The following is a 278,374-nucleotide window of genomic DNA, read 5'->3' on the forward strand; positions in this document are numbered from 1 at the left end:
GATAGAGGTGGTGATTGCACATTGCGAATGTGCTAAATGCCACTGAATTGTTCACGTAAAAATGAATAATTTTATGTTGTGTCAATTTCACCTTAACAAAAATTACATACGCAGGATTTAAATGCATCATTTCACCAACCTTTTTACACTAACGTCAGATGATCGAACAGGATTTAGCAGAATATTTCAGCTTTGAATGTGAAGCAGGCCTAAACTCAAAACTTTGTGATACTGAAATGGAAGATGGGATGTAATAATCTTGGAAAGTAAAAATTATTTTTGTTTATTTTAAGCAAGAGTTTTTTTCTTGAAGAAAAAATATGGAGTAAATATGTAATAGACAATAAATGTTTCTTCCTTCAGGGTACTGATTCAGGGTACTGTGGGCTTCAAAGTTAGATCACCTGGGTTCTCATTCTCCCAGGAATGTTCTGGAGGACTATCAGATACACTGTATCTTTCCTGCATCTTTCTATTCTAATAAGAGTTGAATCATTCCTGAATCAAGATTTACTATAATACACTCATTCCTTCTCCCTCTGCTGGCTGGCTCCATACTACTACATTGATAGACTGACACATAGCAGAGCTGGGGTTATGATCATGTAACAGATATTTACTGAGCCTTACTTATTAAGTACCATACACTTTGCTGCGTCCTGAGTATTCCACAGTGAAGTTAAGACATGAGCCCTGGCCTAATTTACCATCTAGTAGGGGAGGCAGACCATAAGCAAACCATTTATGTATCATGAGTAAACAGTACTATAAAGGGAAATAGTGCTACACTAGAGGAGAGGAATACAATTTCTCGTTGTGTGTTCAGGAAAGGCTTCTCTTAGGAAGGACATGCAATCTGAAAAGACTGGCATGGCATTAACGAATGGCGATAGGTGAGCTTTGGACTGTGGAAAGTTTATAAAGCCAGGTTAAGAAGTTTGGAGAGTATTTAACTATAGTGGGAAATAAATGGTGCATTTCCAGAAAGGGAGTGATAGAATTTTGCGTTTTAAAAAGATCGCAGGGGCAAGACAGAAAGCAGGGGGACTATTTAGGAGGTACCAGGACTTGGAGTAATTATGGTTTTTGGCTTGGGTGACAGGGTGGCTGAGTGTATCATTCTGTGGTAGAACGATGACTGCAGCGGTTAGAGAACAAGCGGATGATCGAGTATTTAAGGAAAAAACAAACCACAGCTTTCAAGGCGTCTTGTTCTGAACAGCCGGAACCAGGGAACGGCACGCTCCTAAAGTGGAAATCTTCGGACGGAGGCTGAGGTACAAGACAGCCCAGGAGAGCCGGACTCCGATCCCGCTCTCCCTCTTTGGTGTCATCAGAAGCAGTGGCCGGGGCCGAGCGGGGTTGCTCTCTGACCCAGAAGGACGGCGGAAAGAACAAGGAGTGGACAGACTAATCTTCGGAACTAGACCTGGGCTGCCTCACTAACACCGCCCACCGCTGATTAGCCCCACCCCCGGAAGTGCCGCCTACCCACGCTCATTTCCGCTGCCCCAGTCGTCTGACCGTCTCGCGAGAACTGGAAGAGCCTATGTGACCTGGGCTAAGCGGAAGTTTGGTCTCTTTTTCGTGGCGCCTCGAAGGCGGTCGGCAGCTTCAGAATGAAGGTGGGGACTGGTGGCGGGTGTTGCGCTAGTTTTGAGTAACGTGGATCTAGCCCCAGAATACGGCGCTGCGCTCCAGAATCCTGGCTCTGGATGGAGAAGGGCCTGAGACAGGAGATGGATCGCTCTTTTGGGGCCGGAGCTCCTTGGGAGAGCGGATGGCGAGCGATTGCAGCTGGAGCTGCGCCGGGCGGGGAGCGCCATGGTGGCGTCCTGCCCCCCAGCCGGGATAGAGGCGGCCCTGCTGCCCAGTTGGCAGCAAGTAGGTCGGGCTTCTTGCTCCGAGAGGGGCAGCGGCTGCGCAGCGCCCTTCGCCCCGGCGTCATTCCGCGAGGCTTGAAAGATGTGTCCTACTTTTTTAGTGCAGTGTGTTTTGCGCGGTCTTATGTACACACATGCTTTAGTGAGTAGTATCAAATTTTCTGTTAGTTGTGTGTGGGTGACAGGAAAGGCTTTTTGCAGTGGAATAATCTTTGTAGTGGTTCTGCGATTTTCATGAAGTTCTTTTCCCTCCGTTTAATTTTTAGCTGAACATCTCTTTCCCGGCCACTGGCTGCCAGAAACTCATTGAAGTGGACGATGAACGAAAACTTCGAACCTTTTATGAGAAGCGTATGGCCACAGAAGTTGCTGCTGACGCTCTGGGTGAAGAATGGAAGGTAAAAGTGGCCTGCCGGACTGCCGAATTGAATTGTTAGAATATTTGAGAGAGATGGTAAACGCTGTTGGTAATTGGTAAATGTTATGGGGTTCAAACTCGGGTTCTGTCTTCTGACCTTGGGTTTAGTTACTTCCAGATGTCACTTTATAACGTGGAGCCATCACCTGTCAGGGTTATGTTCGTGAAAAAATACATAGTTCTTGCCCTGCAAGCTAATGGTCTCCATTTTTTTTTGAAAAGTGCCAAGGAGGGTTTTTTTAAATTTATTTATGGTTCATTGATGCTTTGTTCCTTAACATAGTCTTTCTCCCCCAAGAGCTGTTAACTCTGGTAAAGCATCGGCTAGAAGTAGCTTGATTGAAAGGACTTTGCTAATTGAACTTGGGAAACTGGAAGTAAAGACAAAATTTAGTGACCAGAGAAAGCTATTAAGTTTCAGATTGGTCTTAATGAAGTGTACTTGTTGGAGGCCACAGTCTTTTGTTCTATAATGTGTCATTGTGTTCTCTTCCAGGGTTATGTGGTCCGAATCAGTGGTGGGAACGACAAACAAGGTTTCCCCATGAAGCAGGGTGTCTTGACCCATGGCCGAGTCCGCCTGCTACTGAGTAAGGGGCATTCCTGTTACAGACCAAGGAGGACTGGAGAAAGAAAGCGCAAATCTGTACGGGGCTGCATTGTGGATGCCAATCTGAGCGTTCTCAATTTGGTCATTGTAAAAAAAGGTGAGATTTTTATTCTTGAGTTAATTTTTGTCCACACTGATTTAAAGCTGATTGTCGATTGATTGATTGATTTGCAGTATCCACAGTTTTGACCAGTGGACTTGTTTTAACAATGCCTGAACAATTTAGGGTTCTTGTTTGTAAGGAGGTTGTTGAATTAAAACGTCTGTTCATTTTTCTCTTTCAGGGGAGAAGGATATTCCTGGACTCACTGATACTACTGTGCCTCGTCGCCTGGGGCCCAAAAGAGCTAGCAGAATCCGCAAACTTTTCAATCTCTCTAAAGAAGATGATGTCCGCCAGTATGTTGTGAGAAAGCCCCTAAACAAAGAAGGTATGGGGGATTATGCAGTTTAGGGCTTGCTTAATTTCATTGATTCGTCGTAGCGTTTTGTGTGCATGTTAGAAGATAAAAATCTGCCTACTAGTTACCTAGAATCTGAGTTTTTAGGAAGATAGTGGGGGAGAGAGAGGGTCAAGACGTGCAGTTGGTATGAATCCTTATATCCAGTGCCCTCTAGAGTGATAGAATTTTTCTTGGAAATTTGCCTTTGGGTCACTGATGTATAAGTTCACTCAGAGATAACTTATGAGACATTTTAAGTTCGTTGCTTTGGGGTTAGGAGTTGAAAGAATGACAGAAAACTCGGGGGTTGTTATTGAATGTGCTCTCACACACACCCCCGCCCCACAACTTGCTTTCTTTCTATATCTGGTTTTAATTTTTTTGTTTACCAAAGAAATACATGCTTTCATCCACTTAAGTTGCTTTAACTTCTGGCCTTCGTTTACTTCAACTGGAATGTGGATAGCAGTAGAGTTGTGAGAATTAGAAGTTGGAAAGAAACTTTATTCAAAATACCAGGGTACAAGTGTTTGGGGTTTGGGGGTTTTCATATGTATATAAATTTATTTAGGTGTAGTTGATTTAGTATGTTGTGTTAATTTTGCAGTACAGCAAAGTGATTTAGTTATATGTATGTACATTCTTTTTCATATTCTTTTCTATTATGGTTTGTCACAGGATATTGAATATAATTCCCTGTGCTATGCAGTAGGACCTTGTCTATTCATTCTATGTATAATAATTTACATCTGAATTCCAAACTCCCAAATCCATCCCTCCCCCTTGGCAACCACAAGTCTGTTCTCTGTGAGTCTGTTTTGTAAAGTTCTTTGTGTCATATTTTAGATTTCATATGTAAGTGATATATGGTATTTGTCTTACTGTAACTTCATTTAGTATGATAATCTCTTAGGTCCATCCACGTTGCTGCAAATGGCATTATGTCTTTTTTGTACCTGAGTAGTATTGCATTGTATATGCCTACCACATCTTCTTTATCCCTTCATCTGTCGGTGGACATTGAGGTTGTTTCCCTGTCTTGGCTATTGTGAATAGTGCTGCGATGAACATAGGGGTGGCGTGTATCTTTATGACTTACAGTTTTGTCTGGATATATGCCCAGGAGTGGGAGTGCTGGATCATATGGGAACTCAATTTTTAGTTTTTTCAGGAACCTTGGTGTTTTATATTTTAAGAAGGTATATTGTTTATTAGGCAAGATAACTTATCAGTAGTGAGGTCTGCAGCAGCAATGCTCAGTAATGATATTTCTGTAGTAAATTGTATGAACATTTATAATAAGTGGAATAAATAGCATGTTAGTTCTGGGTTGGGTTTTCCTGACAGATCTGAAAAATTTTGCTTGGGTTTTGGTTTTCAGGACTGGGGGCTTAAATAAGCTAATACCTGGTATATGGTAAGTGCTCATTGGTCACTCATACGAAATATCTGGGCACCTACTGTGTGCCGGGTATGACTTTCAGTGAAGTAACTGGCAAATATATGGAGTTCCCTGCAGTTGCACCCCTGGAAATATCATTAGTGTACTAAGTGCCACTTAACAGACATTTGTTAAGATGGTTCTTTTTTTCTTTATAATTCCAAAGGGTTTTTTATTTTAGCAGAACCTGAACAACTGAGCATTTAGTCTTAGAATATTTATCTGAAGTGTTTATTGCTCCCAGAAGGTGTCCACAAACTAAAATCACTGCATCTGAAAAGACTCCTGTTCTGAAGCAGATTTATAATCCAGAGGATTTTGGATTATAAATCAGACAGGCTACATGAAGATATTCTCAGGAATTCCCTGGTGGCCGAGTGGTTAGGACTCTGCTTTCACTGTGGTGGCCCAGGTTCAATCCTGGTTGGGGAACTAAGATCCTGCAAGCCGGGCAGCACCACCAAACAAACAAACAAATAAATAAATTCATTCATTCGTTTGCTCATTCTTTCAGTCTGATGTTAACTTAGTTTTCATGACAAGTTAAATATGCGGTTAATACTCTTTTAAAATAATGCTCATGTGTCTTAACGGTACAGAGATATACTATCCTCCCAAGACAATGTAATTGTGGAAGGGAAATCAAAGTGAACAGAAAAAAGTATGGGGTATGACTTCCAACTGTTCAGCAAAGTAACCTATTACTATGCTGAATTTATGTATGATCTTGAACTTGACATCCAAGCTATTGGTATAGGAAAACACTGGTCCCTAGTAAACTGTCTCATACAAATAAGTTTTCATAGGAACTACTGAGTTTGAATCTGTTTCTAATGCTTTAAAAATGTAAATGTGGGTCCTGTTGAACAAGGGTATTATTGAGGTGATTGAGTCATTATCTGAATTTTTAGGTAAGAAACCTAGGACCAAAGCACCCAAGATTCAGCGTCTTGTTACTCCACGTGTTCTGCAACACAAACGTCGGCGAATTGCTCTGAAGAAACAGCGTACTAAGAAAAATAAGGAAGAGGCTGCAGAATATGCTAAACTTTTGGCCAAGAGAATGAAGGTAAGTCCTCAGTGTGTGTGTTGGGGGGTGGGGGGAATAGGCCTGGCTTTGGATTTGCATTTTCATTCTAGATAAGCATTAACTGCCTTTATTTATTTATTTATTTTTTTGGTTTTGTTTGTTTAGGAGGCCAAAGAAAAACGCCAGGAACAGATTGCCAAGAGACGGAGGCTGTCCTCTCTGAGAGCTTCTACTTCTAAGTCTGAGTCCAGTCAAAAATGAGATGTTTTTAGAGTAACAAATAAATAAGATCAGACATCCCATCTCCTTTATTGACTTTTAATTGATGATAAAATAAACGGGAAACTTATAGAAGAGGAGGTACTGTATAATCTAGTGGTAGATAAAGTCTGCAAGAGATACCTGAAAGTGATAATCCTTCAGATTCAGACACTGAGACTGAACTGTGATAGTGGAAGAGATGGCCAGGACAGAGTTTCTTTGGTGGGTGGCTCAGGAAAGGACTCTTAGCATGTTCATTGGCTTTTTAGCAAGGCATTGAACAATACAGGGGAAATAAATGACTAGGACTATTAATCTTTGATACACTTTATTTTGAGGAATACAGTTTTTCTTAAAGATCTATACACGATACATGAAAAGTGCCCTTGTGAAGATGGACGTTTGTCATATGTAAAAAGGATAACTTGTTAAAAGCATAGTTAATGGATACCATTTTAAAATAGTTGACAAAGTTTTTAAAACCAGTGCAAATTTAATGCATTAACAAAACTTTTCAACTTGTTTTTATTATATTTCACTGCGAAGGAGTTGACTGTACCTCTTTTTAGAAACACTTGCATCAGTGAAGGATGCACAGAGAAAGTATACTTTTCTTTTGGCTGCAACATGCAGCTTGTGGGGTGTGGGATCTTAGTTCCCTGACCAAGGATTGAACCTAGGCCCTTTGCAGTGAGAGTGTGCAGTCCTAACCACTGGACTGCCAGGGAAGCCCCCAAAGTATGCTTTTTCTAATGTACTATGTCTGGTTTCTATAGTACTTGCAGTAAGAACCTTCATTCAAACCATTATAGACTAGAAGGGTCTTAAAAGAAGGCACATTAGGCTTTAAAAGGTGCTCCTTTGCCAGAGTATATATTAACCACAGGTGAGTAAAATTTTCAAGCGGCTGTAACATGTAGAGACTGAAGAAGTGCTTCAGTTAAGTGTGTGTAAAAATCACCTGGGGATCTGGCTAAAAAGTGGATTAGGATTCGGTAGTTTGGGGCCCCACAGTCATTAATAAGTTCCCAGGTTAGGCCAATAATGCCAGCCCTGAAGCAAGATTCATAGAGGAGAGCCCCATAGCTTTTTTTTTTAAATTGGAGTACAGTTAATTTACAATGTTGTGTTACTCTGCTGAACAGCACCCATAGCTCTTAATGAAATATTAAAAAGTTACAAAAGTCTTAAAGTCTTAATTGGCAATTGACAAAGTCATAAGTTGAATTTACAGCATTTAAAAAAAGATACCCAGTGCCAGAAGGACTGACACTACAGCTGAATCCTAGAGGGTAACATGCCAAAAGGCAGGTCTGGTGTAAGCCCAGAATTCTAGCTAGTAGCTGGTAGATTCTAATGCATAAAACATGAGAACCACCCTGCTTTCTTATTTTGAGGAGTACAGTCACTGAGGTGGACAGATAGGTAAGGTGGGCCTAGACTATACTAGCTTATGAAATCTGGCAGATTTAAGAGTTTAACATTGCAAAGACACTGAATCCTATATTACTAGTGTATACCAAAAATGAAAAGGGCAACAATTGAATATCCCAAAGGTATGTCAGACTTGTTTATGATTGTTAAATCATTAACTGCAGGTTGCTATAATCAATCTGAAATGTAGTTAATACCAAATCTAAAAGCAGTGTAAGGTTATGCTAAACAATCTGCCATAATTTGAAAGATCGCTTTCAGAAGTTAATCAGGATTTAAGTCTCATACATTCTAGATATTACTAAATCTATAGATAATGATGTGAAATCTTTTTTTTGGTCTGTTTTTGCTACAAGTTTTTACTGCCCTTTCTGTGGTAGGTGCAAGAAAAGGCCTTTAAGCAATTTTAATACAAATCGGTCTCAATTTCTGAATGACAGGCTAAGCTTTCCAATATATAATGGCTAAGTTATTTAGATTAATATTAAAAAGCTATTAGAAATTTTATAATTTGATACAATATAGCAAAATATTAAATGTGTAAGGAGATCTTTATCACAGGGTCGTTTTAGTGGGAAGTGCTTTGGTAATTTAGTTCAAGTTATTGAGAACTACAGAGAAATGGGAAAACAGACAATACTGGAATTCTGAAGATCACAAAAGCTTGAATTGCTGTACACACTTCAGGAGCCTTAAAAATGTAAGACAAGCACAGCAAACTTGAGAAGTTTTCATTTTATTCAACCTTGATTTTTTTATATGCAAAGTAATTCCAAACTTTCTGTTGGGGCAATAAGTGTTAAGTATTAAAACTAGTACCAAGTCTTAAGTTGCAAAAATATATTCTCTGAGACAGTGCAAAAGATCCACTTTTAAGGCAATGAGAATTGTACACAGTTTCTGACAAGTTCTTTCACTTACCACTTTCACAAATTGAAACTAGGATTCTGCATAGGTCTTATTAACCCTGAAATGTTGGAAGATTGGTATACTAACAATTTTTAAAAGATTATAGCAGGTAGGAAGGAGATGTGTGCTGTTAACTGTACCATTTGGAAATAATTATCAACCGATTTAGTCATCTGCATAATTACTGTAAAAGCGAGCACACACAATCATTGGCTTTTCAAACCATGCATGCAGAGAGATAAGGCAAATTTACTGTCCCTAAGGGATGTGTTAACGAAAGGCATGATAAATGTCAGTGAGGCATGTGAGGTCATGATTTTCTTAAACCTACTGGCAACAAGTTTAATAAGCTTTAACATTTTAAGACAATTGATTCAGCCTAAAAAACAGTATTTACAAATGCACAAATAGTAAGTGTACAAATCTAAATTTTATACAAGAATAAAATTCTGTGTGCAGTGCAAGTTATCCCACAGGTTTTTAAAAGTGACCAATAGCAACAGTTTATGTGCCTGAACAATTTCAGGCCCAAAGACATACACAAGAATTTTAATTTTGTAAATTATGAAGCTGATTAATTTCATTTAAACTATCTGGCTCATTTATTCCAATTTTAAAGCTGTTGCAAATTAACATGATACTGGGAAGAGGATGAAAGGAAGTAACTGGATATTCAAGATACAATCCATTAAGGGAGCTAATACATAAACGTGAAGGGTAAAAATATATATTAATTTTAAAGTCAAAGGCAAGGCAGTTATCAGACTTTCAGGTAATTTTGAGATTAATGACTACATACGAATTAGTAGTAGTCATTTATTTAATAGTTGGAGACCCCCTTTCAGAAAACTATTGCAACATGCAATCTAAGAATTTTAATAAATATAATATGGCTGAGTAGATACACAGCCACACATATATACACAATACACAAATAGTTGCTCTTATAATTGAGATTTCGTTTGTTTTGGGGTTAGGCAAGTTTACATTAATTTGCCATTCCCCAAACTCAATAGCTTCAGATATAGACAAAACGCCAAGAATGAATATGGTTTCTCATCGAACTGCTACAAATACTGAGAAATGCAAAACCAATTTTCAGCAGATAAAAACAGTTCAGAAATTGTAAATCTTCAACATCAGTAAACCCTAGGGCATTTTAGTGGCATTTTTACCTTCTGAGATGATTCAGTATGAATTACATTTCATTATCTATTGTACCAAGAATAACTTCATTTCAGTTTTCACCAATTCGTAATTTGAAACAAACCTTGAATGTCTCCAGATTGAATCTATTCCCCCAGTTCTGTGTCCAAAATCTAGTGAATCTTATTTAAATGAGAGGTGCTCCAAAACACTTCCTGCACCACTCCACACTGATACTTGGTGGAGCATCAATTTTCTGCAACTTTTCAAGAATCTCTGTAGATAAACTATTGTATGCAAGTCCATACTCATTGTCAAAAGCCTCTGAAAGATATTTTCAAAAGTACAGTTGGTATTTCTTAATAATAAATAATAAAATAAAAGCTATGCATTTAAAAATGGTAGTCAAATCTTTTTTTTTTTTTTTTTTTTTTTTTTTTTTGCGGCACGCGGGCCTCTCACTGTTGTGGCCTCTCCCGTTGCGGAGCACAGGCTCCGGACGCGCAGGCACAGCGGCCATGGCTCACGGGCCCAGCCGCTCCACGGCAAGTGGGATCTTCCCGGACCGGGGCACGAACCCGTGTCCCCTGCATCGGCAGGCGGACTCTCAACCACTGCGCCACCAGGGAAGCCCCAAATCATTTTTTTTTTTTTTCCAAATCATTTTTATATACATATTTAAACTGCATATTTAAAGGCAGAAATCTTTTTAAAGGCAAATGGAGTATCTGCCCATACCAATTAGAATTTTAAAAGTTTCTTTAAGAAATAAGACTTAAACCCCCTTTAAGGAATCCCCAGTTGACGAACTTACCAATATCAATATTCTCTCTTCCAAGAGACACTAATGATAAGAAGAGGATTTCTCTGTATAAACTCCTATAAAACAAATATTTTTTAAAATTAATGGTCAAAGAGCATAAAAATACCCTATGAAGGTTTTTTAAAATGGTGATAGAACACAACACTGTAAATCAACTATACTTGAAAAAAAAAGATTAGGTTCTTTAGTTAACAGTAATGTATCCACCATCCATGTCAGTGTTCTGGTTTTGACATTACACTACACTTATGTCACCTTTGGGAGAAGCTGGGTAAAGGGTCAACGGAACTCTTTGTACTATCTTTGCAATTTCCTGCAAACTTATGTTTCAAATTAAAAAGTTAAAAGTTAATGGGCATAAAGCTTCACATTCGAAATAACTAAAACTGGCTTATTTTAACTTTATTGTAATTATTTAGCAATATAATAGGTAACTTTTAATTCTAATTTCTAATTCAGATTTACAAAAGCAGACTTTTGCCACATGACACAGTAAGAGACTAAGTAAGTTAGGGGTCTAAAACCCTTGGACACAAACAGTATGAAAGATGGTGTGGTCTCTACTACTTAACCCAACAGTAAAGGATAAATCACCTTTATTTGATTTGCGAACATAAACATGTTACAAATGAAACCTTAAAAATGAGACTCGTGACTCATTTGTTAACAAAAGGGGAAACTGATGAACTGATTTGAGTATTTACAGAAAAAAAAATTAGAGAGTAATGCTGATTCTGATGATGCTCCATGCAGCTTTCTTTAGAAGCTCCAGAAGCCATAGTATGTCATTTCTAATATTCCTTCCCTGTCCTGCAACTACAGATACTTGAAAGTGGCTGCTCTTTAGGCTGTGAAGGAGATAATCTCTACCTCAACTGTTGAGATTATAGAAGGATCTATCCATTTTCATTATGAATTCTTGTCCTATCATTTCTGAGACTGTCTTCAAAGATGCCATGACTAGAAACTTGAAGGGCACCTGGAAACACTGTTTATGTTTGATAGAAGGTATTATGTCTCTCTTTCTGAAGCTTCCACCACAAAATTCATTTATGCCGAGACTGGGATGAGTACTGATCCAAGCGTGTTAGCAGACAATAAATAGTAAGAGGATCAGGACAGCTCCATACCGTTTGCAATTCACTGCTTCCATCATCTTCCTAAATTGTTTCTACTCCTAAACCCATATTTTTTTTTTTTTACATCTCACAAGATAAGATGCGTGACAGGACCTGAACGAGCAGTACATATGTATAACATCAATGTTAACACATTTATAGGTTTCCAGTGAATAGTAGTAATTTTTCACAAAGACTCAGTACGTTTTAGACATAAATGAATTACCTCCTAAAATTTAATCTATTTCCCAGATATTTTTATTATGTTTGTGATCAAGTATGAATGCATTCGGGTAGCACTTTTTAAGACAATCAGATGTTCTACAATGAGTATGTGTTTCTTTTACAACTAGAGATAGTTTTAAAAATCATTTTTAAAATACCATGAAATTATGGTATTGGTATCAAATGGTATCAAGTACCAAATACTGGATTATTACCTTTGTCTCTTCATGTCTCCCTTCATTTGTTGTGAAAGCAGGTTGATGGGTTTAAGAACATCATTATGTTGAATACTCTGCCTGATGGTTTCTACTAAAGCGCTTGTTGCTTGTTGTTCCTCTGACAGGAGAGACAATTTCTTTTCAGAATCTAATAATAAGAACACAGTAAAAGAATACATTTAGTCACTCTAATTATTAAAGAAGTTTTTTTTTCAGATTTGTATCATTTTTTATTCAACACCACCTCCCCATCACAAGTAAAATTATGTAGTAATGTGACCAGCTAAAAAATATTTTTCTTGCTTTCTTCAGATAGGAGAGGCCTGTCCCTTTGCCCTTTTCCTGAACTTAGGGCTTCCTGATTGAGGCTGCAATGTGATATCTTGTATGCCAGCAGCCATCCTGTGACCATGAATCTTTCCTGATGGAAAAGCAGACAAAGCGTAAGGAGCCTGGGTCCCCGATGACAGAGGAGTTGCCTAACAGTCCTGGAGTATCTAATTCATAAATTCTTCATGTGAGAGAATAATCTTTACCTGTTTAAGATTCTGTTGTTTTCTATTAAATACAGTAGCGTATAATCCTAATTGATACAAGGGTAATTCTAGAATTATTAAGAACAAATATTTATACAGATTTCATATATTACAAAAGTGCTTCAGTGGTATACTTGAATCACAGTACCATTAAAAATCAACAATGTGATCTTGGCCCAGAAAAAGGGAAAACTTTAATACTGTAGGTAATCCCAGCAGCCATACAATTTTATTACACCCACATTAGTTGAGATGGAACTATGTATCCAAAAGTTCCCCAGTCAGCCTCATTTTAAGTGTCTGTCATAAAGCCAGTTACTGTAATTTTCATACAATCCAGCCCCTTAATAAAGGCAACTAGGAATATTTCATTTGTGTTCAGACCATAGAAATAGCAGAGTTCTCTGTTACAATACAAGAGGGAATACTGGCTGCTATGGGTTTTGATCCTAGTTTTTCTACATGCTAAACAGATTTGATTTGATTTTCATGTTATGTTGTGATTTTAGAGCATAACCCAAATATAATATGCAACTTCACTATTGCTTAATTCACAGAGTTGGGCAACCATCACCAATTTTAGAACATTTTTATCTCCTCCAAAAGAAATCTACCTATTAGCAGTCACTCTATCTTCCCAACCCCTCAGCCCTAGGCGACCACTAATCTTATTTTGTCTTTACAGATTTGCCTATTCTGATTGTTTGATATAAATGGAATCATACTTTCTGTTCTCTTTTGTGGCTGCTGCTTCTATAATATTTCAAAATTCATTCATTTTGTAGTATGTATCAGTATTCACTACTTTTTATTGCCAAATAATATTCCATTGTACGGATATACCATACTTTATCCATTCATCAGTTAAAATGAACATTTAGGTTGTTTTCATTATTTGGATATTAAGAAAAATGCTGCTAAAAACAGTGTACAAGTTTTTACGTGGATGTATGTCTTCATTTCTCTTGGGTGTATACCTAAGAATACAACTGCTGTGTCATATGGTAACTGTTTACCATTTTGAGGAATGGTGAAACTATTTACACCAAAGCAGCTGCACTAGTTTTCTTCCAATTAGCAGTGAACCAGGAAGAGATCCAACTTTATTTTTTCTGCATGTTGTTCCAGTTGTCCAGCACTACTTGTTGAAAAGACTATTCTTTACCCACTGAATGGTCCTTGGCACTCTTGTTGAAAGGCATTTAACTGTACATGTGAGGGTTTATTTCTGGAAACTCAACTTTATTCCATTGACCTATATGTCTATCCTATGCCAGTTTTCTACTTTCTTGATTACTGTAGCTTTGTAGTAAGTTTTCAAATTCAGAAGTATGAGTCCTACAACTTTGTTCTTCTTTTTCAAGACTGTTTTGGCTATTCTAGGTGCCTTGAAAATCCATATGAATTTTAGGATAAGCTTGTCAATTTCTATAAAAAAGCCACCTGGAATTTTGATATAGATTGTACTGAATCTATAGATCGATTTGGGAGTACTGCCATCTTAACAATATTAACTTTTCTGGCCCATGAACATCGGATTTCTTTCCATCTACTTAGGTGGTCTTTACTTTCTTTCAACAATAATTTTAGTTTTCAGAGTATAATAAGTTTTGTACTTATTTTATCAAATTTATTCCTAAGAATTTTATTCTTTTTTTTAAAAATATTTATTTATTTGGTTGCACCAGGTCTTAGTTGGTGCAGGCGTGCTCCTGAGTTGCAGCACGTGGGCTCCTTAGTTGTGGCATGTGAACTCTTAGTTGCGGCATGCATGTGGGATCTAGTTCCCTGACCAGGGATCAAACCCAGGCCCCCTGCACTGGGAGCATGGAGTCTTATCCACTGTGCCACCAGGGAAGTCCCAAGAATTTTATTCTTTTTAATGCTATTATAAATGGAATTATTTTAATTTTTGGATTATTCATTGAAAGTATATAGAAATACAGTTGATTTCTATGTTTTGATCTTATATCCTGCAACTCTGCTAAGCTTATTTAATAAGTTCCATATGTTTTGTGTGTGTGTGTGTGTGTGTGTGTGTGTGTATTCCTTAGGATTTTCTAATTTAGGATTTTCTATATGTAAGATGACATAATCTGCAAGTAGAGATAGTTTTACTTTTTCCTTTCCATCTTGGATGCCTTTTATTTTCCTGTCTAATTGTTCTAGCAAGAACCTCCAGTACAATGTTGAAAAGAAATAATGAAAACAGACATCTTTGTCTTGTTCCTGTACTTGGGGGAAAGTATTCAGTCTTTTACCATTAAATGATATCAACTGTGGGTTTTCAGAGGCTCATAATTAGGTTGAGGAGGTTCCTTTCTATTCCTAGCTTGGCTTTTTTTTTTTTGGTTGCTTTGGGTCTTAGTTGCAGCACTCAGGATCTTCCCTGCGGCATGCGGGATCTTTCGTTGTGGAGCGCGGGCTCCACTGCTGCAGTGCATGGACTCTCTAGTGGCACGTGGGCTACAGAGCGCACCAGCTCAGTAGTTGTGGCGTGCAGACCTAGTTGCTCTGCAGCATGTGGGATCTTAGTTCCCCAACCAAGGATCGAACCCGTGTCCCCTGCATTGGAAGGTGGATTCTTAACCACTGGACCACCAGGGAAGTCCCTTGTTGAATGTTTTTAACAAAGGGCAATAGATTTTGTCCAGTGCTTTAGCTGTGCCTATTCAGACGATCATATGGATTTTGTCCTTTATTTTATTGATATGATACATATTAATTGATTTTCAAACCAACACAGCATGCCTGGCGTAAACAGCACTCGGTCATGGTATACAATCGCTTTTCTAAATTGCTGGATTTGGTTGGATAGTATTTTGTTGAGGATCCTTACGTCTATATTCATAAGTGATAAGATTTTTAGTTTTGTTTTCTTATGATGTCTTTGGTTTTTGTATCAGGGTAATGCTGGCCTTCTCACCCAAATCTCTACTCTTTCCAAGAGTGCTTTCAGGCTTGAACTTCTCCACAGTCTGTCCCAAATAAAGTCATTTCCTTTGGGGAGAATTTCAGAGCTCTCTCTTCTTATGGCCTGTCTCTCAGCCACTGCTCTGGAGCTGGGAACAGTGGCCCTTCTCTTGGAATGATTCCCCTGCTTTGTGAATGGGGTACTGGAGGGATGCAGTTGCCTCTCGTGTTTTAGCTTGCCTCTCCTGGCATAAAACCTCTCCCTTATGAGCAAGACGCTGTGAGAACAATCAGAGACCCAGTATTCGAGGGTTGCTGAAGCTGGCAGTGCATGGGGGCTGAGTGGAGGAAGTGAGCCTCCCTGTCTCCTGGAACTGAATAGAGCTGGGAGGATGAGAACTGCTGGCAACCTGTCTTTCCCAGGGAGATGCTGTAGCCCTTGACTGGGGGCTGGTGGGGAGCAGCAAGTTGTAGCTCAAATGCCACAGAAACTCACCGTTTTTACTGAAATTTAATATATTTTCTTCTTTAAAAAATTTATTTATTTATTTTTGGCTGAGTTGGGTCTTCGTTGCTGCACGTGGGCTTTCTCTAGTTGCAGCGAGCGGGGTCTACTCTTTGTTGTGGTGCACGGGCTTCTCATTGCGGTGGCTTCTCCTGTTGTACAGCATGGGCTCTAGGTGTGCGGGCTTCAGTATTTGTGGCACGCGGGCTCTAGAGTGCAGGCTCCGTAGTTGTGGCGAACGGGCATAGTTGCTCTGCGGCATGTGGGATCTTCCCGGACCAGGGATCAAACCCATGTCCCCTGCATTGGCAGGCGGATTCTCAACCACTGTGCCACCAGGGAAGAACAATATATTTTCTTGAATAAATATTTCTTCATTTGCTCGACAGCTGTAGACACTTTTTTTAAATAACTTTCACCAATTATGGTTGTTTCGCTGGGAAATGGGACTTCATAGCTCCCCATACTGCTTTTCCAAAAGTCACCACTCAATTCTATTATATCTTTTAATGTTATTTATATACCAATTCTTTGTTTAAAGTAGCCAATCAAGTAAAGAAACAAGGCTATTCTTGAGAGTTCTAAATTTTATTCTCACCACAAATTATAGGACATTTAAAAACACTTATCTATTTCAAGGTATGCAGGAAAACAACTAAAGAAATGGCAGTTATAATTCTATTATTTTCCAGCATAAATTTCAAAGTTACTCTGCTTCTGCTTAAAAAGCATTCAAATATCAGAACTGGGAAAACAACAACAGAAAGACAAAAATAGCTTATAATATATTTAGCCATAATTTTGTGATTGGCATATTTCAAGGGAAAATGTCAGATTCTTTTATTCTAGCTTAAGTAAAAAAACTGCTAAGTAGTGAAAGATTGTAGTAAAAATACAAAATAAAGAGTGGGGGCTTCCCTGGTGGCGCAGTGGTTACGAATCCGCCTGCCAATGCAGGGGACACGGGTTTGAGCCCTGGTCCAGGAAGATCCTATATGCTGCGGAGCAACTAAGCCCATGAGCCACAACTACTGAGCCTGCATGCTGCAACTACTGAAGCCCACACGTGTAGAGCCCGTGCTCCGCAACAAGAGAAGCCACTGCAATGAGAAGCCCGTGCACCGCAACGAAGAGTAGCCAACGCAGCCAAAAAAAAAAAAAAAAAAACCCAGAGTGAACTTTTCCTTTCTTCTTCTGAGCAGGTACTGTTAACAGCTTGGGACATATACGGTTTTAGACCTTTTTCTATTCATACATTAAAAACACAAATATTTTTGGTTTCGTTTTTCTACAAAAAAGAGAAAAGATCACATACTGTTCTGCAACTTGCCTTTTTTTTTCACTTAATATATAACGAAAATCCATCCTTTCGGGAACCTATATACAAATGACTCATTCTTTTTCTTGGTTGCCAACATCTCATAGTGTGGATTTATCACAATTCTCTTGTTAGGTATTTGCGTAAGTTTTTCATTATTATAAATAATCTTACAGTATGCATCACTGTACCAACAGCTTTGTACACTGTATACCTATAGAACAGAGCATTTTAATATTTCTTCCATGAACTGCCTATTGATACCATTTACTCACTTACCTACTGGGTTGTCTGTGGTTTCTTACAGACTCATAAGGCTTCTGAATACTGGATAACCCTTTAAACCCCTTGTAAAAATATGTTCTAAATACAAAAACTAAAAGTAAGGCCAGGGGATTCCCTGGTGGCACAGTGGTTGGGAGTCTGCCTGCCAACACAGGGGACACGGGGTCGAGCCCTGGTTTGGATCCCACAGGCCGCGGAGTGACTGGGCCCATGCACCACAACTACTGAGCCTGCACTCTGGAGCCCGTGAGCCACAGCTGCTAAGGCCTGCGTGCCTGGAGCCTGTGCTCCGCAACGGGGGAGGCCGTCACAGTGAGAGGCCCGTGTGCCACGGTGAGGAGTGGCCCCCGCTTGCCGTAACTAGGGAGAAGCCCGTGTGCAGCGGTGAAGACTCAATGTAGCCAAAAATAAATAAATAAATAAAATTTATAAAAAATAAAAATAAAGCCAGAATCTTTGAGAACAGTACCCATATAATTAAAATTATGATCTATACCAACACATCCACTATAGAGAATTTACTCTCCAAGTACCTAACCAAATTAGTATTTGACAGATAAACTACAAGAATCACAAAAACACCCCTGATAAATGGGTCAGTACAACAGCAAAAAAATTTGAACTAAAATGGAAAAAATCTTGAGGAGATACTAAAAATGAATGAAAGATTTAAAAATAAAGCAAAATTATTTCTATCATCTCCTTAATTCTATTTTTTCCCCCCAGTAGTCCATTTCTCTTTATTGCTACAGTATTCTACTGTGTGGATGGACTGTACCAAAATTTGCTTATGCATTCACCTGTGGATGGATATTTGGGTTGTTTCCAGTTTGAGTGTTTTATGTCTTTAATTCTATTTTACTTACTAAAATTCCTCCATGAGACATACAGAGGTTCTCCTGGTTCCTGATGAAGGTTGATATTATCCCATAACAGCTGAATATACACGAGTTTGCTATCCTGGGACAGAGATGACAGGGGAAGCTAAAAAAGATCAGTAGAAAGTATTAGTACCCCAAGCATAATAATAATTACCAGTGGACCTAGCAAAGCTTGATTATATAAAACAGATGAGTTCTTTCAAAATTCTGGACCTAAAATTCTGAGAAAATTTAAAAATTTTTATTTATATCTGATTACAAATGTTATTATTTTCTGAGGTGCATGTTTCTCATTCTGACTTTCAGGGACTGAATGACAACTTGGTAACTGGCACAGCAGCCACAAGAAAGATTAACCTCCATCAAAACAAATTTTAAGGTAAGAAAGTGCAATGGTTTCTCCTATCTTGTTGTACTGACTACTACTTAAAATAAATGAGTCAAAATAGAATTTATACTACTCTAAAAGTTTGTTGTGCCCCTGATGTATGTTTGGGGTTGGGGGTATCTCTCAATATTCAGTATCATAAAATGAAGGAGTTCTAGGAGCTCACTGTCTCCCAGGGAGTCAGGGATGCCACCTCAAGCAAAGCAGGAGTTTCAGAGTCAGAGAGCCAGACTGTGGTCTTGGCCCCCCTCCACTTACGAGGTATGTGACCTAGCAAAAATAACTTCCGTAATTTTTAGTTGTATCATCTGAAAAATGTGGCTAATATGAGTCCTTTAAAATAAGTTGTGAGAATTTCTGCTGGGAATATTATATTTCAGAATAAAAACTACCTTTTCTAGCTACCCTTGCAACTAGAAATGACCATGTAACTAAGTTTAGGCCAAACAGATACATATGAAAAGATTATGTGCAACTCTAGAAACTGTCCCTAGAGAAAGAAGACATACTCTTCTCCATCCATTTTTCTTCTAACTGCTGGCTGGAATGTGGATGTGACAGCTTGTAAGTAGAGTCAGCTATTCCTAGACCAGGTATAAAACTTGGAAATGGAGGTCACACCGCTGAGCAAAAAGATAGAAGGCTCTCAAGTCTCTAACACTATACCATCCCTGGACCACCTATCTAAAATTTTAAGTGAGAGAGAAATAACCTATGACTTAAGCCACTATTGTTGTATACTTCCTGCTACCTGAAGTTAAGCCTCATCCTAACCAACACCAATGTAGTATAAGTATTGAAGTTGGTTCCCTACCTGTACACCTCCGTTACAATGTTCAGATGTGAGGATAAGTCCTGGTAAGTTACTAGGAAGGTCCAAACGTCTGAAATACCAAACGAGGTTCCAGAAAATGATTGGATGTTGATTGATGAAAGAGGACGTGTGAATCACCTGATCGCCTTCATTTTCTAGCAAAGATTCAAGTTCTTTACGAAGCACTAGAGGACTCAAGTAGGGCACAGAAACAGGGGGAGGATTGGGTCTTTTTCCTAAAGGATCCTTAAAAACATAGAAATACAAAAAGAAGTGAATATGATCTATTTTATTATGTTTCAGAGTATGTCTCAATGAGATTATACTTCTCTATCCTTTCAAAGTCAATTATTTCAGGGCCATTACTACATGTAGTAGAACACCCTAAAGAAAACATAAAAGAAGAACACCCTAAAGAAAACATAAAGATTAAGAAGTACTTAATCATAAATACCATTAAGTTAAATGATTACAAACGAAAATTATTAATCAATATAATAGACCCTATTTTAAACATGAGATTTTCTCTATCACATTAACAGCAATGGCCTATGTAGGTTTGACTTTTTCCTTTTCAATTTTTTATAAGAAATACTTGCATTTCTGATGTTTTATAATGATGATACCAAAAAATATGTGACTATCTTCCGCTTAAAACTCTAAACAGATGATGCAATTTTTTGTGTTAATACTTTTTTAAAATAATTAATTAATTAATTAATTTTGGCTGTGTTGGGTCTTCGTTGCTGCACATGAGCTTTCTCTAGTTGCGGCACGTGGGGGCTACTCTTCATTGTGGTGTGTGGGCTTCTCATTGCGGTGGCTTCTCTTGTTGTGGAGCACGGGCTCTAGGCACGCAGGCTTCAGTAGTTGTGGCACGCGGGCTCTAAAGCGCAGGCTCAGTAGTTGCGGTGCATGGGCTTAGTTGCTCCGTGACATGTGGGATCTTCTGGGACCAGGGATTGAACCCGTGTCCCCTGCATTGGCAGGCAGATTCTTAATCACTGCGCCACCAGGGAAGTCCCTGTATTAATCTTGACTCTTTTTAAAACTATATCTAAGTTGTTTTTGCATTTGATTGCAACAAAAACTAAAGAGCAACTTTATAAATCAAATGAAATAATGAATTAAAAAAACCCCAACCTAGACTTTGTAAGTTGTGCATATTATAGTCAGAATAAAATGTTTATGACCAGTATTAATAAGTACCCATAGTGCCCAGATTGAGGTCTCCAAATACTGTTTTCCTGTAAAAAGAACAAGGTTTCTTAAAGAAATGGTTGATTCTAGGTCTGGAGAAGGAAATATATAACATGAGCATGAAACATCTTGCAATATAAGAAAGCAAGGAAGCTATAAAAAAAATTATAGAAAGGCTACCAGAGTTGTGTCAAAAGGATTAAGGCACCAACTTGTAGAGGCTTCTAGCTGACCAAAGAAGGAATAATATAAGCATCAATAAGGATAACAACAGCAATGGATATAAACATAAATGTTTAAACCAATGAGTTCATAATAATACCCTATCGCCCCAGATAATGGATCACCTTGGAGAATGCTAGGAACCCAACTTCTTACTTTGAAAATTGATAAATAAAAGGAAAACAAAATCAAATATTTATTTTGCCTTTCCATCATAAATTGCATCTTTGGAAAACCAGACAAAAGCCATGGGGTTAGTTTCTCTTTACAGATATATTTCATATAATAAAGAAGATGACAGAATTAGACTATCATCATTTTATAGCTCCAAATGGACAACTTGATCTAGGCATTGAGGCGTTAATAGCTGCTAACATCACAAAGATAGTTCGTGTCTCCTATTGGAGGGACATACCACTACTGATGAAGCGCTCTTATAAAAACAAACAAATGAAAAAAAGAACAAGAAAACCCTGAATCTGATCAAGCTTCTAGCTGTAATTACCAATTTACAGGGTTGTAATCAACAAATAAATTGCAAGGGAATAAATTACAAGGGAAAAAAAGAGTCTACAGATTTTAAAAGACTAATAAAACCAGATTAACCAATTATGAAGCATGGACCTTATTTGATCCTGATTCCTCAAACTACAAAACACACAACTTGACATTTTTGAGACCATTAGAAATTTGAACAAACCTGCTGTATAGCACAGGGAACTCTACTTCACTTTGCTGTACAGTAGAAACTACACAACATTGTAAAGCAACTATACTTCAATTAAAAAAAAAGAAATTTGAACAAAGATTGAATAACTTGATATTATTTTTTGGGTCTGATAAGGACATTGTATTTCTAAGAGTCCTTATCTTTTAGAGATAAATACTGAAATATTTACAAATGGAATATATGATGTTTGAAATCTGCTTCAAATGGATCTACGGAAGAACTGAATGAGTATATACATGAAAGAAAAATGGTCATAAGCTGAAAATTACTGAAGCTGGATGATGTGTCAAAGGGACTCATTACACTCTTGTTTACTTGTGTACATATTTGAAATTCTAAAGTTCTTAGTCTGCTTATGAAAAATTCTTATCACTTTTCATGTGATTAAAATAAACCTACTACAGAAGAATTACATGCTGTTTTAATAAATACTTACACAAACACACAGTATAATTATAATGCTGTTACATACCACAATTTCCTGCAGACTGTTTGGAAGACTAACTGTTGAAATGCCATGAAACGGTCTCTGGGAAAAGTCCATATTTTGCAAGGGACCTCCAACACTGTGACTTCTAGTCAAAGATACATTTCGTTTTGATAAACTATTAGGCACAGATGAAATTTTCATAGTTTGGACATCTCCACTGGCTTTCATTATTTCATCACTTAAAAAAATGAAGAAGACATGCTGTGGTTAGACTGCGTGAAACAATCTAAATCTGTAGAGCTTGACTATTTTCTACAATGAATTTTGAATGTGCTGAATATATCTGAGAAGACTCAGTACTGCCTTATAAGAATTAAATTTTCTTCAGGTATTTTTGTAAAACTGGTCAGAAAAACAGGATGGAGTGGATGATCTGATGAAGGGTAGGAAGAGGATATATATGGTACATAACAGGTATTATGGTATTATTTTAAAAAGATTAAGTGCCCATTCAGTTGCCTTGTTCAAAAATTATTTCATCTTTATTAAACAAAATCACTTATACATCACCTTACATGTATAATGCATGTAAGTAAGTAATGTAGATTCATTGCCAAGTATTTAATCTCTACCAGGCCATGATCCACCTAAGGACAGAGGTCAGATTTTATTTTAATTTTTAGTGTTTAGCATAATGCTTGGCATACAATAGGCTCTCAAAAAATGTTTGACTCAATATTTAAGAGTAAAAGGTATACTTCACTGTAAAGAGAGTATGTGTCTGGAAACTGACAATGACTACACTGAAGGGGAAAATAGTTTTTACTGTTGAAAAGTTCATTTTTGTAAAAGACCACTGTAAAACATTAAACACAGTATTAAAAATGATTTATCATCAGATCCATTCATTAGATATTTAAACAATATATGGTAGTAAACATTTAAGGTTAAATTCTTAAAATGCCAGAGCTTATGCCTATGTAAGCCAGGGTTGTATTTAAAGATGGAATTTTTACTAGGGTACCCAATTTTTAATGAAGATTTCTCTGAACCCCATGGTACCTTGATTCAACTGCAGAGCTTGTTTCTTCAGTTATGGTCTGGTTATGTTTTGGGAAATCCATAAAGTTGATCAGGTCAGGTTCTGCTGAACTGGATATGGGTTTGTGTTCCAAAGGTTCACTTGCCAGTGTAATGCTTCCACTTTGTAAACTGTCACCAGAGGTACTTGGTTTCAGGAAAAAGCTAAATATGGATCAGTCCAAAAAAAACAAAAAAGTCTTTAAAGATCCCAGAATCCTCTAAATTTCATCATAATTTAGAATCACTTTATGGTAAAATAGTTATTAATGAGTTATACAAATCCATAGAAATACTGCCTATTTCAAACACACACACACACACACACACACACACACACACACACACACACACACACACACCTCACACTCCTGCTCTCATTCTCTCTTCCTCTCTTGTCCCAAACTTTTCAAATGAAAAGGTCTAGAGCAGGTCATTATAGTTCAATATTAGATGCCTTCAGTTTTTGAGAGACTCTAAAGAAAGCTATGAAGGCAGATGGAAAGCAAAATATTTCCTTAATTTTCTTAGTTAAAAAAAAGGAACAGCATTTTAACATGTATTAACCTATGATTGTTTATATACCCTTTCCCCCTTATGAATCTCCATTTTTGTCTCTAGTCATTTCCTCTCCACTCTATTCATTCAGAATTTTATTTTCATCTTTCTCTCTCTTTCTCCTTCTGGGTGGGGATGGGGTGAGAGTTTCACCTTACAAGGGACATTAAGAGAGCTTTCTAAAGTGATAGTAATGTTCTGTATCTTGGTAAGGGTTTGTTTTGCACAAATCAAATTTACCTTAAATGAAAAAAACTGAATAAATACTGAACTCTAGTTAATTATATGAACGCTCAAGTCTTTGTGGGAAAAGTGATTTAACGTCTTCATCTTCTTCTTCTTTTTTTTTTTGGCCGCACCGCAGGGCATATGCGATTTTAGTTTCCCGACCAGGGATCGAACCCATACCCGCTGCAGTGGAAGCGCAGAGCTCTAATCACTGGACAGCCAGGGAATTCCCCATCTACATCTTATTTTAAATGAATAAAAATGTAAGATGGATTGGTGGATGGATAGAGGGATACATAAAGCAAGTAAAGTAAAACATTAATTGTAGAATGCAGGGCTATATATTTGGGTATTACTGTAAAAAAGATGATCTTTAAACTTGGCTGTCAGTTGGAAATCTTCCATAATGACATCCTAGGAGGGAAAATCAATAATGCTCCTTTATATTCAATTAGAATATAAAATAAGGTACTTACCACAAAAGCTTAAGAAACACAATTAACAAAAAAAGTACAAAACTTATGGAGAGGGCTTCCCTGGTGGCACAGTGGTTAAGAATCTGCCTGCCAATGCAGGGGACATGGATTTGAGCCTTGGTCTGGGAAGATCCCACATGCTGTGGAGCAACTAAGCCCGTGCGCCACAACTACTGAGCCTGCACTCTAGAGCCCGTGTGCCACAACTACTGAAGCCCGCGCGCCTAGAGCCCCTGCTCCACAACAAGAGAAGCCACTGCAATAAGAAGCCCGCACACTGCAACGAAGAGTAGCCCCCGCTCGCCACAACCAGAGAAAGCCCACGTGTAGCAACAACGACCCAATGCAGCCAAAAATAAATAAAATGAAGAAATTTTTTTTAAATTTTACAAAAAACACATATGGAGAATAATTTAAAACTCTATTAAAAGAATATCTAAAAAATGGAGATATATACCATGCTCACAGATAGCAGAATAATACTGAAGATGTCCATTTCCCCCAAATAAATCTATAAATCTAATTCAATCCCATGAAAACTTCAGCTGGATTTTTTTTCTTAAGGAACTCAAAGTTACTCTAAAATTTTATATGCAAAAATAAGTAACTATAAGAAAAAAATTTCCATAAGGGGGAACTTACCCTACCACCCAGACATCATAAATAAGGAGTAATAAAAATAATACAGTACTGACAGAAAGAACAGAGAACCAGAATGAGGTATACATAGGAACTTGATATATGATAAAGATGACGCTGTATATCAATGAAGGAAGGATGTAAAACTGGCTCATTATATGGAGAAAAATAAAGCTGGATCTCTACAATAATACACAAAGGTGGACTTTAGATGGACTTAAAACCTAAATATCACAAGTAAAATATAAAGCTAACAGAAGAACGTTCAGGAAAAAAATTTCATGTACTACAGATGGGAAATAACTTTTAAAACAAGACTCCAAATGCACAAATCGTAAGGTGGAAAATTAATGGATAACATCAGAATTAATAATTTCTCTTCGGAGAATTAATATCAAGAATATTCAAGACGGGAATTCCCTGCTGGCCCAGTGGTTAGGACTCTTGCACTCTCACTGCCGAGGGCCCAGTCCCTGTTTGGGGAACTAAGATCCCACAAGCTGTGCTGCGTGGCCAAAAAGAAAATAAAATAAAGAGAAGAATGAACAAAGCCCCAAGTCAGTAGAAGGAAAGAAATAATAAAGATCAGAGTGGGAATAAATGAAATAGAGACTAAAAAGACAAAAGAAAAGACCAGTGAAAGTAAGAGCTGGTTCTTTGAAAAGATAGACAAAATTGACAAATCTTTAGCTAGACTCACTAAAAAAAGAGAGAAGGCTCTGATAAAATCAGCAACAAAAGAAAAAAAATAACAATGGGTACAACAGGAATACAAAGGATTATAAGAATATGAAAACAGCTATATGCCAACAAATTGGACAGCCTAGAAGAAATGGACAAATTCTTGGAATCATACAACTTTCCAAGACTGAATCATGAAGAGAAAATCCAAATTGATCGATCACTAGTACAGAGACTGAAGCAGTAATTGAAAAGCTTCTAAAAAACAAGACCAGGACCAGACAACTTCACAGGTAAATTCTACCAAATATTTACAGATTTAATACCTGTCCTTTTCAAACTATACCAAAAAATACAAGAGGAGGGAACGCTTCCTAACTCATTTTATGAGACCAACATCACCCAGATACCAAAACCAGATAAAGACCACACAAAGAAAAAACTACAGGCTAACATCTCCGATGTACATAGATGCAAAAATCCTCAACAAAATACTAACAAACCAAATCCAACAATACATTAAAAGGATCATATACCGTGATCAAGTGGGATTTGCCCCTGGGATGCAAAGATGGTTCAACATCTGCAAATCAAGCAATGTGATACATACGTTAACAAAATGAAGGATAAAAATGATATGATCATCTCAGTAGGTGCAGAAAAAGCAGATGACAAGATTCAACACCCATTTATGATAAAAACTCTCCACAAAGTGGGTACAGAAGGAACATACCTCAACATAATAAAGGTTATATATGACAAGCCCACAGCTAACATCATACTCAAAGGTGAAGCTGAAACCTAGTATATAAGTCCCAGCCACAGATATTAGCCAAGAGAAATAAAAGGCAACCAAATTGGAGAGGAAGAAGTAAAACTCACTGTTTGCTGATGACATGATTTTATATAGAGAAAAGCCTAAAGAATCTACCAAAAAACTATTAGGAGTAATAAATGAATATAGTGAAGTTGCAAAGTACAAAACCAACAAAAACCTGTTGCATTTCTATATACTAACAATGAGCTAGGAGAAAGGGGAATTAAGAAAACAATCCCATTTACAATCACCACAAAAAGAATAAAATAAATGGAATAAATTTAAGCAAGGAGTTGAAAGACCTCTATACTGAAAACTATAAGACATTGTTGAAAGACACTGTAGACACAAATAAATGGAAAGATATTCCGTGCTCATGGATTGGAGGAATTAACATTGTTAAAATGTTTACATTTTTTAATTACCTAATTTTAAAAATATTACATAAAGCAATCTACAGATTCAGGGCAATCCCTATCAAAATCCCAAGAACATTTTTCACATAAATGGAACAAAAAATTATAATATTTATTTGGAACCACAAAAGACCTTGAAGAGCCAAAGCAATCTTGAGAAAAAAGAACAACGTTTAGAGATATCACACTCTCTGACTTCAAACTATATTACAAAGCCATAGTAATCAAAACAACCTGGTTTGGCAGAAAAACAGATATAAAAATCAATGTAACAGGGACTTCCCTGGTGGCACAGTGGTTAAGAATCTGCCTGCCAATGCAGGGGACAAGGGTTTGAGCTCTGGTCTGGGAAGATCCCACATGCCACGGAGCAACTAAGCCTGTGCACCACAACTACTGAGCCTGTGCTCTAGAGCCCGCAAGCCACAACTGCCATAACTACGGAGCCCCAGTGCTGCAACTACTGAAGCCCGCGCGGTTAGAACCTGTGCTCCACAACAAAAGAAGCCACTGCAATAAGAAGCCCTTGCACTGCATCAAAGAGTAGCCGCCGCTTGCAGCAATTAGAGAAAGCCTGCGTGCAGCAATGAAGACCAAACGCAGCCAAAAAACAAAATCAATGGAACAGAACTGATAGCCCAGAAATGAACCCCGGCATACATGGACAATTAATTTACAACAAAGGAGCAAAGAACATTCAATGGAGAAAGAATAGTGTCTTTAATAAATGGCGTTGGGAAAACTGGACAGCCACATGCAAAAATATGAAACTAGACCACTATCTCACACCACACACAAAAATCAACTCAAAATGGATTAAAGACTTCAAGACCACAAAACTCCTAAAAGAAAATATAAACAGTATAATCTTTAACATGAGTCTTAGCAATGTCTTTTTAAATATGTCTCCTCAGGCAAAGGCAACAAAGCAAAAATAAACAAATGGAACTGCATCAAACTAAAAAGCTTCTGCACAGCAAAGGAAACCATCAGCAAAACAAACCAACAACCTACTGAATGGGAGAAAATATTTGCAAATGATATATCTGATAAGGAGGTAATACTCAAATTATATAAAGAACCCATACAATTCAGTATCAAAAAAACAAACAACCCAATTAAAAAATGGGCAGAGGAGCTGAACAGACATTTTTCCAAAGAAGACATCCAGATGGCCAACAGGCACATGAAAGATGCTGAACAAAAAACATTAACATCATCATCAAGAAATGCAAATCAAAACCAAAGTATGATATCACTTCATTTCTGTTAGAATGGGTGTTATCAAAAAGTCAAGAAATAACAAGTGTTGGTGAGGATGTGGAGAAAGGGGACCCTCATACACTGCTGGTGGGAAATGTAAACTGGTGCAGCCGCTATGGAAAACAGTATGGAGATTCCTTGAAAAAATTAGGAATGAAACTACCACATGGTCCAGCCCAGTTCTGGGTATTTATCCTAAGAGTACGAAAACATTAATTCAAAAAGGTACATGCACCCCTATGTTCATTGCAGCATTATTTACAACAGCCAAGACATGGAAACAACCTAGATGCCCGTCAACGATGAATGGGTAAAAAAGCTGTGGTATATATACACAATGGAATACTACTTAGCCATAAAAAAGATGAAAATTTGCCATTTGCAACAACATGGATGGACCTTGAGGGTATCACGCTAAGTGAAATACTTCAGATGAAGAAAGACAAATACCATGATTTCATTCATAGCTGGAATATAAAAAACAAAAACCCAAAATAAATGAACAAACCCAACCAAAGAAAAACAAACATGAGAACAGAGTAGTGCTTATCAGAGGGTGAAGGAGGGGTAGGGAGGATGGAATGGGTAAAGAGCATCAACTATATGGTGACAGATGGAAACTAAATTATTGGTGTTGAGCACGCTGTAGTGTATATAGAAGTAGAAATAAAATGTACACATGAAACTTATAAAACATTATAAACCAATGTTACCTCATTAAAAAAATAAATCTTTAAAAAATTGACAAAGGACATAAACAAGCAATTCATAGAAAATGCTGGAATAACTAACAAGCATATGAAGAGATATCCAAACTCACTAATATTCAGAGATATTCAAACAAAAATGAGATACTACTTTATATCATTAGAGCACAAAATCAGAAAAGTGATCATACCAAATGCTGGTAAGGATGTACAGAAATGAGAGTTTTGGGGCACTACAAGTAGGAGTGTAGCCATCTGGGAAGCAATCTTCCAGTGTTTATTGAAATCATGTATGGAAAAAACCCAATGATCTCACTCCTAAGAATATTATTCTGAAAGAAATTACTTCATAAGTCCAGAAGGGGACATATATTTTGCAGTGTACTGCAACAGTACAGTGATGTTTACAGTAACAGAGAACTGGAAGCAACTGAAATATCCAAGTAAGTAAAATGAGGTATTAACTTCCTATAGGAGAAAAAGAATAAATTAGATGTACATATAGCAACTCAGATTTTAAACTGAGTAATAAAAAGAAATAGAGATTTTCAGCATCATTCTAATCATGTACGTTAAAAATACATAATCATGCAAAACAACATTATTTATAAGGTTATATATTCAAGGATTTATCACACACAGCGGGATCAATGTTTTTGTTGGGTAAAATAATAAGAGTGGGAATGGTGACGGGAGGAAGATAATAAAAGAGGGCCCTTGCACAAACCAATGATGACAGTGCATCAGGAATTAGAGTATGCTTTCACTCAGCTCCACACTGAAGCTAACAGGAAAAATAGGAGACACCTCTGTGATTGGAAATTTTTAAAAAGTAGATAAAGATAGTTCGTTCCATAAAGCAAATAGAATATTAAGTATAAGTACTTTAAGTCAGCATACAGTTACCAAACTCTCAATTACTTAATGACTGATCATAGATCAGCCTCTCCTTTCCAATGCGTAGAATTCGGTCATTTCACAGTACAGAGCACCAACATAAAGGGGCAACAAAGTTAAGAGAAGAGTTAAAACCCCTTCCACCTTTTTTTTGGGGGTGGGGCGGGGGCGGCTCCAGAACACATAATCAAGGTCATCGAGGCAGAAATATTAAAATAATGACTAACGTTAGAGTTCGGAATTATCTATAATAATTATATAATCTATGTAATAATTATATAATTTATAAAGTTTAGCTCCGAGAATTAACTACTACTGATAATCATTTGTTAAATAAAATGGAAAAGCGGTCTCCTACATTATTAGTATTTTCTACGCAAATACTGAAAGTGCAGGAGGGCGAGGAAAGGAACACCTGGAGCATACCATGACTATTTCACTTTTCCTCCAGGAGTCATGCCTCTTGGGGGACGCTTACCTCTTTAAGGGAACTTTTACAATACTAACCTTGCAGAGCCTCTCAAGTCCTTAAATTCTATGTTGAGAAGAGGCAAGAAGTTGCTTTTACAGAAGGGACAGGTTGTATTCAAGTTTGAATCATCTGCCGTCCATCCAGCCATAATTTCTTCATCATAAACTAAAGCTCCACAAGCTCTGCACTGTGAACAACTTGACATCAAAACCTAAGAGCAGAAAAGTACACATACTGAGAACCTCCACAGTGAAAATCAGTCTTAATAGGCCATCCTCTTGAGACAAACATAGAATTGTATTTATTTTGTTGATCACACTTGGAATAACAATTCAATTACTTTATAGGTAAAACTACCAGTTTATTGCCTTGTTTACATAAGATATCAAGCAAATTCAACAAAATGACTTATTTTATTATTCTGTCCAAAAAGGTACAGAATTCTGTTAAATGCCATTCTGAAATAAAAATATGTTTACAGCCACTTTATCATGGACAGAATATAGAACTTTTACCTCCATTGTACAATTCTGATAGATGCTGGACATGCTGGTGTTTTGAGAAGAACCATGATCTGACTTTTCAAAGTCCTGCCCTTTTATGCCTCTTGGAAATGGAATTTCACCTAGAGAGAAGTAAACATCATAAATGTCCTTATTCTTTGGAAATGCATACTTAGGGGGAAATATCATGAAGTCTGCAATTTATCTTCAAACGGTTTAGTATCAAAATGTACTTATGTACATACACAGAGGAAAGGTTAACAACAGTTAACTAAATCTAGGTAGAGAACATATGATTGTTCACTATATGATTCTTTCAACTTTCAACTTTTTAGGATATTTGAAATTTATTTGAAATTTTTCATAATAGAAAGTTGGAGAAAATGAATAAAATTACAATTTTAAAAAATAACACAGAACTAGGAAATTTCAGTGATATAACACAGAAATCCTCCAACTCTAGTAAATATCTGATTCACCTGGAGAGCTGGTCAAAAATATACATTCTTAAGGTCCCATCCCACAGATTAAGTCTCAAAAGTTTTAACCTAGGGCTTGGATACTTGTATATACTTTTAAACAAATTCCCCAAGTGATTCTGAGACACCCTAAAGTTTGAGAACTAATGATAGAACCCATAAATGTACATAACTAAAAATAAACTCAGTGGGTGCCTACAGTACTTGTAGATCATATAAAATAACAGTGATAATATGGTGTGACTATATCAGATCCTCTCAACAAATGGGGCTTACTGTGTGTGTGGTGCAGGGAGGAAGAAGTATGGGCATAAATTAAAAATTAATTTTCTATAAATTAGAAGAAAGGACGATCCTTCCCCTTACCTGGTGAGTAATGCAGTTTACCTACATCTCCACTGCTGCTGCTACTGCCAAGGCTTGTGTTGCTCTGGGTAAGTTCACTAGGGACCAGCCCTGAGATACTCGTGTTAGGTGATATATTCTCTCCTAAAATATGGTCTTCAAGGCCAGCTGGGAAGCTGTAATCTCTCTTTGTTTCCTCCTTTAATTGAAAAGAATAAAATCCCACATACATAAGTAATACCTTCCCCAGTGAGAATATATTCACTCTACCCTTTTCAGAATTAAACTCATCTATAATTCTTAAATAAATCATCATCATCATATGTTTCAAAACCATGAACTCTTTCTGTTATTTGAAATTTCTCTTCCATACTCTAAGACATTCAAGCAATGACCTATGCTTTAAGATTATGCTGTGCTCCTAGTGTATATTAGGAGTGTGGGGTTCATTCCAATATTCAAAATTATAAAATGAAGGAACTCTAGATGCACACTATGCCCAGTGTAATCAGAGACCCCAGTCCAAGTAGAGTAGGGGCTTCCAAGAGTCAGCCAGATTGTGTTCTTGGCCCCCCTTCACATATTAGGTATGTGACCTTGCAGAAATTACTTAACTTCCATAACTTTTAATTATATTATCTGAAAAATGTGGATAAGTACATTAAAATAAGGTTGTGGTGAGAATTTTAGCTGGCAATATGATTATTCTGAATAACAACCATCATTATTAGAGGAATAAAACATGAACAAAGTTCTGAACACTGTAGTTCTTAACCACTATAAGTGATTGTTGATGCTTTAGATAGAAAACATTTCAATAAGCAGTTTCCTTTTTAATTTTTGCTTTAAAGGAGAAAGACTTGTGTCTTCCTTGTTATAAAACCATATTAAATGATTTTTAAAAATTAGATATGCAAAACAGGAACTAAAACACTTATAATATCAACATCCACAGAGTGCAGTAAAAATCTTGATGTATATCCTTCTAGTCAAAAATATGCATACATAATACGTTTTTACAAAATAGGATCTTTTTATCCCATTCTTCTCATGTAGTTTATCATTAAATCTTCTACATTATTTAAATCCCTGCAACCTAATCTGATTTACTGATGTATTATTAAGAATTTAGTAAATCCTCTACTGCTTAAACATTCAGAATCCTGTAAATTTTGTGAGTTACACTGCTGAATTCACTTGAGCTATTTTTACACATATCCCTAAATATTTTCTTAAATTCTGGATAAAAGTTATGAATATTTTACAGACTTTTTATTCATTCCTTCACTTGAAAATATTTATTAGGTATATCCTATTTGCCTTTGCAGTCAATGGTACTAGGGCGATAGTAAGGAAAAGAAAAGAAAGATTAAGATCTGCAACCACCTGGAATTTACAGTCATATATTCCAAGTCCAAATTACTCTGTAGAAAGCTTTTTATTTAACACTGCTAGATAAAATTTCAAAAGTGAAATGGCTCACACTGTTTTTTTTGTTTTAAATATAATTCCAGGTTAAGATGCTTTTGAAGTTAGCTTATTTTGTCTTTCCTTAACTGACCTTCTAAGTTCTTTAAATATAAAATTTGCCTACTCCTATTTTCACAAAAAGATATTATGATTAATTCTCTTTATGATGATTTTTAAAAGGATTAGCAGTTTTTCAAAGGCTATATAACGAAAGACAAGAAGGGCATTATATAATGATAAAGGGATCAATACAAAAAGAGGATCTTAAAGTCATTAACATATATGCACCCAATTCAGGAGCACCTAAATAAATAAAGCAAAGACACAAAGGGAGAAACTGACACTAATACAATAACAGTAGGAGACTTTAACACCCTACTGACATCAATGGACAGATTATCCAGACAGAAAATCAATAAGGCAACAGAGGTCCTAAAGGACACAATAGACGAGTTGGACTTAACTGATCTCTAAAGGACATTACATCCAAAACCAGCAGAATACACATTCTATTCTGTAAAATGCACATTTTTCAAGTGCACATGGAACATTCACGAGGAAAGACCACATACTAAGTCACAAAAAAGCCTCAAAAAATCTAAGAGGATAGAAATTACACCACGCATCCTTTCTGACCAAAACAGTATGAAACTAGAAATCAACTAGAGAAAGAAAAATGGGAAAAGAACAAACACATGGAGACTAAACAACATGCTACTAAAAAACCAATGGGCCAATGCTAAAATCAAAGAAATCAGAAAACACCTTGGGACAAATGAAAAGTAAAACATAACTTTATAAAACCTATAGGATCCTGCAAAAGCAGTTCTAAGAGGGAAATTCACAGTAAGACAGGCCTTCTTTCAAGACACAAGGAAAATCTCAAACAACTTAGCCTACCACCTAAAAGAATTAGAAAAAGAAGAACAAAGCCCAAAGTCAGCAGAAGGAAGGAAATAATAAAGATCAGAGAGGAAATAAAATAGAGGTTAAAAAAATAATAGAAAAGATCAATGAAACTAAGAGCCAGTATTTTGAAAAGATAAACAAAATGGACAAACCTCTAGCCAGGCTCACCAAGAAGAAGAGAGAGGACCCAAATAAACAAAATAAGAAATGAAAAGAGTAGAGTAGAAATAACAAATAATACAGAAATACAAAAACTCATAAGAGAATACTAAGAACATTTATATCCCAACACATTGGGCAACACAGAAGAAACAGACAAATTTCTAGAAACATACAGCCAGCCAAGACCGAGTCAAGAAGAAATAGACAATTTGAAGAGACCAATTACTAGAAGTGAAATAGAATTGCCAATAACAAAACTACCTGCAAACAAAAGCCTAGGACCAGACAGCTTCACTGGGGAATTCTACCAAACATGTAAAGAAGAGCTAAAACCTATCCTTCTAATACTATTCCAAATTATTAAAGAGGATAACAATTCTCATTCTACGAGGCCAAACTCATTCTACAAGGCCACTATTACCCTGATACCAAAACCAGACAAAGATACTACAAAAAGTGAAAATTACAGACCAATATTCTTGATGAATATACATGCAAAAATCCTCATCAAAATATTAGCAAACCAAATCAAACAACATATAAAAAGGATCATACACCATGATCAAGCTGGACTTATTCTGGGGACACAAGGATGGTTCAACATATGCAAATCCATTAATGTGGCACACGGCACTAACAAAAAGAAAGACAAAAACCACATGATCATTTCAATAGATGCTGAAAAAGTATTTGACAAAATTCAACATCCATTCATCATAAGAACTCTCATCAAAGTGAGTACAGAAGGAACATATCTCAATGTAATAAAGGCCATTTATGACAAACCCACAGCCAACATAATAATGGTGAAAAGATGAAAGCTTTCCAGTTAAATTAAGGAACAAGACAAGGATGCCTACTCACACCCCTTCTATTTAACATAGTATTGGAAGTACTAGCCAAAGTTATCAAACAAGGGAAAAAAGGGTATCCAAATTGGAAGGGACTGCAGATGACATGATACTCTATACAGAGAACCCTAAAGTCCCCACCCAAAAACTTTTAGAATAAATGAATTCAGCAAGGCTGAAGGATACAAGATTAATATACAGCAATCTGCTGCATTTCTATACACTAATAATGAAATATCAGAAAGTTAAAATCCCATTTAAAAAAAAATCCCATTTAAAACTGCATCAAAAGAAGAAAAAAACCTAGGAATAAACTTAATCAAGGAGGTTAAAGACCTATACACTGAAAACTATAAAACATTGATAAAGGAAAGTGAAAATGATTAAAAGAAATGGAAAGATATTCCCATGCTCTTGGATTGGAAGAATCATTATTATTAAAATGGCCACACAGGGGCTTCCCTGGTGGCGCAGTGGTTGAGAGTCCACCTGCCGATGCAGGGGACACGGGTTCGTGACCTGGTCCAGGAAGATCCCACATGCCGCGGAGAGGCTGGGCCCGTGAGCCATGGCCACTGAGCCCGTGCGTCTGGAGCCTGTGCTCCGCAATGGGAGAGGCCACAACAGTGAGAGGCCCGCGTACCGCAAAAAAAAAAGCCACACTACCCAAAGAAATCTACAGATTGCATCCCCTATCATTTTTCACAGAAATAGAATAATCCTAAAATTTATATGGAACCACAAAAGGCCCCAAATTACCAGAGCAATCCTGAGAAAAAAAGAACAAAGCAGGAGGTATAAACGTCTCAGACCTCAGACTATACTGCAAAGCTACAGTAAACAAAACAGTGTGGTACTGGCACAAAAAAACAGATACATAGATCAATGGAACAGAACAGAGAGCCCAGAAATAAACCCACACACCTACAATCAATTAATTTATGACAAAGGAGGCAAGAAAATACAATGGAGAAAAGACAGTTTTTTCAACAAGTGGTGCTAGGAAAACTGGACGGCTACAGGCAAAACAATGGGATTAGAAAATTCCCTCATACCATATACAAAAATAAACTCAAAATGGATTAAAGGGGCTTCCCTGGTGGCACAGTGGTTGAGAGTCCGCCTGCCGATGCAGGGGACACAGGTTCATGCCCCGGTCAGGGAAGATCCCACATGCCGTGGAGCAGCTGGGCCTGTAAGCCATGGCCGCTGAGCCTGCGCGTCTGGAGCCTGTGCTCCGTAACGGGAGAGGCCACAACAGTGAGGCCCGCATACCGCAAAAAAAAAAAAAAAAAAGGATTAAAGACTTAAATATACAACCTGAAACCATAAAACTCCTAGAAGAGAACATAGGCAGGACACTCTTTGACATAAATCATAGCAGTATTTTTTGGATCTGTCCCCTAAAATTAACAAATGAGACCTAATTAAATTTTTTTTTAAATTTTTTTTAATATTTATTCATTTATTTTGGCTGTGTCGGGTCTTAGTTGCGGCACACGGGATCCTCGCTGAGGCGTGCAGGATCTTTAGTTGCAGCATATATACTCTTAGTTGCAGCATGCAGACTTCTTACTTGTGGCACGCATGCGGGATCTAGTTCCCCGACCAGGGATCGAACCCGGGCCCCCTGCATTGGGAGCATGGGAGTCTTACCCACTGGGCCACCAGGGAAGTCCCAAGGACCTAATTAAATTTAAAAGCTTTTGCACAGCAAAGGAAGCCATCAACAAATCAAAAAGACAACCTATGGAATCAGAGAAAATATCTGCAAATGATGCAACTTACCCAAAATATACAAACAGCTGATACAACTTAATATTAAAAAAACCAAGCAATCCAATCAAAACATGGGCAGAAGACTTGAATAGATATTTTCCCAAAGAAGACATACAGATGGCTAACAGGCACACGAAAAGATGCTCATCATGACTAATTATTCAAGAATTGCAAATCAAAACCCCAAAGAGGTATCACCTCACACCTGTCAAAATGTCTATATCAAAATGTCTACAAATAACAAATGTTGGAGAGGATGTGGAGAAAAGGGAGTCCTCATACATTTTTTATGGAAATGTAAATTGGTGCAGCCCCTATGGAAGACAGTATGGACGTTCCTTAAAAAACTAAAAATAGAATTACCATAAGATACATCAATTGCACTCCTGAGTATATATCCAGAAAAAAAGGAAACACTAATTCAAAAAGAGACATGTACCACAATGTTCATAGCAACACTATGTACAATAGCCAAGACATGGAAGCAACCCAAGTGCCCATCAACAGACGACTGGATCATGAAGATGTGATACACACATACACACACACTGGAATATTACTCAGCCGTTAAAAAGAATGAAATATTGCCATCTGTAGCAACATGGAGAGAGCTAGAGAATATTAATGCTTAGTGAAGTAAGTCAGACAGAGAAAGATAAATACTGTATGATACCATTCATATGTGGAATCTAAAAAGTCATACAAATGAATGTATATACAAAACAGAAACAGACTCAAAGAAATAGAAAACAAACTTATGGTTACCAAAGAAGAAGGGGAGATGGACAAATTAGGGGTATGGGTTTAACAGATACAAACTACTATACATAAAATAGATAAGCAGCAGGAATTTACTTTCTAGCACAGGAAATTATACCCAATATCTCATAGTAACCTATAATGGAATATAATGCGCAAAAACTGAATCACTATGCTGTACACCTGAAACTAATACAGTATTGTAGGTCAACTGAACTTCAATAAAAGTTAGCAGTTTGGGGGACTTCCCTGGTGGTCCAGTGGGTAAGACTCTGTGCTCCCAATGCAGGGGGCCCAGGTTCAATCCCTGGTTGGGGAACTAGATTCCACATGCATGCCGCAACTAAGAAGTCTGCATGCTGCAACTAAAGATCCCACATACCGCAACTAAACATGCCGCGACGAAGATCCCACGTGCCGCAACTAAGACCCCGTGCAGCCAAAATAAATAAATAAATAGTTAGCAGTTTTTTGTTGTGCAGTATGAAATCTACTGATTAAGTTGTAGAGTGACATCACATATCTTAAAGAGATAACACAGGTGAAAGCTATTTAAAAAGTGAAGTGCTATGCAAATATAACATTATTAAATCAAACATTAATCATTAGTTCTTTCAAATCAATAGACTTAATGTGTTAGTTTAGACTGGGCTGTGGAATTATAAAGTAGTCCTGATATTCTATTTCTTCATTATTCATTTCCTTACATGTATGTTGAAGTCATTTTAAGAAAGAAGTAGGATATCCATGTTTTAAAATATAAAAAAGTTACCAGAAATATCTAAATAATAATGTATATATTAAAAAATACTCCAAACATTCCAACATCAGACAGATGACACACATAAAACACTCTTACCTCATCATCTGAATAGCTGTAGGCAGATGATACAGCTACCCACATCTTACTGGCTACTGTAGCTGCTTGTTTCATACCAGATTTTAGCACATCCATCTTGGGCCCTGAGAGTATATTGTCCAGCTTTAGCCCTGACAAAGAATTTACCACAGAACCCAATGAGCCATGTGGTGAAGAACGGACCAGTGCTGATAAAGAAGCTGAACGTTCTTTATGACCTCGAGAGGGAGTTTGTTGCCTGAAACGCCCAGTAAAAGTTTTAGATCTGGACACTGCAGGGGAGCTCTTTTCACTTTCAGGACTGTCCTGTGCTGCAGGACCATGATCTAAAGGTAGGCTTGATCTCCTCTCTAAAGGGTGAATAAATGCACTGGTAGTGCCAGGCTCTCTGTTTCCCTCTCCATGTAGTTCCATACTAGAAGACTTGCTACCCAAGGGACTCTTTAGATTCATATAGCTTTCAATTTCATCAGCCAGATTACGTGCAATAACTGGAGAAAACAACTTATCTTCTGAATCAGGAGTTTTTTCTCCTATACATTCAGTGGCTAAAAGTGACAAAGGATCTAGTCCAGTTTCAACATCTTCCCTCTCAATAGCTTTAGCACCACCACATGAACTACTTCTCTTATTTAATAGATCCTTGGATCCTGCTTTCAAGTCTCTGGACTGATTACTGTCATTTTGTAGGCTGTCACATGTATCCTTTGTCACAGGAGTTTTAGCTACATTTTCATCAACCACAGGTTCTATGAACTCTTGGCTTTCCTCAAGCATCTCTAACACCGATGAAGATCTGTGCTCAGAATCCCAAGTGCTTTCAGACACACGAGTCCTAGTGTCAGCTGGATGACAGCTAATACTCTCAAAGCTATGGGTTCTTGCGATATGAAGTGGAGAAGTCTTAGGACTCGTCAGTGCTGCTGTGAGAATCCTGGCATCTGCTCCCATCATGATAGCCACTTCACTTGAAATTAAATCCAAACTGCTCTTCTTAAGCAACATTCCTGCTCGACTTTCAGAACTAAAACTACAGCTTCTCTCCGGAAAATGCTTTTGCCTTTTTTCTCCTCTATCACCATTCTTCTTGAGATTAGTAACTTCGCCAAAGACTGCATCTTCAACTGGATCTTGAGTAGAAAACAGTACATTTGGTGTACTGCCTAAAAAGAGAAAGTGCAATATTAAAAATAAATCTCTATTTTCTGATGTAACTTTTATAAAAATGTTTTTTTCTAATTTTTGAAAGTGACACATACTCAAAGTAAAAGATTCAGAAAGGTAAGATGGTATACAGAAAAAGTCCAAAAATTACTCCGTTCAACCCTGCCTCTCAGAGATAACATTTTAATGTATAATCTGCCTTTCATCCTCTATGCATATACACACATTTTTAAAAAAGATCGTGCAATATATACTGTATATACCTGTACTGTTCACTAAAGATATCACATCTATCAATAAATATACATCTATAAACATGTTTTATATTTTAAGAGTTTTATTTTCAGTTTAAGAAATATATTCCACATTAAATAGCAGACCTAAAAAGAAATAATCTCTTCTATCTTGGGTTTCATATATCTAATTCAACAAGTATTTGCCAGGAATCTACCCTGCAGAAAGCAAATTCATAATCATAGAGAAATTATATATTTGCTATAGCCAAAGCCTTACTTCTCCAAAGTAAAAGGATCTAGAATGGTGCGCTTAGAATCGGCAGATTCCAAGAAGCCTGCTAAAATCTGAATAGCCAAAATTTTTTCAGATATGTTTATTCCTTCAACAAATATCTGAATTCCTACTAGCACCCACTATGTGAGGTGCTAAGAATACAATGGAGAATAAAACGGACATAATCCCAGCCCTCACAGAGGTCAATCTTGTTTGAGCAAGTGGAACAAAATTATGCCAGTGTCTGTAGGAACCTCCCCCACCTTTGGGGGATGCAGGCAGTCGTTAACTCTTTGCTACCATGCAATTTTTTCCACGCCAAGACCAAAAGCTATTTCTAGTTGCACCATTAGCAGAACTTAAGTCTACCCATTCATATTTAGGATTCTCATATTTTTGTTTTTTGTTTGTTTGTTTGTTTTGTTTTTGCGGTACGCGGGCCTCTCACTGCCGCGGCCCCTCCCGTTGCGGAGCACAGGCTCCGGACGTGCAGGCTCAGCGGCCATGGCTCATGGGCCCAACCGCTCCGCGGCACGTGGGATCTTCCCGGACCAGTGCACGAACCTGCGTCCCCTGCATCAGCAGGCGGACTCTCAACCACTGTGCCACCAGGGAAGCCCTCTAATTTGTTTTTTAAAAAGTATAATGACCTGGGAGTTTGGAAGGGAAAGTTGTCATTATGATAAGATCTTTTTTTTTAATCTTCCAAATTGATTTCAAGGTTCTTTTTAATATTCCAAATTGGTATCTATTAATAATCATAATCTTTCCAATTAAACAGAATAATAAGCATTTAGAGATATTTTTAAAGCATTTAAGGGAATTAAATTAGCCTATTTTATAACTCTGAAGTTTGTACCTGCTTTGAAAACTTTTAACAATATTTGAGAAAAGATCTTTGCAAATTTACTGGTTCTCATATCATTTCTAGGAAATTTAGTGTCACATTTTGTTCAATTTTAAAATAAAATTGACTGTTTGATATATTGGAAAAAGCCTCATTACCACCTCCTCTTTTCTTAATAGAACAAATCTTCCTACATCAAAATGTAACATGGAGGGCTTCCCTGGTGGCGCAGTGGTTGAGAGTCCGCCTGCCGATGCAGGGGACACGGGTTCGTGCCCCGGTCTGGGAAGATCCCACATGTCGTGGAGTGGCTGGGCCCGTGAGCCATGGCCGCTGAGCCTGCGGGTCCGGAGGCTGTGCTCCGCAACGGGAGAGGCCACAACAGTGAGAGGCCCGCATACCGCAAAAAAAAAAAAAAAAAGTAACATGGAAATAAGATCAATAAAAAGAGAAGAAAATGCACCAGTCCCCAGACCATGTCCATTTCAATATTCTGAGAAGATTCTAAACGTCTGATGAAGAAAACTGCCCTTTTTTTTTTTTAACCTGCTATCAATAGGCTGGGAAAATGGGATAAAGAATATATATATCAATTATTTTTTTCAAAACATCTGTAGCTCCACCTCATTAGCAAAACACTACCCCCTCACTCCCTGTAAAATAACCGAACTTGGTATCACAATTTAAAAAAAAAAAAACAACTTTAGGAATAAGGAGTATTTCCACATTGACTTAAAAAGCTGAGCGAATTAATTTCTATAAAGTCATACAATAGATACACTTACAGATAGACTGCTGACTTTAGGGAAGTGAACTGTAGCTACTACTAACAAAAGGCAAATGACGCAGGCCAATTTCATTGTCTTTTAAAATCATACACTTAAGACGTATGCCTTAAGGGTACTTGGGAGGACTACACATAATTGAAGGCAGTAAACACAAATTCATGGGAGTCACACACAACAGAGTTATTCATTACAAATACTTAACCATAAATAGAAAGTGGCTCAGGGTACCTAGAATAATTGGGCAAAAATTAAAGACCCGCTGGTATTTTTGTGCAGAACGTTCAGTGATGTGAATCTTTTTCTTCCATTTCCCTTCAGGCTTAGGAGTTACCCTGCCACACACAAGCCCTTTGGAATTTGACCAGGTAACTGCCTCTCTGTTAGGATGAGTATAGCAGGCCCGTCCTACAGTCCTCTCTCATTATCAACCACAGGAAAGGAGGACGGTACTCAGAACAAGCACTATAATAAGAAAAGGTATTCCAAATAACAACTAAACACACTTAATACCCTTCCTTTTAAAAATGAATTATCTTTAAATAACTATTTTAATTTCTTCTTTAGCACATTTATAGGATTCAGCTTACTTCTGGCTCTTTAGCATGTTCATTACAATTAAGTTAGCAAGTTATAATGTCATTAAAGACACACATGTACCTATAGAAGTGTATTTTAAATATGTGATAACCAATATGTAAAGACTCACCAGTGCTACTTTTCCTGCCATTGACATCAAATATACCAGATGGAATTTTCACAATACTGCCGCCCCATGCAGGAGGCTCAGGAGGACTCGGGGGCTCTGCACTAGGTTGTGAATGTTTGGCCACAACAGCAGAGACATCGCATACCTCTGGGAAAAAATATTTGGATGTTATCATTCCTATTTTTGCCAGTATTGAACAGAAACGAAGTATTTTTTTAATATATTTTATGTACTTTTTCTCTAAGTGGGGGTGAATACTTTTTCTCTATTTTATTACTGATTTCTTTTATGCCATAAATGTTGCCAGTACTGACTGAAATAAATGCCTTATTTTAACATTCATAATCCTAACTTGAGCATTCCTGAGCGAATAAATTAAGGCTCTGGCCTTCTGTCACACTCCTCATCACTTGTCAAGTAGGAGAGGGGCTTGCTTCTGCATAATTCTAGAGCATAAAGTAAGTGACGTCATTAAAGAAACTGTACTTTTTTGTAAGAAGATAGGAAGACCATCGTATTATCAAAAAGCCAAAATATTTCTCCATATTTCCTTAAAATGACTACTACAAATCATTTCTCATTTCTATCTCAATGAGTCCCCTAAAAAAAGGAAAACTACACAGACTATATTGGAACCTACAAATGAAAATTATCGACTTAGATATTTGAAGGACTTCTAGTGAAAGAGCATTTGAAAATAAAAGGTACACTGGAATACAAGTTTGATGACTCAGAGTTTAGTCCTGGTTCTGTCACAAAGTAGTTATTTAACACTGGCAAATGAACACCTTGATGGGCTGCAGTTTCCTACAAAGTTGAGGGCTGACCTACAGAGTCTCTAAAGATCTCTTAAATTCTAAAATTCAGAGACTACCAAAAATCTATCATATATAAGAGTACATAGTATCTTATAAGCCCAGACTTTACATTTCTGGAAATTATCACCAAAATTATCAAATAAGACTTTTAATTATTATAGGTATTATCTAAGTAAAGCTAGTAAACATCAGTACTTAACCTTCTGTTTCCACTTTTGTTTTGGTTATCAAGTCTCCTGATACTTGTTCTTCAGGCACATGAATTTCTGCATCATCCTTTATAAGTTCATCCTTAGACCCATAGCCTTGGTCAGACTGACCACCTGTTAAAAAGAATGTAGGCTGATATATAAATGTTTTCATATATTTATAGTCCAGCTATAAAATGTCAAAAGGAAATTCCACCAACTTACACAATTAAACTTGTAAAAAAAGAGGAGAAGAAAGCTCATGAAGCACACAAAACATTTTACAACAATGGTAAGAATCAAAGAACAGTAGAAACAGGAACATCAAAGACTAAGAACCATTACACACTTGCAAGCAGTGAATCTTAATTTCCTTATCTATAAATTAGTAGATTTGGATAAGATGTTTTGAAAGTTTCTTTTGGAGTGCATCTACAGAATGCTACCTTTTGCGTAAGAAAGAAGTGGAAATAAACATATATCTGCTTACTTTTGCAAAAAGAAATGCAGGAATAATAAACCAGAAAACAATAAAACTGGTTACCTACAAGGGATGGGGGAAAATAGGACGGAAGGGATTGAGAGAGAGGAAACTTCTCTAAATATGGTTATCATATTGTTTTTATTTTTGGAAATGTATTAACTTCTACAAGTTCAAAAACTTAAATCAGCAAAACTGAGGGCCAGGGTGTAACTAAAACTGAATGCACACGGAAACAAACAAAACCAATTGTTTATGAATAACATGATCACACTGAAAGGATGGGGGTGGACTAATGTAATGTGTAACTTTTAACACATTATTCTGAGTATATACCCTAGTCATGGGGGGTAACAGTCAAATCCTAAACTCCTTAGGTTTATTTCTCACAGGGGAATGGGTATAGCAATTCTGAAATTATATTATGTGCACTGTAGGACTGAGCAAATGAGTAAATGTGATGATGTTGGGAGCTAAGATTCTTACTGTGGAAGAAGAGAGATCTTTAAAAAGTGAAATGAAGGAAGGCAAAGAAAAACCTGTGGGGCTGATTTGGAATTAGAAGTATTTCTAAAATACATACACATTTTTTCTACCTCTGCTGAAAAAGTCTAGAACAACACCCTGGAGGGAGTAAGCATTTCTAGAGCCCAGACCTTCGTTTCTAAAATCTATTGCCCATTAAAAGGAACCTGAGATCCTTGAAGAAAAGGCCGATTCCAGAGCTCAGTCAGGGAAGGTACAAGAATGAGCCAGGAACGTTTTGCTATGCAAGAAAGCAAGTGCTCAAAAACATGAGAGGACATTTCTAAAGAACATTCAAAAGAATATTATCTTATAAATGTGAGGGGACAATAGAGTTGGCAAAATCACCACCTTATAGCCATCACAGTAAAACGATTGGTTCAGGCAAGAATCATCAATGGATGATAAATTTAAAAGAGAAAGTGTGATGAAAAAGAAGATATTGTTGCATAGTCTCAGTGTCTCTTCACAAATAGCTTATTATCTGCAAGGGGGATAATGGTAACTAATAGAAACCGAACACTGACATCAAGTGATCAAAATTAACATTACCAATGAGGGGCAGACAGACATTGTGTGCCTCTGGGTTGTGATAATCTCAGAAGGACTTAACATAATTTTTGTAGAAGAGCCATGGATGCATAACCTAATCTAATCACAGGGGAACATCAGACAAACTCAAATTTGGCAGCATTCCACAAAATAACTGGACTTATTCTTCAAAAAGGTCAAGGTTACGAAAGACAAAGAAAAGGTGGGGAACTGTGCCTGGTTAAAGGAGACTAAAGAGGAGTTAAAGTACCACAAAGGACATTATAGCTGACAACACTGGAATACAGACTATACATTAAAGAAGTAGAACAATGTTTTCCTGAATTTGGAAACTATACTGTGGTTATGTAAGAGCAAATACCACCGAAGTATTAAGAGGTAAAAGGGCAAGATGTATGCAATCTGCTCTCATATAATTTAGGGGGAAAAAGTGCATGTGTACAGAAAGAAACTGATAAAGCAAATGTGTCAAACTAAAAGTGAATGAATCTAAATAAAAGTTATTCAAGAGTTCTTCGTACTATTCTTGAAACATTTAATAAGTTTAAAATTAAAACTGAAATAAAGGCAAGTTACCAGGAGATCATTATAAAGGATGTCAATGAAAAACACATAAAACAAAAAAATATAGTGCCTTCCACTGTCTACCACTTTTTTTTTTTTTTTTGCGGTACGAGGGCCTCTCACTGTTGTGGCCTCTCCCGTTGCGGAGCACAGGCTCCGACGCGCAGGCTCAGCGGCCATGGCTCACGGGCCCAGCCGCTCCGCAGCATGTGGGATCCTCCCGGACCGGGGCACAAACCCGTGTCCCATGCATCGGCAGGCGGACTCACAACCACTGCACCACCAGGGAAGCCCCCACTTTCTATTTTTTCACTTTCTACCACTTTTTAAACTGCCTTTCAAACTTTGGGTTCGCCATATAACAAAAGAATTAAGCTTTAAAAAAACCTGCTATTTAGATAACCAACAAGGACCTGCTATATAGCACAGGGAACTATACTCAATATTTTGTAATAACCTATAAGGGAAAAGAATCTGAAAAAGAATATATATGTGTGTATGTGTGTATGTGTATATAACTGTACACCTGAAATTAACACAATACTGTAAATCTGTACTTCGATTAAAAAAATTTTTCATTAAAAAAATACTGCTATTTAGAATGACTTCTTTCAGTCATTTTTTTTTTTTATTGGCCCCCCTCAGAAAGTCTGGTAAAGCATTACGGTGCCATGAAATGGACACTAGACTGGGAACTGAGTAAACTGATTAAACCCAGATATGCCCTCAACAAGCTAAGTGACTCAGTATCAGGTACTAAGTGGAAAGATTCTGTGAGATAATCCTTAATGAAAAGAGTAACTTAAGCATCTGGGCTGGAAGTCTCCAAAAATATCAGATGATATCACCAGAAACTCTACAGAGACACATAATCACTGTAAATTCAGTATCAGAGCTTCAGTCATTTGAAATGTAGCTTAAAAGAAATATATGAAAAAGGGATCTGAAGTTTCTTCCCCAACTGGGGAATATGGAATCTTTATGCAGTTTCCCAGAATTACTAGTAAATCTTTTTTTTGCCTTTAAAGGAGACAAGTTTAAAAATCCAGAGAGATAAGGAGAGTGTTTATCTATTATTATTATTATTAGTGAAATGGTTTCATACCACAAATTATTTTCTTGATTTTCCATAAATGAAATCCATTTATTCTATAAGCACTAGGAAAAAAATACAGGAGGAAATAAAATAAGGTGGTTTTCAAATGAAAGTCTCATGAAAATTCCCACATGTTGAAAGAAATTTAATTTACAAACAGGATTGCGACTTACAGCTTTATGTTGACTTTCACCAATTTATACATGCTTCTGTAATTATGGGGATAGTTTTTAGCACAAGAATCAGCAGTTCAGTGTTAGCAAGCAAAAACCACCTTAACAGCTGGAATACTGAAATCTTTAACGCTCATAAAACTATTTGACTCAATGATGCTACAAACCACCCTCAAAATAAGAATTGTAGCAAGGCATAGCATATTTTCAATTAAGATAAATATGCTTTGCAAATTGATCATAAAGCGTTAGTTGGGTATTTTCAGTAGTATGTATATGATCACACGTATCTGAAGGAGAAAAAGCCAAGAAAACTAAAATTGCTTTCCACTTGCAACAGTACTTAAAATATAACAAAAGGCCTCTCCCCCACCCTTGCATGTCAGCAAAATTTAACCTAATAAATGGGAAATTACCTGAAGTGGTTAACATTCAAGGGTAGAATTAATGCACACGTGTATCCATAGCTTCACGTCACACAAGTCTGTCTGCACCCCACACCATGACAGCCAAGGACAAATGCAGCACCAAGAAACAGCACAGAGCAAAAAGCAGAGCAACAAAGAGCAGAGAAAAGGAAACTTCAGTCATTGAGACAAGTTCATCAGATGAAGCACAGGAATTAGACTCAGAATTCTTTTTAAAGAAAAGCTTGAGATATTAACAATAACAACAAAAAAGAAAAACACGAGAAGGATGTGCAACACACATATATCTGCTCAACGTGCTACTTTAATTAAGCTTATTTCTAACTTCAGAGGACAGAGATTACGCCCATAGCTTTGTATGTAAAAGCAGCTTCAGTAGTTTCTCAGATTTTAAAAAGTGTCATTTAAAGTAATGACTATGCAAAGAATACGTTTTTCTCGTGGTGTGTGACTTATTTTCTTCCCTCTTTAATATTCATAATCTCAAATCTTTAATAAATATTATCCACTTAATGAAAAGAAGATCTGCAATTGTGTCACTAACAGTCAAGTTCCTCAGCTCACAATTCCTAACAATTATATCATATACTTTCACAAATTAATGATGAACGAACACAAAGAAGTACCATGTAAGAGCCTTTTGCACAGCACTCCCAAGTTTATTTTATACTATAGGAAATAAGAGAAGTGATCTGCAATCAGAGGTGTACTTTCTCCCCTTATTTATGTATGGTATTTTTTAGGTATTCATATTGCACAAACTTGAGAGAGGAAGGTAAAAGTTTTTTTAAAAAATGGAAGACTTAACATGAGAGTAAGTGAAGGGTTAGTAAAATCCAGATTTTAGTACCTGTGCTAGAGTGATTATCAGTGGAATCAAGACTGATTAAATCTCTGACGAAGACTGTGTGCTCCCCACTGTTAGCATCATTAGAACTATCCACACTACCGTGGCTCACCGTGTCCCCATCACTTCCACCTGTGGCATTTTGAGGAGCTAAAGATAAGGACAACAGCAGTTCAATAACTCATGCACTGGTAATCTCTGAAACTAAACATGAGTGACTCACAGTTCATTTAAAGTTGCAGAATACTGTCTAAATTTGTGAGAGAAGAAGATAATTTTGGACTAGGCAACCTCTATCTTTAGTAGTATATGAAAATATCAAAACTAGAATTTCATTTACGTTTTCTGCCTCATATAAGTAAAAATTCATATGTCTATAAAGCTTATGGTTCAGCAAGAAAGTATCTTTCCAACCACATTTATTACCTGATATTGAGGAGACCTGTGACTTTTGCACGGTATTTTTAAGTGGCTGCCTAAATTGTGCCAAGCCACGTACCACATTCCGTACCTTCATCCATAAGAAGATACCACTGCGGGTACTGCTAGGCCACGGGCTCTCCAAAACTACCTAAAGGTAAAATAAAGGTTAAAATAATCTTTATTAGGAATATTTGAATTTTTAAAAAATACATACACATATACAAAAAGAATTCTACCCCAAAACGTCTAAAAAAAGTTTCTTAAATAAAAGGCATAATAAATTTATCAATCTTAATAAGCAGCATATATTGCCTAATGTCAATCCTACTTACCTTATTATAATAGCCGTAAGTAATAGCATTTGGCTTTATTTTAGCAGTTTTCATTTCAAATAAAACTCTCACTGCTAAGACAGGATGACCCCAAAGTCCACAAAGCTGCATTACTACTCGATAGCACACCTAACAAAAAATAACATCAAAGCATTAATAGTTAGCATATTAGTCTGTGACTTGTAGAGATTTTTAAATGACTTTACTCAATTCTTCTTTTCAAAGTTATTAAGCAATAGTTATTACTACTTTCTCCTTTGTTCTGGTTTGAGAGTCTTGGTAAACTATTTTTTAAAAGTATTCATCAATGGAAGTACCAGCATTATTAACTTTTCCACATAAGACCTATGGGCACGTGTGCTGTTTGTTTCAGTAACTAAGTTTACACAAAGAAAACAACTATTATTTTCTATAATATGAGAAGGAATTCATTTTTAAAATCAAGCATGATTAAAATAGCTCTCTCCCAAATCATGTTCTATATTTTATGCCAAAGGAATTAAAAGCAGCATCTCCAGAATGCCTACATAACAAAAATAATTCTATGAACCCGTGTCTTAAAAAAAGTATGAGAAGAAAGTTAAAAACACTGTAATATTATTAGCAAAGGCTTTTCTGAGAATATGTGTTTACTGAAGAGGGCTAAATTTGATCAGAAGAGGACGACTCAATGGGGAACTCCTAAAAGTTAGAATATCACATTTGGAAGACAACAGTAGAAACCATGAAGAATGAAACAGGAATCTCATGGATCCCTGGCAAAGAGGTGAGCCAGTTTACAAAAGCAGTGAACAAGGCAGCCAAAGACTACTAGAGCTTAATCTGAGAATAAGAAAAGATACATAAAAAAGATACTCTTCTTGGGACTTGTAAAATGTCCTCTGTTTATAGCAGAGCTGTTTAACAACTGTGAGTACCATAAAGCCAAGCTGCACTCTCTACTAAAGGGGAAAGTAAACAGATTTGAGAAAGGGTATTTTATTCAAGAGATGAAGTAGGGAAAGAGATGTGAAGAGGCAGAGGATCATAAAGATGAGTACTCTAAAGCTAGAAATGGAAAGTTTAATTTAGGAGCAGAGGAGTTCAGAAACTGTTAGAGTAACTTCATAAATGACTAGGTTAAAGAAGTGTTAGGAAACTACATAAATTAGGAACAAATGGGAGAACTAGGTAAGATGTATGACGCGATTAAGAAGAATGCGGCACAAGAGTTCTTCAAATATCTGAAGAGTTGTCACTGGAAAGAAGCAGTAAACAGCTTCTGCAGTCCCAAAAAAGCCGCAGGGAGGTGGAACTGAACTCAGCATAAAACACAAACTTTCTAACAAAGCCAACTCAAGCATTGGCAAGGTCCCATATATTACAGACTTTCAACATCTCAGTTTTAGGTTGAAGTTTTACTAAAATATCTTGAGGTCCTATTCAATTCTAAGATTCTACGAGCCATGAAGAAGTAAATCACTTTCTATGTCAAACTGGGATTAATCTAAAATTTTCCAAAACCATTCTCAACAATTAATTTATTCTGAAGTCTACAAACTATTCCTCCAAACTTCCAGGCTTACCGGTATAAGAGCCAGGCATCAAACTAAAGAAACAGTAATAATGCCAGGGATATAATTTTTTAATTGCAGTATTTTGTTGCCTACAACATGATACCTTTTGGATATCTATGTTAGATAAAAGATGGCCACAAACTCTTTGCTACTCCTCCCATGAGAGGTCTATGTCCCTTCCCCTTAATTGAGGGGGAAAGCCTCTGAGATTACATGACCAATAGAATTTGCCTGAAGTGACAACTGTACCAGTTTCCTGGCCTAAGCCTTAAGAAAGGTCACTTTCCACTTCCTCTTGAAACAAATGCTCTTGGAGTGCTAAGCTATCATGAGAAAAGCCCAAGTACCACATGGAGAGGTCTGAGACTACATGGAGGAAGAGGGGTCCACCTGAGCCCAGCCTTCCAGATAACCTTGCCAAGGTAGCTGGCTGCATGTGAGTTAAGCTGTCTTGGACCTTCCAGACCAGACCAGCTAGCAACTGATTACAACCAAGTGATTCTAAGTAATACAATGTGGAGCAGAAAAATTACCGCAAATTCTTCCTGGATTTTCAGCAAATAAAATAATAAGATTTAATAAAATGGTTATTTTAAGCCACTAAGTTCTGGGGTGGTTTGTTACTCAGTAATGTACAACAATATCTATATGAATAGACTGATGAGACAAGGTAAGATAAGCTTGACACAAACATTTCATTTCCATTAAAAATTTAATAAATAGTATTAAAAGCAAAACACATTATGCATTTTAACTTTAATTTAGCCTACATGGCATATGCTATTTCTGGGTCTCTACGAGTTGTATTTAAAAATCTACGTTATTACAACTTCTGCAAACATAACATGTAGAACACAAAGCTGTCAAAACATTAAGCATATGAATGAGACAGTGGGTTCTAATGGAATATGAACCTAAAAATCAAAACCACTTCCTTGCTAGGTGGCCTTATGTGTGTGTCATTTCATCTAAGTTTCAAATTTCTTTCTTTGTAAAATATAGCTAATATATAACTGCCTCATAGAGTTGCTGGGAATACCAAAGGAAATAATGTACATAAAAATACTGTGAAAATTTTAATGTGCTATTCTATGTGTAATCAATAAATAAAGTGCATCAAATATGCCAAGCAAATATGCATCCTTAAGTTTTAAAATAAAGAAACATTTCTTTCTTCCAGTTGTAGAGATGTAATTACTTCAGGTGACTACAAATCTGTCAATATAACTTGTTAGAAGTAGGAATACAACAAATTAACCTCCAAATTTTTAAGCCTCCTATCAGAGTGTTTATTGGGAAAAAAGTCTAAAAAACTTTTTTAGCTTACTAGTCATAATTGCTCATGTTAGAAAACAGGAGAATGTAATTACTTGTAACAAAGACTACCTTAGAACCTTAAAATCTATAGAGGAGACAACTTTTCAGGCAATTTGTCTTATGAACTTATCAAGGAAACTTAATCAAGTATTGTGCTTTGAGTTTAGAGTGCAGTAACAAAATTAATACTAGCTCTCTCATAGACCATTTTAAAGCACATTAAAAATATTCTGTGCTTGCACAAAGTTAAAGCACATCTTAAAATATATCTTAGATATATTATCTTAGATATATTATCTTAGATATATCTCTATCAGAATAAGTTTTTTAAAACATTAAAATGTATGAGGTACAAAACACTAATTCTGATCAAGCACTTTTAATTTCCAAATATTTTTTTTTGCGGTATGTGGGCCTCTCACTGCTGCGGTCTCTCCCGTTGCGGAGCACAGGCTCCAGATGCACAGGCCCAGTGGCCATGGCTCACGGGCCCAGCCGCTCCGCGGCATGTGGGATCCCCCCAGACCGGGGCACGAACCCGCGTCCCCCGCATCGGCAGGCGGACTCCCAACCACTGCGCCACCAGGGAAGCCCTCCAAATAGTTTTATTAACATCAGATGAGAGAAAATGTAATCAAATGTGAGAATGGATATTTTACTTGTTTTATGACTTTATCTTTTCATTTGAAAAGTTTTTTAAAACATACAGATAATACTTAGAGAAAAATGAGTTTTAGTGTGCTCACAAGCATTATCAAATCTTAATAACGTACATGCTTTATCAGTTTCAGATCTTTTTTATTTTATAAGAGGAGAAAATTACAGTTATTGCTGAAGCCTATAATGTGCCCCCCCCCCAATCGCATTTCTCTTCTAACCTGGTGCTCTCTCCTTCTCCCCAAACACCCATTACTCTGAATTTGTATTCCAACTTCATTTTAAATTCTAATCTGGTTCTAAATAATCATTTTAGTTATTTTAACACCAAAAGTAACTTTTAAAGGGAAAAACAGCAACGAGAAGAGCTAAATAAGTAACTCAGTTTCTTCAACCGTTAGTTGGATAATACCACTACCTATCTCTGCGGATGGTTCTGAGGCTTAAGAGATGTAGCACACTGTACACTGAGCGCTTACCATCAGCCAGGTACTCGTCTAGGCACACTATGTACATTAACTGATTTAACTGTCAAATTAACCATTTGAGGATAGGAACTAAATATTATATACCTCAGTGGGGCAATTTTATCCCCCTGGTGACATCTGGCAATGTCTGCAGACATTGTTGATTGCACGGAGCTACTGGCACCTAGTGCACAGAGGCCAGGGATGCTGCTAAACATCCTACCACGTACAGGACAGGACCCCACAATAAAAAATGATGTGGGCCAAAATGTCAACAGTGCCAAGGTTGAGAAACTCAGACCTCCATTTTCAGACACATAATCTGAAACACAGATAGGTTATGTAACTCACCTAGCACACAGGTCCTAAGTGGAGAGCCACTTACTAAAGGCCTATTTGCTTCCTAATAAAGTTATCTTGAGAATAAAATTAAGTCAATATTTTTTTCTATTTATCAAGGGCAAACAGTCTGGTCTAAGGAAGTCAGTCTCTGCTGCATTTTTTTTTTTTTTTTTTGCGGTACACGGGCCTCTCATTGTTGTGGCCTCTCCCATTGCGGAGCACAGGCTCTGGACGTGCAGACCCAGTGGCCATAGCTCACGGGCCCAGCTGCTCCGCGGCACGTGGGATCTTCCCAGACCGGGGCACGAACCCGTGTCCCCTGCATCGGCAGGCGGACTCTCAACCACTGCGCCACCAGGGAAGCCCTCTGCTGCATTTTAAAGGAATAATTTTAAAATAAATGTATTTTAAAATAATAAGTATTAGCTCTATGAAACAGGATAACAATTTTACCTTTCCTACTTAATGAAAATATTCGAGGATACTGGAAAGCAACTGAGACCTAAATTTTCTTAAAAATACAAATAAAATTTATCTTAGTAACAATAACTCAATTTGTTATACTTGCCTCATCTAGAGGATCCACATCTGTTTTCCTCATCTTAATAAGTACATCATATGCCTGCTGAAGTGCTCTGACCTTAGGATGAGAAACTCTAACATAGGCTGGGAGACAAATAAACCATAAACTGTAACAGTGACTGAAGAGACACTTGGCCCATTGTGGTGGATTTGTATAACATCTCTTCGCCAACTTTTGAGCTGTTTTTATCTCCTAGAAAGAGAATAAATAAAACATCATGACATTCACTAAAATTCATTAGTATGACAGGAAAAGTGAGAAGTAAAAGGAAGAGAGGAATTTAATGTAAAATTTGACTCTAAAATCAAGCATTTCATAGTTTTGCTTTTGTGAATGGCTTCCTACTTAGTGCCCCATGGTTCTTTCTATAGAAGCACTTTATACTGTATTTTAACTATTTGGCAAGCCGGTGTCTCCTAATAGACTAGAAACTCCTTAAAAGCAGAGATCATTCACATTATAATACAATCGGTAACTAAGTGCCCCTCACACAGAAGGCACTCATATGTTTGATGAATGAAAGGGATTTCATTTATAGCTTATAGTTCTATAGAATCATTCTTGAAAAGTCAGAGTCTTCTCACTCTTCCCCCTGATAAAAAGTTTAAGATGCCCTAGGCTATTCCCCACCAAGATTTCCACTCTACCTTCTGTGTTAATTCCTTCACTGACTGATTCGTTAAAAAGACCTATTCCTTTGCAGGCAACATAGTCTGAGAAAGATCACAGACCTTCCTACCTAACAGTTTTATGGCATGTTTTCTAGTTCTGATTTTCATTCTGATTTAGGTGGAAGAGAGAAAAAGGTATCAAAGTCACCTGCTGAGCGTTATCAAACTCTACATATTCCCAGAAACTACAGAGCCCTCCACACATGTCAGACTGCCACTGTCTGCTTTGCACTAAAGATCCCTCTGCTGGATGTGTCCTAAATAAACATATTGTTATGAGCTCTATTTCCAAGAGACTTGCCTGGAAAAAAAATTCTGGTGAAAATGAGATTTAAAGATGTAGTAGCAAAATTGTCACATTAAAAAAACTTGCCTTTATTAAGCTGATAATGGTTAAAAAAAAAAATTCCCCTCAGACAACACTGAGAGAATTGTGTACTATATGGGATTGAGGATCACCTCAGGTTACCCCTAGGATTTGAGGGACTGTACATGAATTGGTAAAACCTGAACTAAGAATTTCATTCTGAAATTTTCCATGTTTTGTAGACCCCCAAAATATCAGTATATGTATAAAGGATGTTCAATTTTAACTCACACCTAACCATAGTTTAACTCTTTATACCTAAATCAGATATAGTATTAAAACAAGATGTCTAGGTTGTCCTAAGTTAACTCCCCTTAGAATGTAATATTCAGTAGAAAATATATTTACATTAACCATGAGGAAAAATCAAAATCACAATGAGATACCACTTCATATACGTTAGGATGGCTATAATCAAAAAGACAAGATAACAAGAATTAACAAGGATGTGGTAAAATTCCGACTGCTGGTGGGAATTTTAAATGGTGTACCCACTTTGGAAAACAGTCTGATAAGTTCTCAGAAGGTTAAACACAGAGTTACTATATGACACAGCAATTCTACTTTAGGCATATAACCCAAGGAAATGAAAACATATAACCACACAAACACTTGTACACAAATGTCTACAGCAGTACTATGCATAACAGCCGAAAAGTAGGAACCACCCACATGTACATAAATGGATAAATAAAATATTCTACACAATGGAATATCATTCAGCAATAAAAATACATGAAATACTGATACATTCTACAACACAGATGAACCTTAAAAACATTAGGCTAAGTGAAAGAAGCCAGTCACAAAATGCCACATATGTACAATTCCATTTTTATGAAATGCGCAGAACAGGCAAAACTACAGACACAGAAAATAGATTAGTGATTGCCTGGGGCTGTGGAAGATGGAGGAACTGGGGGGTTAACAGCTAAAGGGTACAGGCTTTCTTTTTAGGGTGATGAAAATGTTCTATAATTCATTGTGATGGTGGCTGCACAACCCTGTGAAGATACTAAAAGCCAGCGAGTATACTTAAACAAGTGAATTGTATGGTATATGAATTATGTTTCAATAAAGTTTTTTTTTAAGTGTATTTAGTTCCCAAGGTTCTCTTAGAACATAAACATAAGCATTCAAAAACTTCAGCCTCAATATTATAAGTAGGGTTGCAAGAAATCGATTTTAATTCATTAACAACCATAGTGGGTCTTCAAATGATTGCTGTGGGTGACAAGTCTAAACTATGAGCTGCATATCACATATACATAGTTTACATTTTAAATTAGATAAAGAATATCTGACCTGTTTAGTTCTCTTAGCCATGAGAGCTGGACTGTTTGTAATGCTACTCCCAGTAGGGTGTCTACTAAAACAAAGTTTCAACTCCTGTGGTCTGTCAAAAAGCTTAAGGTCCAGTCTTGGAAAGTATTTGTAACTAAAATAAAAAGCAAAAATAGAACTGCTGATTTAAAGTACATTAACTCTTAATATTATGCCAGAATTTAGGTGAATATTACTAAACCTCAAAAGTACCCAACATTATTTTCCAAAATCCTTGTATAGAAATTTTTTTTCAAAAATATAAGATGATGCAATTATAAGATACATAGACTATCTACATGGAAACTTTGGCTCCTCTGCATCCTATTATTTTCAATCAATCCCTAGAACACAGAAAACCCTGACATCTTGACAGAAGAATTAGTAACCCTTTCAACAGGACCCATGTGTTCAATGATAATTTATATTAAAAGATAACTTTTAGTATACTTTGTAATTTTGTTTTTCTTTATAAAAGTACCTTGCATTCACATTTACAAGGAAAAAATCCCGAATATTTTTATATTAGGGATGTGCCATAATTTAACCAATTCTTTACTGTTGGACATTTTTAGGTTATTTCTCAATTTTTGCAATTAAGTATCTTTGTACATTTATCTTTGTGAATACTTTTACTTAATTTCTTAGAATAATGCCCAATAACAGAGTTTTATTTATTTAAATATTTATCAAGAAAATAAAAATTATTATAATCACCATCAAATTACTTCCAGAGAGGTTATACTTACATACACTCTAACTAGAAGGAGAGCCTATTCTCAAGCTGATAGATTAAAAATGCTTCTACTACTCATTTGGTTTGCATTTCTTTAAATACTAGAAAAGCTTAAAATACTTTCATATTATCAACTATTGGGATTTCTTCTCAGAAATTGCCTAGTTATTTCCTTTGGCCAATCTTCTTCTGAAATATATTGCCTTTCCTATTTGATTTACTTATTTGTCAATATCTGCATTCCAATGCATAATGATCAAAGCCAAATTAAAAAACAGTTCTATAATTAACATGCAATCAAAATAGTACTTAATTAAACCACTCAATCTCAGGTATACATTTTTCATTCTTACGGAGTCCTGGTGAGATTATATATTAATTCTATATTTTTGGAAAACACTTATTTTATATTCCCTTTGCCCTAGAAATTCTTTTATGCATACAGCCAAAGAAAATAACTGTGCATACACACAAAGGCAGAGATAGCAAAGAACTATAAATAAATCCATAGGAGACTAGTTTAACAAATCACAATAAATGCATGCAATGTGGTTATTTAAAATGAATGGCACAAAAATATATATTGGCATGGAAAAATGTTCAGACCATTAAAGGCAAACACATGTCACAAAGAATATGCGCAAGATGAACTAATACTTGTTTTAAGTATAGTAAATGCAAATTTATGTACAAAAAGACAAAAAAGATATACATATAATTGTTAACAGACATTAAGTATTGGTGCTAAAACGATGTGCTAGTTTTTTTGTTTGATTTTCTAAACCTATTAAATCGTATTCAAATGATCATAATAATAAACAATCAAACAGTTTAATTTCTTAAAAGACTCCCATCCAAATCCTATAAGTTTATTTTAATAAAGAATGATTCCTGGCCCTCTACTTTTAAGTTTTCTCTGATATATTACTAATGCATAAGAATTTCACAGTCCTTATATTGACAACAAAATCCCCCAAAGGGAGGGGGAACCTCACAAAAGTAAATTTTTTCTTCTTCAGAAATGAAATTTTTAAAGATTAAAATATGGTAAATGTTTAGGCTAACAGTGATAAACATCTGGTTTCCCTTCCAACGGGGCTGTCCAATTCTTAAATTACAATACCTGGTGATATCTCCATAAAATGTTCATCTCCATTAGTTCACTAAATACATTTTGGAACTGACCTTCACAAATGATTACTATACAACATATCTACTAATAATCACAAAACATCAAATTATTAAAGCTGTGCCCAAACAACTGTTTAAAAAAATTCCTGTTACCTGTACTTTGGTGACAGATCCTTTCCATCATCAGGCGGTGGCTCGGGTGGCATTATGAACACAGTATGCTCACTTTTCTGTGAGTCATCTAGCTCTATCAATTTGGTGTCTTCTGCTGAATCAAAATCAACCTAAAAATAATTATTTTCTCCAATTAATTTGCATATAAGCAAGACGTGATTCTGAAACGTTAAAACTTTAATTTAAGAAAAAATACCTTATCTGTTTTCTCTGTGCCTTTATCAGGAAACAACTAGAAAAAAAGAAAAAAATTCTTAGTGAAAATGTCCCCTCTGAATTTAATAGAGATTATCTTAAATTATTATTTAAAAAACTATCCTTTTACTAGGCTACGAGGCTCCATAGTACTAGGCTAAAATATAAAAATATAACATTTCTCTTACGGCTATTAAGAGAGAAGCAATTTATTTTGACTGGTTTCTTCATAAATCCCTCTTTAGAAGCAAAAGATGGGGAGGGGGTGGGATGAATCGGGAGATTGGGACTGACAATATATATATACTAATATGTGTAAAACAGATAACTAATAAGAACCAGCTGTATAAAAAATTAATTAATTAATTATTTAAAAAAAGAAGCAGCAAAAGATGGGCAATCACAAGGAGAACCTGGCTTCTCAAATCAAAAATTTCATTATTACTAAACCCCTGCATTACAGATTGATATTATCTAAGCTTCTCTCTAACTGAATGATAATGGACTATCAATATTTAAGTAAACAAAAACGTTGAAAAGTTTTAATCATATCCCTGGAGTTTTAGATCACATGGATATAATGGGAGAAAATTATTCAAGTCTTCTAAGATACAGGAATCATTAGGAGCCTATAAAAATTACATCATAATATTCTACCTTTTTTGGATAAAATCTCCAACTTTATATAATATAGAGTTTGCATAAACAATCAGACCCACTTAGCAAAAATAAGAGCTCTATTAAAAAATGAGAAAAAATATGTGAGTTATAACTGTCAAAAATCAACTTAAACTTCCTTACGATGGGTGAGTAAAGCTTTAAAATTTAACATATTTCCGGGGCTTCCCTGGTGGCGCAGTGGTTGAGAGTCTGCCTGATGATGCAGGGGACACGGGTTCGTGCCCCGGTCTCGGAAGATCCCACATGCTGCGGAGCGGCTGGGCCCGTGAGCCATGGCCGCTGAGCCTGCGCGTCCGGAGCCTGTGCTCCGCAACGGGAGAGGCCACAACAGTGAGAAGCCCGCAAACCGGGAAAAAAAAAAAAAAAAAAAATTTTAACGTATTTCCAAATAGCTTCCATTAGGACAAAAGAAATATATTAGCAAAAGTATTTGGAAAAACATTAAAACAAAAGAACGCAGGACTTAACACAGGACTTCCATTACCCATAGAGCTAAATTTTCTTTTTGTTTTGTTCATTTTTTGTTTTTGATTTTTTTTTTTGGCTGCACTGCACGGCTTGTGGAATCTTAGTTCCCTGAACAGGGATCGAACCCAGGCCTTCAGTAGTGAAAGCATGGAGTCTTAACCACTGGACTGCCAGGGAATTCCTAAAACTAAACTTTTTTAATGAACTACTAAATCTTATCTTATTCACGTAAAAAAAAAAAATTTAGGAGCTTCAATGAAATGTTCTTAGTACTTAATACAAAACCAAAGTGAGATTCAAAGAGAAAAATTAGCTATGTATGGCAGTACTAGATGCCACAAAGGAAAATAATTCTTACATTAAGCCCAGAATCGGACACTCGCATGTGTACACACACACCCCCCACCTATAATGCCTTCCTCAGGTCATTTGGGCTAATAATAACAATGATGATTATAAAGGTAAACAAACTGTTTAATTTTTTCCTTAATACTGACATATAGGACAAACTTTTACCTTTTCTATGCAGTCATCAAAAAAAGCCAATCCAGTATCTTTATCACTTACAAAACTACATTCTTCAATGAAACGAATAAAAATCTGTGTTTTGGTTAAAAGGGTGTAGAATTTTGTATAGGCACGATCTCGACTTTTTAAAAATCCTGAAGAAAATAAAATTAGAATTAAATTCAGATTTTAAAGTGGAACTAGATGTTATATTAATTATTTTAAACTTGTATATATCCATATTATTTTCTCTTTATATATATATACACAAAGGGAAAGAGAAAGAAATATATATATTACAGAAAATAGATATCTTCTATAATATATATATTAAGGGACCATAGTCCCTTCTGCCTGATTCAACCACAAAAATCCTTAACTTATACCATTAACCTTTTCACTGAAATCTGCATCTCCTATAAGGAGCCTCTAGCCCTATAGCTCTCAAGTAGAAACTTCTGATACTCTGCATACTCACAAGCAGGAAGGGTCAAGTCCTTCCTCTGCAATGCCACCACACAATTATTTCTGTATCATCTTGTAAAAATCTCTGCTCATCTGGCTATTATTCCACCCATTCCCCTACTAACTGTAGGCACCTAGTGACTTCAGGGACACCCTCTCCCCTTTATTCACTGAACATCAGGGCACCTAATTCAAAGTCTTCTCCTCTCCAACTCCTACCATCATCATTCTTCAACACCCATAAAGACCAACCATCCAACATTTTAATGAGTTTTTAATTCCTTAACTTTCAATGACCTGTGGTCTATTCCACCTTAATCACCAACTTCTACACATAGTTACACACTCCCTGGACTTTTCTTGGTAGCACTGTAAACAGCTCTGCCTCCCAAATCTCTAATTTACATATTACTCCCTGACCATTACCCCTGTCTAGCTGGTATGCTTAAGTTCTTCCTACCAAGCCTTTTGTGTGGGGGATGGGGTAAGGAAGAAGATCGTTCTATGTACACTCTCCTATCTTCACGTCTCTCTCTCTCAAATATTGATTCCATGTCTGTGTACATCATTTCAATTACTTTCTTGTCAACACTCTCAATTTTTACGCCTTTTTGTCAAACTCATCTAGTATGACCTAGCCCTGGAGCAATGTATTGCCTGCTTTCTCTGAATCTGCGCCAGTGTGGCTGAGCACAAGCTGCGGTTGGGAGGAGGCGCCGTTACATAACCAGGTGGATCAGAACCGCTTATACCTTCATCCCTGACCAGCAACCCCACTACATTTCTGGAGTCTGAATTTCCCTTTACCCGTGTTTTCACAGTTATTTCCAATGTTTAAATACTCTCCCTCCATGTTCTCTCCCTCATCCCTGAATAATAATACTTTATATTGCAGAGAAAATGAAAATCATTAAATGAGAACTACCTTCATTATTTCACTATAAAATCTATGACTCTTTCTGCAGCTATCATTTATTCCTTACTTTGTTTTACAATGAGTGTGACCCTCCTCCTATCTAAGGCCAAGCCCACCTTGGGATTCCAGGCCTTTCAGTGTTCTCTGGACAATACTCCCTCTCTATTAGCTAGTAACCAGTATACTCAAGTCTCTCTCATTTTAAAAAACCTTTCCTTAGACAATTTTCCAAAGAGGACATTCAGAGGGCCAACAGGCACATGAAAAGATGCGCAACATCATTAATCATCAGAGAAATACAAATCAAAACCACAATGAGACATAACCTCACACCTGTCAAAATGGCTATCATCAAAAAGAACACAAATAACAAATGTTGGTGAGGGTGTGGAGAAAAGGGAACCCTCGTGCACTGTTGGTGGAAACGTAAATTGTTGCTGCCACTATGGAAAACAGTATGGAGGATTCTCAAAAAACTATGAGAAACCACATGATCCAGCAATTCCACTCCAGGGTATGTATATGGAAAAAACAAGAACACTAATTCAAAAAGATATATGCACCTCAATGTTCACAGCAGCACTATTTACAATAGCCAAGACCTAACTGGTTGACCGATGAATGGATAAAGAAGTTTTGCTATATATATATACACAATGGAATATTATTTATCCATAAAGAAGAATGAAATTCTGCCATTTGCAACAACATGGATGAGTATAATGCTTAGTGAAATAAGTCAGACACAGAAAAATACTCTATGTTATCACTTTTATATGAAATCTAGAAGGTGAACCAAATTAGTAAATATAATAAAAAAGAAACAGACTCACAGATATAGAAAACAAACTAGTGGTTACAAGTGGGGAGAGGGAAGGGGGGAAGGGTTAGGTAAGGGTAGGGGGTTAAGAGGTACAAACTATTATGCATAAAATAAGTAAGCTATGAGGACATACAACACAGGGAACATAGCCAATATTTTATAATAACTATAAATGGAGTATAACCTTTAAAAATTGTGAATCACTATGTTGTACACCTGTAACATACAAATATTGTACATCAATTATACTTTAACAAATAAATAAAATAAAAAATCTTTTCCTTAACAAATAATTAGATCCTTTCCTTTTCTGCTGTTTCCCTTCTCAATAAAGGGCACAACCATCCACTCTGTGGTTAAAGACAAGAATCTCAAAGTTGTTCTTGACATCTCCCTCTATCTTACATCCCGTATTCAACTGCCAAGTTCTATTCAGTCTGCCTCCTAAAAATCATTCTTCTATTCATACTACCAACTAATCCAGGTCACTTCCACTGATCACTTGGACCAATGCACTAACCAACTAATAAGCAGATCCATACTTTGGATGCCCCCAATTCAATCTGCAGAGAAGCCAAAGAGATTTTTTTTTAACATTAAACATGATCTTTTAAAAATGCAAACCTGATCCTATTACCTACTTAAATATCCCTCCCTGACTTGCAATTACTCTTGGAATAAAGACGGAAACCCTTCATTAGTCCTAAAAGATCCAACATGATCTGGCTCACGCCCACCATTTCAAGCATTGTTTTTGAGCCACTTTCCCCTCCAGCCTTTCTTTCTATGATGCTTCAGGACATTCCACATGCTGTGGTCCTTACTACATCCCCTTAAGGTATTAGTTAGTTGAGAAAGACTTCAATAAAATAGAAATAAATTATTCTTGACAAGTGGTAAGAAAAAGTCTTTTTTTCTTCTTCTAATGGATCTAGGCAATGATCAGCAAAGGCTGCTAATACAATTAAATGAAAGGCTGGTGGGGAAACTATCAATATAATGAATGGATGAGCCTGATAAAACTTGAACCCATGGATCAATCTTGAGAGCACTAAAAATGGGACACAGCCAGACTTGCAGTAAGTAGTGAGCATCATGTGTTTTAGCACCACTTGCCAAGAAAACTGAACCTGAGTATAATCAAGCTCTAGATCAGTACTGCTTAATTCAGTAACCACTACACACATGTGGCAATTCAGCAATTAAAATGTGGTTGGTCTTTAATGAACCACATACCCAAAGCCACATCACTATTAAGTTGTGGAGCTGGAATTTGAACAGACAGTCTGACTTCTGAGTCCATGCCATTATTAGTGATTTATACCCAGAGGTGAAGGTTCAGGGGAAAAAAAAAAAAAAAAAAAAAAAAAAAAAAAGTGGCTGGTCCAAACTGAGATGTGCTATAAGTATAAAACACACACCAATTTCAAAGCCTTAGTATGGAAAAAGAATGTAAAATATTTCATTAAAATTTTTACAATTTGATTACATGTCAAAGTGATACATTTTGGATGTATTAAGTTAGAGAAAACATATTATTAAAATTAACTTCCCCTACTGCTTTTTAAAAAACTGTGTCTACTAGAAAATCTTAAATTATATATGTGGCTCCCATTATATTTCTTTTGAACAATGTGGCTCTTATTCCAACCAGAAGTTTACAGGAAATATAGATGAAAAAAATGTTAACACCATGGGGATACAATCAGATAAAAACACATATAACTTCAGGAAATTCTAAACACAGTTTATGGGTGAAATATGTCCTACTTGGAATTTAGAAAGAAAGGGAGGGGTGGAGGAGGGGAGGAGAAAAGGACGAAGGAAGAGTAAAATGAACATAGGAGAAACTAAAACAACAGAATGTAGATTGCTACTACTGCTGAAGTTGGAAGGTAGCTACGTTATTCTCCCTACTTTTATTCATGTTTGTTAAAGTATCCCTAAAAAAAAGTTAACCCAAAACCCACAGCTAAATCCTATTCTTTTTTCAGGCCCAAGCTTAACTGTTACTTCTTCAGGGAACCTTTCCCCTGACCTAGCTCTCTTACTGTAACCAATACTTTCCTTTACAACACACTCAGTAAACTGTGTTATTTTATTGTCAAATGTATATATCCCTTGTTAGACCAAATGCTACCCTGTTAACAAAAACCTTAGGCCTCAGACACTAGTTAAATATCTTTCTAAATTCCATTAGTAATGCCTCTCTTCTACTTAGAATGACAGAGAATGAATTAGTGACCCACTACTGTCCATTAGAAAAACTCCATATTCTTAGTCTGGCATTTGAGACTACTCATAATCCGAGCTCTAATCTTATTTTCTGCTTTATCTTCCACAACACCTCTAAAGCTCCTCACTTGGTCAAATTGTACCATTAAAACTTTTTTCCCGAACATGCCATTATGGGCTGAACTGTGTCACCCCAAAATTCTTATGTTGAAGTCCTAACTCCCAGGATTTCAAAGTGTGACTGTATTTGCAGATATGGTCTTTAAAGAAGTAATTAAGTCAAACTTAAGTAAATAAACTAGGGTGGGCTCTAATCTAATATGAGTGGTGTCCTTAAGAGACAAGAACATTTAGATACAGATTCACACAGAAGGAAGTCTATGTGAAGATACAGGGAGAAGACAGCCATCTACGAGTCAAGGAGAGAGGCCTCAGAGGAATCCAATCCTAGCTACACACTGATCTCAGATCTCTAGCCTCCAGAATCCTGAAAAAAAAAAACAAAAACAATTTTCCGTTGTTTAAGCCAGGGGTCCCCAATCCCCGGGACACGGACCAGTATCGGTCCACAGCCTGTTAGGAATGGGGCCACATGGCAGGAGGTGAGCGGCAAGCGAGTGACCGAAGCTTCATCTGCCGCTCCCCATCACTCCCCATCGCTGGCATTACCACCTGAACCATCCCCCCCACCCCACCCCGTCCATGGAAAAACTGTCTTCCACGAAACTGGTCTCTGGTGCCAAAAAGGTGGGGGAGCGCTGGTTTAGGCCGGCCAATCAATGGCATTTTGTTATGGCAGCCCTGGCAAACTAATACACATGCCTTGTGCTTTTGTTCTTGAGCTTCCTTCCACTTCATTATTACCACTAGCAATAATACTGTTATCATGAGTATTGTAAAGTACTTTTTCTAGTTGCTTCACATACATTTTCTCATCTAATCTTCACAATTGTGCATGAATTAGGTATAATCCTCATTTTATTAATGACAAAACAGAACCCCAGGAAGGCTTCATAAATAGCAAAGTGGAAATTCTAATTCAGATTTGACTTTAAATGTCTAGTGTTTTTTAGAAAGTCTTTCTTGCTCATCTCCATTTATAAATTCTACCCATTCTTTAAAGTCATGCTCTTCTTCCATGAAGTCTTCCAAAACACTCATTTGGAAGAATGTTCCCTTTTTCTGAATTTTTATGTCCTCTCACTGAATGATTATGTAAAATCTGTTTTCTTGAGTACTTGCTCTATTTTTAAAAACACGTCAGATCATTCTCCACTGGGTATCCCATGGAGCTGGATTTTACACTTCTTTATATCCCTACATAATAACTAGTGGGGTTTGGTAAATGGCGACTAAATATTTGAGAGATAAGTTGTCCCAAAGCAGAAATGAGAAAAGACAAAAGGACTATTAGGAAAATACAGATTAAAAAATAATAATAATAACTGCAGGGTCAAATTATAGCTATGTAAAATAATTATCATATGAATACTGATGTATCGGTAAGGTTGCCACTACATATATGAGAGCTGCTGAATAACAACAAAAATCTTCATAATTCCCGAAAATAACAAACACTAAAACGAATGAGTATGGTGTTTTCCCATGGAACAAGGCCTATTTTTCAAAAATTTAAAAAAACTGGTGGCTTTATTCCAAAAACTCTTTATTAGAGAATACTATAAAGCCCAGAGTGTATAAAGTCAAGAATCATGCAAAGTGGAGAAAACACCTAAAAACAAACCACCAGCTTTATTCTACTAAGATAACTGATTAGAGTACTATAAATGTCAGCAACATCTTTGACATTTCAGTTTCAGATTTCTCAGGAAAAAAATGGGGTATAAAAATTAAAATAAATTCTATTCATAGAGCTAGATTACAAATACACAGAAGACCATCATATTTTAATATGAATTTCTAAGAACTTATATAGTAGCACTATATTTGGTAGCACTACCAAACAGAAATTTTTTTCATTTCAATAAAAAGTATTTATATTTTCAATGCCACTCACCCTGTCGGTCAAACAATGAATCAGCAGCTGTGGCTTTATTTGAAGGAGCCTCTGTGATTGGTCTGAGATATGTTCTGTATCCTTTTAAAATGGATGCCATAAAGCGCAAAAATGCCTCCTGAATTTCCATCTCAAGTTGTGTCATCTTCTTTTGCCAGGAGAAATCTGCTTCAATTGGAGTCATCTCAATCGCTGAACCTTCCTGAGTTTTTCGGTGAACTGACAAATGAAGAAGAGAAAATGGCATTAATACATAATGTTATATATATAATAATTCGACAAGGGAATTGTCAAAATAAAGCCCATGACTTCCTGAAATTCCTCTTTATTAATGTAAAGGGATCACTGGCAGGGGCTAACAGGGAGGGCACAGATGGGGCACAGAAAACATGTTCAAAAAACCATAAACCATGGGACTTCCCTGGTGGCACAGTGGTTAAGAATCCACCTGCCAATGCAGGGGACACAGGTTCGAGCCCTGGTCTGGGAAGATGCCCCACACCGTGGAGCAACTAAGCCCGTGTTCCACAACTACTGAGCCTGTGCCCTATAGCCCGCATGCCACAACTACTGAAGCCCACGCGCCTAGAGCCCGTGCTCTGCAACAAGAAAAGCCACCGCGATGAGAAGCCCGCACACCACAATGAAGAGTAGCCCCTGCTCGCTGCAACTAGAGAAAGCCCACGCACAGCAGTGAAGACCCAACACAGCCAAAAATAAATAAAAAGCAAAACAAAACAAAACAGGGGCTTCCCTGGTGGTGCAGTGGTTGAGAGTACAGCTGCCAATGCAGGGGACACAGGTTCATGCCCTGGTCTGGGAGGATCTCGCATGCCGCGGAGCGGCTGGGCCCATGAGCCATGGCCGCTGAGCCTGTGCGTCCGGAGCCTGTGCTCCGCAACGGGAGAGGCCACAACAGTGAGAGGCCCGCGTACCGCAAAAAAACAAAACAAAACAAAACAAAACAAAAAAACATGAACCACAACAGTAGTATCTTACTATTGGAGTTCTGTTTTGTAATGAGACTCCCTTTAAGCAGAGTAAAATTATGTCTAAATCTAAGAATTTTCTTATATACATTCTTTCATTAGAAATATCCCTTCCTGGGAATTCCCTGGCAGTGCAGTGGTTAGGACTCTGCACTCTCACTGCAGAGGGCCTGGGTTCAATCCCTGGTTGGGGAACTAAGATCCCACAAGACATGCAGCATGGCAAAAAACAAACAAACAAACAAAAAATCCCTTCCTTTTTCCTCACATTACCCGAAGATAGCTGGGGATACAATTTCTTCAAGGTGCTAATCAGATTTTTGCATGGCTTTTTGGGAAGCTGCTTCCAGTTCATGTTCTTCTTTTCATCTGATCTATTAAATAACAACATGATTAATAAAGTCCGTTATAATCTGTTTTTACTTAAACAAAATTCTTATGTCAAACTAAAAAAGAAAATGCAAAGGGTATTTTTACTGAAGTTACAATTTGAGAATCTGAACAAGTGGTTTTCAAGAAGTTCTCTTTTCATTTTAACCAACCTCAGTCAAATTTGGTCATCTCATTCTAACCCTCCAACATAGATTTTCATTAACTGGAGTTATGAATACAACACAAGTCTTGTTTCAAAGTTACATTTTAGAATTATAATATTTTAAGTGTCAAACTTAACTGACTTGAGACTTCAAACTACATATTAGAAGCAAATCTCGACAAATATCAGCGTCAGTAGCATACAGAGCATGTTCTCACCACAATTCAAACGAGTCACCATTTAAGAAAAAGAAATTACTTTGGAAGTTCAAAAGAACACTTTTAAATAATGCATGAGTCAAATAAAATATTTTTACAGAATCAGAAATGTTTAAAACGCTACAAAGATGAAAGCACTATGTACCAACCATGGGCTGGAGCTAATGTCAGGCCAATATCACTTATGAACATCAATGCTAGCATCTTAAATTCTTAGAGAATTTAATCCACTAGCACATTAAAAAAAAAAAAGAGAGAAAGATGTTTACTTTAGAATGCAGGATTGTTTACTACTAACTGATTTTATAATGTAATTTACCACACTAAGATTAAAGGAGAAAAACTTAATACTCATCTAAATAGTTGTACAAAAGCATTATAAAGTTCACTACCTATTTATGATTTAAAAAAAGAAATTGCTTTTAATCTAGAAGCGGAAGGAAGGTTCCTTAATTTATTATTAAGCAATCAAAACCCTAAAGTGGGGCTAGCAAACCTTTTCTATAAAGAATCAGATAGTATTTTTTGCTTTCAGGACCACAGGACCTCTGTTACAACTACTCAAATATGCCACTGTAGCATGAAAGCAGCCTCAGACCACATGTAATTGAATGAGCATGGCTATGATACAATAAAATTTTATTTACAAAAACAGGCCTTGGGCCAGATGTCAATTCTTGCTTTAAAGCATAAAGATACTTAATGATGAACTGCTCAAACCATTCCCTTTGAAATTAGGAACAAGACAAGATACCAATTATGAATATTTCTATTCAATATTACACTAGGATCCTAGCCAGAGAATTAAGACAAGAAATTCTTAAATATATAAGTTGTAGAGGATATGACTGTTTATAGCCAGAAAATTGAAGAGAATCTACAAGCAAATGAAAATAAGAGAATTCAAGTAAGCTGCTGGACAGCAGACCACTACATAAAAAATCAATAGCATTGTTATACTCCAGCAACTAACAAATAAAAAATGTAATTAAAATACCATTTACAGTAGCAATAAAAACCATAAGGTACTTAGGAATAAGTAAGTTTAACAAAAGGTGTGCCTGATCTTTACAGAGAAAACTGAAACAGTTATTGAAAAACCTTTAAAAACACCTATGAAGTAAAATACAACATTCACGGGTACTGAGACTTTATGTCAAAATGATCTTATTTGCCCCCAAATTAATCTATGAATTCAATAGAATTCTAACAAAAAAATCACAACAGAATTTTGCATGGAATTTAAAAAACTAATTAAAATTTATATGAAAAAGCAAAAGACCAAATATAGTCAAAACAATTTTAAAGAATAAGCAGTAAAGAGACTTGCCATTTCACATCATTTTTTTTAAACAATGTTATTGAGATATAACTCACATACCATACAATTTATTCATCTGGAGTGTGCAATTTGATGGTTTTCAGTATATTCAGAGTTGTTTTAACAACCACCACAATTAATTTTAGAGTATTTTCATCACCTCAAAAAGAAACCCCACACCCTCTTAGTCACTAACCCACAATTCCCCCATCCTCCCATCCCAAAGTAACCACTAATCTATTTTCTGTGTCTACAGATTTGCCTTGGGGATTTCAAATAAATGGGATCATATAAGGTCTTTTAGCATGAGGTTTTCAAGGTTCATCCATGTTGTAGACAACTTAATTTTCAAGTCATTAAGATAATCTGATGCTGGCAAGAGACTAAAACAAACCAAAGGAACAAAAAATAAGCCTGGATACATACCCACACAAATATAAAAACTGATATGTGATGGTATTGACTCTGAAGACAGGTGGGAAAGAGATGAACTGACCATTCAATAAACAGTGCTATGTGACAACTGTTTACTCATGTTAAAAAAAAATAAAATGGTATCTCTATGTCTCATCATACACTAATAATACCAAGTTTAGCTAAATTAAAGGTCTAAATGAGAAATTCAAAACCTCACAACTTTAAGAATATCCAGGATAATATTTCATGACCTCAAGGCAGAGGATTTCATGTACAAGAACCAAAAATGGCAATCCATAAAGAGAAACTGAGAGCTGTGATCAATTAATATAAGTTTCTGTTCATCAAAAGACACAACAGAATGAAAATACAAATCACAGTGTGGCACAAGCTATTTGCAATGCATATAACAGACTAAGAATTACTTCCAGATTATATAAAGGCCTTATACAAATCAAAAGAAAAAGACAAACAACCCAACAGGAAAACGTACCAAAAATGGAGGGAAAAACCAAAGGGCAAAAAGAAATTAAAACACATCATTTGCTACTAATTAGGGAAATGTGAATTAAAGCCACAGTGACATCCCATTACCATCAAGTTGGCAAAAATTTGAAAGTTTGATCATAACAAGTACTGACAATGATATGGAACAAAGAGAACTTTCGTTTGCTGATGAAGAGGGGAAAGAGTAATATGGCATTAGCTATGCCTAGCAACCAACATTATCTCTTCTAGGTATATGTTTCAGAGGAATTTTAACCATGTACTCAAAGAAATATGCATAATAATGATCAGAGCAGTTTTGTTCATAATTGCAAAATCTAACTACAATCTAAATACCCATCAACACTGATAAACACTGAAGACAAAGTAGAGCTACGTGTATCAACATGGATGAACCGCATAGAGAATGATGAGTAAAAAAGCAATTCACAGAAAACTATACAAACATAAATTTTTAAAGCATGAAAAACAAAATGTCATTTATACTAATACATATATAATATGTATTAGTGGGTGGAATCTGGGAGGAAGATTCATGCAAGTTATTTACATTATTCTCTATAATTCTTTGGTATCTAGAACATTTCATAATTCTGTAAGTACAATTAAGGAGAGTTCAAAATTATTTTACAAAACAGCGCTTTGAACAACAGAAATTATATAGAAGTTATTTAAACCTGGGCAAAATTAAGAATCTCTGTAATAGGGTTTCCCTGGTGGCGCAGTGGTTGAGAGTCCGCCTGCCGATGCAGGGGACACGGGTTCGTGCCCCGGTCCAGGAAGATCCCACATGCCACGGAGCGGCTGGGCCCGTGAGCCATGGCCGCTGAGCCTGCGCGTCCGGAGCCTGGGCTCCACAACGGGAGAGGCCACAACAGTGAGAGACCCGCGTACAGAAAAAAAAAAAAAGAATCTCTATAATATTCTTTTATTCAGAACAGTAAATAAAATGAGGTAAATATTTGAGTTAAAACTTCAAAATCATTTCCAAAGGCACCACAATATATACAACCTTGAAATAACTGTTTTTCAGGGATAGTTACTGAAAAACAATGAAATGTGTATGACAAGAAATATTTAGTGCTTCCAAGCAGTTCATTATTTCCAGGCTATAAGTAAATCTAAATATACATAGTAGAGATCAATCAAGATGGTAGACTAAGAGGACATGGAGCTCACTTCCCCCCATGAACACATCAAAAAATACATCTACATGTGGAACAATTCTCATGAAAAACTAACTGAAAACTGGCAGATGGACTCCTGTACCACCAAGGCTGTAAGAAAGATACACATGGAAGGGAAGAAAAGTGATTGGGTTGGGACCTGTGCCCAGGGGAGGGGACTCAGAGGAAATGGGAGATTACACAGGTGGACACCCTCTCAGGGGAGTGAGTGATGAGAGCCATAGATAGGGCACCCCAGTCCTGGAGTCCTACGCAGGGTAGACAAGCCCCCTTGGCTGGCTGGAGGACCACTGGGACTAACAAGAGGCAAAAAGAAAAACAGAAAAACAAATTTAAAAAAATGGAAACAGTTTAAGAGATCTACAGAATAACATTAAACATACCAACATTCACATTATAGGGATACCAAAAGACAGAAAAGGGGATCAAAAATGTATTTGAGAAAATTATGGCTGAAAACTAACCAAACCTGAGGAAGGAAACAGATATCCAGGTAAAGGAAGCACAGAGGGTCAAAACAAGATGAACCCAAACAGGCCCACACCAAGACATATCACAATTAAAATGACAAAAGTTAAAAGTAAACAGTGAATTCTGAAGGCAGCAAGAGAAAAGCAAAGTGTCATATACAAGGGAACCCCCATAAGGCTATCAGCTGATTTCTCTGCAGAAATTTTATAGGCCAGAAGGGAGTGGCATGATATATTCAAAGTGCAGAACAGGAAAAGTCTGAACCCAGGATACTCTACCCAGCAAGATTATCACTTAGACTACAGGGAGAGATAAAGACCTTCTCAGACAAGCAAAAACTAAAAGAGTTCATCAATACTAAATCTACCCTAAAAGAACTGTGAAAGGGTCTTCTCTAAATGGACAAAAAAGTAAGAATCTATAGGAAAGGGAAAATCCCACTAGGAAAAGCAAATGTATAGTAAGGACTGAAGATCAACCACTTAAGCCAATATGAAGATTAAAAGTCAAAAAACTGTAAAAGCAACTATAACTACAATAAACAGTTAAGAGACAAACATGAAGATACAAAATATGACATCAAAAACACAAAATGTGGGGAGAGGGAGTAAAAAAAAATGTAGATATTTTAGAATGTGTTTGAACTAAATTACTACCAGTTTAAAACAAAAAGTAGACATAGTTATAGGTCAACAATATATAAACCCGACAAAACACAAATCAAAAACCTACAATAGTTACACAGAAACTAAAAAGAAAGGAACAGAAGCATAGTACTAAAGAAAATCATCCAACCACAAGGGAAGAAACAAAAAGAAATAACAGAGAAAAACCTCAAAACAACTGGAAAACAAGTAATAAAATGACAATAATTACATACCTGTCAATAATTACTTTAAATGTCAATGAACTAAATGCTCCAATCAAAAGACATATGGTGGGACCTCCCTGGTGGTCCAGTGGTTAAGAATCCACCTCCCAGAAAATATTTGCAAACGAAGCAACTGACAAAGGATTAATCTCCAAAATATACAAGCAGCTCACGCAGCTCAATATCAAAAAAACAACCTAATCCAAAAATGGGCAGGAGACCTAAATAGACATTTCTTCAAAGAAGATATACAGATTGCCAACAAACACATGAAAGGATGCTCAACATCACTAATCATTAGAGAAATGCAAATCAAAACTACAATGAGGTATCACCTCACACCAGTCAGAATGGCCATCATCACAAAATCTACAAAAAATAAATGCTGGAGAGGGTGTGGAAAAAAAGGAACCCCCTTGCACTGTTGGTGGGAATGTAAACTGATAGAGCCACTATGGAGAACAGTATGGAGGTTCCTAAAAACAGAACTACCATATGATCCAGCAATCCCACTACCGGGCATATACCCTGAAAAAACCATAATTCAAAAAGAGACATGTACCACAATGTTCACTGCAGCACTATTTACAATAGGCAGGACATGGAAGCAACCTAGGTATCCACTGACAGATGAATGGATAAAGAAGATGTAGCACATACATACAATGGAATATTACTCAGCCATAAAAGGAAATGAAATTGAGTTATTTGCAGTGAGGTGGATGGACCTAGAGTCTGTCATACAGAGTGAAGTAAGTCAGAAAGAGAAAACCAAATACCATATGCTAACACATGTATATAGAATCTAAAAAAAAAAAAAGTTGTGATGAACCTAGGGACAGGACAGGAATAAAGACGCAGAACAGAGAATGGACTTGAGGACACAGTGGGGGGAAGGGTAAGGTGGGACGAAGTGAGAGAGTGGCATGGACATATATACACTACCAAATGTAAAATAGATAGCTAGTGGGAAGTAGCTACATAGCACAGGGAGATCAGCTCGGTGCTTTGTGTCCACCTAGAGGGGTGGGATAGGGAGGGTGAGAAGGAGACGCAAGAGGGAGGGGATATGAGGATATATGTATACATATAGCTGATTCACTTTGTTATATAGCAGAAACTAACACAACATTGTAAAGCAATTATACTCCAAGAAGATGTTAAAAAAATAAAATAAAATCATGGTACAATATACATAACATAAAATTTACCATTAAAAAAAAAAAGAATTCCATGCCAATGCAGGGGACGTGGGTTTGATCCCTGGTCAGGGAACTAAGATCCTGCATGCCATGGGGCAACTAAGCCCATGCACTGCAACTGTTGAGCATTTGGGCCAAAACTAGAGAGCCCTCATGCCGCAACTACAGAGCCCATGCGCTCTGAAGCTCACACACCCAAACTACAGAGCCTGCATGCCGCAACTACTGAGCCCATGCACCACAACTAGAGAGAAGCCCGCACACCTCAATGAGGAGCCTGCACGCTGCAGTGGAGGATCCCTCATGCCTTAATGAAGACCCCGCGTACTGCAACCAAGACCCAACGCAGCCAAAAATAAAATAAATAAATAAATATTTTTTAAAAAAAGACATATGGTGGCTGATTGGACAAAAAACCAAGACCCTTCTTTCCACAAGAGACTCACTCGAGCTGAAGACACAAAAAGACTGATAGTGGGGGGATGGGAAAAGATACTTTATGCAAACAGAAATGACAAGAAAGTGGGGGTAGCAATGCTCATATCAGAAAATAAACTTTAAACAAAGGCTATAACAAAAGACAAAGAAAGGCATTATAAAATGATAAAGAGATCAATATAAGAAAATGATATTACACTCAACATACGTGCACCCAGGAGCACCTAAACATATAAAGCAAATACTAACAGACACAAAAGTAGAAATTGACACTAATACAGTAATAGTAGGGTACTTTAAAACCCCACTTACATCAATGGACAGTCAATAATGCAAGAGCAGTCTAAAATGACACAACAGAGCAGCTGGACTTAATAGATATCTACAGGACATTTACATTCAAAACCAGCATCATTAACATTCTTTTCAAGTGCACATGGAACGTGCTCCAGGATAGATCACATGCTAGGCCACAAAACAAGTCTTAACAAATTTAAGAGGATAGAAATTCTTTTATCAACTATTTTTTCCAACCACAACGGTATGAAACTAGAAATTAACTACAGAAAGAAAACAAGAAAAGAACAAATGTGCAGAGACTAAAAACATGCTACTAAAAAAACCAACAGGTCAATAAAGGAATCAAAGAGGAAATCAGAAAATACCTCAAGACAAATGAAAACACTACACTCCAAAATCTATGGGATGCAGAAAAAGCAGTTCTAAGAGGGAAGGTTATAGCAATACAGACCTTCCCCAAGAAACAAAAAAAATCTCAAACAACATAACCTACCACCTAAAAGAATTAGAAAAAGAAGAACAAAGGCCAAAGTCAGCAGAAGGAAGGAAATAATAAAGCTCAGGGAGAAAATAAATAAGAAAGAGATTTGAAAAAAATAGAAAAGATCAATGAAACCAATAGCTGGTTTTTTGAAAAAAGAAAAAAAAAATTGATAAGCCTTTAGTCAGGCTCACCAAGAAGAAAAAAGACAACCCAAATTAAAAAAAATAAGAAATGAAAAAAGGAAAAATAACAACCAACACCATGGAAGTATAAAAAAAAAAAAGTAAAAGAATACTAAGAACACTTATATGCCAACAAATTGGGCAACCTAGAAGAAATGGATAAACTTCTAGACACAAAACTTGCCAAGAATGAATCAAGAAGAAACAGACACTTTGAACAAACCAATCACTAGCAGTAAAATTGAATTTGTAATAAAAAAAAACCTCCCAGCCAACAAAGTCCAGAACCAGACTGCTTCACAGGGGAATTCTACCAAACATATAACGAAGAGCTAACACCTACCCTTCTAAAGCTATTCCAAATTATTAAAGAGGATGAAACACTCCCAAATTCATTCTACAAGGCCATCTTTACCCTGGTACTAAAACCAAAAACACTACAAAAAAAGACAATTACAGGCCAGTATCTTTGATGAATATAGATGCAAAAATCCTCATCAAAATATTAGCAGGGCTTCCCTGGTGGCGCAGTGGTTGGGAGTCCGCCTGCCGATGCGGGGGACGCGGGTTCGTGCCCCGGTCTGGGGGGATCCCACGTGCCGCGGAGCGGCTGGGCCCGTGGGCCATGGCCGCTGGGCCTGCGCGTCCGGAGCCTGTGCTCCGCAACGGGAGAGGCCACAACAGTGAGAAGCCCACGTACAGCTTAAAAAAAAAAAAAAACAAAACAAACAAAAAAAAATATTAGCAAACCAAATCCAACAATATATAAAAAGGATCAAACACATGATCAAGTTGGACTTATTCCAGGGACACAAGGATGGTTCAAAATATGTAAAATCAATGTGATACACCACATTAACAAAAGGAAAGACAAAAAACACATGATCATCTCAACACTCAAAAAGCAACTGACAAAATTCAACATCCATTCATCATAAAAATTCTCATCAAAGTGGGTACAGAGAGAACATATCTCAACATAATAAAGACCATATGTGACAAATGCACAGCTAACATCATATTCAATGGTGAAAAGTTGAAAGCCTTCCCATTAAATTAAGCATCCAAATTGGAAGGGAAGAACTCAAACTGTTACTATTTAGAGATGACATGATACTTTACATAGAAAACTCTAGAATCTAAAACATGACACAAATGAACTTATCTACAAAACAGAAACACACTCCTAGACACAGAGAACAGATTTGTGGTTGCCAAGAGGGGAAGGAGAGGAAAGACTGGGAGTTTGGGGTTGGCAGACACAAACTATTACATTTAGAATGGATAAACAACAGGTCCTATTGTATAGCACAGGGAACTATACTCAACATCCTGTGATAAACAACAGTGGAAAAGAACACAAAAAAAGAATGTCTGTATGTGTATAACTGAGTCACTTGGCTGTAGAGCTGTAAATCAACTATACTTCAGTTTTTTTAAAAAATGAAGAAAACCCTAAAGTCACCACACAAAAACTATTAGAACTAATAAACGAATTCAGCAAAGTTGCAGGATACAAGATTAATATACAGAAATCTGTTGCTTTTCTCTACAATAATAATGAACTATCAGAAAGGGAAAGTAAAAAAAAAAAAAATCCCATTTGAAATTGTATCAAAAAGAATAAAATACCCAGGAATAAACTTAACCAAGAAGGTGAAAGACCTACACTCTGAAAACTCAGATGAAGGAAAGTGAAGATGATACAAAGAAATGCAAAGATACCCCTTGCTCTTCTGGAATTCTAAGAATTAATATTGTTAAAATGACCAATACCTCCCCAAGCAATCATGCAATCCCTATCAAAATACTCATGACATTTTTCACAGAAATAGAACAAATAATCCTAAAATTCATAAAGAACCACAAAAGACCACAAATTACAAAAGCAATCCTGAGGAAAAAGAACAAAGCTGGAGGTATCACCATCCCAGACTTCAGACTATACTACAAAGTTACAGTAATCAAAACAGCAACAGCATGTTTTGTGTCTGGCAAAACACAGACACATAGATCAACTGAACTAAACAGAGAGCCCAGAAATAAACCCACGCACCTACAATCAATTAATCTATGACAAAGGAAGCAAGAATATACAATTGAGAAAAGACAGTTTTTTCAATAAGTGGTGCTGGGAAAACTGGACAGCTACAGGTAAAACAATGAGATTAGAACATTCCCTCACACCATATACAAAAATAAACTCAAAATGGATTAAAGACCTAAATAGATGATCTGAAACCATAAAACTCCTAGAAGAGAACATAGGCAAGACACTCTTTGACATAAATCATAGCAGTATTTTTTGGATCTGTCCCCTAAGGCAAAATAAATAAAAGCAAAAATTAACAAATGGACCTAATTAAATTTAAAAGCTTTTGCACAGCAAAGGAAGCCATCAACAAATCAAAAAGACAACCTATGGAATCGGAGAAAATATTTGCAAATGATGCGACCAACAAGGGGTTAATATCCAGAACATCCAAACAGCTCATATAACTCATTATCAAAAAAGCAAACAACACAATCAAAAAATGGGCAGAAAACCTGAAAATACATTTTTCCAAAGAAGGCATACAGATGGCTAACAGGCACATGAAAAGATGCTCAACATCACTAGTTACTACAGAAATGCAAATCAAAACAACGGTGAAATATCACCTCACACCTGTCAGAATGGCTCTCAGCAAAAAGACAACAAAAACTAAATGTTGGCGAGGATATGGAGAAAAGGGAACCCTAATACACTGTTGGTGGAAATGTAAACTGGTGCAGCCACTATGGAAAACAGCACGGAGGTTCCTCAAAAAACTAAAAATAGAACTACCATATGATCCAGCAATTCCACTCGTGGGTATATAATATATCCAGAAAAAATGAAAGCACTAATTTGAAAAGATACATGCACCTGATTGTTCATAGCAGCACGATTTACAATTGCCAAGACATGGAAGCAACCCAAGTGTCCATCAACAGATGAATGAATAAAGATTTTATATATATATATATATATATACACACAATAAAATAGTACTCGACCATAAAAAAGAATGAAATTCTGCCATTTGCAGCATCATGGATGGACCTAGAGAATATTATGCTTAGTGAAATTAGGCAGAGGAAGATAAATACTGTGTGATATCACTTATATGTAGAATCTAAAATATAAAAAAAAATGAGTACAGCAAAACAGAAACAGACTCACAGATATAGAAAACAAACTAATGGTTACCAGTGAAGAGAGGAAAGCGGGGAGGGGCAAGATAGGGGTATAGGATTAAGAGATACAAACTACTATGTATAAAATAAATAAGCAACAAGGATATACTGCATAGCACAGGGAATTATTGCCATTACCTTTTAATAACTTTTATTGGAATATAATCTGTAAAAATACTGAAATGTACCTGAAAATAGTACAATATTATACATCAACTATACTTCAATTTTTTTTAAGTACTGAAAACCCAAATAAATAAACAAACAAACATAGTAAAGAACTACCACAATTACACAGTTTTCAAAATACAATGGTAGATCCATTTCAAAATTATTTTTTAAGGTACATTAAATGTTTTCTTCCTTCCTTAAGTTATTCTTCTGGTTCACTCAAGGCTATTTTCCCAACCAATTCTACTGCTGTAACCATCGAGGTCTCATCCCAAATTCTTACTCTATTCATTTTCTGCCAGTATCAAACAGTAAAGAATAAAAGCACTCCAGGACCTGGAATTTGGCACTAATACTAGGGAAGTTTCAATACTTACTGCCCTTTACCCACGTTGTTTGTTGTTTTTGTGAGGACGGGGCTGCAGAGGGCGCTCCTAAACATCCATCTAGAACTGGATGGATGAATCTTCTTTTATTAGTGTGGTGCTCTACTGTCTGAACCCTCAGTTACACCACTGCTATACATATTTATCACCTCCAGTAAACACAAACTGACTGATTTTTAATATCAATTTCTCTGTAATCCCTATAAAATTCAAATCTTGACAACTAAGAAAACAGCATATTACCCTATATCGTGACTAAACTCAAACAGGTAAACCCATTTTTTAAGAGCTTACACACGGATTTTGAACTAAACCTAGATAGCGTATCATCTCTTGAGCTCTGAAAGCAGTGTTTTTAACCTTTTTTTTTTTAATAATCCATATTCTCTTCTGATAAACATAAATATCTCCTGCCTACTGTTAACATTATTATCCAATATAAACTATTATAATATTGAACACAATCTTTTTCAAATCACACAACATTCCAGGATTCTGATACCTGTCCTGATTGAGAATCATTGCATTGAATCTGAAGACTTATTACCAACTTTTAAAAGTAGCATATTTGTATATGCTTTCAATGAGCTATAACTACATGTGGGGAAAAATATAAATGAAGATAATATAAAAAGAATCAACTTACATATATAACATGTTTGTATCCAAGTCAATGCAAACAACATCTTGTGGTGGGTCATGAAGATCAAAATACCTTGAGTCAACTCCAACTATAAATGGTAAAGGTGCACTAAGCACGGCTGCCAGTGAAAGAGGACAAAGGGGAATATATGGGCATTGCCACTGAAATGGAAAGATCATCTGGGAAAAAAAGTTTTAAAAAATTAACCAAGTTTTAAATTTGCAATGAGAATTAGTAATTAACTAATACTACTGAAAGGGACCATTACAGAGCATTAAAGTCTAGTTTCATTCCAAAAACTAAATGACTATATTAAACTTCATTCCAAAAACTAAATGACTATAAAACACTGCTAGGCAATACTATGAACCAATGTGATTAAAATCTTCAAGAATGACAATGATCATAAGCACAATTAAAATGCTAACAGCTCTTTGCATGTTAATTCTTCTAATGCCTATAGAAAATCCACATTCCCATTTTATGGAGAAAGTGAAAGAGGAGAAAAAATAGCCCCAAATTTTATAAAACAAACTCATGATCTTTAACTCTGACGCATTTCATCCATCTGTTAATTTTCAAGATAACCTTTGACTAAAATCCAACTAAGAACACCAAGAACTAAAAAAATTTAAATGATTCTCTTGGGAACAGTAATAGTCAACTAAAAATTTCAACCAAAAAAATTTTGTAACTGCCCAAATAAACATAATATTATCCAACTTCAGTGAATCTTGGCATCTTAAAAATATTAGTCAATATAAAACATACCTCAACAATCTTTACCAGCTTTCCTTTATAAAGCTCTACCTTAATTGTATCAATGTGTTCTTTTTAAAACGGAAAAAAGACAAGTTTTGATAAGTAAAAAAAAAAAAATTAAAATTTTAATAATCAATATTAAAATTTTAATCACTGATGACAAAATCTTTCCTCTACTACAAAAATCCTTGCTATATTTCAAGATCTAGTTCAATTCTTACCTTACCCATCAGTACTCACCCCAAATAATTACCTATAGCATTTACTACCTCTGCCAGTTATTCCAGATGGTTATACAGAATTGGAATTCTGTCTTCAGTCATTTATTTACTTTCTAGTAATTGAGCACTTAATATGTACCAAGAACTGTTCTAGATGATGGGGCTGTAACAGTGAATGAAACAAAGATCCTGCCCTCATGAAATGTACAGTGTAGCATAAGAGCCAGCAAACTTTTTCTATAAAAGATAAGAATATTTTATGCCTTGCAAGCCACACTGTCTCTGTCACAAATACTTAACTCTGTCTTCATGTATGAAAGCAGTCATAGGCATTATGTAAATAAATGGCCTATGTTCCAGTAAAATTTTATTTACAAAAACAAGTGGCAGCCAGGATTTGACTCACAGGCCACAGTTTGCCAACACCTAATCTAGCAGGAAGAGAGAAAACAAAAAGAAGACATAATAAATAAAATATATACCATGTGAGAGAGCGCTAAGTGCTACGAAAAAAAGAAAAAAGTAAAGCCAAGTAAAGGCGATGAGAGTTTAGAACATGAGAGAGGAGAGGGGGAAAGCAGGCTGTATTATTAAATAGGCCAAACAGGGTAGGCTTCGTTAAGAAAGTGACACTGAGCTGAAACTTGAAGGAGGTGAGGGTTTTAGTCAAGGGGATATCTAGGAGAAGAGCGCTTCGAAGAAAAGGAACAGCTAGAGCAAAGGCCTTAAGGTGTGGGGACTGCCTAGTATGTGCCAGGGGTAGCAAAGAGGCCAGCGTGGCTGGAGCAGAGTGAGCAAGAGGGAGAGAAGTAGAAAATGGTATCAGAGAGCAGAGGGATAGAACTACTCGCAAAGGACCTTGCAAGGACTTCAGATTTCCTCCAGGGAAAACTGACTATCTACCATTCAACAAAAGGTACGTTACACCTCTAACTACATAAGAAATTTCAGAATAAAACTACTAGACAACAAAATATGACACCCTTGTCTTCACCTTCGACTTTTGCACACAATCATAAACAATGTCAATTTTACAAGAATACCCATTGGTTCCATCAATTTTTGCTATGGGGCTCCATTAACCCTTCAATATTCTTTGATATTCAAATCACTCTCCTTTTGAGGAATTTAAACTGCCAGGATTCTTTTCAATTTTCTCCTCTTTAAATGGTAATTTGCCTTACTATCAAATCCTCATTTATCAATAGTTTTGCAAGCAATTCAGGCTGTTCTCCAACATCGGTTACATAAATTTCATGCAATCTTGCATTTTAATAAGATTTCCGATTTCACATTGCAAGAGACTGGGCCACAGAGATTCAGACAGAGGGGCATGGATAATCCCTAAAGTTTTATAGGAAGAAATATTTGAGTGGGAACTTTCTAAAACTGGTCAGTTCATTAACAAATATTTTCATGTTATAACAACTTTTGCTTTTACATGTAACTGTGGAGGCTTGGAAAATTAGTACATAATTAGGATCTTTGCCCCCCATAAACCATCTCAAATGGTTATTACTGTTTTCAGTCCTAGCAGCATTTCTCTGACCAGATTAATAACTTGGAGACATACCCCATTTGTTGATTTAACAAGTATTTATTGAGTGTTTACTCCATGCTATTTAACTGTGATAAATGCTGAGGACACAGGAGTAAAAAAGAGACCTAAAAAAGGTCCTTACTTCCATGAGAGTAAAATGGGGAAGGGAAGAGAGGAGAGTCAGCTATTTTAAATTAAACAAATAATGGAAAATAGAGTTAGAGAAATAGAACATCCAAAATTCTATATTATGACCTATAAAGCCCTACATGATCAGACCTCCTTCTAATTGCAATGGGAAGCCATCAAGAGGTTTTAAAACAGGACTTGATTTAACTTTTATTTATGCTTTTCACAATAGCTAAACATCTGTACATTATCCAATTTCACAATCACCTAGATTTTCCTATACATTACTGGCTCACAATGATTAAAAGTTAAAATTGGGAGAAATTAGTCATGTAATTCATGTCCACAATTTTAGGGCAGCTGAAATTGACCAGAGCTTCTCATTTAATAAAGTAAGCTTCATTCACAAGTTCTATTATTATGTAATCATATAGATTCTCTGAAGAACTCTAAAATATGAAAAATTAGAAATTGAAATTCTCTCAATAGAAATCACTTTTTTTCTTTATATTTAGTATTTCTCTTTGCCATCCTACTACATTTATGTTAAACATTTAGTGGTAATTTCAAAGCTTTGGTTGAAGGAAATTTCCCTTTAGAGTAAAAATTCTCTGTCAAGAATTCTGCACTAAAAAGAAAATTCTATACTTACAGCTACAACAGCTTCAGCTACTCCAGTCAACACAGCTGGCCTAAGAGAATGCAGCAAAATCTTGCTCTCAAGTAAAACAAAGAGCAGCAGTGTTGCACAAGTCTCAGGACCCAGATTCATTAACAAGGTGCTAAAGTTGGCTCCACTAGAAAAGGAGAGAAAAAGAGGTGATTATGAACTGTTTCACCAAAAGGTGCTAAGATTTGCTTATTAAATTATTTCCTAAATATTAATAAATTGAAAATCTAATATTAATTTCAAGTCCTGATTTAGTTATCACTGAAAAGTAGCAAATTTAATAAGATGGTATAGGAGAATGATTCAAACTCATCCTTTGGCAACAAGGGCATTTATCGGAAAGATTTTCCTAAAGAACAGCCATTTGAGCTGCGCTCTAAAGAAAGAAGGTAGGGGTTGGTGGGGAGACAACATGTGCAAAGGTCCTGAAGCAAGGAAAAGCAATTGTCATGTTCAAGAAATTGAAATAAACCTACTGTGACTAAAGCGTATTAGAGGAAGGGATGAAAACAACAAGAGATTATGCCCAAAGTAAAAATATTTGCATTCTCCAACAATTTTATATTTGAATTCTCAGAAGGAAACACTGGCTGCAGTGTGGATAAAAAACTGAAAGACAAGACCAAAAGAGTGCCAATTAAGAGGCTCATAATGAAGTAGTCCAGGTAAAAGATCATGCTAGCCTGGACTAGTGACACAGATGAAGAGAAGCCAATAGATTCAAGACATTTTAGGAGGTAAAATCAGTTCACCTTGAACATTTAGTAAGCAACTGGATATGCGGAAGGGAGATGAGAGGAAAAGGGAGGTATTCCCCACATTCAATCTTGCAACTTTCTTTAAGTGTTCCATTTTTAAAATGCTGAATGGCCCCAGCTATCAAAGTTAGAAACATTAAGGCTATTCTTAGTTTGTAAAGATAACACAACTCTATTATACTAACCCTTAAAATATTTTAAAGCATTCTGCTCCAAGTGAACAAATGTATTATTTTATATACCATTAATTACCTTAGTGGTAAAGGTGTAGAAACTGGTTGTGAAAATATTAACGCATCATGGACTGATAGCTTAAAAAAAGAAAAAAAATGATAAATTAACCAAACCAATTTTGAAACCTAAATATTTAGATCAAGGGTAAAATGGAAAACAGTTTTAATAGGCAGACTGAAACAGTTTTGGAAACATGTACTAAAACATAAAACAATAGCTGTTATTTACTTAGAAGTATATAGTTCTTTAAAATTAAATGGTTAATTCAACTGAATTTTGATTCAGTTAACTGATTAAAATACAGCTGTTTAAAAATTATGGAATAACTGCTTTTTAAAAGCCTCCAACTTATTTACTCTCTATTTGGCAATTGCTTAATATATATTAATATTTGCTGAACTGAAATACATTCAAGATTAACAATATTTGACTAACACATATAATGTTAATAACCACCTTAGAAAAAAATGTTTAAATAGCTTGCCTCTATAGATCAGTCTGCAAACTGTTATTGGTCCAGGAAGAACAGTATATAAATAGAGAGAAAGCGATTTAGAAACTTTCATGGCACTCTGACACTGCTCTCATATCCAAGTACATTATCAGTGAACTCATGTCTTTGGACAGGGAATAGACCTGTTCACGTCTATACTGATCTCATATGGTAAGCTGCTTACGTCACAAGCTATATACTTATATAGGTATGCCACTGACTGGAAATAAAAAGAAACTGGTCCTTTAACAACACTATTATAGACTGCTTCACTTCCGCCTTCCAACCATAACCAATTTCACATTTGATATTTATTAGTCACTCGAATGTTAAAAACATGCCCTCAACATAATTTTGGGTTTTACATTATTAAAGTCGGCTACATAAAGGCCACACATGAACCAATGATGATGTCATGAACCAAGTATTGTAATTATTCCAATTCTGTATACCCAAAATTCAAAAAAACAGTACCAAAGAATATTAGCTAAAGATATAAAATACAGAGAATTCAAGGATTTCATGGATGCATCTTGCTCCGCCTCAAACCAAAAGGGCCATAGCCCCCACACTGCAATGACTGGAATGAACATATGCAGCACTCCCTTCAGACATACTGTTTTTTATTACCTGTACCAGGATTCTTGGTCTTTGTGGTGAAGGAAAAGGGATGTTTTGCATAAAGTGTGAAATGTGCCTAGAAAAAATTTTTGAAATAAAGATAATTACTTTTCTAAAATGCTTCATGGATTTTAACAGATCTTAAATACCATTATTCATCATCCTGGACCTGACAAAGCCACTTACCTAAAACTTAAGCTAAATAAATAAATACATTTACTTAGTGTAAATAAATGTACTCATTCCACTATGAGTGGAATGCAACTTCTAAAATGCAAAATGTATTTCCTGATTAAAAGTCCAGATTAATATACCCTATTATCACCAGGAAAATAAGAATAACATGAATATAGTTTTCATGAAAGAAGCTAACATTTATTGCCCTGGTTATCAGTATCAGTATGGGGAGCAACTAACTGTGATATAATGAATCAAAACTAATACAGAATTCAATCTAATAATATTAATTAAATTAATATAGTTCTTACACTATAACTTCGGGCAAATCACTTGTCCTATTTCTCCACCTATACATAATAACTCAAGTCTTTCCAAAGTTTTGAGCTCTTAGGAGCCACTAAATGCAAAGTATTACTTCAACTGAAAGAAAAGAATTGATGATATACACTGATTTTTTTTTCACAAATTTCATAGAACCTTAATTTTTCAAAAGGCTGCTAACTTATTATTAACATTAAATTTACTCCAATCAATTTTAAGTTAATCTGACAGCTGAAAGTTAAATCTAGAATTATGAACCATTAGACTGTCATTCCAGTAATACAAGAAAGCTGAAACCATATTGCTACACCAAATTTCGATGTGTTTCTGCATAGTACTTTTACTATTTTATAAAGTTGATTTTTGAGCAGCATTACTTTAAAACCTACAGGTAACTGGCCCCCTCTTATCCACTAAACTAGTATGCTTCACTGATAATCTTTTTGCTATAATGTGAAATTTTGCAAAGTTTAAGAAAAATCTGTTTACACACAGTATAACACATTTCCACCAAAGATCTTGACTTGCTTTGTTAGCAGGATACATGAGTTATTTACTATAATAAACAAGTCAAAATGCCACTAGAAGTCAGAAAAGATGTGGTTTTAAAAAGACAGTGGTTCCACATCTATTTTTCTTGCTTACAAAACATTTCCATGATGAAGAGAATTACAAATCAAAGGGAAAGCATGTAGAGTTCTATCAATGCTAAAACCAAAACCTTACTTTTAACATCAATTAATCAATTAACATCAATTAACACCATTAATTTCTACATCAGTTTAGAGATGTTTAACTTGCAATGGTCATTTGGATAGTTGGGGTGTGTGTGCAACAACAGCTATTTTTCTCTTGGTTATTTAAGAATGAGTAGGAAGAACACATACAATATAATGTATATATATGTTTCTTCCTCAGCTGAATTCTCAGAAGATTTTTATCTGGTCATCCTCACCACCACTCCTCAATTTTAAATTCAGAGTCAATGATTCAGGTGAAGAAGGGATCAAGCAAAAAGTAGAATGACTGTGACTCTCCTTCCCTTTCAACTCTGATGCTTGAAGTCAGGTAAACAATGAAATGTACATATATACATCCAATTTTTTCACCAGACATCCTTCAAATCATTATACATACTTTTCAATGGGAAGAGGATGTGGTCCAGACACAGAAAGTTTGTAGATAAACATGAGAAATTTTCTAAAAGCTTCAAAAAAAGGCCAGTGTGAGAGTAAACAAATGCATTTGTTTGAATTGATGGATTTGGAGACCATTTTTCTCTCCACAGGTGTCAACAGGCCCAGCTGCATAAGCTGTTTCTCTGTTAGAAGTTCTCGAGAGTAAGGTTCATAAAACTGGATGGCAGCTCCATATACCTACAGAGTAAAAAAATTCCATTGTAAAATTTGAGTGTTTTTAAAAATTAATTTCTCTTTTTCTCTTTTTCCAAAAGAAGTATTTGCTTAGAGTGCATATGACAGGTAAATGAAAAAAAAAATCTCAAACATTGTCGATGGGAATGTAAAATGGTGCAGCTATGGGGGAAAACAGTTTGGCAGCTCCTCCAAAAGATAAACAATTATCCTATGATCCAGCAATTTCACTCCTAGGTATATACCCAAAAGAATTGAAAGCAGGGACTCAAACAAATACTTGTACACCAGTGTTCATAACAGCATTATTCACAATAACCAAAAGACAGAAACAACCCAAATGTCCATCAACAGACGAACAGATAAACAAAATGTAGTATAGTCATCCCTCAGTATTCGAGGGGGGTTGATTCCAGGACCCCCAGCGGATACCAAGATCCATGAATGCTCAAGTCCCTTATATAAAATGATGTAGTACAGTCGGCCCTCCGGATCCACAGGTTGGGCATCCCTGGATATGGTGGGCTGACTATATATACACTCAAGAGAATATTATTCATCCTTAACAAGGAATCAAATTCTGATAAATACTGCAACATGGATGAACCTTGATAACATTACGCTAAGTGAAATAAGCCAGACACAAAAAGACAAATATTATATGATTCCATTTTTATGTGCTACCTAGAATAGACAAATTGGTAGAGACAGATAGTAGAAAAGAGAGACATAGGATAGGAGTGGAAGAAACTTCTGTTTAGAGTGATGAAAACGCTCTAGAAATGGCTAAGTGATACTTTTATAAATCTTTTAACTGTTTAGTCACTATATACATATGTGTATGTATATATGTCATATATATGTGTGTCTGTTATATCACATTAACCCTTGTCTTTACAGATACAAATAACACTCTCAGATACAATTATTTCAAAGTCATCTCTGGGGTTCTTAACAAGCAATATGTCAAAAGCATCACAATGAGGATTTGTTGTTCTCTACTCGTCAAAGTAACTTTGGTAATGCTTAAGTGTTTGAAGATATTAAAATATTCATTTATATTTATTGCTTTCAAAGGAAGAAACTATAAATGATTATTAAGCTAAACAGTTAGCTTACTTGTAAGCAATCCAGTCAATATAGTACTGGCCTTCCATTTAGTGAGTACTTTACTATGTTCCAGACACTGCTGGATACTTAACCTTAATTATTGTCTTCAGTACAGTGGCTGTAAACTTGAAGACTGGAGAATGAGGACACAGATGTATTTTTGTTTGCTCCACAAGAGTCAGCCTTGGTTAGTTACACATTTCAATAAAATTGGCTATTCTATCAAACTTCCTAAGAAAGTTTTCAATTTTTAAATTTCTACTAGATCTGTAGTTTTATTTACTTTTTATTTCCTAATATTGCTTTTTTGCCATCTCTTTTATTTTAAATTATCATTCTATGTTATTATTACTGTTTATACATGTTTTGAATTTTTGGCTATTACCAATAAAGTATATAAATATACATGTGTTTTGGAGAATATATATACTCATTTCTCTTGGGATATGCTCAGGTGTATACCTGTTGGGCCACAGAGTTATTTCTTATCCTTGCTGACAATATAGAAGTTCTTTAAATATTCTGAATACAAGACCCTTATGGAACACCTACAGTATCACATGACTTTCTCCCAGCCTGGGGCCTGCTTTTCCACCTTCTTAATGGTACCTTTGAATGAACAGATGTCCTTAACTCCAGTGAGGTCCTATTATTCATCTTTTCTTTTATGGCTAGCGCTTTCTGCATACTGTTTAAACTATCTTCACTTACTCCCTCAATTTTAATGTATTATTTGTCTTATGACCCTCACTGTTGTTGTTGAGAAATTAGCCATCAATTAATAGTTATACCTTTATAAGTAAGTATGTCTTCTCTTTCTGGTTGTTTTTTGTCTTTGGTATTCTATCATTTTACTATAATATGAAAACAGGTGGTTTTATACTTTTATTTTTTTTCTGCTGAAGATTCAGAGTGTATCTTTAACCTGAAAAACTCAATTTTTCATCAACATTGGAAAACTCTCAATCAACCACTAGCTCTTAAAATGCTGTCTCTCCCTTTTCTAGTCTCTCTTTCTGGGGTTCATTAAATATCTGTTGGTCCATCTGATTCTATCCTCTGCATTTTTAAACTCCTTTTATATTTTATGTATTCCTGTGCCACTTTCAAGATAACCTATTTTCCACTTCATTAATTCTTCCTTCATGTATGACTTATCTGCTGTTTAAACCATTCATTACATTTTTAATTTTATGGATATTTTCATTTCTAGACATTTGATTCTTTTTCCAACCTGTCTACTCATTTTTCAAAATATCCTGTTCTTTCCTTGATGTTCTGAGCCCCTCTATTAGGTCTTGAATAATTTCAATTATATATTCAATTTATAATATCTTTGATATTGTTATTCTATCATTTCAATATCTTAAGGGTGTAATACAGCTCTGTGTCTTGTTGATTCTTCCTATGGTACCTATGTCTTCTAACTTTCACTAGCATCTCATCTTGAAGCCTGGGTTTTGAGGGTATCTCTCCAGAGACTTTATATGTGCTCCTATAGACACTCAAGGGGTATCAGCATCCTGATCCCAATTTTCATGTAGACTTCTCACTTTGGGCATTGAAGTACAAATGTAAACAGAAATGTATTGTGTCCAAATAATCCTAACATTCACATTAACCTTATATTAATCATTTTATGGGTTAAAAACATGGACAAAATAGGTTTAATAAAAGAGGAAAAAATATACCTTTTCAGCAGAAGAGCCTGTGAGGACAAAAGTTGAAAAAACTGGAAGCGGGTATTTGCTTTGGGGATCCCAACATTCAATCGTAGCTCCCATCGGAAGGCAGAAGAGAGGGACAGATTCCGATAGCGGAAATGACTCATAGTCCTCTTCTGGATACCTAAAAATTAAACCTATTGGAGAAAGGACATAATGATACTTATTTATCTATTTATTATTTTTTTATTTTTTATTCTTTGGCTGTGCTACACGGCTTACAGGATCTTAGTTCCGTGACGAGGGATTGAACCCGGGCTCACGGCAGTGAAAGCGCCAAGTCCTAACCACTGGACTGCCAGGGAACTCCCGATAATTTTTTTTAAATAGTTACTTTTAAATAGTTACTAATTACATATTAATAGGATACATATTAATAGGATGTTTTACATATTACATATTAATAGGATATTTTAATAGCACATTCTACAGAAATATTTGTGTGAAATTTCAAGATCAATTTTTCTCTTGCCATATCAGTAATTAAAATAAATAACAAATTTACCATTTATTTTTACCCATGGACTTAAAGTTCACTGTAAAATTAAAATGTATTAAATATACTAGTTAAAACTCTATTCAACAGGATCATTAATCTTAATGTATTTTCCCTACATACTGCCAACATCTTAGAGAATGCAAGAAACATACAGGGAAATTTATCAACTATTTCAGTTAGTCTTCTGTGGGGAGAAAAAAAAATTCAGGGAAGGGACAAGTGTTATGAAATAATGCCAAGGCAGCAGAAATTATCACAGCCCCTAAACTTTTCTTGAGAGAGCAGCAGTGTAAAATGAATGTAACATGAAAAGTAAATGAGACAGAAACTCTTGTTTCTGTACAGAGTTTGCGAGATCAAGGAAGCAGGAGCAGGGGGCACTCTGAGAAGCATAACAAAGACCCTTCAGAATAAAGTAGCTACATGGCATCAATTCATTAGCCTCTACTATCTCTAACACACAGACCACCTCTAGTTTAAACACTTGAAAGTCAGTAGCAGAATTTTGAGTCCAAATTCAGTCTACAAAATTCTTTATTCTAAAATATGTCTTATATCAAATACCTGAACACCTTCACAAAACTTGTTTCTATACGTTTTCTTTAAGTGACACTTTCTCACCACCAAAAAGAAAAAAAAACTTCTAAGTAAATCATATATAATCAACACATTACAGCAATATTAACAGTATTACATTTTAAAGTGATACTGAAATTTATAACTGTTAATTGTTGCCTTTATTTTTATATTAAATGGTTTGATACATTAGTATGAATGTCTTTATGAGGACAATTAAGATTTCTCATATATGGATTTGCCTGACTTCCCTGAAGTAAAACTTTATTCCAAAAATTGTGCACAATAAAAAGTAATTGACACTGCTTCTTTTCACAAAGAAGTATTCCAGTATCTCTTCTATTTACAACTGGAGCATACCTGTATTTTCAGTTTTTATCCCACCATACCAGTGGGATGAAGAGGTCACACTTAAATCTTTACAGCCCTTGACACTTTACTGTGCAGTTAAGAATGTGGCGATAGATTTCTCAAACACTTCATGGCAGAAAAGGTTCTCAGGCCCTCCTCTCTTCCATATAGCTGATTCTTTGCAACAAGGGAGAAAGGAAGCAACTCCACCTTTCATGGCAAGTAACATGTGGTTTCAAATCAGACACACAGAGATAAGAGAAGGAAATTTATAAGAAGTAAAGATGTAGTTTGACACCTTTCTGACTGCCAAAATATAAAAGGTCAGAGAGTAAATATTTTTCACTCAACTATTAAATCTATTAGTGTAGACTAAAATTGAATGTTTATTCCACAAATGCTTGTTTGGAATAAAATTTTCCATTTAATTAACAGTATATTTTTATTGGTGGGGGGTAATACTAATGTATCTTGTAGTATGTAATGTATTTAGGAAAACTTATGCCTTTACATGCTAAAGTTACAGATAATTCAATTTATGAATAGATCAATTCCACAAACTGTGTAAGGGAGCATACACTGTCTCTTCTAAGCAAATGTTAGTGTGCAACAATACAGAGACCTTTTTTTTCTCATTTACTCACCAGCTTTATATGCTATTGCATTAGAAGCAGGCACAGACTTCTTATAACACAGAAACACACTGGAACCCCACTGTAAAATATAAATTAGGTTTAAAAAAAAGACAAAAGAGTGATAATAAATTGACTTTGTTGAATGTCTTCTAAAGATTTTGATTATTTCCTCAAGGAAGTCTATTTAAAACATGTTTATCAAACAGACTATATATAGTATACGATATAGCAAAACATGAAACTGAAAACACTAGAAGAAAAGGAATAAAAACAAATTGCCACGAAAATTAAACTGATGCAAAGCTTGTTTCAAAAATTTTACAATTCTGTAATCATGCAGAGGCTGCCTCTATTTGAAAGAAACAGCACAAAACGTGGGTGCTGAGCCCAAACTAGGGAAGACTGGGGTCACTAGATGCTATGAAGTCATTATCTCCAGAGGCAAACCTGTCTTGACTAATAGCCTTGGGTGCATGGGTCATCTCTGCCTATACCTCATTTAAGCTAATATTAATTTCCTTTAAGTTGTTTTTCAAAATAAACATAACCCAACAGTAAACTTTAGTGTCATAAAACTATAAATCCAATGTATATGTTGCATTTTCTTCTTCAGTAGAGCCCTTTTAAAATAAATACGAAAACTACAATATTTAAAATAAATAAATATAAAGGGTGTCTTGACCCAATCTCCCTGTAATTGTCCTTAAAGACACCACCAAAAGCTAACAAAACCTGTATATTAGTGTAATGTATTAGTACATATCAAAAAAAAAAAATCCCTGACTTTAAGCATCTATTTTCTGGATGAAATTATTCTAAAACATCAGGTAGCTAAGGATTTTTTTAAGTTATTATGAACCATAAAAATTAGAGAGCTAAAAGTAATAAAAAAGTCGTGACAATATAAACTGAGAGTAAATAATAAGCCCAATAATAAAGAGAAGTCCAAAAAATTTTTTTAAATTTTCATATGAAATTTTGGAAATGAAACTTTATTCTTACCATTCCGCAGTTTAAGTTTTTGTCAACTTTGCAGAAGGTATGAGGAGGGGTTTCTCCCTTACTGGTTACGATAACACAGATATCAGTTACAGCCAACGAATTCTGGGGTCGAATTAGAGGAGCCCTTCGATAAGTGATAAAGATTCTTTGTGAAGTAGTTGAACTATTGTTGACATTGGCACAGCGACCATAGGGTGTGGCTTGGATCACTTCACATCCTGGAATTAGTCTTTCTTTCCCATCATATAAAACTCTGCATGGCAGGGAGGGAAGAAATAAATAGATAAGTTAACATATGTCAGGTTAAGGCTAGTTTTCTCCTTGAGAACAAAATAAATTTTTTTTGGTCTCCCCTTTTGTTTCCCAAATGTTAACTGCAAACCAAAACTAAAATAATTACTTTGGGAATTATAAATCTCCTACTATTTTTCAACAGCTAGAATACAATTTTAGAAGTGTAAATAGGATCAAACAACTTGATTTTATTGATTACAAGAAACATATGAAACAAAAAAGGGGCAATACCACAATCATCCTCAGGTCAATTCTCAGAAGTTTTATCTAGTATTCAGGTGTTTTCACAAAATTTACCTTCATAATTCCTGTCAAAATTTCACCTTTAAAAATCCCCTGACTGGGCTTCCCTGGTGGCGCAGTGGTTGAGAGTCCGCCTGCCGAGGCAGGGGACAAGGGTTCGTGCCCCAGTCCGGGAGGATCCCACATGCCGTGAAGCGGCTGGGCCCGTGAGCCATGGCCGCTGAGCCTGCACGTCCAGAGCCTGTGCTCCGCAATGGGAGGGGCCACAACAGTGAGAGGCCCGCGTACCGCAAAACATAAATAAATAATAAAATAAAATAAAATAAAACACCTTCTTTGTTTTTAATGGGCAAAGAATCTAAATAGACATTTGTCCAAAGAGGATACAGCACATAAAAAGATCTTGAACATACTATTAGCCATTAGGGAACTACAAATCAAACCACGATGAGATACCACTTCACATTCATGGGAATGGCTAGAATAAAAAAGCAGATAATAACAAGTGTCAGAAAAATTGGAATCCTCATACAATGCTGGTGGAAATCAACAGCTCTGCAAAACAGTCTGACAGTTCCTCAATGGGTTAAACATAGATTTTCCACATGACCCAAGAGGAAAAATAAACACAGATTCTTCTCAGTATATACACAAGAGAAAAGAAAACACATCTATGCAAACACTGGTACACAAATGCTTATAACATCATTATCCACAACAGCCAAAAAGTGGAAACAATCAAATGTCCATCAACTAATAAATGGATATGTAGATTGTAGTATAGCCATGTAACAATATCATGGATCAATAAAAACAAAGAAGTACTGATACATGGTACAACATGGATGAACCTTGTAAACATATTAAGTGAAAAAAGCCAGACAAAAAAGACCACATATAGTATGATTGCATTTACATGAAATGTCCAGAACAGGTATATCTACACAGACAGAAAGTAATTTAGTAGTTGCCTAGGACTAGAGAGTAGGAAAGAGTATTGGAGAGTGACTGCTAAGGGTATAAGGTTTCTTTTCAGAGTGATGAAAATGTTCTAAAATGGACTGTGGCTACACAACTCTGTGAATATACTAAAGACCATTTAATTGTACACTTTAGATGGCTGAATTGTACGATATGTGAATTATAGCTCAATGAAGCTGTTAAAGCCCAGCTAAATATAACACTATAATAGCCTCCATATTTAAATCAAAATAGTATTGGCAAATGAGTAAATAGAAAGAACAATGAACAGAAATTTAGTATATGATAAAGGTGACACCTCAATACACTGAGGGAAAGATGGACTTTTTAATTTAATAAGTGGTGCTTGAATAAGCAAATTGCCATTTGGAAAAAATAAACAAACAAAATTCTATCTGTAGTTCACACTATACACAATAAGGGCTCCCAGTGGATCACATATGTAAATGTAAAGAATGAAAACATACTAAAAGAAAACCTAGCAGTAGGAAAAATGTAATTATGACTCAAAATCTAGAGGCAATAAAAGAAAAGAGTAAGAAAATAAACTTCATAAAATAAACTTTACATGACAAAATAACGCTGTAAACCAAGTCAAAAGACAAATTATAAGGGGAGAGGAATGGAGAAGGGGCAAAATAGGTAAAAGGGATTAAGAGATATAAACTACTTGTAATAAGTTACAAGGCTGTAATGTACAGCACAGGGAATATAATCAATATTTTATAACTTTATATGGAGTATAATCTATAAATATTCAATCACTACACTGTATACCTTATAAATTAACATAACAGTGTAAGTCAACTATACTTCAATTTAAAAAAAAGACAAATTAATAAACTTAGAGAAAACATCTGATGACTCTTTTACAAAAAGTTCATCTTCCTAACACATAAAAATCTCATTTAAAAAAAACAAGAAGAAGACCAAAAACCTGTTTTTATTTTATTTTATTTTTTTACTTAAGCATATTGCTCAGTTTATTGGCATAAAGTGTACAAACCGGTATAAACAGCTCCAGACCAAAAAACAGACAATCACCAATGGTTCTCATTATTCTCCCTTCCAATCACTATATCATTAAGGAAAACCACTATCCTGAATTTTAAAAGAATAAATTAATCAAAAACCTGTTTTTAAAAAAGACATTAACAAACAGTTAATGCCAAAAGACATTAACAGTTCACAAAAGAAAAAACGGTCCTTAAACACTGAAGAAATACTTAACCTCATTAAAATTATTCTGACATACCATTTCTCTACTGTGAGACTGACAAAAATTCAAAAATCTTATCACATACTTTGTTGATGGCATTGTGGGGAAAGAAGCACTCACATACAGTGATGATGGTAGGATAAAATGGCACAATCACAATGGAGGGAAACTTGGTAACATTTAACAAAATTATGCATGTATGTATCTTTTAACCCAGCAATTCCTTTCTAGGATCTACCTGAAAATTATAACTCCACAAATATGTAACAACATATGCACAACATTATTCACCAAAGCATTCTTTAAGGGCACAAGATAGGAAAGAACCCAAATGTCCATCAATAGAGGCTGGCTGAATAAAGTATGATACATCCACACAAATAAGTGTTACAAAGCTATTAAAAAAAAAAAAAAAAAGAGTGAGAAAGATCTCCATTTTCAGAAATGGAGTGGTTCCCAGGAGATGGTGTTAGGTGAAAAAACAGAGTATAAAATAGTGTACATAGTATCTGCATTTTGTTTAAGAGGAAGAAATAAAACTATACACACATATGTGTTTATTTCTGTAAAAACACACATTGAAAGGATAAATCAGAAACAAAACAACAGGGGAGGGGAGGGCAGAAAGTATAGAGAAAGGAGTAGAGGAAACAGAAACTGAAGCAATACTTCTCTAAATATATCTTTTTATGTGTTTTGAACTGCAACAATATTTTCCATATTAAAAGAATTTTAAAACAAATGAAACACAAAAAGGAACAAATGAACCTAACTGCATAGCAAATTGGTAATATAACCACATAGAAAAACTATTTCATATAATTTTTTAACACAGTACTCTGTAAATGTTTAATGGGTTTTATTCTAGGGACAAGGAACTCAGTAACAGAATTACTATTGGTAGTAAAACTGATACTATAACTTGAGATTACCTTACGTAAATAAGATAAATAAGTAACGTATTTATGATTTAGAAACCAAGATTTTCAGCTAAGAGAAACAAGATAAAATCCAAAATGAGTTCAGTAAGATTTTAATGTTAAAATTTGAAGTTGAAATATGAGTATGAACTCATGATTTATATAAATATTTATTTATATAAAAAATAGACACCTCAGTAACAATGAATACACATAGCTCCAAATTTTGATTGACATAGCAGTCAGCCGGAAAGGGCTCCCACTGGCCAAACCTGGGACAATTTGGGCAAAAAGAATAAGGATTGCAATTGATTTTTATCAAACGGAATAAATTAAAATTCAGTTCCTCAATTATACTCAAAGAAAATTTAAAAATCTGTCTCATTAAAAAAAATGACGGGCTTCCCTGGTGGCGCAGTGGTTGAGAGTCCACCTGCCGATGCAGGGGACATGGGTTTGCGCCCCAGTCTGGGAAGATCCCACGTACCGCGGAGCGGCTAGGCCCGTAAGCCATGGCCGCTGAGCCTGCGCGTCCGGAGCCTGTGCTCCGCAACGGGAGAGGCCACAATAGTGAGAGGCCCAAGTACCACATTAAAAAAAAAAAAAATGAGGCCAAGAGAATAGGAAAGCTCTTCATTATGATAAAATGCCAATTAAAAATGTATTTTTTAAATGACAGTGTTAGAAAAGTCTCATTTTACATCCCCCCATACAAGATCTAATTCAGGCAATGACCAATGGAAACAGTAAGTGAAAAGGTGTTAGGGGACAAGATATTTAAACAACGCCCACAACTCCACAAATTACTTAAATAACAGAAAAAATAAAAATGCCTTTACAATAGATAGCAAGCCATTAACCATTTTAACCAAGTGACTGAACTTAGCATCACTAATTATGGGACAATCTGTCACTACATGCTTTTCTGATGCTAGCGCTACCTGTAAGTATTCTTGCCAAAAATATTTAATGTACATTTAACCCAGACTTTAAACCTAACACCAGTTTACAGGAAATACTGACAATAAAGGAACAAGTTAAATGATGAGGAAACAATCAGATAAATCTAGAATGCAGGGCATTCTATAAAACAAGTGGCCCAGACTCTTCAAAATGCCTATATATCACAGAAAAATGTTGGGGAATGTTCTAGATAAACAGACTATAGAGGTACAATAACCAAATACAACAGGTAAGCCACGACAGGATCCTGGATTTTTTTTTAAGCTATAAATAAACATTCTTGAGACGACTGCAAATATTTGGCTAGGGAGTGGATACTGAAAAATATGATGGAATTATTAATTTTCTATATACCATGGTCATTAGGAACATGTCTTAAGGGATGCATGGTGAAGTATTCATAGGAGAATTGTTATGATAGCTTCAGTTTAACAAAAATATTGGAAAATGTTAATTTGTTGAATCTAGATGGACAGCATATTGTTCATTATACTACAGTTTACCATTTAGGAGAAAAGGATACTGGTGTTTATTACAATATTCTGTTAACTTTTCCGTATGTTTGAAATTTTTCAAAAACTGAAAGTGCTGGAAAAAAAAATTCATATGAAAGTCAATCAATCTGATAAGTGAAGGAAGATAAAAACTTTGTATAGTCTGTGATTCTTTATCTCAAAAAACACATCTGACATATACAATAATATAGTGACCTGATTAAATTACACTTTATGGAGTATTTGAAATTATGAGGGAATATCAGATCTTACATATTGTAACTTAACATCTTTTCCAGGAAAAAAAAAACTGTTATTTTTATAAATATCTCATCTTATTTATAAAACAGTCCAAAAGGTCAAAAGTTTGACAACTCTGTTTCATATTTAGTTGAATGAGATGGGTACCTGTCTTTATACTGGCTAACAGGTTTTTCCAAACCTCACTAGTATGCTTAATTGAGGGGAAAGAGGGGAGAAAAGACCAAATCACCAGATATTAACAATTATTTGATCTGGAGAGAAACTTTACCACCATGATCAGCTAAAAGACGACCGCACGCTCAAGCAAACCTGGATCAGTCAACAGAAATTAGAAGCCTTAGGGAACTGCAAGATATATATGAAAGAGCCGCTTGCAACCTGAAAGCATCTAAGTATGATTATCTAAGTCATCGTTTTTAAGTTATGCCCCTGAATCACAAGGAACAACAATCTTTCAGAGACTTATACCCTTTTAATTACAACTATATGGTGGGAGGTCTGGGGATGAGGATGTGAACAGATAACCTTTAAAGGATGGCTAACAGAGAGAACAGTGAGGGCTGGAACACAAGTAAGTCCCTGGGGCTGGTTTCCCTTCAACTGACATGAATATTATCAAACTTTTATCCTATACCCATCCTATTATGGATATTACCTATCTTCTTAAGAAAACCACAGAGAAAATAAAAGAACTGACAGTAAAACCTCTCAGTCCTATATTTTCAACCCTTCCTTCTCCATTGGTTTCTTCCCTTCAATATAAAGATGTTCAAGGTTCTCTCCTGGGAGAAATGTTAAAAAATAGCCCTGGACTCTGTTTCCCCTCACCTTCCAGGTATCCTAAACCATTGCTGCTGGGGATTTCGTTAAAATACAGATTCAGTAGATCTAGGGCAGTGCCTGAGATTCTGACTCTCTAACACACTCACAGGCCCTATGGACAATACTGGACCATGACAAAATAGCAAGGCCCATAACTATCTTCTCTTTCCCTTAAAGTCACGCTTTCAAAAAGAAGCCTCTATAACTCCAATTCCCAATCATGCTCCATCCTTTCTAAACTGGCTTTTATGTCCACTAATCTTATAAAGTTGTATGACCCCCACTGCAACTGTACTGACTTGAAGGAAAATTGTAGACGCTAAATAGGGTGATATGTACTATACTAAAGGAGTTAAAGTAAAGTAAGATAAGGGCAAAACATCCTTTGGCTTTGGAAATTTGAACATAATGAGGACCTTGGGACAATTTCACCAGAGCTCTGTTGGAACAGTAAAGGAAATGATGAGCAAAACAAGTGGTGGTCAAATGTAGCAGCTCACTACCGTTCTTAATATCAGAACAACTATGAACAGAACCACCAGCAACCAACTCTTTAAAAAAAAACATTTCGTTGGGCAATCAGGGTAATTTGGATATATGATGATATTCAAGAATTAATCATTTTTTAGGTGTGGTATTATGGTTACATTAAAAGAGGGACTCAATGTTAAGAAACGCAAACGATGTAATACATCACATTAATAAAATGAAGGGAAAATCCACATGATCATTATCAATTAAAAAAGAAGAGGCAATTGACAAAACCCAACACATTTTTATGGTAAAAGCCCTCATAAAACCAGCAATAGAAGGGACCTTCCTTAACATGATAAATAGCATTTATGAAAAACCCATGGCTAACATCATACTCAATGGTGAAAGACTGAAAGCCTTCCACCTATGAGGAATGAGAAAAGGATGCCTGCTTTCACCACTGCTATTCAACACTATACTGTTAAGTTCTAGCCAGAGCAATAAGACAAGGGGGGCGTGTTTGCGGGGGATAAATCAAAGTGCAAAGGAAGGAATAAAACTATCTCTATTTGCAAATGACATGATCCTATACAATAAAAAGTCCCCCCAAAATCCACAAGAAAGCTATTAGAGCTAACAAATTCAGCAAAATTGCAGGGTATAAGATTAACACATGAAGTTGATAAAACCCACCTGTGTTGCCACACATCCGAAAAAGAACAATCCGAACAAGAAATTAAGAAAATAATCCCGTTTATAACAGAATCCAAAAGAATGAAATATTTAATAAAATTAATTAAGGAGGGACTTCTCTGGTGGTGCCGTGGTTAAGACTCTGTGCTCCCAATGCAGGGGGCCTGGGTTTGATCCCTGGTCAGGGAACTAGATTCCACATGCATGCTGCAACTAAGAGTCTGCATGCCACAACTAAGGAGCTGGGCGAGCCACAACTAAGGAGGCCACCTGCCACAACTAAGACCCAGCGCAACCAAATAAATTAAATAAATATTTTAAAAAATTAATTAAGGTGAAAGACTTGTACACTAAAACCCATAAAACAGTGCTAAAAGAAATAAGACCTGAATAAATGTAAAGAAAACTCATATAGTTGGGAAGACTTAATATGGTAAAGATGGCAATACTCCCCCCAAATTGATATGCAGATTAAATGCAATACCCATCAAAATTCCAACTGCGTGTTTTGCATAAATGAACAAATTGATCCTGAGTATTTCCCAAGATGCTCTCAAATACATATGTTTGTACTAACTGATGGTAATTATAATGAGCAGAAGAGCTTAATACATGACATGTATATATGCTAAAGTATTACAGGTATTCTAAAAGCACATCTTATATAAATAAGAGTCAACATAGACATTTTTGGAGAAAAAGCTTTTACACAGAAGAATGATCTTCATTGGCTGTGGACTAGACACTAAATACCTTATAACAACTATACTCCTTCTAAACCGTAAATGCTTTGCTCCTGGCATTAAAAACCACACAGTGCAATTGTATTTTTCATCTTTTGTGTGTGTGTGTGGCCATGCCTCACGGCATGCAGGATCTTAGCTCCCCAACCAGGGATCAAACCCGTGCCCCCTGCAGTGGAAGCAGGGAGTCTTAACCACTGGACTGCCAGGGAAGTCCCAATTGTATTTTTTAAAACAGGAATGTTCCTTTGTTAAATGAGTTCAGAGCTTCACAAAAGCTCATCGCGTAACCCAACTAGCTCCTTAAAAATATACTGTCTTTTATTATAGCTTTTTGCTCTTTTATGTTTAATTAATAAGCTTATCTGATATGTACAAACAGAAATGAAATCACATTTCAGGCTCTAACGCCTTCATTTCAATATACTTTTGAAAGGAAATCATCTAATGACTCAATCCTATACAGAGAAATTCAGTAAGGATGGACAGAGATACATATATCTTACTATACTTGATTTTGAAGTAACAAATAATAATAGAACTATCAAGGATTTTGAATTTCTATTGCCATGAACCTTAAATAAATTTTATTCTCTTCACTATAGCAAAAGAAAATAAGTCACCATACCCAATGTCAGTAAGGGGTGGTTTATCTCTCCCTCTTTTATAACAGAGGAACAGTTCTGGGCTTTTCAGACTTCCGTAGTTCAAGTTTGCCTGCAGAGCTGACGGAGTGGCTTCAACACAGGTGTAACCCTCAGGTACTGTTTCCCCAGCTGATTTGTTAATAACTGCAATATCTGTAATTGGAGCTTTAGGTCCAGTAGACTTAGTATCTAAACGATTTATTTCTTGATCCAAAAGAGTAGATGTATCAATGAGACCTGCCACAACAAAGTAGTCAGTCACTCTTGGCCCTTTGTCTTCTATCATGGCTGCTTCTATATATCCTAGAAGAGAGGAAGAAAAAAAAAAAGACATCAATTAAATAAAATGCTTTATCCTAACTCACTAAGTTAAAATACTCCTGAGTTAACAAGTGATTAACAGGCACATTTCCCAGTTGGATTTATAATCAAATTGTTATTCTGTAGAAGAAGACTGTTTTTTTAAAAAAAAATTTGTTTTTAAAAAATAATAATAAATTTATTTATTTCTGGCCACGTTGGGTCTTCATTGCTGCGCATGGGCTTTCTCTAGTTGTGGCGAGCCGGGGCTACTCTTCGTTGCAGTGCGCAGGCTTCTCATTGAGGTGGGCTTCAGTAGTTGTGGCACGTGGGTTCAGCACTTGTGGCTCACAGGCTCTACAGCACAGGCTCAGTAGTTGTGGCACACAGGCTTAGTTGCTCCGCAGCATGTGGGATCTTTCCAGACCAAGGCTTGAACCCGTGTCCCCTGCATTGGCAGGCGGATTCTTAACCACTGCGCCACCAGGGAAACCCAAGAAGCTTGTTTTGATATCATCTTGTCAGCTTTTACCTAGTATGAAGTACAAGTTTACAGCATCGATTCATTTGTAATGCAACTATGATCCTATTATGTGCCTAAGGCCCTGTTAAGGATAATCAAACTATCAGAAGTGGGCTACGGTGCTTTCCTTTCAGCAAAATGCACATAATGAACAAAATTCATACTATTTTTTAAATGTCATTCTCTTTTGAGTTACAGAATTCCTAGAGCGAACTTCACATTTAAACAAACGAAATGAGTTCATCATGAATTATTCAAAGTCTAACAGAAAAGATAAAGGTACTAGTAATAAGCATAATTAAACCAGTCTCTTAATCCAATAAGGAGTCTGTCCCTATAGTTAAAAAACTTTATGTAAACACTGTGTAAACTAAGTAAGTTTAGGGGTCATTAACTATTTCATATATAGGTACCAGACAGAGCATAAAAAACCATAACCAAAGAAGACAAAGTTATACAAAATACATATTAACAGGGCCTCCCTGGTGGCGCAGTGGTTGAGAATCTACCAGCCAATGCAGGGGACAAGGGTTCGAGCCCTGGCCTGGGAAGATCCCACATGCCGCGGAGCAGCTGGGCCCGTAAGCCACAACTACTGAGCCTGCGCGTCTGGAGCCCGTGCCCCGCAACAGGAGAGGCCGCGACAGTGAAAGGCCCGTGCATCGCGATAAAGAGTGGCCCGCCTTGCCGCAACTAGAGAAAGCCCTTGCACAGAAATGAAGACCCAACACAGTCATAAATAAATAAATAAATAGATTAATTAATAAAAAGCAGTTTCTTTTTAAAAAAAATACATATTAAGAGACTTAGGTAATACATGGTAGAAACCTAGAGAATATGAACACTGAGTCAAGATTTCTATTATCTTTAAACTCAATACCTCTAAAAATAAAATTAAGCTTTTGAAATTTTATTTTCTTTAAATATTTATTCATTTATTTAGTAATTTAGGCTGCACTGGGTCTTAGTTGCGGCATGCGGGCGCTTAGTTGCGGCATGCACGCAGGATCTAGTTCCCCGACCAGAGGTCAAACCCGGGCCCCCTGCATTGGGAAAACAGTGTCTTACCCACTGGACCACCAGGAAAGTCCCTGGAATTTTAAATATTTCTATGGATTTTACGTGCTTTTTAAATAACTTTACTGAGGTATAATTTACATACAATAAAATGCACATATTTTAAAGAGTACAGTTTGGTAAGTTTTCACAAATGCATACACCTGTGAAACCATATCACAATCAAGATGGTGAACACATCCATCAACATCCAAAATATTCTTGTACCCCTTCATCATCTCTCCCTCCCCAGGCAAGGAGTGACCTGCTTTCTGTCACTGTAGATTAGTTTCTAGAATTGATATAAACGACATCATACAGTATATTCTTTTTTGTCTGGCTCCTTTCACTCATTGTAATTATTCTGAGATTCATCCATGTTACTGTTTATATCAAGTTCATTCATTTTTATTGCTGAGTAATATTCCACTATTGAATATACTACAAAATGTTTATCCATTCACCCATGTTAATAAACATACAGGTTATTTTCAGTTTGGGGCTATTATAAAGCTATCATGAATACCCATGTACAAGCCGTGTGCACGTATGCTTTCATTTACCTTAGGTAAATTCTAAGATGGAATGGCTAGATCACCTGGTAGGCATATGCAATTCTAAAAAAGTGCCAAATAGTTTTCTAGAGTGAGTATACCGTTTTACATTCCTATCATCAGTATATGAGAGTGCCGCTGTTCCACATCCTCTCCAGCACTCTATAAGGTCAGTCGTTTTAATTTAAACTAGATTCTACTATGTCTACAGTGATACTTAGCTATAGTTTTAATTTGTATCTTTCTAATAACTAGTAATGTTGACCACCTTTTCATGTGCTTATTTTCCATGCATACATTATCCTTTTCATACATCCTTGGATTCTGTTCACTAAAATTTTGTTTGAAATTTTATATATGTTAATGAGGGATACTGGTCTATAGTTTTGTTTTGTTTTTTTTTCCCTCTTGTAATGTCTTTTATCTGGTTTTCACATCAAGGTAATGTCAGTCTCACAGAATGAGTCGGGAAGACTTTCCCCCTTTCAATTTTCATGAAGAGTTTGTATAGAATTGTTATTATGTCTTCCTTAAATGTTTGATAGAATTCACCTGTGAAATTATCTGGGTCTAGAGTTTTCTTTGAGGGTAGGTTTTTTTTGTTGTTGTTGTTGTTTTTGCAGTACGCGGGCCTCTCACTCCTGTGGCCTCTTCCATTGCGGAGCACAGGCTCCGGATGTGCAGGCTCAGCGGCCATGGCCCACGGGCCCAGCCGCCCCGCGGCATGTGGGATCCCCCCAGACCGGGGCACGAACCCGCATCCCCTGCATCGGCAGGCGGACTCCCAACCACTGCGCCACCAGGGAAGCCCTGAGGGTAGGTTTTAAACTATAAATTCATTTCCTTTAACACATAGGGCAATTCAGATTACGTATTTCTTCTTGAGTAAACTTTCATAGTTTGTGAAGGTCTTAGTCCATTCAGGCTGCTATACCATAGGTTGGGTGACTTATAAACAACAAAAAATTTACTTCTTGAGGCTGGGAAGTCCAAGATCAAGGCACTGGCAGATTCAGTGTCTAGTGATGGCTGGCTTCCTAGTTCATAGAGGGCTGTCTTTTCACTGTAACTTCACAGGGTGGAAAGGAACAAGGGGTCTTCCTAGTCTCTTTTAGAAAGACACTAATACCATTCATGAGGGTTTCACCCACATGACCAAAGCACCTCCCAAAGTCCTACCTCCAAATACCATCACACTGGGGATAACGTTTTAACATAAGAATTGGGAGAGGGCATACACGTTGAGTCTATGGCAAGGAATTTGTCCATTTCATCTAAGTTGTGTAATTTACTGTATAAAATTCTTCATAATATTCCCTTATTATCCTTTTAGTATCTGTAGATTATGTAGTGATGTCACATCTCTCATTCTTGATATCAGTAAGTCTGTGTCTTCTCTCTTTTTATCCTGATCAGTCTGGCTAGAAAACTGTCAATTTTATTGATCTTCTCTAAGAACCAGCTTTCAGTTTCACTGGTTTTTTTCTATTACTTTTGTATTTCATTGATTTCTACTTGGAACTTTATTACTTCCTTTCCTCTGTTTATGTAGACTTTTTTTTTTAAGATTTATTTATTTATTTGCCTGTGCTGGGTCTTAGTTGTGTGCACACAGGATCTTTGTTGCCACATGCGGGATCTTCGTTGCGGCATGTGGGCTCTTAGTTGCGGCATGTGGGATCTAATTCCCTGACCAGGGATGCAACCCAGGCTCCCTGCATTGGGAGCCCGGAGTCTTAAACACTGGACCACCAGGGAAGTCCCTATGTAGACTTTAATTTGCTCTTCTTCTTCTACTTTCCTACGGTGGAAGAGGAGGCCACTGATTTGAGATCTTTCTTCTTTCCTAATGTAGGTATTTAGAGCTAAAATGCACCCCCCCCCAACAATGTTTTAGTGGCATCCCACAGATTCAGGTATGTTTTCTTCTTATTCAGTTCAAAATATTTTTAAATTTCTCTTTCTTATTTTCTTTGACCAATGGCTATTTTTTGTTGTTGTTGTTGCGGTACGTGGGCCTCTCATTGTTGTGGCCTCTCCCGTTGCAGAGCACAGGCTCCGGACGCGCAAGCTCAGTGGCCATGGCTCACGGGCCCAGCCGCTTCGCGGCATGTGGGATCTTCCCGGACCGGGTCACGAACCCGCGTCCCCTGCATCGGCAGGCGGACTCTCAACCACTGCGCCACCAGGGAAGCCCCCAATGGGCTATTTAAAGTATGTTTTTCAGTTTCCAAATTTTGTACTTGGAAATTTTCCAAGAATCTTTCGGTTACTGACTTCTAACTTAATTACACTGTGCTCAGACGATATACTGTGTATGACTTGAAGTCTTTTACGTTTATTGAGATTAGTTTTATGGCTAAGAATATAGTCTATTTGATAATTATACAATGTGCATTTTAGCAGAATGTGTGTTTTGTTGTTGGACAGAGGTCTAGAAGGTTATTAGTGTTGTTCAAATCTATATATCCTTGCAGATTTTGTCCGCTTGTTCAATCAATTATTAACAGAGTGGTATTCAAACTATAGTTCTGACTATAATTATAGATCTGTTGATTTCTCTTTTCAGTTCTATCAGTTTTTGCTTCACGTACTTTGAAGCTCTGTTATTAAGGGCATAACGATTTAGAATTACTACATCCTTTCGATGAACTGACCTTTTTATCATTACAAAATGACCTTCTTTATCTCTGGTAAAAATGAGTCTGTATTAACAAAACCTTTTAAAAAATATTAAAATATTTATTAAAAACTTAGATATATAGTTAAATATCATTAGACTTCATTTTCCAACTATAGCCAAGATAACCTTTCAGAATCAATTTCATTTCCCCTTACTGTTTAGAATGGCATACATTTTAATAAATACTGTTAATATCAACAAAATACTATTAACTTCAATTTACAAGGCTAAATGTAGTTTACAAAATTCTTCTCATTGTAACACAAAGAGTTTTTTAAAGGTTCAAAACTATGTGTTCCTTGGTGTTCCAAGCCATACAGAATGAAAAATGAACACTGTTTAAACCACAAAGAAACTAGAGTATTATCAAAGTTATTTGCTACATTAAAGCAATTTAAAATAGCACCTTAGTGATTCCATTTAGAAAGCATTATCAACATCAGTTATGCTGGCTGGATCATGGAGCTACAAAATTGAAAAAGCAAGTCATTTCAGATAAAATCAGTTTCTTTTTAAGAACACAAAGCAGTGTAATTCTCTACTGTTGCACCTGCAACTGAAAGTTTTGTAAAGAAGGAGGGCTGTAAAGAAAGGATGAAAACACAGATGCCTTAAAGGGGTCATACAGGATATAAGAGTTGTGGGAACTAGAGACCACAGGCAGCCACTACTGGTCAGATCCATCCAACTGTTGCCAAACAGACTGGGCAAAACCAGAATTTCCTTTTTGTCTTTTCAAGGGAAGCCAAAATAATCCGGATTTTTTCCCCAACATTCCAGGGTAGAACTCTTGTGACCTAAACATGTGTCATCTACCTCTCGTGCCAAGTGTGACTGCCAGGGCCTTAGAGAGCCCAGTTAGTTCCTTTCCAACTTTACCCTGACTGTACAGACTCGAGCATTGGAATAATCCAGATTTTTAATGTAAATCTCCAAGTTTTAAAGTATCAGCAACTAATTCAAAATCCTAGAACACTAGTAAGTTCAAACAAAACACATAAGCAGGCTATATTCACTCTAAAGATTAAATATCGAGAAAAGAACAATTTCTAAATTTCATTTAAAAAATATTGGCCTGGTTAGGGACTTCCCTGGTGGCACGGTGGTTAAGAATCCACCTGCCAATGCAGGGGACATGGGTTCGAGCCCTGGTCCGGGAAGATCCCACGTGCTGCGGAGCAACAAAGCCCGTGTGACACAACTACTGAGCCTGCGCTCTAGAGCCTGTGAGCCACAACTACTGAGCCCACGTGCCACAACTACTGAAGCCCACACACCTAGAGCCTGTGCTCCGCAACAAGAGAAGCCACCGCAATGAGAAGCCCGCACACAGCAACGAAGACCCAACACAGCCAAAAATAAATAAAATAAAATAGATCTTTTAAATAATAATAATAATAATATGCATAAAGAGAAAGTGCAATGTGGTAAATGGTACTTCATGGTCCTATAAATCTCAGTGAAGGGTATAATGGAGCGCATTACGATAGTCCAAATCTTGCTCAAAGTAAAAAGTTTTTATTAAAGCAGTTCCTATCCTTTGAGGTTTCAACAAAAGTATAGGGGGAAATGGAGGAAAGTGGAAAAAGTATGAAAATAAGAGTGAAATAACACTGCTTTCAACTCAAGAAGTATACAGAAAAGCATCATTGCTAATCTGAATATTCCCAATTTTAGCTACACTCTCTACAATGTTGGAAAACTAGAATATAAAATGTGCTAAATTATTTTGTATATATATGTACATATATTTGTATATACATATATGTATATGTACACAGAGAGAGAGAGAGAAATACAAAGACCTGATCAATTCTCCCCCAGGGAGTTTTTTCCTTTGTTTTCTTTAAAAGCTAAATCAAACCTAAACTTTATTCACTTTGAGCACAAAGTAACAGAGTAAAATAACACCTCACAAGTTTCTGAAACTCAGCTATCTGGCAACCTCACCAATTCATATACAGCCAAGAACCAGCCATTAAGAACTGCCATAGATATCACCAAGCAGCAAAACATACATACTTAGTGCACTTCAGTCTCTCATTCAGAGTCCGTTTAATGACAGTTTATTTTTAAAATTCTGTTAAGTTTATTTGACTACTAAATACACAGTGGAAGTAATAACAAATTAAAAGGAAGAGAGGTAAACACATTATCAGATCAAAAAATGAATCCATGAAGAAGCGAGGGAAATATTTTATGAAACAGAAGATGACCTAAAGGCATACGTTAACTAGATCCTTAACTGCAAGAGCCCTACACACCTCAAATAAACCTAATGGGTATCACTGCTTTACAAATGCTCTATAGCATGTATAATCATGTCATCTACTTATAATGGAACGGTTAACTTACTGATGAATTCTTTTCTCACCTTTATCTACATACTAAATACTAAAATCATATATACTAAAATCCTATATAATCCTAAAAAAAAAATCTAACCTCTATTTTGTTTCATTAGCCAATTTCCAAGCTAGTACCACCCACAGCTAATTATAACAGTTCTGTATGTTTTTTGATGTGGTAGATAAACTCCCTCTTCACCCTTTTAAAAACTTTCCAGGCTTGTCTGGCATCTTTGATGAGGGTCACATTGAGCTTCCAGCGGCTTCAGGGGTGTCTTTAGGAGTCAGCTCTGTGGCAGAAGACATCAACTCCAAAATCAAGAACTATCAGCCTGCTCCTTTTGACAGCCACTTCCCCAACCAAAGCCAGACCAGGACTGCTGGCGGAACTACCTAGGCTTCCACCACTGTGAGAAGGCAATGTCTGCTAAAGGAGGTGATGTCCCCATGTGTGAATGATACTGGTGTGTGTACAAGTCTCTCTGCCCTATAGCCTGGGTGTCAACCTGGGATGACCGCTGGGCAGAAAGCATGTTTCCAGGGAAGATCTGAACTGGCTCCACCTCTCCTCTTCTGTCCTCCATCCTTCTGCTCAGGGTGGTGAAGGGGGACCTGGGTACATGGTGATCCCCACCCTGGGATCCTGAATCATGGCTTAACTAATAATAAATACTCATTGGAAGAGTGGGAAAAAAAAAAAAACTTTCCAGGCTTACTCATCCAAGCTTATCAAGTTTCAGGAGGAAAAAAGTTGAGATCTCTGTTAGGAACAACTCTAAAACCCAGATTATTTAAGGAGAACAGCCAACTTTACAATATTAAGTTCTCCAGTCAAGTGCATACGGTATGGTTCTCCATTTTATTTAGGTCATTTTTTTTTTTTTAAGCCTTTAAGTAAAGTCTCATGATTTTCCTCACCCAAATCTTCTACATTGTTTGTTAGGATTATTCATAAGTATTTTACAGTTTTGTGGCTAATGGGAAGGAGCTCTTATGTTTGCCAAACAATCATTACTGGTACATTAATAACCTATGACTGAGTCTCAGACCTTGTTCTAAATGCGAGGAATTAAAGCAATGAAAATACCAAATGTCATGTCCTTATGGAGCTTACATTATAGTTGGGAAATAATCAGTAAATAACTATAGACTTATAAATAAATAATTTCACAAAGCATACATGCTATGAATAAAAATAAAGCAAGATATAGGGAAAGAAAGTGATAATGGAAGTGCTTATTTTTACACGGCAGTCAAGGAAGATCTCTTTGAAGAAGTAAGAAGGAAAAATCTGAGCAGGGGTTGAAGTGAAAGGAAAGACTAAATCATATGACAACAGAAAACATTCCAAGCAGGAAGAAAATTTTTTAAAAAGCCTAAGGGCAAGTAAATACCTTGATCTTTGAGGAACAACAAGAAAGCCATAGTTCTGGAGCTTAGGGGACTATTGAAAGATGAGGTCAGTGAAGGCGGAAATCATACAGGACCTTTTAGGCTAGGTAAGGTCTCTAGATTTTATTCTAAACATGCTGGGAAGCAACTAGCAGCCTCCAGATGACAGTGCTGTGTCTTTAAAAAAAAAATCACAGTAGTTGCTGTACACAGAGTAGAGGGAGAAAAGAGCAGAAGCAGGGAGTGCAGTTAGAAGGTAACTGTAGCAGTCCAAAAGAGAGATAATAATGGCTTATATTAAGGCAAAGGAGTGGGAGTGACAAGAAATGGCAAGATTTGAGATACAGTTTAAAGGTAAAAATGCTACTGATGGATTGGAAGTATGAGGGAAAAGAGAAACTAAGAATGACTTCCAGTTTGTGGCCTAACCAAGTGGGTGGATGAGGGTGCCATATATTGAGATGGTAAAGTCTGAGGAAAGAGTAAGTTTGAGTAAATACACCCAACATTCTGTATTGGACAAGTTAAGTCTGAGATGCCTACTAAAACATTCAAGCGGAGAAGGCACTCCAATACAGTGTGGCGTTTGATAAAGATATCAAGGCTGGAGTCAATAGTGAATTAATGATACTTATAACCACAAAATTAAATAAGATACCCTAAAAAGTGACAAATACTAACACAGAAAAGGCCTAAGCCGAGGGCACTCCAACTTTTTTTTTTTTTTTTGCGGTACGCGGGCCTCTCACTGCTGTGGCCTCTCCCGTTGCGGAGCACAGGCTCCGGACGCGCATGCTCAGTGGCCATGGCTCACGGGCCCAGCCGCTCCGCGGCATGTGGGATCTTCCCGGACCGGGGCACGAACCTGCGTCCCCTGCATCGGCAGGCGGACTCTCAACAACTGCGCCACCAGGGAAGCCCCACTCCAACTTTTGAGGCAAGGGAAGAGAAGCTAGAAAACAAGACTGAGAAGGAACTGTCATAAATCAGACAAGATTCAGGATGACATAGCATTCAGAAAACCAAGTGAGGTTTTCCCAAAACTAGGGACCGATCAATCGTGTCAAATGCTGATGAGAGGTAAAGAACTTTAAGACTGAGAACACTGACTAGAATGGGTTTAGTTGGTGAAGGTGTAGAAGAGCCAGCCTGGAGCGAGTTGGAGAGAAAACGCAAAGTAAGAAAATAGAGACGATAAGTATGAGCAAGTCTTTGCAACAAATTTTTCTCTACATGAGAAAGAAAGGTGTGTGTGTGTCTGTGTGTGTGTGTGTGTGTGTGTGTGAGACAGAGAGACAGACAGACAAAGACAGATTTTGAGATGTTACAGCATGTTCTTACGCTTGCAAATATGATTCATCAGGAAAGAAAGATGATGCAGGGCACAGAAAGGATAACATCAGAGGCAAAATCCTTAAATAGACAAGAAAACGCAGCACAGATGGAGGACTTGGCATATACAGAGAGAAAGAGAGAGAAAAAAGAGTAAGGAAAGAAAAGAGAGTAAGTAGTCTTCTTAGTAATGAAAGTGGAAGAGCAAAATGACTAGGTAATACTGAGGGCACAAGGGATATTCGTGGCCATAAATTTAAAGTGAGACCAGTCAGCACTGTTGTTTGCTTTCTCCAATCACACTCAGCTGCTCAGGTTCAAGGGAACACAGAGTTTGCAACGAATTGTGTTTTATCAGGGCTGAAGTTTTGCCCTAATTACAGTGAAGGAAGAAACAAGAGAGATGATAAACTGACCCCACAAAACAGTACAGAACATTAGCAGGCATTACCATTTTTATTCAATGAATCAATGTAATTGGGTAAGGAAAGAAGTTACTGTATGAGGTGCATGATGGACAGTGCAAGAGTTGTGTGACTAATGGCCTGGTGGTCTAGATAGAATCCAAGAAGTGTCAAAATATGGTATCAAAGTATGTGAGCTGGCAGAAAAAGAAATGGAAGTCAGAATTAGATGCTTAAAATACTTTAAGTTATAGATCTTGATGATAAAGTCTAGGGTAATGGCTCTCTATTCTAACTACACATTAGAATCTAATAGAATACTTACTAAAATCAGACCAAGAAAATAAGAATTTCTGAGGGTGGCACACTCCCATCAAAAATTTTTAAGCTGCCCAGTTAATTGTAATATACAGTCAGAATTGAGAACCAATAGTCTTGGGTGTAGTTGAGGCAAGTTAAAGAGAAACCTGCAATCTGCAGATTCAAGAACATCTAATGAAGTCTTGTTCTATTATTCCCAATATAAATAAAAGCATGAGCTATGTTCTAAATATTTTACATGCATTAACTCATTTCATACTCCTAACAACCCAACAAGGTATAACTACTATTATCCCCTTTTTTAATGAAGAATGGAAGAGAATGAAAGTATACAAAATTAAAACTCCTAGGTAGTATATGAAGTACTATAACACTATTTGTAGGTAAACTGCTGAAAGTTAAAGATGCATATAATAAACCCTAAGGCAAGTACTTAATAAAAAAGATGTATAGTTAATAAACCAATGTGGAGATAAATGGAATAGTAAAATACACTCAATCCAAAAAGGAACAAAAAGCAGGACATTAAAAACAGAGAGAGGGGGCTTCCCTGGTGGCGCAGTGGTTGAGAGTCCGCCTTCCAATGCAGGGGACACGGGTTCATGCCCTGGTCTGGGAAGATCCCACATGCTGCGGAGCGGCTGGGCCCGTGAGCCATGGCCACTGAGCCTGCGCATCCGGAGCCTGTGCTCTGCAACGGGAGAGGCCACAAGAGTGAGAGGACCGCTACCGCAAAAAAAAAAACAGAGAGAGAAACCTTAAGAAAACAGGAGCTGAACCAAGATGGCGGAGTAGAAGGACGCGCTTTCACTCCTTCTTGTGAGAACACCAGAATCACAACTAGTTGCTGGACAATCATCGAAAGGAAGACACTGGAACTCACCAAAAAAGATACCCCACATCCAAAGACAAAGGAGAAGCCACAATGAGACGGTAGGAGGGGCACAATCACAGCAAAAGCAAATCCCATAACTGCTCGGTGGGTGACTCACAGACTGGAGAACACATACCACAGAAGTGCACCCACTGGAGTGAAGGTTCTGAGCCCTACGTCGGGCTTCCTAACCTGGGGGTTCGGCAACGGGAGGAGGAATTCCTAGAGAATCAGACTTCGAAGGCTAGTGGGATTTGATTGCAGGACTTTGACAGGACTGGGGAAAACAGAGGCTCCACTCTTGGAGGGCACACACAAAGTAGTGTGCGCATCGGGACCCAGAGGAAGGAGCAGTGAACCCAGGGGAGACTGAACCAGACCTACCTGCTAGTGTTAGAGGGTCTCCTGCAGAGTTGGAGGGTGGCTGTGGCTCACCATGGGGATAAGGACACAGGCAGCAAAAGTTCTGGGAAGTACTCCTTGGCATGAGCCCTTCCAGAGTCCACCATTAGCCCCACCAAAGAGCCCAGGTAGGCTCCAGTGTTGGGTTGCCTCAGGCCAAACAACCAACAGGGAGGGAACCCAGCCCCACCCATCAGCAGTCAAGCGGATTAAAGTTTTACTGAGCTCTGCCCACCAGAGCAACAGTCAGCTCTACCCAAACCAGTCCCTCCCATCAGGAAACTTGAACAAGCCTCTTAGATAGCCTCATCCACCAGAGAACAGAAAGCAGAAGCAAGAAGAACTATAATCCTGGAGCCTGTGGAACAAAAACCACATTCACAGAAAGACAGACAAGATGAAAAGGCAGAGGGCTATGTACCAGATGAAGGAACAAGATAAAACCCCAGAAAAACAACTAAATGAAGTGGAGATAGGCAACCTTCCAGAAAAAGAATTCAGAATAATGATAGTGAAGATGACCCAAGACCTCGGAAAAACAATGGAGGCAAAGATCGAGAAGATACAAGAAATGTTTATCAAAGACCTAGAAGAATTAAAGAACAAACAGCGATGAACAATACAATAACTGAAATGAGAACTTCACTAGAAGGAATCAATAGCAGAATAACTGAGGCAGAAGAACGGATAAGGGACCTGGAAGACAGAATGGTGGCATACACTGCCGTGGAACAGAACAAAGAAAAAAGAATGAAAAGAAATGAAGACAGCCTAAGAGACCTCTGGGACAACATTAAATGCAACAACATTCGCATTATAGGGGTCCCAGAAGTAGAAGAGAGAGAGAAAGGACCAGAGAAAATATCTGAAGAGATTATAGTCAAAAACTTCCCTAACATGGGAAAGGAAATAGCCACCCAAGTCCAGGAAGCGCAGCGAGTCCCATACAGGATAAAACCAAGGAGAAACATGCCAAGACACACAGTAATCAAATTGGCAAAAATTAAAGACAAAGAAAAATTACTGAAAGCAGCAAGGGAAAAATGACAAATAACATACAAGGGAACTCCCATAAGGTTAACAGTTGATTTCTCAGCAGAAACTCTACAAGCCAGAAGGGAGTGGCATGATATACTTGAAGTGATGAAAGGGAAGAACCTACAACCAAGATTACTCTACCTGGCAAGGATCTCATTCAGATCCGATGGAGAAATCAAAAGCTTTACAGACAAGCAAAAGCTAAGAGAATTCAGCACCACCAAATCAACAACAAATGCTAAAGGAACTTCTCTAAGTGGGAAACACAAGAGAAGAAAAGGACCTACAAAAACAAACCCAAAACAATTAAGAAAATGGTCATAGGAACCTACATATCGATAAGTACCTTAAACGTGAATGGATTAAATGCTCCAACCAAAAGACACAGGCTTGCTGAATGGATACAAAAACAAGACCCATATATATGCTGTCTACAAGAGACCCACTTCAGACCTAGGGACACATGCAGACTGAAAGTGAGGGGATGGAAAAAGATATTCCATGCAAATGGAAATCAAAAGAAAGCTGGAGTAGCAATACTCATATCAGATAAAATAGACTTTAAAATAAAAAATGTTACAAGAGACAAGCAAGGACACTACATAATGATCAAGGGATCAATCCAAGAAGAAGATATAACAATTATAAATATATATGCACCCAACATAGGAGCACCTCAATATATAAGGCAACTGCTAACAGCTGTAAAAAAGGAAATGGACAGTAACACAATAATAGTGGGGGACTTTAACACCTCACTTACACCAATGGACAGATCATCCAAAATGAAAATAAATGAGGAAACAGAAGCTTTAAATGACACAATAGACCAGATAGATTTAATTGATATTTATAGGACATTCCATCCAAAAACAGCAGATTACACTTTCTTCTCAAGTGCGCACAAACATTCTCCAGGATAGATCACATCTTGGGTCACAAATCAAGCCTCAGGAAATTTAAGAAAATTGAAATCATATCAAGCATCCTTTCAGACCACAACGCTATGAGATTAGAAATTAATTACAGGGGAAAAAACGTAAAAAAGACAAACACATGGAGGCTAAACACTACATTACTAAATAACCAAGAGATCACTGAGGAAATCAAAAAATACCTACAGACAAATGACAATGATAACACAACAATCCAAAACCTATGAGATGCAGCAAAAGCAGTTCGAAGAGGTAAGTTTATAGCTATACAAGCCTACCTCAAGAAACAAGAAAAATCTCAAATAAATAATCTAACCTTACACCTAAAGGAACTAGAGAAAGAAGAACAAACAAAACCCAAAGTTAGCAGAAGGAAAGAAACCATAAAGATCAGAGCAGAAATAAATGAAACAGAAACAAAGAAAACAATAGCAGAGATCAATAAAACTAAAAGCTGGTTCTTTGAGAAGATAAACAGAATTGATAAACCATTAGCCAGACTCATCAAGAAAAAGAGGGAGAGGACTCAAATCAATAAAATTCGAAATGAAAAAGAAGTTACAACAGACACCACTGAAATACAAAGCATCCTAAGAGACTACTACAAGGAACTCTATGCCAATAAAATGGAAAACCTGGAAGAAATGGACAAATTCTTAGAAAGGTATAACCTTCCAAGACTGAACCAGGAAGAAATACGAAATATGAACAGACCAATCACAAGTCATGCAATTGAAACTGTGATTAAAAATCTTCCAACAAACAAAAGTCCAGGACCAGATGGCTTCACAGGTGAATTCTATCAAACATTTAGAGAAGAGTTAACACCCATCCTTCTCAAACTCTTCCAAAAAACTGCGGAGGAAAGAACACTCCCAAACTCATTCTATGAGGCCACCATCACCCTGATACCAAAACCAGACAAAGATACTACAAAAAAAGAAAATTACAGACCAATATCACTGATGAATATAGATGAAAAAATCCTCAACCAAATACTAGCAAACTGAATCCAACAACACATTAAAAGGATCATACACCATTATCAAGTGGGATTTATCCCAGGGATGCAAGGATTCTTCAATATACGCAAATCAATCACTGTGACACACCATATTAACAAATGGAAGAATAAAAACCATATGATCATCTCAATAGATGCAGAAAAAGCTTTTGACAAAATTCAACACACATTTATGATAAAAACTCTCCAGAAAGTGGGCATAGAGGGAACCTACGTCAACATAATAAAGGCCATATATGACAAACCCACAGCAAACATCATTCTCAATGGTGAAAAACTGAAAGCATTTCCTCTAAGATCAGGAACAAGACAAGGATGTCCACTCTCACCACTATTATTCAACATAGTTTTGGAAGTCCTAGCCTCAGCAATCAGAGAAAAAAAAGAAATAAGAGGAATACAAATTGGAAAAGAAAAAGTAAAACTGTCATTGTTTGCAGATGACATGATACTATACATAGAGAATCCTAAAGATACCACCAGAAAACTACTAGAGCTAATCAATAAATCTGGTGAAGTTGCAGGATACAAAATTAATGCACAGAAATCTCTTCCATTCCTATACACTAATGATGAAATATCTGAAAAAGAAATTAAGGAAACACTCCCATTTACCATTGCAACAAAAAGAATAAAATACCTAGGAATAAACCTACCTAGGGAGATAAAAGCCCCGTATGCAGAAAACTATAAGACACTGATGAAAGAAATTAAAGATGATACCAACAGATGGAGAGATATACCATGTTCTTGGATTGGAAGAATCAATATTGTGAAAATGACTATACTACCCAAAGCAATCTACAGATTCAATGCAATCCCTATCAAATTACCAATGGCATTTTTTACGGAACTAGATAAAAAAATCTTAAAATTTCTATGGAGACACAAAAGACCCCAAATAGCCAAAGCAGTCTTGAGGGAAAAAAATGGAGCTGGAGGAATCAGACTCCCTGACTTCAGACTATACTGCAATAATCAAGTAATCAAGTAATAATCAAGTAATAATCAGTAATCAAGACAATATGATAGTGGCAGAAAAACAGAAACATAGATCAATGGAACAAGATAGAAAGCCCAGAGGTAAACCCACGCACCTATGGTCAACTACTTCATGACACAGGAGGCAAGGTTATACAATGGAGAAAAGACAGTTTCTTCAGTAAGTGGTGCTGGGAAAACTGGACAGCTACATGTAAAAGAATGAAATTAGAACACTCCCTAACACCATACACAAAAATAAACTCAAAATGGATTAGAGACCTAAATGTAAGACCGGACACTATAAAACTTTTAGAGGAAAACATAGGAAGAACACTCTTTGACATAAGTAACAGCAAGATCTTTTCTGATCCACCTCCTAGAGTAATGGAAATAAAAACGAAAATAAACAAATGGGACCTAATGAAACTTCAAAGCTTTTGCACAGAAAAGGAAACCATAAACAAGACAAAAAGACAACCCTCAGAATGGGAGAAAATATTTGTAAATGAATCAACAAAGGATTAATCTCCAATATATATAAACAGCTTATGCAGCTCGATATTAAAAAAACAAACAATCCAATCCAAAAATGGGCAGAAGACCTAAACAGACATTTCTCCAAAGAAGATAAACAGATGGCCAAGAAGCACATGAAAAGCTGCTCAACATCACTAATTATTAGAGAAATGCAAATCAAAACTACAATGAGGTATCACCTCACACCATTGAGAATGGGCTTCATCAGAAAATCTACAAACAACAAATGCTGGAGAGGGTGTGGAGAAAAGGGAACCCTCTTGCTCTGTTGGTGGGAATGTGAACTGATACAGCCACTATGGAGGATGGTATGGAGGTTCCTTAGGAAACTAAAAATAGTATTACCATATGATCCAGCAATCCCACTACTGGGCACATACCCAGAGAAAACCACAATTCAAAAAGACACATGCACCCCAATGTTCATTGCAGTACTATTTACAATGACCAGGTCATGGAAGCAACCTAAATGCCCATCGACAGACAAATGCATAAAGAAGATGTGGTACATATATACAAGGGAATATTACTCAGCCATAAAAAGGAACGAAATTGGGTCATTTGTTGAGACATGGACGGATCTAGAGACTGTCATACAGAATGAAGTAAGAAAGAGAAAAACAAATAGCGTATATTAATGCATATATGTGGAACATAGAAAAATGGTACAGATGAACGTGTTTTCAGAGCAGAAATTGAGACACAGATATAGAGAACAAACATATGGACACCAAGGGGGAAAAGCGGTGGGGGGCAGTGGGGGGTGTGTGATGAATTGGGCGATTGGGATTGACATGTATACACTGATGTGTATAAAACTTGGGCTTCCCTGGTGGCGCAGTGGTTGAGAGTACGCCTGCCAATGCAGGGGACACGGGTTCATGCCCCGGTCTGGGAAGATCCCACATGCCGCAGAGCGGCTGGGCCTGTGAGCCACAGCGCTAAGCCTGTGCGTCCGGAGCCTGTGCTCCGCAATGGGAGAGGCCACAACAGTGAGAGGCCCGCATACCGCAAAAAAACAAAAAAAAACCTTATAACTAATAAGAACCTGCTGTATAAAAATAAAAAAGCTTAAGAAAACATAGTTGTCTCAAACAGTGATACCTATCCTGCTCCCATTAGCAGAACAAAGTTCATGATGGAGTCGTACTGAACTCTCTCTTTGGTAAATATAAGTGGTCAAGTGCCCTTTTCTTAGCTCAAATAAAGTGACTTTTCTTCAAAGATAAAAAAAAAAAAAAAAGATAGAAAAATAATACACGCAAACCCAACCATACCAATAATTTCACTAAATTTAAGTAGTCTACCAAGACAAATGAAAATATATGTCCATGGTACTTGAAAAGATGCTCAACATTGCTCACATCAGGGAAATGCAAATCAAAACCACAATGAGATATCACCTTACACTGGTCAGAATGGCTATTATCAAAAAGATAACAAATGACAAATGTTGGCGAGGGTGTGGAAAAAAGGCAACCCTCACGCACTGTTGGTAGGAATGTAAATTGGTGCCACCACTGTGGAAAACACTATGGAGGTTCCTCAAAAAACTAAAACACAACTACCATATGACACAGCAATTCCACTGCTGGGCATATATTTGGAAAAAAAAAGAAAACACGAGTTCAAAAAGATACATGCACCCCAATGTTCAGAGCAGCATTATTTACGATAGCCAAAATATGGAAGCGACTTAAGTGCCCATCAACAGATGAACAGATAAAGGAGACGTATGGTGTTTGTGGCAGGGCCGGGGAGCACACACACAGTGGAATACTACGCAGCCATAAAAAAGAATGAGGGCTTCCCTGGTGGCGCAGTGGTTGAGAGTCTGCCTGCTGATGCAGGGGACACGGGTTCGTGTCCCGGTGCGGGAAGATCCCACATGCTGCGAAGCGGCTGGGCCCGTGAGCCATGGCCGCTGAGCCTGCACATCGGAGCCTGTGCTCCACAACAGGAGAGGCCAGAACAGTGAGAGGCCCGCGTACCAGAAAAAAAAAAAAAGAAAAAAAAGAAAAATACAAATAAACCTGAAAAAAAAAACTGTCCATATAAAAACTTGGATACAATATTCATAGCAACACTACTCAAAATAGCCAAAATGTAGAAACAACCCGAATGTCCATCAACTCATGATGTGGAATTTCCATGCAATGGAGTATTATTCAGCCATAACAAGGAATGAAGTACTACTGATACATGCTGTGACGTGGATGAATCTAGAAAGCATTATGCTAAGTGAAAGAAGCCAGACACAAAAGTCAAACATTATACTATTCCATTTACAGTAAATATCCAGAATAGGCAAATCTACAGAGAAAGCAAGCAAACTAGTGGTTGTCAGGAGGGGGAAGGAGCGGGGAAGGGGAATGGGGAATGACTGATTAAAGAGAAAAAGATTTCCTTTCGGGTGATAAAAACAGTCTGGAACTAGATAGTGATGACAGTTGCGTAACATTGAGAATGTACTAAATGCCACTGAACTGTAGATTTTCAAGTTGTTAACATGGTGAATTTTATATTATGTGAGTTTTGCCACAATTTTTTAAAAAAGGAATGAAGTACTGATACATATAACATGAGTGAACCTCAAAAACATTATCCTAAATGAATGAAGCCAGTCACAAAAGATCACATACTATATGATTTCATTTAAATGAAATGTCCAGAATAGGCAAATCTATAGAAACAACAACTAGATTAGTGGCTGCCTAGGGCTGGGGTGCGAGAGAGGGGGATTGGATAGTGACTACGAATGGACATAAGATTTCCCTCTGGCATGATGAAAATGCTCTAAATTAGATTATGCCAATGGCTGTAAAACTCTGTAAATATTCTAAGAACCACTGAATTGAACCCTTTAAATGGGTGAATTTTATGGTGTATAAATTATATCTCAATTAAGCTGATTTTCAAAAGCAAATTGTCAAGTGATCTAACCACTTCTAAATAAAGACAGAAACTATTAGACTGGGTTATAAAAAAGAAAGACTCAATTCTAAGCTATCTACAGGAAACAAATTTTAAATATAAAGACACAAATGCATTAAAAGTAAAAGAATGACTGACTTTTGACAAAGGAGCAAAGACAATTCAATGGAGAAAAGATAGCCTCAACAAGTAGTAGTGGGAAAATTAGATGCCCATATGCAAAAAAGAGACTGAGACCTTACACTTTCTACAAAAAATAATTCAAAATGAATCATATACCTAAATATAAAATACAATACTATAAAACTTCTAGAAGAAAACACAGGAGAAAAATCTATATGTGATCTTGGGTTTGGCGATGAATTTTTAGATACAACACCAAAAGCACAATCCACGAAAAAAAACCTGACAAGGTAGACTTTACTAAAAACTTCTGCTCTGTTAAAGACACTGTTAAGAGAATGAAAAGACAAGCCAGAGAATGTGATAAAATATTTGCAAAAAACATATCTGATAAAGAGCTGGTATCCAAAATACACCAAAAACACACAGAACTAAACAGTAAGAAAACAGACAACCCAATTAAGAAATGGGCAAAAGATCTGAACATATACTTCACCAAAGAATATATACATATGGCTAACATGTATATGAAAAAATGCTCAACATCATTAGTCACGAGAGAAATACAAACTGAAATAATGAGATGGCAATACAGACTTATTAGAATGGCTAAAAAATTTCTTAAACTGACAATACCAAATGCTGATGAAGATGTGGAACAGAACCTTTCATTCACTGCTAATGGGAATGCAAAATGGAACAGCCACTCTGAAAGACAGTTTGACAGTTTCTTACAAAGCTAAACATAAGCTTACTGTATGATTCAGCAATCACACGCCTAGGTATTTACCCAACTGATTTGAAAATTTATGTCCATACAAAACCTACATACAATCACCAAAAACTGGAAGCAAAGAAAATGTCCTTCAATAGGTGAACAGATAAAACAAAAACAAAAACCTGATATGTTCAGCGATAAATGAGCTATCAAGCCACAAAAAGACTTGGAGGAACCTTAAATGCATATTGCAAAGTGAAAGAAGGCAGTATGAAATGCTAATATGATTCCTTTTACATGACATTCTAGAAAAGGCAAAAACTACAGAAACAGTAAAAAGAGATCAGTGGTTTCCAGGGTTTTGGGGTTTGGCAGAGAGGGCTGAAGAATTGAAGTGTGGAAACTTCTACAGATATAAAACTATTCAATATGATACTGTAATGGTAGATACACGACATTACACATTTGTCAAAATTTACAACACAGAGAGCGAGCTTTAATGTATGCAAAATTATCAAAACCATTGAGGAGGTCATGGGATCCACTGAAGGAATGTGGAGTAGGTCAAGAGAATATAACTACTACAAATGTTTGAAAACAACCTCACTGAAGGGGTCGGGGTGGAGGGGTGGCGAGATGCTGGCCAAAGTACTTTAGAAATGAGTAGAGTCTTTAAAACTAAAAGCAACAGGAACTGCCAATAGGCACTCTAGCTGATAAAACTGTTTCACACAGGGGTATGAGTTAACAGTTCTGATACTGCTATACATGTATACTGGAACTGAACAATTACATAAATGGATGACAGACGGTGGGAGCCAGGTTTCTCATTGTCGGAGCAGGTATTTACAGATAAGCAAGGGGAGAAGTATCCATGTAGTAATGGATTAAAGTTGGAGCTCACCACGAATTCATATTTAGTTTAATATAAATACAGATGGTGATATATAGGAAGAGTTATAGGTATACAACGGGTTACTATACACAAGTATATTTCCTTGCTCAATCAACTAAGAAGACATAGAAGCAACGACATCCAGTAGCAATCAGCACACCAAGCATGTAGATCTTGCTTTCTAACACCATCCTCCAACAAGAGGAACCAAGGCTCCTTGAAGAAATGACTGATTATAGGACTGGGACAGGAAATACAGGTATCCTTTGCTTTTCAAAAGTTCACTATATGCCACTTCACTTTTACAAAAGACCTACATAAGCACCTATTTTTGCTAATCCAAAACAAATCTGAAAAAAAATTACAATTTTATGGAAAGAGGTGAAAAGCAAAAATAACATTCAGCATGTTTTTTTTTTTTTTTTTTTTTAATTTATTTTGCTGTACACGGGCCACTCACTGCTGTGGCCTCTCTCATCGCAGAGCACAGGCTCTGGACGCGCAGGCTCAGCGGCCGTGGCTCATGGGCCCAGCCGCTCCGCGGCATGTGGGATCCTCCCGGACCGGGGCACGAACCCATGTCCCCTGCATCGGCAGGCGGACTCCCAACCACTGCGCCACGAGGGAAGCCCTATTTTTTATTTTTTTAACATCTTTATTGGAGTATAATTGCTTTACAATGGTGTGTTAGTTTCTGCTTTATAACAAAGTGAAGCAGCTATACATACACATATATCCCCATACATACAATGGAACATTACTCAGTCAGCATTTGTTTCGCAGCAAGCAGTTATAAAGGCAGTGTGCACCCCAAGCAGAGAGAGGAGAATGGCACCACCAAGCTCCTTCCCCAGGAACTACACTCCGCATCTCAGCATCAAGCTGATATAGCTTTGAACTGTGTAAGCATCTGTGCTTCATCTTGATTTATTGTGTGCATTCGTTAACAAGATGTGTCCTAAAGTAACTGTTTCTTCACTTTACACCATTCTGGCTTAGGAAAGGTTTCATAGGAACACTCTAGTACTTTCATATAGCAGGGGAAACCTTTATACAAAATGAGCCTGCACAGACACAGAAAACAAACTTATGGTTTCCAAAGGGGAAAGGGGGGGTAGGGACAAATTAGGAGTTTGGGATTAACATATACACACTACTATATATAAAATTGATAACCAACAAGGACCTACCGTATAGCACAGGGAACTACACTTAATATTTTTAATAACCTATAAGGGAAAAGAATCTGAAATATATACACACACACACACACACACACACACACACACACACAATCACTGAATCACTTTGCTGTACACCAGAAACTAACACAACATTGTAAATCAACTATAATTCAATTTTTAAAACTTGAGAAAAAAATTTAAAAAACAAAGTGAAAAAAACAATAAAAACAAAAAAACCCAAAATGAGCCTGGAGCATTTTTTCAGTGCCAGAATTAACAAACATGCAAACAAACAAGAACAACAACAAACCCACATTTATGGGTGTATGTCAAAGGAGCATAGGAACCAACTAAAAGAGCTCCCAATAGCCAAGGCTAGAACAATTTGAACAAATAAAGTAGTACTGGATTATAACCCAAAGCATAAAATAAATATCTGTAAGTCCATGCTGATATAAATTAATGATATGAATAAATTAATAAATGAAGGAAAAGAGACAACTCTCCCATGCAAAGGAATTCTAAATAACTTAAGCAGATACTCTGTCCTCAAGGAGTGTGTAATCCCCTACTCCTTAAGTGTGGGATAAGCTTAGTGACTTCTTCCCAAAGAGTACAGAATGGAAAGGGGGAGGAGAGTAACTTTACGGTGAAGAACATGATAAACACGACCTCAGCCAGGTAATCATAACCAACATCAAAATCACAAGTCATGTTGACAGTATGTACCCCTGAGATGATGTAACGAAGGTGGCACTTTATCTCTGCAATCTTCCTCATAATCTAACCTTAAAAAAAACAAAATTGGAAGAATTCCAATAAAGGGAAATCCTGCAAAATGCCTGACCAGTTCTCCTCTGAAGTGTCATGGTGATCAAGAACAAGGATAATCTAAGAAACTGTTACACCCAAAAGTAGTCTACGGAGACACAACAACTAAATGTAACAAAGTGGTATCTGGATGGGATCCTGGAACAGAAAAAGGACATTAGCTAAAAACTATGGAAATCTGAATAAACTATAGACTTTAGTTAATAATAACATATCAATATTGGTTCATTAATTGTAACAAACATACCATACTAATATAAGATGTTAAGAACCTGGGTCTGGGGTATAGAGAACTCTCTGTACTATATTCTCAATTTTTCTGTAAATCTAAAATTGTTCTAAAAAGTAAAGTATTTTTGAAAAGGTACAAGGATGCAAAAATATATGTTATGTACATTTTAATCATAAGAAAGCTAGAGTGGCCATATTAATAACAGGTAGACTTCGGAGCAGGGATAACGAGAAACATTTCATAATAACATAAAAGTTAAATCATCAAGACATAATCCTACACATGTACAGATCTAACAAGAGAGCATTATATAAGCAAAAACTGACAAGTTAAAGGAGAAATAAACAGACCCATAATTAAAGAGAATTCAACACTCCTCATTCAGTAATTCATAAAACAGGTATGCAGAAAATCAGTAAGGATACATAAAATTTGAAGAACACTATCAACTAACTTGACATAATTAGTATTTATAGAACATTCCATCCAACAACAGCAAAAATCCACAATCTCTTCAACTACACACAGAACATTCACCAAGATAAACCATATGCTGGCCCATAAAACAAGCCTGGATAAATTTACAGTAAGTCCCCTATACATACAAACATTCAGGTTTCGAACTTTCAAAGACATGAACGTGTGTTTACATGTCCAATCACGTAAATTATTTCAAGTATCTGGCGTACATCATCATGTGCCTGCATCCTCTACAAGTGGTTGTGCTTTTGTGTACTTTACTGTACAGTACTGCTGCTGTGCAACATGAGGAGCTTACTAATGAACACCTGATGGAATTGGAGGCCCAGAGAAAGGACGAAGAGAGACAAGAGGAAGAAAAAGTAACTGAAGAACTGAAGAGATTGATGACGCAGGAAATGGCAAGGGGATTTTCTTTATTTGGGGAGTCACTGTTAGTTTTTGAGGCATAGGACTCAAACATAGAACGGTACACGAAGGTTGCAGCAGCTGTTCAGAATGCAATCCAGTGCTACCGTGTCATCTATGACAGAAAAAAAGAGCTACTACCCAGACATCACTGGAACGTTTTCTCAAGAGGGTAGATAGAACTGAATCTAGCAAGGAACCAGAACCTGTGCCATCAACGTCAGGCATGAATGAAACTGCAGCCTGCCCTCCATCCCCTATTGCTGACGATCCTTCAGCTCTACCATCTCCCACGTCCTCTCGCTCCTCCAGTCAGTAACTCTTCTTGCCTGTTCACTTGGTGCCAGCCCCTGTAAGCCAGCTGTTGTACTGTACACTGTACTTTTCAAGGTACTGTACTGTAAGATTAAAAATGTTTTCTTTATTTATTGTGTTTGTTTTTTATGTATTATTTGTGTGAAAAGTATTATAAGCCTATTATAGTACAGTACTATATAGCTGATTGTGTTAGTTGGGTGCCTAGGCTAACTTTGTTTGACTTACAAACAAATTGGACTTGTGAACGTGCTCTCGGAACAGAACTCATTTGTATGCAGGGGACTTACTATAAAAGACTATAAAACATACAGAATATGGAATGAAATTTGGGATAACAGAAAGATATCTTATAAAATTTCCCCGATATTTCAAAACTAAACAACACTCTTCTAAATAATCCATTAATCAAAAAAGAAACTGTAGGGCTTCCCTGCTGGTGCAGTGGTTGAAACTCCGCCTGCCGATGCAGGGGACACAGGTTCGTGCCCCAGTCTGGGAAGATCCCACATGCCGCAGAGTGGCTGGGCCCGTGAGCCATGGCCGCTGAGCCTGTGCGTCCGGAGCCTGTGTGCCGCAACAGGAGAGGCCACAACAGTGAGAGGCCCGTGTACCGCAAAAAATTTAAAAAAAAAAACTGTAAGAGAAATCAGAAAATATTTTGAACTAAATGAAAATAACAGAAATCAATTTGTGAGATGCAGCTAAAGCAATGTTTAGAAGGGTATTCTTCTAAATTTATTATTTTATTACTTATATTAGAAAAGAGGAAAGCTTTTCAATCAGTAATCTAAGTGTCCACCTTGAGATGTTAGAAAAAGAAAAGCAAATTAAACCAAGAGTAAGTAGAGGAAAAAATTAAAAGAAGAGAAATCAGTAAAATTGAAAATGGACAAGCAATAGAAATCCATGAGTCTAAATCAAGAAAAAAAACAGGAGGCAGAAATTACCAATGAGTAATGAAAGAAAGTACATCATTACAAATCCTTTAGACATTTAAAAACTAACAAGGAAATATTATAAACACTTTCATTCCATTTTCAACGTAGATGAAATGGACATTTTTTTAAGACACAAATTTCCAAAACTGACATAAGAAGAAACAGAAAATCCAAACAGTCCTATATATATGAATTGCCAATAACCACCAAAAGTAGAAAGAGGCAATGAAGGACTCTTTCCTGAGCCTTCAGAGTGGGCACCTTGATTTTAGACTTACAGTTTCCAGAACTGTGAGAGAATAAATTTGTTAATTAAACCACATGATTTGTGGTTATTTGTTATGGCTACCCTAGAGAAACTACAACACATGTTAATATTTTGGACGTAGTAGAATAAAAAATGTATTAAAGGTATGAAATTTAATTTTTGTTACTTCTTAGTGTGGAGCTACTAGAAAACTTAAAATTACACATGTGGCTTACATTATTTCTAGTGACGACCACTAATCTAGCTAGTACAATAAGGCAAGAAAAAACTAAAGGAATACTGATTGGAAATGAAGAAGCAAAATTTGGCTTTTTCTGTAGACGTGATGATTATGTATTAAGAAAATCCTAGCTTTCTGGTGGCTGATTCTGGATAAGACGAGTAGAAATGGCACCTCGCAAGGGGAAAGAAAAGAAGGAAGAACAGGTCATCAGCCTTGGTCCTCAGGTGGCCGAAGGAGAAAATGTATTTGGTGTGTGCCACATTTTTGCATCCTTCAATGACACTTTCGTCCATGTCACCGATCTTTCTGGCAAGGAAACCATCTGCCGTGTAACTGGTGGGATGAAGGTGAAGGCTGACCGAGATGAGTCATCTCCATATGCTGCCATGTTGGCTGCCCAGGATGTAGCCCAGAGGTGCAAGGAGCTGGGCATCACTGCCCTCCACATCAAACTCCGGGCCACAGGAGGAAATAGGACCAAGACTCCTGGACCAGGGGCCCAGTCAGCCCTTAGAGCCCTCGCCCGCTCAGGAATGAAGATTGGGCGGATTGAGGATGTCACCCCCATCCCCTCCGACAGCACCCGCAGGAAGGGGGGTCGCCGTGGTCGCCGTCTGTGAACAGGACTCCTCAAATTATTGTTTTCTGTTAATAAATTGCCTTGATATCTTGGAGGTTGTTCCACATCAGTACATAAAGTACACAAAGATTCGGTCACCCACAAATACACACCAAGCCTTATTTTCGTCGGTGATGAAAAAGAAAGTTTCTGCTTTCCGGAAGCATGCATCGAGCTCCAAGGACCCAGTGGCACCAGATGGTACTGAGTGTTCTGCAGAGGCTTAGCATAGCGCTGTGTGATAGTGACTGCTACCCCAAGGCAAGACAATGGCATAATGTTTTCAGGGTTCATCACAGCATGTTTCAGAACTTCATTCCTTTTTATTGCTGATTAACGTCCCACTACCTTGATACACAGATCTCTTCACAGTTCTCTTCCAACTTGGAAGAACCTTGGAGAGGTGGGTCTTGCCATGGCTCCTACCAACTTACCCTGTGTGATGGACAAGCCATCTTTTTTGAGTCTCTTTGTTTCTTCATCTTAAAAATGAGTGATTACAACCCAAAGTATAAAATGAGTCCATGCTGCTGCAGGTGATTTGAATAAATGAAGCCATAAATCTTAAAAAGGATTCTAAATAAAAGTAGATGCTCCCCCTTCCAGTAAGTGGAACTTACTGTGGGCTAGACTTAGTGACTCACGAACATGGAAGAGGGAAAATGTTAACTTTGTTCTGGAGAGACCTTAACCAAACTATTAAGGTTGCTTAACACTTCTGATATATCGTGTTGATAGTACTCTGATTTGACAAGATGAGCACTTCACCTCTGAATTCTCTCTGAAAACCCATAGTCCAGTTAGAGGACGTTCTACTGCGTTATCAACATTTAAATGGTCAAAAGTTACAATAAAACAAGGACTTAAGACTAGAGGAGGGACTTCCCTGGTGGCACAGTGGTTAAAAATCCACCTGCCAATGCAGGGGACATGGGTTCGATCCCTGGTCCAGGAAGATCCCACATTCCAAGGAGCAGCTAAGCCCGTGCGCCACAACTACTGAGCCTGCGCTCTAGAGCCCGCGAGCCACAACTACTGAAGCCCGCGCACCTAGAGCCCGTGCTCCACGACAAAGGAAGCCACTGCAATGAGAAGCCCGTGCACCACAACGAAGAGTAGCCCCCGCTCGTCGCAATTAGACAGCCCGCACGCAGCAACGAAGACCCAATGCAGCCAAAAATAAGTAAATAAATTTATTTAAAAAAAAAAAGACCAAAGGAGCTGAAGGAGATGTGATATAATGCATTGGATCCTGGACCAGAAGAGGCGTTAGTATAAAAGCTAACATCTAATCTGGAGTCCAATTAGTAGTAATGTACCTATGCTCATTAGTTTTGACAAATGTATTGTTATAATGTAAGATGTTAACATGAGGAAATCAAATGAGTGTTATACAGAAACACCATACCTTTGCAACTTTCTGGTAAATCTTAAAGGATTCCAAAATAAACATTAGGGGAAAAAAAGAAAATCCTAAAGAATCCACATAAAAGCTACCAGAACTGAAAAGTGAATGCAGTAAGATAGAATACAAGGTCAACTTTGTATTGCATTTTTATATACTATCAAGAAACAATTTTGAAAAAGAAAATTTAAAATACAGTATCACTGGGCTTCCCTGGTGGCGCAGTGGTTGAGAGTCCACCTGCCGACACAGGGGACGCGAGTTCGTGCCCCGGTCCGTGAAGATCCCACATGCCGTGGAGTGGCTAGGCCCGTGAGCCATGGCCGCTAAGCCTGCACGTCCAGAGCCTGTGCTCCGCAACAGGAGAGGCCATAACAGTTAGAAGCCCGCGTACCGCAAAAAAAAAAAAAAGTATCATTGACAATAGTTAGCATCAAAAAACATGAAATACTTGGGGAATCAATTGAACAAAATGTGAGCAATACCTATAAAATGAAAATTACAAAACACTGCAAAAAAAAACCCTAAAGATATTTAAATAAAGAAAAGATATGCCGGGTTTCCCTGGTGGTGCAGTGGTTGAGAGTCCGCCCGCCGAGGTGGGGGACACGGGTTCGTGCCCCAGTCCGGGAAGATCCCACATGCTGCGGAGCGGCTGGGCCCGTGAGCCATGGCCGCTGAGCCTACGTGTCCGGAGCCTGTGCTCCACAGCGGGAGAGGCCACAACAGTGAGAGGCCCGCGTACCGCAAAAAAAAAGAGATATGCCATGTTAAAGTATGAGAAGACTCACTATTATTAAAATGTCAATTCTCCCTTTCAGGCTTATTGTAGAAACTGACACTCTTATTCTACAATTTATAAGAAAATGCCAAGGATATAAAATAACCAAAACAATTTTGATAAAAACACAATGGTAAAGGAAAAACACTACCTGATTGCAAGGCTTGCTATAAAGAAACAGTAATGAAGACAATACAGTATTGGTATAAAGACAGACATTTAGACCAACAGAACAGAGAGAGACCAGAAACCAACCCACGGTTAATAAATAAATTAATTAATTAATTAATTAAAAGGAATCACATCTCACATAACCTCCAACCCAGTAAGGGGGACTAATATGAAGAAAGGAAGAGGCAGAGGGAGGGAAGGAAGGGAAGGAAGAAAAATTAAACTCTACAGAATAAAATAACAAGATGCTATGATAACACCTGATCTCGCTAACTAGACAGTGTGATCAGGAAAGACCTCTCAGAAAAGTAACAGGTAAATGGAAGAGTACATGTAAAGGCTCTAAGGGAAGGAATCTAAAAGTAGGCCAGTGTGACAGGTGCACAGTAGGCAAGGAGAAAATAAGACTACAGAGATAGGGCTTTTCAACCAGAGGAAAATGTCTGTATAGTTCTCTATTCTATCAACTTTTTTCCATCCCTACCACTGCTGTTCTCAATTCTCATCTAGATGCCTACAAGACCTCCTAGCTGATGAACCTGCAGCCTCACTCAAGCTGGTCTCCCAAATCCATCCTTCACAACTGAGCCAAAGATATTTAACAGCTTAAAATTATTAAATGGCTCCCTGTTCCCTGCAATGTATAGTCTTAATTTCCTTTCTGACTTTTAAGATCCTTCATGACACAGCCCCTACTTACCCCTCCAGCTTATGCCCCACTTCCCTCCAAAACTACCTGTGGCCCCACACTAAGTTACTTGCATCTTAATAAAACCCACCACATGCTTTCATTACTTTGTGCCTTTTCACATCTTTGAGTTTTAAATCAAATGTCTCCTCTGTAAAGCACCTCTAATACACACCAAACACACTTAGGTATTTCTCTCTGCTCCTACAGCATCATTTGCTCTATTCTAGATTTGTCATGATGTGGTAGTTATGATGCTTACCTACAAGACTATGATGTTTATCCTACTAGACTTTAATATACAGACTGTATGTTATTCATCTTTTTATCCCTAGCAGATAGCACAGTACCTATTTAACAAAGACTTTTTTGCATAATTAAAAAATAGAGACTCCTAACATTTATGCTTTTAGGATCTAAGCATCCCTAAAGTAAGCATACACAATGACAAACTAGATTCAAGGAATCCTTTAAAATATTTCAAAGATTTAAAAAATCCTATAAAATGACTCTTCCATAAGTCAAATAATTAAAAATCTAGATTTTTAAATATTAAATTTGGTTGAAATGCGGTCCTTTATAAAATAAAATAAAATCCTTTTTTTATTTTATTTTATAAAGGATTTTATGAAATAAAATCCTTTATTTTATTGAAAAATAAAATTAATAGAATTATTACAGAAACTTGTAGCAAGTAAGAGAAAATTACAAATTTATATTTTAATCCCTATTCAGTGAATTCAAGTCACAAATGCACATCTACAGTTTTCACCTTGCTTTCAGTTCTCAATCAAATACCATATTGTAGGAGCCCTCATGATCCACTGCAAAGGAAGTAGTTCAAAGAATGTTTACATTTTCAAAAGTTTAATTTGGCTTGGACCATCATACTAGCAAAAAGATTTCATTATAGCATTATTTTAAGATTGAAAAAGTGGAATTACTAAAATATTAAAAGACAGAATAGAGAACAAACGTATGGACACCAAGAGGGGAAAGTGGGGGGGGGGCGGGTGTGGGATGAATTAGGAGATTGGGATTGACATGTATACACTAATATGTATAAAATAGATAACTAATAAGAACCTGCTGTATAAAAAATAAAATTCAAAAAAATAAGAGTAATGGTTAAATAAACTGTGACAGTACAACTTTGGACTACTACAAAATGATAAAATATAGCAATATGTATTACAATATTATGTTTAAAAAGACAATTGTATGAACATTAGCCACAGAATTATACGCAAGTATAGACAGGATTAGTATAGTATTATACTAATATACTATAGAGGACTTCCCTGGTGGCGCAGTGGTTAAGAATCCACCTGCCAATGCAGGGAATACAGGTTCGAGCCCTGGTCCGGGAAGATCCCACGTGCTGCCGAGCAACTAAGCCCGTGCGCCACAACTACTGAGCCTGTGCTCCAGAGCCCGCGAATCGCAACTACTGAGCCCACGTGCCACAACTACTGAAGCCCGTGCGCCGAGAGCCCATGCTCCGCAACAAGAGAAGCCACCGCAAGGAGAAGCCTGCACACCACAACGAAGAGCAGCCCCCGCTCGCTGCAACTAGAGACAGCCCACGCGCAGCAACGAAGACCCAACGCAGCCAAAAAAATAATAAAAATAATAAAGAAAACCTTACTTAAAATATATATATATATATATAATAGAAGTATAACAGAACTAGACTACAGAAAATTGTAAATGTAAGCAGGGAGAATTCATTTCTTTCTTTTGAATTTCTCTTAATCATGTTATATTCTTTTCCACTAAAAAGTTAGTTTTCAAATAGTACATGAAGAGAATTGTATTACATTTACTTACTTATATGTATTATGTACTGACGTAAATTTAAACAAAAACTTTAAGTTTAAAAACTACCTAATTTTTTCCCACAAAATACTAAGTTTTAAATTTCAAATAATAAAGTTATCTGATTTTGGAATTTCCTACAATCTGATGCTAAAGACCTACCCTTTTACACCAGCTATACTATGTAAACTCATTCCCCACGTTTTAACACTCTTAGAGTAATCTCCAATTCCCACAAGGCATCCCATCACTGCAAGTCTGTCAAACTGACAATCTTAAAAAGGAGGTACAACTTGTGGTACCAGCACAGAGAATATAAAATTTTAATTCATGTACTATGAAAGCTTATTTGCCCTTACTAAGTTTCAGCAGATACATTATACTGGAAATACAAATTAAAACAAATTCCATTTGCAAATCAAAAAGACCAAATGAAACAACCTGCCTCTGACTCAGCAGCTTTTTTACTTTACAACCTGTACTTAAGTTGCAAGCATAAGACTGAAACCTAACTTTCAAACTGAGAAGTAAAACCAGTGCAAAATCAATATTTGTCTTGGCAGGAAACTCCAATAAAAATATGAGACGTTTTGGTCTCAACTTGAGATATAGAAAAGCAAAGGTGCCTCCTTGGGTTATTATTTATCATGCAAAATCCCTTGTCTATAGCTACAAATTAGCTTTTATTGCAGATACTTAACATGTTTCTTTATAAGCAGCGCCTCAGCCAAATAACCTTCCAAATCTGGCACCATGAATTGTTACAGCTTACACACCACTGCAGTTCCTTGTAATTTAAAACATTTGCGTTTTAAGAACAGTCTCCACACACCAACTCTACTGCCAATTTCTCCAGCTGAAAGCTCGAGTTTATACTACAAAATACTATATTTACTCTCAACGACAGAATGCGCTCATTTACAAATTACACAAGAGTAAATGACTCCAATACACAACTTAAAAATGTCTAACATCATACCTTTTCCATTATCCAAATTAACAAGTCTAAACAGCAGTACACTAAGTGAGGTACTATGACCAAAGTTAACTGCCATATCATCAGTTCAGTAAAATCAGTAATACACAAGACAGACCCCTAATCCCAATCAACTATTTAGCAAAATGGCCACAGGGGATACCAATGAGGGGAAAGTGTGGATTGAGTTTGCCATTACTAGAAAAACGAGTCAAAGCAAGTCTGTACGAGAGGCAGATTAACCTCATGAATACAAATCTAAGTTCATTTCTGAGTTCCAGTCTCACACCAAGAAGGCAGTTTATCAAATTTTTAACAGTAACACAAAGAACAGGGCAAAAAATAAAATAGAGAACTTTTTTTTTTCATGGTAACGTTGATAAAGAACAGGTATCCTTCAATGCTCAGAAATGAATTTTTCCTTTTACAACCAGTTTTTCTCTTATCACGTGTACACAGAAAATCCTACAGTTCTCTGCATTTCAGATAGCTTAATACACACGATCACCTCAAATCAAATATTTATTGAAAACTTACCTCCTTAGCACAAACATTCTCTCCTTACTACATCCTTCGCCTTCTAAACTGAGACCGGAAGGGAAAACCTACTCCTACGATAAATTAGAGTCTAGGGAGAACATCTTAACACGAGTTTGCACACAATTAAGCAGGTTCAGTAAATCAATTACCCAGACTACAATGCTTGACAATTTCTCTGAAGCAAAAACACACAGCTTAGGGTTCATTACTGGAGATGACTCTTTCCCTCGCATTTACACAAGTAACTTCGGTAACTGCCCTAAATTTTCCCGTGTGAAACGAACAGTTAATAGGAAGGAGGGGGAGTACTATTTAAAAACTGGGTCATTTCCTATGTATTCTGATGAAGTACGATCTTCGAGAAGGAAAAGGTCTATGAAGCAGAAAAAGAAAAGGAGGGGGGAATAGATGACAGCATCCTCAATGCAGAAAAGTTACAGCTCTTTACTGGAGTCAGCAATAGGGGCTCATTAGTTGGTTTTTTGGTTTAGTCACTCGGAGTTGAATGAAACCTGCCTTCCTAAAAGTCATCGCCAACAAAGAAGCCCTGAGGATCCGCCACGGCAAGGCGGAGGAGGAAATGTCCTCAATTCACCTGAGACACCTGCCCAGGTCCCCAGTTCTCTCCCCGCCCTGGCCCCCAACCCCCTCGGGTACCCCGGTCCACGCCCCTTGCCCCCCACCCAGGCGGCAGTCTCCTCGGCGGTCCCGAAGGCCCAGACCCCTCGCGCTTCCTTCCACCGCAGTGGCTCTCCGCAGCCGGGGCGGCGGCACGGGGAGGCCCTTCCCGAGCGGCCTCTCCCCCATCACACCCCGCAGGCTCCGGGGACTCCCCGCCCCCGGAAACCGCAGAGAAACTAGGCCGAGAATGCCAGTCCAGGCCACTCTACGCCTTCTCGGCGACCCCTGCACGCCGGCCCTCGGAACCCAGCCCTCCGAGCTGCTACCTGCCCAGCGCCCACCCGGCCCGGGAGCGCGGGTCTAGATGAGGGGCGGCGCAGGGTTCCTCCGCGAAAGGCCCTCCGCCGCAGACTCACCTGCCGCCCTCTCCTCCTTCAGCGCCACCCGGGCACAGCCCCTTCCTGGGGCATGAAAGCGCCGGCTTCGGGCCTGGGCGCCCTCGACAGGGAAGGGCCGGGGATTTGCTCTGGCGGCCGCCGCCGCCACTGCCGCCACCACCGCCGCTCTGCGCCTGCGCCGCCTCCCGGGCTGGGTCTCGAGGGGCGCCGCTTGCAACGAGGGGTAACAGCCGGGAGCGCGAGCTCGCGCCGGCGCCTCGGCTCACCCGAGGCCGGTAGTGCGGGCGGCGGGTTGCCTAGGAGCTGCGTGCTGCACTGCTGCCCCGACAGCTGACGGCCATGTTTCTGTTCCCTTTTTCTTTTTTTCTCCCTCTCCTTCCGCCCCTTTCCACAGAACAGCACTTTCCTTCCCCCCTCCCGCTCCCTTTCCTACTGCGGGGGCGGTGGAAAAAGGCGTGGGGGAGGGGTGGGGAAGAGAGGACGCGGGGGCGGGGCAGCGCTCGAGCCCCGCCCCCGGGGAGGGCCGAGGCCGCACGGCCACTGCTCCCTTCCCCCACGCACCCCGCCGCGACACCCTCAGGGCGCGGGGGTGCCAGTGCCGACAGCCCGTGAGCCCCGCCTCCGCGTGCGCGCGGCGGGTCCCGAGCAGAAACAGAGCCAGGGAGAAAGGACTCAAGGTACTGCTTTGCACCCCTTCCTGCGGCTCTCAGACTCGCCTGTGGTGCGGCTTTATTGCCTTGGCCTCAAGCAGGTGGCGGCTGATCTTTTCCGGTTTTTCAAAGGCGAGGAAAGGGACTCCGAGTCCCTCAAAGTCACTGAGGACAGTGCTGAGAGAGATGCAGGTCTCTGGATGAGAAGTTTCCTTCCCAGGATGGGAGTTGGAATTCCCACGTATGACAGGGCGCCTCTCAGGCAGTAGAGAGACCCGCCGACTGGGGCTTGCCTAAGTCCTTCCTGGCTGCAGCGGCCCTTCAGAGTCCTTGGCCGCGCTCGGTGTCGCTACCTCGGCAGAGATTTGGGGATGGGAACTCGGTACTTGGAAATTGCTCGTTTAAATAATCAGTCCTCTCAGGCCTCCTAAATAACTGTAGCCTCCTTATCCACACGGCTGCGTGCATGGTCCGTTCCCTTAATGCAAACTTCATGAGATATTGTTAACTACGCTTTGAAATAATTATATATATGTAATTATATATACATGGAAAAATAACAACTAGTTATTCAGGAAGAAGCAAATGGTTTGAAACAAATTAGGAGAACTCTTTTACCTCCTGGCAAAAAAAACTGGCGAGTGACTTCACAGATTCCATGGCAGGTCAGAATTAGAATTGGCAAGATTTGTGCACTAACGATGAGTACATAATGATCATTTTCCTGAGAATTACTCTCTCCTTATTAAATCTGTATTTTTGCTGAAAAGTATGAGATTAAACCTCGGTCATGAGGGTCCTGTTGTCAACTTACTTCCAAAGTTTACTGCATATATGGATAGTTTAAATTTTGTAGCGAATAGCAGAAACTATTTCCCTGACCACGTTAGCAGTAAGAATTGATTCAGTAGAAAGAAACAGCAATAAAAAATGTCTTATTTAATAATAGTTTGGAGTCATTCTGAGCCTAGTGGAAACCAGTCTTTGACAGTGACCATCTGGACCGAAGTTTATAAAGGAACTAATACTTCAGAATTCAGCTTGTTGACTTCTTGTCCTTCCTTTCTCAAGGGCAAGTTAATTAATAGTTTAAAATCATTTACAAGATTTTGTAATGGGTACATTTTATTAACAGTCATAGATTGAGGGGTTTTTCCCTCTTTTCACAGTTTTTTGCACCCACAGAAATGAAAAATGGAAGAAACCAGTATATCTCTTCCATTTGATTGAGAAATTTTTCTCAATTTGCAGTGTAGGATTTAAGGATATCTTTAATTTTTTTTCACTATTTTAATTGTCCTATAGATTTACCATACATTTCCATTGCCATATTCTACCCAAAATTTCATAGAATGAACTTGTATGTTTGGGGTCTAATTTTTTGTCTAAGGTAGCTATTAAGTCTGAAAGTCCTTGAGTCAGCAGCAGCCTTTTCAACTGCACTCTTATGGACCCAGGGCTAAAATAAGTTCCTCTTAATTTTTAACACATATTTACTGTCTAAAAAGTGGGAAGGGAGCTGGAGAGCCCAACATAGCATAACATATAGCATAATTGTTTTTGTGATTGTATCACAGTTTCCATCGAGTCTGTATAGATACAAGAATGCATAAAAGAATCAGCCCACTGAAGAGGGGCATACAGACGTCAGATTGGGCATGGTCAATTTCTGCAGACTTCTGCAGATCAGCAGTGCAAAGGAGTTGAATGGAAACGTTGAAATTTTTCTTAAAATAAGCAAGATGTTTTAGGCAGACATCTTCAGTGCTGCGGCAGCCACGTTATTTTCATCTTCCTAGTTGTTGTCTTCAAAAACTCCTAAACATTGCTTTTCATAGAAATATTCAAAGACCTTTATACTACTATGCTTTTTTTGTTATGCTCACTAGTTTTATTTTTTAGGTTCCACATATAAGTGATAACATATAGCATTTGTTACCATTATCTATTGTCAGATTTCTCTATCTGACTTAATTCACTAAGCATAATACCCTCTAAGTCCATCCACGTTCCTGCAAATGGCAAAATTTCATTCTTTTTTATGGCTGAGTAGTATTCCACTGTGTGTGTGTGTGTGTGTGTGTGTGTGTGTGTGTGTGTGTGTATCACGTCTTTATCCATTCATTTGTTGATGGCCACTTAGGTTGCTTCCATATCCTGGCAATTGTACATAGTGCTGCTTTGAACATTGGGGTGCATGTATCTTTTGAATTAGTGTTTTTGTTTTCTTCAGATATATAACCAGTAGTGGGATTGCTGGATCATATGGTAATCCCACTTTTAGTTTGTTGAGGAACCTCCATACTGTTTTCCACAGTGGCTGCACCAATTTACATTCTCATGAACAGCCCTGTGATAGCTTATGTGTATTCACATGTCACATTTTCTTCCAAATCCCCAGTACCTAGCAGAGTATCAAGTACATGATAGGCTCTCAAAAAGTACTTGATGAATGACTGAAATAAATCAGACCATGGTTCCCTCACTTTCTTCTACTCTGTCCTTAGGCAGGTTACTTAATTTTACTCATCTTTAAAGTGTGTGGAATGATGTTCATAAATAAGCTCATTTATTAATTTATAATAAGCTATAATTATCAAAGAGACCAGTTCAGTAATCAATACTTAGCATATGTGATAGATGGCCTCTCATTCATTATAGCTTACCCTGGTAATGATCCCTGCCTCCTGGTTTATGCCCTTGCGTAATCCCCTTCCACTGACTGTGGGGTGGTCTTACTGACTGGCTTTAACATGCAGAATACATCAGAAGCAATGAGATGTCTCTAACAAGATGAGGTTATAAAAAAGACTGGGGCTTCAGTCTTGGATTCTCTCTCTCACCTTCTTGGGTTGCTCACTCTGGGGGAAGCCAGCTAGCATGTCATCAGGCAGCCTTGTAAGTGATTTCAGAAGTGGATCCTCCCCAAGATGAGCTTTGAAATGACTGCAGCCACAGCCAACACTTTGATTGCAGCCTCTTGACAGACCCTGAACCAAAATCCAGCTAAACTGCTCCTGGATTCTTTACTCACAGAAACTATGAGATAATAAATGTTTCTTGTTTCCAAAATATTGGTGTAATTTGTTGCACAGTAATAGATAAATAAAACAGCACAGTAATACCTAGAAGATAGCAAGTGCTCATTAATGGTAGCCCTTCCTGGGAATTCTCTGGCGGTCCAGTGGTTAGGAACCCATGCTTTCATTGCTGAGGACCTGGGTTCAATCCCTATTCGGGGAACCAAGATCCCACAAGCCATGTGGCATGGCCAAATAAAAAAAGGTAGGTCCTCATTTATTGATTATACCTGGGTTCAGCATGTGATACTTAGCATCCTATAATGCCAAGTTAAATGACAGTGTTTACAGTTGCAGTAAGAGAAAGTATCCAGGATAAGTGGAGAGACTAACTTGCCTGATATGTTATTTGTAAACTATCTTTGCTTCAAGAGAATCATTAAAATGTATTTCATATGATGTCTAGGACTTGCTTCAGAATAATACAATGGGAGCAAGAAGGTGAGTAAGTAGGGGTTTAGGTAAAATAAAATTGGACATGTGTTGAAGCAGAATGTTTGGTACTTGAGGGTTCCTTATGTTGTTCTCTACTTTTTATGTCTTTTTGAAATTTTCCATGTTAAAAAAGTTGTTTTAAGTATTCCATGAAATTGTAAGTTTAGAGTTGAGGGGAATCTTTAGAGATTATCTAATCTAATTAACTCATTTAATAGATGGGGAAATTAAGGCCCAGCAAAGTTTATTGACTTACCTAGAGTCTCCCAGTCTCAGTTTTGGTGATTTCATAATTGAGTACTGAGGAGAAACTACAGTTGACACTTGAACAACATGGGTTTGAACTGCGCAGGTCCACTTACACGTGCGTATTTTTCAATAAATGCATGCTACAGTACTACACCGTCTGTAGTTGGTTGAATCGTTGGATGTAGAATTGCAGATATGGAGGGCTGACTATAAAGTTATATGCAGATTTTTGACTGCATGAGGGGATTTGCACCCCTAACCCATGTGTTGTTCAGGGGTCAACTGTACTAAATTCATGGCTCTTTATTTTCCCAAACAGAATAACTTGCTCCAGATTTCCTATAATCCACACCTTGTAGACTAACAAGGTACTTGTTCCAGCCCCTCATAATCAGTTTTCAAAAACATAGCCTTTGAAGGCCTGGTGCTTCATACCCGTAGGCACTCTTAGTTATTCTTTTAGAAAGAGTTTTTAGTAAGAATGACATCAACAAACACTAGATCTGCTTTATTCATACGATATCTAAATGACTCTGTGTGTTCTGCTCTCCACAGGGAGCCCTAGCACACTCTTCTCTTTGTGCTGCACTCCAGTATCTTATCTGGCTGGGGACTCTGTCTCAACTTTATCAGAACAGGCTCATCTAGACTCTTTCAGAGTTACTCAGCACATTCTTTATCCAGCTCTCTCCAAACACGGCTGGAGTAGGAGTGGGAAGGACTGACACAAGGCTCTTGGTCAGAGGAGAGTAAGTGTTCCCCGAGAACAATGTCCCAACAGATCATAAAGAAGAGTTTAGAGAAACTAAACTCTTAGCAGGGAGAGAGAAACAGAGAAAGATAATGGGCAGAGAGGCTGAACAGGAAGGTAGTCTATATGAATATCTGAGTCACAAAACCTGCTGCCCATGACTGGGCTTTTATGAGCTCCCGACAGTATTTCAAGTGGAGGAAATAGTCCTCCACCCTCACTGAGTCTTTCCCCACTGTTGGAAACCAGTGTCTGTGCTAACTTGAATACCACTTTAGCACCTACCAAGTCCAAATATGGCCATCTGCCCTAAATGGCACTGGTCCGTATCCATCCATCCAGACATGTTCCTAGTTTCACAAAGGCCACAGGACTGTCACTTATCCTGAGCTCAGCACTTATCTGTTTCCTCCAAACCCGTTTTTTTCTGGGCCTCAGTTATGATATTCCTCACATCATAGCAAGTTGTCCTGAGCACCGATCAAAAAATAGTTATATTCTTTATTTCAAAGATTAATTTTTAAAAACATTTTATTATAGAAAACAATAAAATATAAACAAAAATAGCAGTATAATGAACTCTTCTGTATCCATCATCCAGGTTCAACTCATAGTTAATCTTATTTCATGTGTGCCCTTCTGACTTCTTTCTTTGAGTATTTTGAAGCGAATACTCAACATCTCATTTCATCTGTAAGTATTTCAGCATGTATCTCTAAAAGATAAGGACATTTAAAAAACCATACCCACAAAGCCATTCTTGCCATTAAAAAACTTTTTTAATCAACATTTTAGTAAATACTTTGTTAATTTTTTTTAGTGACAAAGAACCTAGAAATATTGATATTGTGTCCTCTCTCACCCCTTCCCACTCCTTATGGATCTATTCCCTTGGATACAACTCCTGCCCAGAGGGTTTGAGTTTGCTGTACACCTCTTTGATTGGTGAACTAGTAACTAGAATGTTACTAGAATGTTACTGTCCCATTCCCAACTTTTTTCTAGTTTCCTCCATGCTTCAGAGAATGTAAGGTAGGGATTCTTTCCTTTCAAGTTTCCCCCCCAAAGATGGTTCATTAGTCCGTTCAAAAACTCCATAATACATAAGAATCAGAGACTGCCTAAAAATCTCAAAAGTGATACTCTATTTCCAATTTACAGTTAATCTGAGTGCAATAGGCAAAATAATGCTTGACCTGCCCTAACAAAAAAAGAATTGGTATCTGATGCTGATACCCTTTAATACCTATTCAAATTTCCCCCTAGTTTTATAGTTCCTTTCACACAGAAAAGGAGAAAATGAACTAAAGTCAATTCTAGAAGCTGTCTCTTAAAGGGATCAATAGAAAACCATTATTTCAACCCCTTTTTGTTCCAGGTTTAAGCTCTTCTTCATCCTTAAGTGATCTCATTCAACTCAATGGCATTAATACTATCCGTGTGTTGTCCTCTCCCAAATTTACTGCTCTAGCTCTAGTTTTCCCTAAGCTATAGATTCAACCGTCAGACTACCTCCAATGTCTAAATGGCATCTCACACTTTACAGGTCAAAACACAACTCTTAGTTCCCTCCCTGTCTTGCATCTCCCCCCACAATAAAACTATTCCTTTTTAAGCTACCTCATTTCATTACTTGATACCATCATCTCCTCTCTGACCAAATGATGTCCTCCTCTATCACCAGATTCAAAGGTGGATCAGCTGAACTGAAGACATCATTTGGCAAGCTACAGGAGAAGTGGAGCAGGGGTCAGCACTGGGAGAACTGTCCGGCATGTTCAGGGCCAGCGCCAGGGAGCCACACAAGGACCAGCGTCTATAGAGCATTGATTGCCTTTCAGTGGTGCACAACATGCAGTCATGTGAAGTTGTCGCCTTAGCTGTGTGTTTGGTGGTTGAGTGTCGTGGTCCTTCCGTTGACAGCAGCCTGCACATAGCTGTGGTTCTTGACTAAGAGAGTGTAAGCCTGTGTCCTGAGACTCGAACCCCTAACCACATTGTCCATGTAAACAACTACCGCTTTTTACATTTTTAGGATACAGGCCAGGGTGACTTGACACCCGCAGGAACAGTGGTAGTACAGAAGGAAAAGCCTTAGCACTAACACTTGGGAGGGACTGGGCAAAGATGAAACCACCACCTTACAGAGAAAACGTGTTAGATAAGCTGTGTTCCTGCATGAGTTACACTGCTGTTGACCATGAGTTCAATGTTAATGAATCGATGATATTAAATATGGTGTCTTTAAGCAAAAACACACATAAAACGAGGTGATGTGTTGATTGGTTGACACAAATGTTGTGAACAGAGGCTCTCAGAAACCTAACCGTTATTTCCACTAGGAACAATGGCTCAGTGTTTGCTAATTCGGTATTCTCTGCCTACCCTATTTAAAACAGCACTCACATTATATCATCTTGCCCTGTTTTCCCCATACTGGTCACTGACATTTATTGTCTGTTTATGTGTTTACTATCTCCCCTACCAGTATGTAAACTCCATAAGTATAGGAACTTTTATTTCATAAAACTTTAATTTTATTTTATTATCCTGGTACCTAGAACAATAGTAATACTCCGTAAATATGTGATGCTGAATCATTCGGATAATTAAGCAACCCTTTTAGGAATCCGTTCTCTCCACCAATTTTCAACCTTTATGTTTCGGGTCGTTTTTATGTCCTTAAGATTGCTGAAGCCCTAGCACAGGTAAACCCCAACTGGTCCTGCATCTCCAATCCTGCAGATATTCCTGAGCATGTCTGAAATCTCTGGGACTCTTATTATCCATATTTCTTCCTTGTGCAATCTATGTAAGAAGGTTCTTTGAGTTGGATCCAGAGCTTTCAATGATTGTAAACAATTCTATGATAGCAATAGCCATTAACTGACTGACTAACGCCTAAAAGAGAAGAGCAAGTTACCAAATTCTGTCTTAACTGACTTGAATGACATGTTAATTCTCAACTAAATGGTTTATTTGCTGATGACTGCTGCCTTCAAGAATTATTAGAAGGAATTCCCTGGTGATCCAGTGGTTAGGACTCCATGCTTCCACTGCTGTGGGCCCAGGTTTGATCCCTGGTGGGGGAACTAAGACCCCGCTAGCTGCGCAGCGTGGCCAAAATAATAATACCATTTTGAGCATGTCAAAAGGAAAATTATATTGTGTTTACTCTAGTTGTAAGGTTATTTGCTATTTTAATACTCTTTTGATGTGCTAATATCTCCTAATGAAGGTCATTAATTAAGAAAGTAAAAGGAGAAGGCAAGATTCTGCAGAAAATTTACATCTATTCCCACTACTCCCCTAAACTACATATCCATATTTCCTAGGACTTACTAATCATTCCACATAGATTTCTACAGTCAAATCAAACTCAGTCAAAACTGCATTCATTGGGAAAGAATAGAGCAGACAGTCTTTTGAATCCTAGTATTTTTTTTTAATTGAAGTATAGTGATTTACAGTGTTTCAGGTGTACAGCAAAGTGATTCCGTTATATATATATATTCTTTTTCAGATTCTTTTACATTATGGGTTTTTACAAGATATTGAATATAGCTCCCTGTGCTATACAATAGGTTCTTGTTGTTTATATACTTTATGTATAGTAATGTGTATAGTAATGTGTATCTGTTAATCCCAAATCCTTAATTTATCCCTCCCCCACCTCACCCCCATCCCCGCCTTTGGTACCCTAAGTTTGTTTTCTATGTCTGTAAGTCTATTTCTTTCTTTCTTTCTTCTTTTTCTCAGGAAGAAAGTCTGTTTAATGACACAGCTGGGTCTGGTTACAAACATCAGAAACTGCAAAAGGAAGACAGGCAGTTACATGGACGGCTGCATGAAGATGGCACAGGAGGGACACAAGTACAGTAGCCACAGCAGCAAAACATCCTTGAGGAAGATACACATGACCACGAGGCACACATGGCGGGTCCCCAGCAACATCTATCTAGATGGGTGGACAGGACCGACTGCCAGCCAGCAGCCAGGAGGGGAAGGGGAGGGAAGGCGCTGGGCGCTCAGAGCTCCAGGATGAGATGTCATCACTGCCCCACTGACAGCACCCTGGATCCCCCTCCCACCGGGGCTATCTTAGCGGCAAAGGCAGAGCTGGCATTTGAAGTTCCTTGACCATGGCCGCTCCCCCAGCGCAGTCAGCCTGTCCAGGACTCCTGGCCCCCACCTTGGCCATTTGGGGGCAAGTCAGGGAGGCACATCCTTTTGTTGCGGGTAGAGGTAGGGAGAGCCAAAGCCTTTTTGCCTGAAGTGGGAAGCAGGAATGTGGGGAGCTGGTCAGAGAGAATGAGCTGGGCTTTACTGGCAAGATGGGTCACCCCAACCCTGCCCATGCAGGTCCAGGTCCTCTCTGTGCTGATGTGGGACCCTTGTCATCTCTGCCAGAACACTGTTCTCTGCCTGGAAGCTACCAGGACCCCTCAGTGGGCAGAACCGAGGCTTCACACGTGCCTCTGGGCCCTCCATGAGTCTATTCTGTTTTGTAAATAAGTTCCTAGTATTTTTACTTACTCCCTGGGCAAGTTATTTAATGTCTGTATTTCCTCATGCATAAAATATCCATCTTGCAGAGTCATTTAAGATTATCATTTGCCACAACTCTTTATCAAGCATTTACTATTGGTCAGTCACTATGCTAAGAACTTTCATTGTCTACTACTCCAGCCATACAGGTGAATTGTCATTGTGCTGTCTCATGAGATAATGTATGTAAAGCCCTGTCATAGTGACTGGCGTGTACTTGGACATGGGTTGGCAGACTGCAGCCCTTGGGCCAAATCCAGCCTGATGCCTATTTTTATAAGTTAAGTTTTGTTGGAACACAGCCATGCCCATTTGTTTACTCTTTTCTGTGGCTGCTTTTGCACTATAATGGCAGAACTGAAGAGTTGTGACAGAGACCATATGGCCTGCAAAGAGAAAAATATTTGCTATCTGATCCTTTACAGAAAAAATTCACCAACTCTTATAGTAGGAGACCAACAAAAGTTACTTGGATGTACCTTTTTCTGGCCATGCCTCGCAGCATGCGGGATCTTAGTTCCCTGACCAGGGATCAAACCTGGGCCCCCTGCAGTGGAAGCCTGGAGCCCTAACCACTGGACCACCAGGGAAGTCCCCAACTTTGATGTACTTTTTATCCAAACAGGAGGCCAGAAAAATAAAGCACACGAGCAGGGCTAGATAGTGGGTCACGAATGACTACTTCCAAGGGTGAAAAGATTTTTACCAAAAAATAAAAATAGGGCTTCCCTGGTGGCGCAGTGGTTGAGAGTCCGCCTGCCGATGCAGGGGACACGGGTTCGTGCCCCGGTCCGGGAAGATCCCACATGCTGCGGAGCGGCTGGGCCCGTGAGCCATGGCCGCTGAGCCTGCGCATCTGGAGCCTGTGCTCCGCAACGGGAGGGGCCACAACAGTGAGAGGCCCGCGTACCACAAAAAAATAAATAAAAAAAAATAAAACTAAGGAAGAATAACAGAAATGGATGTAAATAGAGATCCTAATTTGTGACTTCCAGCTACATTGCCTACTGCAGAGGGAGCAGCCTCTAATACAGAGTGGCAAGCAACACGCTCATAGAAGAATTAGAATTCCCTGGAGCGAGCCAGGTAGCAAGTACTCAGTGAATAGGTTAAGGATGTAGAGCAGAAATCTGTTTATCGTGGAAAATGTCAGGAGGCAGAGTGGAAAGATTTGTAAAGGAAGAGCAAGAGCTGTGGTGGCTCTAGAACGTTTATAACAGAAGGAACTTAGGAGTGTCACTGGTTGAAAAAAATGTCACTTATCCATACCAAAGAATGGGTGTAACTGAAGGAGATCCTAGGAAATCTGAAGCTGTTCCCTAACATCCCATAGGCACTCTCAACCTCTCCATTATTGGGAGGTTGGGAGTGGGAAAGGGAAGCAAAAGTGTGGGCAGCACAAAAAGCCATTACAAAAAGGACTTATATTTTGAAAAGTGACTGAAGATGATGACAGGAATGATAAACATGGTGGTATCATCTGGCTTCATGATTTTCGAAAGGATTCTTATTATACACTTGCTTTAGCTTGGGTGGAAGCTCAGGTTGTAGGAGAATCAGTAGCCTGTTGAAGATGATGGTCTGATCTGTAGACTTTGTAGGCCAGAAGTGAACAAGTCTTACAGCATTAGTCCTTTAACTATAGGTAGTCAGCAGTGTTTACCAATCAAGTCGTTTTCATTCTTTAACCTGTTGGAATTACGGCAATCAGAACATCAGATTATAGAAAGGTAATTTGAAATATTTAAGTGGTTAAAAAGAAAAGAGAAAGTGAAGCCATACTGTCAGAAGTTCTTAATCTTGCTTTTTGGTATGCTCTTGCTGTTTTTTCTTTTTTTATAAAATAGCACCATCTTTTAAAATGCTTTTTTTAATTTCAGAAAAGTCATGTAAAAGGATAGATAATGATTTCTGGAAAGTGTAAAAAATAAACAAGGAACCATCTGCAGTGTTGTTTCATTAATATGTACTCTAATCTGTACTAGGTTTCTTTTTATCATTCAGCGTTTACAAGCTTTTTTTTACTGTGCATTTTGCCAGTCATGGCATCTCCAGAATTTTTAGGCAGAGTTCAAACTTGTTTCATATTGATAGAGTCAATATCTTAGGGTAACGCTTCTGAAGATGCCATCCTATTTGGGGGCAAAACTCAGAAGCATTTTTAACTTTACCTATTTAGATTAAGTTCAATGACAGCTTATTTTCTTTTTCACTTTGATCCTAATATTCTTCAGCTCTTTAATTTTTTAAACATATGAAAGTTATTTTAGAGCTGGACTTATAGACTGGTTTGCTCAGAAGGCACCTAAATCACAGCACTATTAGTAACGTTGCTCTGGTGTGCTGAAAATAAGGTTTTTGAGCCGAAATGTTAGAAAAGGGGTTTACTTATAGAGAAAGGCCCACAATTATGTATATAATTCAGCCAGAAAACCTGTCTAAATTACCATTCATATTAAGTAAAGAAAAGGCAAAGGGCTAGTAATTTTTCACTCATTCAGTAAGTATTTATTGAGTATCTACTGTATACCTGCACTGTTCTGGGCACTGAGGATACAGCAAGACAAAACTCAGAAAAATTCCTGCATATTCTAGTGGGGGAAGATAGACAATAAACAAGGTATATAGGAAAATAAATAATATGGTAGAGGGTGGTAAATGTTAGAAGAAAAATTATGCTGGAAAGGGGAAAGGGGGCTGTTGCGGATAGGGTATTTACAATTGTTAACAGGGATGCCAGGGAGCTTTGAACACTCTAATATAAAATGCTCTGGGGGTGTGGGGCTTCCCCGGTGGCACAGTGGTTAAGAATCCGCCTGCCAATGCAGGGGACACGGGTTCGAGCCCTGGTCCGGGAAGATCCCACGTGCCTCAGAGCAACTAAGCCTGTGCGCCACAAGTACTGAGCCCGCATGCCACAACTACTGAAGCCCGCGCGCCTAGAGCCCATGCTCCGCAACAAGAGAAGCCACTGCAATGAGAAGCCTGCGTACCACAAAGGAGCATAACCCCTGCTCGCTGCAACTAGAGAAAGCCCGTGCACAGCAACGAAGACCCAACGCATCCATAAATAAATAATTTTTTTTAAAAAAGTAAAATGCTTTGGGGCTTATAAGACACTTAGCTGGAAGCTTGAAGAGGGTTCCAAGAGACAGGAATTGGAACTGGTGGTAACTTGCCCAATTTTCTGATTACTTAAGACCTTATGCATAGGCAGAACATTATTTCATCCCCAGCCTCCCCTATCTTCTTCACCTCCACTACCACTTCTCCCTGCCACTTGCTTTTAATTTACCCAATTAAAGTGAAAGGGGGGGAAACAAGTGTTAGAACTACTTTTGCTTACATTTTGAGCCTGATGCATTTTTTAAAAAATATAAATTCTGATGAGTTCTAGAAATGGAAGCCATATAAGAGCTAAATTCCCATAGCTTTTGCTATTGCAGGTAAACTGATCACTGAATCCACCCTAGAATTTCTTTCCATTTGAGATATAGCACAGAGTCCTAGAAGGAAATGAGTCAAGAGTTTTGAGTTTTGGGTACCAGGCATGCCACTACCTACCTAGGCAACCGGAATCAGGTCCTCAGCTGAGAAACTCTAAAGTGCCGTGATTCTTCTTCATTTTAATCAATTCAAGTCATTAATTACATAAACCTAGATGAAATATAGCTTCCCTTTTTGTTTCAGGAAGTAAATATTCATGGCTAAGATGATTAAACTGGGTTTTGTGTATGAATTAAACAGAACATGGATGTTATCACTGAGTTACATGACTCTTTGGTCTCCAGGAATGTTTTTCATTAGTATGTATCAAATTCTTTGCGTATATTTATAATTTACATCAAAGTGGATTTTTAAGTGCAGAAAAGATTAATTTGCATACATTAATATCAATTTTGATTAAAATTTGAATAGCTTTAGAAAACTAGAATATTTATTTAAGATCAGTTTAGGGAAACTGCATTTTTTTGCTTTTTGACCACGGCATTATACATGAATAAGAACTTGGTAAATAATGATAATTAATTATAATAGCTGCCAGGCAGTTTGATAAGTGTGTTTTATACATTAACTCAGTTAAGACTTACAAGCACCCCATGAAGTAGGTACTGTTATTTCCTCCACTTTATAGATAAGGAATCTGGAATTCAGAGAGATTAAATAACTTGCTCAAGTCCTTGAGCCTAAATTTGATCCCAGGTTTATCTGACTCTGACTGGCTCATTATCAGTATTGCTTCCCTAGGGAAGAACGTTCTCATATGAGGTGGCTAAACACTGGCAGAAGAAATTGACAAGAGATTTGGGGCGAGTTTGGTGCATTTTGTGTGAAAGCAGGGATCTTGAGTAGATTACCTCAAGTGATTCCCATCTATCCCAAAGTTTGTACACCTGGAGTTGCCAGTTCTTACTTAAATTTAAAATATTATTTGTTGTAATTTATGTAACAAATGAATATCCATTAATCCTGACATTTGTGTTTTTATTTGCAAGAGAATCCTCAGTATGTCCTTCTGATCTCAGAAGATCATTCATTACAAGCCTATTCAAATAGTACATGCAAACTGCTATCAAAAAAACTAAAACTCAACTTTATTGTAACATAGCTTTTTGCCTTTACAATACGGTCCAAGAATATTATGCCTAAAGCACTTTTGATAACAATATTCCAATCTATTTTATTTGGATTTATGTATCACTTAGTGTTTTTATATATAAAGGTACTTATCTTTTCTCTTGCAAGTCATTATTACATAGCAATTTGTTAGTTCCAGGTTACTGAACACGGAGAAAAATTCTAACATTGCATGAGATATCTTATAATTTAAAAATTTTCACTGTTAGTTTCAATTAGTCTAAGAAGTGTTTTTTTACCCCCAATTAAATTTCAAGTAATATGCTGAATAGATTTCATTTAATAGTCACTCATGATTCAAAAGTATAGTATGTTGGCCAGCGTTAATTTATGTTCCCTCAACTTGGGCCTTTAAATAAAGATATGTTTTTAGACATTGACTACAGTATACAAAAGGAAATTGTCAATTAATATATCTGCTTTCTTGAGGTCAGTAGATCACATTAGTGTAATTTAGCCATAGAAACAAGTGTTATAAAAATAGTACAGTAAAATAAAGCAGCTCTATCATGAAACTGAGCCATGTTTGGCTTTTCTATAGAGTTCCAAATCAAGTAAGTCACAATGAGAGATTATTTCCGCATAGAAGAGAATTCTCACAAAAGTATTGCATGAAAGAAGAGCTGTGTCTTAAGTGTCTAAGATATAAGAATTCTGTAGGGAAGTAAATAGGGATGTGGACTGAAGGGCCAGGGAATAATTCATGTACAAATAATCAGCACAAAGCATCAACCCTGGACACGGGTTTTGGCCCAAGGCTGGCAGATTACCAAAATTGGTACAAGTGGACTGCAGGGAAGGGTTTGGGAGGAAACATGCCCTAGTGTCTGCTAGAAGCCATCTGGTGATAATAAGGGAAGCCAGTCTCTGATGACAGAGCCAAATTACGTGGGCGAAAAAGAGAGAAATTCACAAGGAAATGGAGCCAGAGTGTGATTGAACTGAACCTAGAGCCCTATCCACCTCTAGACTTCCATTTGTGTGAGTCAGTAAAATTCCTTCTTTTTAAGGTCTTTTGAGATAAGTTTCTGATACTTGCAGCTAAAACATCTTAAAGGAATTCTTGACATGTTAGGGATCTTTACCACCTTTTCATTATATGTGTTGTAAATATTTTCACTTCAGACCATAGATTATCTTTTGTTTACCTATCAGACTTTAAAATCTATTTAAAGTTATGAAGATTAAAACAAGTGTGGTATCAGGGTTCAACTAGGAAGACAGATCAGTGAAACAGAATATTTAACTCAGACAGATTTAAGGATAGAAAATAATTTACATTAAGATAAAGTTGAAAAACGATGAATTTTTATTAGTGTTGCTTTGTGACTCATACCACAGCAAAATAAATTGCAATAGATTAAAGGTGTAAATGTCAAAAAGTAAAGCCATAAAAATGCTAAAATGAAAAATAAAATAACTTTATAATCCTGGCACAAGAAAGATCTTTCTAGGCCTGATGCAAAAGGTAAAAACCATACAGGAAAAGATATGATTACATTAAAATGTGTTCCATTTTTCTTGTTTAACATTTTTCAGTTGTGAAAGTAGTATATATTCATTGTGAATTCATTGTAAAACATAAAAACATCAAGCAATACAGAGTTGTATAAAATAAATAGGGTCTCCTTCTTTTCTTCAATCCCTTACTTCATAGGTAACTTTTTAATAATGTGGATTATGTATTTCCAGACCTTTATCAATACATATATACACATATAGTGTGTGTACCTAAATACATAACTTTTTCAAACCAAGAATCATTCTTAGTAATATTTTGCATCTAGTCTTTCTCCCTGAGCACTATATCATGGACATCTTTCTTTGTCAGCATATATAGAGCTACTTTACTGTTTTTAACATCTGCCTTGTATATTCCATTATATGACTGAATGATAACATATTTAATCAACCACTTACTAATGTATATTTTGGATTTTTCTAGCTTGGGAAACTTCCTTACACAAAAGGTTGTAATAAATATATGAAGGTATACTATTATTAATATAACCAGTTTTTTCAAATCAATAATAAAAATATAAGCAGCACATTTACATAAGAAATAACATAAAATATGATATTTATATGGGAAAAATGGACAAAACCAATGCAGGACAATTCAGATGAATACAAACAGCAAATAAATATATACAAATATATGGCAAATAAATATTTGCATTTACCGGTAATAGGGAAAAACACAAATTAAAACAGCGAGATATTGCCTTTCATCCAGCAGATCAGCAAAGAGGAGGGGGGGGAAAAGGAATAAAAAAAGAAAAAGTAGTGGTGTTGGGAAAAAGGCATTTTTATAAACTAAAAGAGAAGTGTTAATTCGTAGTACTTTTAGCAGGGCAATTTGGCAGTGTTTATTAAATGGCTTAAAACTATGCATAACTTTTATCCAATGAGTCGATTTGCAGAAATTTTAACGAAGAAAGTAAGGCTACATCTTAGTTTTTAGTTAAGGTAATTACAGGATTGTTTAAATCTAATAGTTTAAAAATAATTTAAAATAGTAAATGTTCAACAACTTAATTGTAAAACGTCTATGAGATGGACTCCTATGCATCATATTAAGAATCATGTTGAAAATATATTTTTATATGGAAAAGTGCAGCCTAAAAAATAGTATGCACAGATGATTGCTTTTTAAATTAGTGGGAATATCCGTATGCATACACATATGCATAGAAAAACACTGCCACTGAGATTGGTGAGGTCACGGAGAATTTATTTTCTTCCATTTGCTTAACTGTATTTTCAACGAACACATATTATAATCATCTAACAAAAGCTTAAAATGTTTAAATGAAGGCTATGTTAAAATATAAGACAGTGTATCAGAAGTAGACCGTGAAGGAAACAAAAGCAAACGAGAACAGCAGGATTGCTATTGGTAAGAGAGGTTTGCTTACTTTTTAAGAGAACAGCAAATGACTCCCTGCCATACAAGGATGTGTTTTTGAGACTATTATCTCTTTATTCTCTTTGAGACTATCATCTCTTTTATTCTTTATTCTCAAACCAAGTGAAAAGAGAACAAAGCAATAGGAAGAAACTGGTAAGGGCCTTTCACTGATCTGGAGGGTAAGGGGTAGTAAGAAAATTAAACCTCAATTAACTCTTGAAGTAATTTTGTGTAGCAGGAGAATAGTATGGACTTCATTAAGGTGGAGAAAAACCTCATTGAGCTCTTGTTACCAGAGGAATTTTGAGACTAGTTTGGCCTGACGTGTGGGGACCATCTTGGCAGGAGACCTTTTATAAGACTTATATTCAGGGTCAGTTAGAAAGAAGCCTTCCCACTTGGTCTGGGCGTAAACCAAAATATGATATATTTTGAAATGTGGTAAAAGTATTATATTTAGCTTATGTGTATGCTTTCAGTAAAATCTTGCCTGATAGGGGTATTATCTAAACAGAGTATTTAACAATAGCCCCTCTATGTTTCATATTAGAGAGAAGAGGGATGTAAAAATGTGTTAATCTACCTCTTGGTTAATCATCCCTGCTCCTGAAGTCCAGTTTTTGGATTGTGTGGCCCTAATCAACATAACACCAAACATTATTTATAGCCATGAAGCAAAGGAACAATGACCAGAATGCTGAATTTGAAACCTGAAGCTACATCAAACCCAGCAAAACTATTAAGCACATACATGATTAACGGGCAAGTGCCTTTTGCAAGTTGGGCTGTTATGTTTAGATTTTTGGCTATAGCTTGTTATAGCGTACAAATGGTAATTCTCTGTTTGTTAAATCTACAAGCGATGACCTCTTTCAAGTGCGTCACGCAGTGTGTTCTACCTACAGACATCACAAATGAAAATTAATTCCCAGGACTTCCTCCTCAATATAATAATGTAAACAAATGTAAGGTCTACTAATTTATTTGCTTAACACTGTTTGCTAAATACCTATACTGGCTGATGTAATCCATGACATAGTCAGATGTCAAGGTTGGCTGCCAGATAGGAAACTTTGGCTTCATGAGAGATGAAGTGACCTCATCTCCCTCTAAACTTACCAGATCCACTCACATAGGCAATTGTTTACATTTTTAACTCTCTTTAGAAAAATATACAGACGCTTACTATTTGACACCAGTCTTCCCGTACTTTCTTTGTAGTCTGAACCTTACTGTTGCGTTTTTAGCCTTGGTACTGTGATTTATGACTTTAGCTTTGGATTCTGATTTTAGTTTATTTTGGATCCTATCTTTGTCATACTTTTTCATTTTTGTTCCTTCCTGACCTGGTATCTTAATTCAAATTTCTGAACTTGACAAGCTCCACCGACACACCTCTTAAACTGAGATATTATTTCCTAAGTCCTAGAGACTAAAACCACAGGGGAAATACTAGCTCAGCTAGAAAAGCATATGTCTTAGTCTCTAGATAGGATCTCTTCTTAGGTGGAGGGTCCTCACATAAAACCCAAAATTTGTTAATCCAAAAAACATTGTGCAAGAATTATCTGTTTGTCCAGGCTTTTCCCCCAGGGAGACAAGAAGAACCTGCTAGACTAGTTGCCATCGCTCAATTAGAAAAGACGTTTACCACACACACTTGAAACCTGTCTGTCGTTCATTCAGCGCTCATCTCCTCATTTACTCTCCTGATACAGACACACTGGCCCGCACAGCTTGTCTGGTTCTCCGTTTATTCGAAGGAACTAAGGTTTCCTTGTACCTTGGCTCTGTTCTGGTGTCATTTCACTGTTAAAAGTGTTCTGATTTTATCACCACCCATCACTCCAGAGAAATTTATATCTGTGAACACGTGAATAATAAAGCATCAGGTACATGGTTACTTGGTATGAATTTGGCTGAATCACTCTTAGCTTATTGTGAGTAAATGAATTTAATGTTAATTTGTTTGAATTATAATGTTAAATTATTAACACTCATAACATGGGCCTAGAGCTGTTTGGATTACTTAATAACTGAATATCTGAGAGTATCACTATAATGCTATCATATTGTAAATGTAAATGTCTTCTTTGGTACAATTTGAGAAAACCTTAAGGCCTTCAGTTTCCCACCAGCCTGTCACAAGGCATGAAATTCCACTGGAGGGACTCATTTCTTTAAGTCTTTGAAAGGAGCTCAAGACACCTAATAAAATGTATTTGTGTATGTATGTGTGTGTGCACGCCTGTGTATTTCAAAATGTTAACAATTATCTGGAGACAGTAGGATTATTATTGGTTATTTTCATCATATGTTTCCCTATTTTCAAAAATTTCTATATTGAATATGTACACTTTTACTATCAGAAAAAAAAAAGCTATAAAAATGTTTACACATCCAAGGAGGGTAAAAATCTAAAGCTACTCTCAGCAGGTAGCACCTAATTGAATATGTATTTCTCAAATCTTCTACATTAATGCCAGGTAGCTAGAAACCAGACTCCTTCAGAAATTGGTATAAGATCCCAAAGGAAGTAAATCTTGATATTGATAATGTTCTTGTTTTTAAGCGGAACACATATTCTTATAACACATTCTTTGGTATGTATCAAATGTCACACTAAAATATTTTTTAAGTTAGAAAAAATTCTGAGGGCTTCCCTGGTGGCGCAGTGGTTGAGAGTCCACCTGCCGATGCAGGGGACACGGGTTCGTGCCCTGGTCCAGGAAGATCCCACATGCCACGGAGTGGCTGGGCCCATAAGCCATGGCCGCTGATCCTGCACGTCCAGAGCCTGTGCTCTGCATCGGGAGAGGCCACAACAGTGAGAGGCCCGCCTACCGCAAAAAAAAAAAAAAAGAAAAAAATTCTGAAAGGGTCAAATATAAACTTATTTTCCCAGTATTGCCTAGGACTGCCATGGCAGGATTCATGCAGATGGACTTCTTTATAGATAATGCTGCTATATAAGTAGCATTTATAAAAATATTTTAGAATGTGTAAGACCCATATTAGGCTAAAGTTTACCCCATTTTATGGTAAAGTTTAAACAACTGAAATTCAACTTAAAGTTGTGATGATAAGCATCATATGATATTTACTCACATCAGATTAATGCTCCTTTTCAATGTCAGGTAAATTGATCCTTGATTTCATGGGAATCCAAGGATTAAAGAAGGGCTAGGGCTTCCCTGGTGGCGCAGTGGTTGGGAGTCTGCCTGCCGATGCAGGGGACACGAGTTCGTGCCCCGGTCCGGGAAGATCCCACATGCTGCAGAACGGCTGGGCCCGTGAGCCATGGACACTGAGCCTGCACATCCGGAGCCTGTGCTCCGCAATGGGAGAGGCTACAGCAGTGAAAGGCCCGCGTACCGCAAAAAAAAAAAAAAAGAAGGGGTAGTTTCCTCCAAGGGTAGCTAATTGTCTATTGCATTTTCACATATATTCATGGAAAATTTATTTGTCTTCCATTTACTTATTCATCCATTCATTTACTCATGTATTTCCCACAATGTGCTAGGCATATGCTAAATTTGTGCTAGGGATATTGTGGTGAATAAACCAGACATGGGCCCTAACCTCACGGAGTTTATAGTCTGGTGTTTCTGGCATGCCACTCTTACCAATTGTATCTTGGGTTTTCTGTGGGGGGTTTTGAGGTATAATTCACATTTCATAAAATTTATCTTTAAAGTACTGATTGTGTCTTCATTCATTTATTCAACTATTTATTTAGTGCTAGTTACATGTAAGGCAGTGTGTTAGGTAAGTGAAATAGATATAGACCCAACCCTCAAGAGTCTTACAGGGAAGATTTACTAGATAGTAAGAATGCTAGAATTCCACTTCTTTATTTACAGTGGTTAATCTTTTACCCCCCAGTTTTACTGAGATACTGACATAAATCACTGCATCAATTTAAGGTACGGCATAATGATTTGACTTACATATACTGTGAAATGATAACCGCAGTAAGTTTAGTTAGCATCTATCATCTCATATAGATACAATAAAAGGAGAAAGCAAAAAGAAAAAAAGAAGTTTTTCCTTATGATGAGAACTCTTAGGATTGGTTAATCTTATATCATCTTTACCTATCGCATACCAGGATTAATTAGAATTAATCTATGCTTATACTGACTTTCCCCAGAATTGATGGATGATTTTCATCATTTTTAGCATGAAGTTTGTTTTTGTTTTTAACTTTTAGCCTTTTCTTTCTTAAGATTGATGGAACGCAGATCCAATAGTTTGAGTGCTCCACAGCTTTCCCTGTCACTAGGTATAGCCAGTATGGTTGATGTCTTTGTGAAGCTAGTACTCCAGCTATACCCAAGCTTTAAGGCACAGTCACCAGGGATCTTATTAAAATTTAGATTGTGATTCAGTAGCTGTGGGTTGGACCTGAGATTCTGCATTTCTGGTAAGTGCACTGGTGCTGCCCACACTGCTGGTTCGTGGACCCCACTTTGAGTACCAATGACTTAGACCACATTTCTAGGGCTAGATCTGCTGAGCCTCTTCCTCGGGTGTTTCTGTTTGAGGGCTGCCATGTTCCTCATTCAACACAGTCTCTCCCCATCTTGGCAGCACCTTAGCCCCACAATCCCTGCTCCAACTACCACCCCGACCCCGCCCCTGCCAACTCCTCAACTGGTTTCTTGTTCTTAGGACATCAAGTACTTACCTGTCCCACAGCTGTCTGACTAGAGGCCAGTTTCTAGTCTCAGTAGGAACCCCTTTGTTCTGCTTTTCCTTGAGGTGCTGTCACCTGGAAGAGAGGACTGTACTGCCTCCCTCCTTTCCTTCCTTCTTCCTGGGAGACGCAGATCCTCTGTTTGTATTTATGGCCCATTAACTACCTTTACCTAAGAGATAAGAAAGAGCAATTGAAACCAGCTGCCCTTTGTTCAGACCATATTTCACTGACTTTGATAGAAGCTTTTCCCCTGCTCTCTATTTTCATCCAAAGTTTGCTGTTTATTTTATAGGTTTGGGAAAGGGGGGTATAGCTCAAGCCTTGTTTTGATCTCGGTTGGAAATCCTTAAGCTCTTGAGTGATTGGTAAACATTTCAGAAGCCAATAGCTACTAGACTTTGTGTTAGCTGTTTTAGAGTCAAATAAACTTTGAGAATAGGAAGGCGCTTTCAAGTTTTACTTCAACCCCTTCACGTGACAGTTAGGAAGCAGAAGCCCATGGAGTTTCTGTACCTTAGCAAAGACTGGGATGCTGAATCCCCGCACCATTATTATTATTATTATTATTATTTTTTTTTTGCGGTTGTGGCCTCTCCCGCTGCGGAGCACAGGCCTCTTATGGTTGTGGCCTCTCCCGCTGCGGAGCACAGGCTCCGGACGCGCAGGCTCAGCGGCAACTGGGCCCAGCCGCTCCGCGGCATGCGGGATCTTCCCGGACCGGGGCATGAACCCGCGTCCCCCGCATCGGCAGGCGGACTCTCAACCACTGCGCCACCAGGGAAGCCCCCTCCCACACCATTTAAATTGTGCTCCATGGTACTTAGACGTGGCTGTGCTGAGTTGCTTTTGTTTGGAGCAGTGGAGGCAAAGGCTTTCTTCCCTCCATACCTTAACTGAAGGAGCTCTATTTATGCTACTTCCATCTGTTCCACATGCTAGACTTCACCATGCTACCTGCAAATTTATCTTATTTCACAGTCATATCTTTCTATTTTCATTTAATTGCAGAGTGTGAGCCAGATCTAAAATTCTGCATCTGTAGAAAAGCTAAGGAAAGGAAGTCTGACACTTAGAACATTTAACTATAATATTAAATACTCCTTAGTAGTGGAATTTTATGTTAGTCATCAACTCATGCTATGAAACTATAAAATTTACACTTAGAAAGACAGAACTGGCATTACCCATTCAATCTCCATTATATTTTCATGATACTTTTCCAACCCTTACACTGGAAATTAAACATAGCCATTGACTGATTTTCTCTTGAATCTTGTTAAATTTAACAGCTTTATTGAGCTATAATTCATTCACCATATGGTTAAGCTTATGCATCAACTTGACTGGGATAAAGGATGCCTAGATAGCTGGCAAAACATTTCTGGGTGTGTCTGTCAGGGTGTTTCTGGAAGAGATTAGCATTGATTCAGTAGAATGAGGAACGTGGGTGGGCATCGCCAAAACCATTGAGGGCCAGAATAAAACACAAAAAGGAGGAAAGGGTGAATTCCCTTTGTCTTGAGCTGGGATGTCCAAACTAGGACCTACACCATTGACTCCCCTGATTGACAGGCCTTCAGACTCAGACTGAATTACACCACTGGCTTTCCTGTTTCTCCAGCTTGCAGACAGCAGATTATGGGACTTCTCAGCCCTTGTGAGCCAATTCCTATAATAAATTACCTCATATATATCTTCATATATATCCTATTCTGTTTCTCTGGAAAATCCTGATTAATACACCACATAATTCATCAATTCAAAGTATACAACTCATGCCTTTTAGTGTATTCACAGAGTTGTGCAACCATCATCACTATGTAATTTCAGAACATTTTCATCACCCCAAAAAGAAATGCTGTATTCTCCATGCCCCTTTCCCCCAACCCCTGGAAACTACGAATCTACTTCCTGTCTCTGTGGATTGCCTGTTTTGGATATTTCATGTAAGTGGAATCATACAATATGTGGCTTTTGTGTCTGGCTTCTTTCACTCAGCACGTTTACAAGGTTCATCCATGTTGTAGCATTTATCAGCGTTTCAGTCCTTTTGGTGGCTGAATAGTATTCTGTTGTATGGATATACCACATTTTATATATCTCTTCATCTGTGGATGGACATTTGAGTTGTTTCCACCTTTTGGCTAATGTGAATACTACTGCTATGAACAATGGCATATAAGTATTTGTGTGAGTACTAGTTTTCAATTCTCTTGGGTATATACCCAGGAGTAGAATTGCTAGGTCATATGATAATTCTATGTTTAACTTTTGAAGGAACTACCAAACTGTTTTCCATAGCGGCTGCACCATTTTACATTCCCAGTAACAGTGTACAAGATTTCCAGTTTTTCTACATTCTTGCCATATATCTAGAATATATGAAGAATGCCCTTATCAGATAATAAGATTTGCAAATATTTTCTTTCTTTCTATGGTTTGTCTTTTCACTTTCTTTCTTTCTTTTTTAAAATTGAAGTATAGTCAATTTACAATATTATATTAGTTTCAGGTGTACAGCATAGTGATTCAGTATTTTTGCAGATTATACTCCACTATTGGTTATTACAAGATAATGGCTATAATTCCCTGTGCTATACAGTATAATCCTTGTTGCTTATCTATGTCTTTTCACTTTCTTGAAGGTGTCTTTTGAAGCAAAAAAGTTATACATTTTGTAATATCCAATATATCTATTTTTTCTTTAGTTGTTTGTGCTTTTGGTGTCATATCTAAAAACCATAGCCTAATCCAAGGTCCTGAAAATTTACACTTATGTTTTCTTCTAAGAGTTTTATTTAACTCTTACGTTTAGGTCTATGATCCATTTTGAGTTAATTATTGTATATGTTGTAAAGTAGGGGTCCAACTTTACTCTTTTGCCTGTGACATCCATTTGTCCCAACATCACTTGTTGAAAAGACTTTTCTGTCGCCATTGAATTGTCTGGCATCCTTGTTGAAAATCAGTTCACTGTAAATGTCAGGGTTTCTAGACTCTCAATTTTATTTCATTGATTTATGTGTCTATCCTTGTGCCAGTACCCCACTGTTTGGATTATTATAGCTTTGTACTAAGTTTTGAAATCAGGATGTATGAGTCATCCAAATTTTTCTTCTTTTTCCAGATTATTTTGGCTATTCTTGATCCTATGCATTTCCATATTATTTTTAGGATCATCTTTTTGTCTTCTACAAAGAAGACAGCTGGGATTTTGATAGGAGTTGTGTTGAATGTGTAGATCAGTTTGGGGAGTATTGCCATCTTGACAATATTAAGTCTTCCAATCTATGAACATGGGATGTCTTTCCGTTTATTTGGGTCTTTTAACATTTCTTTCAACAATGTTTGTAGTTTTCAGAGTACACAATTTGCATTTCTTTTGTTAAATGTATTCCTAACTATTTTATTTTTTGATGCTATGATCAATGCAATTGTTTTCTTAATTTCATATTTGGCTTATTCCTTACTAGTGTATAGAAATATGATTTTTAAAATTTATTTTGTCCCCTACAACCTTGATGAACTTATTTATTAGTTCTAATAGTTTTGTGGATTTCTTAGGATTTTCTATATGCAAGATCATGTCATCTGCAAACAGAAATTGTGTTCATTTTTTTTTTTTTTTATTGCCTAGTTGCCCTTGCTGGAACCTCCAATTCAATGTTGAATAGCAGTGGCAAGGGAATTCCCTGGTGGTCCAGTAGTTAGGACTCCCCGCTTTCACTGCTAAGGGCCTGGGTTCAATCCCTGGTCAGGGAACTAAGAGCCTGCAAGCTGCACAGCATGAAAGAATAGCAGGGGCAAAAGTGGAAATTCTTGTCTTGCTCCTGGTGTTAGGGGAAAAGCAGTCGTTTACCATTAAGTATGATGTTATTTGGGGTTTTAGCTCTTTCTATAAAGCTAATGCATATCCCAGTAGAGATGTTCAGGCTGAGGGTAGAAATAATAAGATAAAGTTCAGAAGAAAGACCTGGATTTCATTTGGAAGTCCTTAGTATTCAGATGATAGTTGAAGTTGTTGAAACTAATGAGATAGTCCAGACAGAGTGCATAGGATGAGAAGACAATTGGGGATGGACCTTTTGGGAAATATTAACCTTCAATGAACTGAGAAGCTAAGAAGAACCCTTAGAGTGGTAGTTCCTCAGCTTGGCCAAGCAGAGTTATCTGGGGAACTTCATAAAAATACAAATTCCCAAGTGCTATCCAAGGAATTCTGACTGAGGAGGGTTTGTCCTTGGCATCTGTGTTTTTAGAAACTACAGTAATTTGGTTCTCTGACCCCTTTGATCTGTACCTCTGTTCTGAATAATCAGTTTGCTTTGAAAACCTGTTTGTCTTCAGAGAGGAGGTAATACACTGACTCTTGAAGCATTACTGAGTTGCAGGTGAAGTTTCACCCAGTCAGCCAAACTATAGAGTCATTGAAGTCATCTAAGAGGATGGCCTCTCTCATATCCCTGTTATCTAATTGGTTGCCCAATCTTGTCAGTCACACTTCAGGAATATCTCTCAAGCCCATCTCCTCCAATTTTCCCACTTCTTAAGGTATTCATCCTCTTGTACCTGGTCTATATCAGTTTATCTATTTGTTCTCTATTTTTTCTCTGTAGCTGTCTCCACGCTGCCACCAAAATTATCTCTTATCTATCACATTATATCTTTGTTGAAAAACCTTTAATTGCTCTCTGTGGTCATAAGATGAAATCCAGACTCCTTTGTTTGGTGTAAATACCCTTCACTCCCTGACTCTAGCGCACTTTCCCAACATCAGCTCATGACACCTTTCTCCTTGTACCCCACAGTCTTTCACTACTACTGACTTCTTTGTCCCCATTTCTTGCATAATAATCTCTGACATTCTTCAAGATCCAGCTTAGATGTCCTTCTCTGTGATGTTGCCTCCAATGGTCCTCACTGACTTACTAACTTATTCCTTTGTAACTATAACAGTGCCTGCAGAATGACCAGTGTGATCCCTGATAGGTACAGAAAGAAAAAATTAGAAATTTTAAAATATATCTGTGTATGTGTGTGTGTGTGTGTGTGTGTGTGTGTAAGTTTTTAAATGCAAAGGCAGGGCAGTTCAGTGGTTAAGAAAACAGGTTCTGGAACTAAACTGCCTGGGCTTAAATCCTGATTCTGCTACTTACTAGCTGTCTTTGATTTGGACAAATTACTTAACCATTCTGTGTCTTGGGGACTTACCTGGCAGTCCAGTGGTTAAGATTTCACACTTCTACTGCAGGCAGTGTGGATTAGATCCCTGGTCGGGGAACTAAGATCCCGCATGCTGCGAGACGTGGCCCCCCCCCCAAAAAAAATTCTGTGTCTCAGTTTTCTCATCTGTAAAGTGAATATCGTTCCAATCATTGATTGCTGCATTACCAACCACTCTAAAGGTTGGTAACTTAAAACACCTCTTCATTATTATCTTCCAAAATCTAGGGGGATGACTGCACTCACTGGGTGGTTCTCATTTGGAAATCTGTCATATGCTTGTAGTCATATGGTGACTGGGAATGGAATTATCTGTAGGCTTCTTCACTCTTGAATCTCACATCTGGGCTAGGAGGGCTGTAATAGCTGGGGCTCCTCTGGTATTTCTCTCTCCACGTGTCTAACTTGGGCTTCTTCTCTTGGCATCTGGCTTCCCCCAGAACACAGCATTTAATAATAGAACATCAGAAGTCCCAGAACATTACTTCTGCTTCATTATATTAACCAAGTAAGTGACTAAGGTCAGGTCAGCTTCAAAGGATGAGGAATTAGATCTCCTGATGGGAAGTATGTCAAAGAATTTGCAGCCATTTTAAATCCATCGTGAATATAATAATAGTGCCTACTTCAAGGTTGTTATGAGGATTAATTGAGTTAATATTTGTAAAGTGCTTAGAATAATGCTTGGCACTTAGCAGTGTCATATAGTTTTAGCTCTTTATTATTATGAACATGAGTGTAATTGATAGATGTAATATATTTGGTTGTATACTCAATTTTCTTTTCTATGATGGAAGACATATAACATTTGAGGACTGCTCTGAGATATCATTTACCAAGTTTTTTGTTGAGTATTAGTGTCCTTCTGAACATAATACTGTGTGAATCACTCAGGGTCAGGGACTTTGTCAAAGTATTTCTTTATTCTCCAGTGCTTCGTACAGTGCCCAGCACATGATAACTGCTCAGTGATTTTCTTTTTTTAAATAAATGGGTGGAAAGAATGAATGGAATATGGTAACATTGCCTGGGATCAGTGGGGTTTCCAGGACATAGAACTTTCAGCGCTAAAACCAAGAAAATCTCAGGGAAACCAGGGCAAATGGGTCACATTAGGAATAAATGAATGAATGCATTTTTCAAAAGAGACCAAAGTTGAAACTTAATGGTGGAGTGAGGTTACTTAGGCCAGTCCACCAAAGCTTGGCAAACTCATAAATCAAGTTAAAACTTTTTTTAAGCATTGGAGTTTTTTGGTTGGTTTGTTTTTCTTTATATGAAAACTTACTTGAGCACAGTACATATTAAACAAACTGGGCCCTGGTTGCCGTGCAGGACAGGGCACCTAGAGCTTTGGCTTTGGCCTTTCTTTCCCTTCCCTCTCTCCCTTTAGAGGCCCTTAGAGCATCTCCGAAAAATCCTAGGACATTACTTTGAAAGCCACTTATGTCGTAAATCATAGCTCCAGGGCCTCTTGAAGTCCCTGAAATCTGATCATTTGGCTCCTGTTAAACTTATATTCTGCAGCCTAGAGCCTCCACCTGGCAGGAGGGGTAGGAGATGGGTAAGGCAGGTGGACAGCTCCAGGGCAACAAAGGGGTAGAAGAGGAGCTTTCTAGAACAAGAAAAGAAGCTGGGCCAGATCTTTACAGGCTCTCCCTGAAACAGGAACAGGGCCATTTATGAAAAGGAAGCAGCATCAGCATCAGGAGAGCTCAGGGGCAAGAAGGGTGAAACAAAAGGGGCCAGTTGTTTGTGCTGTCATTTGCAAGTCAGGAACTGATTGACTTCATAAACATTTTATCATACCTGACTATTTTATCATACCTGACTAGTTTTTGTGTATATTAAGATCCTTGTACAAGTGAATAATCTTTTTTTTTTTTTGGCCACACAGCGCAGCTTGCAGGATCTCAGTTCCCGACCAGGGATCAAACCCGGGCCACGGCAGTGAAAACCCAGAATCCTAACCACTAGACCACCAGGGAACTCTCAAGGAAATAATCTTTGTCACAGTAATTCCACTTCTAATAATTTCCACTGAGGATACAATCACAAATGTGTGCAAAGAAAAAAAGATATATACAAGGATATTCATTGCAGTTTTATAAAAGTAAGGTACTCCGAGAAGAAGAGATATGTGAGTTGAACATTAAAAGGTGAATACGAATTAACCAGGCCCTTTGGGCCAAGAATAGAAAGAAGACAAGGTGGTCCATTTAGGGGAAACAGCATGTACCAAGGTATAAAGATGTGACGGGTTTGGTATTGGAGAACTTTAAGAAATTGGGAATTATTGGAGCAAAGGATACACTGTGAATGGGGGAGAAGATGAGGCTGAAAGGGAGGAAAATGTCAGAGGCAGAACAAAATTATAATTCATATTTTAAAAAATCACAGTAATTTTACTCTTTGAGTGAAAAACAGGTTCTTTAGGTTGGCATGTGTACACAGAGAAATAAGAAAATCTAACCCTGTGTGTAGGAAATTCAAACCAAGGAAAGTAGTGAACTACCCTTGAGTTTAAATGTTGTTTGAAACAATAAAGTAAGGAAGATTCATGAGTCACGGTACTTTGATGTCAGATACAATCATCTCTATGTATGATACATTGGTCAAAGTTCAAGCACTGGTTATCTTTATAAAGATATTGCTCTTCTGTTTACAAAGTCTTCTCAACAGTTCTAGAATTATTTGGCTAATGTTTTGTTTCTCATGCAAAAAGTTATGCTTTTAACCAAGTTGATTGTAAAACAAAAATTTGCCTATTGTTAATAGATTTATGCTATTTGCATAATAAAAATTGCTCCAAATTTACCATTATCATATTGACTCAATCATACTACACTGTTGCTGTCACTGGCCTGTTTTTAAACTCCTCTTATAGGAGTTTAACAGGCAAAATCAACATCTTTTTGCTACTTCTACTACTAAATAATCTTCTCAACGTTTTTTGTCTCACCTCTTCCCACCACCTTATTGTTCTCTAACTACAAAGCATTCACCCAGGGGCTTCTCTGGGGCTTCCCTGGTGGTGCAGTGGTTAAGAATCCGCCTGCCAATGCACGGGACACGGGTTCGATCCCTAGTCGGAGAAGTTCTCACGTGCTGCGGAGCAACTAAGCCCGTGCGCCACAACTACTGAAGCCTGCAAGCCTAGAGCCCATGCTCTGCAGCAAGAGAAGCCACCACAATGAGAAGCCTGGGCACTGCAATGAAGAGTAGTCCCCACTCACTGCAAATAGCCAAAAGCCCAAGTGCAGCAGTGAAGACCCAACACAGCCAACAAATAAATAAAGTAATTAATTAATTAAAAGAGAAAAAAAGCTCTATAAAAGAAAAAAAAAGCACTCATCCACCACCACACCACTTATTGCATCAACAGACACTGGGTCAATGTCAGTCCTTGATCATAGGTGGAAGGTAATCAGACTCACCTGACTGGTGAATTGAAACAATTGCATCTTAAAATCTCCCTCTGTAGACCTCAAATATTTAAGTCTCAGAGGAATGCAACTGGTTCTGAAGGAACAATTTATGGTGGAAAAACCTGTCTCACCACTTGGAATCCTAAGACTATAGAATTTTAAGGTGCACACGAGCCTGCATTTCAGAAATTATCCAGCTCCTTACAGATGAAGTAATTGAAGCCTAGGAAGACAACATAGTAACTGTGTGACCTTGGGCAATTTACTTATTTTCTCTTGCCTTACTTTTCTTATCTATTAAATCAATCTTAGAGTGTGGAGAAAAGGGAACCCTCCTACACTTTTGGTGGAAATATTAATTGATAGAGCCACTATGGAGAACAGCATGGAGGTTCCTTAAAAAACTAGAAATAGAGTTGCCATGTGATCCAGCAATCCCACCACTGGGTATATATCTGGAAAAGACAAAAACTCTAATTTGAAAAGATACATGTACCCCAATGTTCATAGCAGCACTATTTACAATAGCCAAGACATGGAAGCAACCTAAATGTCCATCAACAGATGAATAGAGGACTTCCCTGGTGGTTCAGTGGTTAAGACTCCGACTTCCAATGCAGGGGCTTGCAGGTTCGATCCCTGGTCAGAGAGCAAAGATCCCACATGCCTGGCAGCCAAAAAACCCAAAGCATAAAAAAGAAGCAATATTGTAACAAATTCAATAAAAGACTTTAAAAATGGTCCACATCAAAAAAAAAATCTTAAAAAAAACCCAGATGAATGGATAAAGAAGATGTGGTATATACATATACAATGGAGTATTACTCAGCCATAAAAAGGAATGAAATCATGTCATTTGTAGCAACATGGATGAACTTAGAGATTATGATACTGAGTGAAGTCAGACAGAGGAAGACAAATATATGATAGCACTTATATGTGGAATCTAAAAAAATGATACAAATGAACTTATTTACAAAACAGAAATAGACTCACAGACATAGAAAATAAATTACAGTTACCAAAGGGAAAGGGGGAGAGGATAAATTAAAAGTATGGGATTAACAGATACACACCACTATGTATAAAATATAAACCACAAGGATTTACTGTATAGCACAGGGAATTATATTCAATATCTTATAATAACCTATAATGGAAAAGAGTCTGAAAAAGAATATGTGTGTGTGTGTATACCTGAAACATGGTGAATCAACTATACTTCAATTAAAATAAATAAATAAATAAGTAGATCTTAGCAGTACCTATACCGCAGAGGTTTATTATAGGGAATAAATGAAACAATGCAAGTGAAGAATTTAAAGCAGTGCTTAGCCCAAATATAACATTCAATAAGTGTTGTTATGATTATGGATAAAACAATGAACAAGGGGTCCTGAATCTGCTATTAATTTGCAACGAACTCAGAAAGTTCCTGAGTTTTCCCCATCTGTGAAATGAGGTTAGGCTAAGTCAGTGTTCAAGTTGTGCTGTAGAGGACTGCTAAGGTTTTCCTGAAGGACTGCAGGGGAGAGGATGGAAGACCAGCTGGCAGACATTCAACACTCACCCTCCTTCAACCAAAACTGTTTAGCTTTCATCTTACTTCTTATATTTTTGTTTTAATAAAAGAGTTCTGCTTTAAAAAAATGAATAACTACTTAATGAGATCATCTTTAAGGTTGTTTCAGCTCAAGATTCTATGACTTGGCAACAATCTCATTGTGTTCCCCTGTCATTCTGGTTTCAAAATAAAGACAAGGGTTTTAAAGTTTTGAGGATAAGATCAACATATGACTATAGCACAGAACCAGGACAGAACTCTAAGTTTCCTGACAGTAAGGAAGAGACATGATAATCTCTTGAGGTTAATGTGAAGGAGATACTCAAATGATTAATGCTCAGTAATGGTTATGGACATTCTTGTATCTTGCTTATGGGGAAACAAATTCTTCATTTTTCCTTCTTAGTTTCTTCTTGAATTGTTCAAGGATACATATTCTTTTGAACAGTGCTGATGACTATCTACTCTATGATTACCACATTTATTACCCAATCCCAATCCTTTTCTGGACAACTAAAGATTCAAGTTTGCTGAATTAAACTTTACTGAAGGGCTTCCCTGGTGGCACAGTGGTTAAAAATCCACCTGCCAATGTAAGGGACACGGGTTCGAGCCCTGGTCCAGGAAGATCGCACATACCACGGAGCAACTAAGTCCGTGCACCACAACTGCTGAGCCTGCGCTCTAGAGCCTGTGTGCCACAACTACTGAGCTCGTGTGCCACAACTTCTGAGCCCACATGCCACAACTACTGAAGCTCGAGCACCTAGAGCCTGTGCTCTGCAACAAGAGAAGCCACTGCGATGAGAAGCCCACGTGCCGCAACTAGAGAAAGCCGGCGTGCAGCAATGAAGACCCAACGCAGTCAAAAATAAATAAAATAAATTTAAAAAAATTAAAAACTTTACTGAAAAAGAGAAACTTAAGGAGAGATTTCACTATCACTTTTTTTATTTTAAATTTTTATTGGAGTATAGTTTATTTACAATGTTATGTTAGTTTCAGGTGTACAGCAAAGTGAATCTGTTATACATATACGTATATCCACCCTTTTTTAGATTCTTTTCCCATACAGGTCATTACAGAGTGTTGAGTAGAGCTCCCTGTGCTATACGGTACGTTCTTATTAGTTATCTATTTTATATATAGTGGTGTGTATTCACCATCACTTCTATTCAGATTTATTTTTTTTAAAGCTTATTGAGTAGTTATTGCTGTACTATTGAAACATCCAGGTGAGGATTTATACATTTCAGATGCAATTCTCTGATAGAGTTCTAACTTTCAAAGACCCTCACCCCAATTTCAAAGGTCTAAGCAAAAAAGAGGTGTATCAAAATATTAAATAAATGAAATTTGTTGGTGTACAATAAGCTTATGATATATTTTCTATTGGATTAACTATTACAATCGTCTTGTTTTCAGACCTTCTCTGGATAAAAAGTGTTTAGATTTACATGTACTGACTGTATCAGATTCCAGTATAAAAATTCCATACTGTTCTTTCTATTTTGCCTTTTCAAGGGTCTTTGAACTAATGTTTCCATTGTATAAAAACATTCAAGGGCATTGATTTTCATCAGATGAGAAATGTAACTCCACCCCAATGGTCATAGCAGCACTATTTACAATAATTGAGTGCCCATCAACCCAACTGCCCATCAATAGATTATTGGCTTAAGAAGATGTGGTATATATATATATATATATATATATATATATATATATATATATATATATATAATGGAATATTAGTCATAAAAGAGTGAAATATTGCCATGTACAGCAACATGGACCTAGAGAATATTATGCTTAGTGAAATAAGTCAGACAGAGAAAGATAAATATTATATGATATCACTTAAATGTGGAATCTAAAAAATAATACAAATGAATTTATTTACAAAACAGAAACAGGGGCTTCCCTGGTGGCGTAGTGGTTAAGAATCCGCCTGCCAATGCAGGGGACATGGGTTCGAGCCATGGTCCGGGAAGATCCCACATGCCGCGGAGCAACTAAGTCACAACTACTGAGCCTGAACTCCAGAGCCTGCGAGCCACAACTCCTGAAGCCCGGGCACCTAGAGCCCATGCTCCGCAACAAGAGAAGCCACCGCAATGAGAAGCCCGCGCACGGCAACAAAGAGTAGCCCCTGCTCACAGCAACTAGAGAAAGCCTGCGTGCAGCAACAAAGACCCAGTGCAGCCAAAAATTAAAAAATTAAATAAATTAAAGAAGAAAAACAAACGGAAACAGACCCACAGACGCGGAAAACAAATTTATGGTTACCAAAGGGGAGGGGGGCAGATAAATTAGGAGTATGGGATTAACAGATACACACCACTATATATAAAATAGATAAACAATAGGACCTACTGTGTAGCACAGGGAACTATATTCAATATCTTGGAATAACCTTTAACGGAAAAAAATCTGAAAAAAATGTATAACTGAATCACTTTGCTGTATATGTGAATCTAACACAATACTGTAAATCAACTATACTTCAATTGAAAAAAAAAGAGAGAGAGAAAGAAATGTAACTCTAAAAGATATGCAGTTTTCTACTGTGTAATTTTTTTTTAATTATTTATTTATTTATTTATTATTTTTTGGCTGCACTGCGTGGCATGTGGGGATCTTAGTTCCCCGACCAGGGATCAAACCCGCATTCTCTGCATTGGAAGTGTGGAGTCTCAACCACTGAACCACCAGGGAAGTTCCTCTACTGTGTAATTTTTTTTTTTTTTTTTTTGCGGTACGCGGGCCTCTCACTGTTGTGACCTCTCCCGTTGCGGAGCACAGGCTCCGGACGCGCAGGCTCAGCGGCCATGGCTCATGGGCCTAGCCTCTCCGCAGAATGTGGGATCTTCCCAGACCGGGGCACGAACCTGCATCCCCTGCATCGGCAGGCGGACTCTCAACCACTGAGCCACCAGGGAAGCCCTCTACTGTGTAATTTTAATTCTCATGTAGAACACACCGAGTTCAGACTCTGTTACAAGGCATTGCAGTAAACACAACAGATCTGAATGTAAATGAAATAACATGCTTCTGAATTTTCATGAAGATTTTATTAAAGCCTAAATTTCATACCAATATTCTTACATATGCATTATTTTCATATGATGGAAAGTACTGTATATACAATGAAAAGGAAATCTTTTGCCTAGCCCTGACTCCTGTCTCTGGGTTCCCCTACCCAGGGATGACAACTAGTCCCAGTTTCTTATCTATCCTTTCAGAGATATTTAATGCATTTTTCTGCTATAAGAAAGCAAAACTTCAATACACATTATTTTATTTGATCCTTACAAAAATTCTGTAAGGTAGACAGAAGAGGTTTTCTTCCCGATCACAGAAATGAAAATGCAGGCTCAGAGAAGTAAATCAATTATTATAACTCTGTTCTATAGCTAATAATTTGATCACATAATCAGGTCTTTATTAAGCACCTCTTGAATCCAGGCACTGGGCTGAGGGATAGAGATAGGATGCCACGTTCAAATGCATTATACCTCAATGTTGTTTCTATTACTTGGAGTGGTTCTTGAATGCTTCAGTGCAAAAGACTGAACGTTTTAAAATTTGGGGGAGGTTTTCATACAATGTAAGCATGATTAATAGAGAAATCTTAATTCATGAGTATAATATACCCAGCACTATTCTGCAAGAGCTGAGGCCGGAGGAAAGAGAAAAGTAAATGTTGGCTTTTCTAACTATAGTATTTGCCTGCCTAGGCATCTGGGTTTTCATTTTAAAGATCTCTTAGGAAACCCCAACTGTTACAAGGAAGTGTTGCTTTTGGTTTAATGTTTATCCTGCTAGCGCACTCCACCCTTAAATGATCTTAGTGACTAATAGGACTGGAACCGGTTCTCATTTACCAGATGCAAATTCCACTTACCAGCTTGTTTTTTGTGCCTTCTGCTGATTTGCGGTCATAGGCAAAACTAGACTAAAGAACTTCTTAAGATAAATGAGAATGGGCAACGATGCAGTTGGTCTTTAATTTTGAAATTGGCCTGGCACAGTGGCCTCACCTAAAAGTCATAGGGTCAGTCGGTCTGTCGGTTGGTCTTCTGTTCCCTGACAGTTAGAGGGTCCTCCCTGGCCACCCGCAGTGACTCAGAAGGCAGCTGCAGAGAACAGGAAGGCCTGAGATTCATGTGACAAACCATCGGCCTTCACCAGGGCCAACAAAGCAGGTGGGTGTCGTCTACCCCACCCCCTGCCCCCCTCCCCTGCCCCTCAGCTTTATGTTGCATTTCTGGATTTTTTTTTTTTTTCTGTCTCAAACAGCTCTGAATTTTCTCCTTGACCTAGTTTCATCTGTGGAAAAATTCTGTCCGAAAGGGACTGCTGAGATGTTGTCTGGGCCTGCATCCCTGAAGAAGGCCGACAATCTGTTTGCACACAAAGAATGGAAAAAATGTTTCCGTGCTTTAAAGATTACTGAACACACTCTTTCCAAAATGAATCAATTCCTTCCAGCAGGGATCATTTTCACTAATCGGGAAAACAAAGCTGTCCATATTCAGTAGCCAACCTCTTGATTTCAAAAGAGACCACATGTCCTGATAGTTTTTTGCAGTTTTTCTTGGCCAGGTTTAAGTCATTGTTTCCCAGAGTGTGGCCTGAGGGCCACCTACATTAGAATCACGAAGGTTAAGGAATCATTATCGCTAGAGAAGGATCCAGTAATCTATCATTTTTTAACAAGCACTGCAACTCATTTTTATGCACGAAATTAACTCAGCTAAATCAAAGTTCACAAGCCTTCACTGGTAACATCAAATGAGACAGTCCTGGGGAAGAGGGTTGTTAATACCTCCCCTGTTCTTACCTCTCTATTTCCCCCTATCCCTGCCAAAATGCCATTTCTGATAATATTGCATGGTCACTATAGAAGGAAATAGAGGAACGAAGAGCTAAGGAACCAGCAGTATTCTCACTCGATTGTGCTGGTGTAGGAATATTTCTGTCAACTTAAGAAAAACCTCATAATCTAAAAGTTGTGAGTTAAGTTTTATTCCAGGACCTTACTGAAGACTATAGCCTGGGAGACAACCTCTCAGATAGCTCTCAGGAACTGCTCTGAAGTGGTAAGAGAGGAGCCAGGATATTTAGGAGGATTTTTGCTGGAAAAAAAAACCATGTAGTTGAACATCAAAAGATTACTGCTAATCACAAAGAACAGACATCTCAAGTTAATGATTTTAGTGCTTTTCTATGAATCTATGTATGGGAAGATGCAAGCATCTGGGTTCATTGAAATTATTTCTTAGATATGCATCTTAACTAAGTCCAGTATCCAAAGCACAGAATGCTTCCTGTTTTTCTCTATCCTGAATTCCCCTCAGGGCGCACTGTCCTTGGTAGGTGGCTGAAGTGGCTGATGGCCTGATCCTTGTAGAACTGGGATGGTAAGCAACATTTTATGTTTACTGGAATGGTAGACAACATTCCCTGTCCACAGTTCCCTGGCCTGTGCTGGGAATGTGAGAGGTCAGATTCCCAAGGTGGCCAAACAGGAGAAAAAGAAGACAAGCAGTACATCCAGCACTTTGTCTATGTTGTGCCCACCTTTGGCAAGAAGAAGGGCTCCAATGCCAGTTCAAGTCCTTTGTAATCTTGGTGTTCTCTAATAAAGCCCCTTAGTCCAGTCAAAGAAAATGAATGATTTCACAAATGCCTTAAAAATAGGCATTTCTAAAAGGACTAATTTTAGAAAGCAAAGGACCAGAATGCTTAAGAATCGTCCACAAAGCCTGTTAAAAAATGCATATCTGGGCTTCCCTGGTGGCGCAGTGGTTGCGAGTCCGCCTGCTGATGCAGGGGACACGGGTTCGTGCCCCGGTCTGGGAAGATCCCACATGCCGCAGAGCGGCTGGGCCCGTGAGCCATGGCCGCTGAGCCTGCGCGTCTGGAGCCTGTGCTCCGCAACGGGAGAGGCCACAACAGTGAGAGGCCTGCGTACTGCAAAAAAAAAAGCGAATCTCCCCTTCTCCCTATTCTAATTAAGTACATAAGGTGTGGGGTCCGGGAACCTGCATTTACTAAAGCACCTAAAATGATTCTAATGCAAACTGATCTGAGGGCACATTAGGATATCCCTTGTTTAATTTCCTGGAGCAAAAATAGACCGGAAAAGAAAGACATTTGCAGTGTCCACAGGAGATTTCATAGCTAGAACAGCAGTTTTCAAAGTGTGGTCTCAGACCCATGGAGTCTCTGAGAATTTTCAGGAAGTTTGAAAGATCAAAAATGTTTTTATAATAATACAAAGATTTTACTTGCCTTTTTCCTGTGTTGACTTTTGCACCCAGTGTCCAAAATCAATGTTGGGTAAAACTGATGGCCTAGGTAACCTAGTGAATTTACTGATAGAAAACATAGGAAGAATAGCCTAAGGGGAAGGGAAGACTTTGATGTGGGATGTATTGATTTTGAGGTGCCTGTTGGACATCCAGATGGAGATGGTCTGTAGGCGTTTACGGATCTGGAGCTCAGCAGAGAGTTCTGAACTGGACATATATGCAATGGATAGTAATTACTCTTTACATACACCCTAAGTCTCCTGACTAGGTTAAATCTCCATGACATTCCCTTTTTGTCCAAGGATACACAGCCAGGGATACACTTATCTGTCTATGTAACCTTGGGCAAGTTAAAAAAAACTCTCTGTTTCTCAATTTTCTCATCTATAAAATGAGGATAAAGAACTTGTATTATAGGAGTGCTGTGAGGATTAAAGAACTTAATAGTGTTAAATGCTAGGAATAGTGCATGGTACGCTTGAAAATAAAATACTGAAAATGCAGACTGCTTTTTTCTATTTGACCATTAGATGTCGCTCAATATCCATGAAATGTAAGAAACCAGCTGTGCATTATTAAGTTCCTGCTTGGTCCTCCAGGGCCTGCCCCGTCTCACTGTCTGAATCTGCAGTTTGCTTAGTCATGTACTGGTATCTGTGCGTCAGTTGTCTTGCTGTATATAGCCAGAAATCCCCTCAACCATCCAGAAAAATGTGTTATGCAAATGTCCTAATTTTGCCAATTAGGTCAGCATACAGTAGTTGAGCCTTTGGTTTATGACATACCAGGATGAAAGCACTCCGTGGCAGAATTCCCACTCATCTTTCAAGGTCCTGCTCGAATGCCACCTCCTCTGTGGAACCTTATCTGACCCTCTTCCTTAACCCAGAGCACTGCAGGAAAATCTCTGTCACGATACTTTTGTATTGTGTTTGTTTACAAATGTCTCCCCAAATTCTAGAAAAGATTCCAAATCTCCTTCTTAATAAAAGAACTGCACACTAAAACTACAAAGAAAAAGCCATTTTCACGTAGGAGATTGGCAGATATCCACAAATTTGATAATATATTTGGTTTAGGGTAACAGGCAATCCCATACATTCTTAGTGGAAGTGTACACTTGTTTATACTTTCTGGAAGACAATTTGGCAATCTGTCAAAATTTTAAACACAGCAATTCTTTTTCTAGACGTTTTTACTAAAGGTGTATAGTACTTGCACACATGCACAAATATCAGTGTAAGGAGATATTCACTGCACGATTGTTTGTGGTAGCAAAAGGCCAGAGGTGACCTAAATGTCCATCAACAGGCACTGGTTAACTTGTACATCTTACAGTGAATTACCAAGCAGCTGTTAAAAGAAGGGAGTATGTTTATAGGAACTGATACAAAATCATCTGCAAGATATATTATTAGAAAATTGCTAGGTGGGGAAAAGTGAAGAAGTTGTAACAGTTAACGTTTATCGAGCACTTTATTTATTTGATTTTTTTTTGGCCATGCAGCATGCAGGATCTTAGTTCCCTGACCAGGGATCAAACCCGTGCCCCCTGCACTGGGAGTGCAGAGTCTTAACCACTGGACCACCAAGGAAATCCCTGTTGAGCACTTTAAAATGGAGTTTCTCATTTAATCTTCATAGAAACCCTCAGAGGTTGGAACTTATCACCACGTTATAGATGAGGAAACAGAGCGAAGTTAAATCATGTGTCCAAATTCTGGCTATTGCTTGGAAGAATTGTTACTTAAACCCCAGTAGCCTGGATTTCAGAGCCCTTGCTCTTAATCAGTGTACCACATTTATGTGCAGGGGATATATATATAGGTGCCATGTTTTCTAAAGGCAGGGTGTGTGTATGCGCCACGTGGATTCACAACAGCCTGTTGTGACTGCATCCGGCAGGAGAACTGAGGGCCAATGGATCAAGAGTGGAAGGGAGAGTTTTTTCCCATTCTACACAAGTGGTTCTCAGCCTTGGTTGCATATTAAAATCACCTGGAGAACTTTTAAAACTACTGTTCCCTTTGCCCACTTTAGGTCAATTAAGCGAGAAACTGGAAGAAGGGCCCTGTCACTGGCATTGTTTTCAAAGCTTCCCAGGTGATTCTAATGTGAAGTTGGCATTAAGAACCACTTTCTAAACCCTCTTGTACCGTTTGAATTTTTTGTTAACAATATTAATTGTTACTTTAAAAAGAATCTCAGGGCTCCCCGGTGGTGCAGTGGTTAAGCATCCGCCTGCCAATGCAGGAGACACGGGTTCGAGCCCTGTTCCGGGAAGATCCCACATGCCGCAGAGCAACTAAGCCCGTGCGCCACAACTACTGAGTCTGTGCTCTAGAGCCCGTGAGCCACAACTACCGAAGCCCGCGCTCCTAGAGCCCGTGCTCCGCAACAAGAGAAGCCACCGCAATGAGAAACCCGGGCACCACAACGAAGAGTAGTCCCTGCACGCCGCAACTAATGAAAGTGTGCGCACAGCAACAATAGAGCCAACATAGCCAAAAATAAATAAATAAATTTATAAAAAGAATCTCACAAGGGAGCATTGTGTCTTATGACACAGGTCTCAGGAGAACAGATCTCAGGTTGACACATTTCTATATTGTGCTCAAAATTCTCTCTCTAAAAGATGACATATGAGACTGGTTAATTTAGCAAAAACAAAACATAGTTTTTGGGAGTTCCCTAGCAGCCTAGTGGTTAGGATTCTGGGGTTTCACTGCTGTGGCCTGGATTCAATCCCTGGTCAGGGAACTGAGATCCCACAACCTATGTGACACAACAAAAAAAAAAAAAAAAAAAAAAAAAAAAAAAAAATATATATATATATATATATATATATATATATATAGTTTTTACCAAAATCCTTAATATGTATACTTCAGTTGACAGATTAGCTATGACCTGATATAATCTTTGAGTGTATTCTGTTTCCTTATAATAATATGAAAAGCTTTCTGGCCTCATACGACCTTAATACATTGTAGATTTGTCAGCTATATCTGTTTCTTGCTAAAAGAGTGGCCAATGAAATTATTTAAATGTATTTCATTTTTATGTTCCTGACATTTTCATTCCTCCCTCCTTCATCATATCACTTCTCCGCGAAAGCATCTTTGTGACGTCTTCGTGCAAAAGAGCTGATATTCCATAACTCTGAGAAGTTAGCAATTTTCACATAAAACACTTTCAGAAATGAGTTAAGTTCATCACTAACAATTGCGGTCTCTGTTTTATTGACATACAACAGCTAAAGATGGGCTTTCCAGAAAACTCCAGTGAAAACTTTACTAGGGGTAGAGTAGAACACACACCCTGATACCCAGGAGAAGAAAAGTTCATGCCTGGCCAATGATTAATAGGTCGTGGGTTAATAAACTGATAAGGCTTGGGATGAGGCGGAGTAACAGTGGCATATGATGCATTTTGGGCTGACTTGAGAAGGGGAAGGGAAACGTTGGCCTGAGGGAGGAGGGGTGGAGCTGAGTATGACAGCTGGCAGGTAGGTGATCAAAGGCCCACTTACACTGCCCCAGACGTGTGGGTGTTTCCCCCCAAACCGCACAGCAGGTGACTTCTTGAGCATTATATAGGCATCCTCTGTCATATTTCTTTCTCCCCTTGGGAAAAAAAAGTCCCGGCATTCACCAGCCCCTGTTCCCATCTTTCTTGAGAAGTGCTTTATTTTCTATTTTGGCTTCGTAGCGCAGGTTTCGGGGATCTTAGTTCCCCACTAGGGATTGAACCTGGCCCCGGCAGCGAAAGCTGCGGAGTCCTAACCACCAGACCGCCAGGGAATTCCCAAGAAGTGCTTTAAAATCACTTTTCATTGGTTGTGTATTTCACAACCTGCGCAGGGGAACTGAGGCACAGTTAAGAGACTTTCCCACGCCGTAAGCGTTCTGGCTTAGCACCACAGTTCAGTATAGAACGTTGAGTGTAATCCTGGTTTCATAGTGAACTTTGGTTTCATCAGATGAAGACTGAATTTTATTTAGCCACAAGTGGATTACTTGACCCACTTAATATTTGTTCTCATTTTTACACATTAAAAAAGCCCTTTGGTGAAAGGCTCTCATTTGCCTCTCACATGGTCATTGCCGGAAAATGAGAAACTCAATTACATCCTGAAATTCCTTGCTGACTCAACAATAGACCTAAAACAATAGCACGCTAAAATAAAAATAGAATTATGAAAAAAATGCTATGTGAATTTAGCACAGAATACTTATAACCAATTTATTTGTATACATTGCCAGAGCGGCTAGACATTTATTTAAGAAACAGTTATTGAATACCTGGCCTTTCCTTTTTTTTGGCCACCCCTGGAGGCTTGCGGGATCTTAGTTCCCTGACCACCAGGGATCGAAGCCATGCTTCCTGCAGCGGAAGCGCAGACCTCCAGGGAATTCCCTCCTTTAATTTTCCTCTTGATTTATAGTTAATAAATATATTTGGATCCTACTCACCCTTTGTGCCAGGCACTGTTGTAGGCACTTATACATCACCTCATTTAAGCTTTCATTTAAGTGGCTTCCCACTCGGATTCCCCTCCTCCTGACTGCCTTTTTCCTTCTTGTAGCCCATGTTTTGCCTTTTCTCTATTATTTACTCTGCTGTCATTATTCTTCTCTCTGTTATCACACTCTGTCCTTGGAAAACCTGCTATTTTTTTCTGTGGCACTCCGATCTTTTTCCTTTTTGCCTGTCTTTTGTATATGTTGCTCAACGTGAAGAACATTCAGTGGGAACACACAAATAGGTTTCCTTAAAATACTTTAAAGTTCTAATTACCACTAACAATGTATGGATTTTTGGTGCTTCACATCCTCACCATTAGGTGTTCTGGTAGGTATGTCGTGGTATAACATTTGGTTTGAGGTTGTATTTCCCTGATCACTAATGACGTTGAGCATCTTTTCCTGTGCTACTGGCCACTCACTTACCTTCTTTGGTGAAGTGTCCATTCAACTCTTTTGCCCATTATTTTTCAAAGAGTTGGGTTTTTGTTGTTGTTATTATTCCGTTGTAGGAATTCCTTATATACCCTAGATACCTGACCTTTATCTGATATATATTTTGTTAATATTTTCCCCCAGTGTGTGGCTTACGTCTTCATTTCCTTAAGGGTGACGTTTGACGACCAGAAGTTTTTAATATTGAGAAAGTCTACTTTATAAGTTTTTCTTTTGTGGTCATTGCTTTTTGTGTTTAATCTAAGAAATTTTGCCTAATCCCAAGTCATGAAGACATTTTCATGTTTTCCTCTAAAAGCTTTATGATTTTAGCTTTTACATTTAGGCTTGTGATCCATCTTAAGTTTTGCGTATGCTGCGACCTAAGGGTTAGGATTCATTTTTTTCCTTATGAATATTCAGTTATTTCAGCATAATATATTGAAATAACTTTACTTCTTGGATTGCTTTGGTGCCTTTCTTGAAAATCAAAGGCCATATAAGGATGGGTGACTTGTATTTTTAAGTTATCTTTTTGTTATTGATTTTTCATTTTATCATACTGTGATTTTTAAAATTAATTTATTTTATTTTATTTATTTTTGTTTGCATTGGGTCTTCATTGCTGTGTGGGCTTTCTCTAGTTGCGGTGAGCAGGGCTACTCTTCGTTGCGGTGCGCGGGCTTCTCATTGTGGTGGCTTCTCTTGTTGCAGAGCACGGGCTCTAGGCATGCAAGCTTCAGTAGCTGTGGCACGCAGGCTCAGTAGTTGTGGCTCTCGGGCTCTAAAGTGCAGGCTCAGTAGTTGAGGTGCACGGGCTTAGTTGCTCCGCGGCATGTGGGATCTTCCCAGACCAGGGCTTGGACCCATGTCCCCTGCATTGGCAGGTGGATTCTTAACCACTGCACCACCTGGGAAGCCCTTATATTATGATTTGAGGATCTGGTTTATATAATATAGTAAGTCTCCTACATATGAACAAGTTCCATTCTGAGAGTGCATTTGTAAGTCCAACAAAGTTAGCCTAGGTATCCACCTAACACAATTGGCTATATAGTACTGAACTGTAATAGGTTTATAATACTTTTCACACAAATAATACATTAAAACCAAACACAAGAAAGTATAGAAAACATTTTTAATCTTACAGTACAGTACCTTGAAAAGTACAGTAGTACCAGCTACATCACCACTGCTTTTATGCTTGCTTCTGGACATCCTGGGCTTGAAATAAAGATACTGTACTCCTGTACTCTATACAGTACTGTAGAGTAAAGTACACAAAAGCACAACCATTTGTAGAGGATGTACGCAGGTGACAATGTACGCCAGACATGTGAAGTAACTTACATTATTGGACATGCGAACACATGTTCGCATCTTCGAAAGCTCTAAACTTGAAGGCTCATATGTAGGGGACTTACTGTATTGATTTTTTATTTTTGGACACTGTCTTTGGCTTAGTACATTGTCAGTTTTATTAAATGATCCTCCTGTGCTTAAAAAATATATTTTTTCTCTCATTGTTGGTTGCAGAGTTCTATATCAATCATTTGAATAAGTGTTTTTTGTTGTACAAATTTCATACTCTTGTGGGATGGCAAGAAGGCCAGTGTGTGGTTCAAACGGTAAGAAGAGTAGGAGTTAAGATCAAAGAAGCAGCAGGGCCAGATCATGTCTTAAAGTCTTGGGATTTTATTACAAGCGAGTTGAGTCTTTGAAGGGTTGTGAGCAGAGGATCACATTGATGCTGTAATGAGAATAGCCTAGGAGGGTGTGGAGATGGGGCTTCCATAAGGGACAGGTTAAGAGACTATTGTAGAAGGCCGGGCAAGATAAGCTGATGGCTTGGACCAGGGTAGAATGGAAGAAAGAGGTGACAAGGGTCTGGATTCTGGAAATATTTTGAAGATAATGCCAACAGATTTTGTTAATAGTTTAAATGTGGATTGTGAGAAAAAGAGAGGATACAAAGATGACTCCAAGGGGACTTCCCTGATGGTCCAGTGGTTAACACTCCATGCTCCCTATGCAGGGAGCTAAGATGTGATCCCTGGTCAGGGAACTAAGTCCCACATGCTGCAACTAGGAGCCCACATACTGCAGCTAAAAGATCCCACATGCAGCAACGAAGATCCCTTGCACCACAACTAAGACCAAGCGCAGCTAAATAAATATTAAAAAAAAAAAAGGATGACTGCAAGACTTTTGGTCTGAACTGTTGGAAAAATGGAGTTACTCGGGGTGGGGGGGAGTATGTATATATATATATATATTTTTTTTTTTGAGCTCCTTACAGGCATAGCCAGAGTCTTCTGTTTCTTTGCCATCTCTCAATAGTGACTTCATAAGCAGAGTCCCAACAAATATAATGTTAATAGCTAATATATACCTAGTACTTTTGTGCCAGGCATGGTACCACTAAATGTAAATTTAATCATTTGATGTACATTTATAGTTAACCATTTAATCCTTATACAAACCTAGGTGATAGGATCTATTGTTATCCCCACTTATACACAGGGACATTGAGCTCTACAGTTAAATAACTTGTTCAAGGTTGTATAACTAGTATAAAGGAAAACTGGGATTCTTTTTTTCCTTTTTGTAAGTTTTCTCCAAATATATATAGTGCCTTACTCTTTGTATACAAACCATTGTTTTAATTTTTGAACATGTGACAGAATCACATAGTTTACAATTGAAAGAACAAGTTTCTCTTTCGACCTTTTTCTCAGCCATCCACTTCCCCTCCCATAGGCAATCAGTCTTATTACTTTCTTGAACATTCTTCCAGAGACATTTTACTTCATAAACAAACAGACATAAAGTAGGAAGTATTTTCCTTCTTTTAGTTTTTTCACAAAGGGTACATACTTTATACACTGCTAAAATTTATGTATTTTTCCATTTGGATAACTTTCTACATGGTTATTACCATAATTTATTTAGTCTCCCACTAGTGGACACTTAGTATATTTCTAGTCATTTGTTGTTATGAACAGTGCTGAAATGAATTGCCAGGTTCATAGGCCATTTGCAGAGGAAGAAATTGACACTATAACTGAGGTCTGTCTGACTTTAAAACTACTTCTACATTGATCTGCCTCCCCATGCCATTGATTTGAGAAGATGATTCTCATTAAGCCCTCTCAATATTATGAGAATACTTCAGGCCTTTGCCCCTGTGATTCCTGGCTCACAGCTCCAGGTGTAGCCACTCTTAACCTCTTAAGTTCATAAACACTCAATCTCCTCAGGGGATCTTCGCGGAGAACCTCATCTATACTCATATGACCCTGATTACAGACTCTAGAAAAAGGGAATGATAAACTCAGAGCACTTGAGACATTTTTTTTCTTTGCTTGTTGGTTTAAGGTAAATGTACTTTGGGAAGTAACCCAGAAGGTAAAAGTGTCTAGGGCAAATGGAAAGCTTTTCTAAAGTGAGAGGATGATCTGACTCTTGCAAAGACTGATTGCATAGAGTATCTTGAGCAGTATATCAGCACATCCTGCGTGACACTTAACACTCATCATTTTTGCCTTGCACAACTTTTCATTGGGTACAGGACGAACTTTGCTCTAGATTTGAATAATTTCCTGTTGAGCGTCCACTTTGTGGTGCTAAAAGGTTCATGATAAGATGAATGAAAACCTTAGCAACTCTATCTAGCTCTGAACTTTGGCCTAGTTTGTGTTGCAATAACACATATTCTTCCGTGAACTTTCACCTAGATATGTGATTCCCTGAAACTATTAATAGTATTGCAGTGAGCCTAATAAATTTTTAATGTATTGATATTTGAGATCTCTAAATACATCAGAAATACTAGCACATACATTTAAAGGTAAAACCGCTCTTCCATCTCAGCCATAGAAAACAGCACTTGCCTATCTTTTTCATCCTGTGGTAATAATGATAATTAATATGTATTTAACCCTTACTACATGTTAGGTATTATTGTCAGCCCTTTAGGGTTACTCACAAGAGGTGGGTTCTATTATGATTATCTCCATTTTATAAAAGCAAGAAAACTGAAGCACGGAGAGGTTAAGTAATTTGCTTAAGGTAATACTGGAGGGCTGTTTAATAGGGAAACTCGGATTTAGACCTCCTGCAGCCTGGCTTTGGAGCCCACACCGTTAACCACTATGCCATGAACTTGTTAGAACACAAAGCCCTCCATCTACAGTAAGTCCCCTACATATGAACATTCAAGTTGTGAGCTTTGAAAGATGCGAACGTGCGTTTCATCAACGTCAGGCGTGAGTGAAATTGCAGCCTGCCCTCCGTCTCCTATTGCTGACGATCCTTCAGCTCTACCATCTCCCACCTCCTCTCCGTCCTCCAGTCAGCAGCTCTTCTTGCCTGTTCACTCGATGTGCCCCTGTATGCCAGCTGTTGTACCGTAGTACTGTACTTTTCAAGGCACTGTACTGTAAGTTTAAAAATATTTTCTTTAGTTCTTGTTTGTTTTTTATGTATGATTTGTGTGAAAAGTATTATAAGCCTATTACAGTACAGTACTATATAGCCGACTGTGTTAGTTGGGTACCTAGGCTAACTTTGTTGGATTTATGAACAAATTGGACTTAAGAATGCGCTCTTGGAACGGAACTCGTTCCTATGTAGGGGACTTACCGTATCTTACTGCTACTGCCATTTCCTACCTGCCCTTCTCGTCTTTCTGTCCTACTTATCACCATCCCTACCCTCCACTGTCTTAGCCAAACACTGGCAAAGCTGAGTTGGAGAACCAGCTGTTAGAACACAGTAACCCAATTTAATGACTGTTGGGCTGCACCCCACAGGCCTACAAGGCCTGTGCTTGCCCAGCTTCAAGACTGAAGAAAGAGCCGGGAGTCAGCAACAGAGACATCAGTGGTTTAATGGTTGAGGGAGCTTACACGTCTGAAACAAGGTCCTGGAGTGACACCCCACCATGGGAGGCGCTGGGCAGGCAGGACATGGTGGCATGGTCTTCGCTGGGGGTGCGGGATGGGGAATTACCAGTTAAAGGGGAATTGACGTCAGGTGGGCTCATTAGTTACCAGGGAAACCAGTAGAGGGGCACGCCCCTCACCGCCCCTCTGATAAGCTGTCACCAGCTGGGGCCAGGGACAAGTACGTAGGAAGGTGGGTCATGTGAGTAGGTGTGGGTGAAGCGGGCACTGGTCAGGCAGGCGACGTACAGGGAGCAAGAGAGCAGCCATCTTGACCACACACTCTACCCCTACATACCCTGCACAACCCTTACATCTTGGTCCTCCCCTCTTCTGAGGGGTCAGGTATGCAGGGGGCACTGCAACCAGATACCACAAATTCAGTACAGACAGCAGCAGTCAGAGTATCAAGAATAAGATACCTAGTATGTTCAGGACAGTCATTTGCCCGGATATGGGCAAATTTTGGAGCTTACCGAGTCAATGGAACGGGAGTCAACAGCAGCAGTGCCCTGTCCACTTATAAGGAAGGTAAGGCCACCTCTGTTTTTCACAAACCCAGATCCACCCGCATGAGGAGGGGAAGGCCTGGCTTTAAAAGAAATATTCTGGTGGCCTAGCCACCAGACAGACTGTGTTGGTCACAGTACAGATCTGTCACCCCATGTAATGTGGAGTGCCATTAGGGGTGGACCCATCGTGGTACGCGGGCCTCTCACTGCTGTGGCCTCTCCCGTTTTGGAGCACAGGCTCCGGACGCACAGGCTCAGCGGCCATGGCTCACGGGCCCAGCCGCTCCGCGGCATGTGGGATCTTCCTGGACCGGGGCACGAACGCATGTCCCCTGCATCGGCAGGCGGACTCTCAACCACTGCGCCACCAGGGAAGCCCAAGGGTGGACCCATTAGGTCTTTCCAAACAAAACCCAGTTAATCCCACTAGTTGGACTTGTGTGTCCAGAAGCCAGCCTATTCCATTCCACACAGCATAGTCCGGGGGGACTCAAGGGCAGTCAGTTGTACAGTAACGTTTACCAGTGGGGGTCCTTCTGATGTACTGGCTTGTGGGACAGGAAGATGGTGAGAGTCTTTCTCCCCCGTGGTCAGTAGTCCCCACAGTCACAGTAGCCGGGTCAGTTTCTCATGGAAGTCCCGAGGAGGACCGCAACGGCATCTCGCTGTAGACCCAGCAATTAGACTCATTCCACAGTGAGGCCCGTGTTGCTGCTCCGTCCTTGAATAGATTTCCTCCCTCAGGCTAGGGAGGGAATGTAAGACATATAACAGGCACAGCACGGGGAAGATTATGACAATTAAGCAACATACAAGCAGTAACCACATTCTGAGATAATACCACACCCACCTATGGTTTTTTGTCCTCGTCTGCAATACAGTTCAGAAAACTCAAGTTTTCAGTAATACAGGAATGTGCCCCAAATCATGTACACAATGGCCACCTAGTTTTACCTTGGATGTCTGAACCACAGCTACTCCATTTTGACCTTTAAATCCATCCCCTTCCTCAATGGCCAAAGCTGATGTACAATGCATGTCTGAAAGGCCACAAAACAGGCTGCTCTGATCAGTAAAATTCAAGTTAAACCATGTATAAACCTTCTGACTTCCTCAGACCTCAACATGTGCAGATTTTCCCATCATTTCCCCCCTTTTTTTTTTTTTTTGCGGTACGCGGGCCTCTCACTGTTGTGGCCTCTCCCGTTGTGGAGCACAGGCTCCGGACGTGCAGACTCAGCGGCCATGGCTCGCGGGCCCAGCCGCTCCGCGGCATGTGGGGTCTTCCCGGACCAGGGCACGAACCCATGTCCCCTGCATCGGCAGGCGGACTCTCAACCACTGTGCCACCAGGGAAGCCCTCATTTCCCCTTTTGACTGCAAATCTTTCAATAGAAAGCATTGATGATCAAAATATCCATCCCTCCGTGCTGGGGTGCTGATTCCTACCCTCGGTTCAGATCATGCCCCTCCATGCTAGGCCTCCTTTATATTTGCCTAGTCATTCACTTTGGGGGAAGACTAACCAGATCTCATGAACAGGCTCAGAGGTATGTTAATGGGGAAACACTTTATGGGCTATACATTTTATCACTTATACCTCATTGTGACGCAAGCATTGTACATGTGCTTTTAGCAGCAGACTTAAAACAAGCAGCGTCACAGTTCATGAGTAGTTATACTCTGTGACAATTTCACTAGATAATTTTTTTTCCATCCGGAGCATCAGGGCAAAAGTATGGATAACATAATAACTTTCATAAATACAGACCTCAATGAACAGAACTAGAATTTAACATAATAACAATATTATGAAACATAATATTGTTCTCTCTAAAATTACCCTCGTCTCCACCAAATACAGCCAAATCAAGACTAATTTGTTTGCAAAACAAGTCTGGTCAGTTGATCATATAGGCTCCTCCAAACTGGCTGAGGTAGAACTCCCCAGAAGGAGTCTCAGACTGAATTCCCAACAGGCTTCTCAAGGCCAGGAAAGTCAAGCCCAAGGCCTGCCATCAGGCTCTGCCTCAGTGGATTTCTCAGTCCCCCAAATACTGAGATTCTTGCACATGCCCGGAGACAGTCTTTCCCATTCACCTGATTAGGCTGCTCAGAACTGGAGTTCCCAATTTCTGGAGGGACCAGGCAGAGAGAAAAGAAAAACGTTTTAATTCTACCCACAGGAGTAATTTAGCAAATTGCTATAAATCATAACCAACTTGAGGGGAAGGGCTTCCCTCTATCTGGAAAACACAGATAAAAACCAGTAACATTCCAGACAAAACCCATAAAAATTATAACCATATTTACCAGTCCACTCAATAACTAATCCTTTTGTTATCTCTTTATGAAGCCATAAGATTTTCCGTTAGGATGCTTTAATTTCTTACCCTGTTCAGCAGTATAATCTGACATTTATCAGGGACGTGTTATGGTCAAAAGGTTCTTCCTCTGGATCTTCTTGAAGATGAAGCACTTCTGCAAAAGCATCAGAGTACAACAAACACTGTCTATAGATGACAAGACTTAAAAGGCACGGTTAAGCACCTGATTACAATGTAATCAATAAAGAACCTTGGTTACAATAACTAGAATTATGACTGATAATAATCATAGCCCTTCAAAACCTTAATCTCTGGCAAAAACCAAGGAGCAAGTAACTGTGCATCTCCTAATTGGAAACTTATGCTTTAGTCGTCCTCTCCTAAGAAGGCGAGGGTAGGTAAACTCAGACCCGCCCAGCAATTAATGTTCCAGTATTTTATCCTATTTGAATTGACCCAGATAGTCGAATTCTCATTTAACTTTGTTTAGTTTCAAGTTACCAAAATCTGGAGAGACTATTTTACATAGACATTCCCCAAACATAATTTATTTCTATAGAGTTTACCTAAAAGCTCTCTTTTCTCCTTTACTCTTAGAGATTACATAAGATTAAAGTTCCAGAGACTTCCCTGGTGGCACAGTGGTTACGAATCCGCCTGCCAATGCAGGGGACACGGGTTCGAGCCCTGGTCTGGGAAAATCCCACATGCTGCGGAGCAACTAAGCCCGTGCGCCACAACTACTGAGCCTGCGCTCTAGAGCCCACGAGCCACAAGTACGGAGCCCACGTGCCACAACTACTGAAGCTCCCATGCCTACAGCCCGTGCTCCGCAACAAGAGAAGCCATCGCAATGAGAAGCCCGGGCACCGCAATGAGGAGTAGCCCCCACTCGCCACAACTAGAGAAAGCCTGCGCACAGCAACGAAGACCCAACACAGCCTAAAATAAATACACTTAAATCTTAGAAAAAAAAGATGATTTGTCTTCTACAATTCTCCATCTCCACTATTCACTGCCCTTATTAACACTCTGGTGTTTATTTTACACTGGCCAGCCTAGAGATTCTCGGAATTTACACAGGCCAGAAGAACTACCTACAATTTGCAGGATGCCCTTATGGTTTGGCAGGGAATATAATAAAACCACAGATGATTGTCTAAAGGGGAAGCTGTTTAAGTCTGTGGAAATGGTGTCACCAGGAGAATGGCGACATTGTAAGCTGTGAGCAGGAGCCCATTTAACATGGGGGGGTGGGTGAGGAGGCAGAGGAACCAACAGGCGCTTACTTGGTTCTTCCTGGAGTTGGCTGGCAGCAAGCTGGCTGGCTGTTCGCAGAGGTTTCCAGGACGCCATCAAGAGTTTATTCTGAATGCACAGAAAGTTTTGTCAGAATAATCAGGGCTTCCTTCAGTGTGTGCTTGACTGGGAAAGAAAGCAGGAACCCCTTAGTGGCCAATATTCTGGGAGTGGTTGACCCTGGAGTGATGCATAGAAGAAGGGCTACAAAGTAAGGATGGTGGAGAGGATTTTGAAACAACTCGAAAGAATAGAGTCTTGTGGAAGAAACCCCCAGAGGCAGCAGACTGGAACATTGTAATGCTCACTGCTCACGTGGCCCTATGGAGACAGGAAGGGTGGCTGGAGAGTCGGAGGAGAACCAAAGCCAGAAAGGCCAAAAGAAAGTGAGAACTCGAGCAGCAGTACTTGATTTGGTGAAGAAATGAAGAATGTTGTTAAGGAACTGTGTATGTATGTGAGCAGACTGGTGATTAGCAGGAATCAGTACCTTATGTGTGCAAGTGCATGCACAGAGAGAGAGAGAATGAGAGAGAAGGAACGACGTTACCTTGCCTCTTTCCAATAGTCAGAATCCTCAGATTTTAACTATATTTAGGTCTCTTCGAGAGTAGGAGGCACGAATTTTCCTTCTGTTGCGCCTGTTACATGGCAGGGCCTCCTTGAATTCAGCGTATTGTACTTTGGGCATCATGGAAAAATGGGTTCTTGGCTTCCTGGCAGTATGCACTGCTAAGAGCACCCAGAGCTCTTAGCACAAGAGCACGAAAGTTCCTCACCTCACTTCCAGCATTCTTCACCCACACATTTTGAGAGCTCTACCTAACAGTCCAGTTCTAACACATGTCTTTGACTAAGCATGAAGTTTGTTGTTGCCAAGAGTCCATTTAGATGAAACCCCTATGACCATTAGCCATTTTCTGAGTAGCCTGGGGAATCAAATGTAAACAAAAGGTGGAGGATGAAGAGTGGGGTGCGAGGACCTAAAGGGAAACTGCCCGTTCTGACAGGTGAAGACAGTGCCTACAGACTCAAGAGAAGGAGTCACAGGAAGAGGAAGCCCAGGGGGCTTCTACTCTTTCCAAGATTTATATCTGCACAATTTCCTACCTAATCAGATGATTGGTTAGAAGCTGCCAGATCTTCTCACGGACTCCCACAGCTGCTTGGAGATTATATTAGGGCTTCTCAGTGATAGGCAGGACTGTCACAAGAAAGCATGAAGCTAGTGATGGTAATGTGTGATCCATCACTAAGGGATGTGCTGCTGCTTTTTGTATATTAGCCTTGTATCTTGCAATAATCTTAGCTATAATCACTTATTCGTTCCAGGAATTCTTTTAGATTTTCTACATAGACTATCATGTCATCTGTGAATAAAGATGGTTTTATTTCTTCCTTCCCCATCTGTATACCTTTTATCGTTTTACTGCATTGGTTAAAACGTCCAATACAATGTTGAGAAGGATTGGTGAGAGGGGACATCTTTGTCTTGTACCTGATCTTAGTGGGAAAGCTCAAGTTTCTCACACTACGTATGATGCTTTTTGTTTTTAAATTGTCTCTTATGCTCTCTGCTTACAAAGTTGGAACTACAGCTCATTAAACATTTTCAAATGTTGTAGTAAATATATATGAAAATACAAGTTTTTTACGATCTCTGCATGCCTACCCCAAATTGCCATTGCCAATTATTTGATATGTCTCTCTCAAGATGATATATTTTGTGATTTTGAAGTAGATCGTGTCTTTTATTTTTTCTTTTTCTATGTTCTAGTTTCTGTAACAGTTCTTTTTTTCTTTTTCATTCAATAATTCATTTTTCATTTTTTATTGAAGTATAGTTGATGTACAATATTATATAAGTTACAGGTGTACAGTATAGTGATTCACAATTTTTAAAGGTTATACACCACTTACAGTTATTATAAAATATTGACTATATTCCTTGTGTTGTACAATATACCCTTAGAGTTTATTTTATTCATAATATAGTTTGTACCTCTTAATCCCCTACCCCTATATTGCTTCTCCCCTCTTCTCTCTCCCCACTAGTAATCACTAATTTGTTCTCTATATCTGTGAGTCTGTTTCTCTTTTCTTACATTCATTAGTTTGTTGTATTTTTTAGGTTCCACATATAAGTGATACCATACAGAATTTATCTTTCTCTGAAAGATTGTGCCTTAATATACAGTATCTCTGACCAAAAAAAAAAAAATTGCACCCACTTCAAACTGACATTCCTTGACAGTTTGGGGTATACATAACCAGGCTGTGTGTATGTATGTAAAAGAGAGAGACGGCCAGCCAGAATGTGATGAAATTGCCCCTGCTCCATTTCTGGGAAATGCTCCTGATTTTTATCTTTTATAGGAAACAGTGTTATGAATTAGGTAGCCACATCATTTATTTAACGTGAATATGTTAAAATTTAGTTCAGTCACAGAATGCCCTAATCAGAATTAACCCAATGAATAAATGAATGAATGAATAAATGGAATGGTTATGAGCTATGAGCTCACCTGTTGGAGAGCTGTCAAGAACCTGGTGGCCTAGATGTGATTTCCACCCACGGATTCCTGAAGTTCTTATGAGCATGTGAGGGAAGGGGCCATGTCTTAGATCCCTAGCAAGGATATCCTGGAGTGATGGCTTGAGGAGAAGTCCTTTTGTAAATGGTTGTTTGGGAACCCACAGTTTTTTGTTTGTTTGTTTGTTTGTTTGTTTGTTTTGCGGTACGCGGGCCTCTCACTGTTGCGGCCTCTCCCATTGCGGAGCACAGGCTCCGGACGCGCAGGCTCAGCGGCCATGGCTCACGGGCCCAGCCGCTCCGCGGCATGTGGGATCTTCCCAGACCGGGGCACGAACCCACGTCCCCTGCATCGGCAGGCGGACTCTCAACCACTGCGCCACCAGGGAAGCCCGGGAACCCACAGTTTTAACTAAGACACCCTCATGGACCTGAAACCATGGGCCTTTAGGGATGCACCACCCACCAAGCAGTTCCAGAGATTGGTGCTGGACAGTTGGGGATATATGTTGCTTGGAAAAGGTAGGTGTAGAGGCCTAAGAGTCCTCTAGGAATGAGTCCTGTGATACTGCGGCTGCCTCTGCTCAGTCTATGCTCCCACATCCACACCCACACTTTTCTAGAACATTTGAGAGAATATGTCTTAGTTTATGAATTAGACTTGTAATTTTGAAACTCCCTAACTGGCCATCTCCAAGGAGCTGTGGGAGTTCCTGACTCAGCTAGGTGTGTAAATGCTCACAGTTGGATTTTCTAGGACAAGTAAGCCGTACTCAGTTACTGGCTTTCTGTAATCAAGTTGCTAGATAAAATTTAGCAATCATTGGTGACTCCTCTGGCTAATCGTTTTGTTTTTGAGCATTAAGTATAACCTAATAAAAAACTTATTTATGAAAAGACCTTTTCTGCCCCAAATAATAGATATTCATTTTAGAGAATAGAGGTAAACACTAAAAAAAAAATGAGCAGTAATCCTCCTACAAATGATAACTATAACATTTTGGCATATTTTCTTCTAAAATCTTCTTGCTTTAATAAGCTTTCAATAAATAGATGTTATATAATTGTGTGAGAAAATTTTCCTTTCTCCTTTTATTTCAACTTAGGGATAACTATGACGTTTTTCTTTTTTCTTCACAGAAATGCTTTATCATCTGTATTTCTCAAAAACATTTGACCATGAATTATTTTTATTCAATCCTGGTGGCAAGCTTGAGGGTTTTAGATATCTATAATCCTTATCTTCTGTATAAAGACACATAGAGCTGTGATGTTTCTTTATGAAGGTATGAAAATACATTCTGTTAATACAGATTGTGAAGGAGATAATAAATTAGTTTGCTTTGCTTATTTAAATACACATTCTGTCAAATGGCATTCTTTTTTACTTACATTTTTTGAGGAAATTTGTTTTTGAAAAAGACCTTTATATTGATCCACAGAGCAAAGTCCTTGGACCTTGCTTAGCACTGCTTTAGTTTGATCCTCAAATGGGCTATGACATTTCTAGCCTCCGAATTTCAAACCAAGTTGTTTCTGTATTTCCTCCTTGAGTGCTTGTAAGTATTTTGTCTTCAGAGATATATCCAATCTAAGTCATGTTGCTTAGATTGGAGTCATGTGGGTGACTGGGTCAACAGCCACCCTGTACACACAGTTGTAGAATATCTATTTATTTATTTTAGGCCGCGCAGTATGTGGGATCTTAGTTCCCTGACAAGGGATCGAACCCATGCCCCCTGCAGTGGAAGCGCAGAAGAGTCTTAACCACTGGACTGCCAGGGAAGTCCCCAGTTTCAGAATATTTAATGTTCGTGATATATTTAGTGAAAAAAGTAAGCTACAGAATAATATTAGTAATATAAACCCACTTTTATGAAAATGAAAGTTAGATAAATATACCTACATAGAAAAAATACAGATCTGTTAAAGTAATATCAGGACTACTCCTATCAGTATGGTCTTAAATTTTAGAAGATCAATTCTGAATGCTTGATGAATTTTATAACGTTTATAGTAGTGTGGCTGTGCATGCCTGCTGAACTTTGGATCCTGATATAACCCTGTCTTTACTTAGTGAAGCTTTTTGGATTTTTCTTTAATGAAACATTAAATCAAATGTGGCACTTTGGTTAATAGGCTCAGAAAAAAGGAATGACTCATACTTGGATGACAAAATGTATCCTGACCTTGAGGATTTCATTCTGCAGCTCAGAGAGTGGGAGGATTCTCGAAATGGTAGTGACCTTTGTGGGTAAAGTCATGTTTCCCGCAATTTCCTCCTCAGTTTTTTGTTGAGTCATTGAGGACTGCTAGTATTGGCTCTGTCAGAAGCCAACCTAGAAAAAGCATCTTTGCCAAATCTAATTCCAGAGCTAGAATGTGGAGGTTGACAGTGAATATAATAGCTGTCATTCCCAAAACTTTTGGCTCAGTCATCTTTCCAAAATTAGCATACTTAAGCAAGAAACAAAAATCACTCCTCTCCTACCCCTACTTCTCACCTTGCCCTCGACCAGTAGAGAGCTCAGAGAAATGGAGGGATCAGGCATCTTTTCAAAGATGAAGCCAGGCCCAAAGGACCACTTTCCAAGGGTAGCTGGCCCACAGCTTTTGCCTCCAAGAAAACTGCTGAAGAAGCCATCCCAGGAGAAGGTGCTTGTTTGAAGATCTGTGCCCCAAACAATTTTCATCCACGAAGATGAACATAAAGACCCACTGGATTAGATAATCGGTAGAATCTCTTCCTGCTCTAAAATTCTAGGGTTATCATCTGGGCTTGGTGGCCCAAAGTTAAAATGACCTATGATACTTAATTCCTGAGAAAGAACAAAAAAGAAATAAACATTTTATCCACAGGCCTGATGTCTTTTGGGAACTGATCAAGCCTGGGGAATGACACATAGGTAGTGTATGGAAGGCAGTGTGCGCCTGTGTGTCTGTTTGGGGCAGGCTTGCGTAATTTCACAAAGCCTTCTTCCCCATCTACCAAGAACAATTCCTTTCTAGTCCCCTGAGGAAATGCCCCTGATCTTTTTTTTTTTTATCCTCTTCCTTTCTTACTACCTCATTCCCTCTTGCTCTTTATTTGAATATTCATTCAACAAACACTTACTGGGGACCTTTGACGTTTATTCTTCAGAGATAGCATGATATAGCTGAAAGGTTGTAGACAGGATCTTTGACTTAACTTTACTGCTTACAAACCTAATAAGTGGTTTGGACAAGTGACTTTGAGTCAGAGCACAGAATAGGCATAGCATATCCTTCCTACCTCACATGTGAATATATTTCATAAATTGTTAAAAAAAAAAGATTTTTAGGGGCTTTTTAGTGTTGGGGCTGGCCAGTAAGCTCGGTTTAGAGTTTAAATCAATAAACATATGTTATAAAGGGTAATTCTTCATGCCAAGATGATTTCATAAAACGGTCTTATTGTTGAGTTGTATTTTTGTGTACATGGCGGAAAGGTTATGGAGTCGGACACCTCACCCGCTGCGGTGCCTTAGGCAGATCCCCCAGCCTCTTGGTCTCTCAGAAGAGTGTGGTTTGAATGCAGTTTTCTTTTTTAAAAAATTTATTTTATTGAAGTATAGCTGATGTACAATGTTGTGTTCATTTTTATTGTACTTCAAAGTGATTCATTTATATATATATATATATATATAGTCTTTTTCATATTCTTTTCCATTATGGTTTATCACAGGATACTGAATGTAGCTCCCTGTGCTATACAGTAGGATCTTGTTGTTTATCCCTTCTATATATAATACTGTAATTGAATGCAATTTTCTTTTTCTTTCTCTCTCTCTCTTTTTTTTTTTATTGGCCTCACAGAGAGGCATGCAGGATCTTAGTTCCCCGACCAGGGGTCAAACCCATGCACCTGCAGTGGAAGCACAGAGTCTTAACCACTGGACCACCAAGGAAGTCCCAAATGCAGTTTTCTTAAAGTATAGTTCTTGGATTACCTGCATCAGAATGACCCAGGCTACTTTTTAAACATTTCTGGACTATTTCCTGAATGAGGTGAATCAGAATCTCTGGGTATGAAACCGAGTTCCCCTCCCGAGTTTATGATGAACCTCTCTATCCAAAACTGTATTCCATTCCCTTCCTTGTCCTGCCTCTGTTCCCCTCAGGATTGAGGAGAATCAAAGAAGAGGGGGGATTGAAACGGAGCAGGACCCTGTGGGGCCCTCCCAGGTACTAAAGCCCCTCCCTTTCCCCCCGTTTCTTGTTGGTAACAAAAAAAAGGCTTTAGTCTCCTAGGCCTTCCGTGAGTTCCAGAGAGCAGGCAAAGCAGTCGCTAATTAGGGAAATGAGAGAATACAGAAACAAAGAAAAAGCAGCTAAGCAAGAAAAGTAATGACAATAGTTCAGCAATAAAACAGAGTCCTAGCTCCTCCTCAAGGGATATGACTAACCAGATTAAGATTCCTGGGCTTCCCTGGTGGCTCCGCCTGCCATTGCAGGGGACACGGGTTCGAGCCCTGGTCCAGGAAGATCCCACATGCTATGGAGCAACTAAGCCCATGCTCCACAACTACTGAGCCTGTGCTCTAGAGCCCTCGAGCCACAACTACTGAGCCTGTGCGCCACAGCTACTGAAGCCCGCCTGCCTAGAACACATGCTTCGTAACAAGTGAAGCCACCGCAATGAGAAGCCTGCACACCACAACGAAGAGTAGACCCTGCTCGCCGCAACTAGAGAAAGTCTGCGCAGAGCAACAAAGACCCAATGCAGCCAAAAATAAATTAAAAAAAAAAAAGGACATTGTAAAGCTATACACAAGGTAAGGTATTGTTACTTTTTTGGGTTAACATAATACAGCTGGAAGGAACCCTAGATATCATCTAACTCCTTCATCTTACAGGCACTGAGGGTCAAGTGTATTTACTGCCTAAGAGCACACACCAAGTAATAATAAACAGTGTAGACTCTAGAGTCAAACATACCTGGTTGCAGGCCCAGTCCTACTACTCACTAGTGATCTGGGAGCCGAGGGCCTCACAGAAGTGGAGAGCTGAGTAGTACAGAGTGAGTAGAGTTTGCCAATGGGGCAGGCACTCCAGGCAGAGGCAACAAGGGTTTGTCCAGAGAGAGAGGTCTGTGAGGGAGTGAGCACTGCATGGAGGCAGGGATACAGAAGGATGTAGCTGGTGCATACAGTGCTCTTGTGGAAGGGAAGAAAAAAGGATAAGGGCTGGGGAAGGAGGCAGTTGCCCTACCTCTGGAAGAGGAAACTTCAAGTCAGATTTTCTTTTTCTTGCTATTTTACTATTACTTTGTATCAATAATACACCCAGGTTGAGTTGCTACGAACTCTAAGAAATGTGTCTCTGTCAACAGAGTCTCTCATACTTTGTAGTCCAGGAAGGAAGATCAGGTGGGACCTGGGATATGGCCCGTTCCCTGGAGCCGCTTCTGCTTCCCCTGTGAGCAAGGCTCTCTTGGGCAAAAAGGCTCTGGGTGTGGTTAGAAAACATTAATAATAGCTACCATTTCCTTGGGTCATTTGTAGAGACGTGGATGGACCTAGAGACTGTCATACAGAGTGAAGTAAGTCAGAAAGAGAAAAACAAATATCGTTTATTAACGCATATATGTGGAACCTAGAAAAATGGTACAGATGAACCGGTTTGCAGGGCAGAAATAGAGACACAGATGTAGAGAACAAACGTTTGGACACCACAGGGGGAAAGTGGCGGGGTGGTGGTGGTGGTGGTGGGATGAATTGGGAGATTGGGATTGACATGTATACACTGATGTGTATAAAATAGATAACTAATAAGAACCTGCTGTATAAAAAATAAATAAAATAAAATTCAAAAGTTCAAAAAAACCCACGAATAATAGGTACCATTTCCATGTGCCTGGCATTATTCTGTTGAATGTATTGATTCATTTACTCCTCACAAAAACCTTATGAAGTAAGCACCGCTATTTTTTTCTCTTCTCAACTTTTCAAAACTTTTAAAAAGAGAAGTATAGCATGCATGTAAAAAATAAAGTGTACAGTTTAATGAACTTTCACAAGAAGAGCAGACACATGTAACTAGCACCCAGAATAAGAAAATTACTCGCACACAAAAGGCCCCTTGTGGCCCCAACCAGTTACTAGCCCTCCCCTCCCTCAAAAGCAACTACCAAGCCTTACTTCTGACAACAGAGCTTAGTTTGCTTGTTTTGTCCTGTACTATTTGTAGGCGGCTTCTTTCACTTACATGGCACGTAGTTATAGGTCTGTTCATTCTCTCTCATTGTTGGGTAGTATCCTCAACCTTTTATTATGAAACATTTAAAGCCCCAGAAAAGTTGAAAAACTAGTACATGCAATGAATAACCATATACCCTTTACCCAGAAGATAAAGGACTGTTATTATTTCCAGTTTTTAAATGAAGGAACGAAGGCAAAGAGCAACTAGGTAACTAGCTCAGGTTATGTCCCCAGGATCTAGTCTCACCTAGCTTGCTACTTAGTCAGTCATGACTGTGGGCAGAATCTCCTAATGCCTCTGAGACTGTTTCTCATTATTAAAATGGGAGTGATAATCCCTATTGCACTGAGTTCCCAGATTGTTGGGAGGCTCAAACAATGAGGAACATGTGAAAGTGCTTTGTGAAGAGTAAAGTGGTGTTACTAAAGAAAGTATTTTTAAAAATGTAGGCTCCTGGGCCTTACCCCCTGTAGCTCCTAACTCAGTAGGGCTTGGGTAGGAAACAGAATGTTTAACAAGCACCCTAGGTGATTCTGATGCACTAGTCCCGAGACCAACTACGAAAAATCACCTCTGTAAAACAAAGGTTCTCACACGTTAGAGACCAACAGAATCACCTGGAGGACTTGGCTGTTGTTATTGCCACTCGCTCCATGTTGTCCCAGACTCATGAAGATGAAAGAAAAGCAGGTGCAGAATATGGTGTGCTTTATCCTCTGGGGACTTGGAAAGTCTAGACCCCAACATTAGTCTAGAAAGTCTAGAAAGTCTAGACCCCAACATTAGCCCTCTCCTTCTCAGGTGTAGAAAAACAGAAGGAAGCTTGTTTATCCTTAAAGAGGGCAAGTGACTCACAGGTTTAAAACAAGTAAAAGCATGGAGGCATTTACAGGTGAAAGGGCAAGAGCCTTCTGTTGCAAAATAAGAGGCCAGAACAGTGAGAAGTTTAAAAAAAAACAAAAACCCTCACCATCATCACTCAAATTCCTGTCGTTTTAGATTAGGGTGGTGACATTAACAATAGGCACACTAAACATCTGCTTAGAGCACCAACAAAGACAGAAGAGCAAAAAGAAGAGAAAAAAATAATTTGATTGCTTAAAGCACTGAAGAGTCAACATAGGAGAAAAAAACCCATAAATTTTTGGACTTCCTAACAGTTATTTTATGGAAGTACTGCATTTTGTTTTGAATGACCTGGTGTGTGTAGGCGGGGCGGGAAGACGCAATATTTGGTTTTTCTTGCTGGGGGCCTCCAGATGTCTTCCGTCGTGTGTAAAGGATACATTTTTTAATGGGTCGGTTTGGAGCTCTGAATATGCACAGGATCTCTGTGCATGCAACACTAGTTACGTAATTAAGGTAAATGCCTTTGAGGGTTTCCCACAGTTCAAACTCTGTAGCTTGACAAAGCCCGCCGCCAGGTTCCTGCGTCCTCCCTGCCTCCGCTTGCTCCCAATTCCGGAGGCCGAGGACCCGGCGCCAGTTCCCCCTCGCACCTCCCACCTGTGCTTTCTTGTTTACCTTCCCTGAGAGGGAGAAGGGAGGCCGAGGCCCTCGGCGATGTCATCAGATCCCAGGCCACTCACTCAGGGAGCGGTCCACAGAGCTCCTACCCGGGATGGGGCAGTTGCACAATTTGTTTGCTCACATACTCTGGTTCAAATCCTGAATTTTACACAAGAAGAAACTGGGACCCAGACGTTGATTTGTTTCTTAAAAAAAAAAAAAATGCCATCTTGCATAGTAATCATAGGCAGCTATCATCCCGGAGTGATTTGGGTTTAAGTCTCGCTGAAACAAACCAACAAACAAAACCAACAAACGGTATTCTCAAAAAAAATTCCCTGTTTTGGAAATTCCGATTCAGCCTTAAATCAGACCGATGTTTGAGGAACTGACTTTAAAGTCAAAAGAACAGCAAAACAGCCATCTCTACACGTCCGTCATCATTTAGAATTTCACAAAACTTAAGAAGTTGTTATAAGTAACAGTCCAGACGTCACTGCTTCCATTTTCAAAGACAATTCTATTCTGAGGACTGGTGGAAATCAACAGGTTAGTTACTGTTCGTCTGTCCGCGCGACTCCTCCATTGCCTTTTGCAAAACTACAAATCCAGCGTGGGCGCCGGCCGCATTTTTGTCGGGGGAACCCCAGCACCCCTGACCCAGGCAGGGCCCCCCCCGCCACGCCCACCCCGAAAGGGGCCCCCACACCTGGAGGCGGCCCTGCAGTTGGGGGAAGTGGCGGGACTCGGCCCGGCTTCTGGTGGTCGGGTGTCAGGGAGCCGCCAGTCACGTGGCGCGGGGGCGGGCGCGGGGGCGGGGGGGGGGGCGGGGTATATAGCCCGGCGCTCGCGGGCCGGGCCTTGTGAACGCCACGCGGACCCGCTGGATCCTGGACTCTGGGCTGCTGCCAGCCGGTGGGTACGCGTCACCTCTGCGGTCCCGGTCCATCGCGGCTCGGCCCCCCGCGGGCTCCAGGCTGGACGCTGGCGGCCTCGTGGCGGTTTCCGGGACCCGGCTGGGAAGGGGCTGTCTCCTGGGCCTGCGCTTTGCAACCTCGCTTTTGTTCCTTGATTCAGGCTGCTTTTCTGCCCGCTGCTTTAGTGCGGTTGTAGCTTCTTGGCTTGGTTGCGGGTAACAGTTTCCAGTCGTCCCGAAAGGACGTTATTTAAAAGGAAACGCGTGAGAAAATCGTCTTGAAACAGAATTTTGTGGGGGTACGCAGTGACAGACGGGCTATTGGTGCTGGCGTCTGATTTCCGCCTTTAGCGTGGTTTTCATTTCTTGTAAAAGTGGGACCCTTGGCCGGAGGGTGAACTGATTGGCTCCGAAGTGGTGGGTTCTTAACTTTCCAGCTCTGCTGCTTAGCAGTGAGGCTGTTTTGTGTGGCTGTGGGTCGTTGGGGACCCTAAATTGACATTTTAAAGCGTCCGGAAAAGTTTCTCACTTCCGCGGAGCACCTCCTTTCTCGTGTGTTTAGTGTCCCCTGAACTAGTTTAAGTTCTTTGACAAAGAAGGAGTAACCACCGCCCCCCACCAAAGTGCTCCGTCTTGATCGTCCTGACTGTACAAGATGTCTTCTACTTGGAATATCTCTTTAGTTTTACCATGGGTTTTAAGTTGGTTAGCATTTTTGTGGACACATATTTATCTTCAAAAGGCATCTCTAATGTTCTGGTGGGGAAAACGAATTGAACATTTTAAGTGGGTGACTTGTACACGTGAGCTTTAAAAACCTTCTTTCAGTTTGCCCAGAGGAGAGCTCAGAGCCAGAGGGTGGGAAGAAATGCAGACTAAACTTGAATTTTGCTCTACTTGAAATTAGCATTTGCTTCGAGTGGAGAATGAATCTGGGAGTCTTATTACAGTGTCCTGAACCAAGTTTCTCTTCTGCAGATTTCTTTCTCCAGAAGAAAAATGGCATCTGTTGCAGTTGAACCACAGCCGGTATGATTTATAAATAGCAGTTTCTTGATTCCTTTCCCTCCCCAGTGTGTTTTGGAAGTTAAGCTCTCCCTCCTCCTTGGTTGCAGAGTGTGGTGACAAGGGTGGCCAACCTACCCTTGGTGAGCTCCACATATGACCTCGTCTCCTCGGCTTACATCAATACGAAGGATCAGTATCCCTACTTGAAGTCTGTGTGTGAGATGGCAGAGAAGGGCGTGAAGACCATCACCTCGGTGGCCGTGACGAGTGCTCTGCCAATCATCCAAAAGCTAGAGCCACAAAGTGAGTTTTGATTTCCCCCTCAAAATTTAGTCCTATGTACCCATCAGGAGTGAGCCCGGAAGCTGGCTTGAATATGGTGAATGCCAGTGTTATGCCTTAAGCACGCATCAGGAATCCTCAGCCTTTCCTGAGACACATGCTGCCTTTCCCGAGAAACTGCCAGGTGACCCTCAATGTTATAGAAGGCCTGCTTCATAACAGTGGCAGATGTTATGATATTACAAAAAAAAATCCCCCGGAGTTGCTTCTGTGTTGGCAAGTGAGGTCATATGGGGAAAGAGTGAGTGAACTGAAATAGCTGACTTCCTTGAGACTACACAGTATATGTGAACTGCTTTAAGAAAAAAAAATAAATAACATCAGCGTACAATTCAGTGGCTTTTAATATATTCACAGAGTTGTGTAGGCATCACCATAATCAATTTTAGAACATTTTCATCACCCCGGAAAGAAACCTCATACCACTTTCTGTTTGGGGTGATGAAAAAGTCCTGAAAATGATAGTGGTAATGGTTGCACAATATTGTGAATGAACAGTATTGTGAATGCCTGTGAATTGTACACTTATACTCATTCACAGTCACTCCCCGTCCCCCTCCCCCCACCTTAGGCAACTAGTAATCTACTTTCTGTCTTCATAGATTTGCACATCCTGGACGTGTAATGTAAATTGAATCATAAAATACGTGGTCTTTTGTGACTGGCTAGTTTTCACTTAGCATAATGTTTCCAAGGTTCATCCAAATTGTAGCGTCATATCAGTATTTCATTCCTTTTTAATATGGAATAATTTAATATTTTATTGCATGGATATATCATATTTTATTCATCAGTTGATGTTTGGGTTGCTTCTACTTTATGCCTATTATGAATAATGAATGCTACTGTGAACACTTGTGCCCACGTTTTTGTGTGCACATATGTTCTGAATTCTCTCGGGTATATACCTAGGAGTGGAATCTTCAGTTTCTCCATATTATGAACTACTTTTGAATAAGGGTTTAAATCATTCCCCCAAGTGGTTATGTCGTGGACTTTTAGGATTATAAGAAACCTTTTAGAGATCAGTTTTCCAACTCTGCTACTTCCCAAATGAGTATAGTAGTAGTTCTAGGCTTGGTCATTGCTGGGGGGTGGGGGGAGCTTGGACTAAAATCCAGGTCTTTTTAGGGAGATCCAGGGTGCTGTTAGCATACTGTTTCCTGGTGATAACCCAAAGTACACTGCCACCTACTGAATTAAGTGTAGGTGAGGATTAAACTAGCATGGAGATGCTAATTTTGAGAGTTTTCATATACCTCGTTCCCTGAATGAGGGTTCAGGTGAAGCCTGGCTTCTCCTGGCATTAACCTTAGGGGACAGTTGATGAGTAAGAGGCTTCTTGGCCAGCATCCTACTTGGCCTGTCACTGCCTCTGCTTGCTGCTCCCCCCACCCTTCCCACACCCATATCCTTATTTCCCTGTCAGTAGAAGAAAGTTGCCAGAAACCTGGCAAGAATCTTCTTTCTGAACTAGAGAAACCAGGCAAAGTATTGCATGGTAAATTAAAATGAACATTTTTGCTGTTTTTTTGTAGTAAGAATGAAGGCTCAAGATATATATTCACTCTTACCCAGACCGTTAACATTTTCATCGTTTGTGATTCTTCTAGTTGCCGTTGCCAATACCTATGCCTGTAAGGGGCTAGACAGGATTGAGGAGAAACTGCCTATTCTGAATCAGCCGACAAACCAGGTGAGCTTGGGACAAGCGTGCTGGGACTTGCCACCTGCCATTTTTAAGTTTTATCTGTTTAACACAGGCTGTGCAGACCATAAACAGGTAATACTTGTTTGTCCCCTCAACCTTGGATATATTTTTGAAAGAGTAATGATCACTCCGTTACCTCCTGAACTGTTGTCAGGTTGTCTTAAGAAGCAGAGATGAGCTATCCACCTTTGGGCTAGAATACCTGTAGTCTGATCTCTATTAAATTTGTGGCTTCATCTCTGTAGGTGAAATGGCTTTCTCAAATCACTGATTCCCATGTGGTACTGGATAAATGCAGAGGTGATAAATAGAGCCTCTTCTCACTTGGTACCTGAGAGCACATCTAGTATGGAGAACTGACACCTCTACCTGTGTTTTGGCTTGGGGCTGTGTGCATAGGGCCAGGTGTGCATGATACCTATATCTATACTTATAGGCATGCATGAGGGGCTCAGTATAAGCATGTCAGTGTGGAAAATGCCATTTTCTCTAGAGTACTCCTTGTGCCTTAATTACTATAGGTTCATCTAGTGTAAAACAAAAACCAAAAAAACCTTGGGCTTCCCTGGTGGCACAGTGGTTAAGAATCCACCTGCCAATGCAGGGGACATGGGTTCAAGCCCTCGTCCGGGAAGATTCCACATGCTGTGGACCAACTAAGCCCGTGCGCCACAACTGCTGAGCTCGTGCGCCACAACTACTGAAGCCCATGTGGCTAGAGCCCGTGCTCTGCAACAAGAGAAGCCACCGCAGTGAGAAGCCCGTGCACTGCAACGAAGAGTAGCCCCCGTTTGCCGCAACTAGAGAAAGCCCGCGTGCAGCAACGAAGACCCAACGCAGCCAAAAATAAAATAAATTTTAAAAATAAATAAATAAATTAAGAAAAAAAACTTGACAAATTGACAGATTTTTTATCTGTTTCCCTCATTTGGTCCTCCAACAACCCTTGAGTGGTTGCAAGTAGGGTACTTATACCTGATAAGGAAATTGAGGCTCATCAACTCTCAGTGACTTGTCTAAGACCTACAACTAGAAAGTAAAAGGACCAGATTCATTCTTTAACTCTTCAACTATGCTATCTTAGTTAAGAACTTAACTAGGTTTTTATGCTTCTCACCAGCCAAATGATCTGCCTTTTTCCCTGTAGGTTGTGGCCAATGCCAAAGGAGCTATGACTGGGGCAAAAGATGCTGTGACGACTACTATGACTGGGGCCAAGGATTCTGTGGCCAACACAATCACTGGGGTGGTGGACAAGACCAAAGGAACAGTGACTGGCAGTGTGGAGAAGACCAAGTCCGTGGTCAGTGGCGGCATTAACATAGTCCTAGGAAGTCGGATGATGCAGCTGGTGAGCAGTGGAGTAGAAAATGCACTCACCAAATCAGAGCTGCTGGTAGACCAGTACCTCCCTCTCACCAAGGATGAACTAGGTAATTGGATTTTTTTCTTGAAATAATGTTTTACTTTTTTTTTTTTTTTTTTTGGTCTGTGCCATGCAGCTTGTGGGATCTCTGTTCCCCGACCAGGGATTGAGCCCGGGCCATGGCAGTGGAAGCCCAGAATCCTAACCACTAGGCCACCAGGGAACTCCCAATGTTTTATATCTTAAAGCAATCTTTCTAAACAGCTTTATTGAGATATACTTTTATATACCAAAAAAATTCACCTTTTTTTCATTCTAAATTTACAGTTACATAACCATCATCATCCAGTTATACAATTTCTATCACCCCCCAAAGATAAAAGATCCTTCATGCCTGTTGGCAGTCAGTCTCCATCCCCCCCCCACCCCCACTGTCTGAGCAACCACTAATCTTTCTGTCCCTATAGTTTTCCTTCTTAAGGCACTCTTAAGTTTCACACTGAGTTGTACGTAGTAAGTCTTGAAACTTCGGGAGAAATTAGCCTAGAGAAATACTTTCTATAAATGGATTGTCCTTAATGGGCTGCTGTATAGAATCATTAAAGATTTAGTGCTCACTCTGTGCCAGGTAAGAAGCTCTAGTGGGAAGAGACCTGTGTAGGTGACATGTGTCACATATAGGGATGTGTTCTGGGCTGCTAAGCCCAGCAGCAGACATGAGGCATCTTGGGAAGAGGGGTGCATGATTGCTAGATGGGTGAGGGGAATCAACAAAGTCAAGATCCAGGTTAGATTCCAGGCCTTGTCACTTAGAGCTGTGATCCTGGACTCTTTTTTTTTTTTTTTTTGGTCACTTCTATGTAACTTCAGAAAAAGAAGCCAAAAAAGTGGAAGGCTTTGATCCTGTTCAGAAGCCAAGTTATTATATCAGACTGGGATCCCTGTCCACCAAGCTCCGCTCATGGGCCTACCAGCAGGCCCTCAGCAGGGTTAAAGAAGCTAAGCAGAAAAGCCTAGAGACCATTTCTCAGCTCCATTCCACTGTCAACCTGGTGAGTACAACTTCCTTTAAAGGTATCTGAAGTGAGTTCATTTATCTCGAGGATTGGGAGTAGACATATCATGAAATGCAAGAATTTTAATCTTACCATATGAACAATCCAATAGAAAAATGGGCAAAGAGTATCCAGAAAACTCGCAGAAAAAAGAAAGTATAAATAGCTGAAATATCAATATATGAAGTGGCGTTAATCTTACTCTGAGGGGTCAAATGACTGATTCCGGTTTTGTCCGATGGCACTGGCAAAGTTAGATGCTGTGGGCGATGGTGTAGAGAAAGAGCAGTACTTGTGTTTTTGTACTTCCAGAGGATTCAAGGGGCTCTTATAGGAAAGTTACAGACACACCTATGCCTGGAGCAGCTTTCCTTCTAGAAACCTATCTTACAGATAAGTATATTTGCTCAGAATTGCAAAAGAGTATAAGCAGTGCACATCAACTAACAGGGGACTGATTACATTGATACATCACAAAAGACTACTGTGTAGCCATTAAGGATTGCCAAGTTACAGAACAGTATGTATTGTATGGCCATTAGAAACTAGTTTATTCTTGGAAGGGGAAGTAGGTGGCTGGCAACAGGGAAGAGGAAGTTCGAGTTCCTTTCTCTTTTGTAATTTTATATTTTACACGTATTGAATTTCAGTTGCCTTGCCTATGTTAAACTGGAGGTAAATTGGAGACAGTGGTTTAATAATTAAATAAGAGGCAATAAGTACTATGACTGCTTGGTTGACTTACACATATTGGTAACAAATAACAATGCTATCAGGGATAGGTCTCCTTAAAAACCAAGAATTTCTGTAAGAGCTGATGTTGGCTGATTTACATCATGGATCTGAGAACAGGCTAACAAGAAGGTCTGACTAGTTTGTTCCTTTGTCTTCTTTCAACGTGTTCTAGATTGAATTTGCCAGGAAGAATGTGCATAATGCCAACCAGAAAATTCAGGGTGCTCAGGATAAGCTCTATCTGTCCTGGCTGGAGTGGAAGAGAAGCATCGGATATGACGATACAGATGAGTCCCACTGTGCTGAGGTGAGACAACTGGGACAGAGTCATCCACTACAGCTTCTGAAGACGTTCTTACTATTAAAACTTCTTATTAGAAACTTACTAATAAGTTTCTTATCATTCCTCTTAGAATACTCTATCAAAAGTTTGAACAATACAGTATACATAGGTTGCCTGTTATGTGACCGAAAAGCAAAAATGTGCAACTTTATCTAACAATTTACAGATAGGCATATTGTCCCTATCAGGATACAACTAATTGAGAAACACGAGCATTGCCCTTACAATGGCTATAGACTAAGTGAATATAGGCATCTTTACGGTCATAGTGGTTTTTTGATAGCATAAATATAGTTGCTATGAGAATACTACATAGGAAGGGTACTAACTCAACCTTGGAGTGAGGATGGGTGAGTCAGATGGTTTGCTGGAAGAGATGAGGGGTAAGCTGAGACCTAAGGGGTGAATAAACTAGGTGAAAAGGCAATAAGGGGACGAATGTTCCAGACAGAAGATATAGCATATTGTAGCCCTAGAACATGGTCCTTTGCATTCCAAAAGCTAGTATGCATTTGCCCTTGAAATCAATATTAACTGTTTGTTCATATCATATCTCACTTGAGGAGAGAATATCTAAGTTGCCCTACTAATATGGAGTGTATTTTCCTTCTGTCCGGTCTCCCCTGTTAGGTTTCTTCAGCTTAAGACCATGAACTTTGAAGACTCAGGCACTAGATCAAATCCACACTCCAGCTGTTAACTGGGGCATGTTATTTCAACTCTAAGCTTACGTTCATGTTTATGAAATGTGAAATAATACTACTTCACGCAGGGTTGTTATGCGGATTTTAAAAAGTTAAAGAATCCACATGCATGGTGGATGTATAACCAGCTGACTATAAGTGAACTAATTCATACATAGGACTGTTGGATCCACTGCTAACTCTTAAACTTGTCTTATTTGCAGCACATAGAGTCACGTACTCTTGCTATTGCCCGAAACCTGACTCAGCAGCTCCAGACCACATGCCACACCCTCCTGTCCAACATCCAAGGGTTACCACAGAACATCCAAGATCAGGCCAACCACTTGGGGGTGATGGCTGGTGACATCTACTCCGTGTTTCGCAACGTTGCCTCCTTTAAGGAAGTGTCTGACGGCCTCCTCGCTTCCAGCAAGGGGCAGCTGCAGAAAATGAAGGAGTCTTTAGATGATGTGATGGATTATCTTGTTAACAACACACCCCTCCACTGGCTGGTAGGTCCCTTTTATCCTCAGGTGGCTGAGTCTCAGCGTCCTCAGGCCCAAGGTACAGCCAGGAGGCCCGGCAGCCTGAGCGCAACACACATTACACCTGTCCCTGTCAGCAATGCACAGGGCAGCCAGCCAGATGACCCCTCCTCTTACGTTGAAACCTGCTAGACAACTCTGAAGTGGGGAAGCAGCTATCGAGAAAAAAAGGTCCTCTATTGTAGTCATTGCCAACTGGATTAAGAGCTTTAAAGTTTCTACTTTAACGGATGAGTTCTGTTGTTTACTTGGCTGGAAAGAAAAGAATGATAGACTGTTCAGAGCCTATCCAGAACTCACAAAATGTCCCAGTGCGTTTATGGCCTCATTCTGTTGCCACTGTTGCTGTCTGTTTGTATTGAATAAAAACACCTTCATGTGGGCTGTTGTATGAACTGGTGTCTGCTCTGGTTTGATCTGAGCAGGCCTCAGCACTGGTTTGTCTCACAATGCATGCTTGTGCACCCTGAGTTTTTTATTTTTCATAAAGGAATGCCCCCTTTGAATTCAATAAAATTCACTGCAGAATAGATCACTTTTATGCTGTGTGTTACATGTGCTTTTAGTGTGGCTTTCTTGGAACTGCTTTGCCTGCATGACAGGGTTATTAATACACATGAATTCAAATGGGCTGTTGGGGAATTTGTAATAACATCGGAAGACTAATGTTAAAAATGGAATGTTTGATAACAGGTTTTAAACAAATTAAAAGCTAATGTTCCTGTAAGAATTTTATTAGGTGGTGGTGGTTCCTTTCATTTGCCCATTTACTGGACCCCTGAGAACAGGTTTTTAAACTAGCAGAAGGAGCCACTTATGACTGAGGCCTTGCTGAAAAGAAATCAGAGCTGAGAGGAAGCAGTGACTCTTTGCAGCAGTCTCACGTAAAGATAGCAGTATTTCTTGCCAAGGGGCCATCTAACGTGTAAGGAATGAGATTGTTCAGTGTCCAGTCTCAGCTGGACTTAAGGTACCATGTTGTCACATTGGGAGAAATCACTAACCTCAGTTGTGGGTGAAATGCCTTTAGAAGACCACATGAGAATAATTAGAAAAAAAAGACTTCGGACCCCCTGTAGAAAAGGGTTCTTCCTACCTCCTACCTAGGGTGTCCAGACTTCTAATCCCCTTAATGTGGGTTAATTATTTAGGAAATATGGATCTCCTCATGACAAAGCTGCAGTATGCCAAACCTTTTCAAAAAAGCCAGTCTTAGAACTCGTGAAATAGAGCTGCCTGCTTCTACCTGTCATGCCCTTCAGCAGAACTGAAGTCTAAGTCAAATTTGTCTCCTCTTTCTACCCTGCTTCACCCCTGTCTCCCCATGAAAACAAGGAAGCAGCGTATAACTTTACACGGACTTGTGTGAATAAACTTATCAAAGCTTACTAAGTTAGAGAAATAAATTTTTTCCCCTTGAGGTAGCTCCAGGAATCAGTAAACATGTGAGCTCAGTTGGAGGGACTCCCTGAGATACTTGAAGCTAAGGAACCTCTGGTTTCTGGGTCGGTGGACTGTCAATGATTTATGGGCTTCCAGGGTGGAACCAATCCATGCACTGGCCTGCCCATCCCTAGTGACTGGTTTTTCTAGAGACTCTACCTCTTAAAAAAAAAATTTTTTTTTATTCGTCCTAATTGGATGTGATCCTGCTGTCATTTGCCGCAAACCTTCAAGGCTGGTATTTTGTGGTTGATTCTAAACGGTTGGAAAATTTATATACTACAGCTGTACACAGACTTTCTTATACTGAACATAAACCTTTGTGTTTCCCCTTCATAAGAGTTATAGTACCTACTGAATTGCTTAGGAAAAAGAGACTGTTCTCAAAGCTGTTCCATGAGCAAGACAGAATATAAAGAGACCTTAGTTTCTAGAAGAATACCACTGCCCTTGGTTTTGTCTGTCTGACTCTGTGTCTCAAGTTTGTGCCTACACGCATTTCATTTTGTTGTCAACATGTCTCAGAATTTGTGGTGTCCTCGTTTTATTGTTGCATAAACTGGCAGTTTTAGTTTAACAAACTTTCCCAAAGAGGACAATTATTTTGAGGGGAAAAAAGCTGACTAAGCCTAGCACAGTCTATAATTACGGCAGGTTCTTGAATATTTGGCTACATGAAGCCTGGCATAGTGTGCCTGAGTGTACAAACCTACTTCTTTCCTTTGCATGTAATTATAATGTGAACTTTCTAATTAGTTCTGGGCAAAAAAGGGAACATGGTATATTAGCCATTAATGTCTTAGCCTTAGTTTTATCATCTGTAAAGTAAAATTAGTGATGTTTTTCAACAGATGGAAGTGAAGTGTTTGAGGATGGGGTGTCTTTCTATTTTGCACTAGTCATGAGGATACCTTCTGTGGGACAGTGACACATAGTGTCTTTAACTGGCCAGTTCCAGAGTGAGTAGTGAGTATATAATATCAGATCATGATTGGGAAAATATATCCACTTTGATAAGGCATGATAGATATTGAAGGAATAATGAAGTGAAACAGGAAAAACTGAAATTTGGTTTACCTGAGATATCCCTTTTAGAGTGTCATTTAGCTCATGGAGATGACTGGTGAGGGAAGGAGGAATAAGGAGAAGGATAGATATTTGTGCACAGATCTAAGAAATGGCATCTAAATGATGCCTGGGGGAGCAGGTGGGGGATGGAAAGGAGGGCTCTTGCCAGCCTGACCTTCCTGGGCTCTCGTGGACTTGAGACTGGGCCAGCTGGGCCTCAGTCCTGATCCAGCTCCAGGAGTGACGTAGCACAGAGGCCTGCATGGGTGATGGTCTTGTGAGATGTCCCTGCCTTATAAACCAAGGTATTTGTTGCTTGTATCTCAAAGGGCAATACCTTCATGCTGTAAGTGTCCACCTTCCCCAAAGATATCCTATAATGTAGGATATCCTATCCTATTTTCACAGTTGCTATTTAGTAAGGAAAAGATGCTGGATAATTCCACTGTTGGATGTCTAATTTCCCAGGCTATCCTGGAGCAGCCTACTTCATCTGAAAGATGGAGAAACTGGAAAGGAAATAGTATCGGACTATTGGCAGAGAAGGAGAAGAATAAGAAGTCATATCAGGCTTGAGGTCAACTTAGACCAAAGAAAGATGTTTTATGGTATCTTTCCTGTTCCCCTTGCTTACCTTTTGAGATTCTGATGCCATACCCTCATGTTTGAGAAGCTACCAATTGCTAGAAGAAATTGTGTCAACTGGACCCTTACTGGGATAGGTTCAGGTCATATTTTTAGGGCTGGTTGGGGTTGAGGCCTTCTTGTTCACTATCCAGGGGTTGCTGAGCGGAGGCTGGGTGCTCAAGTGGAAAAGGCAGACTAGGAATATCACACCCTCAATTGATGATAAGGTAGTAAGAGGCAGGCAGCCCGTGGCCCTGTTGAATTTGACAGGTAAGATTACTGATTAACACAAGGCATCTTTAGTTGTTAAGATTGTCAGGAAGATGGCTAAGTGGAATGATAGGGTGGCAGTGTGAAAGCACAGTGTTTGGGGGAGGGGAGACAATTGCCTGGGATTTCTCCTCCATGCTTAACTTGCTTAAACTGGGCCTACAGATTAGAGAGAAATGGGATATAATATAATGAAAGGTTTTAAGTCTCACAGAGGAGCCTCGTCTTGTTGTAGAATAGACCTAGGTTGTTTAGTTCGGTACAGATTTTATGAAAGTGCTGTTTGAGAGAGCCATATTAACGATATGAGAGCCATATCATAATATCTATGTTTTTTGGCTAACACTGAAAAAAATGTTTTCTAGAATTTAAGAAAGTGAGGAAGGTAGTAGATAGTGTTGTTAATTGATATTTTACAAGAGTAATGAATAGTTTAAATGGTGCTTTTGTGTAAATGTCAGTGATGAAGAAATGGTTACCATGTAAATTATCTTTTCATTTCTCTTGGGTATATACCTAGGAGTAGAATTACTAGTGGGTCATATGGTCACTCTATGTTTAATTGTTTGAGGAACTGCCAGACTGTTTTCCGAAGTGGCTGCACCATCTTACTTTCCCACCAGTAGTACATGAGGGTTTTGATTTCTCCATATCCTCGCCTACACCTGTTATCTGACTTTTTGATTCTAGCCGACCATTTTTTTTCTTTATTTTTTTCTAGCCAACCAGTTAAATTATAACTTAGCATTAATAGGAGTAGATGTTGAATAGTACGAATCAAGCACTTTTCCCTTTTCGTTGTCTACTCAGGTTAGAGCACAGGACAACTCAGTAAGGAGGTAGCTAATGTATCTATCAGACTGACTCCCTTGTATGAAATGGCCCTAGTGAGCTCTCAGCATGGATAAAACCATGCTGTCTGTCAGTGAGCATTCCTCTGCCCTCTTTATCTATGCCAGGGATTATCAACTGGGGACACTGATGAAATGCAGATTCCTGGGTTCCACCCCTACAGAATCTGGTTAGTAGGTCTGGAGGTAGTACCAGGCATCTGCACTTTAAAAAAGCATCGCTTAAAAAAATAAAATAAAAAAGACATCCTAGGTGATTCTAATGCAGGTGGTCCAACGATCATACTTTCAGAAATGAAGGAAACAGGAAACAAATGATTTTAATCTGAAACAAAGATAGGGCTAGGGTTACCAACAGTCCTACTCTTTCCAAACAAGAAATCTGGTGTGGGCTCCATAAAATGTCTTACTTTAAAAAGAGCTGCACGACTTCCCTGGTGGCACAGTGGTTAAGACTCTGCACTCCCAAGGCAGGGGGCCTGGGTTTGATCCCTGGCCAGGGAACTAGATCCCACATGCATGGTGCAACTTGCATGCCACAACTAAGGATCCCACATGCTGCAACTAAGGAGCCCACGTGCTGCAACTAAGGAGCCCGCCTGCCACAACTAAGACCTGACGCAACCAAAATAAATTAATTAATAAATTTAAAAAAAAGAGCTACTCTTAATTTACTTTAGTTAACAAGACCCTTGGGAATTCCCTGGTGGTCCAGTGGTTAGGACTCTGCACTTTCACTGCTGAGCCTGGTCGGGGAGCTAAGATCCCACAAGCCACGCAATGTGGCCCAAAAAAAATAATAATAAAAACAAAATTTAACAAGACCCTTGGTGTAGACTCCATAAAATGTCATTTTAGAAAGACCTACTCTAATTTACCTTAATTTTAAAAATTTTGTATTGAAGTATAGTTTACAATATTAGTTTCAGGTGTACAACATAGTGATTCGAAGTTTTTGTACATTACACACCATACAAAGTTATTATAAAGCATTGACTATATTCCCTGTGATGTACATTATATCCCTGTGACTTATTTATTTTATAACTGCCAGTTTGTACCTCTTAATCCCCTTCATCCCTCTCCCCTCTGGCAACCACTGGTTTGTTCTCTTTATCTGTTTCTGTTTTGTTACATTTGTTCATTTATTTTATAGATTCTACATATAAGTGATATCATGCAGTATTTGTCTTTCTCTGTCTGACTTACTTCACTTAGCATAATACCCTCCAGGTCTATCCATGTTGTTGCAGATGGCAAGATTTCATACTTTTTTTTTATGGCTAATATTCCATTGTGTGTGTGTGTGTGTCTATCCATTCATCTGTTGATGGGCACTTAGGTCGCTTCCATATCTTGGCTATTGTAAATAATGCTGCTATGAACATTGGGATGCATATATATTTTCATTTTATTCAGATAAATACCCAGAGGTGGAATTTCAGGATGTATGGTAGTTCAATTGTTAATTAAAAAAAAAAATTTATTTATTTGGCCACGTTGGGTCTTAGTTGCGGCAGGCGGGATCTTCCTTGCAGCATGTGGGATCTTTTTAGTTGTGGCATGTAGGATCTAGTTCCCTGACTAGGGATCGAACCCAGGCCCCTGCATTGGGAGCAAGGAGTCTTAACCACTGGACCATGAGGAGAGTCCCTAATTGTTAATTTTTTGAGTAATCTCCATACTGTTTTCCATAGTGGCTGCACCAGTTTACATTCTCTTCAACAGGGCATGAGGGGTCCCTTTTCTTCACATCTTTGCCAACACTTGTTATTTTTTGTCTTTTTGATGATAACTATTCTGACAGGTGTGAAGTGATACCTCATTGTGGTTTTTCTTTTTAATAAATTTATTTCTTTTTAATTTATTTTATTTTTGGCTGCACTGGGCCTTCGTTGCTGCCAGCAGGCTTTCTCTAATTGCAGCGAGCAGGGGCTACTCTTCCCCTTGCGGTGCGCAGGCTTCTCATTGTGGTGGCTTCTCTTGTTGCAGAGCACAGGCTCCAGGCGTGCGGGCTTCAGTAGTTGTGGCATGCTGGCTCAGTAGTTGTGGCTCGTGGGCTCTAGAGCACAGGCTCATTAGTTGTGGCGCACGGGCTTAGTTGCTCTGCGGCATGTGGGATCTTCCCAGACCAGGGCTCGAAGCCGTGTCCCCTGCATTGACAGGCAGATTCTTAACCACTGCGCCAGCAGGGAAGCTCTCTCATTGTGGTTTTGATTTGCATTTCTCTGATGGTTAATGATGTTGAGCACTTTTTCCTATACCTGTTGGCCATCTGTATGTCTTTGGGAAAATGCCAATTCAGGGCCTCTGCCCATTTCTTAATTGGATTTTTGGCTTTTTGATATTGAGTTACTGTCTGAGTTTTTCCTGTATTTTGGATATTAACCCCTATGGGACATATCATTTGTAAGTATCTTCTCCCATTCAGCAGGTTGCCTTTTCATTTTGTTGAAGGTTTCCTTCACTGTGCAGAAGCTTTTTAGTTTGATTTGGTCCCATTTGTTTATTTTTGCTTTTGTTGTCCTTGCCTGAGGAGACAGATAAAAATATATATATATTACTGAGACTAATGTCAAGGAGTGTGTATTGCCTATGTTTTCTTCTGGGAGTTTTATGCAAATTAGAAAATGGCACCTTATCCTCAACACTTGTAGTGCCACCTTCTGGAAAATTGTCATAATAAATACAGGAATCAGTGAAGTTTATGAATGAGTGGTGCCCCCTTATGGTTGTATGGTGAACAACCTGCAAAAATTATGCAACTCCCTGGAACCCTGGCATGGTCACTTGGTTTTCTTGAAAAGAGTGTCCTTGCAGGGAGGGACTATGGTTATTTCAGCAAGCATGTGATTCTGAGTTTGGCCTCAGAATGCCTGATGGGCATTCTCAGCAAGAGACTCCTTACACTCTTTCTTTGATGGTCCAAACTATTGTTGTTTATGTCAAAGGAAAAGGAATTTATCTTACAAATCTGTGAAGTGATTTCTCTTGTGCCACATTTCTAAAAACCCTATGAAGATGGTCAGGCACAACCACTACATTTTAAATTAAACTCACCACGGAAACTTGATAGACTGTGGCTACTTCTTAGCTGCTCCACCCTCCCCTATTTCCTTCCCAGCCCCCCAAATAGGTTTTGGTGATGGTCCTGAATAATGAAAATTATATACTCTGATTCATTCTGGATATATGGAAGATGAATTATCCATATGGCTCTCCTAAATCATCTCAAGGACTAGAGCTACTTTTTTTGATGGTTGGTGAGGCTTTTTTCCTAAATCCTAAGTGTGGAATCTCCAATCTTCTGCAAAGAACTCTACTTTAGGCCAGTAGTTACCTGATCTATAGGCGATTTTGGAGGTTTGTGTGTGTAAGAGGGTGGTATTTAAGAAACTGAAGAGAATGAAATTTATTGAGCACCTTTTACAAGCTAGGCGTATACTATCTTTACTCCTCATTTGCAATGCAATCAATTTGGTATTTTCCTCACTTGACAGGTGAGGAAACGGAGGTTGAAAAGAGTTAAGTAGAAGAGTGGGGATTTAGTCCAATGTCTTACTGATGTCAAAGTGCTTATTTTTTCCATTCTAGCCACTGATAGGAGACAACTGCTGCTTGCTTCCTTATCTGGGATCCAGAAAATCCCTCTCTCTATATCTTCTTGTGTTATAGCTTCCTGTTCTATTTTACATTTATTAAAAACAGAGTGATAATGGATGTTAAAATATACATTTAATAGAAATAGATCCGAACAGAGAGCTAAGCAAGGTACATCTTTTAACTTAAAAAGGCTAAAATTGCAATAGTTGACTTGCCTGGGTAATGCCCTGAATCAATTTATATAAGCAGTGTTGGCTTTTGTGGATGTCAGATTGGGTATAATCTTTGAAAAGTGAACATTCATGAAGATCTAGAATGTAGGTTGATCTCCCCAAATAGAAAGCTCAGGAATAAATAGTGGAAGTGTTTACCTCAGACCAGACAGTCCTCTGAGCTCCTGAGTTCTTACGGAAAAGTGCAATAACGGCCACAAACAGCCAGGTAAGGGGCCCAAGAAAAAGCAAGATTCTCGCTTCGTGTTTTGTTTTGTTTTTTAACTGTTTTTAAAAATTGTGGTCAAATATACATACCATCAAGGGTACCATTTTAGCCATCTTCTTAAGCGTACATTTGTAGTGTTGTGCAGCCATCACCACTATCCATTTCCAGAACTTTATTAGCATCCCAAGCATAAACCCATTAGACAATAATTCCTCATTTTCCCTTCTGTCTATTTTTCGATGGATATTTTTTGTTGTTGTTACTGTTAGTTTTTTTGCCTCTATCAGGTAATCAGCTAATTTTTTCCTCTGCTATCAAGATTTAGCCTTCAGTAACTTGTTATACCTTACTAATTTTCTGCTTCTAATCTTCTGTTGGTTAAGAAATATTACTTGGCTTATCAAAATGGTATGCAAAGTAACGGTTAATAGAACTTCTTATCCCTAAAAGCCTTTCCTATGCAGAGAAGAGCTAGGGCTTTGTGATGGCTCTTTCAACTATTCAAAGACCTTTTTGCTTCCTTAGTTCCTAGACACTTCCCAAAGGGTTTATAGGATGGAAAATCAAACTTATGGAAAAGAGGAGTATTATTGGTTTTAAGAGAATAATAGATAAATAGACAGATGAATAACCAGAAATGCTTTATAGCTTGTAGTTTCAAAAGCTTTCATTTAATTCCTTCTACCACTAGTTGGTTTCCTTTTAAAGAGAAGTTTCCTTAGTGCTTTTATAATATGAGTGAATTGTGGAAATAAGACTATAAACATATCGAAGACAGCATAGTTATGGACAAAGTAAGGTTCATGCACATGCAGTAATTTATGTTTCTAAGAGCTCACCTGGACTTGACAACTCACTTCATTAGTGTTTGTTTTAATATCCAAGATTCTTCTTTTACAGGTACTAGATTTCAGTGTCACAGACTTGACATCTGAGGCTGATGAAATTCCAGATATTATAGCTTTGGAAGAGGAGGATGGACCAAGTCATTCACATGCCAATTGCCCTCAGCCTTCTCAGGGCAAAATGTTGAATAACTAATAAGAAAAATCTCCTTTTGCTGAATACACAGTTTGTGTCACATTAAATTTCATGTTTGCTCATGTGTTTATTCCTGTGGCTTTGGGGATTAATCTATTGGGAGTTAATCTGTTTTTTGGCTACTTGGTCTTAATTGGTAATGAAACTCTGATTGACCCAAACTTCTGTAAAAGAGTCTCGTTCTGCATCATATATTATTTTATATAATTCTTCAAAGTTTAATCTTTGAAATGCCTATAATAAAAATGGGCTTATAATCTTGAATCAGAGTGTTTTTTTTAAACACTGATATAGTGGACTTCTTTTTTCCTCCCAGGATTCATTCCTGTTTCTTCTGGTAACAGCACCTTTATGGTTTTTTTGGGGATGTGGTCTCAGTGCATCTGCTAGTCAAGGTCTTTTTGCTTTCCCCTGGCCTAGGGGGTAGGCATATGACTAAAAAACAGGTCACTTGGGAGGAAGCATATCATGATGGGTAAAGGCTCAGACTCTGGATTCCAATCTTGGCTCTTCTACTTTCTAGTTATGTTACTTTAAACAAATAACTTAGTTTCTCTGTACCTCAATTCCCTCATCTGTAAAATAAGGATAATAGTAGGTTTGTTATGAAGAATAAATAAACATTTATAAAATCTTAGAGCAATGCCTGGCACAGAACAACATTAAATAAGTATTAGTTAAATAAATTGTAGAAACAATGGCCAAACCAGTATTGAGGAGCACCCCCAGTGTCCAGATTGTAATTCTTTTTCATTTGTCAGAAAGAGGTATTGTAATACCTTTTCCCACTAAAAGAAATCAGTGCTTCTTGGAGAAATGGCTGATTCCAGGTGTGAGGCAGGAAATGTACAAAATGAGCCTTGAACTTCTTGCTATTTCAGATAGAAAAGAAGCTGATTTATTGGGAGAGGTTCCATTAATTGGAAGAGGTTCCAATTAACTAAGGATGGGACAATCTGAACTTCAATAGGGATAATAATTGCAATAGATTGAACCCCATCAAATATGAACCCCATCAAAATCTAAATATATCTCTATCTATCTATCTATATAAACAACCTAATTGGTCACTTTCAGGGGATGATAGCAAACCAATTATTATCTTGAAAACTGGTAAATAAAATGAAAGAATCGGGACTTCCCTGGTGGTGCAGTGGTTGAGACTCCGCACTCCCAATGCAGGGGGCCCGTGTTCATTCCTTGGTCCAGGAACTAGATCCCACATGCATGCCACAACTAAGAGTTTGCATGCTGCAACTAAGGGTTCGCATGCCACAACTAAGGGGCCCTCGAGCTGCAACTAAGGAGTCCACCTGCTGCAACTAAGACCTGATGCAACCAAATAAATAAATAAATAAATAAACAAATATATAAAAAAAGAAAAGATTAGGGCTGGAGGTACAGTTTAAAAAAAAATAAAATGAAAGAATCAAGAATTTATCCTTTTTGGGAATTCCCTGGCAGTCCAGTGGTTAGGACTCTGTACTTCCACTGCAGGGGGTGCAGGTTCCAGGAAGTAGGATCCTGCAAGCCGCACATGGTGTGGCAAAAAAAATTAAAAAAGAATTTATCCTTCTTTATGTCTTCATCACTAGGTAAACAAATAGTAAATGAGGAAAAATCTCTCTCATAAAAGTATTCCTTCTGACAAATGAAAAAGACATGATATCTTAGTCAGTTAGGACTGCTATAACCAATTACCTTAGACTGAGTGGTTTAAACAACAAACATTTATTTCTCACAGTTCTGGAGGCTGGAAGTCTGAGATCAGGGTGCCGGCAGTCAGGTTTTGGTGAGGGCCCCCTTCTGGGTTGCAGAGAGTTGACTTCTCTTTGTATCATCACATGGTGAAAAGAGCAGAGAGAGGAAGCAAACCCTCTTGTGACTCTTATAGTTCTATGCATGAGGGCTTCACCCTTATGACTGCATCTAATCCTAATTACCTCCCAAAGACCCAACCTTCTAATACCATCACATTGAGCAATAGGGTTTCAACATATGAATTTGGCGGGGGGGGACACAAACATTCAGCCCATAACAAATGACAAATGAGAATTTCAACATTTTGCAATCACCTGTGAATAATGGATCTAAGCACTTAGCATTATTGCTTGTCAATGGCATAAACAGAGATATTACATATTTCCTGATGAAAAAGCATATACCAACCATCATCTAATCTTGCCAAAGTGATCATACATGAGTCCAATCAATCCTCTGGATCCAGGTGCCAATTTGAACAAAGTACAGAGGACAGGGACAGTGGAACATGTTGAACTGTACCATGAGGATGCAATCAGTGAAACCCAGACTAGGGGATATTATTCAGGTCAAATAGCCCTGGTTCTTCAACAGATTAATTGTAAGAAAAAGGGGAGGGGGAATGAGAAAAATGTGTAATTAAATTATATTATTAAAAACAAACAAAAAGATACATGCACTCCAATGTTTATTGCAACACTATTTACAGTAGCCAGGACATGGAAGCAACCTAAATGTCCATCAACAGAGGAATGGATAAAGAAAATATGGTACTTGGGGCTTCCCTGGTGGCGCAGTGGTTGGGAGTCCGCCTGCCAATGCAAGGGACACGGGTTCGAGCCCTGGTCTGGGAGGATCCCACATGCTGCAGAGCGGCTGGGCCTATGTGCCACGTCTACTGAGCCTGTGCTCTAGAGCTTGCGTGCCCCAACTGCTGAGGCCCACGCACCTGGAGCCTGTGCTCCACAATGGGAGAAGCCACCGCAGTGAGAAGCCCGCACACTGCAACAGAGAGTAGCCCCCGCTCATCACAACTAAAGAATAGACAACGTGCAGGAATTAGGACCCAACATAACCAAAAATAAATAAATAAATTTTTTTAAAAAATAAGATATGGTACATATATACAATGGAATATTACTCAGCCATAAAAAGAACAAAATAATGCCTTTTGCAGCAACATGGATGGACCTAGAGATTGTCATACTGAGTGAAGTAAGTCAGACACAGACAAATATCATATGATATCGCTTATATGTGGTATCTAAAAAGAAGGGTACAAATGCACTTATTTACAAAAGAGAAGTAGAATCACGGATGTAGAAAACTTATGGTTACCAGGGGTCGTGGGGAGGGCTAAATTGGGGGATTGGGATTGACATATAGACACTACTATATATAAAATAGATAACTAATAAGAACCTGTTGTACAGCACAGGGAACCCTATTCAATACTCTGTAATGGCCTAAATGAGAAAAGAGTTTAAAAAAAAGTGGCTACATGTATGTGTATAACGGAATCATTTTGCTGTACACCTGAAACTAACACAACATTGTAAATCAACTATACTCCAATAAAAACTTAAAACAAACAAACAAACCCAGGAAAGACTAAAAAAAAAAAAAAGAGGCAAGACCAAAAAAAAAAAAAAAAAAGCAAGACTAAACTATAGTGTCTAGGGAAGCATACTTGGGTGGTCAAACTACAAGACAATGCAAGGAAGTTGTTATTATCTTTTAAATATAAATTTATTTATTTATTTATTTATTTTTGGCTGTGTTGGGTCTTCATTGCTGTGCATGGGCTTTCTCTAGCTGCAGTGAGTAAGGGCTACACTTCATTGCAGTGTGCGGGCTTCTCATTGCGGTGACTTCATTTGTTGCGGAGCATGAGCTCTAGGCGCATGGGCTTCAGTAGTTGTGATGTGCAGGCTTCAGTAGTTGTGGCACGTGGGCTCAGTAGTTGTGGCTGCGGGCTCTAGAGCTCAGGCTCAGTAGTTGTGGCGCACGGGCTTCGTTGCTCTGCGGCATGTGGAATCTTCCTGGACAAGGGATCAAACCCGTGTTCCCTTCATTGACAGACAGATTCTTAACCACTGTGCCACCAGGGAAGTCCCGGAAGTTATTATTATAAAAGTGAGGATGGTGGTTATCTTTCGGGAAAAGAGAGGTTTCTGGAATGGATGGAGAACTTTTATTTCTTGTTCTGGGTGATAGTTATGATGATGTTCACTTATAATGATACATTAAGCTATTTTTAAAAAGTAAATTGGAGTGCCTGGGGTATAAATCTTGAGTCGAGTGGCACATGGGCCTGCTGTTTCCTGAGCCTTATTATCTGGCCTTTCCATTCTTTATTGATGCTATTCAGGACCATCCGATAAAACTCCTTCAGAGTCAGTTTTGCTGCTTGCAACCAAAGAATGCTAATTGATTCAAGTGGCTTTGGAAAGTTACCACTAGCAGTAAGGTGGATATAGACAACTTTTTGGAGAAGTTTTGCTATGAAGAGAAATGGACTGATAGCTAGAAAGGCATTGGGGTCAAAGGATTTTTTTCTTAATGATGGAAGATATTACATCATGTTTATATACTGATGGGAAGAACTGATGATGCTGCAGGAGAGAGTAGAGGACAAATGCTGGAGCAAACTCCTTGTGTGTGAGAAAGGGAATACAGTCCATCGAATGTGTGAGAGGACTGGTCTTAGGTAGGCACACCCTGATTCACCCCGATTAACGAAAGACAAGGAAGACTATATGGGCAAAGATATAGGCAGGTTGGTAAACTGTTGGTGGAGGTTCTTTTTTGGAAGCATCTATCAATTAAGAACAAAGGACATCATTGAGAGTGAGGAGGAAGAAGTGGGTATTGGAAGTTTAAAGGAGGGAAGAATATACATGTAATTGTAAGGAGAGTGAGATTTGGGGGAAATAGTAGGGTGGAGAGGGCAGGCCTAAGAGTCTACTTCAGTTGTCATGAATTTTGGGTAATGCCAGGCATCATAATTGCATTTAGCTGCTAAGCTGCAGGTACGGAGTAGGCAGAGAATTGATATAATAGCCATTTGGATTCTGCCAGATAAATCTGGCAAAGACAGAAAGCGGCCAGGGTGCTGAGAAGAGTTCGAGGAACTGAGAGGCCAGGGCATTGGAAAGATTACCTACATGGATACTGAAATCATCAAAAATTATTCCAGGAGTAATGTTGGGAGAGACAGAGAATTAAGGGCTAAATCTCAGAATGAGGTCCAGCAACCTGGAGATCTTACACTTGACCTCCACAAGGAAGACTTGTGGGTGATAGCATACTTATCAAATGAGCTGGTGGTTTTAGTGTGGCAATAATTGCGTAAAGTGTTAATGAGAAATAAGTAGGCTATCCACCCCATTTCCAGGTTCTGCTGTATATGGCATGTGGAGGAGAAAGCAGTCATCAATTGACAGGGTTGCAGGGGAAAGGTGTATGCGTAGGGGAGAGCCAGATTTCTTAGAGCAAGGAGATGAAAGGAACATTCATCACTTGAGGGCAAACAAGATTTTACTAATAATAGATCCCAGGCTCAGAAGTTACGCGACTTGCTCAGGGTTACACATGTAGTGAGAACAGCTGAGGAAATCCAATGCTTTTCTACTACAGTGAACAGCTTATGGTTTTTATCTGACGCAATAGGCATATACGAGAAAAGGAACTACAAAGATAAGAAAAAAAGGATCAGAAAACGCGAAGCCGCAAGACGCCAGCAAAACCCCAAGACGCCAGCAAAACCCCGCAATCACGAGGAACTTCGCCAGCCCCGCAATGCCTTGTGGGTCTTGTATGCTCTCGGCTGGTCTTAACCGGAAAAGACCGAGGCAAGGGTGCATTGCATGGCGGGAGACGGTCCTCTAAAGAAGCCCCTCCTCCTCCGGAAGCCGGGTAGCGCCGGCGCAAACCGTTCTTCTGGAGGCGCGGGACGCTTCTTTTGTGGTGACTTCGCTTAGGCCGCTGTGCCGTACAACCGGTAGAGGCTCTGTTTCCCTGAAACTTTAGAGTCTCAGGCCATCTGAGGCATTTGAGGCCATTTGAGGCGAAATGGTTCCGGACGAGAGAGGATCAGGCGGTGGCAGTGCAGGGGCCGCCGCCATCTCAGGCTGCCCGTAGGGAAAAAGCCTGAGGGGCCCTCTTAGTCGTTGGAGCCTGCGCTTTCTTCCTTTGCTGGGCCCTGCCTACTGCGAAGATGAGTTCGGCCTGGGTCCCTTCTTTCGAGAAGGAGCATCTCTGGATGTATCTGCAGGCGCTCGGCTTCGAGCCGGGCTCGGCGACCGTAGCCGGTGGAAAGATCGTGTCGCACACGCACCTCGGAGTGTAAGGAGGCCGGGGCCGACGGGGCGGGGGAGTCTGAGCCTGGCCGTGCTGGCGTGACCCGCCTTGTTGCGGACCTCGTAGGTTGATGAATTAAGTAGTCGGTTACTGGGGCCCGGCACTGGCTGCAGAGTTCCTGCTTCCAGTGGCAGCCAGCCTGGTGGCAGGAGACTGTCTGTTATGGGACCTTGCCGGGAGCGCCTTGTAGGGGAGTAGAGTCTGCAGTTGGGGCGAAACTGAAGGGGCGGCTTATTCCTGCTTTGGTAGTGAAGCTGGGTGGTCTGTGAAGTCGAGGGAGAGGTGGCGGTTTGGTAACGGAGGGACTTGGGAACGCCTTCCGTTAGGTGCAAACGCCTTTAGGACTCGAGGGAGACTTTCAAGGTAGTTGATCTTTAGTTTATAATTTTCACTAACTGAAATAGCAGGCTGAAGCCTGCCACAGTTAGCAAAAAACTAGTAGAGAGTGGTATTAAGATGAAAAGTGAAAAAAAGCCCCTTCCTGCTTTGCTACAGATGTTACAGATCTCATCATAAAACTTAATGCTTGGGCTTCCCTGGTGGCGCAGTGGTTGAGAGTCCGCCTGCCGATGCAGGGGATGTGGGTTCGTGCCCCGGTCCGGTCCGGGAAAATCCCACATGCCGCGGAGCGGCTGGGCCCGTGAGCCATGGCCGCTGAGCCTGCGCGTCCGGAGCCTGTGCTCCGCAACGGGAGAGGCCACAACAGGGAGAGGCCCGCGTACCGGAAAAAAACAAAAAACTTAATGCTTTGTTTATATTTCTATGTCTTAACTTATCAACTTTAGACAGTCTCTATTATCTTGGCCACTATAGGCCAAGGAAAATTTGGGATACATAGGCTATCTCCTGTTCTCAATCTTCTTGACTTTTGTAATTACGTTATTTCCGTTTTTCTTGTGGCAGTATTTAAATGATGTGCTTAGACCTCTGTTTCTTGGTGTATCAATCTCAAAAGTATCTCTGGATTCCCCACGATGTAATTTCACAGTGAAGGCTGCTATTTATACGATAATTAGCGCACCTACACTTAAACCTACCCTCTGCCTTCTCCCTCTTGACTTTTTTCAGCTGTATTAGAACTGTTTTACTGTCAAGGTTTAGAGCTGTAATTAAGTTTTGTTTGGTAACTGTTTGGAAGTTACTACTATTTATATGTAGAAAGGTTTTGTCTAGAAGTCTAGTCTAGAAATTGACAACCAGTGGGTAGCATTTTTCAGGTTATGATTATATATTAATAAATGTGCCACCTATCTCACATGATTTGATGCCCCACCATATGGCAGAAAAACTTAAAGCTTCTCCCAGGCCTCCACTGAGGATGGTTCCCATTGCCACTGCATCCTCTCTATTGTTTTGGCAATCTTAGTTTTCTCTGCTCTGGCTTATTCAATTGCAGTCTTCTTTCTGCCTTTGAAAATTAAATAAAATCTGCCAAGTTCTGGTTCAGTGATGATAGTTTTTTTTTTAAACATTGTTATAGATTCACTACCCCCCTCCCATGTCTTTAGAGTTGTCTCAGTTGGTTAGTGGGAGGGATATACTAAAACAGATGTCCCCTTTAAAATGCTTTAAGCAAGAATGTGGCATCAAATTTACTTCAAAATTAAAACATTTTTTTGATTCACTTATGTTTACATATGTTAGAATTCATTCTTTTTGGTGTGCAGTTGTATGTGTTTCTAGTTTCTGTGAGCATGTAATTGTGTAGCCACTTTTCTTATAAAGTTAAATGTACATTTAACATATGATCCAGCAATTCCATTCCTAGGCATCTGCCCCAAAGATTTGCATTTTGGAAAAATCATTCTGGTTGCATTACAGAGAATGGATTAGAGGGGGAATCAGGGCTTTGCAGTTAGGTAGACGTAAACTAAGGAGTCAGTGGGAATGGAAAGGAAAGGTGATTCATTCATTTGTAGGTTTTTATTTTTGCTTGGAAGGTGATTCACTTTTATTTATTTTGCCAGTGAATGTGTAAGAGCAACATATACATTCTTTTGTCATCTATTTAGGAGAAATTTTGAAAGCTGAAGGATAATGTCGAGCCATATTCACTATGAGATACAAGCCTAAACAAAGTTTCTATTCCAAGGAAGAAAAAAAAATCCAGTTTTCCCAAAGGAAAACTTTGTCTGCTTTCCTTACATTGAAATGCAAGTATTGCTGAAAACCAGTTTTTAATCCTCCACCTGACACACAGCCTGAAGTGTAATTAGCTAAGTTTGCAAGAGGGGGTTATTTTGTTAGGGTCCAAGATGTGTCTTTATCACACATCATTGTGTTTGTTTGTTTATTTATTTATTTTGGCTGCGTTGGGTCTTTGTTGCTGCGCGCAGGCTTTCTCTAGTTGTGGTGTGCGGGTATCTCATTGCAGCGACCTCTCTTGTTGCAGAGCCTGGGCTCTAGGCACGCGGGCTTCAGTAGTTGTGGCACACGGGCTCAGTAGTTGTGGCTCGTGGGCTCTAGAGCGCAGGCTCAGTAGTTGTGATGCACGGGCTTAGTTGCTCTGCGGCATGTGGGATCTTCCTGGACCAGGGCTCGAACCCATGTCCCCTGCATTGGCAGGCGGATTCTTAACCACTGTGCCACCAGGGAAGTCCCGCAATGTGCTTTTTACAAGCAGACTTGTGGACCATGACTAAAGGACATGTACAGATTCCAGTTCAATACATGACAAGGCATTTAAGGGGCTGCCAATAGAGCTGACTTTTTGATTATTCTAGAAAGTAGAGACTCATCAACGAACACAGTAATCCCACTCTGCAAAGCTGGAGGCTGGCTAAAAGGAGCATTCCCACCAGACTTTCTGTGCCATAGCAAAGGAGATGCAGAGTCTGTAGCTGGGTACACTAAGACATTGTTAGACCTACTGTACAACTGTGCACTTCATAAGAGGGTAAAATTGCAGTAGTAAATTGTCTAACATTTTTCTGAGGTTATATTCCATAAGCTTAAAATTCAGATGTACTTATTTAAAGCATTCAAAACATTGGGTTCTAAGAATGTTTATGCATAAGGTTAATATCTGCCCTATAGAGATTTATATATTTCTGCACAAATACCTCCAGTTTATCTGAATGCATCGGTTTTGGACCAGCAGCTCCTGGCATTGGGAGAGCTGGGTTTCCAGAAATCAGCACAGGTACATTTGGTAAAAGTTTGGCAGGGACCAGGCCCATCCCAGGATGAGGTAAGTAGGGATTGAAAGCCATGGCAGGATTAGCTTCCAGGGATGGAGTCACAGGAAAAGAAGTAAGTGATGACATTTGAGCATTTTGGAGCATAAACTGCATCTGCTGGGTGAACATGGCTGCAGCAGTCTTTTGTTGAATCAGATTGTTCCGTCCATTAATTTCCAGCTGCATTTTTAAATGTGGAGGAGGGTGAAGGTACTTGCAGTTCTCTCTAGCACACCGACCCTTAAGGTCATAAGCAGCCCCCTCCATGGAATCAGCCCAGGCTCTACTAGGCCTTCAGTTGCCCGAAGCAAAGCAGAAGGCACTCTCAGCCCCCCATTCATTTGTTTGTTCAACAGATATTAATTGAACACAGTATTGGACCTGGGTATACAGTGGTGAACAGAGCAAACGTGAACTTTTCCCTTATAAAATTTCAGTCCAGTGGGTGAGCAAACCTTTAACAAATATCTTTTTAAAAATTAGAAGTGTTGAGGAGAACAGGATACTCTATGAAAAAAATAGCAGGTTTGAGAGATGATAAGGAGGTAGGAACTTCATTTGTATTTGTTGAGGAATAGAAACATTCCAAGGATAAAACAGTTGTTTGACAAAAGGATAAGCATGGGAATTTTAATGTTAACTCTTTTTTCCAACTCAAAGCTTATTTCAGGAAAATAGCTTTATGTGTTCACGGGAGTACTCAGATCTATTTGTCATGTCATCTGTATTATGCAGATAATCCAACTGCTTTCTAATGTTGTTGGGATTAGATAAAATACTTCATGTTAAAGCTGCAAGCACAGCTATTAACTTCATATGATTGCAGTGAAGATTAGATGAGTTGCTGCTTGTAAAAGGCTTAATTAAAATAATATCTGATAAATAATAAACTCAATAAATATTTAGCTGTTTTTATTGTCAGAAAATGTTGGTGGGTATCATCATTTTCACCATATGTTAGACCATGGTTTTCTCTCTACCTAATTAGTCTTTCCTTTTCTTTTTGTAGAATGTTTTCATTGCAGTAAAGCCAATTCTTCTAGTTTTCTTCTAATCGATCTACATTTTCAGAATGAAAACAAAAACTTGTATGTGTTTAATTGAATGAATGAATTAGAAAAATGAATTTGCCTTGACCTCTTGAACAGAATGAAAAATATTAATAGGCCAGACTCTTAAACAGCTTTTGATGATGCTTAGTTTTATTAACGTTTTTCTTTTTTCTTTTTTTTTTCCTACTTCTATTTCTTTTTAAACCATTAGGAACATGTTTGACAAGTTGAACCGTGATGCCTTTCAGATAGTTTCTTATTTTTTGTTTCAAACGCTTGACCAGTCTCTCACTAAAGAAGTTTTCAAGTGAGTAAAAGTTATTTCATTTTCTTTTTGTAGGGGATTTAAAAAGGGATTAAGACTTTATATAAGCCAGAATTTCAACTTTGGACTTCAACTATTATTTTGAATGGATGTTATAAAAATTAGGCTTGAGTCTTACAAATTTAGTACTTAACCTTTATAAATCTGAGTGATTTTTTTGTAAAATTATTGTAAATTAAAATAAAAATATAAAAATGTGAATATTCACTAGCCTTGGTTCTAAGTTATTTTGCATGTGATTTGGGTTTCATCTATAAGAAAAAGTGTTCAAATTTGTTTTAATATTTATATTGTGCCCTCATCCTCTTATATAGTAAGTCCATTGTTTAGGGCATTGTTTTTATTTGTGATAATTTATTTTTAATATTTTGCCTTCAGTTAAAGTTATGAGTGACCAGGAGAACAAGTGTATTTGAAACATATTTTCGAAATCCCTATCATTAAGATATAGGGCTTCCTCTGTTCAAATAAAAATAGATTTTTTGATTTTTTTTCTAGATTATAAACAAAATACAGCTTACTTTAACCAGTTCAGCAAATACAGAAAACGTTAAAGAAGGAAGTAAAAATTATTCCTAAACCCAACTAGAGAATATCACTGTTGACATTCCAGCTTTTTAGTCTTTTTTTCTTTGCATACTTAATTTTTTTCTATGAATATAGCATGTAAGTTATGCTACAGAAATACAAAAAAAAAATGGAGCCCTAATCAAATAATTGCCTCATAATAAAAATTTAGACAAAACATTATAAGGAGAAAGCAATAGGCAAATTTTAAAGTTCATTATTTTTGACTAAAACTGAATTTTTAATAATTTCATATCTTGTTTGTCCACAAAACAGTAGCACCCCTGACTGTAATATAGGTTATCTCTAGGGGTCATGATCTCTTAAGCCATTCTTTCTGTGCTTTTCATGTGTAACCATGTGTTTTTCTCTTTTTCCCCAGGCATTAATTATTATCCTAATTTATTTATACCATCTTTATGCATTAGTCCAGTGAATTCATTGAGAGTGTTGTCTTCTTTAGCTGATTTTCAGTAATTTTAATAGTGATTCTCCCTATATTTAACTTATATATTCATTGATAATTTGCACTAAACTGAATTCAACTCTATAGATATTCATAAAGAAAAAGACCTAATTTCTTACAGGTTGGTGTTTCTCTTTAGTTGAAATTTATGAATGTTAGCCTTGATTTAGCATTAATATTTCTAGTATAGGAGATAATTTTGATGTTTTAAAGTTTTGCTGAGTTTGCTTTTTTATTCATAATTCTAATTTTTATTTTTGTTTTAAAGACTTTGTTGGCCTCCATTTGACCAAAAAAGTGATACTGAATTCCGAAAACATTGCTGTGAATGGTTAAAAAAGATTTCTGTAAGTATTTTCTTTCTGAAAGGTGCAAACGTTTAAGAGGTAATTTTTTTTCAGGCTTTATTGAGGTACATTAATTTTTTTAGAGGTGAAATCTTTTTAGTGCTTTTATGCTAACAGTATAAGCAAGAAATACTAATCAGGATAATACTTTCTGGTGGTTTTTGGTTGGGATTCTATATTTCTGGGAAGCCAGCTTTGTTGGCTAAGTGCATTAGAAATAGGTTTTTGAGTTCCTGGGAATTTATATCACAGTTTTTGTTTAAAGAAAATTTTTTTTTACCATAGATTATTTTAGCTTATGTCCCCAAATAGTATCAATAATTGTGGCTTTAAATTTTAATTGCTTTTTGTGACTGAGTCCACCAAGAGTTTAGAAGGATTCAAAAATTCAACTTGTGGTTCAAATGGAATAATTCTGGTAAACCTGTTATGCTTCAAAACAGTGTGATGTAAATATAAAGGTTGTTGTTGTTAAGGTCTTCAAATCATCTTGTTTCTTTTTTCCATAGGCTGAATGTGGAAGTAGCTTCCCTCAAGTTGTTGGTTCACTATTTCTTTCTCCTGGTGGTCCTAAGTTTATTCATCTGATGTATCACTTTGCAAGATTTGTTGCAATAAATTATATAAAAACCCATTCTAAAAGTAAGTTAAGCTCACAGTAGGAGTTTTTTTTGTTTTGATTCTTAAGTTTTTATTATTTTTTATAATTTGTAAATCATTAAGAGATTTTAATAAAATAAAGTAAGATAAAAATATTACTTTACCTCAAAAGGCAAATGGTTAATATTTTATTGGAACTGTAGTTTGAAATCCTCTTGTAATGAACATAGGTAGCAATACAGATTATTTTCTTATGTTCTAATACAGGGGTTGGGAAACATTTTCTGTGTAAGGCCTGACAGTAAATATTTTATACTTTGTGAACCACATAAGAGTGTCTGTCACATATACCTGTTTGTGAGGGTTGTTAAATTTTTATTTTTTGTAATATAACCCCTTAAAATGTAGAAAGCAGTTCTAGCTTTCTGATCTCAGAAAAACAGCCAGTGGGCCAGGTTAGACCTGCAGGTTATAGTTTGCCTATAATTCATTGTATTAAATGTTGTGTTGAATTTGTTAGAGATTTATTTTGGCTACTGGCAATGTGTTGGAATATTTTGGTTCACAATTGCTGTTTTAAAGGGATTTGATCTATTTGCTAAATTATAGAAACAAAATATTGGATTTTTCACCTAAGACTTAAAAGAATGCTATTTGTAGCTTACTAAGTATGCTGCTCAGTTTAATTGAGTTATGCTCATAAAACATGGGAGGTAAAAGCTGGAAAAGTTGATGCAATAATAGCCCATCTTCCAATTTCTAGAGACAACCATTGCTTATATTTTCGTTTGTTTTCTTTTAGGTGTTTTTGTTGTTGTTTTTTTAAATGCACATATTATATGTTTTAATTATTTTGAATAAATGATAGATTCTCATGATTCAAAAATCAGGAAGTGAAAAGTGTGTCTTCCATCTCTAACTACCTAGTTTCCCTTCCCAGAAGCAACCATTGTAATGAATAATACTAGCAAATGTGTATATATTCTGTTTTTTAAACCCTAAATGGTGACATACATCTGGGTTTGAATCTTGTGTTTTTTATGCAGCAGTGTCTATTGGAGATCATCCCATGTCAGTTCATAGATTTTCCTTACTCTGTCTCTCTCTTAAGAACTGCATATTTGAATGGATGTGTCATAGTGTATTTAATCACACATTTGTTCTGAAATCAGCTCTGCTGACAGACAGTTGGCTTTTTTCCTAATCTTTTGCTATAAAAATAATGCTACAGTGACAAACTTTATACATATATCATTTTGTGTATGTACAAGTATATATTGTATGTGTGTGTGTGTATACATATATATGTATATATGCACTCAAACACATACCTTTTTTCCAGTTTATCTTCTGTGCGTGATTTTTTAAAACGTACATGTGATCTTGCTTTATAAGCATTTACATATTTTATTTATTTATTTTTTAAATTTATTTATTTATTTATTTTTTGTGGTACGCGGGCCTCTCACTGTTGTGGCCTCTCCCGTTGCGGAGCACAGGCTCTGGACGCTCAGGCTCAGCAGCCATGGCTCATGGGCCCAGCCACTCCGCGGCACGTGGGATCTTCCTGGACCGGGGCACGAACCCGTGTCCCCCGCATCGGCAGGCGGACTCTCAACCACTGCGCCACCAGGGAAGCCCTACGTATTTTAAATTTAATGTAACATAAGCATTTTACCAGCTTTTCTGTTAGATCTATTCCAGTTACATGTAACCCAAACTATTTTATATGAATTATGTGTATTTGGATTTGGCAAGATTTATTGTACATAAGGCTTTTAAGCATGGGTTGTCATATTTCTCATTTAAAGCAGTTTCATTCAACATATTCAGTCTCTAGGTGACTTCTACATCCAGCGAACTCATCCCCTGTTAAATATTTAGGCGTTTTGGTTATTTCTTTGCGGGTAATCTAGGACCTGGATTTACAATGTTAAGTATGGTGTGGGGTCACTCTTTTCCAGAATATCCATCTTTATTGTATTGAGCCATCTTAAAGTAGGATTTATTACATTTTATTACAGGTGAAAACCTGGACTCTCAAATGTTTAGATGGATTGTTGTCAGGGTCTGCTTTGATCATTAGTAACATAGCCAAGAATTACTTGAGAAATAGAGATTGGTTTTATTTGGTTGTCTTGTCCTGTTGATCTTACTAGGAAGAAAAGTACGCTGATGGCAGCAATGAAGGTGATGTGATCTCACCTCATCTCTTTTAATTGATTTTCTTCCTTTGTTGTTAAAAGATCAGTTGAGAAGTTGCTTATGTGTGATGATGTATTTGTTCATGGATGTATCACGCTGTGATAATAAGAATTACTTGGGGCACATGGACTCTGAGAATTTTTAATTATGTAAAATAACTCAACTTCAGATATCCTTTTTTATTGCCTCATTTAAAAATAGGTCATCCTTGCTTTTGCTGAAATTAGTTGTATCTTTTTGTGTATGTGGCATGCCAGCTCTTAAGGAGTTGTTAGTTAAATGAGGTTGTTAATCTCTCAGTAATCTCACACTTTTATATTTATTAGCTTGTACGTCTAAGTTTTGTGTATTTTATTTGTGTTCTGTGTAGATTCTTCTGTACATTTTACAGAGACATTTAACATAAAGCCACAAGATTTGCACAAGTGCATTGCCAGATGCCACGTAGCACGTAACAGATTTTTACAAATTTTGCAAAGAGAAGATTATGTTACCCGAAAATACCAGGAAAATGCACAGTAAGTAATACTTTGATAGTTAGAAAATGTAAATTCCTTTCTTTATGAACAAATGTCATCAGTATCCTTTCTTTTTTTTAACCCATTGGTGTATGCACTTTATTTTTAATTCTATCAATATTTATTTATTTATTTAATTTATTTTTGGCTGCGTTGGGTCTTCGTTGCTGTGCGCGGGCTTTCTCTAGTTGCGGTGAGTGGGGGCTACTCTTCATTGTGGTGCACGGGCTGTTCATTGCGGTGGCTTCTCTTGTTGTGGAGCATGGGTTCTAGGCGTGCGGGCTTCAGTAGTTGTGGCATGTGGGCTCAGTAGTTGTGGCACATGGGCTTAGTTGCTCCGCAGCATGTGGGATCATCCCGGACCAGGGGTCGAACCCGTGTCCCCTCCACTGGCAGGCAGATTCTTAACCACTGCGCCACCAGGGAAGTCCCTCATCAGTATTCTTTCAATGGCAATAATTCATGTCTACCTCAAAACCCCCTGGCTGTTATCTTTCCTTTTTTTTTTTTTTTTCCCCTCGGTACGCGGGCCTCTCACTGTTGTGGCCTCTCCCGTTGCGGAGCACAGGCTCTGGACGCGCAGGCTCAGCAGCCATGGCTCACGGGCCCAGCTGCTCCGCGGCATGTGGGATCTTCCTAGACCAGGGCATGAACCCGAGTCCCCTGCATCGGTAGGCAGACTCTCAACCACTGTGCTGCCAGGGAAGCCCCTATCTTTCCATTTTAAAGCCTGATAACTTCTGAATAAAGTGTTTTATGACTTTAGGCATACTGTAAATGAAAATTTAGAGAAAAGGAAGATATCATTTTAGTTCAAAAACTCAATTTCTTTAGGTGCTTTTTCTTTTAAACATGGAAATAAATTTTTAAGCTGTAATTATAGTGCTCATTCTATTTTGTATCCTTTTTTCTCTTAATATTTCATTCTATAAATTTTTCCATACTGCCATAATGTATTACTTTTAATTTCTACTTAGTGTCTTAGTTGAAGAGGTATTCCATAGTTTCTTTAGCCATTTTATACTGTCTTACATTTACATTCATCTATTCAGCACTTTTCTTTCTTGAGTTACTTCTGTGTGCTGGATATTGGTTATACACTAGTCCTACAGCATTAAACAAGACAAGCAAGGTTCTTACTCTCTAGACATAAATTGTGTCCAATTTTTTACAATTATAAACAACTATAGTAAGATAACTTTTTAAATGCTGTTTTCTATTCCCAAAGCTACAGAATCCTTTGACATCTCCTTAAAACTACAATGTTGCCTGTTTTAGGTAACATTTAAAATTATCCCCATGGTATGTGAGATAAGGATAAGAGAGCAGAGTAGTCTTAACTGACTTCCAACATTTTTACTTGAAGTCAGAGAGTATATGAGCCAAGAAGTCCTGGTCCATTTCAATAGCCGCGTATATGTTAGACCACTCCTGTAAGTCTTAAAGGGAGTCTGGAGTCCCTTTATGACTGTCTGCTGGGTATAATTGGAAGAGTAGTCCTCAGAGGCCTTGAGCAAAGATATGAAATGAGGGAAAATATCAAAGCGGGCTATACTAGTTAGTTGTAATAGATTTACAGTTGTCATTTTGTATGTTTTCTTCCAGATTATCAGTTAAACAAATACAGAATTTGAGATCAGAATGTATAGGACAGCAAAACGAGATAAAAAAGTAAGTGACTTTTAGAGTTGAAAGTTCCTTGAGATACTAGTTTAGCTTCCTGCATGTTACCGGTAAGGAAACTGAGATTAGTTAAAATAACATATCAATAGCTAGTTGATAATAGGATGAGAACATAATTCTGATTCCTAGTCCAGTTCTTCTAATAAGTTATGATAGCTTTGAGCTTGAATTTTATTTTTGCTTTTAATAGGTGGTTGTTAGCAGGTGGGTTTGCAGATTAATTAGCTCTTTGGATGGTAAATTACCATATGGTTTTTTTATTGACTAATGAGATTATTTAATTTTTAACTAGAATGGAACCCTATGATGACCAAAGTAATATACAAGAGAAAATTCAAAAGGTGAGACTTTTTTTTTTGAATTTTATTTTATTTATTTTTTATACAACACGTTCTTATTAGTTATGTATTTTATACATATAGTGTATATATGTCAATCCCTATCTCCCAGTTCATCGCACCCCACCCCCCATTCCCCCCTTGGTGTCCATATGTTTGTTCTCTACATCTGTGTCTCTATTTCTGCCTTGCATACTGGTTCATCTGTACCATTTTTCTAGATTCCACATGTATGTGTTAATGTATATTTGTTTTTCTCTTTCTGGCTTACTTCACTCCGTGTAAGACAGTCTCTACATCCTTCCACGTCTCTACAAATGACCCAGTTTCGTTCCTTTTTATGGCTGAGTAATAATTCATTGTATATATGTACCACATCTTCTTTATCCATTCATCTGTTGATGGGCATTTAGGTTGCTTCCATGACCTGGCTATTGTAAATAGTGCTGCAGTGAACATTGGGGTGCATGTGTCTTTTTGAATTATGGTTTTCTCTGAGTATATGCCCAGTAGTGGGATTGCTGGGTCATATGGTAATTCTGTTTTTAGTTTTTTAAGGAACCTCCATACTGTTCTCCATAGTGGCTGTATCATTTTACATTCCCACCAACAGTGCAAGAGGGTTCCCTTTTCTCCACACCCTCTCCAGCACTTATTGTTTATAGATTTTCTGATGATGCCCATTCTAACTGGTGTGAAGTGATACTTCATTGTAGTTTTGATTTACATTTCTCTAATAATTAGTGGTGTTGAGCAGCTTTTCATATGCCTCTTGGCCATCTGTATGTCTTCTTTGGAGAGATGTCTATTTAGGTCTTCTGCCCATTTTTTAATTGGGTTGTTTGTTTTTTTAATATTGAGCTGCATGAGCTGTATATATATTTTGGAGATTATTCCTTTGTCCATTAATTTGTTTGCACATATTTTCTCCCATTCTGAGGGTTGTCTTTTCGTCTTGTTTGTAGTTTCCTTTGCTGTGCAAGAGCTTTCAAGTTTCATTAGGTCCCATTTGTTTATTTTTGTTTTTATTTCCATTACTCTAGGAGGTGGGTCAAAAAAGATCTTGCTGTGGTTTATGTCAGAGTGTTCTTCCTGTTTAAGAGTTTTATAGTGTCTGGTCTCACATTTAGGTCTTTAATCCATTTTGAGTTTATTTTTGTGTATGGTGTTAGGCAGTGTTCTAATTTCATTCTTTTACATGTCCAGTTTTCCCAGCACCGTTTATTGAAGAGATTGTCTTTTCTCCATTGTATATCCTTGCTTCCTTTGGCATAGATTATCTGACCGTAGGTGAGTGGGTTTATCTGTGGGCTTTCTATCCTGTTCCATTGATCGATATTTCTCTTTTTGTGCCACTACCATATTGTCTTGATTACTGTAGCTTTGTAGTATAGTCTGAAGTCAGGGAGCCTGATTCCTCCAGGTCCATTTTTCTTTCTCAAGTTTGCTTTGGCTATTCGGAGTCTTTTGTGTTTCCATACAAATTGTAAACTTTTGTTCTAATTCTGTGAGAAGTGCTATTGGTAATTTGATAGGGATTGCATTGAATCTGTCAATTACTTTGGGTAGTATAGTCATTTTCACAATGTTGTTTCTTCCAATCCAAGAATATGGTATATCTCTTCATCTGTTTGTGTCATCTTTAATTTCTTTCATCAGTGTCTTATAGTTCTCTGAGTACAGTTCTTCTACCTTCTTAGGTAGGTTTATTCCTAGGTATTTTATTCTTTTTGTTGCAATGGTGAATGGGATTGTTTCCTTAATTTCTCTTTCTGAGAGACTTTTTTTTTTTTTTTTTTTTTTTGTGGTACGCGGGCCTCTCACTGTTGTGGCCTCTCCTGCCGCGGAGCACAGGCTCCGGACGCGCAGGCTCAGTGGCCATGGCTCACGGGCCCAGCCGCTCCATGGCATGTGGGATCTTCCCGGACCGGGGAACGAACCCGTGTCCCCTGCATCCACAGGCAGACTCTCAACCACTGCGCCACCAGGGAAGCCCCAAGACAACTTTTGAAGGGAGGAATTTAATCTTTCTTTTGTGTTATGCAGTGTTTACTTAATTGAACTCGTATGTCTCTCTTTGTAGCAGTGTTTTTGTTTGTTTTTCTTTTTTTTACTCATTATAAGTGACATATGTATAAAAGTATTAACAGGGTGCCTTTAGAACACTTGAATATAATGGAAAAATTAGCTTATAATCTATCAGACTAAATATATACAAAAGCAGTTTTAAATTAACCAGTTTAAATTTGGTTAATTTAAAATCTTTCATGCCAGCAGGGAAAATTCAGCTTGATTCTAACTTAATCAGTAATATTTATCTAATAAAATACATTACGTGAAGGCAGATGGTAAGTATGGAAGAACGATGAGAAGTCATGTTGAGGCTGACATGGCAGTAGAGAGGAATCTGGCAGATATAAATGATCTGAGGCTTTCAGAGGTTGGCTTTAACAAATGTGGGTAGGAGTGTTTTCTTATACCTTTGTGTTTGGATGAAATGTCTCTCAAGCTCTTTTGATTCCATGGTCACCAAGCTGCCTTGGGGTATTAATTTGGCTTTTTAGGCACTTTGTCACTGGAAAAGGTGAGTGCCCTCCTCAGGTAGTAATTATTCATTAATTCAGTGAATATTTATTGATCAGCTGCCATTTGCTAGGCATTCTTCTAGATATTATGGACTAGAGCACTGAAGAAAACAGGCAGAGTCACTTCCTTTATGGAGCTTCCAGTTTAGTGAATATGAATATTCCTATCGCTGAATGTAGTATCTTTGATTGTAGGCTTAATAGGTTAGGTTGGTATGAAACCCGTTAAGAGTTTTCATAGCAGTCTCTCTTGAGTTTGGGTAATGTTCAGTTTTCCCTGAGTCCAGTCAACTTTGAGCCATTGAGAAGGTAAACTTTCTAGATTTGAAAAATCTGAGAACCAGATCCTGGATCTTTGTATGTTCACCAAGGAAATGCCATCCTATGAGATCTTTAGATGGCCAGCCAATGAGTCTTCCTTTGGGGAAACAACTTTACTTTGTACTGTGAGAAGACACAGACACTAACACAAATATAATTAGTGTATTTCCCCTCCTCTTTCCCACTTAAGTAAATTCTTTTGAGGCATAACATACATATAAAGACGTGCAAAAATCGTAAGTGTGAAGCTTGACAAAATTCACAAAGTGGACACATCGGTGTAACCAGCATCCAGTTAAAGAAACAGAATGTTACCGTCACCCCAGTAGCATTGAGCCCCCTTTCTTTCATGACCATTTCCTTCCAAGAGTAAACACTATCCTCACTTCTTTTTTTGTTTGTTTTTTTAAAATTAATTTATTTTATTTATTTTTGGCTGTATTGGGTCCTCATTGCTGCATGCAGGCTTTCTCTAGTTGTGGCGAGTGGGGGCTACTCTTTGTTGTGATGTGTGGGCGTGGGCTTCTCATTGCGATGGCTTCTCTAGTTGCAGAGCATGGGCTCTAGGCACACAGGCTTCAATAGTTGTGGCATGTGGGCTCAGTAGTTGTGGCTCGCGGCCTCCAGAGTGCAGGCTCAGTAGTTGTGGCGCACGGGCTTAGTTGCTCCGCGGCATGTGGGATCTTCCTGGACCAGGGATCGAACCCGTGTCCCCTGCATTGGCAGGCAGATTCTTAACCACTGCACCACCAGGGAAGCTCTATCCTCACTTCCTATGCTAAAGATTAATTTTGCCCGTTCTTGAACTTTGTGTAAATGGGGAGTGTATAGAATATATTCTTTTGTGTTCGACTTCTTTCACTCATGCTGTTTTATCCATGCTGTTGTATGTGTTCATTCTCATTGCTGTATAATGTTCTATTTTATGATTAAAGGAAAGTATACTTTTTATTCAAGGTAGTTCTTTGGGTTGATTGCAGTTTCTGAGTATTACAAATAGTGCTGTGAACATTCTTTTATGTGATTTAATAAACATAGGTTAATGCATGGTTTTCAACATTTTAACTTTTTGAAACTTGAATGACTCTTAAAATTGATGTGAGTGTTTTTATTTTCTCCTGAAAATCTTTTATTTTCCCTGATGGCATCTCAGAATACAGGAAATGCTAATTGCATCTCCGTAGTATAAGGTTTCTTAGATATGTTTTGCAAATCATAGTGGGCTAGATTCTCCTGAGAAATTCTTTAAAGTGCCCTTGAAAGTAATATCAGTGCTTTTAGACTGTTAAAATAGTTACTTTTCTTACCAGAAGCCATTCCAGGAATACCTAATTTGTTCCTAGGAAAGAGCATATATTTGTATTTTACATATCTTTATGTATAGATTATGTATAGACTTTAATAATTCCTTTGTCTCTGTTTTTGAAGGTTCGGTCTTTGTGGGCTTCAGTGAATGAAACACTCATGGTTTTGGAAAAAGAGAGAGAAGTTGTTAGTTCAGTCCTTAGTGTTGTTAACCAATATACTTTAGATGGAACTAATGTTGCTATCAATATTCCAAGGCTCTTACTTGACAAAATTGAGAAACAAATGTGTCAGGTAAGCATTTGATAATTAAGGGAGCTTTGAGAAAACTCCCTTCACAGAATTTTTTTATATGTTGTATATTGTTTTTCTCACAGTGTTTTTCTACTGTTTTCAGAATTTACCTTTGTGAATATATCTGGTAAGAGGGGTACTGTTAAAGGTGTTTATATTCACATCTATTGACCTTTATTCATTGTCCGAACGTTGTACGGCGCTACATCATATAGTGTAGAGAGTAGAAGGTACTTAGTAGGAAGATGATATGGTACTTAGTTTTTTATAAATTCTCAAAGAGAGCACCAATGATCTCCTGAATGCTAAATTTCTTTTAAAAAACTCTTCTCTCGTTTTTCTTTCGTCTTGATGGTATTAAATGTTTTAAAGTGTTTTCTTCCTTTAGCTTTTGTGACCTCAGTGTCGTTGTCTTCCTGTGGTGTTTCAGACTGCTGTCTCCAGTTTTCCACTGGTTTCTTTTTCTCTAACTTTTAAATGAACATGTTCCCCATGGTTCCTTTAATGGCCCCTTTTCTTTCCCACATTATAAATCCATTTGTATTTTCTTACCCAATTCCATGGCTTCATCAGTCTCCTATACAATAATATTACCAGATTGGTATTTCCAGTCTCTCCCCTTCAACTCAAACTACATCAAATTATTTCCACTTGCTTATGGGACATTTCCATCTGAATAGCCTACGTTTATTTTTCTTAGTAAACTTAAAATTTTTTGAGCATCTCCTATGTGCCAGGTATTATTATAGTGAAGGGGATATAAAGATAAAATATTGTTGTGACCCTGAAGAGTTTTCACTTTAATAGGTAACATGTCAGGCACTTCAAATTCAGAGTACATAAAAATCAGGATCTGTAAACTCAGATTCCTACAGGGGCTAGGCAGGTAATACTATATAGATGAAGTATGCTAATTATGTGTAACAATAGGGGTAAAGTAGGAAATGATGAGATCTTTGGGGTACTAATTGTGTGTGAAATCTGTGATTTTAAAAAATATTAGCAACTAATTCAGATGATTTTAAAACATTGGAACTGTGTAGGCCAAATAAACATGTCTTAAGTTTGGAATCAACGTTTAGGGGTCCTTTAATTTGCAACTTTTGGTAAAACATGAATTCATGATCTTTCTCCAAACCTGATCTTTCTCCTCAGTCTTTATTTTGCTTTCCATTTATTTGCATTTCTTTTATTCTAGTTTCAGCTTTTTTGCATGATATACAAGTGTAGCATGGTGTGTTAATTCTTCCACAGTAGTTTTCTTTGGGCCAGAATTATTTACATAGTTTTATTTTTGGGTAGACAGTCGTTCTTTTTTTTCCACTCTTTTTTAAGGTAACCTTTTTATATAATAGTGAAAAATGTAAATATATTTTTGTAGCATTTTACTATGTTAACAATCTATAGTTCACTACTTTTTTTTTTCAGTTGCACATAGGAAATGTTTATGAGGCTGGAAAATTGAATCTCTTAACAGTTATTCAGTTATTAAATGAAGTCTTGAAAGTAATGAAATATGAACATTGTCAGGCTAACCAAGCAAGACTGACAATAGACCTTCACTTCCTTGAAAAAGAGACCAAAGTTCAGAGAGAAAGATTGTCAGATCTGAAGCATATGAGGTACACTAGAAAGATCTTCTGTTATTTCACTGGGGTAGGAGTAGGGTGGTTTTGATAATTTCTCAGCACAACTCTTGTTTAGTTAACAACTCAGTAGCTTTGGCAAACAAGTGTGAAAATTTTACTCGTACTTAAAAACCTTATGTCACCAACTTCTAGAGAGACACATGAAGTAGCAAGGAAAATTAATGTAGTTTTCTTTTGTCTGGAGTATATTATTTGCCCTGAGTGATAATTCTTTATCAAATAATTCTGACTTTTCTCTAGCTTTTCTTTTGTAGGGTCTACTAATAGAACTAGGTTTTAAAAAATTTGTTTATATTGAGCAGGGTGACCGGGAGGTATGGGTTCTCTTTAGAAATGGATAGAGAGTAGGAGTAGAATTTCAACTTGAGTTCAGAACCAGGAAAAAATTGTATGGGATTGGCCAAAAAGTTCGTTTGGGTAACATCTTAGGGAAAAACCCGAACGAACTTTTTGGCCAACCCAATATTTTTAAAGATAAATAGAGTACAGATGTATGATTGCTATTTGGTATTAAAAGGAAACAAGGTATTTTAGATTCTGAACTCTCAATGGGAGAGTTTATGCAATTTAGGTGTGCTGAATTGGTTGAACTTTCAGTTATACTTTCTGCCCTTTCTCTACGAGCTATAATATTCTTACTTCAACACTTTTTCTCAGTGCTTCTTTTTATATATTCATGTTTTGAATGAAGTTCTTTTTTATGCCGTTACAGGTATAAAATAAAAGAAGATGTCTCAACTATAAAACATTCTATTGTTGAAAAACAAGAAGAATGGCATAAAAATTGGAAAGAATTTCTCGGCCTGTCTCCTTTCAGTCTAATAAAAGGTTGGACTCCAGTAAGTAATATTGACTTGACTTTTGGAGAGTAGTTTAATCTCTTGCAAACTCTTGATTTATCATGGTACAAATGACCTGGAAATGCTATATGTGTGTATGCTTCTCATCTTTGCATCTGAGCCTAAAGTTCAAATATTTCGGTTTCTGTGATTTTTCTAAATACATATTAGAATGTTCATTAAGCTGCTGTTGTGATATAGTTTTATATTTTTAGATTCAGTGGATTGTATTAAAAAGAAAATGAGATCGGGGAGAAGCTGGCGCTGAGGCTCAAGTCGCCTGTGGGGGCTGAGCCTGCTGTCTACCTGTGGCCGCTGCCGGTCTACGACAAACCTCACGATGTTGCTCACGAAATCCTCGAGACCATCCGGCTCAAAGATTTGGAAAGAGATAGTTTAGCAGAAAAGGAATGCATGAAGGAGAAGTGGAATCTCTTGCATGAATTTCTGCAGACAGAAATAAAGAATCAGTTATGTGACTTGGAAACCAAATTACATAAAGAAGAATTATCAGAGGAGGGCTACCTGGCACAAGTCAAATACCTTTGTTTTTTTTTTTTTTTTTTTGCGGTACGCGGGCCTCACTGTTGTGGCCTCTCCCGTTGCGGAGCACAGGCTCTGGACGCGCACGCTCAGCGGCCATGGCTCACGGGCCCAGCCGCTCCGCGGCATGTGGGATCTTCCCAGACTGGGGCACAAACCCGCGTTCCCTGTATTGGCAGGCGGACTCTCAACCACTGCACCACCAGGGAAGCCCCAAATCCCTTTTAAATAAAGATTTGTCCTTGGAGAACGGAGCTCATGCTTTCAGTTGGGAAGTGAATGGATGTGTAGAAAACGGGAGCCAGACAAGTGGTGAGGACCACAGAGTGGAAATAGCAGAGAAGAACAAGTCCCCCAGACCTGTTTCCAAACTGCATGCCCAGGAGAAGCAAGTCCGATGGAGAAACAAAATCTGAAGTCTCATGTAGCCCCAGGATTACAAGGCAAACTACCAGGCAGACCACCATCACATCTCATTTCACAGGGGGCCCTGCCAAACGGAAGCCTGAGGAAGACACTGAAAAAGCAAAATCAGATGATTCTGTCGATGAAGAAGAAAAAGACCAGGAGGAAAAGAGACGTAGAGTTACATCCAGAGAACAAGTTGCTGGACCGCTCCCTGCAGAAGAACCGGGAAGAGTAAGACCAGGAACACACGTAGAAGAAGAAGAAAGAGATGATAAAGTAAAGCCTGGTCACCTCCAGGAAGAAAAGAGACTCAGAAGTCAAACCGAAGGACTAACACCTAAACAGAAATCTAAGGAGGAGCCAGACAGAGATGCGAGGCCCAGAGGAGCTCAGGCTGAAATGAATGAAGGAGAAGACAAAGATGAAAAGAGGCACAAAAGTGAACCCAAACATCTAGCTAGCAAATGGAGACCAGAAGTAAAAGAACCTGAAAGAGTAAAACCACAAGTTTCTGATGAGAAAGATGAGGATGAAAAGGTAACAAACGCACATGGTAAACACAGCAGTTCGACATGGTAAAGTTCCCTGTCAGAGCGAAGGGACCTGGACCGTATCCTCTGGGGGTCTGTGCATGCCCGAAGATGCAGAACATGAAGAACACTCAGTCCCCTGTGCAATCTAACAGCTCTAGTCCACATGTCTCACCCCAAACCCAGGACACTAGACCTACTAGAGCAGGAAGCAAAAATATGGTAGGACTCCTCGGAATGGCTGAGCCTTTGACCAAAGACCAAGCCCCACAGTCCCTATGAACACGTTGAGAATTTAGTTTGTTGCAAAGCAGTGCTCTGAGCTTCACAGCTATGGCGGGGGTGGGGGTGGGGGTGAGTCTCCATGGGACACACCCCGGCTAGAAGTCCCGAGTGGCATTTAATAAGTGACTCAAACAAGGACAATGTGCAATCCCCTTTTAATACTTCTGATCTCGGTGAAGAGCAAGTCTCACTTTGTTACCAGTGCATCTCAAACCTTTCCATGCAGTTGGTTCATCTTTCAACAAAGACAACAGGATTTAGGTCCAGAGTTTTTGGCCAGTAACAGTAAGGATTATAATTTAAAAAAAAAGAAATTGAGACATTCCTCTTTATTTTAGGTACTATTACATTTGAGGCATAGTTGGAGGGCAAAGTAGTCCTCTTGTTCCTAATATCATACTCCTTAGTTTAAAAATAGTTACAGGATAATTTGTATGTTTGCTAATTCTTTCTTCGTTAGGGAAAAAAAACCCATCCATTCCTAGGTTTGCTTAGTATTGTTACTGTGGTACTGAGTAAAGTGTGTATATTTCAAAATAACAAATTCTATGTTTTAAGGCTGTGGATCTTTTACCACCTATGTCTCCCCTTTCGTTTGATCCTGCCTCAGAAGAAGCATATGAGAAGAGTATTCTTTTGCAGTACCCTGCTTCACTTCCAGGTTGGTTATTTTTTCTCTTTTAAACTTCAATCTCATTAATATTTCTCACTGTGATAACAGTTCTTTTATAAACTTTCATGTTTTTTTTTTCCCAGTTATTTACTGTGGTGAAATGCACAAAGCATTTCAGTCATATGAGCCTCCGTTAACATAAGGCTTTTTGTGTCTCCTTTCTTTCAGTTGCACAGCTTTTTACTTTGCACAGTGTTTTCAAGGTTTATCCAAGTTGTAGCATGTATCGATACTTCATTACTTTGTTTGAATACATTCTGTTGTATGATTGAATCGAATTTTGTTGACCTGTTTGTCCTTTGATGGACATTTGGGTTATTTCCACCATCTGGCTATTATGAGTAATGCTGCTATAAATGTTCACTTACAAGTTTTGTGTAGAAGCCCACAATTTTTTAACATGAAAGAATAGTACAGTAATTACCTGAATACTTAACTGTTGCTTGTTTCAGCAGTTGAGATTTTTGCTTTAAATGTGTATGTTTGTTTGCTAAACCATGTAAGTCTGAGACCTTAACACTTCACTCTGTTTCAGCATGCATTCCCATGAAAATAAGGACTTTTTCCTCTTTAATTACCACACTAATGTTACACCTAAAATTAATAATTATCTCAGTTTCCTCAAATATCATACCATTATCACACCTAAAAAATTAATTTCTCTACAATATCTAATATCAATTTCATACTCAGTTTCACCAATTGCCTAGTATTTGTGTACAAGAAATTTTTATTGGGTTCAGTAAGTGTAAGGTAGATAGGTGGAGGGATAAATGAATAAAAAACGTATGAATTATGTAGCCAATCTGGAGCAGGTAATAAGTATAGGCTACAGTTGAGTTTAGGCAGGCCATCGGTCATGGCAGCAGTTAGCACAGGACTTAGGAAGAAAAAGGATGAACACAGCTAGGATAGGTGATTGCTTTGGGAGTCAGGTGTATGTGGGGAGGACACTAGTTGGGAAAGATCATAGACCAGAGAGCAAGGGTCAAGGATAGGTGCCAGCAGAAGAGTAGACACAAAAGACTGCATAGTTTGATGAATGAAAAAGATTTTCAGTACAGAGCATTGCTTATGATGATAGAATTACTTTGATAGTTCTTGGCATATTTGGTTGCCATTGTGTTCTCACTTCAGCATGGAAAGGGCCTTTGTACTCTTGGCATACTTAGTTTAGGCCCTGTGAAACCATGAAATTGTCCTCACGTCCATTTGGAGATTTCTATGTCGCCTTCAGAGTGAGGGAATATTTGTGTCTGTTTATGAAGTTTAGTTAGAAGTCCACATTTTAAAAGTGTTTGATAGGCTCTTTGGGGGTAACCCTTTCCTTCACACATTGCACAGTTTGTACTCTTGGGATTCCTTTTTTTTTTTTTCCTCTAGAGCCTTTGTCTGGGCTGGGGAACCTCAACATTATTTTATACTTTTTGTAGTAAACCACTTTACTTTGCTTAAAGTACAACAGCTTTTTCCCTCCTATACCTTACATATTACATCTTGCTGGAAGTGATTTTTCTTTTCAGTAGTTTTAAAAAATTACATTTCAGCATTATTAAGTACAGGAATAATATAAATACCTGTTTACTGAACACTCTTGTCAAATCTTTGCAGTATTTGCTTTAGTTTTTTTAAAAAGTACTAGTGTAGTTAACCCTTGAGTATCCACCCTTCCTTGAGTATTCTTTTTTTTTTAAATTGCAGTATAGTTGATTTACAATATTTTAGTTTCAGGTGTGCAGAGCATAGTGATTTTGGTTTTTTTTTTTTTTCAGGTTATATTCCATTATAGGCTATTACATGATATTGGCTATAATTCCCTATGCTATACAGTAAATCCTGTTGCTTATCTATTTTATGTATTAAAGTAGTTTGTTATCTGTTAATCTCATACTCCTTTGTCCCTTCCCCCGCTTCCTTCTCCCCTTTGGTAACTGTAAGTTTGCTTTCTGTGTCTGTGAGTCTGTTTCTGTTTCGTATATAAATTCATTTGTATTATTTTTTAGATTTCGCATATAAGTGATATCATATAGTGTTTTTCTCTGACTTATTTCACTAAGCATAATATTCTCTAGGTCCATCCATGTTGCTGCCAGTGGCAATATTTCACTTTTGTATGGCTGAGAAATACCCATTGTGTGTGTATGTGTGTATATATATGCCACATCTTCTTAAGCTAATAATCTGTTGATGGCACTTGCGTTGCTTCCATGTCTTGACTATTGTAAATAGTGCTGCTATGAACATTGGAGTGCATGTGTTTTTTCAAATCAGAGTTTTCGTTTTTCCCGCCCATATACCCAGGAGTGGAATTGCTGGATCATATGGTAGTTCTATTTTTAGATTTTTAAGGAACCTCCATACTGTTCTCCATAGTGGCTGCACCAATTTATATTCCCCCCAACAGTGCAGGAGGGTTCCCTTTTCTCCACATCCTCTCCAGCATTTATTATTTGTAGACTTTTTGATGAGGGCCGTTCTAACAAGTGTGAGGTTGATACCTCATTGTGGTTTTGATTTGCATTTCTCTAATAATTAGTGATGTTGAGCATCTTTTCATGTGCCTGTTGGCTATCTGTATGTCTTCTTTGGAGAAATGTCTATTTAGATCTTCTGCCCTTTTTTTTTGTTTGTTTTTGTTTTTGTTTTGTGGTACATGGGCCTCTCACCGCTGTGGCCTCTCCCATTGTGGAGCACAGGCTCCGGACGCGCAGGCTCAGCGGCCATGGCTCACAGGCCTAGCCGCTCCACGGCATGTGGGATCTTCCCGGATAGGGGCACGAACCCATGTGCCCTGCATTGGCAGGCGGACTCTCAACCACTGCGCCACCAGGGAAGCCCTGCCCCTTTTTAAAAAAATATTTTATTTATTTATTTGGTTGTACCGGGTCTTAGTCGCAGCAGGCAGGCTCCTTAGTTATGGCACGTGTGCTCCTTAGTTGTGGCTGGTGGGCTCCTTAGTTGCGGCTGGTGGGCTCCTTAGTTATGGTTTGCGGGCTCCTTAGTTGTGGCATGTGAATTTTTAGTTGCGGCATGCATTGATTGGGTTTGTTTTTGTGATATTCATATGTATGAGCTGTTTGTATATTTTGGATATTAACCCCTTGGCCTTGACTGTTCATTCTGCATTTGCAGAGGTAACCACTATCCTAAATCTTAAGTTTATTCTGATGTATGTTTATAAAAATAATTTTACTTTGACTCTAACCATACGTATACTGTTCTGCTGTTCTTAAGTTTATAAATAAAACTTCTCTTATCCCCCAACATGTTCTTTGTAAATGTTTGTTTTTGAACCAGGATCCAAGGAGGATTCGCTCACTGTATATGGTTGTTTTGTCCTCTTACTTTTATTCTAGGATAATGCCCTACCCGTTAAAAAAAGAATGACATTGATAGAAATTCTTTTTAACAATCATTGTGTGTGATTTACCAATATATTTACTGATTTTTTTGGTCAGTATTACTTTTGTTCTATTCCTTCCTTTTGAGAGGTATACCTCGAAGTATATCTTTCACTTCTTCTAGTGACAGACCCTGAATAGTAAGATCTCTTAGTCTTTCTTTGAAAATATCTTTGTTTTTACTTATGAATGATAGTTTGGATTCAAGATCAACACTTATTTTTCCTTGGGACTTTAATAATATGATCTCATTGCTTTCTGCCTTCTTTTGTTTTCGAAACATTTGCTGTCTCTCTAATTGTCGTTCATTTGTAGGTAATTTTTGATCTCTGGTTGCTTTTAAGACTTATTTATTTTTGTATTATGCAGGTTCATTGAGCTGTGTCTAAATGTAGATTTGTTTTTATTTAGCCTGTTTGGAACTTGTGTGTGCTTATTCAGCGTGAAGGCTCATATCTTTCTTCAGTTCTGGAAACTTATTCACTAATATCTCTTGTAATATTACCGCCCTCTCTTATTCTTTTGGTCCTTTTCTTTTATCCCTCATATTATTGGGACTTCTAATTCTGTCCCCCATATCTCATAACTTCTCATTCATATTTATAACCTCTTCGTAACTCTGGACCTGCATTCTGGGTATTTTCTTTGTATCTCGCTATGGTTCACTAATTATCTCTTTATTTATGTTTAATCTCCTTTTTGACCTGTCCATTTAGTATTTAATTTTCATGAATGTATTTTTTATTTGCTTCTTTTTTCAAAACTACCCATTCTTTTTCATGGTGTCATCTTCTTTCATTATGGCCCCTGTTGTTTCTTTTTTGTTGATCATTTTAAATATACTGATTTTTATCTTTATCAATTTTCCCAGTATCTCTTCATTTCAGGTACTTCTCCGGTATGCTCTGCCTGCTGATGTTCTATTGAAATAATAATATTTAAATATTTGAATGAAATCTCAACTTCAGTGGGTTCCCCACCTCTGGAGGAGTCATGTGGGCCCAGGATTGCAGAAGGGTCTCTACAGAGTAGCCAAGAGTCCCAGGGATTTCTTTTGAACTAGAGCAGTTAATGTCTTTGGTTTGGGATTCCTAAAACAAGTAGCCAGTATAATTATGGATTTCACACCTCCTTTTGAGTAGGCTAGGTTTTAGATATCTTTCCTTCCTTCCTTCTATACTTTTTTTTCACCAAGGAGTCCAGGTAGACAGCAGGCTTTCCCTGTCCAGTTGGCAGAATTTTTATAATCCCTTTTTAGAGGCAGAGCAGTCTTTGCAGTGTCTTGTCTTATGGTGGTCTCTCAGATCCCAGCCTGAGAGGCCTGAGATGATGTTTCTTGTTACCATGTAGGCATTTAAATCTCCTGTGTTCAGCCCCTGGAGCCTGCCTCATTGAGCCCTTGTTTCTCAGTTTAAGTTTACCCTGCTTGTTGTGCTTTCCGTCTTTGGTTCTGTCATGTGATGATTTTTATTCTTCTGGGCTTTCCTTTTTTCTTACATTTTATTTAGTAGTTGTAGTGTCTTTACAGTAGGAGTCAGTGTCTGCTTTAGTTTCGTTTGCTTTGTAGTGGTGAGTTTAGTTTGTTTTAACCTCCTAAATGCACTATTATCACTGTGCCCTCCTTTGCTATCTTTGCATCTTAAGTTTAGTTTTCATCATTTCTTGCATGTGATTGTGTTCTAACTAGGTACTCTGCCTCCAATAGTTTATCTGTTCTGTATTCCAAATGGCTATCAGTGATCTTCCTGTAATGTAAATATGATCCTTTTCATCTCTTGGTGTAATACCCACCAGTGACTTTTGATCACCTATCACTTCACTTAGCAGCTTTTACCTTACAGACTTTCTTTCATACCAGAACAAATGTGCATGAACTCTGCCTACCACCACCAGATGGTGTTTAAAGTTATGCATCATCATTTTTATTTTTAAAAAATCTTTAAATTTAAAATATTTAAAAATTAAAGTATAGTTGATTTACAATGTTTCAGGTGTACAGCAAAGTGATTCAGTGATCTGAAATGGAACATATATATATATATGTATACACACACATACACATACATATTTTTTTTCAGTTCTTTAACATTATAGGTTATAACAAGATGTTGAATATATCATCATCATTTTAGTTAATGGTTGTCTACTAAGCTTGTGGTATAGTTGTATTTGTGCTTACTTTTGGAATGTTTTATAAATAACAGTAACTCCATCATAATTAGCAGGTTCAAAAGCATAGGGTATTGAAAATGTTATGAGGTGGCATTATGATGAATTAAAAGGAAAACTTTACATAGTATACACATTGGCTTCTTATACAGTAACACTTTGGACACATGTATAAATAGTGTTTCAGAAGCTAACATGTTGAAAGAAGAGGAGCTCCTGGAATATCAAATCCTTTGAAATATAGCCATGGCTTTTGTCATCAATTTCATTGCCTATCATGCTTCCACTAGATATACCTTATGCTGTGGCACACGAAACATGCAACTTATTCTCTTAGTACTTTCATGGCTTCTTCATGTTCCCCACTCTGGGCCGGGTGCCTTTCTGCCTCCTTGCATTCTGTGCATACTTGTGTCATAATACTGTAGCAGTATACCATAATTCTGTACTGACTCCTTGAAGACAGGTCTCCATTTTTAATTTCTTTTTCCTATTGTTAGTGCAGTAATGACACATAGTTATTAAATGATATGTTGAAGAATAAATACATAGGTTGACTGATGTCATAGATGCTGGGCTAAAATATGCTAAGTAGTATAACTTTTTGGCTGGTGTATGTGGTAATTGCATTATCTGTGTACTTAAACAAGAAGCATGGCTATATAATACTTGAGAATTATGGATTGTCCCTTTTTGGGAAACTTTGAGCTATCTTTCTAGAAAAGCCTATTGTACATATTCTCCGTCACTGTCATGCATACTACTTTATACTTAATAATTGAATAATTGTCCTTTTCTTTAACATTTATTTTATTTTTCTGTTTTCTTCTGTTTAGAGGTTGTTGTATAACTTCAAGAGATCTCTGAATATTAGAATGTACAAACATAATTAAAGAGTAATTAATTTTTCTATTCCTTTAGATACACGTAAGCAACATACCCAGGAAGATGATTGCAGAAGGGCAAGTGATATAGTGGAAACTAAATGTGATCTAGCCAACAGGTAAAAGAAATTTGATTTTCATATTGATTTTTTTTCTCTTAATTAATTTTAGTCCCATCTTCAGCCAGCTTTCAAGCTTCTCCACTGTGAGATAGCTCGTAACTTTCTTCTCTTAACCAGACAGTGTTTTTCTACTGCGGATCCACGTTTTCAGGAAAGATTCAACATTTCTGATGCAAGGGCATTTTTTTCCTCTATTCTTATCTAAATGTTGGGACTCATGGGGATTATGTAATTTTTGAAGAAAAAGACATATGTGAAAATTATTTAATGCAAGTTTAGGAATTTTTGCCTTTTTGTGTCTGTGAACGTCTTTGAAATCACTTGTGGCTGTTCGACTAAATCCAAGAGTTTAGGGACTTCTGAGATGATCTAGTTGGTAGTCTAGTTGGTAGTTTTCAGTCTGTGTTCTGCAGCACCCTCTGGTGCTGTGGATGAATCAAATTTAACCTGTGACTGTTCCAGCGTTTCCCACTTCAACCTAAGCAGCCTTCTGTTTTATCTGTACTATATATTGAGGCTTTATATGCCATTTGATAAAAAGAGTTCTGTACTTAAAAAAAATTTTTTTGGGAAGACTTCTGATTCAATCTAATCCCAAAATTTAGCATATGAAAAAACTGAACCTAGCTAGTTTGTTGTAACTAGGAGTATTCTTACTTTATTGTCTTTTTTCCTCTATTATCCTATTTATCCCTTAAATAAACTGATGCCAGATTATAAAAGCAGAAATCTCTAAACTAAATGTGAATGTGTTTGTCCTTTATTGAAACTAAACATTATTAAGTAGCAGTCAAACACAGATATGCTAAATAGATTCCTTTATTATTTTGCTTTTTCTGATTAACCTTTGATTTAAATAGTCGATTTTCAGTTCAACTTCCCCATGTTAATGAGGCACAGATATGGAAACAAAATATTTAGGATAATTCTAAAAGAAAATTTTAAATGACTTGAGGCCCCCTTCATTCTGTATACTCTTAATAAGTTATTAAGTTGAAATACCGTAACTATTGTCAAAGCTTACATGTGAAATTATGCTATTGGCAGTTTCCTCTGCAAATTTTCTGGTTCATAGGAGGTCAGCACTACTTGTGGGAGAATTTTATTTTTGTTCTTAGATCTGGGTGTGATGTTGATTTTCTGAGTACCTAAAGAAATAGAATGAAATCTGCAGTGAAGACCTTGTAAAGTGAAGAAATTATAAAGTTATTGGGCTTGCTAATTTTACCCCCTTATCACAATTGTTCTTAAAGCATGCCTCTTAGAGGGAAATAGTTGGTGCTTCCCGATCTCAGTTATGTTTTTGGTCTGTCTTTCCTTGAGAGAACAGATTAAATATTTTGATTTAAGGTCTCTTGTTGGACTAAAGATTGATGGAGTTAGTAGATTAATTCACAAATCTGATTTTATTTATGAACTCCATTCAACCTCAAGATTCTTTCTTGAAGTAGAATTTTGTACTAAGATGTACTATCAGAATTCTACAGGAGCCAGATGCTCAGCCCCTAAGAATTTAATTCAAATAGAATTCTCTTAATATAGGAAAAAGTTGAATTAAATAATTTTTTGTTTGTTTGTTTTTGTTTGTTTGTTTGTTTTTGCGGTACGCGGGCCTCTCACTGCTGTGGCCTCTCCCGTTGCGGAGCACAGGCTCCGGACGCGCAGGCTCAGCGGCCATCGCTCATGGGCCCAGCTGCTCCGCGGCATGTGGGATCTTCCCGGACCGGGGCACGAACCCGTGTCCCCTGCATCGGCAGGCGGACTCTCAACCATTGCACCACCAGGGAAGCCCCTGTATTAAATAATTTTGACTTCCACATTTATCCTTTTCTAAGCTTTTGGATCTTTTAACTGTCTTTTCACTCTTTATTTTACTTATAGGTTGGGATATTGAAAGGAGGTAGAGGAAGGCTTTTGGTGATGAGGGATAAACGCTTAATGGGAAATGAAAGATTATGACTGCCTAATAGGAGAACAGAAGAGAGGTAAAGAGTTGAGTTACTGGGATATGGAAGTAAACATGTTGCTCAGAATTCTTTACTGTAAAAGGTATTTTGTAATAAAATGTTTCATGTGTAACGTGGAGAGACTGCACTTAAAGAAATACCGTTTTTGGCATGTAGTTCAGCTATTATACTAAATATTTTATTTGTAGTGGCATCATCTTACATCAGTATCAGTGTAGTTAATTGGGAAATTCATATGTGGATATGGTTAATATAATTATGCAGTTAAAAAGCATGAGATGAATGTAGTTTTTAGGGTAAGTGTGTTGTTTGCCCTTTCACGTGTGGTTTTCATTCACAAGTACTAAAGTATAAGTAGTCTTCTCCATAGATCTCCTGGCTTGATTTTGATCAGAGTGAGCTCATGGAGGCTGCACCATACTTACAATCAGAATTCAGTGATTGATGATGCCTTTGCTGTACACTGTGGGTACTACCTTTCTTTGCAGTGGTTTCTGGAAAGGAGGGTTCCATGATATTTCTAGTGGTGGTGATGCAGTTCTTCTAGACCTTTAACCTCTACGGTTTCTCCTTTACTACATTTCAGAGATAGGGCAGTATGATCTTGCATGCATTCCAAACAAACATCCTTAGTCTTAGAAATTGAATTCTAATCTCATTTTGTTATTTCCTTTCTCTTTTTTTATTTCTCTGTTAATTGTAGACATATTATAACAACAACAACAAATGAAAATAAAAAATAATTAGCTAAAATTTCCAATTTCCAATAAATCACTTGTCAGATTCTTTCCAAAGTTCTTTTTTAGACTTTATTTCCAATTCCAAAGTCTTGTATTCTAAAATACAAAATTTTCTCAACATTAACATAGCATAAATGCAGTTTTTTTAAGTGTGTGTGTATATTTACTTAACATTATATTACCACTTAAAATAGCTTTTTAACATTTCATTTATTTTTAGACTTTAGGTTTTCCTCAAAATTTTTGCTGCTATAAAAAGCATGTCTTTTTTCTTTTGGTAGTGCTTTTAGGCTTAATTTCCACAGTGGGATCAATACCCTTTTTATCTGGATTTCATGGGCCTCAGTTTTGGCCTGGCAAGTGGGTAGAGAGTAGGGACTGAGCCAGGGCTGCTTTGAAGTTGACTTGAATTGAGATATTAACAAGGCTAATAGCATGTTGCCAATTCAGAAACGAGAGAGAGGAGGTATAGAATGTGGTTCCATTTTTCTCTATTATGAGACTCTGCAAGAATGATTCAGATAGAAAAATTTGGTGGCATCTATAGAACCTCATCTTCAAGTGACATTTATTCATTGATCCATCGTGTGGCACTGCCAAGCGCCAGGCACTGTGTTAGGACTTGGGAATAGCCTTTGGTAAGACATAGTCATCATCCTCAAGGAGCTCACCAGTCTTTTGGTGGCATCTTAATGGCATTGGTCCATAGCTTGCTGGCCCTGCTTCAGAGGGCTTTCTGATCATTTTAACGTCAATTTTGGGGAAGAATGTGGATAAAATCACACTAGATAGTAATCACTAATCTTTTGCCTTAGATATCTAGATTATATCCTGTCGAAGCGAATTTGAAACTTGAGCGATTTCAGTGATTTTGAATTATGTTTGGAAGGTAGATTTCAAGAAGGGCATATTTGAAAAAGTTTGAAAGGCATATTTGCTATTATATAAAATATTTGCAAAGTTGTTAATTTTGTACTTTTCTGTCCGTGAACGGAAAGAAAAACACTGGCATGCTTGATGTTGAAGGTGGTTTCTGTGGTAATCCTGCCTCCATTTTACCTAGAGTAGAAAAGCTTTTGGTCAGTGAGCAGACCCAATCCATGATTGAATTTGAAGGCACTTTCAAGATGAAGATAAATAAAGTTATCATTACTTTGAAGGCTTAAAAAATTTAATAACTTACTTTGTAATTATAGTGAAAAGATGCATAAGGTTTTCACGTTAACCAAAAGGGGCAAGAGAATCTAAGAGATTAAGGAACACTATGTGTGGAATGCTGCAAATTCAAATTGAATAACCTCATGACTTTACTGTAAGTGTAATGTATTTGCTATGGAAAATTCAGCATAAGAGAAATTGATTTTGGACCTGAAATATCAAAAGAATCTTAGTCTCTGCTACAGTGCTTCTGTGGTCTGAAGCCTGAGGACATTGTAACAATGTGATTCTAGTTAATTGAATTTTTTTCTTTAATTTATTTATTTTTATTTGTTTATTTTTGGCTGCATTGGGTCTTCGTTGCTGCGCATGGGCTTTCTCTAGTTGCGGCGAGCGGGGGCTACTCTTTGTTGCGGTGCGCGGGCTTATTGCGGCAGCTTCTCTTGCTGCAGAGCATGGGCTCTAGGTGCAGGGGCTTCAGTAGTTGTGGCACTCGGGCTCAGTAGTTGTGGCGCACGGGCTTGGTTGCTCTGCGGCACGTGGGATCTTCCCGAACCAGGGATCAAACCCATGTCCCCTGCATTGGCAGACAGATTCTTAACCCCTGCGCCACCGGGGAAGTCCCTAATTGAATTTGTTTTTACCTTGTACTCAAGTTTTTGAGTGTTCATCAAGTCATCCAACCCTTGTAAAAAATGCTGTTGACTTAAAATACATACTGGGTAAGGAAAATGTTCATTAGTTTGGGAGGCTGATACACAAATTGGGCTGAAGTACTGCTCTAATTGTCACTATACTTCCCTAGAATAATAAACTGCCTTTTGATGACCGGGACGAATTGAGTGAAATCGTAACGGACAGATACGGGGCAGACAGTTTCCTTAGAATATTCAAATACATCAAGTGAATGGAATTCTTTCTTACTCATAACTTGGATTTATTAATTTTTTTTCCTTTTAGCCCTGCTTCTTTCCTGTTGCAGCCCATTTCACCATCAGATAGAAACAGTGTTACACTACTTGAAAAGGTACATTTTAAAACAATTTAAAATTAATTCTGACCATACTCACATATGATAAAAATATTCTTTACTTTTGTTGATATCCCAATTAAATTTCTATTTTCACATTTCCTAGTATGTGCACATTATCTACCATTCCTGTTTAGACATTAGTTATTACTTCTAAATGGGAATACTGGAATTTTTAAACTGTGCCAGTGAACATTTAATTTTACAATAATGTTAACCTTTTATAGATTAACATTAATGAAGATCAGGTACAATGAAGATCAGGTACAATTATTAACGTTTTAACATTACATGTCTATCTTATTCAGGACACGAAGTTGATGACTCCTAGAGAGAAAAATGAAACAGTTTCTAAGAAAACATCAGAATTTGAAGCGGAAGACTCTTCATCATCAAATATTGCAAAGAGTAGTGCATTTGGAGGGTCTCTGCCAGCTAAAAAAAGTGATCCATTCCAAAAAGAGCAAGATCATCTGGTAGAAGAGGTTAGAAAGAGATTGTAATAAGTATACTGAAATGTCATTTTCTAAATGGTGTTGGGATTATAAGTGAAGTACAGTTAATTATTGATTAGGTGTAATTTGGGAAGGAGGTCACAGACAATAAAAATCATGGTTAAAGCAGAATTGGTCCTCCCCAAAAGTAGAAACAGATATAAAATAAACTTATTTAGTTAAGATTATATCCGTGGTTTAGAACCCATGTCCCTTTCTATAACTATCCAAAAGTATAAAAATAATACATGTATAATATTTTTGGAATTAACCATTACATAAATTGTTGGATAAATACACCCAATGATTATACTTATTAAAATACTCTGCGAATGTTATCTGTTGCTTAGCTGAGCTTCCTCTTTTTTTGAATTTTAGAACAAAGACTATACAGTATATTATCACCAAGTGAAGGTTTTGTCCTTCTGCTTTTTAAATATTTCAAAAGTGAATAAATACATGATTGTTTATGATCTTGGTTTTCTTAACCAGCTCTGTTCCTTAATAATTTTCTACTTTTCACTGGCAAGTGACCACATAATACGACTATTGCTGAGTATTACAGAACTCGGTTTATACAAATGAAATGGTCAGGCCATTCTTTAATGTTATTTTTATTACATATTTCCCATTGTTTGAATTTGGATTATCTGCCAGAAACAGAAACAGCCAGAAAATAAATCAGCTGTTTTACATTCCTGAGAGACTGAAAGAAAAGTTTGGTTTAGTGCATATTGATTCAGGTATTGGAGTTCCCTCCTTTATCTTGATCGTGAAAAAAGTTAATAAATATTGTCCAAATAAGAGAGCTGGCTGTCAGTCATTTTTCTTGTTTGCAACTTGAGGAAGTTGGACCAGTTTCGTGGTCTCTAAATATTTTTAAATCTCTAAAGTTCTGTTGTTTCTCTGTATTAGTTGATTGACTCTATACTAAAGAAAAGATGATTAGTCATTCTTTTTTTCTTTCCTGATATGGGAGGAAAGGCACATTTTCTGGTTAAAAGAATTTACAGTAGCAGTGGAATGAGATAGGATGGAAGAGGAGAGCCCTAAAATCTCATAAAACTCTGAAAGTAAAGTGAAATTAATTCTCTTTAATAGTGTTTATGACAAGGAATATTTAGTGTTAGAATTCTAAGAAGCCCTCTATTTTTATGGAGGAGGAGTCAGTTTGATTATGGTTGTAGGCAGTTTCTTTTTTTCAGGATTTCAGGGTGCAGAGATTTTAATTTGCTTGTTTTTTGCTTTCTGGTTTTATTAAAATGTTAATACAGAGTGCTGTTTCCATATTGTACACTTTCTTTTCTCTATTTTAGAAATGTATCCCTATGTTTTCACTAATTTATGTCTGATGATGAGGTTTCTGGCAAAGAAGTTTGTTGTCAGAATGTACTCTGTTTATTAGTAGAGGTGTTACTGTACGGTGGATTATAATTAAGAAGAACCTGCATGCTTTAGAACCAGTCATTTTAGCAGATATGGAATTGTGAAGCTCAAGTGTGGCAGATAGTAATTCAGATCACTGCAGTCAGAACTATATCTAAATCTTTCCAAGTGTAAAGATTTCTTATCTTTTCTCTCCTGTGTAACAGGATATCCATTTAAGATAAGGGAGGAAACAGGGTTTGGGTTTGATTTCACCTTAATAGGATTGTGCCTGGAGAGTCTATATGGAGTGCCTGGGAGCTACATTGTTGAGTTTATTTTTGTGCTTATTGTTCTTATCAGGGCCTTTGTTGCATTCTACCAGTGGGCTTGGTAATTTTTGCTTTACTTTTTCTTTTCTGTTTTAGGTTGCAAGGGCAGTTTTATCTGATTCACCACAGCCTTCTAAAGGAAAAGAAGTAATATTAGAGGAACTAATTGACTCTCTAGCTTCCAACCCATTCTTAACAAGGAATCAAATTCCCCGAACTCCAGAAAACTTGAGTAAGTTAATAATGTTTTTTGTCACTATTTTCTTTCTTAGACATTACTACTATTAGAACCATGGTCTGACAAATCTTTTGGAAACTCACTTTAAAACTTTTTTTCTGTATCTTTCAATTTAGTGACATTGGCTCTATTTGTTTTCATGTGGGGGACTTTTATTGAAATATCAACTGTGGGCACTGTCACCTATATGGCAGTCCTTCAGCAGTATTATTTTGCCCTGGAACTGTACAGTTTTGTTTTTGTTGTTTTACTTGGCTTTTTCGTGGAAAATATTTTAGTTGATCACTTCAGAAATATCCTCTGCCTCCACACCTGATCTGTGATCAACATTTATAGAGTATGGAGGCTGTATTCTTCCAGTCAACAACCAGCAGCATCAGCCAAAAACTCTGTACAGAGATCTTACCTACCTCTCCCAAGCTAATCAGACTCCCCAGTACTTTCCTCTTACAACCTGTATTGTGTGGGCAAAGTTCAGATATTCTTGTCCTCATGTAGGCACATCATGCTGGGTAAGTGATTAGATATATAATTTCCATTTTGCTACTAGAAATGACATATCCAAAGTTAAATGGATTCAGTTCAGGTTGAACCTAGCCACTGTATAGATTGGTGGTTGGCAAACTACATCTTGCAAACCAAATCTGGCCCACCCTATGTGTTTTTGTACATAAAGTTGCATTGAACACAACCTTGTTCATTTGTCAGCATATCGTTTATGGCTACTTTCACATTACAGTGGCTGAGTAGTTGCCACAGATAAGATGGCCTGCAATACCTGAAGTATTACTATCTGGCCCTTTATAGAAAAAGTGTGTGTTGTGTGTGTGTGTGTGTGTGTGTATACTGTATATATATAAGTATATAAATAAATATATATATATATGCATGCCAAACCCTGGCCTAGATGGGCAAGAAAATATCTTTTTTTCCATTTATTTGTTTGTTTATTTATTTATAAATAACATCTTTATTGGAGTATAATTGCTTTACAATGGTGTGTTAGTTTCTGCTATATAACAAAGTGAATCAGCTATACATATACATATATCCCCATATCTCCTCCCTCTTGCGTCTCCCTCCCACCCTCCCTATCCCACCCCTCTAGGTGGTCACAAAGCACCGAGCTGATCTCCCTGTGCTGTGTGGTTGCTTCCCACTAGCTATGCTATCTATTTTACATTTGATAGTATATATAAGTCCATGCCACTCTCTCATTTCGTCCCAGCTTACTCTTCCCCCTCCCTGTGTCCTCAAGTCCATTCTCTACGTCTGCATCTTTATTCCTGTCCTGCCCCTAGGTTCTTCAGAACCTTTTTTTTTTTTTTAAGATTCCATATATGTGTGTTAGCATACGGTATTTGATTTTCTCTTTCTGACTTACTTCACTGTGTATGACAGACTCTAGGTCCATCCACCTCACTACAGATAACACGATTTCATTTCTTTTTATGGCTGAGTAATATTCCATTGTATATATGTGCCACATCTTCTTTATGCATTCATCTGTCGATGGACACTTAGGTTGCTTCCATGTCCTGGCTATTGTAAACAGAGCTGCAATGAATATTGTGGTACATGACTCTTTGAATTATGGTTAAGAAAATATCTCTTTAATACATGTGATTTGTATGTGCTGTGTGAAAGTATATGCACATTTCAGGAACACGTTTCATTTTTTGTGTGTGGTCAGTTGGAGATGGAATTCTTTGATGTTGTTGGGCTTTGGTGTATTGTGGAGCCTTGTCATCCAACTGGCATATTTATGAACATGTACTGAGTCAGAAGTTTTATCTTAAGCACTAGAAATGAAATGTTTAATTGCATGTTCTATTTGGGAATTTATTAATAACTTGTGTTATTTTCCCTTCATTTAATCAGTAAGTGAAATTAGGAGCTCATGGAGAAAAGCTGTTAAAATAGAAGATAACAGAAGTGCAGAACCAATTCAGATGGATACTGAACATAGAGAAGTATTGCCAGAATCCTTACCTGTGGTGCATAATCAAAAAGAGCTTAACGTGGACAGTTTTTTCTCAGCAACCACTGTGTCCGATTCTAGCCATTCTCATTTGCCTGAAGAGAAAGTTGTTTCAGATTGCCTCAAGTGTGTGCTTCAGAAACCTGTGGTAACCAGTTGCATAGGTGAACCAACAACACAGAATGTGTCAGATTTGTTAAATAAGGACATAATTTGTAAGCAAGATTTGGAATGTACAGCTTTACAGAACAAGTTTTTAGAAACTAGCCAAATAGAGACATCCTCCCCTGCTGTAGGCAATAGGAGAGATGTGATAGGTAGCAGTGAAGAAGAGTATATTAAAATATCAGACCACTTGAAAGCTTCTTACAAAGATCTTTCCATGCATAAAAGTATGTTATGGAACTCTTTTCAGATATCAAGTGGAATTAGTTCCAGTTTTAAAGATAGTGATTTTGGCATATTACATGAAACTCTTCCAGAAGAAGTTGGTCACTTAAGTCTTAATAGCTCCAGTAGTACAGAGGCCAATTTTAAACTGGAACCAAATAGCCCTATGCACAGTGGCATTTTCCCAGAAGGTGCTGTGGGAGGAAGACAGAATACTCCAGAATCAGACTTTAATTTACAGGCTACTTGGAGTGGATATGAGGCTCTGAAGAAATCTGTGCCCAAGCAAAGGGAAGAAATTTGCCTCTCTAATCCTGAAACACTTGAAAGACACAAACCAGAATTGAGCCTTACTTCCCAATACATGCAAACTGATGATATGCTTAACTTTTGGGGCACTCATGATATGCACATTGACTGTACAAAACCATCTTCACGCATGTCCCTTGGTGAAAGAAAACGGTCTCTTTCACCACTAATTAAGTTTTCTCCAGTGGAACAAAGATTGAGGACCACAGTACCATGTAGTCTTGGAGAACGTCTACCTAATTTAACAGGTAAGATTTAACTAGATAATGTGCATATTAACCTGCTGAAGTTTTCTCCCACCTTCTCCTAAAAATAGCATGCAGTGAATGTTACATGATCTTTATTGTTAATATGACAAAATATGCTTCTTATTCCTTCAGCTAGGATGAGAAGAGTAAACCCATCATTTTTATGGGTACTTTCAGAATGTCTAGTGATTTTTTTTTTTTTTTTTTTTTGGCGGTACGCGGGCCTCTCACTGTTGTGGCCTCTCCCGTTGCGGAGCACGGGCTCCGGATGCGCAGGCTCAGTGGCCATGGCTCACAGGCCCAGCCGCTCTGTGGCATCTTCCCGGACCAGGGCACGAACCCGTGTCCCCTGCATCGGCAGGCGGACTCTCAACCACTGCGCCAACAGGGAAGCCCTTCTAGTGATTTAGCTTACAATTGGTATGGGACAGGGGTGGAAAACAAAACCAAAAACCTGAAACCTATTGCTTTTGTAATAGAAACTACTGAAAGTAAACCTTGTCAAAATCTTTTTGGCTAATGGAAGGTGGTTCTAAAGTTGAGAAACGCTATGTTAAATATCATTATAATATAGTGGGACTTCCCTGGTAGCGCAGTGGTTGAGAATCTGCCTGCCAATGCAGGAGACACAGGTTCGTTCCCTGGCCAGGAATATTCCACATGCCTCAGAGTAACTAAGCCCATGCACCACAACTACAGAGCCTGTGCTCTAGAGCCCACGAGCCACAGCTACTGAGCCCATGTGCCACAACTACTGAAGGCCATGCACCTAGAGCCCGTGCTCTGCAACAAGAGAAGCCACAGCAGTGAGAAGCCCACACACAGCGATAAGAGTAGCCCCTGCTCGACACAACTAGAAAAAGCCTGTGCGCAGCAACGAAGACCCAACACAGCCAAAAAATAAATAAATTTGAATTAAAAAATAAATAATATAGTATCTGTGGTTTCGTTTGAAATAATTTGATGGGGGGTGCAGTGACAAAACAAGGTAGGTCATTGTATTACTTTCCTAGGGCTGCCGTAACGACGTACCACAAACTGGGTGGCTGAAGACAACAGAAATATTTTGTCTCTGGAGAAAACAAGTTCTGGAGGCTAGGATTGAGAATCAAGGTGTTGGCATGGCCGTGTTCCCTCTGAAGCCACTAGAGCAGCAGTCCCCAGCCTTTTTGGCACTGGGGACCAGTTTCGTGGAAGGCAATTTTTCCATGGTGGGGGGTGGGGAGGTTCAGGTGGTAATGCGAGGGATGGGGAGTGGCAGATGAAGCTTTGCTCGCTCGCCTGTCACTCACCTGCTGTGCGGCCTGATTCCTAATAGGCTGCGGACGGGTAGTGGTCCACAGCCCGGGGGTTGGGTACCTCTGCACTAGAGGATGATCCTTCTTGATTCTTCTAGCTTCTGATAACCCCCAGGTGTTCTCTGGCTTGTGGCAACATAACACATTTCTGCCTCCATCTTCACATGGCATTCTCCCCTTGTGTTCCGTGTACCTTCTTATAAGGACATCAGTCCTGTAGATTAAGGGCCCATCCTACTCCCATCTTACCTTTTTTTTTTTTTTTTTTTTTAATTCTTTTTGGCTGAGTTGGGTCTTTGTTGCTGCGCGCGGGCTTTCTCTAGTTGCGGCGAGTGGGGACTACTTTTTGTTGCGGTGCACGGGCTTCTCATTGTGGTGGCTTCTCATTGCGGAGCACGGGCTCTATGCGTGCGGGCTTCAGTAGCTGTGGCTCGTGGGCTCTAGAGCGCAGGCTCAGTAGTTGTGGTGCACGGGCTTAGTTGCTCTGTGGCATGTGGGATATTCCCGGACCAGGGCACGAACCTGTGTCCCCTGCATTGGCAGGCAGATTCTTAACCACTGTGCCACCAGGGAAGTCCCAGAATAATGGTAATTTTATTGCAGTTACATATTTGCATGTGAACTTTTTACTGAAATTTGCTACCACTTGGAATTTGTCCTATTTTTTCTTTATAATGTTTGCTTATCCTTTTTTCTCTTTTTGAAGTCAATTTTGCAGAAGAAGAAATCTTGAATAAGAGCCTTGATGCCAAAGAATCTCCATCCGACTTGAAAGATGAAGTAGTAGCCCAGTCAACTTAACTATGATGAACTTAAGTTGAAGCAATGTCACAGGATAAAAACATTTGTAATTTAAATACACATTGGAAGTGTAACTTTTTCAGGGTCTAAAAAAGTCCTAAATAATGCTTTTTAGCCTTCTCTACTGATTTTAAGTAAGGAGAGTATGTTTGGATTTTCTCTCTGTATGGATATGGGGTTGAAATGTGAAGTATTTGGAAAGCAAACAAGTTATGAGAAGCCATTTTGGTTTCTTGGATAATCTTGTGGGCATGAAATGGCATAGTATTAGGTTTACTAATTCATTATGTTCTAATTTCAGTTAATTAACATAAGGATGAGTAGTTTTTAATGTGTTTTATTAAGTGGTTAACTTAATAGCCATTGGATATACTGATCTTTCTTTTTAGGGAAATATACAACTTTTATTGTTTCTTTTTACAACATTCTGGTACTAAACAAAAAAAGTGAGGAAAGTAATGCTTTGGGGTGTATAATCAAAATGACAAAGTTTAAGTTTGGGAAAGCTCTAAAGAGGCTTAATGATTATTCAGGTAGGTTGATCCTGGAAAATGATGTTTGATGGAATAAAGTGCATGTGATGATAGTGAAGACTGGAGCAGAATGAATTTAGAAAAAAGGAAAAAGGCAGAAGATTACTAGATACTTTTGAGGGACATTATAAATCCATTCAGTGGGTTGTATAGCAGTTTTATATTTAGTCTAATTTAGACTTTGAGAATTTAACTCTAGTTTTTTATTTTAACAGAAAAAGTGTAAATTAAAAAATTAGTCTGTTTGGTTTTTTTTGGAGGGGCACTGTTTTTGGGGAAGGGAGCTAATTTTTTTTTCAATTTTTAAAAAATTTTTTATTGGAGTATAATTGCTTTACAATGTTGTGTTAGTTTCTACTGCACAGTGAAGTGAATCAGCTATACTCATACACACATCCCCTCCCTCTTGGACCTCCCTCCCCCTCACCCCCCATCCCACCCAACTAGGCCATCACAGGGCACCAAGCTGAGCTCCCTGTGCTATACAGCAGGTTAAGGGAGCTAATTTTGATTGTTACTTTCCTCCTCAAAAACCATCAGTTCCTCACTGCCTACAGAATAGCTTCAGATTAACGAGAAAATTGAATTTGCGGTTAAATAACTTGTTCAGTGTTACACAGCTAAGTCAGTGGTGAAGCTAGGATTTGACCTTATTTTCCTTCCTTAATATACCAACAAGACCTCCTAGAAGTAACTAAAAGGCCAGGATTTAGGATATGGCTGCAGGAGTGGGCCTTCTGGACTCTAAATGGGAGTCAGATGTGAGGCCTCTTGTACAGTGTCCTGCCTCATGTAGTTTAGACCCCCTGGCCAAGAAAACGGCTTGTCTTTAGCATCCAAGTGATGAATACATGCCATTGCCCTCTGCGAACCAGGTTGTTAAGCACACACTGGAAGGGTGGTAGCACCTACAGCACCCATGTCTAGCCTCAACTCTTAACCATCACAGCCTTGTCCAGTTTGCCAAGAAACTGGCAAGAAGAGGAGAAAAGTTGAAGAGTTCTGGAAGTGGATGGGCTTAATACTTCATCTTTCTTCACTCATTTTGGCTTACTTTCTGTGTTGCTTGTTTGATCCAAGTTTGAAGGCCAGTCTTTTTTTGTGAGAAAAGACAGAAGAAAAGCACAAATAACTGCCTTCTTTGCAGTGGAAAAGAAAGAGGAAGAGAAAAGCTTCTCCTAAGGTGCCATATCCTTTTATTAGTTAACAGAACAAATAGGGACTCTCTAAGTCTACTGGGAAACTGTCCTCTAGTCTTAAGAAACCTAATATTGGTAAATCCAAAATTAACATGCTAAGGAGAAGGTATTAGCATCTACAAAGGGCCAGAGCTATTCCTGGATACTTAATATATCATTTAAGTCTTATACTTCTGTAAGATAGTGATATTGTACCTATTTTACAGGTAATGATACCGAAGCTAGGGAGCTTAAATGACTTGTCTAAGATGGACTTGAGGAATTACCTGGAATACATCTTAAAAAAACATGTATTCTGTAGGTCTAAAGTGAGGATTAGAAATCTGCATTTTAAATAGCTGCCCTGGTAATTCTTAGGCTCAATAAATAGCTTGAGAGCCACTGCTAATGGATAGAGATTCACATTCAGCCCTGGGGTATCTTAAAGAAGCTAGGTACACTATTACATTCTGCTTTAGAGATATGAGCTCTCTGATAAGGAAGCTGAAGTTCATCAATAAGTGTGGGCCCTGAATTAATGGGAATCACAAGACCAAAATATCTTTGGATATTAATAGATTTACAAAAACCACATCGTTGTTGAGTCACACCTGTGAAAGGCTGAGAGTTTTTGGCATTCTTCCCTGTCCTTTGTATGCCAGTAGTATAAACAAAAGTATATTAAATCTGTCACTTTCTCCTAAACCATTTTGTTTATGACTCCTCTTCCTTATCCAATATTGCCTGCATTACCTGCCTTTTGACCTTAAGGGACTGCTTTGACCATATCACTTCTTTGTTTAAAATTCCATTAATGGTTCATTGTTAATTCCAGAAGTGAGTTCAAATTTAAAGGCATATAAGGTCTCCTCCATAGATTCCTCTTTTCCCTCTTCCACTATGATCTCCCCCCCACCTTTTTTTTAACTGAAATGCTTTGGTGGGCATGTGTCTTTAAAAATCTTAATGCACAGTTCTGAAGCTGGAATATCCTACCTTCATCTCCCAGCCTTTCAGTTATAGTTTGTCCTTTAGGGTTCAGAACAAATCTCACTTTCACCTTGAAGTCTTAATCTCTTATCCCTGGGACTGTCCCTTCTCTGAAATCTCCTATGGCTTATGTTAACTTTTATTCACTTAGTATTTTTCATTTATTGCTTTTATTGTATTTTTTCATGGTTGTGATTTCTCCAGTTGTATTGATTAAATACATACAGACATATACTTACGTAGATATGTGTGTGGGGTGTGTCCACACATACATATACTCCAAGGGCCATAGATCATCCTTAGCAGATACTGAAGTATTGGAATTGTTTTCTTTGCCTCTGTGTGATGGAATTAAAGTAATGGTAAAGACGGAGGGCTACTTTATTGCTGTAAGAGTACTTTTTCTCATTACATTCACAGCAGAATATACCTTGTTTTATTCACTATTCATAAGATGGTGTGTAAACTGACTTCTCTATCAGTTTGAAACTTTAGACAATGCCCTTATGTTCTAATTGTTTTAAATGTTTAAAGACAACAAGCATATAATGTTGCTTAACATGAAAAATGTTATCAAGTGGAATAAAGACTATTGGTTGTTAAAATCAATTTGGGGGAATTTAATTGAAAACAAAAATACAAGTATTTTGAAAGCATTCTTTACCATGTGTTTCTTAACCATGATCTATGGAGTCAATCTGATTTAAATTCTTGAGACCTGTATAAAAGGAAATCCTGTTTTTCCCCTACTCTGAGTATACTAAAATTAAAGAAGATAGGTTTAAGGACATTTTCCTTAATGTAAAGAAAGTATTTGCTAAAGTAAAGCTCTCTTTCACGTTAAGTTGCACATACATAGTTGATATACCTTTTGCGTTATGCACTGTGAATGTTGAATTTAAAATATTTGTGAGTCCTCCATGGGACTATCTGTAAATGTTTTACATACTAGTCTTGAATAAATGTTCAGTATTATACCACCTAGCTCTAGATTTATTAAATGTATTTTAAAATGATTTTTAAAAGTACATATATACCCTCAGAGTTCATTTGGAGTCTATACTAGCTTATTGCCAAAGGCCCTAATTAGACTAGTTTAATAACATATCTGAACAGCTTCTTGCTCTTCATGGGTAGGGATCTTGTCATCCACAGGTGCTGCTATAAAGGATTTAATAAATGTTAAATAACTTTATAAAGGTTTGGAAATTCCCTATGACTTATATTTAATGTCTGTAAATAGAGATAATGCCTCATTTGTAAAATGAGGTGAGAGGAGTTGATCAGAGGTGTTTTGGCTCTAAGATACTAGATTTCATTTAAAACAATCTATGAGGCGGCTGTAACGGGGCACTTTAGGTCTGTTTTTTGATTTCACTATACCACACTGCCAATTCAAAATAGGAACCTTAGAATTCTTCCCCCAAAGTATGTAATCTAAGAATCTGATTCAAAATTATCCAATTTCCAGACAAATACAGATGGGAAAGTGATCTTGCCCAAAGCAAAACACTATTCTTTGAGAAGTCATTTAACTTCCTGGCTTCAGTTTACTCAATCTATAAAATTGGGGAATTTATATGAAGGAATAATGTACAGCTAAAAAGCTAGGATTTTTATGATGAAGAGTTAGGAGAGGTTAGGAGAGGATCTGCAATTACACTGCCTAGGTTCAGCTGTATAACCTTAATAAGGTCATACCAGTTTTCTCATCTATTAACAGATAAAAGTAATCTACCTCACAGGTTGTGAGGATTAAGTAAGAAAATGCACATCAAGTATTTAAGAATACCTGGGATTTAGTAAGGGCTTAAATACTTAGCTAGGCTTCACATCCAGTAATTTGGGAGCGGGGAGGAAGAATGGCTCAGTGGGTGGTATTGACAGCTGACACATTACTGAGTATGTGCCAGGTACCATTCTAAATGTTTTCCATGTTGCTTTAATTTAATCTTAATCCAATAAAGTAGTGCTATCCTTATCCATATTTTACAAATGAGGAAACAAGCACAGTAAAATTAAGTACCTTGCCCAGTTCACAGAGCTAGTAAGTGAAGGGACTAGAATACTAACTCAGCTCAGGTGGTCTAGCTCCAGAGACCGTTCTCTTAACCACACTGCTACAGTTGCTATGAAACATCGTTAAGGTGATGGGAGCCAAGATCACAAAATCAAACTTACCAGTTAAGCAATACTTGTGGGCAATCAGAATCTATAGCTTTAATATTAACCACCTTCAAATTATTTCAAATAAGACCATATTTTAAATTGCTAACAGCAAATGTTTATTCATGGTTGAAGCCAAAAAGAATTTATAAATGCATTTTAATACCTTGCTGATAAAATAACATTCCACCTTTGCAACCTTGTAAGGAATACAGGAAGATATTGTAAAGGCTTTGATGTGTATATCTATTATAACCAGGTAATCAGAACACACACACACATACACCACCACCTACTTTAGTGTTAACACCATACCAACTTTTCAGAAAGGCCATCTTGAAGCTCTACTGGATAGCTGAGTAAATAGCGTCCAAGGCTTGAAGACTGGGGAGAAGGGAAGAAAGGGATGGAAGAAGTAAGCAGCACACATTTCAAAGCCCACTTTTAAGCACACGACATTATGAATATTAAAAGAAAACGGGGGAAGGCAATTCAGCATTTTCAGAGAGCGCATTTTGGCAATATTCAACGCATAAGAAGGCTGTGCTTGGGACCATCCACTCTCTCCAGCTTCTCAAAGTGTTTCCTGGCATTGCGAATGTTGATCAGAGTAGCTGCAGAAGGGATCGACGGATCTGACATAACCACCATCACGTACGTGTTTGATGTGAAGATGTCGATGAACGCAGCGAAGTTAGAATTCCTAACCTCCATGCTCTGGAAAGAAGCGGCCAATTTACTGCAGCTCAGCTTGAACTGCTTAATAATGTTGCTGATCTTCTCGAATCGGTGGACGTCACGCTGCTCTTTGCACTGGTAGTGGGAAATGACCAAGAACGTCGCCCTCTCAAACAGCAGAACTTCATCGGCCTCAATAATCTGGGCAAAATTCCTGAGGTTCATCTCCAGCTGCTGAACATTGGGAATCAGCTGATAGACAATACTGGACCAGGCTTTGTAGAGCGTTTCATCCCAGATGGATGTTCGAAAACAGGCACACTCCAGCGGGCGAGACAAACGCCTCAGGTCTTCCTCTCGCTCTTTAAAAATCAGGTCACGCTGATCCTCCTGAACCAGATCCATTTTGTGCACCAGGCAGAAGATTTTGGCATCAGGAGAGTTCTGGAGGATGGCTTCCAGACACGACTGGTAATAATGCATGTCCTTTTCCAGTTCGCGGCTCTCCACGTCGAACACGTAAATCAGAACCTCGACATTACGGAAGATGTTGTCTCGCTGGCTGGTGAAGTAATTTTCCATGAAGGTGTCCTGACCGCCACAGTCCCACAGATTCAGCACCAGGTTGCCCAGAAATCGGACGTGGGAGTGCTCCACATCAATGGTGGCACCCAGGCGCCGGGTGTCACGAGCGATGTAATTGGCAAAGATAATGGACCTCATGCTGGTCTTCCCCGACCCGCTCTTCCCCATCAACAGCACCTTTTTCTTCATGGCTGTATTTGGCATCACCCGCCGGAGCTGCCGCGGACTGGGCCTCAGGGCGCGGCCTAACTGCAGCGAGTCGGAGGGAGGGAGGGGCCGAGGCTTGCGGGGGCTCCGACGGCCGGGCCGTGCAGCTGTGCAGCCGGAGAAGCCGAAGGTGCGAGCTCGGCGCTGGGAAGGCGGCGACCGGTGAGCTCTTTCTCGGGGCAGAGCGCCGTGGGGTAAACCGCTGCAACCGCTACGGAGAAACGCTCGCCTTCCGAAGAGGAGAGTCTCTGCGTCTCCGCTGCCACCCACTTCCGGCGGCGATCTCGCGAGAACCCGCGGTCTCGGCCTTCGCTGCACAACGAGCTTTGATAAGCCGCTCTTTTAACGAAACGCAGCAGGGCCCACCCGAAAGAGAAAATGGAAGGTGAACCCGGGAATCTGGTGTTCTGTTCTGCTATTTAAACGGGGCCTACGGTTGCAAATTGTACGTGTGTGGGCAGTTGGGAGAATGCTGCCACCTCGTGGCCGAAAAAACCCCAGCACACCACTACGCGCTTTAAGAGCGCGGTGTGCTGTTGCGTGGTTTTAGGCCTGAGCAGCAGGCAGGGAAAAGCCGAAGAAGGCTTAACTTCTCCGCCCAGTTAGGCCTCCTCAGATTCCCTGGTTTACTCAGTACAAGGACAGGGGAGATAAAAACTGTACAGATGTTCAGAAGTAAGTGATTGCCCATTGCTACACAGCTGAATGGTGGTGAATCCCTCCCGGGAGATATCCTAACTCCCAGTTAGTGCTTTTTCCACTTGGAAGCAAGTTCCTTTCTTACACCTGCTTTCTCGGTAGTCTCAGACTTTGGGATTTATAATCAGAATTCCGAAGCTTGAGGAAACTCTAATATAGAACATTACTTACTACTCACAATAACCCTATGAATAAATAACCTCATTTTCAAGTCAGTAAATGGAAGCTTACAGGGGTTAGGTAACTCTACCAAGTTACACGTCTATTACATAATGAAGTGCAATTTATTTTTAAAATATAAATTGTATATATTTAAGGTGTCCATCATACACAGTGAATACACAGTCCATACACAGTGAAATGATTACAGTCAAGCTAACCTATCTTGTATAGTTACCAGTTTTGTGTGTGTATGTGGTGAGAGCACTTGAAATCTACTCTCAGTAAATTTCCAGTATTCAATACAGTGTTAACTATAGTCATCATGTTGTAGGTTAGATCCCTAGACTTACTTATCCTGCATAACTGCAACTTTTTATCCTTTGACCATCATCTCTCCATTACCCTCACTTCCCCCTACCTGGTAATAACTATTCTCTCTGCTACTATGTATTTGACTTTTTTTAGATTCTACAGATAAGTGAGATCATGCAAGGTTTTTCTTTTCTGTGTCTGGCTTATTTCACTTAGCCTGATGCCTTCCAGTTTCATCCTTGTTGTAGCAAATGGTAGGATCCCCCTTTTAGAGGCTGAATAATATTTCATTGTATATATAAACCTCCATTTCTACTTTTTTTAATGTAAAAAGATTTCTTTTGATTTTTTTGTTCAAAACTTAACACATCTTCAGTTTTCTGAGCCAGTAAGAATGTTGTCTAACACCATATTCTACAAGTGGATATTGACATAAATTTTAGCTAAAATATATCAACAGAAGAATTCCTGCTATTCTTAGAAAAGTTGAACATTTTTGGTTTTTAGCATTCAATTTATTTAAATTCATCTAGTACTTATATTGGATTATGATGATTTTTCCCCCTTTTCCCCAGTGTTATTGAGATATACTTGACATATGATATTGTATGTTTTAGGTGTACAATGTAATGATTTGATATATGTATATATTGCCAAATGATTACCACAATAAGCTTAGTTAACACCCATCCCCTCACGTAGTTACATTTTTTTTCTTGTGATAATTAATAACTTTTAAGATCTACTCTCTTAGCAAGTTTCAAATATACAATATCGTATTGTTAACTATAGTCACCGTGCTGTACATTACATGTCCAGAACTTATTTATCTTATGACTGGAAGTTTGTACCTTTTGACCACTTTCACCCATTTTTCCAACCTCTTCAAACCCCACCTCTGGCAACCACCAATATGCATCTATGAGTTTGGTTTTTTTAGATTCCACATATAGATGAGATCATATAGGATTTGTCTTTCTGTGTCTGACTTATTTCACTTAGCATAATGCCTTCAAGGCCCATCCTTGTCGTTGCAAAAGGCAGGATTTCTTTCATTTTTATGGCTGAATTCCCTCTCCTGTCTCTCTGATATTTATTGATATATTAATATCAATCACATTTTCTTTATCCATTCATCCATCAGTGGACACTTGGGTTGATTCCACATCTTGGCTATTGTAAGGAATCCTGCAATGAACATGAGGGTGCAGATATCTTTCTGAGATAGTGACCTTTCCTTTGAATACATACCTAGTAGTGGGATCGCTGGGTCATATGGCAATTCTATTTTCAATTTTTTTGAGGAAACTCCATACTGTTTTCCATAGTGGCTGCACCTACATTCCCATCAACAGTGTACAAGTGTTCCCTTTTCTCCACATCCTCACCAACATTTGGTATTTGTGGGGGGTTTTAAAAATTTTTATTGGAGTATAGTTGCTTTACAATGTTGTATTAGTTTCTACTGTACAGCAAAGTGAATCAGCTATATGTATACATATATCACCTCTTTTTTTGGATTTCCTTCCCATTTAGGTCATCTATTTGTGTTTTTTGTTTTTTGGCTGTGTTGGGTCTTAGTTGCTTAGTTGCACACGCAGGATCTTTGATGAGACATGAGGGATCTTTCCTTGTGGCGTGCTGGTTTTCTCTTCTCTGGTTGTGGTGTGCGGGTTTTCTCTTCTCTAGTTGTGGCGTGTAGGTTTTTTCTCTCTCTAGTTGTGGCACTCGGGCTCCAGAGAGCGTGGGCTCTGTAGTTTGCAGCATGTGGGCTCTCTAGTTGAGGCGTGCGGGCTCAGTAGTTGTGGCCTGTGGGCTTAGTTGCCCCGTGGCATGTGGGATCTTAGTTCCCTGACCAGGGATTGAACCCATGTCCCCTGCATTGGAAGGCGGATTCTATACCCCTGGACCACCAGGGAAGTCCCTACTTGTTTTTTTTTTAATGATAGCCATTGTGAAGTGATATCTTACTGTGGTTTTACTCTGCATTTCTCTGATGATTAACGATGTTGAGCATCTTTTCATGTGCCTGTTGGCCATCTGCATGTCTTCGCTGGAAAAATGTCTATTCAGGTCTTCTGCCCATTTTTAAACTAGGTTGTTTGTTTTTTTGATGTTGAGTTGTATGAGCTGTTTATATATTTTGGATATTAACCCCTTATCTGTCATATCATTTGCAAATGTTTTCTCCCATTCAATAGGTTGTCTTTTTGTTTTGTTGATGGTTTCCTTTGCTGTGCAAAAGCTTTTGAGTATAATTAGTTTCCATTTGTTTATTTTTGCTTTTATTTCCTTTGCTTTAGGAGGTAGATCCAAAAAAATATTGCTGCAATTTATGTCGAAGAGTGTTCTGCCTATATTTTCTTTCTCTTTTTTTAAAAAAATAAATTTATGTATTTATTTATGCCCGTGTTAGGTCTTCGTTGCTGTGCGCGGGCTTTTTCTAGTTGCAGTGAGCGGGGGCTACACTTTGCTGTGGTGCGCGGGCTTCTCATTGTCGTGGCTTCTCTTGTTGCAGAGCACGGGCTCTAGGCACGCAGGCTTCAGTAGTTGTGGCACGTGGGCTCAGTAGTTGTGGCTTGCGGGCTGTAGAGCTCAGGCTCAGTAGTTGTGGTGCACGGGCTTAGTTGCTCCGCGGCATGTGGGATCTTCTCGGGCCAGGGCTCGAACCTGTGTCCCTTGCATTAGGCAGGCATATTCTTAACCACTGCGCCACCTGGGAAGCCCCTGCCTATGTTTTCTTCTAGGAGTTTTATGGTTTCCAGTCTTGCATGTAGGTCTTTAGTCCAGTTTGAGTTTATTTTTGTATATTGTGTTAGAGAATGTTCTAATTTCATTCTTTTACAAGTAGCTGTCCAGTTTTCCTAGCACCACTTATTGAATAGACTATCTTTTCTCTATTGGATTGATATTAATTCTTCTTTTAGTGTTTGGTAGAATTCAGCAGTGACGTCATCTGTTCCTGGATTTTTCTTTGTTTGGAGATTTTTGATGACTACTTCAGCCTCCTTATATGTTACTGGTTTGTTCAAACTTTCTACAATATTTCTTCTTGATTCAGTCTTGGTAGGTTGTATGTTTCTTGGAATTTATCCATTTTTTGTAGTTTATCTAATTTGCACACACGTAATTGTTCATAATAGTCCCTTCTGATCCTTTTTATTTCTGAGACATCCATTGTAATGTCTCCTCTTTCATTTCTGATTTTATTTGAGTCTTCTCTCATTTTTCTTACTTGAGCTATGGGTTTGTTGGTTTTAGTTTTTCAAAAAACCCAACCCTTAGTTTTGTTGATTTTTCCATCTATTCTCTATTTGATTGATTTCTTCTCTGATCTTTATTATTTCTTTTCTTCTGTTAATTTTGGGTTTAGTTTATTCTGCTTTTTTCTAGTTCCTTGAGGTGTAAAGTCTGGTTGTTTATTTGAGATCTTTTTAAGGGTAGGTTTTCATCACATCGTCCTAAATCCTCTTAGTCCTGCTTTTGCTGCATCCCATAAGTTTTGGTACATTGTGTTTTTGCTTTTGTCTCAAGACATTTTTTGGATTCCCTTTTGGTTTCCTGTTTGACCTAGAGATTTATTCAAGAGTGTGTTGTTTAGTTTCCATGTATTTGTGAATTTTCCTGTTTTCTTACTTTATTGATTTCTAGTTTTTCCATTCTGATCAGAAAAGATACTTGGTATGATTTTGATCTTAAATTTTTTAAGACTTGTTTTGTGACCTAATGTGATTTATCCTGGAGAATGTTTCTGTATGCACTTAAGAAGAATGTGTATTCCTCTGCTGTTTGGTGAAAAGTTCTGTATATATCTTTGGTTTATAGTGTTGTTCAAATCCACTGTTTATTGATTTTCTGTCTGGATGTTCTGTCTATTATTGCAAGTGGGGTATTGAAGTCTCATATTATTATTGTATTGCTGTTAATTTCTCCTCTCAGATCTGTCAATATATATATATATATTTTTGCGGTACGTGCGCCTCTTACTGTTGTGGCCTCTCCCGTTGTGGAGCACAGGCTCCGGACGCGCAGGCTCAGCAGCCATGGCTCATGGGCCCAGCCGCTCCGCGGCATGTGGGATCTCCCCGGACCGGGGCACGAACTCATGTCCTCTGCATAGGCAGGCGGACTCTCAACCACTGCGCCACCAGGGAAGCCCCTAAAGTGAGTTTCTTATGGGCAGCATATAGTTGAATCTTGGTTTTCATATTCTTTTAGCTACTCTGTATCTATTTATTGGGGAGTTTAGTCTATTTACATTTGAAGTAGTTATTGATAGTGAAAGATTTACAGTTGCTATTATGTTAACTATTTTCTCTTTGTCTTGTAGTTCTTTTGTCCTTCTTTTCTCTCTTGTTATCTTCCTTTGTGTTTTGTTTTTTTTTTTGTAGTGTTTCGATTCTTTTCTCTTTTTCTTTTGTGTAACTTCTATAGGCATTAACTTTGTGATGACAAAGGGCCTACATAAAATATCTTATAGTTTTAACAGTCTAAAATAGACTTAAAATAAGCTGATAAAAACTTCACTTGCGTATAAGAACTCTCCATTTTTACGTCTTCTCTACATTTTATACTGTTGATGTCATAATTTACCTCAATTAATAGTATGTATCCATTAATATAATTTAGTTATAGTTGTTGAAATAGAAATTTGAACTCATATAGAATAACTGCAGGGTCTACTTGCCTAATAATAGGCTGTACTACCCCCGTAAAAATATAACATTGTTCTGTCCTTGGTCTCTAAGTAGATGAATGAATTAGTTTTATTCAGTATCATTCATTCAGAACGTATCAGTGTTTTCAGGATACTGAAGCTTCCTAAGTTAGGATACTCCAGATCCACCATACAGCCCTTTTTAGTGTGCTGTACTCTACAAATACAGGTATTCCATTCTTCCATTCACTTATTCAAATGTCTCATCCTGTCCATCTGATACACATCTGTAACTTGCCTTAATGGGGGAAGAAAAAGCCATTGTTTATCATCGTACTATCATTGAGGCAAGAACTAGCACCTTGCTTTGTATTCTGGACTAAAACTGATTAAAAACAGTGCTGCTTTTCAGAAAAAAATAAAATAAAATAAAAAATATTTGAATATTGGGCTTCCCTGGTGGCGCAGTGGTTAAGAATCCATGTGCCAATGCAGTGGACATGGGTTCGAGCCCCAGTCCGGGAAGATCCCACATGCCGCGGAGCACCTGAGCCCGGGCGCCACAACTCCTGAGCCTGCGCGCCACAACTACTGAAGCCTGTGTGCCTAGAGCCCGTACTCCACAACAAGAGAAGCCACTGCAATGAGAAGCTCGTGCACTGCAACGAAGAGTAACTCCTGCTCGCCGCAACTAGAGAAAGCACATGCACAGCAACAAAGACCCAACGCAGCCAAAAATTTTAAAAATAAATAATAATTATAAAAAAAGAATACCTTGTAATTAAAAAAATTTTTTGAGTATCTTGTATGTGTAGGGCACTATGTTAACATATGTGCAAGACAGGAAGTTAAACTATCCTCCCTTGCTCTAGTTTATGGAAATAAAACATACAGCAAAATGTCATAATACAAAATAGTGTATGGAAAATCTCATTATATTCAAACTCAATTTCATCTCCTTGGTGACATCTGTTCTGGGATCCTCAGTGTCTCCTCTACAGGTGAACTGATCTCCTTTCACTATCATTCTGGGATTTCCTTCCCCTTTCTTAGGTACCCTTTTTCCTTGATCCTATCCGTTCCTCATTTTTTACCTTATTCACTCACTTGGTGGAACACATTCTCCAGTAGCTTCCTGATAAAAAGCATGAGAGCAATAAAAGTTTCAAGACATCGCCTTTCTGAAATTGTCTTTATTTTTACTCTGACATTTGGTTGGTTGGAAACAATATTCCCTCAAAGTCTTAGAGGCATTACTCCATTGTCTTTTAGCTTTAGTAAGTCTGAGGCCTGTTAATTTGTGTTTGATCTATTTACTATTATTATTATTGATCTATTTTTTCTCTCTTAAAAACGTAGATTTTCTCATTATCTCTGGTGTTCTGAAACTTTGAGCCCCAGTTTTCTTTGTGCTGGGCCTTCTCATGTCCTTTAATTCTGGAAAATGTTCTGGACTTTTTTGATGCTACATTTCTTCTGTATTCTCTGTTCTCTCTTATCCACACTCCAGTGATCTGGATATTGGATCTCATGAACTATCCTCTAATGCTTTTATATTCCCTTTCTTATTTTCTATTTGTCTTTTTGTTCTGTTTTCCAGGAGATTTTCATCATCTTAATCTTCCATCTCTTCTTTGGAGCTTTAAATTTTGGTATCATATTTTAAATTTCCATAGGCTATTTCTTTTTCTGATAGTTCCTTTACAAATATAAATTATTTTCTTGGACAAAACATCTTTTACCTCTTTGAGGATCTTGGTAACATTAAGGAAAGTTTTCATCTCTGTTTAGTCTTGATTTCTTCCAAATTTCTTTTGTTGGTTTGTTTTGTTTTAGTCTGTCTTTTTCATGTTAGAAACTTTCCTCAATTGTCTAGTGATTTTTGGCTGTCTGCTCCTATTTAAATTCATTTAAAGCCTGTGGGTAGCACTGGCAGACTATGAGGTTCATTGGAAAGTCATCTGGCCGAGCCATTTCTTTGAGGAAACTTCTGTTGCCTGCATCTTTAGACTTGTTCTGTTTGGCTGCTTTGATTCTTCCAAGATTCTTCTGCTGGGCTGGGATGAATATAAGCCTGATAAATAACATTCTGGTCATTCTAGGAGAAGAAAACCAGTGTCCTAATATTCAGTTTATAGGCAGACTTCACTTAATCCTCCTGTTTACAACATGGTACTCCATTCCTCAATGTCCTTGGTGTTCCCCCAATTCATAGACACTCTGGTTTACTCTTTTCAGGGAGTAAAAACTGATAAGTGTTTGGGATTAGTGGGTGAGGAGCAATTGCCTGGCAATCTGGAATTGGGAAGGGGATCTGTGGGTCTAATTGCTTCATTTTTTAAATTACTGAGGGATAATTGATGTATAATATTATATAAGTTTCAGTTAGACAATATATTGATTCACAATGTTTAAAGGTGGTTATATTCCATTTATAGTTATTATAAAATATTGGCTATATTCCCTGTGTTGCACCATATATCCTCTAACTGCTTCTTAAACAGGTCTTCAATCAGTCCTTCTGTTTCTAGTGTTCTACTGTCACTGATGCTGCTGAATCTTGAACATTTTGAAGGTTCTGTGGTAAAAATAATTCTTCTTCCCAACTTTCTCTGCTGTTGGCTAAGGATTCAGTTTTCTTGGGTCAGCTAAGTCAGGCACCATTCTTCCTTGTGCTTTTCTGCTTCCCCAAATTTGATGCTATTATCTCTTATTCTACCTTTGTCCATACCCCGTCCTCCCATTACTCTCATTTTAGTGGGATTTTGGAGAGAGAAAGATAAATCTGTATGTTTAATCTACCACCTTGTTTGGAAATAAGAAAAATCTTTATCTAAATTATTCAAAACTGAATAATAATTTGATAATGACACTGAAGGGGACTTTTTGCAAGTGATTTCTTTTCTTAAAAAATTTTTTCTTGACTGTACACCTGAAACTAACACATTGTAAATCAACTCTACACCAATGAAATGGAAATATTAAAAAAAACTTTATTGAGGTATAATCTACTTACCATAATTCATCCATTGTATATAAGGTACATTTCCATTACCACAGCTCATTTTTAGAATATTTCTATCACACCACCCCCCACCAAATTTCTCTTGCTTCTGTTTGCAGTCAGTCTCTAATCCCAACCTGAGACCCATGCAACTACTGTTTTGCTTTCTGTCTCTATAGATTTGCTTTCTCTAGAAATTTTATGT

At 38.3% G+C, this 278,374-nt stretch overlaps 7 protein-coding genes, 3 long non-coding RNA genes, 1 other non-coding gene and 1 pseudogene across 15 annotated transcripts; 8 read left to right on the forward strand and 4 right to left on the reverse strand.

Moving 5' to 3' along the window:
* Positions 1–1,512: 1,512 nt before the first annotated feature.
* RPS6 (ribosomal protein S6) lies at positions 1,513–6,124 on the forward strand. Its single transcript, XM_004276099.4, has 6 exons — positions 1,513–1,625; positions 2,150–2,281; positions 2,798–3,008; positions 3,196–3,342; positions 5,707–5,864; positions 5,991–6,124. Exons 1-6 carry the CDS (start codon positions 1,620–1,622, stop codon positions 6,084–6,086), a joined length of 750 nt encoding a protein of 249 aa, XP_004276147.1. The 5' UTR covers positions 1,513–1,619; the 3' UTR covers positions 6,087–6,124.
* A 273-nt stretch (positions 6,125–6,397) lies between these two features.
* Positions 6,398–136,608, reverse strand: DENND4C (DENN domain containing 4C). Of its 2 annotated transcripts, XM_033439719.2 has the most exons (33): positions 136,396–136,608; positions 102,083–102,404; positions 93,345–93,597; positions 92,352–92,421; positions 90,249–90,418; positions 87,212–87,450; positions 85,583–85,649; positions 84,478–84,536; positions 83,450–83,594; positions 80,149–80,324; positions 67,867–67,967; positions 66,605–66,823; positions 60,158–60,303; positions 58,494–58,529; positions 58,277–58,407; positions 56,239–56,371; positions 53,881–54,087; positions 48,974–49,102; positions 48,645–48,789; positions 48,222–48,368; positions 43,565–43,687; positions 42,547–42,693; positions 38,532–39,694; positions 31,764–31,941; positions 30,931–31,040; positions 30,451–30,626; positions 23,244–23,426; positions 22,224–22,419; positions 19,600–19,845; positions 18,383–18,500; positions 11,957–12,107; positions 10,390–10,454; positions 6,398–9,899 (listed from the first exon to the last, which is right to left on the reverse strand). In XM_033439719.2, exons 2-33 carry the CDS (start codon positions 102,385–102,387, stop codon positions 9,763–9,765), a joined length of 5,871 nt encoding a protein of 1,956 aa, XP_033295610.1. In that variant the 5' UTR covers positions 102,388–102,404; positions 136,396–136,608; the 3' UTR covers positions 6,398–9,762. The 2 variants fall into 2 exon arrangements, with proteins under 2 accessions (XP_033295610.1, XP_033295612.1); XM_033439721.2 differs by lacking the exon at positions 48,222–48,368.
* LOC125964718 (uncharacterized) lies at positions 75,653–80,139 on the reverse strand. The gene is made up of 2 exons (XR_007477954.1): positions 76,477–80,139; positions 75,653–76,240 (listed from the first exon to the last, which is right to left on the reverse strand). It is a non-coding gene; the product is annotated as an uncharacterized LOC125964718 (long non-coding RNA).
* Positions 109,510–110,117, forward strand: LOC117203769 (cytochrome c oxidase subunit 6B1-like; annotated as a pseudogene).
* Positions 128,489–129,026, forward strand: LOC101275278 (40S ribosomal protein S14). The gene has a single exon (XM_004276101.4). The coding sequence runs from the start codon at positions 128,525–128,527 to the stop codon at positions 128,978–128,980; it is 456 nt and encodes a 151-aa protein (XP_004276149.1). The 5' UTR covers positions 128,489–128,524; the 3' UTR covers positions 128,981–129,026.
* Positions 136,609–170,283: 33,675 nt separating the features above from the next.
* On the forward strand, positions 170,284–177,721 carry LOC125964720 (uncharacterized). The gene is made up of 2 exons (XR_007477956.1): positions 170,284–172,764; positions 172,859–177,721. It is a non-coding gene; the product is annotated as an uncharacterized LOC125964720 (long non-coding RNA).
* Positions 177,722–199,996: 22,275 nt separating this feature from the next.
* Positions 199,997–208,424, forward strand: PLIN2 (perilipin 2). 3 transcript variants are annotated; one of them, XM_033439722.2, is made up of 8 exons: positions 199,997–200,100; positions 201,080–201,130; positions 201,217–201,412; positions 203,065–203,147; positions 204,310–204,595; positions 205,399–205,580; positions 206,491–206,625; positions 207,292–207,562. In XM_033439722.2, exons 2-8 carry the CDS (start codon positions 201,101–201,103, stop codon positions 207,304–207,306), a joined length of 927 nt encoding a protein of 308 aa, XP_033295613.1. In that variant the 5' UTR covers positions 199,997–200,100; positions 201,080–201,100; the 3' UTR covers positions 207,307–207,562. The 3 variants fall into 3 exon arrangements, with proteins under 3 accessions (XP_033295613.1, XP_004276150.1, XP_049567025.1); XM_004276102.3 differs by lacking the exon at positions 207,292–207,562 and adding an exon at positions 207,569–208,424 and having other exon boundaries at positions 199,998–200,100; XM_049711068.1 differs by lacking the exons at positions 199,997–200,100; positions 207,292–207,562 and adding an exon at positions 207,569–208,424 and having other exon boundaries at positions 201,079–201,130.
* A 5,120-nt stretch (positions 208,425–213,544) lies between these two features.
* On the reverse strand, positions 213,545–219,317 carry LOC125964714 (uncharacterized). Its single transcript, XR_007477950.1, has 2 exons — positions 218,938–219,317; positions 213,545–214,682 (listed from the first exon to the last, which is right to left on the reverse strand). It is a non-coding gene; the product is annotated as an uncharacterized LOC125964714 (long non-coding RNA).
* Positions 219,318–222,894: 3,577 nt separating this feature from the next.
* On the forward strand, positions 222,895–266,727 carry HAUS6 (HAUS augmin like complex subunit 6). 2 transcript variants are annotated; one of them, XM_033439723.2, is made up of 17 exons: positions 222,895–223,344; positions 227,802–227,897; positions 229,217–229,295; positions 229,805–229,937; positions 232,471–232,618; positions 234,224–234,289; positions 234,594–234,642; positions 238,974–239,144; positions 240,573–240,766; positions 241,506–241,632; positions 243,957–244,059; positions 250,563–250,644; positions 255,473–255,539; positions 255,851–256,027; positions 257,830–257,965; positions 259,853–260,899; positions 262,904–266,727. In XM_033439723.2, the coding sequence occupies exons 1-17, from the start codon at positions 223,217–223,219 to the stop codon at positions 262,996–262,998; spliced, it is 2,898 nt and encodes a 965-aa protein (XP_033295614.1). In that variant the 5' UTR covers positions 222,895–223,216; the 3' UTR covers positions 262,999–266,727. The 2 variants fall into 2 exon arrangements, with proteins under 2 accessions (XP_033295614.1, XP_033295615.1); XM_033439724.2 differs by lacking the exon at positions 234,224–234,289.
* Positions 242,416–243,827, forward strand: LOC125964693 (DNA (cytosine-5)-methyltransferase 1-like). The gene has a single exon (XM_049711076.1). The coding sequence runs from the start codon at positions 242,551–242,553 to the stop codon at positions 243,160–243,162; it is 612 nt and encodes a 203-aa protein (XP_049567033.1). The 5' UTR covers positions 242,416–242,550; the 3' UTR covers positions 243,163–243,827.
* Positions 255,257–255,390, forward strand: LOC117203779 (small Cajal body-specific RNA 8). The gene has a single exon (XR_004486671.1). It is a non-coding gene; the product is annotated as a small Cajal body-specific RNA 8 (non-coding RNA).
* A 1,233-nt stretch (positions 266,728–267,960) lies between the features above and the next one.
* Positions 267,961–269,784, reverse strand: RRAGA (Ras related GTP binding A). Its single transcript, XM_004276106.3, has one exon. It carries the CDS (start codon positions 269,330–269,332, stop codon positions 268,391–268,393), a length of 942 nt encoding a protein of 313 aa, XP_004276154.1. The 5' UTR covers positions 269,333–269,784; the 3' UTR covers positions 267,961–268,390.
* Positions 269,785–278,374: the final 8,590 nt, after the last annotated feature.

Source organism: Orcinus orca, chromosome 6 (genome assembly GCF_937001465.1).
Source record: "Orcinus orca chromosome 6, mOrcOrc1.1, whole genome shotgun sequence".
NCBI classification, from domain to species: domain Eukaryota; kingdom Metazoa; phylum Chordata; class Mammalia; order Artiodactyla; family Delphinidae; genus Orcinus; species Orcinus orca.

Coding starts and splice junctions, on each gene's coding strand:
- PLIN2 (XM_004276102.3), top strand. CDS start 201,101: ATGGCATCTGTTGCAGTTGAACCACAGCCG. Junction 205,581..206,490: donor TCCATTCCACTGTCAACCTG/GTGAGTACAACT, acceptor AACGTGTTCTAG/ATTGAATTTGCCAGGAAGAA. Junction 206,626..207,568: donor ATGAGTCCCACTGTGCTGAG/GTGAGACAACTG, acceptor TCTTATTTGCAG/CACATAGAGTCACGTACTCT.
- RRAGA (XM_004276106.3), bottom strand. CDS start 269,332: ATGCCAAATACAGCCATGAAGAAAAAGGTGCTGTTGATGGGGAAGAGC.
- LOC125964693 (XM_049711076.1), top strand. CDS start 242,551: ATGCCCAGGAGAAGCAAGTCCGATGGAGAAACAAAATCTGAAGTCTCA.
- RPS6 (XM_004276099.4), top strand. Junction 2,282..2,797: donor CTCTGGGTGAAGAATGGAAG/GTAAAAGTGGCC, acceptor GTTCTCTTCCAG/GGTTATGTGGTCCGAATCAG. Junction 3,343..5,706: donor AAAGCCCCTAAACAAAGAAG/GTATGGGGGATT, acceptor CTGAATTTTTAG/GTAAGAAACCTAGGACCAAA.
- DENND4C (XM_033439719.2), bottom strand. CDS start 102,387: ATGATAGAAGACAAAGGGCCAAGAGTGACTGACTACTTTGTTGTGGCA. Junction 90,419..92,351: donor TGCAATAGCATATAAAGCTG/GTGAGTAAATGA, acceptor TTTCTCCAATAG/GTTTAATTTTTAGGTATCCA. Junction 10,455..11,956: donor GGAGACATGAAGAGACAAAG/GTAATAATCCAG, acceptor TTTGTTTTATAG/GAGTTTATACAGAGAAATCC.
- LOC101275278 (XM_004276101.4), top strand. CDS start 128,525: ATGGCACCTCGCAAGGGGAAAGAAAAGAAGGAAGAACAGGTCATCAGC.
- HAUS6 (XM_033439723.2), top strand. CDS start 223,217: ATGAGTTCGGCCTGGGTCCCTTCTTTCGAGAAGGAGCATCTCTGGATG. Junction 227,898..229,216: donor CTCACTAAAGAAGTTTTCAA/GTGAGTAAAAGT, acceptor TTTGTTTTAAAG/ACTTTGTTGGCCTCCATTTG. Junction 244,060..250,562: donor GTACCCTGCTTCACTTCCAG/GTTGGTTATTTT, acceptor CTATTCCTTTAG/ATACACGTAAGCAACATACC.